General features: G+C 44.5%; 1 protein-coding gene across 2 annotated transcripts; it reads right to left on the bottom strand.

The window, feature by feature from the left end:
* Window positions 1-103,966: 103,966 nt before the first annotated feature.
* LOC141251856 (cytokine receptor-like factor 2) lies at window positions 103,967-269,927 on the bottom strand. Of its 2 annotated transcripts, none has more exons than XM_073670425.1 (6): window positions 269,797-269,927; window positions 228,762-228,904; window positions 145,460-145,649; window positions 145,258-145,375; window positions 133,423-133,507; window positions 103,967-104,755 (listed from the first exon to the last, which is right to left on the bottom strand). In XM_073670425.1, exons 1-6 carry the CDS (start codon window positions 269,861-269,863, stop codon window positions 104,510-104,512), a joined length of 849 nt encoding a protein of 282 aa, XP_073526526.1. In that variant the 5' UTR covers window positions 269,864-269,927; the 3' UTR covers window positions 103,967-104,509. The 2 variants fall into 2 exon arrangements, with proteins under 2 accessions (XP_073526526.1, XP_073526527.1); XM_073670426.1 differs by lacking the exon at window positions 269,797-269,927 and adding an exon at window positions 152,967-153,056 and having other exon boundaries at window positions 228,762-228,885.
* Between the last annotated feature and the right edge of the window lie 18,431 nt (window positions 269,928-288,358).

Raw genomic sequence — 288,358 nt, 5'->3', positions numbered from 1 at the left:
AGAGGCCTAATTGGAGCAAGTTTAAAATCAGTAGTAGTGTCAATGTGGACAGAGCAGGAGAAATTGCCGGACACACAGCAGGGGATCAGCTGACGTTACTGAACCCCAATAACACTGGAGCAAGTGTTGACTGTGCAGATGGCACTTCTGAGCAGCAACTGGCGGTGTTGGAGCCCAGGGATTACAGTTCAGGTGGTAGAAACATGAACACAACAGGAGACCTGGATACTGTTGCCAACCAATTATTTAATCTGGAAGAGGACTGGCAAATTCATGCGAGATGCAGGCCTTGTTCATTTTCAAAAAAGTAAGCCAGTCAACGTTATCGGAGGATAGTCAGATGCGACGGTCTGTTAGTACACCACCTGCAGCACTAAAGACGCGTTCCGATAATACACTAGCAGCAGGGCAAGCCAGCACCTCCAATGCATACTGGCTAAGCGCTAGCCATGTATCCAGCTTAGAGACCCAAAACTTGAAGGGGGAAGAGCCGTCTGGGAGTACACTGAGAGGGAAAGACATGTAGTCTGTCACCATCTGACGGAAATGTTGCCTCCTGATGACTGGAGCCGTCTGTGATGGTGTAGACATTTGTGGCGGGGACACAAAACTTTGCCACATTTGGGCCATACTTGTCTTGCCTTGTGCTGAGGCGCTGCTTCTGCTCCCTCTTTGTGCAGAGCTTCCTCCACTGCCTTGACGCACTGAGCAGCTTTGTAAAGCACTAGCAGCACTGCTCTCGGTTGGAATGGAGAACATGATGGAATGCACCAGTGCGTCTTCGTACTCCCGCATATTACGCTCCTGGTTCAGCGGTGTTATGAGGCTTTGTAAGTTGTCCCGGTAGCAAGGATCTAGGAGGGTGGACACCCAATAATCAGCCGTGTTGAGAATGTGGGCGATGCGGCGGTCGTTTCTCAGGCACTGCAGCATGAAATCAACCATGTGCTGCAGACTGCCAACTGGCCAAGAAACGCTGTCCCCTGCTTGAGGCGTGATCTCTGCCTGCTCTGCATCACCCCACCCTCACTCTAGATACTGACTACTAGAGCATTGTGTACCTCCCTCCTCTGGACAGATGTCTTCCTCCTCCATTGACTCCTCCTCATCCTCCTCACAAAGTATCCCCTGCCTAGGCCTTTGTGAGGAACCACGTTGCACAGACTGTACAGAAGCAGATGGCATTTGTGACATCTCATCCTCCACCTCTTCCAAAACCTCCTCCCTTAGTGCTTGCAGTGTTTTTTCAAGCAGGCAGATAAGGGGGATAGTCATGCTGACTAGTGCATCATCTGCACTCGCCATCTGCATGGAATAATCGAAGGCACGCAAAACGTGGCAGATGTCCTTCATAGAGGCCCACTCAGTGGTGGTGAAGTGTGAACGGCGCGCAGTGCGACTTGTTTGCGCCTGCTGCAGCTGGTACTCCATTACTGCTGCCTGCTGCTCACACAACCTCTCCAACATATGTAACGTTGAATTCCACCTGGTGGGTAGGTCACATATTATGCGATGTTCCAGAAGGCGTAATTGGCGCTGCAGAGCTGCAATGCGCGATCTTGCAATGCTGGAACGCCGCAAGTGAGTGCACTCTATGCGGACCTTGTGCAGCAGTGCATCAAGATCCAGATAGTCCCTCAAAAAACTCTGCACGACCAAGTTGAGCACATATGCCAGACATGGGATGTGAGTGAGGTTGCCTAGGCCCAGAGCTGCCACCAGATTTCGGCCATTGTCACACACTACCATTCCTGGCTGGAGATTCGCTGGCACAAACCACACGTCGCTCTGCTGCTTGATGGCATTCCAGAGCTCCTGCGCTGTTTGGCTTCGATTCCCCGAATAAATTAATTTCAATACGGCCTGTTGATGTGTGGCCACGGCTGTGCTCATATCGGTCGTAACAGGTAACCATTCACGGGTCAATGTGGAGGAAGACCGTGATGACTCCTGCAGCGCTGATTCAGAGGAACTGGAGTATGAGGAGGAGTCAATGTGTACAGACTGGATTCCTGCAATCCTTGGAGTTGGCAGAACACGTACAGCGCCACTCTCAAGATCTGTACCCAGCTCCACAACATTTACTCAATGGGCAGTGAGGGAAAGGTATCGTCCCTGTCCTTGCTTACTGGTCCGCGCATCGGTGGTCAGGTGGACCTTGCTACTGACAGCGTTTTGTAGCGCATGTTTAATTTTTCCCTCCACATGCTGTTGCAGGGCAGGGACAGCTTGCCTGCTGAAATAAAAGCGGCTGGGCATGTTGTATTGTGGGACTGCCAATGCCATCAAGTTAAGGAAGGTGTCAGTCTCCACCAGCCTGAATTATAGCATTTCAAGGGCCAGTAGTTTTGCAATGCCAGCATTCAGAGCCTGTGCTCGGGGGTGGTTTGCCGAGTATGGGCGCCTTTTCTCCCATACCTGTGCTAACGATTGCTGTAGACTGGCCTGGGAGTGTGAGGATGACAGGGAACGTGGTGCTGTGGGTGGAATGACACTGTGTCTCTGTACAACAGTGCCAGAGGTTCTTCCATGGCGATCCTGTGAGGAAGCCGAACCAGCTGTGTGTGAGCTGGAGGAAGAGGCTACAACACGAGCTGAAGAGGTGGTAGGTGGCGCTGTAGGTTGGCCTAGGTCTTCAGTGTGTCTTTGTAACTCCACCACGTGCTTGGTCCGCACATGTTTCCACATATTTGTGGTATTGAGGTTGCTGACACTTTTCCCTCTTTTCACTTTCTGATTACATAGCTTGCATTTGACAAAGCAAATGTCATCTGCAACTGTGTCAAAAAAGGACCAGGCACTGCAAGTCTTGGGAGCGCCCGTTTTGTGTTTTGGAAGATGCATGCTCCTAATGGGTGCCGAAGTGGAGGCTACAGGCAACCAAGTCAGCCCCCTCCCTCTCCCTCCTTTTTGGGCCGTTTGGGGAATCTCTTCCTCAGAGCTGCTCCCACCACCTTCCTGTACCTCACGCCACGATGGATCAAGGACCTCATCATCTACACTACCCTCTTCAAACAACTGCTTCTCCTGGGTAGTCTCGAGAGCACAGTACGCACCAGAAAGTGGCACCTGAGTCTCATCATCAGATGCGTACTGAGGTGTGCTGACCATAGGCACTGGCCCTCCCGCCTCTTCAGATTCAGAGAGACAAAGCAGTTGCGCATCACTGCATACTACCTCTTCTTCAAATTCTCAAATTCTGCTTGGCTGGCCCCCTCTTTCCAAGCCAAGAGATTCAGAGAACAGAAGTAGAGATGGCTCCTGTCCAGGGCTCTCTGACTGCCTGGGCAATTTGGCAGGTGGTGAAGAGACAGATGGGTGCTCTTCAGTGCTCAGGACCTGAGAGGATCTGGAACTAATTGAAGTCGATGCGTTAGCTGCCATCCATCCGACAACGGCTTCAATTTGGTCCTCCCGCAGCAGTGGGGTATGGCGAGCTCCTACAAAGCTGCGCATAAAGGACTGTTCCCTGGTAAAACTGGGGGATGCTGAGTCACTGGTGCCCGCAGCAGGCACAGAATCCCCACGTCCTCTCCCTGCAGAAACTCCATGCCCACGCCCATGACCACATGCTTTACTCCCTGCCTTCTTCATCTTGGTAGACTGATAAAGATAGGCAGAAAAGTACTAAGGGCTTAGTGTGCTTATTCCTGAACAGCTGCTAACAGGTATAAGAAACACTAATTTTATAAAGTGTGGACTAGACTTTAATATGAGCTAATGTGGTCTACGCAACTGTAAAGTGGAGTGTTTGGCAAACTTTATTTAGGTTTTTTTTTTCACAAAAAGACACTGGATGTGCCCAAAGATGTAAAACCGATAGTATCACAAACTTTTTGTAGCTATTACAATGCAGGAAGGTAACCTACAATGCAATAGATGAGGCAACAAAAAATAGGCTAATACTAATCTGGCTGGGGCTGCAGGGCACAAGGCTGCAGAAAGGCTCCTCTATCTACTCCTATATAGTTTGTTTGTAAGCAATCTAGCTGGATACGGATGGAACCACATTAATAGGAGAAATCAGGAAAAATGAGCAGCACTAATGCAAAAAAGGACAATGTATGAGGCAGTGACGCACGCTGAGTGGACTACAACTGGATGTGGCTGCAGAACACACTACAGCATTAGCTGCACTCACACACAGAGACCTCACAGACAGCCGTGAACAGTGCAAAGAACTGTGCACTAGCGCTACAAGGCAAAGCGGTTTATAAAGTAGCCTTGGTAAAGCACAATAAAGCAAATCGCTAGCTCAAACTGTCCCTCAGAACAGCAGCATCCTGTCCCTAACTGAATTCACAGCAGAGTGAACCCAAAATGGCGGCGGCGGCTTTTATAGTGCATCATGACATTATTTCAGCAGCCAATCACAGCCATGCCATTAGTTAACATGCCTAACATGCCTAACAGGATGTGCCCACACTTCTTAGGATCCTCATTGGCTGAATAAAATCAAACTGGCTCATTGCTTTACGGAAACTTCCGATGCCGGTATTCGATATTCTAAAAGTATCGGAACTCCGATACAGCGAATATCGGTCGATACCCAATATTTCAGTATCAGAATGCTCAACACTATTTAAGGGGAAATGTGTAAATGTTTTGGAGAGGCCTAGTCAAAGCTCAGACCTTAATCTAATTGAGAATCTGTGGTCAGACGTGGAGATTGCTGTTTACCAGCAGAAACAATCTATCTTGAAGGATATGGAGCAGTTTTGCCTTGAGGAATGGGCAGAAATACCAGTGACAAGATGAGGAAAGCTCATAGAGACTCATCTAAAGTTACTTGCAGCTGTAATTGCCACAAAAGAAGGCCCTAAAAAGTACTGACTTTAGGGGGGTGAATACTTATGCACACTGAAGTTTTTTTGTCGTATTTCTTGTTTGTTTCACAATAAAAAGAAAACCAGTTCACAGTTGTAGGCTTGTTCTTTACATGAACTGATGCAAACCCTCAAAAAAAAAAACAGTGAAATTCTAGGCTGTGAGGTAGCAAAACAAGAAAATTGTCAGGGGGGATATCAAACTCACACATCAAAGTCACACATCATTTGAATTTGACTTGGAGGAGGTCTGTGTGAAAGTCCCTATGAGTTTCAGACACGTTTGCACTGAAAATCACATAACCGCATAGAATGCCTAAGTTTCTTCAACTAAGGGTATAGCTCAATGATAAGTGTGCAGGCTTCCAGACATAGAGTTTTGGGTTAAAGTCCCAGCACTGTACAGTGAACTTTTTTTATTATTATTATTATTATTATTGTCAGTTGTAAAAGTCAGATGTCAAAGTCACATGTCAAAGGCACTTATCAAAATCACTTATAAAAGTCAGATGTCAAAGTCACTTATCAAAGTCACATATCAAAGTCACTTATAAAAGTCACATATCAAAGTCACTTGTCAAAGTCACTTATCAAAGTCAGATGTCAAAGTCAGATGTTAGAGTCACTTATCAAAATCACATGTCAAAGTCACATATCAAAGTCACATATAAAAGTCACTTATCAAAGTGAGATGTCAAGGTCAGATGTCAAAGTCACTTGTCAAAGTCACTTATCAAAGTCAGATGTCAAAATCACATATCCAAGTTAAATGTCAAAGTCACATATCAAAGTCACATATCAAAGTCAGTTCTCAGACAGGGTATTCAGTCTCAAACTGGCATTATTCTGGATGTTTGACTTTGATATCTGATCATGTCCTAAAATGGACACTGTATATAAGAAGGCTGGATAGACTTTCATTATACAATGTTTAATATGTATTTTAGATTAGGCAAACGCGGCATTGCAGATTATTTATACAATCATATAATATATAGATTTTTATTCATTTGATTATTGCATAAAATTAGCAATCTATAAAATGTCGATATCTCAAATTAGTCTATTATGCAAAAAAAATCAATTTAGGCATCAGAAATAGAAAACTGATTTGATTTACTGCATTTAGTACAATGTGTCAATTATTATGAGGATCTTTCATCATTTCTTAATGCTGCTTAGAGCATGTAATTTTATCCAAGTCAACGACTGAAATTGTCATATCTCAAGTGTTATTAGACATATTCTTTGGGAGTTTGACAATTACAGAGAATTATTTTACCTCTACTAAGCATTTGTCACTATAGTCACATTGGGAAAACAGAACAATACACGAAAATTATCTCTAATTCAACAGGAAAGTTTCAGTACATGAGAATACCCAGCAGACGCTTCCCATAATTTCTTTTCTATTACATATCCAAATCATTTTGCAGTTTAATAGCATTAAATACCCCATTCTCATACAAGCTCCACAAAAGGCAATGACGACATGTTTTAAGTCAATATTTAAAAAATGAAGATTATAATGAGAGATGCTTTGCCCTCACACTAATTAGATATTATCAAGAAGATGCATAGATTATGCTTATATTAAGATTCAAACAACCTTAGGGTTCTGGGTAATTGCCTTTTATACAATGTAAATTTTTTGCTCTACAGCATATTTTGTCAAATCTAGTTTCCTCTTCTTTCCAAGCTGTTTATAGGGTTACATAATTTTTTATTCTAATTATTACCACCGTCTATGCTTATAGCATGGTGTCACTCTTTGGATACTTCTGGTGTTGTAATAGCCTAATATATATAGCATTATGTTTGCTTTGAACATTGCTCACAATTTTAATTAGCTTATTTTAAATGCATCTACAAAACTCGATTTGTTTTTCCTAAGGGACATGTTAAAACACACAGACTAAAACAGTAATTTGTTATTTTTCATTTTAAAGGAGTTGTACATTTAATCTGAAGCATTTTTCTAACTCTCAGCATCAGAACAAATGGCTGATTTAGCAGAATTTCTATGAGATGACATTTCGCAATCAACTTTCAGATGCCTTATGACTGTAGTTTGAGACATTACAACTTTATCCACAGTACAAGAGTAAAAATGTACGCACATACCGCTCAATTGAAATTGACTAAAATGTTTTGGCAGTACAAAATGGTGGAATATTGTCCCAAAGTGTGGGACATTTGAATGTCCAATGTTATGCCGGTAAATTCCTCACTAAGGAATGTGAATAATGTTTTGTGTCTTATGTAAATATTGGGCAATGTGAATTGTATGGTATTGTGGTGTTTACCTGTGTAATGTTTAGCGTGTAGTTCACTATAGGGTAAGTTTAAAGGTAATGTTTGAGATGGGATAGTCTTAGGGAGAGTGACTCCTTCCGGCTAGGAAGGCAGCTAGGGTCTGGAGTGCAAGGCGAGCAGTGCCATATTGGAAGGTAACCCAAAATGAGAGGAGACCTGAGGATAAGTGACAGAGAGAGAGTAGCCTTCCGGAGACAGGTCCTAGCCACAAGACCTCAAGCTTGTAAAGTTGCAAGTTGCAAGGCAAAGGGCCTAAACAGGACTAAGAGACTGTGACTAGTAAAGGGCCCCGAGAGGATGTTTCAGGGAGCCAGTAGTGGAAGAAATAGGAAAACGCTGAACAGGTAAAGGAGACTTGTTGATCAGGACTGTAGCATTAAAGCTGGGTTGTGGCGAAGTAGGGAGAAACAGTGGACATACATGTAAATAGGCCAGGAGTATACTACTGAGGAAAGATACTGTGTGGAAAATGCTTCATGTTGCAAAGGAAACGTCCATAAGATTTTGTTCCCGCTATCCCTTGTATATAACCCTTATCAAGTTGCCATTTAGTAAAGAGTTTATTTTTGAACGGTGGTCTTCTTCTTTGAACTATGAAAGATCTGGTCCTGGAAAACCAGCAACATCGGTTACAGTTGGCCTGCATGGGTGTAATGCCCTCTCAGCACAAGTCCACACACCTAGCCAGGACCTCCACGTTCATATAACGTGCCATGGTGCTTCAGAAGAGTGTCTCACCTGCGGCTACAGTCCCGCGCCATGCAGAGCCAAAGTGTATACAGAACAGAGTTGAATTTGTAGAGTAGACCTGAATAAATCTCTTGGAAGATTAAAAAACCTGCTGGTTGGGAAAAACATGATGGCAGTGAAAGTGACTAGGGAGTATTATTACTGTTTAGAGGCATTTAGGTTTCATTATTACTTTGTAAGTATTATTACTCTGCTGGGGTACAAAAGGATGGCATTATTACTGTGTGGAGAGCAAAAAGGGTGCTTTTACTGTGTGGTGCACAATTACCATCTACAGTAAGTTGTAATATGGGCACTATCTGGTTGGCATTAGAATATTTAGGGGCACTTTCTATCCTGCACTATTGTTTTGAAGCCTGTTGCCTGTATAGCACAATTTTGGAGGAGTAATCAAAGTCATGACACATTATTCCTTAAATAACGTACTTGGGGGCACTGTACCACATATCAATTGCAGTGATGGAGGAACATTGGACAGCAACTTGAGGATGGGAAGTTTGAATTGTTTGGGAAAAGTAAGGAGGCTACAAGAAAAGTGACTGGCAAAATATGTCTCTGATTTTGGTCTGGGTTAAAAAGAAAAAAAAAACTAAAAGAAAAAGCCCATAAATTATACATGTTTTGTAAGTTATTTGATGTAACTGAACTACAATTACTTATGTTATCTGCAAAGCTGACTAGATTAGCTCAGCCTCGCTTAATGCAAGTGTATTGAGCAAGGCTGGATACCTTCTAGTCGGATTGTAGTCTGAAGTATGCAAATTGCATATTTGCAGTCAAATGACCACCCACTCCCATCGCCAGTCGCAGTGCCCGCGATGTGAAAATTTACAAGTCTGCAGTCACATAATATTTTGTAACAAAATAGTGGTATAATTCAGTCACTATGTGGTGGTAGTTGTATGGTATTATTGGCAATATTGGTCCTTATATAGTATGCTTTGTTAAACAATATATGTTCGTTATATAGCAGCAACAGTGTTGTACAATAACTATATACAGGGGGGAAATAAGTAATGATCATGTCACAATTTTGCAAGTAAATATGTTTCTTAAGGTGCTATTGCCATGAAATTCTCACCAGATGTCGGTAACAACCCATCCAATCCACACAGGCAAAGGAATCAAATCATGGATGTCCATAAATTAAGATGTGTAATAATGAGAAATGACAGGGATAAAGTATTGAAAACATGGAGAAAGAGGTGCAAAAAGATATGGAATGTCATAACACCAGCTGAAACCTATCAGTAATTAGAAAGCAATCCTATCACTTAGTGAAAAATAACATTTCAACTAGACAGAATCCAGCCTTGCTGAATACACTTACATTGAGCAAGGCCGAGCTTTTATCCCTGTGTCATTTCTCATTATTACACATAACTTCATTTATGGACATCTATCTTTGCCTGTGTGGATTGGATGGCTTGTTACCGACAACTGGTGGGAATTTCTTGTCAATAGCACCTTTAGAAATATATTTACTTAGAAAATTGATGACGTGTTCAATACTTATTTCACCTGCTGTATGTATATAAATCCCTTTTGGGGAAATACATATTCCTAGGGGCCCTGTTGTTTTAACACCTTGCAATATCTTTGCCCCAAACTATGTGATAAATATATACTGAAAGATGCATCAGCACTATGAAAAGAATGAATTCATGAATTCCACTATTGTAATACACTTTAAAAACATAAGGTGGTTAATTTTTGATCACAAAGTGGAAAAGCCATTCAACCACGCCAAGGTGACCGGAATTTTGTTGATCCCTCACTTTCATGACTCACCTCTCCATGTGCTCAGCCAGGCCTCAAATTAAATGGGATAGAGATAGGAACAAGGCTTAGCTCATAATAAAGCCTGCCTGGAAAGATGAGTGGATAAGGTTGCATGGGACAGGGGGCGGCCACACACAGACTCCATGCACAATGCAAAAAAACAAGACAAGGTCACCACTCTATACCTGTTTGTTTGAGGCCTGTTTAGGCACATATAGAGATGAGTCACTAGAGTTAGTTTCCATTCAATTAGATCACCTAGTCAAAATAATTTTTATTCTATGAATAGTACGTTTTTTATATGTATAGCGTGAAATTCATGTATTAGTTGCTGAATGATAATGCATTGTTAGTATATATGGCTGTGTATGTACCTGTCCATTAATTTAATACTATTGGAGTGCTAGCCTTCTTTTTTCTTTAGAGAGAACTACACGTAATAACTAAATAAAGACTTCCAGACTCCCCATATAAATACAGGCCCCAGACTAGACCCCTTAAAAAAAATAAAGACCCTACTGAGCCCCTAATAGTATAGATTAATCCATTAATCACTTAACAGAATATTCCCAAAGTGAATTTTCTGTTTGATTCTGCAGAATTTATATTACAATAATTGCAGTTTTACTTATGATTTTATAGCTATTTTAGTGCTAGCAAAAGTTGAATGAACAACAAGAAGACATGATTCCATTTACCTAAGGGGAGGTGCATGACACATGGATTCTTTTTTTCTGTACCCAAAATTCCTAAATAATGCACTACCACCTCAGCTCCTGTATTGGGTGTAAGCCACCATATAAGTGAAGTCATTGTCAGTGTCAATGCCCAATTACTATATATGGTTAATAATAATGTTTTATTACAGTTGTGTGCTGTAAAGTTTTTCATGTAGTCTTCTTTATTCTGAAAAGTTATAAGCATTTTATGACAAGACTAAAAATATACATTTAAAAACCTATTTAAATATCCAGTCATTGAAAAGAAAAAACCCAATAGAGACTAAAACTACACAGTTAAGAGCATATGTAAAATATTCCTAAGATATGGATATACATAATACTTTGCTCTTTGATTTGTACTTTATTTATTTGCTATTCATTACATCAATTACTGCGGTATAAATAGGTACAATTTGCAATGAGCGTAAAATAATGTAATTCTGCTTGTCATTTCTGCTATTATTTAATGCATGATGTGAATTGGTATGCAGTTACATAAAGACAGACACCAACTTATTAAGTGTAAGATAACATCACTTGACAATCACTGAATTATTTGTATTCCTTACTAAGGCAATGATGCTATTCATATTCTGTGTCTCTGGAGTCATCTCAGCTCCTCTTTTCTTATTTTACCCTCTAGCCCCATGTCTGGTGTGTCTTCTATTTAAATCTCACATTATTAGACCTGTGAAGGCTTTTATTGCTTATAAGTTGTCTCAGAAAAAAAAGATTTAATTACCATTATGGTATTTAGAATTGACATTACTTAGAAAGATATTTTATTTTTAAGATGAAAGTGATTTAAAGGAAATTCCACCAATTTTTTTACATAGTAATACATATACTTGTATAAAATAGTTTTTTTCGGTCTTTTATCCATTTTACACTTTGGTGTCTATAATCTTTATAACAGTTCATAGAACTTTCTCCAAGACTGCTCACCAGTAAGACGTCTACCATTTTATCGCCTTATGACTGTGCTTACTACATACACAGACAAGGGAAAACTAGGAAATTATACACGTTAATACCTATATAGGTAAATTATATGCAGAAAATGTGAAAATGTGGCAGCAGACACAGACTGATCCAAGTGAAGACTTCCTTGTTCTTTAATCACAATGATTACAATTTTATGGGAGCAAGCTTACAGATTAGGTACAGGTGCATCTCACTAAATTAGAATAGCATCTAAAAGTCAATTTATTTCAGTTCTTCAATACAAACAGTGAAACTCATATATTATATAGTCATTACAAAGATAGATCTATTTCAAGTGTTTATTTCTGTTAATGTTGATGATTATGGCTTACAGCCAATGAAAACACAAAAGTCATTATCTCAGTAAATTAAAATAATTTACAAAAAAACACCTGCAAAGGCTTCCTAAGTGTTTAAAAAGGACCCTTAGTATATTTCAGTAGGCTCCACAATCATGGGGAAGACTGCTGACTTGACAGATGTCCAGAAGGCAGTCATTGACACATTCCACAAGGTCCCAGAGTCTGGAGAAAGAGTGGAGAGGCACACAATCCAAGCTGCTTGAGGTCTAGTGTGACGTTTCCACAATCATTGATGGTTTGGGGAGCCATGTCATCTGCTGGTGTAGGTCCACTGTGTTTTATCAAGACCAAAGTCAGCGAAGCCATCTACCAGGAAATTTTAGAGCACTTCATGCTTCCCTCTGCTGACAAGCTTTTTGGAGATTGAAATTTCATTCTCCAGCAGGACTTGGCATCTGTCCACACTGCCAAAAGTACCAATACCTGGTTTAAAAACAACAGTATCACTGTGCTTGATTGGCCAGCAAACTCGCCTGACCTTAACCCCATAGAGAATCTATAGGGTATTGTCAAGAGGAAGATGAGAGACACCAAACCCAACAATACAGACGAGCTGAAGGCTGCTATCAAAGCAACCTGGGCTTCCATAACACCTCAACAGTGCCACAGGCTGATCGCCTCCATGCCACATTGCCGCATTGATGCAGTAATTGATGAAAAAGGAGCCCCAACCAAGTATTGAGGGCATTTGCTGAACATACATTTCAGTAGGTCAACATTTTGGATTTTAAAAACATTTTTCAAGCTGTTGTTATAAAGTATTCTAATTTACTGAGATAATGACTTTTGTGTTTTCATTGGCTGTAAGTCATAATCATCAACATTGACAAAAATAAACACTTGAAATAGATCACTCTGTTTGTAATGACTTTATATAATATATGAGTTTCACTTTTTGCATTGAAGAACTGAAATAAATTAACTTTTTGATGATATTCTAATTTAGTGAGATGCAGCTGCATATGTAAGTGACAAAGCCAACAATCTGCTCCACACTCCGATACAGTCCCATGAGCTTTTGTAGGTTTTATCCATCTTCTGTTATTTCTGTGGCTGTACTGATTGGGAGTGTGTGTCACCCCAGGCCTGGATGCCACAATCTTGTAAGGCTGTGTCTGAGAGCAGGAGGGAGGTTCTCTGGTCATGGACCATTTGCATGCAGCACCTCCTGTCCTAGGCCAGTAGGGGGAGCAGGCTGCCCCTATAAAAACTGGTACTGAGGGCAGGGTTAGAGAGACCAGGACCCACTTCTGAAGCATCCAGAAGGGTTCCCAGAAGAGAGGGACAGGTCAGCCGCAGCTGAGGAGTCCAAGAGGCAAAGGAGGAACAGAAAGCCAGGGACAGAGGCGACGAGAGCCGGTCCTGGCAGGGAGAGACTACATACCGGACACTGGGGTCCGAGGCTGTCAAGATTGCAAGTCCTGCAGCAGATCATCTACCTGCGAGGGATTTTAGGTCCCTTGGCCAAGAAGCCTGGAGGCTCCGCCACACAGAGGGACCGGTACAGCACGGAGAAGCTACAGGTACCTAAGGCCCGAGTCGCAAGCCATACAGGCGTAGTACACGGCAAGCTCAGGGACGTGGGCTATCATACTACTAAAGGGGGAGATAGTCAGCAAGGGCAGAGAGAGAGAACGGTAGGCCTACCCACTCACCCTGACCAGCGGAGCTCGCCCGAATGCCCTCAGACACCCAGGTCCATTCCAACCCTGTACTCCTGGTGGGTCTGTGATAAGATCTGCAGTAAAAGACCCTGGACTGCATTATTGGACTCTGTGTGGTTACTGCTGCGCCTACACCATCACCCCCAGCATCCTGTTACACTGCCCTGAGGCTACACTCCTCCCGTGAGGAGTTGTACTATTCCCTGCTGCATCCCCAACACCAGTCTCAGCGGTCTGCCTTGCAGCGGCGGTCCTCCCTGACCGCAATCAACGGGTGGCGTAGTCGGACGTTACCTTAAAACACATCATAGACTACCACTGGTCTGACCACCCTGAGCCACGGGACCGGGTCGCCACTACTACTCGCAGCATTGCCCTGAAGTCCGGTCTCATGGCCCAGGGGGCGAGTCAGCTTTGGCGTAGTCGGCAGGATTGTGACCAACCCGCCACAAACGGATATTGCGTGCCTGAAAAAGACTGTACACGTACCTTAAAGAGAAGTTTCCCGCTATCATCAGCTGTTTTCCCGCAATCTTCCGCCGTTTTCCCGCCATCGGACGCCATCTTCAGGACGCCACGCGGGAAGAAGAGGGGCGTGGACGTCCAAACCGCGCGAGACCCGAAGCTCCGCCCCACGCACCGACGCTGCGCAAGGTCCTGGAAGGGAGAGAGAGCGACGGGTGGCGTAGTCGGACGTTACCTAAAAACACATCATAGACTACCACTGGTCTGACCACCCTGAGCCACGGGACCAGGTCGCCCCTACTACTCCCAGCATTGCCCTGAAGTCCGGTCTCGAGTGCCCCACGGCCCAGGGGGTGAGTCAAGTGCACTAGAGATGAAGCTGGGCAAGCCATGTATTGCTTCAGCAAAGCCTGCCTAGAGTTAATATTTTCAAAATTTCTATTCTAGATATGGGATAAACAACATGACCCCACCCCCCCAAAAGTTGAAAAATTGATAAACTGCTGTAAATAATCATGATTGAAAATGGAAGTTATTAGGCTTATGTTATAATTAAAGAGTAATGTTGTTGTTTTTTTTTTCATAAATCAATAGTACACATGTAAATGAGCAACTTTGTAATATATCGGAGAAAATAACTTCCTTCACCTCCTGGGCTGATCTTTAACTCTCAATTCACCAGAATATTTTCACATTACTAAGATAGGAGATGGCAGTTGGTGCTTTAAAAAAATCTGTGTAGAGAAGATGGGGAGGACAGTTACAGTTCTCCATAGAACTTTATGAGCACTAATCACCATCTCCTTTCTCAGTAATGGGAAAATCTGTTATCACTGAAGACAGAATTGAGTATGTTGAGAATGAAAGATCAGTCCAGGAGGAGAAAGAAGTGGATTTATCTTATAAGATATATTACAGAGATTCTTATTTTTGTGTGTACTATGGCTTAATGAAAAATAAAAAATAAAACAATGGGTACTCTTTAAGCTTGGCAGCTTGGTGCTTCCTTACAGGTTTCTTCATACAGTACCAGCTGTGTTTGGCTATGAAACGGATTTCATGTTTACCTCAGTGAGAATTATCTTATGGTCTTATCTACATCTAGGACCAGCTAAAACAATGGAAAATTCATTGAAATCAATGGTTTAAAAAAGTATTACCTGTAAGAGCATGCTAAACACAACATGACAGTGTGGTGTTGGCAGACATGGCATATGGGTGGTATAGGCTTTTATTTCTGATGGTCAGTTGGTTTATAGGGTCTTTCTACATTTATTTATGAATCTGGAGACCCTTGTATGTGTAATTCTTCATGAAGTGGTATCATTGGTGCTGTTGCTCTGACTTGCACTCGTTACCTTTCACAATATTTACTACCCCTTTATTGGATAAATTGCATTAAGCCTGTTTCCTGTAAACTGATGGCCAAACTGTCCAATACATTTTTAATAGGGTATGTTCAGACTTTCCTAACAGCTTGTGGTTTTATTTTGTATATTTGATTAATAACGTTATTGGATTTACTCTATTCTGATGTTTACTATTATTTGCTTGCAACCAGAGTATGTATAGGTTTTCATTTTGTTTTGGGACTCTTAATTGCTTTAATTATAGATCCATATGTTCACGATGATGAGGCTTCAGATTCAGTTTTTGTTGCTATTTTGCAAAATAAGGGCAGGTGCAGACGTGCGTATATAATGTCATCCGAAAGATTCGGGTCAATTATTATAATCACAATCTGATCAGAGTTTGATCAGAGTGTGATCATAGTGTGATCTGAAAAAAAAAGTCTCCATTTTCTCCATTCTGTCAGTCCGTGGAAATCGGACTGCAGTCAGATGTCACCCAAGTGTGGTCCAATGTTTTCCATGCAGTCATTAGTATGGCCGAGGGTGATCTGAATATCGAATAAAACTCGGGCATGCTGCAATTTTTTCCTCAGACAGGCTCTGTCCAAGGAAAAAATCAGATATGCATAAGGCCCCTTAAACTAAAACTGGTCCGAGTGCAATCCAGTGTTTTGTCAGGTTACACTTGGACCGAAAATACGCTCGTCTGCACCTGCCCTAAACCTGAATTGTAAAAAGAAGTCCAGCTAAATCTGCGGTGTGAGTGAAAAGTTCATAAAAAATAGCTGCACATTAGAGGAGTAATCCTATGTTAGCCATTTATGTCAAATTCACCCAGCTAGGATCCTTTTCCTACAAAAAATAGGGTTCCAGTATCAGGGCACATGTCTATAAGAGTTACAGAGAGAGCTTAATAACCAACATACACTTACCCTTTCTATTAAAGAAATACCCAGTTGGGACATTTATGGCACAGGATTTGCCATAATTGTTTCATAGATGGAGTTTCCCCTTCAGGGATCACACACACATCTTGAGAATGTTGCCCTCTCTTATGCTGCCTTAGATCGAAAGGTGGTTGTGTGTGCACAGCTCTATCCAGTCACTTTTAAGGGAGTTGCAAAAAATAGCAAACATATATTTTGGAGATGTGCAGGTCCTAGAAGTGGGACAAAACCTCCTATGAGCCATTGATGGTATATCCTGCAGATGTGCCCCAAACATCTGGGATGGAAATACTGTTTTTGTTATGTTCTGCTACCAAAGCTAAGGAAAGAGAGGAGATCTGTCCCTACTATAGGACTCAGCTGAATCCCTACGATGTAACAGGGAACCTGATCCTGCGATCAGACCTGCTAAAGTCCTAATCTAGTCTGTACGGAGACCTATAGATGTGGGGAGGGAATCCCTACAAGTACTAAGGACTGGGAGGAATATGGGACACCTCCTAACAGAAATAGTAGCAGACAGACGAACAAACAAAATAGATAGAACATAGAGGTCCGTAGACCAAGCAAACTAACAGAGTTAGATACAGAGCACAGGCTAGCTAGAAAGTAGATATACAATGAAGTCCAGCAAAGCCAGAAGGGCGGAGCAGGACTAAATAGGCCAACAAGGTCATGTGACCAGCAAAGGAAAAAAAACCTAACAGCAAGGTTCTAACAGTACCCCCCCTTCTAAGAGGATCCTCCGGATCCCCTAGGACCAGGCTTATCAGGAAATCTCCTGTGAAACGCTCTGATAAGTCTGGACGCGGAAACATCATCTGACCTCACCCAAGAGTTATCCTCGGGTCCGAAACCTTTCCAGGCCACAAGATACTGCAAACTACCTCTATACCGTCTAGAGTCAAGGATGCGAGAAATTTCATATTCCCCGTCCTCCACCACCGGAGGAACAGAGGCAGAGGCGTCACCATCCGACACAACAGCTTTTTTTAACAGAGAGACATGAAATACCGGATTAATTCTCCTGAAGGTAGGAACCTCCAACCTAACAGCAGATTGGTTGACAACCTGAAGCACCTTAAAGGGCCCTACAAACTTGGGACCCAATTTCTTAGAAGGAATCCTCAACCGCAGATTCCTAGAGGACAACCAAACCATGTCACCAACAGCGAACAAAACCTCCTGTCGTTTCCTATCAAAGTAGTCTTTAGATTTTCTGTTGGCCTCCTGAAGATTACCACGCACATCCGTCCAAACTCTTTCCAAATCACCGGAAAAATTCTCCTCCTCAGGCACGGCAGATCCCAACTTGGAGAACGACCCAAACGACGGATGTCTCCCAGAACAACAAAAAAAAAGGCGAACAACCAGCAGAAGAAGATGTATGATTGTTCAGAGCAAATTCGGCAAGTGGCAGAAACTCAGACCACCCCTCTTGATTGTCTGCCACAAAACAACGCAAGAACTGCTCAACATCCTGTTTTTTCCTTTCTGTCTGGCCATTAGATTCAGGATGATATCCGGACGAAAACGACAAATGAATTCCCAACCTGTCACAAAAGGCACGCCAAAAACGAGCCACGAACTGAGGACCCCTATCAGAAACAATGTCAGTAGGAACGCCATGAAGTCTGACAATTTCCTTGACAAAGGCCTTAGCGAGAGTTTTAGCGCAGGGCAGTTTGACGAAGGGAACCAAGTGACACATCTTGCTAAAACGGTCCACGACCACCCAGATGACAGTAAAACCCTCAGAGGGGGGAAGGTCAGTTATAAAGTCCATAGCCAAATGTGTCCAAGGAGCACTGGGGACCTCCAAAGGACAAAGCAACCCCGCAGCAGGAGTATGTGAGGACTTAGATCTAGCACATATAGTACATTGGCGCACCCACTTAATGACTTCCTTCTGCCATCCAGGCCACCAAAAACTGCGACCCACCAGTCTCTTGGTCTCAGAGATTCCGGGATGACCTGCCAACCGAGATTCGTGACACTCAACAAACAAATCTCTCCTAAAGGTCCCAGGCACAAACAACCTCCCATGAGGAGTGTTAGATGGGGCATTCTCCTGAGCTTTAAGAATCTCATCTTCCAAAACGGAGTCTAAAGCAGCTATCACAACACCTTCTTGTAAAATGTTTTCCTCTTTCTCAGCACCGACTATGGGAGAAAAACTGCGAGACAAGGCATCCGCCTTAACATTCTTAGTACCAGGGATGTAAGTAACGGAGAAATTAAACCGCGAGAAAAACAGTGCCCACCTAGCCTGACGGGCATTCAGGCGCTTGGCAGCATCAAGATATATCAGATTTTTATGATCCGTAAGAACCTGAACGGGAAATTCCGCACCTTCCAAGAAGTGGCGCCAGTGTTCAAATGCGAGTTTAATAGCCAATAATTCCCGATTACCAATATCGTAATTCAATTCAGTCTCCGAAAATTTTTTTGAAAAAAAGGCACAGGGATGTAATCCATCCCCGTTATCCTGAGACAATACTGCGCCAACCCCCACAGAGGAAGCATCAACCTCAACCAAAAACGGCCTAGTAACATCAGGCTGCATAAGGATGGGAGCAGAGGTGAACCTCTCCTTGAGATACACAAAAGCTTCAATGGCCTCAGAAGACCACTGAACCGCATCAGCACCTTTCCTGGTGAGATCAGTCAGAGGTTTGACAATACTAGAAAAATTTTTTATGAACTTTCTATAGTAATTGGCGAAACCCAAAAACCTCTGTATCGATTTCAAACCAATAGGCCTAGGCCATTCCTGCACAGCCTGAACCTTAACCGGATCCATCTCAAAACCTTTGCTGGAGATAATGTAGCCCAAAAAACTAATTCTCTGTACAGCGAACTCACATTTCTCCAGCTTAGCAAAAAGCGAATTGTCCATTAATAACTGTAATACCTCACGCACGCTCCGCCAATGAGACTCCAGATCTGGCGAATAAATCAAAATGTCATCCAAATACACAACCACATTTTTACCGATCAAAGGTCTAAGGATGTCATTAATCAGATTCTGAAAAAATGCAGGAGCATTAGTAAGACCAAAAGGCATAACCAGATTCTCAAAATGACCCACAGGAGTGTTAAAAGCAGTCTTCCATTCATCACCCTCCTTCATGCGCAACAGATTGTATGCCCCCTTAAGGTCAATTTTAGAGAACCACTTGGCCCCCAATAACTGGTTAAACAGATCAGGAATCAATGGCAGTGGGTAAGGATTGCGTACCGTAATTTTGTTAATCTCACGAAAATCCAGACAAGGACGTAAACCGCCGTCCTTTTTTTTTACAAAAAAAAATCCAACCGCCACAGGAGACTTAGAGGGCCTAATGTGACCGGCGGCCAAGCTTGTCTGTATGTATTCCTCCAAAGCCTTCCTCTCAGGAATAGTAAGGTTAAATAAACGACTCTTAGGAAGAGTCGCTCCAGGGACAAATTCAATAGAACAATCATAGTCTCTATGGGGAGGCAAAACCTGCGATTCTTTCTCAGAAAAAACTCTCCAAAAATCCTGAATAGGAACAGGCAATTCTCCCCTATCCAAAGCTGCAATACGCCCGTTACAACACTTGTCATAACATTTATGGCTCCAGGATTTAATTTCACTGGTAGACCAATCCAGTACAGGATTGTGAAATTTTAACCAGGGCAAACCCAATATTACTGGAGAAGGCAAGTTATTCAACACTACCAAATCCAATTTCTCATGGTGAACACCATTAATAGTGAGAGGAAATTCACAGACCTTGAGAGTAATATTCTTCAAAGGGGAGCCATCCACAGAAACCACAGCAATGGGGGATGATAAAGGTTCAGGTTTTAAATTGAGTTTTTCCACGAATCCCCCATCAATTACATTCAGTGTAGACCCGCAATCAACAAACACCCGAAATTCCATCAATTTTTTCTGAGCAATCGTGGAAGCAGCTAAAAATACACCCTTGGAATTTAAACAGGCAATACGGGCGTGACTGACCATTTTTTTTTCTTTCTTCATACGAAGCTCACAGTCTTTAATCAAATGACCAGATTTTCCGCAATAGAAACACAAGCCTTCCGAAAAACGACGGTCTTTTTCTTGAGAGCGAGGTGCCACCGATCCAATCTCCATCGGTTCACCACTGTTAATACACACATTATCATAACCAGAAACTGACATAGCAGAGGATTTGCTCTCATTAACCCTAGCACGCAGTCTTCTATCCACCCGTATAGCTAATTGCATAGCCTGTTGCAAATCCTCAGGTGTAGGATAAGCAATTAGCAGGTCTTTAACCCTTTCACTGAGCCCAGCAAGAAATAGACTTTTCAGAGCAGAATCGTTCCACCCTGTTTGAGTGGACCAACAACGAAAATGTGTACAATATTTTTCCACATTACCCGATCCTTGTTTTAAACGTCTCAACTCAGTCTCAGCTGATGCGACACGGTCAGGATCATCATATAATAGTCCCAAAGCAGAAAAAAAACTATCCACTGATCTGAAGCATGAATCACTAGGTTGCAAAGAAAAGGCCCACTCCTGAGGCTCTTTGCGCAAAAGTGACATTATGAACCCTACGCGCTGGGATTCATCCCCAGAGGACTTAGGTCTCAAACGAAAATACAATAAGCAAGCATTTTTAAATGAAAAAAATTCTCAGTGTTCACCAAAAAATAAATCCGGCAAACATACCTTAGGCTCCAAGAAATGTGCTCCAGGACAGTTACTCACGTGCTGACGGAGCTCGGCCACCTCCAGAGAGAGTCCCTGCAGGCGATGAGCCAAATCCTGAACCGACACCATGATGGAACAGAAAAATCTTTCCTTAGAGAATTTGCTGGCTGGACTTACTGTTATGTTCTGCTACCAAAGCTAAGGAAAGAGAGGAGATCTGTCCCTACTATAGGACTCAGCTGAATCCCTACGATGTAACAGGGAACCTGATCCTGCGATCAGACCTGCTAAAGTCCTAATCTAGTCTGTACGGAGACCTATAGATGTGGGGAGGGAATCCCTACAAGTACTAAGGACTGGGAGGAATATGGGACACCTCCTAACAGAAATAGTAGCAGACAGACGAACAAACAAAATAGATAGAACATAGAGGTCCGTAGACCAAGCAAACTAACAGAGTTAGATACAGAGCACAGGCTAGCTAGAAAGTAGATATACAATGAAGTCCAGCAAAGCCAGAAGGGCGGAGCAGGACTAAATAGGCCAACAAGGTCATGTGACCAGCAAAGGAAAAAAAAACTAACAGCAAGGTTCTAACAGTTTTAAGTGCAGCAATGTCGATAGTAATGAATTGGGGAACATCAGAGGGTGATACCATTCTATTAATGAACATCATATTACTGTAATTGCAAACTTATATATTTATAAACTATGATTTTTGAATCTTTATGTACATATTTGAGTCAATATTATTTCTCCCATGTACAAAAATAATTTTCTGGAGATTCAATGTTAAGCCTTACTTAAGGAATTCCTTTAGGACAATTTTTTTCTATTGGTTACTAGAAAGTAGGTTCCTTTAGGTATAAAAAAAGTGATGGAAAATGCTACTATGAAATTGTTTTAATATATTATAGTAATAGCAGTCAAAGCCAAGAAAGCACTTAGTGGCCATAAGATTCAACAGTTGAAAATAGGGGAGACATTGTCTGAACCAATTCATATGCCAAAAAATTGAAATAATCTAATTGAGGAAGGGGGTCTTATGCCGCTCAAATAAACACATTTCAAATTAAACATAGATTTCACAAAGTCATTATATAACAAAAACTCAACCCAGGCTATGCTGCATTCGGGGATATTGCACACATTTGCTTTTGTCTGGCTAAATTTAAACGTCAAATCTCAATTTTCCTTCAAATGTAGTAATTTAACTCAGAAGGAAATGTTGAGAAGCAGTAGAGAACACTGAACAAGCTTGAATAAGGTGACATAGTTTTGTTGGTTGTTGAAGATGTAATACACAACATAGCTTATACATTCAGTAGGGATCTTTTAACCCCTTCACAGCAAACAATATGAGGTACATGTACATCAATGTCATATCCCTGCCTTTGATGAAGGCTCACACACTGAGCCATATCTTTCCTGGAAGATTATAGCTGTGGCTGGTAACTTGTTAAATCCAGTTGTTAATCTCTCACAGCAGCGTTTAACATGTGCCAGCAGGGGAGAGCGTCATTCCATGCACCCACCGGTGCGACGGTGACGTGACCGTGAAGCGCCAATAGGTTGTCATGACTGCCGAAGGTCTGCTGATAACCATCGTGCCTGTCATTATGATCCCCTGTGAAAGCCAGCCAGTGGCTGGTGTTCATAGGAGGTTGTAATTTTTACGATGCACTACTGCTGTGTATAGCACAAGCGAATAGATGATCTCAGTTTTAAGTTCCCTAAAGGGACTATTAAGTAAGGTAAAAAGTAAAAAAAAAAAAGTTTAAAAAATTTGAAAAAATAGTTCAATTCAACCCCCTTTTGCTCCATTAACCCCTTAAGCCCCGAGGGTGGTTTGCACGTTAATGACCAGGCCAATTTTTACAATTCTGACCACTGTCATTTTATGAGGTAATTACTCTGGAACGCTTCAACGGACCCCCCTGATTCTGAGACTGTTTTTTCGTAACATATTGTACTTCATGATTTTGGTAAAATTTCTTCAATATCACTTGCGTTTATTTGTGAAAAAAATGGAAAGTTGGCGAAAATTTGGAAATTTTGCAATTTTCAAAATTTGAATTTTTATGCCCTTAAATAACAGAGATATGTCACACAAAATACTTAAAAAATAAAACTTCCCACATGTGTACTTTACATCAGAACAATTTTGGAACCAAAATTATTTTTTGTTAGGGAGCTATAAGGGTTAAAATTTGACCAGCGATTTCTCATTTTTCCAACAAAATTTACAAAACCATTATTTTAGGGACCACATCACATTTGAAGTCACTTTGAGAGGTCTTTATGACAGAAAATACCCAAAAGTGACACCATTCTAAAAACTGTACCCCTCAAGGTGCTCAAAACCACATTCAAGAACTTTATTAGCCCTTCAGGTGCTTCACAGAAATTTTTTGAATGTGGAAGAAAAAAATTAACATTTAACTTTTTCACAAAAATGTTACTTTAGACCCAATTTTCTTTATTTTTGCAGGGGTAACAAGAAACAATGGAACCCAAAATTTGTTGTGCAATTTCCCCTGGGCACGCAGATACCCCATATGTGGGGAAAAAACACTGTTTAGGCGCACGGCCGGGCTCGGAAGGGAAGGAGCGCCATTTGACTTTTTGATTGTAAAATTTGCTTGAATAATTAGCGGACGCCATGCTGCGTTTGGAGAGCCCCTGATGTGCCTAAACATTGGAGCTCCCTCACAAGTGACCCCATTTTGGAAACTAGACATCACAAGGCACCTATCTAGATGCATAGTGAGCACTTGGAACCCCCAGGTGCTTCACAAATTGATTCGTAAAAATGAAAAAGTATTTTTTTTTCCACTTTTTCATTTTTACGAATCAATTTGTGAAGCACCTGGGGGTTCCAAGTACTCACTATGCATCTAGATAGGTGCCTTGGGGGGTCTAGTTTCCAAAATGGGGTCACTTGTGGGGGAGCTCCAATGTTTAGGCACGCAGGGGCTCTCCAAACGCAACATGGTGTCCGCTAACAATTTGAGCCGATTTTCCATTCAATTTGTTAGCGGACACCATGTCGCGTTTGGAGAGCCCCTGATGTGCCTAAACAGTGGAGCTCCCCCACAAGTGACCCCATTTTGGAAACTATACCCCTCAAGGATTTTATTAAGGGGTATAGTGAACATTTTGAACCCAGAGGTACGACACAGAATTTGATAACATTAGGTCATCATATTGAATAAGTTGTCATTAGTCTTGAGCGCAAGTGCTCGCTACTTGAGTTTGCATTGGGTACTCAGGTATGCACCATGTACTGCGTGTGCTCGAGTGACATGCTTGAGTTCCTGACCTGCATGTTTCACGGTTATTAGACACCCCAAAAAAAAAACATGCGGGGATCGCTCATGCATGGCAGGCAATCCCCGCAAAGTTTTTTTGGCCGCAAAGCATATGGGGCGGAGACTCGAGCATGTCGCTCAAATACCCACGATACTCAATGCATACCAGAGCACCCGATGCAAACTCAAGTAGCGAGCACTTGCGCTCAACACTAGTCGCCATATCGTCATCTTTTTTTCTTACTTTTGAAAAAAATCCCAACCCCATCACAACCCTAACCCCAAACCCAGTCCTAAACCTAGCCCTAACCCTAGCCCAACCCTAACCTGAGAATTTATTTTTTACGCCATTCCTCGTGCGGTATAAGTGATTAGATGACCTTATTCTTTGGGTCGGTGAGACTACAGCGATACCAGAATCATATGGGGTTTTTATGACTGACAGCTGTCACACACTAAAAGACGCATTTTTTGTAAAATCTAGTTTTTACATCGCCATATTTTGAGAGCTATAATTTTTCCAGATTTTGGCAGACAGTCATGTGATGGCTTGTTTTTTGCGGGATGAGTTGACGTTGTTATTGGTGCCATTTTCAGGCACGTGACATTTTTTGATCGCTTTCTATTCCGATTTTTGGAAGGCAGAATAAACAAAAACTAGCAATTCAGGAATTGAGTTTTTTGTTTTTTTTTATTCTGTTCCGCGTGTGGTAAAATTGATAAGGCAGCTTTATTCTTCGGGTCAGTACGTTTACAGCGGTACCACATTTATATCGTTTTTCTATGTTTTGCACTTTTACATAATAAAAGCAATTTTATAGAAAAAATTATTTTTTAGCATAGCTTTATTCTGAGAGCTATAACTTTTATTTTTTGGCTGATGGAGCTGTATGGCAACTTGTTTTTTGCAGGACGAGATGTCATTTTCAGCGGTACCATTTTTATTTATATTCGTCTTTTTGATCGCGTGTTATTCCATTTTTTGTTTGGCTGTATGGTGGTAAAGCATTGTTTTTTGCTTCGCTTTTTGGGGGGGTTTTTACCGTGTCCACTGAAGGGGTTAACTAGTGGGACAGTTTTATAGGTCAGGTCATTCCGGACGTGGCGATACCAAATATGCGTACTTTTATGGTTTTGTTTTTTTTTTTATAATAATAATATTTATTGATGGGTACATTATATTTTTATTTTTGGTGGATTATTTTTTTTATTTTTGTTTTAATATTTTTACAATTTTTTATTTTATTTTTTTTTCACTTTCTGACAGCTTTTATACTTTTTTACTTTGTCCCACTATGGGACTTTCACTTTTTTTATTCTGATCGCCTGCATGGCATAGGAATGGAGCACCATCCCTGTGCCATGCAGGCTGTCAGGCGCTGGACAGGGAGAAGATAGTTTGGAGATGCACTGCGCATGTCCAAAAAATCTTCCTGCTGTCTGGTGACCCGGATGTTGTCATGACGACATCGGGTCATCATGGCAACATCCTGGAAGCCACGACAGACAGCGCTGGAGGCCGGAAGAGGAGGTGAGTATCTGCGATCACCTCCCCTTGCCACCGCAATGTTGCGATCGACTGAGATCGACTTCTATCGCAGCATTGCGGGGGTTAATGTGCCGGGAGCGGTGCGGGACCACTCCCTGCACATAGCCCTGGGTGTCAGTTGTGACAATCAGCTGACACCCGGCGGCGATCACGCCCGCACAGCCTGTGTGCGTGCGCGATCGCGATGACGTACTAATACGGGTCTGGCTCTTAAGTCCCAGGGCACAGACGCGTATTAGTACGTCTAATGTTGTTAAGGGGTTAAAAATAAATCAATTAAAAAAAACATCCACATATTTGGCATTGCTGTATACGTTAAAGTCTGATCTATCAAAATATAAAATATACTAATAAGATCAGTAAACAGCCTAATGGGAAAAAAAAATCACAATGCCAAAATTATGGGTTTTTTGGCCTTCGCAATATTGCAATAAAATGCAATAACAGGCGATGGCGATCACAACATTATATCTACCTCAAAATGGTATCAGTAAAAATGTCAGCTCAGGGCGCAAAAAAAAACCCACTCGCCCTGCCCCTGAGCCTGAAAAATGAAAATGTTATGGGTCTCAGAAAATGTCAGGAAAAGCATAACATTTTTTTTTACAAATTTCTGAATGTTTTTTCACTACTTACATTTTTTTTTAAATTATACATGTTTGGTATCTGCGTACTCATACTGACCTGAAGAATCATATTGCCAGGTTGGTTTTAACATATAGGGAACGTGGTGAATAGGAAACACAAAAAACAATTGTGGAATTGCACTTTTTTTTGCAATTTCAATGCAATTTTTTCCCCACTATCCAGTGCACCATATGATAAACTGAATTGTGTCATTCAAAAGTACAACTTTTCCACAAAAAAACAAGCCATCATACAGCTATATTGATGGAAAAATAAGAGTTATGGCTCTTGGAAGGAGAGGAAAAACTAAAAAAAAAGCTGAAAATCACCAAGTCATGAAGGTGTTAAAAGTACACTAAAATTAGGTAATTGTAGCATTGTTAACCAAGTGAAACAACTGAAAAATTTCCCCTATGCTTGAATGTTATTCCAGATATGTCAAGTACATCCAACAAATTAAACAATCCCTTTAGAATATCTATGTGGTCTCATTTGTTTATTCAATTAACTTTACATAGATAATTAACTTAACACTTTATTAGGTGCCTCTCTCCAGATACAAGATAATCTGAGAAGCAACATTTGTCTAATCAAGAAACATATGGGCCCATTTCAACCTTGATGCTGTCACTGATGTGTCAAGCCTAATGACCAATGTTTGTCAATGTTTTTACTCAAAGTAGCCCCTCCTAAAATTATAAGTAATTCAATGTAACCCTAAGGCTATAATCGTACACTGAGCGACACCTACTTGCTACACAACTTAAGGATAGTGCAAGAATTCCCTGGAGATATGGTAAGGAACATAAGCTCCAGATGACATAAGAGTTTTGTTTGTTTTTTGAATTCTTTGCATTTTAGTAGGTTAAACTGCAGTCACTTTAGCTCTTGGTCAGTATAATGAATAAATCACATTTGGCCATTTTTCTCCTTATTCTTACTGAACTGCATTTATTTCTGATTCTTCCAGTTATTCACGCAGTTTTTCACAAAAAAACGGGAAAATGTTGTAAAATGATAGGAAATGTAATTCTGTTGAACATGTCACCTTCCCATAGGAAAGGGAAGGCAAGTGTTTGTGAATCAATTATCAGTCCATTATCAAGATGTATGCTTTGGTAGCCATCGTGGGCCTAAAGATGCCAAATGTTCTAACTTCTAAGGCATGTATTTTTAGAAGACTTATCCTTTTTCTGTTAGTCATTAAACTAGTCTACTTACTCTTTCTGAGTTTTTTACGAATTGTAGGATTTTTTATCTTAAAGCCCTACACTGGCAAATAATGTAAATGCTGTGACCCAAATGCACACACTGAGACTGTTATCATTAGACCTGCCTATGATTTTAGTAGTTGTTATCCATAGTGATCTGATTTTTTCTAGTTTTTGGCATGGCTGTCTTAGGGGTGCATTTACACTGGCTGGTTATTATAATTACGTGTTCCTTAAAATGCTTTTTTCCAGATATTTTATGGAAAGAAGAACGGCACTCCTAACACAAGAGGTGCACAGATAGGGCCCCAATCCTTAAAATGCAACAATTCAATGGAATCCGGCACTCATTTAAAAAACATTTATTCGAATCAGAGTATAGTGTATAGAAATATTCAGAATATGCAGTAAAGACCAAAAGTTTGGACACACCTTCTCATTTAAAGATTTTTCTGTATTTTCATTACTTTGAAAATTGTACATTCACACTGAAGGCATCAAAACTATGAATTAACACATGTGGAATTATATACTTAACAAAAAAGTGTGAAACAACTGAAAATATGTCTTATATTTTAGGTTCTTCAAAGTAGCCAACTTTTGCTTTGATGACTGCTTTGCACACTCTTGTCATTCTCTTGATGAGCTTCAAGAGGTAGTCACCGGAAATGGTTTTTACTTCACAGGTGTGCCCTGTCAGGTTTAATAAGTGGGATTTCTTGCCTTATAAATGGGGTTGGGACCATCAGTTGTGTTGTGCAGAAGTCCGGTGGATACACAGCTGATAGTCCTACTGAATAGACTGTTAGAATTTGTATTATGGCAAGAAAAAAGCAGCTAAGTAAGGAAAAACCAGTGGCCATCATTACTTTAAGAAATGAAGGTCAGCCAGTCCGAAAAATTGGGCAAACTTTGAAAGTGTCCACAAATGCAATTGCAAAAACCATCAAGCGCTACAAAGAAACTGGCTCACATGAGGACCGCCCCAGGAAAGGAAGACCAAGAGTCACCTCTGCTTCTGAGGATAAGTTTATCCGAGTCACCAGCCTCAGAAATCGCAGGTTAACAGCAGCTCAGATTAGAGACTAGGTCAATGCCACACAGAGCTCTAGCAGCAGACACATCTCTACAACAACTGTTAAAAAGAGACTTTGTGCAGCAGGCCTTCATAGTAAAATAGCTGCTAGGAAACCACTGCTAAGGACAGGCAACAAGCAGAAGAGACTTGTTTGGGCTAAAGAACACAAGGAATGGACATTAGACCAGTGGAAATCTGTGCTTTGGTCTGATGAGTCCATATTTGAGATCTTTGGTTCCAACAACCGTGTCTTTGTGCGACGCAGAAAAGGTGAACAGATGGACTCTACATGCCTGGTTCCCACCGTGAAGCATGGAGGAGGAGGTGTGATGGTGTGGGGGTGCTTTGCTGGTGACACTGTTGGGGATTTATTCAAAATTGAAGACATACTGAACCAGCATGGCTACCACAGCATCTTGCAGCGGCATGCTATTCCATCCGGTTTGCGTTTAGTTGGACCATCACTTATTTTTCAACAGGACAATGACCCCAAACACACCTCCAGGCTGTGTAAGTGCTATTTGACCAAGAAGGAGAATGATGGGGTGTTACGTCAGATGACCTGGCCTCCACAGTCACCAGTCCTGAACCCAATCGAGATGGTTTGGGGTGAGCTGGACAGCAGAGTGAAGACAAAAGGGCCAACAAGTGCTAAGCATCTCTGGGAACTCCTTCAAGATTGTTGGAAGACCATTTCCGGTGACTACCTCTTGAAGCTCATCAAGAGAATGCCAAGAATGTGCAAAGCAGTCATCAAAGCAAAAGGTGGCTACTTTGAAGAACCTAGAATATAAGACATATTTTCAGTTGTTTCACACTTTTTTGTTAAGTATATAATTCCACATGTGTTAATTCATAGTTGTGATGCTTTCAGTGTGAATGTACAATTTTCATAGTCATGTAATACAGAAAAATCTTTAAATGAGAAGGTGTGTCCAAACTTTTGGTCTGTACTGTACACTAAAGATATATCATTTCATATATGTACACATGTAACGAGACAAGATTCCAACTGATCAGAATTCAATAGAACAGCCCCAGTAGGTCACTCCCGCCCTCTCCTCAGACCCATACACAGGTCCATAGGGGACACATAGGCTTTAGCGGCCTTTCCTGCGAAGTACTATGCAACCACTCCAGATATATACCCCTAAGCCCAGGAATAGAGGGTCTTTTCTTTTGAATCCTGATCAGCCGGAATCTTGTCTCGCTATATGTGTACATATATGAAATCATATACTGTATCTTTAGTGTATATTCTGAAGAAAGTCACAGAGACCGAAAAGTCTAAAAAAAAATTTCTATGCACTATTCTCGGATTCAAATAAATATTCTTTAAATGAGTGCCGGATTCCATTAAATTGCTCTTTTCCAGAAAACCAGCCATTGTACACAGGCTGGCAATCACCAGATAAACGAGCAAAGTGATCGCTCGCCAGGTGAAATTATTTTGAAGCTTAAAAATGTTTGTTCTCTATTGCATATTGTCCTGTAAAAACATGACATTTGATGTCAAGGACAATGACAGTCTATGCACATACAAGGACCTATTACCCATCGTTCTGTGAGCATGAGACGTACTATCAGCCTGTCTAAACAAGCTATTAAAAAATCTGTGTAGCCAATAGTCAGTCATTTCCGCTAGTGTATATCCACCTTTAGTTTCCCTAATTTGCTATAATATATCCCTACACCAGAGAATATTACCTATGCTCACTGGAATACACACTGTAGAATAAAAATAATTCAACATTATTCCAATTCTTGGAGAAAGCAGTCGTACACATTTTTTTTTTCAAAACGTAGTAACATAGAGGATGGGTTCGATGGCATGTGACTACATTTCAATTATGTAGTTCCTACCATACAATTTTGTTGATCTCATATAAATGACTCTTGAGACTGGAGGCTATTGAAAAATGAAGGCTAATAAAATCAGTAGAGATTGCAAACTATTGAAATCAGCAGTGCATAATGCTCAATCATTCACTATAATCAGTGACTATTTTATATAAAATGCAATTAGTCCGATGTCAAAATGGAATTACTTCATTGGGTTGCTATGGACACTTAGTGTCATTAAAATTACTTTATTGAATATAAGAAGACTGTAAGTAGTAGTTTTCTTATAGCTGTTTTATCAGCTACCATTTGTAAAACACACCATTGTCTTTATTATTTTTTTTCATAGCTTACTAATAAAAGATTAGAAAGGACCGATCTGTAAAACTTCACTGATCAGCAGTCGTTAAACAGCCTGTGCCTATTTCCTCATAGACCAAGCAAACGATACACACTGAGCGACCTGTAATAGACTGTTCATTGCACATAGACTGCCACTGTTCTCGCTGCTCAAAAGATCATTTCACAAGATGATTGACAGCCTGTTTACACCGCAAGATAATTGTGAAATGAGCATTTTACACGATTGTCTTTCAGTGTAAATGCAGCTTTAGGATAGACAGCTGAAAATAGGCAAGCCCTTGATAACTATTTAGTTATGCGGAGGTGATAGGTAGCTATGAGCTTGAAACTTTCATCTCAGCAAATCCTATTATTCTAATAGGATTATTCTGATCAGAGTCTGATAAGAGTTTGATCAGAGTCTTATGAGAGTTTAATCAGTGATCATAGCGTGATCCGATTTTTTGGGATGTGGAGAAAAAAAGAGTTTCTCCATCTTCTACGGACTCATAGACATGAATACCTGAGTGCCATCCGATTATCGAAGGTAACTAGTACATGCTGCAATTTATTCTTTTTTTTCTTTATATAGCACCAACATATTCTGCAGTGCCTTACAATTCAGACAATTTACAGATATTATTGGCACTTTCCCCATTGGGACTCACAATCTACATTCCCTATAAGTATGTCTTTGGAGTGTGGGAAGAAACCGGAGAACCCAAAGGAAACCCACGCAAACACAGGGAGAACATACAAACTCCTTGCAGATGTTGTCCTTGGTGGAATTTGAACCCAGGACTCCAGCGCTGCAAGGCTGTAGTGCTAACCACTGAGCCACCATGCTCTTCGGACCAATTCTGACATGTGCATAACATGAGGATGAGTGCTATCCATCAATATGATGGATAGCACTCAACCAATTATTACAGTCTTGTGAACAAGCACTAATTATTATGTACAGTTCTGAGAGAAATATGACCATAAGTGCCCACTTGAGCATTACAGTAATTGAGATCGTAGTGCAGTGATCAAAGGATGAAATGTAGCCCTTTAGAACAACATAGATAAGTTATCAAACTCAAGATTTAACAAACAACAAACTTTGTAATTCACAAGATTTGGTAATAAATTGAACATTTTTGTCCACAGAATTAAATAAGGTATAAATCTTGTAAATCAAAAGTCTCAATTTGACGGCACATTTGTAATCCGCGGGGCTTGGTAATGAAAGGCAAATTGAAATTCACAGAGTTAGGTAGAAAATAATTAATGGGCTCAGTAGGGAGCAAAAATAATACTTTATAAGGTTCATTAGAGAATAAAAATTGTAATCCAAAGAGTTAAGAAAGAAAAGACATTGTAATCCACAAGACTCTTCAGAAAGCAGCAATTGTAATCCAAAGAGCAGGTAACAACTCTAATCCACAGATTTTTGTTAATCACATGAGTTAGATTTAGCGGGAAATATTTCCAGAAGCCTTGGTAGAGAACAACAATTGTAAGCCACAGAGTTCGGTAGTAAGCAGTGACTTAACGACCGGGGCCGGTGGGTGAGGTCCGAGGCCAGTCGACGCCAGAAAAAGCTTCAACTGAATTTGTGTCTTCGGACACACATACAGCTGAAGTGTACTGCGGCACGCGGGTCCGTGCACCACAATACACACTGCCGGCCTGCAGCTGATGTCGCGAGCATGTGATGGGGCGTATGTCAGTGACGTCACACACTCTGGTCGCATGCCGGAGTCAACATTATACTATATTCTATATGGAGGATTATGGAGGGTCCAATATACTTCTTCTATGGAACCCCATGATTTCTATGTACACCTCTGGTGAGAATAATAGTTTATTTTTTTCTATACATTAAAGAACAGCAGCAGAACCGGGGACATGTATACCAGGATGTGGGATAGAAATACCAGGATGGGGCCCGGGATAAGGGACATATAACACATTGGGCAATATACAGGTCCTTCTCACAAAATTAGAATATCATTAAAAAGTTAATTTATTTCAGTTCTTCAATACAAAAAGTGAAACTCATATATGATATAGAGTCATTACAAACAGAGTGATCTTTTTCAAGTAGCATAACAATGAAGAAAAAGGAAAAGCTGCACTCACCGTACCATTAAAAAAGATAATCCTTTATTTCATATCAATGTAAAAATGATGGTGTGCAGGGAGTGCGGGAAGGCGGATGGACGACAGTTGTTTGGCACTGAATCAAGCGCTTCCACAGGTTCAGACCTGGACTGTGGAAGCGCTTGATTCAACACGAAAAAGCTGTCGTCCCTCCTCCTCCTCCCCTCCAACATATTGTTTTCTTTAGCCTTTTTCATTTACAATTCTGAATTTTTTATTTATAAATTAAAATTTTTCAATGATTAAAAGTGATGAGCGAGCATACTCACAAGTACTCGGTTCTTGCCCGAGTATCTCAGTATTCGAGATGCTCGGAGCTCGCCAAGTATTTGCGAGATGCTCAGGCGGATGCTCGGGTCCGCCCCTGCATGTTTGGCGCTCTTTAGAGCCCAATCAACATGCAGGGTTGGCCTGCCACTCATTGTAGTGCCGCAGCCATGGTGGTTGTGGTATTACAGTGATTGGCTGGCCGCACAGCGTCATCAGGTCTATATCAGACCTGGCGCCGCTGTGCTCGTCAGTCTATTCCGCAATCAGGCAGTGTAGGGAGAGGTGCTGCTGAGCTAGGGAGAGATTTGGTTGTGTATTAGGTAGTGTAGGAAGAAAACAAGTACATTACACATATCTATCTCAACAAACAGTCCTTCTGAGGACTAATCCATCTGCAGAGATATCAAGCAGGCAGTGTATAGAGGCAGGCAGGCGGTGTATATAGCAGACTGCAGTGCTTACAGCACAAGAGGCTCCATTCCAGTTCTGCCTTCTGCTGCTGTTAGATATTTCTAGACAAAGGCCCAGGTCTCAGGGGCCAGGAATAATTTTTTTGGATCTTAATCCTCATTATTTGCTTAAAAAGCAATCCAGAGAACATCGTTTTTCTGCGCCATTTGCTTGTTGGCACTGCAGAATACAGCCAGGTCCTTTTCATATTACAGCGCTAAAAATCCAGCTATTTAAAACTGTGGTTTGTCCATCACGCGAATCACATATAATTGCGCTGAGAATACTGCCATTCTTGGCCTCCATTCAAATTTTTTTTCACTGTGTCAGCGAAGATTTTGACACCGGTTTTCTGTTCAAAATAGTTACCTACAGGCCAGGTATTTAAAACTGTGGTTTCCCACTCACACGGATCACATTCGCATATAATTGCACTAAAAATACTGCCATTTTTGGCCTCCATTAAAAAAAAATTTCAGTGTGTCAGCAACGTTTTTGGCACCGGTTTGCTGTTCAAAATAGTTACCTACAGGCCAGGTATTTAAAACTGTGGTTTCTCCATCACACGGATTACATATAACTTAGCTCCAAATTCAGCCATTTGTAGTGAGCGTGGAAGATATTGTCCTCCATTTAAAATGGGCAAGGCGCATGGCAAGGGACAGGGAACTGGACATGATGGTGATCGTGCATGCAGAGGCCGAGGTCAAGGCCGTGGGCAAGCTGAAATTGTGCCACAACAAACACCCAAATCTTCTCGCCCGACCTTCCTATCCCAATTCCTAGGGGACCGCAGCACAACACTATTGAACCCAGAGCAGTGTCAAAAGGTTGTTGGTTGGATAGCGGATAATGCTTCCAGTCACTTAGCGACCACCACCACCCTGTCTTCCACACGGTCAAGTCTCAGTAGCCGTGAGTATGGACCGCATATTCGTCACCCTGATCTTCCTTCATACCTCCATGCCGAGTGGCCAGAGACAAATGATCCCACACTCTGAAGAGCTGTTCATTTTTCCATTTATAGATTCGGTCCACTTGAAGCGGGGCAAGAGGAGATCGCATGTAGCGATGCCCAAATATTTGAGTAGCCACGGTCACACGAAGGCGATGGTGGGAAAGTGTCACAAGAGGTGGACGATGGTGAGACACAATTGCCAGAAAGTCAGGAGGAGGACTAGGGTGCGGAAGTGAAAGAAGAGGTGGTGGATGATATAGTAACTGACCCAACCTGGCAGGAGGACATGCAGAGCAAGGGCAGCAGCACACAGGGGGAGGGAGGCAGAGCGCCCCAACAGGCAGGAAGAAGCAGTGTGGTGGCCGCAGACAGAAGGCAGGCAACCGTTCCCCGTAACACCAACTCAAAGGAAGTTTCTTGTTCAACTGTTAGGTCTTCCTGAGTCTGGTTGTTTTTTAAAGACTCTGCCGATAACCCCAAAAAGGCCATTTGCACCACCTGCCAGGCCAGCATCAGCAGGGGTGGCAAAACTAGCAGCCTGACCACCACCAGCATGATCAGGCACATGGCAGCAAAGCACCTGACTTTGTGGGCCGAACCCCAGGGTACAGGAACAGTGTCTGTGGCTGGCACCATTGCTTCTTCCGCTGTTGTGCGTGCAAGCCAATCCCCTGTCCATGGTGCATGCGAAGATGCCTACTGCCCTGCACCTGTCGTTGCACACTCTCAAACAGCAGCATCAGGAAGCACGTCCACATCCTTGTCCCAGAGCAGCGTTCAGTTGTCCATACCTCACCCCGGTCCTTGGAACGCAAGCGCAAATACGCAGCCAATGCCCCACGGCCACTCTACTAAATTCTCACATTTCACGACTGCTTGCGCTCAAAATGTTGCCTTTTAGGCTCGTGGTGACGGAAGCATTCCGCAACCTAATGGCGGCGGCCGTCCCTGGGTACTCTGTCCCCAGCCGCCACTATTTCTCCTGGTGTGCCGTCCCCGCATTACGCAAGCACGTGTCCCAAAACATTAGCCATGCCCTCAACAACATAGTTACCGGGAAAGTCCACCTAACCACGGACACGTGGACAAGTGCTTGTGGGCAGGGACGGTACATCTCGCTGACGGCACACTGGGTTAACATAGTGGAAGCCGGGACCCAGTTGGACCTTGGGATGGAACACATCCTCCCCACGCCAAAGAGTGCGGGCCCTAGGTCAATCGGGGTTACCCCCACGGCCTCCAAATTTTGGCAACCCTTGTATTCACTGAAGAAGCAAACACAATGGGAGACCTACTTCCTAATAATGGGAACATTGTTTTCAGGAGGCCCTCCTCTAAGTATCTTCAAAGTGGTATTGGGGTGTGTCCAAATTTGGGCAGCCCTGCCACTCACTGCATACGCAATGACAGTATAGGAGACCCACTCTTTTGTAATGGGAACAATAAAACATAGCCGGCTGATGGCCCTATAAAAATAGGCTTTGTGACTTTCAGAGTCCCTCTTTCATAAATGAAACACGATGTATCTGATGATATCTCACACACCACATGGCCAGATAAGGTTGTAAAATGTTAAAATGACATTTTCTGGTGAATGCATTTGTCACAGTTGAAAGCAATGCAAAAGAGATAAAACGCATCAAAAACGCTATGTGTGAACATAGCCCAAGGTGTGGAGGAGCATTTTTGTTTTTGGCTATTTATTTTGCTTTATATACAAGTCATTACCCTGGAAAGGATGTTCCTTAACATATTTCCCAGGAAAATTCATTTTGGTTTCGTTTTGGTATGTTTTATTGTGAGACCGTAAAAGTTGGGTAATACCTCTGACAACATTGTTGACAGAAGTGACCTGGGAGTCAGAACTGCTTCCAGGGGTCTTCCCCATGCTGTCCCCATGTCATTTGAGCACTGTTCCCATCGATTTGGGCAATTTTTAGGCCGCCTGAAAAATGCTCAATTTTCCCCATAGACTTACATTGGGCTCGTTGCGCGGGTTGAGCACCCGAGTATTCCAATGTGCTCGACCCGAGCATCGAGCACCCAAGCATTTTAGTGCTCGCTCATCACTAATGATTAACAAAAAAATTTTACGGCAGCAGTAATTGAATAGTTATAAAGGTTGTCCAGAATTGGAGATCATGTCTGATTTAAAAAAACAGATTGTGTGAGGCATTACAGCTTAACCCCATTCACTTCAATGGAGAGAAACAATTCCAGACACAAACCTTGACCAGTATGGCACTGTTTCTGGCATAAAGAAGGCTTGTTTTTTCCTTTAAGCTGCCTGTAGCTGCATAAGGCACTTTTAGTGTTCTTGGAGGTAAAGAGAAGTTTTGTCTGTTGCAGATTTCAGCTTTCAGGTACAATCATTTAACACTCAAACGCTATCAGAGATTTATTTTTTTTACTTGGGACTTACAACAACCATTACTTTCATTATGACACCATGGAGGATCACGGGAAATATAGAACACACAAAACAATTTAGATGGGTCATATAGTATAGTCTAGGACACAGTGCCGTCTGCTGCCAGCTAAATATAGTCCCTCAAAAACATAAGTGCAGTTTTTGGCTTTTGGCAACATCTTTTGGCTTTTATCCTAAGTCATATTGCACGACTCTTTAAAGGGTTGATTGTGACTTGTAGGATTGCTGCTTCCAATAGGTGGCGTTATAGAGTACAAGTCGAATAAGCCTCCTTACCTTGATGTGCCAGAGCTGGTGTGTCACTCTCCATAAGGAGAAATGTTACCCCTTAGACCTCAGTCCAGAGCCTCTCACCTAGCCAAATCAGTTCTCATACTTTGCACTGATGAGGGCCAACAGCCCGAAACACCGTGTCTGCAAATTGAGATTCTGATTTGGCTTTTATCCTAAGTCATATTGCATGACTCATTAAAGGGTTGATTGTGACTTGTAGGATTGCTGCTTCCAATAGGTGGCGCTATAGAGTACAAGTCCTCTTTTTCTCTGAAGAGGCAATTTGCATATTATTCTTTTTTCACAAAAATGTTAATTTAGACCCCATTTTTTTTATTTTTGCAAGGGTAACAGGAAAAAATAGACCCCAAAATGTGTTGTGCAATTACTCCTGAGCACGCTGATACCCAATACGTGGGGGAAAACCACTGCTTGGGCGCACGGCAGGGTTCGGAAGGGAAGGAGCGCCATTTGACTTTTTGAATGTAAACTTTGCTTGAATAATTAGTGGACACCATATTGCGTTTGGAGAGCTCCTGATGTGCCTAAACAGTAGAAATCCCCCACAAGTGACACCATTTTGGAAACTAGACCCATCAGGGAACTTATCTAGATGTGTGGTGAGCACCCTGAACCCCAAGGTGCTTCACAGAAGTTTATAACATGGAGCCGTGAAAATAAAAAAATCTAACTTTTTCCACAAAAATGATGTTATAGCCAACAAAAAATTTATTTTCACAATGGTAAGAGGAGAAAATGGACCCAAAAACTTTTGTGCAATTTCTCCTGAGTATTCCGATACTCCATATGTGGAGAAAATACACTGTTTGGGTGCACATCAGAGTTCAGAAGGGAAGAAGCACTGTGTGTTTTTTTTAACGTAAAATTGGCTGGAATTGACAGTGGACGCCATGTCACCTTTGGAGATCCCCTGATGCGCCTAAATAGTGAAAAAAAACCACAAGTGACCCAAGTTTGGAAACTAGAGACCGCAAGGATTTTATCAAGGGGTATATTGAAAATTTTGAAGCCAGAGGTACGACACATAATTTGATTACATTAGGTCATCATATTGAATAAGTTGTCATTAGTCTTGAGCGCAAGTGCTCGCTACTTTAGTTTGCATCGAGTACTCGGGTATGCACCATGTATCGCGGGTGCTCGAGTGATATGCTCGAGTCCCAGCCCCGCATGTTTCATGGTTGTTAGACACCCAAAAAAAACATGCGGAGATCGCTCGTGCATGGCAGGCAATCCATGCAACTTTTTTTGGGCCACAAAGCATATAGGGCGGAGACTCGAGCATGTAACTTGAGCACCCGCGATACTCAATGCATACCTGAACACCCGATGCAAACTCAAGTAGCGAGCACATACGCTCAACATTGGTCGCCATATCGTCATCTTTTCTATTTTCTTTTGAAAAAACCCCAACCCTTGCACAACCCTAACCCTTGCACAATCCTAACCCCTAGCACAATCCTAACCCTAGCACAACCCTAATCCTAGCACAATCCTAACCCTAACCCTAGCACAACCCTAATCCTAACCCAGCACAACCCTAACCCTAGCACAACCCTAACCCTTGCACAACCCTAACCATAGCACAACCTTAACCCTAGCACAACCCTAACCCTAGCACAACCCTAACCCTAGAGTTTATTTTATATGCCGTTTCTCGTGCGGTATAAGTGATTAGACAACTTTATTCTTCGGGTCGGTGCGATTACAGAGATGCCAGATTCATATTGGGTTTTTATGATTGACAGCTGTCACACACTAAAATACACTTTTTTTTGCAAAGACTAGTTTTTGCATTGCCTTATTTTGAGAGCTATAATTTTTCCATATGTTGGCCGACAAAGTCATGTGACAGCTTGTTTTTTGTGGGACGAGTTGATGTTTTTATTGGTATCATTTTTGGGCACGTGACATTTTTTGTTCACTTTCTATTCCGATTTTTGGGAGGCAGAATAAACAAAAACCAACAATTCAGGATTTTTTTGATTTTTTTATGCCGTTCCGCGTCTGGTAAAATTGATAAGGTAGCTTTATTCTTCGGGTTAGTATGTTTACAGCGGTACCACATTTATATAGTTTTTTATATTTTGGTGCTTTTACACAATAAAAACTATTTTATAGAAAAAATAATTTTTTTGTACCGCTTTATTCTGAGAGCTGTAACTTTTTTTTTCAGCTGATAGAGCTTTATGGCAGCTTGTTTTTTGGGGGACAAGATGACGTCTTCAGAGGTACCATTTTTATTTATATTCGTCTTTTTGATCGCATTTTATTCCATTTTTTGCTTGGCAGTATGATGATAAAGCATCGTTTTTTGTGTTGTTTTTTATTTATTTTTTTACCGTGTTCACTAAAGGGATTAACTAGTAGGACAGTTTTATAGGTCAGGTTGTTCTGGACGCAGCGATGCTAAATATGTGTACTTTTATTGGTTTATTATTTTTTTCATAATAATATTTATTATGTACAGTATTTTTGGGGATTATTTTTTTCATGTTTTAAAAAATATTTTTACAATTTTTTTTTTTACTTTCTGACACTTTTTTTACTTGTTCACTATGTCCCACTATGGGACTTTCACTTTTTGCAGCCTGATCGCTTATATAGCATAGAAATTCCGCAGCATCTCTATGCTATATGCAGCCTGTCAGCGCTGCATGCAGAAGTTACTTTGGTTACGCACTGCGCATGATCAAAGTAACTTCTTGCCTCCTGGTGACCCAGATGTTGTCATGACGACATGGGGTCAGCATGATAAAATCCCCGATCCGGCTCAGGCAGCACGGGACGCCGGAGAGGAGGTAAGTAATGGCGCATACCTCCCCTTGCTACCGGAATGCTGCAATCGACTTCGATCACAGCATTACGGGGGTTAATGTGCCAGCAGCTGTGCTTGACCACTTTGACCACTTCAGCTGAAACCCGGAGGCGATAGCCCCACACCGCCTCTGTGCAGGCACGATCGCTTTATGTGTAATAGTACGTAGCTGGTCCATAAGGCCCAGGGCGCAGCTACGTACTAATACTGACGTCGTCGTAAAGGAGTTAAAGGGAATCAGGTTTTTACCATATAATCTGACAGCATATGGTAAAGACAGAGAACCTGATTTGGACAGTGTGTCACGTACCTGGCTGCTTGCTGACGCTTTGATAAGATTAGTGTTTTATCAGCAGAAGATTATCACAAGAGGATTAGTAAACCTGTTGCCATGTAGTCCTCCATATTCATGGGCTCTGAATAACCCTGCCCCACCACTGATTTGCAGCTTTCTACCTATGTACTGTGCACACAGAGCTCAGCATTCAGAGAACTGGTAGATCTGCAGCAGATAAAACAGTGATTTTATTAAAACTACAGAAAGCAGCTCAGTAAATAATATATCACTGGAATCAGGTTCTCTCATGAAGTTGCACTCAGATAGGGTACCATAAACCTGGTGACAGATTCCTTTTAAGGCCAGTGGAATGATGCATATTAAGTAGAAGTTGTCAGTCTATGGTATCACGTGCTGGAGAGATATCCAGAAGAATGAATAGAGAATAGTTGACATCTGAGTATAGAAACTTTTATTGTTCATAGAATTTATGTCGATTTATATCTGCCAAGCCCTATTGACAAAAAATCTGTCCACAACATACAAAAACAAAATTTTATAGTCTTAGGCTAAATGCCCATGATACAGAAATGCTGCAGATTTTTTCTGAATCTCCCTGGCAGGAAAAACGCATGTGGATTTTACATGCTTCTACCTGGCGGGAAAAACGCATGCGGATTGTAAATGCGGATTGTACATGCGGATTGTACATGTGGATTTTACATGCGTTTTCCTGCCAGGGACATGCGGATGTGAAGCGTTCTTCACTTGTATTTCCGCATGCGGGTTATCAAGCGCTTTTCCAAGCAATTTTAGCATCACTTGGAAAGTGCTTGACAACTTGTTCACACTATATAAATCCATGCAACCGGCACAGATTTATATAGTGTGACCAAGTTAATAGTTAAAAAAAATAATAAAAATGGTAAAAAATAAAAAAAAAAAACATTATACTCACCTTCCGATGTCCCCCGGTCTCCTTAGTGATGCGTCCTGGCTCCCCGGCGGCTCGAGTTGGTGTAAAAGGACCTACCATGACATCATTTAGTCATGTGACAGGTCATGCGACCGCCGACGTCACCTTTTACACCACCGCGAGCCGCCCAACACACCGGACTCATCGTACAGGAGTCCGGGGGACATCAGAAGGTGAGTATAATGTATATTTTTTATTCTAAATTTTTTTTTTTACAGGTGCTATGGTACCCAGGTCTGGAGGAGAGTCTCCTTTTCTCCAGACCCGGGTACCATCCGCACATTGAATCGCTTAATATCTGCATGTGCACGTGTAGTCATGTGGATATGAAGCGTTTCAATGCAAGTCAATGGCGGCAATTACGCTGCGTGTCCGCAAAATTAATGGACATGCTGACGATTTTTCCGCAATGATAATCCGCAGCGGAAATTTCCGCAGCATGTGCACAGCACATGCGGATTATCATTGGGGAACATGAGGCACGTATTACCAAGCGTTTTTTAAGCATTTTCGCTGCGGAAACTCCGCGGCAAAAACGCTTGAAAAACGCAAAGTGGGCACGCAGCAGCCTTATTATTTTTTTATTATAAAAAAACTTTCATCCTTTTCCTTATTGGTGACATGCAGCAAACAAATCATACACAAAAAGAAGCAATAATACATGTATCATAAGCTGGTGAGAAAGGTAATTTGGCAAAGTCTGTGGCGCTAAATTCATTGTGAAACACAATAGATGTTGGTTTTGTTAATAAATCATTATACTATATGTCTTAGTGCTACAATTTTTACGCTGTATGTGTAAGATGTAATGATTGGTGTAGTACGTTTGTTATATCTGTATCTTTTGGTACTAAAATTTTCACTGCAATCCTGAGGTTTTTAAGAATAAGCGTGCACGGATGTAAATGTACTAAGTTTAAAAAATGTGTTAGCATAGTATTAAGGATAATGTAAATTTCACTTTTAAATTAAAATATATGAATCTCAATGACCAGAAATATTCATTACATTAAATACTTTAACACTAAAGAAAAAGACTAGAGACAGCTGGAGAAAAAAAATGTCAGCTTAAAGGGATCTGCTGCCATCTGCTGGACAAGTTCTAATCTTACAACAGTTGTGTAAACTATGAACATTTTTATGACACACATTGTCCTCTTACTATGATATATTTGCACTTTGTTACATATTTAATTCTATATTTTTATAAATAGTATTGAATTGAAAAGAACAATGTGTCACTACTACAAAATATTTTCACATATTGTAATACAACTCTTAAGATTTTATTGTTCAATATGACAAAAGATTTTTCTTTTTATGTCAACAATATACTATTATTAATCATTAATCCATCCTTACAGAAAAAGAAGAAAAATAAGTAACTGGCTCCCCAAAAAAAATCAGTTTTAATTATACAATAATTTTTCTTACGTGGACAGAAAACAGGATTATAACTTCTAAACACATATTAAGTAACATAATGTTATTCAGTAAATTAATAAATTAGACAAATATAACAATGAAAAAAGTCTAATAAACAAGTAACACTTCCCCCCTACAAGACATCCAATATAAAAAGAATGGGCAATTTCAAATAATAAGGAAATCATGCTTCATTTAAGTAAAAAAGATGTGGTGCCTACAAAGAAAAAAATTATAAAGGAAAGAGTCACGCAAGTTCTGTGTTTTTGGAGACACTCCTGGATTTGGGCTTATAAATACTGTTAAAATGCTGACCAAAAATACTGACGTGTGAATTAGGACTTATACTGCAACCTTCCAAAATTCCCCAAATCACGAAAGGGTTAATATTTGTATAACTACAGTGTGACATACATCCTTTCTATGCTATATATTGTACCATATTTTGTGTATGCTGTCTAACACTTTGCAAATCCTAGGTCCGGGGTAACTTCCCAGTACAAAGCTGAAACGCCATTTGCAAAACATTTGACTGAATGGGGCAGAAGAAAGAAAAAGTAGAATAGAGCCATTGTATATAATCATCTGTGTAAGTACAAACAGTGTATAGTAATATAGTAACAGTCAGTAATTCATATTATATACAGTACAGACCAAAAGTTTGGACACACCTTCTCATTTAAAGATTTTTCTGTATTTTCATGACTATGAAAATTGCACATTCACACTGAAGGCATCAAAACAATGAATTAACACATGTGGAATTATATACTTAACAAAAAAGTGTGAAACAACTGAAAATATGTCTTATATTCTAGGTTCTTCAAAGTAGCCACCTTTTGCTTTGATGACTGCTTTGCACACTCTTGGCATTCTCTTGATGAGCTTCAAGAGGTAGTCACCGGAAATGGTCTTCCAACAATCTTGAAGGAGTTCCCAGAGATGCTTAGCACTTGTTGGCTCTTTTGCCTTCACTCTGTGGTCCAGCTCACCCCAAACCATCTCGATTGGGTTCAGGTCTGGTGACTGTGGAGGCCAGGTCATCTGGCGTAGCACCCCATCACTCTCCTTCTTGGTCAAATAGCCCTTAAACAGCCTGGAGGTGTGTTTGGGGTCATTGTCCTGTTGAAAAATAAATGATGGTCCAACTAAACGCAAACCGGATGGAATAGCATGCCGCTGCAAGATGCTGTGGTAGGCATGCTGGTTCAGTATGCCTTCAATTTTGAATAAATCCCCAACAGTGTCACCAGCAAAGCACCCCCACACCATCACACCTCCTCCTCCATGCTTCACGGTGGGAACCAGGCATGTAGAGTCCATCCGTTCACCTTTTCTGCGTCGCACAAAGACACGGTGGTTGGAACCAAAGATCTCAAATTTGGATTCATCAAACCAAAGCACAGATTTCAACTGGTCTAATGTCCATTCCTTGTGTTCTTTAGCCCAAACAAGTCTCTTCTGCTTGTTGTCTGTCCTTAGCAGTGGTTTCCTAGCAGCTATTTTACCATGAAGGCCTGCTGCACAAAGTCTCCTCTTAACAGTTGTTGTAGAGATGTGTCTGCTGCTAGAAGTCTGTGTGGCATTGACCTGGTCTCTAATCTGAGCTGCTGTTAACCTGCGATTTCTGAGGCTGGTGACTTGGATAAACTTATCCTCAGAAGCTGAGGTGACTCTTGGTCTTCCTTTCCTGGGGCGGTCCTCATGTGAGCCAGTTTCTTTGTAGCGCTTGATGGTTTTTGCAATTGCACTTGGGGACACTTTCAAAGTTTTCCCAATTTTTCGCACTGACTGACCTTCATTTCTTAAAGTAATGATGGCCACTCGTTTTTCTTTACTTAGCTGCTTTTTTCTTGCCATAATACAAATTCTAACAGTCTATTCAGTAGGACTATCAGCCGTGTATCCACCTGACTTCTGCACAACACAACTGATGGTCCCAACCCCATTTATAAGGCAAGAAATCCTACTTATTAAACCTGACAGGGCACACATGTGAAGTGAAAACCATTTCTGGTGACTACCTCTTGAAGCTCACCAAGAGAATGCCAAGAGTGTGCAAAGCAGTCATCAAAGCAAAAGGTGGCTACTTTGAAGAACCTAGAATATAAGACATATTTTCAGTTGTTTCACACTCTTTTGTTAAGTATATAATTCCACATGTGTTAATTCATAGTTTTGATGCCTTCAGTGTGAATGTACAATTTTCAAAGTAATGAAAATACAGAAAAATCTTTAAATGAGAAGGTGTGTCCAAACTTTTGGTCTGTACTGTATATATATATATATATATATATATATATATATATATATATATATACTGGAAATAAGTGCAAATAGTATATGGTATCCGGTAAAATGTTCTGATGATATATTCCATACAATTTTAGAAACCAGAACAAAATGCCTGATGCCATATATATACATACATATATATGTGTACATGTGTGTGTATATATACATATATATATATATATATATATATGAATATAATGCCTGATACCATATACTATTTGCACTTTTAGTGTTAATTATTTGTCTGTGTTTGGAGAACTTGTGACATATAAATTGTTGTGTATCTTGTGTATTAATTCACAAAGTCATTCTGCAACAATGTATGTGCGCATGCTTGCATATTGGAGATTCTGTGGATGTACACAAGCTAATATAATAGTGAACTGCATTGATTTGTTATCCTTTCATAATCAGTTTTCTTTATTGATGGATTGATTGAACAAGTGAAATAAAAAAATCACAATAATAACATTGAATTATCTTTATGCCCAGGGAAAAAAAAAAACAGCCCAGGCCCAACCTACATATATACGATGAATGGAAGTGACGCGCCCCTGGGCCTGTGTCGCGCTGCGTTGCGCACGCGGGAGCTTACCCGGAGCCGGATCTGTTGAGGGTTGTAGTCTCGTGGCGGTGACCCGGTCCGTGCCCAGGGAGTCAAACTGGACGGCAGTAGATGTAGTACGACTACGCCACCCGTTGAATGCAGCTTATGGAGCTGCCGCTGCAGGACAGTCCGCTGAGGCCGGTGGATGGATGGTGCAGCGGGGATGGTATAACCCCCAACGGGAGGGGTATGGCCTCAGGGCAGCCGACGTGGATGATGGGGGTAGCAGGAACCACTCAGAGACGGTGCGGTGTAATTCAGGGTCTTTACTGGTAACAACGATAGACCCTCCCGGAGTACTTGCTAGCGAACGGGGCCTGGTCAGTCCTTGAGCAGATGGGATCTCCCCTGGCCAGGCGGAGTTGTAGGCCTCCCAAACTGACTGTACTCTTCTGGCTACCTTGCTAGAAGCGGATATAAGTAGCCCACGTCCCTGAGTGTACCGTTTGGTGCTCACCCGTATGGCCGGTGACTCGGGGCCTTCTAATGGCTTCCGCTCCACGATGGCGGTGCTGGTCCCACGCGTGTGACCGTGCCTTCGGGCTTCTTGGCCAGAGGACCTGAAATCCCCTGCCTGACGGATTCTGCTGCTGGGTAGGAATTAGTCCCCACAGCCTCGGACTCCGGGTCCGGTAAGAAATCTTCTCAGTCAGGGCGAGCTCTGCAGCTGCCAGCCCCTGACTCGTAGTAGTATTGCTTCTGCTGCTTCTTGTCTCTACTCTCCTTGACTGACTAACCCTGCCTCAGCCCAGGGTTTATACAGGGGAAGTTCTTCCCCTCCCAAGACTGGGCAGGAGGTGTGGCATGCACAGGATCCCTGACCAAAGGACCTCCCACCTGCTCTCAGACATAACATTACATTACTGTGGAAAACCAGACCCCTGGGGTGCCACAGAAGAATTAGCGTTAGACCATCAGAGAGCGGGTAGTGGCTTTCTAATCACATTGTGCATGATGCAGTCTGTGATTGTGGCGGACAGCACCCGAGGCAAAACAAGTATTGTGCCCTTGACCAAGTAATAATGCCCCGAGTGCCCCTTTATATAAATAAATAGTGCCCTTAAGTGCCCTTTTATAGCAAATAATGCCCATGGGTGCACTCTCTAGGAAGTATTAATGCCCATTTAGTCCCCCTTAAAAAGTACTAATGCATCACAAACTTCTTCCAAAATTATGCCACATTTCGCAAAAAATAACGTTTATACTCTCCTAGTCCATGTAACCGAGCTGTCTCCTGGACACTGAGCGGATCTGCACAGGTGGCACTATGCAGTGACATAAATGTACTGCCTGCACTGGGACACTGGTGCATCCTGTGGGACTCACCCAGAGATCATGGGAAAACAGCCAGTAGTACTGGGTATCTGTGTTGTTCACAGCTCCCCTTTCCTAATACGCTACATAACTGTCATATATTGACTATGTATGGTCAAATGTATTACTTTAAATTCTTTCAAAGTTCTATTTTCTACTTTCAGAAAAACTGATGTGCAATTATACATATCTTGAGCGAAATCAAAAACTGGTTATATACCCTAAAATACATAACATAAAGGGAATCTTTTTGCTTTGCAAGGTTGTGTAATCTATGGGAGTTGAACAGGCTGATATATACTGTAGGTTTGTTGAAAAATATTATGTTTCTTCTGTATTTTATTCACTGATATCTCTGCTCATTCGGAACTTAAGAGTCAACCAGACGGGGGTACTCTGCATAAGAATCACTTGTGCACCAACAATTTCCACAGCTTCCAGTTATGTTGTACTGCAAGCGGCATCTCTCTGCATATGACACCCACCTACTTCATCTGATATACCACTGAGCTTCCCTCAGGGCCTCTGAACTCTCTAGGGCCTTCAGTGATGCACCACTGAAGACATCTCTGACAGTGGGGTGGATGGATGACAGTACATAAGCAAGACAAGGAAGATATGTGAGCATAATTCTCTCTCCAGCTAGTAGGTACCTATTACAATCATCACTTGGACCTTGTGTTTCTCCCAGTGTCCCCTTCGGTGTCTACTCCAGGCATACAGTGTACAGTAGATACTTTGGCATCCTGCTACATGTAACAGGTTCACCCAGCGGCCTATTACTCAGAAAGCTTGAGCTTCATCAGGCTTTTTCAGCACCTTCCCAACAGCCTCTCAGTTTATGGCATTCTACAAGGTTGCGCAATTCTCCCTCGTACAATATAAAAGACCCTCTAATGTACAGTGATACGTTTTGTTTAAAGCATACCAATAGTTTTATTTTCTATTCAATATCTAGTCCCTTCCTGTCATGTGCAGCAGCAGAACCATGGTAGAACCCCTCAATGAAAATCTGATTAGCTGTGTATTGCTCACCAGGCTGAAGCGCTTGGCTCCTGCATGAGCCCGGGCACAGAGAGGTGTATAGAAAGTCAATGAGCCCCTGCTTCACTCTTCACTACATGAGGCTCATAGACTTTGTTATTCAGTCAATACACCATTCGGTGCATGATCATACAGGAGTTCAGGGATTCTGCCTGCTGAGCAGCATGCTGCAGAGGGGTTTTTTGTTGAGTGATGGGTGGTGGTCTACAACTCAAAGCTGTATTAAGCTATTCACATGTTAGGAAGCTAGATATTAAATGAAAAATCAGTGATAGGTACTCCTTAATGGGAACCTTTCAGGTCGGATAACGTTATTAACCTGCAAATGTAGTGTTAATCTGTAGGGTAATAGCATTATAATGGTGCCTGGATACCATACTGAAATCACAGTTCCTTGAAGAAAATGAATTTTATTTTTTTCCGGCAGCCACTGGCTCTCAGTTATACAGGCATGCCGACACAGCTACAGTCACCGATGAGAGCACTGTGAGCAGTGACTGTAAGCATGTCCCAACATTGACTGAGAGCTGGCACTGCAGTGAATTAGTGCAGAGCCTTCTGTCAGTCAAGTGCCAGGCCATGCTTACTGCCACCTGTAGCTGCATCGGCACACCTCTATGACTGATAGCCGGAGGCTCCCAGGAGGAATAAAGTTCATTTTACAGCATTGAAGCTCTATTAACCTGCAGATTAACCCTATATCTGCAGGTTAAAGGGAATCTGTCAGCAGGTTTTTGCTACCTCATCTGAGAGCAGCCTAATGTAGGTAAAGAGGAGCTGAATCCAATGATGTGTCACTTAGTTTACTGGGTGCATCAGTTCTGACACAATTAGAGCTTTTAGATTTACTATGAAGCAAAGCTGAAAAAGCTAACCCTGCCCACACCAGGCTCTCTGTGTGCAAAATTCATAGACAATAAGCTACTTATCGCAGGGGGAGGGGGCATTGCCTGACTAGACTGGCATTGTTAATCTCTTGGTTTTAAATCCTTCACAGTTAGTAAACAACAGCACAAACTTTGATGAGTGACACATCACTGAAATCTGTGTTTCAGCCTCTATCTCCTACTGTCTTCAGATTATATAGCAAAAACCTGCTGACAGATTCCCTTTGATAGTACAACCCCTGGCAAAAATTATGGAATCACCGGGCTCGGAGGATGTTCATTCAGTTGTTTAATGTTGTTGAAAAAAAGCAGATCACAGACATGGCACAAAGCTAAAGTAATTTCAAATGGCAACTTTAGGGCTTTAAGAAACACTAAAAGAAATCAAGATAAAAAATGTGGTACTCAGTAAGGGTAATTTTTTTCAGACCAAGGAGAGGGAAAAAATTATGGAATCACTCAATTCTGAGGAAAAAATTATGGAATCACCCTGTAAATTTTCATTTCCAAAACTAACACTTGCATCAAATTAGATCTGCTCGTTAGTCTGCATCTAAAAAGGAGTGATCACACCTTGGAGAGCGGTTGCATCAAGTGGACTGACATGAATCATGGCTCCAACACGAGAGATGTCAATTGAAACAAAGAAGAGGATTATCAAACTCTTAAAAGAAGTTAAATCATCACGCAATGTTGCAAAAGATGTTGGTTGTTCACAGTCAGCTGTGTCTAAAATCTGGACCAAATACAAACAACATGGGAAGGTTGTTAAAGGCAAACATACTGGTAGACCAAGGAAGACATCAAAGCGTCAAGACCGGAAACTTAAAGCATTATGTCTCCAAAACAGGAAATGCACAACAAATCAAATGAGGAACGAATGGGAGGAAACTGGAGTCAATGTCTGTGACCGAACTGTAAGAAACTGCCTAAAGGAAATGGGATGTACATACAGAAAAGCTAAACAAAAGCCATCATTAACACCTAAGCAGAAAAAAACAAGGTTACAATTGGCTAAGGAAAAGCAATCGTGGACTGTGGATGATTGGATGAAAGTCATATTCAGTGATGAATCGCGAATCTGCATTGGGCAAGGTGATGATGCTGGAACTTTTGTTTGGTGCCGTTCCAATGAGATTTATAAATATGACTGCATGAAGAGCACATGCAAATTTCCACAGTCATTGATGATATGGGGCTGCATGTCAGATAAAGGCACTGGGGAGATGGCTGTCATTACATCTTCAATAAATTCCCAAGTTTACATTGATATTTTGAACAGTTTTCTTATCCCATCAATTGAAAGGATGTTTGGGGATGATGACATCATTTTTCAAGATGATAATGCATCCTGCCATAGAGCAAAAACTGTGAAAACATTCCTTGAAAGAAGACACATAAGGTCAATGTCATGGTCTGCAAATAGTCCGGATCTCAATCCAATTGAAATTCTTTGGTGGAAGTTGAAGAAAATGGTCCATGACAAGGCTCCAACCTGCAAAGCTGATCTGGCAACAGCAATCAGTGAAAGTTGGAGCCAGATTAATGAAGATTACTGTTTGTTACTCATTAAGTCCATGCCTCAGAGACTGCAAGCTGTTATTAAAGCCAGAGGTGGTGCAACAAAATACTACTGATGTATTGGAGTGTTCTTTTGTGTGTTTGTTTTTCATGATTCCATAATTTTTTCCTGAGAATTGAGTGATTCCATAATTTTTTCCCTCTGCTTGGTGTGAAAAAAATTACCCTTACTGAGTACCACATTTTTTATCTTGATTTCTTTTAGTGTTTCTTAAAGCCCTAAAGTTGCCATTTGAAATTACTTTAGTTTTGTGCCATGTCTGTGATCTGCTTTTTTTCAACAACATTAAACAACTGAATGAACATCCTCCGAGCCCGGTGATTTCATAATGTTTGCCAGGGGTAGTATTATCTGACATTATCTGATATAAAGGTTCCCTTTAAAGAAGACCTTGTACGTCGACATTTATGTTTTAACACAGCATATGTTTATATTACCCTTTTGAGAACAATGTTGGAGTATCTTTTCTTGGAAGTTTACATTGTACCATTCATATTTTATTTTTCCTGGAAATATAAGACTAAATTGACACCTACAATTTATAATTCCCTTTTGCTAAGTGTGATGTCTCCCTACTCAGCCTGAATTAGTGATACTCCAGAATTATTTCATAGATAATAGAAATATTCAAGTAATCCAGGAACTAGCTGTCATGTAGGTATTGGAAGAGGGAGCCTTGCTGATGTGTTGATGTCTCAACTAGTGACAGCTCATTAGTAAATTCAATATATTGCACTTCCTTAAAAAAAGAAAATGGCGCCATTTTCCGAGACTCTTAGTGTTCCATTTTTCAGGATCTGGTGCTGGATGAGGGCTTATTTTTTGCGCTCAGAGCTGTGTTTTATTTAAACTATTTTGGGGTAGATATGATATTTTTATCGCCTGTTATTACATTTTATTGCAATGTTGTAGTGACCAAAAAAAGTCATTCTGGCACTTTGATTTTTATTCTCATTACGCGATTTACCGATCGGATTCATTCTTTTTATATTTTGATAGATCGGGCAATTCTGAACGCGGTCATACCAATTATGTGTATTTTTTATTGTTTTATTTTGAATGTGGAAAAAGGGAGGTAATTTTAACTTTTTATATTTTTTTATATTTTTAAAAAACTTTTTTTTTACTTTTCACATGCTTCAATAGTCTCCTTAGCGATATGTTCTGATTGCATGTACTACACATAGCAGTGCTTCAGCCCTGCTGTGTGTAGCGGAAATGCTCGTCTGCTATGAACACCGACCACTAGGCGGTGCTCATAGCAGATCGGCAATGACAAGCACGGGGGTCTTCTGTAGACTCCCAGTTGCAATGCCAACCCATCGGCACCCCACGATCATATGACAGGGGCGCCGATTGGCATAGTTAGTGATGCGCTTCCGGCGCGATCATGTTAAATGCCGCTGTCAGAGATTGACAGCGGCATTTAACATGTTAATAGCCGCGTATGGATCACGATTCCACCTGCAGCTGTTAGGGGCACATAACAGCTGTAAAGATCAGCCTTCATGTGCCTGAAAAGATGTGGGCTCAGTCCTGAACAAACATCACAGAGGGGGAAGCGACCTTTGACGTACCTATAAGTCATAGGTCGTGAAGGGGTTAAAGGGAGTTTCCCATAAACAACATTTATCGCATATTCACAGGAGAGATGATAAATGTACAGTGGTGTGAAAGTGTTTGCCCCCTCCCTGATTTCTTATTCTTTTGCATGTTTGTCACACTTAAATGTTTCCGATGGCAAAAAAATTTAAATATTGGACAAACATAACACAAGTAAACACAAAATGCATTTTTTAAATGAAGGTCTATATTATTAAGGGGCAAGTAATCCAAACCTACAGGGCCCTGTGTGAAAAAGTGATTGCCACCCACCCCTTAACACATAAATTAACTGTGGTTTAATACAACTTTGGGAAGCTGAGCTCAATTTCCCTAGCCACACACAGGCCTGATTACTGCCACACCTGTTCTCAATCAAAAAATCACTTAAATAGCTGCCTGACAAAGTGAAGAAGATCAAAAGATCATCAAAAACTGGACATCATGCTGCTATCCAAAGAAATTCATGAACAAATGAGAAGCAAAGTAATTGACATCTATCAGTCTAGAAAAGGTTACAAAGCCATTTCTAAAGCTTTGGGACTCAAGTGAACCACAGTAAAAGCCATTATCCACAAACGTGGTGAAACATGGAACAGTGGTGAACCTTCCCAGGAGTGGCCGGCCTACCAAAACTTCCCCAAGAGCGCAGCGACGATTCATCCAAGGGGTGACAAAAGACTCCACAACAACATCCAAAGAACTGCAGGCCTCACTTGCCTCAGTTAAGGTCAGTGTTCATGACTCCACCATAAGAGACTAGGCAAAAATGCATGGCAGAGTTCCAAGACGATAACCACTGCTGAGAAAAAAGAACATAAAGGCATGTCTCAGTTTTGCCAGATCACCAATACTTTTGGGAGAATACACTGTGGACTAATGAGACAAATGATGAACTCTTTGAAAGGTATGTCCCATTATATCTGGTGTAAAAGTAACACAGCATTTCAGAAAAGGAACACCGTACCAACAGTAAAAGTGGAGGTGGTGGTAGTGTGATGGTCTGTGGCCATTTTGCTGCCTCAGGACCTGGAAGACTTGCTGTGGTAAATGGAACCATATATTCTGCTGTCTACCAAAAATCCTGAAGGAGAATGAGTGGCCATCTGTTCGTGACCTAAAGCTGAAGTACACTTGGGTTATGCAGCAGGACAATGATTCAAAACACCCCAGCAAGTCCACCTCTGAATGGCTTAGGAAACACAAAATTAAGACTTTTGAGTGGCCTAGTCAAAGTCCTGATCTTAATCCGATTGAGATGCTATAGTGTGACCTTGAAAAGGTGGTTCATTCTCGGAAACCCTCCAATGTAGCTAAATTATAACAATTTTGCAAAGATGAGTGGGCCAAAATTCCTCCAGAGCATTGTAAAAGACTCATTGCCAGTTATCGCAAATGCTTGATTGCAGTTGTTGCTGCTAACGGTGGCCCAACCAGTTATTTGGTTTAGGGGGCAATTACTTTTTCATAAAGAAGGTAAAATCCGGTGCCACATGCGATAAATCCTTTTATTCCAAAATTAAAAATCACAACATGTCCCTAGGAGGGGAACAACTGGACGCGTTTCGAGGACATAGCCCCTTATTCGTCAGTATAATAATAAGGGGCTGTGTCCTCGAAACGCGTCCAGTTGTTCCCCTCCTAGGGACATGTTGTGATTTTTAATTTTGGAGTAAAAGGATTTATCGCATGTGGCACCGGATTTTACCTTCTTTATTATATCCTTGCAAGTGTATGCTGGACACTAATCCGTGAGCCTGGGATTCCTGTGAGTATCAGGTGATATGAGCTAATTATCTTTTTTCAATTACTTTTTCGCACAGGGCTCTGTAGGTTTGGATTTATTTTTCCATTAATAATAAAGACCTTCATTTAAAAAATGCATTTTGTATTTACTTGTGTTATCTTTGTCTAATATTTAAATTTATTTTGTGATCTGAAACATTTAAGTGTGACAAACATGAAAAAGAATAAGAAATCAGAAAGGGGGCAAACAGTTTTTCACACCACTGTAGGATAAATGGGGGTCTGGAAGATGGAGAATGGGAGTCCAAAAATTTGGTATATAAGCGGAGTGATAATACGTGACCTATCAAGCAAAAAGCTGCTGAAGGAGTTAAGCCTGCTCTAACTCTGCATGCATGTTACAGTTAAAACTCTGCTGCAATGGTCGGGATCAGAGATAACTTTGTCCCGATCAAGGGTGCCATCATTAGTTCTACCATCTTTGTGTTTTTAGTATGCCAAGGACTGATAAAAAATGTTATTATTAGGCATAATATGCTTCAATTTAAAAGTATAGCAGTTAATTATATCAGCAACTGAATGGTTAAGTCCCCTAGTGGGGGTTAAAAAAAATTGAATAGAATTTAAAAAAAATATATATTATTTTTTTGATTTCAAATTGCTTTAATATGTGACAAAAATATGAAAAAGCATGCGTAATTGGTATCACAAGTGTAATGACCCATAAAACAAGTGCACTCTTTATCCTAAAGATGGTACACATTGAGATATAAGATGAAATGTATTATATTCAGTAGGTTAGCAGATAGAGTGATGTAACACATCACATCAGAATCAGACTTCACACAGAAATTTTTAAATTTTTAACCTTCAAGACCCATAGGTTTGCAAAGACGCCATGGACACAACTTTAAAATATATATTTAAGGCTATTTATAAAAATTCCTTTTTTATATATATATAAATTTTGATGTATTAAAGCAGTAAAAATAAATGCAAAAATATAAATACTTTTTAAAATCTATGTACAATTGTTAAAATGTCTGTAGTCTGAATAACCTAACAGAAAAATGTCTGGAAGTTAGTGTAATGTAATTTAAAATGCTTATTTGTAGAATGTTTGATTTTTCCAAAATAGGTGGTAATGAGAAAGAAACGGCAGGTCATTGTAAAAAATAGTGTGCATTAAAATTCAGGAAACTCATTCACTTTCCTTTAGGAAACCCTGCAGGTTTTATGACAAATCTGCACAGAAAAAAAAACGACAAAAAATGACAAAACCGCAAGGTGTGTACAGACCCTTAGACTACATATAATATACGGTGCGTGTCCTATTTACCATATGGAGGTTTTAGTCAGGTGTTGAATATACCCTATACACACATTATTCTTTTATAATTTCCATATAATGGCATAAAAACTTTTTAATGTCTAAAAATTTTAACCTATTACTTAGTAGTTGACCATGTTCTTCTATATCACTTTAATGGAATATGTATATGACATTTTATAAAAATTTAAATATTATATTATAGTACACAAACAACTGATAATTTAGATAAATGGAGTATTAGAAATTACCGTAATATATTTTCAAAAGTACAATGAAAGAATTGCATTGTTTTCCAATTCATTGTCTTTTGAAAAAAAGCTTTATTTTTTCTAAACTATTTTTGTAAATACCTTATTATACTTGATTATTATCTATTATTTCAAACTATTTAGCAGGTTTTTAAGAATGCTGATCAGCAAAGTTTTAGCTGATGGGCAACTTCCTTTACATTGAGAAGGGAAATGAAACTGCCAAATGTTAAATTACATATGAAAGAAGAAATATAACGTGTAAAATTTTCACTGAAGAATATAATAGACATTTTGCTTTTAAAGGGAAACAGGGCTTCCTATTAGGAGGCCTGCACAGGATTTAACAATTATTCAAAATGGCTTTTTCAACCATGTATGCATTTTATATTACCCTCATTAAAGTGATTTCACCGAATAACATGAGTCTAATAAATATGTGCATGCTTATATTTTGGCACACATGTATAAATATAATGTATGTATTTAATATGGAAGTATATAAAATTACTTTTGTGGAATTTATTACCTGCATTATTTTCGTAAAAATAAAAAATAAAAGTAGATATTAAAAAGCAATACCTCTATCTCCATGAATATATCTGTGTATGCTAAATATTTTCTATCTAAATATTCAATGAATAACACATTATACAACTAACAAGATAGAAACCTTGTGGATTAAAGTATTTTATGACCTGTTAGATGGTAGTGGTTAAACATTCATATCTAATTCCATCTTGGCAAATAAGACATTTCCCATATATAAAGCGAAATAAAATTACTAAGAATAAGGTTAGGTGGAATGAATGAGTGAAAACAGAAGTCTTTCATAAACTCTTAGGCGTACTCATATTAGGAAGAAAAAAAGTAACAAGCAGATTTAAAATAAAAAAGGAGGAAAATGAGAGGCATAATGAAAGCACAAGCAACAATGATTATAAGAGACTAGTTTTTGAAATTGTAGCTTCAGCTTTTATATATTAATTACATTAGTCAATATTCACAAAGCTAGAAATAGACAAAAAAGGGCCAAAATAATACACTACAGCTAAACTTTCTATATAGTTTTAATGAAAGCAATATTGTTAAAGGAGCTGACCCATAAAGAACCATTATGAGTCTTACCCATCCTCGGGTGCATGCGATGTGTTGCCAGCGCTGTCTGTGCCAGCCCCAGTCTTTAGTAATTCACTGCCCCAGACAGTGCCAGCGCTTACAAGAGATGTTGGCAAGAGAAGTTAGATGACATCGCCTGCACTTATATGCCAATCAGAGATAACAGGGAGGTGTTGGGAGGAGGAGAAGCAGTGGAAGCTGGAATGCTGGAAGTGCTTTGACATGCCTGAAGCACTTAAGCTATGTTCACACGTTGGTTTTGCTGCGTTATTTCTGCAATCAAATCTGATCTCTTGGCAGTAAAAAAAGCTGCAGGCAAAACGCAGGTTTTGCTGCCTTTTTTGCTGCTTTTCTTTTTCTGCATATTTTGCTGCGTGTTTCAGGATCCCAAAGCATGAACAATACGAGACGTTAGACCACCAATGCAAGACGTATGTGAAACCATAAAACATTTTTGGAAAAAATGGCAATTTCATAAAATTAGTTAAGGGAAAAAGTTTTTAATGTCTGAAAAAATAGTGACTATTCTGAACAAAAAACTGGATTCATGTATGAAGTTATGAAGTGCATGAAACTATGGTTACATAAAAAAAAACACAATTGCAGATGTAAAAACAGAAGAAGGGAGTTTTATTGGTATGGTACTGGGTATTTTCATACAATGGTATGGCATTGAGTTGGTTGGGCATTGTTTACTTTCACACATTGGTAGGGCATTGTAATACTATTGTAGGAACTTGAGGATTCTGGTAGCATGGAGCAATGAACAATCAGAGACGGTTTTATTTAATGCAAACAGTGTATTTGTACAACAGCAATAACACCCAAAAACAATATGCTGATAACCCGTAGTGACATGCAATAAAATAAATCCAGCAATATTAAGTCCTTGAAACCTATATAGCAAAATCGGCAAGGTTCTTACGACAGAGTCTTCACACAAATGTGACCAAAATGTAAGTCTGACACACTGGTGACGTGGCTCAGTTCAAACACTGCTAGTGTAGTAAGAGTGAAATCCAGGTATGCAGTAACACAGGGAAGTCCAGAAACAAGTTCACAAGTTAATCCCAGATGTGGTGTAAATACAGGGAAGTCCAGAAACTAGTTCACATTTAAGTATTATTCCAGTAATAGTTCCAACCGCTCTCACCGGAGAGAGTGAATGAAGGATTAAACACAGTTCAGAAGCACAGTTCTTACCAGATGGAGTGAACCAAAGGTTGAATTCCAAAATCAACTGGCTAACACAGTGAGTGTAGCTTACATATGCAGAGAATGTCCAAAGCCATGGGTAGAAGCTCACTTCAGCCAAGAACCACCTGTAGATAAACCTGGTAAAGCATCCTCCGGTAAATACACAAAAGATCTGGGAGGTAATAGAAGAACAAGGCAGCTGAGTTGAAGGGAACCGGAAGCAGAATACTCCAGCAAGGAAGCCAGCACCTGGGCCAGGTTTTAAACAAACGAAGAGGAAGTAGGGCATACAAAAACAGCAAACTCCATTTTAACAAAGGGCAAAATCATTCACAAGGTGACCTAGAAAACATGGAATACTGACAGGCATTTAGTTAGTATGGGAGTGTTTACTTTTACAAACTGGTAGGCCATTGAGTTGGTAGGGCAATGTTTACTTTCACACATTGGTAGGGCATTGAGTTGGTAGGGCATTATTCTCTTTCACGCCTTGGTAGGGCATTGAGTTGGTTGGGCATTGTTTACTTTCACACATATCACTAATTTAATTAAACTGTACTAATACTAACATCCATGCTCATTTGAGGATACCAAGACATTATGGTTTAAACTTGGGAAAATCATAAAAATAAATGGGTTTCACATTCTGATGTACCTGTGTTTTTTTTCACCAGAAACACAGCAAAAACAGCAGCAATTTGCTGTGTTTTTGCACTTCCTCATTGCTTTCTATGGGCGAAAAAAACGCTGCAAAACTATTGAAAGAATTGACATGCTGCAGTTTTCAAAAACTCTGCAGTTTTCCAATTCAGCCAAGAAAAAAAAAACAATCATGTGTTTGAGATTTCTGAAATCCAATAGGTTTTGCTGGTACTGTAAAAAGCAACCTTTAATTTGCATAAAAAATGCAGCAAAAACAAAATGCAGCAAAAAAGCAATGTGTGAACATAGCCTTATGGTCAATTTTGGATATACAAGGGGTACAGAAAGTATTCAGACCCCTTTAAATTTTTCACTCTTTGTTTCATTGCAGCCATTTGGTAAATTCTAAAAAGTTCATTTTTTTTATCATTAATATACACTCTGCACCCCATCTGGACCGAAAAAAAACAGAAATGTAGAAATTTTTGCAAATTTATTAAAAAAGAAAAACTGAAATATCACCTGGTCATAAGTATTCAGACCCTTTGCTCAGTATTGAGTAGAAGCACCCTTTTGAGCTAGTACAGCCATGAGTCTTCTTGGGAATGATGCAACAAGTTTTTCACATCTGGATTTGAGAATCCTCTGCCATTCTTCCTTGCAGATCCTCTCCAGTTCCGTCAAGTTGGAGGGTGAACATTGGTGGACGGCCATTTTCAGGTCTCTCCAGAGATGCTCAATGGGGTTTAGCTCAGGGCTCTGGCTGGGCCAGTCAAGAATGGTCACAGAGTTGTTCTGAAGCCACTCCTTTGTTATTTTAGCTGTGTGCTTAGGGTCATTGTCTTGTTGGAAGGTGAACCTTCGGCCAAGTCTGAGGTCCAGAGCACTCTGGAAGAGGTTTTCATCCAGGATATCTCTGTACTTGGCCGCATTCATGTTTCCTTCAATTGAAACCAGTCGTCCTGTCCCTGCAGCTGAAAAACACCCCCATAGCATGATTCTGCCACCACCATGTTTCACTGTTGGGATTGTATTGGGCAGGTGATGAGCAGTGCCTTGTTTTCTCCACACATACCGCTTAGAATTATCACTAAAAAGTTCTATCTTCGTCTCATCAGACCAGAGAATCTTATTTCTCATAGTCTGGGAGTCCTTCATGTGTTTTTGAGCAAACTCTATGCAGGCTTTCATATGTCTTGCACTGAGGAGAGGCCTCCGTCGGGCCACTCTGCCATACTGGCCCGACTGGTGGAGGGCTGCAGTGATAGTTGACTTTGTGGAACTTTCTCCCATCTACTGCATCTCTGGAGCTCAAAAAACCAAGCAATGTGAACTGAGGTCTAAGATGGTACACATGCAAGAAATAGGAGAATGTTCACACTAGCAAAAAGAAGCAAAACCTACAAAAGACAAAAAATATATCTCATACCCTACCATCATTATATATAAATGTAAAGCCAAGTTGCATATTAAATATAGGGTACTTAGTGAACTATTTTTGATCAAAAAAAGTATACAAGCCATCCCACCAGCGACAAGGTGACCCTAAATTGGGACGGTGCCTACACTGTCTATATTAAAAACCTTACTGTATATCAAAGTTGAAGTAATGCATATAAAAGGGTAGACAAATAGGACCGGGTCCCAACTCCAGACCACCTAGGCCCGTGGTAAGCTACATATATACTAATCAGCTCAACAAAGGGGATGCCACACCCTTAATTTGCACAGAATGCAAACAAGACAAAAAAAACAAGCAATGTGAACTGGCATCCCCTTTGTTGAGCTGATTAGTATATATGTAGCTTACCACGGGCCTAGGTGGTCTGGAGTTGGGACCCGGTCCTATTTGTCTACCCTTTTATATGCATATAAAACGTACAAAAACTAAACGAAAATGGATTTTCCTGGGAAAAATTTTAAGGAACATCCTTTCCAGGGTAATGACTTGTATATAAGGCAAAATAATACAGACATTTTTGGCAATGTGACAAATATTAAACTCCATTTAAAATGGTCAAGGTGTGTGTCAAGGGATGGTGACAGTGCACGCAGAGGCCGTGGGCAAGATGAAACTGTGCCTGCTGTGGGAGCACAACAAACACCCACGTCATGTCGAGCAACCTTCCTGTCCAAATTTCTAGGGGACCATGGAACACCATTATTGAAGCCAGAGCAGTGTGAAAAGGTTGTTGGTTGGAGAGCAGATAAAGCTTCCAGTCAGTTTGCCACCACCACTACCCTATGTTCCACATGGTCCAGTCTCAGTAGATGTGAGTCTGGACTAGATTATTATTATTACTTTATCGCATTTATTCCATGCCGCTTTGCATGTGAAAAAGGGGTATACATCGCAAAAACAATTACAATAATATAGAACAAAAATGTGACAGCGACTGGAACAGGAGAGGAGTACGTAGCGTGTCCTAGAACACATCCTCTCGACGAAGAGGATTGCGGGCCCTGGTTCAATCAGGGTTGCCCCTACATTCTACAGTTCCTGCACCACCTCCTCCTCCTCCTCTTCAGCCTCCATCTCTTGATTCATTTTTTCAGGACATATTCCAGATTATTTACTTAAACTTTGTGTGTGCCAATAACAATAAGCAGGACTGTATGCTTAGGCGACAAACCGCACACCATTGCAGAGCTGTATCAGAGAACCTGGTGGTGGCTCTGAAGCTAGGCAAGCTTGCACAGGTACCATGCCTGGCCCATGCGCTCAACTTAGTGGTTCCGCGGTTTCTCAAAATCTACCCCGATCTGTCAGAGCAGCTTGTGAAAGTACGCCACGTGTGTGCCCATTTCAGAAAGTCAGCTACAGATTCCACCACACTGACAGGGCTTCAGCAGCATTTGCAGCTTCCAGCTCACTGACTGGTGTGGTGTGACTGGTTGTAAATCAATGTTGCAGATGTTTGGAATGATTTTGAGCAGAAGAGAGCAGTTGTTGAGTACCAGCTTCAAGACGTCGGTCGGCATTCAGGTCAACCTCCGCACATAAGAGCTGATGAGTGGGCATGGATGTCTGACATCTGTACCATCCTCCAAAACTTTGAGGACTCCACCAAGATGGTGAGTGGTGATGAAGCCATAATTAGCATCACCATCCCGCTTCTCTGTCTACTGAAACACTCGCTGCTCACAATTAAAGAGGAGGCATTGTAGGTGGCGCAAGGAACTATACAGGGTGATGCTACTCAGCCCAGCCTCATCTCACCTCAACGTGGATTGGGTGATAATGAGGAGGCGGAGGAGGAAGAGAACATAGACAGTTGTACTCTTGGTGAGAACAGGAAAGTCTTGGCTATTGGCAGTCTGGCACACAAGGTCGACTTTATGTTCCCCTGCCTTTACCGTGTCCATCGTGTTGTACGCATTTTGGGCATTACAGAAAACTGGCACGGCACAAGAGAATTCTTGGAGATGGAGGTGTGAGGTTCTGATTCAGGAGGATGTCAGTCTTAGATCAGTTGCAGAACAGAGGGCACGGGAGGTGTGATGATATACAGAAATGAGGGATGATATATAGGCCGGTGCAGAACTGTGGAGAGCTTGGTGGGTGAGAGAGATGAGTTTGTATTGTATTCTGTAGTGATTGTTTAACCTAACCAGTGCAATGACTGGCACAGGGTAGAGGCGTCGGTGAAGCAGATTGAAATAAATACGACCCTGGCTGCTGCATTCAGAAGGGATTGGAGAGGAGGCAGTTTGACCGATTAGAAGAGAGTTGCAGTATTGAATAAGAGCAACAGTAAGAGTTTTTGCAGTATTAAAGGTGAGAAAAGGTTGAATTGTGGAAATGTTTTTAAGGTGCAGATGACATGAGCTAATGAGTGATTTTCCACGTTGAATAAAGGAAAGTTGTGCGTCAAATATGACTCCAAGACAGCAGGTATGCCGAGTGTGAGTTATGGTGGCACCACCTAGAGGAAATTGCAAAGTCAGGTATAGTTAGGTTAGTAGAGGGAGGAAATCAAAGGAGTTAATTTTTGGAGATATTAAGTTCATGCTCTTGTTGAAGAATTATAACAAAAAAAAATTCCCATCTGACAACGTTGTTGGCAGAGGTCACAGTCAGACAGTTCATTGGACAACCAAGGAGTACAAGTGATGGAGACACAAACCAGATGCGGCAGAGGCAGGAGAGCGCTTTCAAAGGTCTGGGACAGTTTTCTCAGACCCTCCCAGCGCCCATGCTTTGATATACGGGGTACGCTGACAAGGAGCGAAAAGTTTTGGAAGATGCTGAAGGACTACCTTGGCGACCATACCAGCGTCCTTCATGGTTCCTCTCTGTCTATGTGCCTTACAACTGTTGGGTATCCAAGCTGGACACGTGGCATGAACTGTTTTCCAACACCTTGGAGGTCCTGGCCACTAGCGTTTTGTCAGAGATGGTTTTTAATGCCGCCGGAGGCATTATAACTGATAAAACTGATAGGCGCATCCGCCTGTCAACTGAAAATGCTGACAACAAGGGCAGACTTCTCAACACCACCAGATGATAGCATCAAACATAAACTCAAATCCAGTGGTTATTTTATGGGGGGGTCTATTCCCATGCACCCCTTCACACCCAGACATTGGTATACCCTTCAGAAATTGTTCTATTTTATGTTGCCCTCCTTCTTCTCCTCATCCTCCACCACCATATCATCAGGGTGACCGTGATGCAACACCCACATAATTTTTTTAAGGGTGTTTTTGATTAGAGACGAGTGAATATTGCAATATTTGTTTCGGATTACAATCGCCATTTGTGCAATATTCGCCAATGTAATTGTCGAACATTCGCCAAACATTGCCGAACGCCATTGGATTCAATGGGTGCCAAAACCAAACGCATACACAACACCTTCAAATGTTACCAAAAGCTGCCAAAACACATCAGTTTAGGGGCTGTGAACAGGAAAGTGCCATCAATTGACCCAGAGTACAAGTAGTATAATTATTATTATTTATTATTATAGTGTCATTTATTCCATTGCGTTTTATATGTGAAAAGAGGTCACTGGCTGGTACAAGAGCAGAGTGTACCCTGCCTGTGAGGGCACATAAACAGTTTATAAGGGATGGGTGAGGATACAGTAAGTGAGAGTACAGCTGGTCGTGCAGCGGTATGGTGGAGCAAGGGTTACTGCAGGTTGTAGGCTTGTCGGAAGAGGTGGATCTTCAGCTTTCTTTTAAAGGTTTCAACAGTAGGCGAAAGTCTGATATGTTGGGGTACAGAGTTCAAGAGTAGAAGGGATGCACGGGAAAAATCTTGGGAAGATGCGATAAGACAGGAGTAGAGAAGGAGATCTTGTGAGGATCGGAGGTTGCGTGCAGGTATGTACCGGGAAACAAGGCACATATATATGGAGGAGACAGGTTGTGGATGGCTTTTCATGTCATGGATATGATTTTGAACTGAGTCTGTGGCCAATGCGGAGCCAGTGAAGGGATCATAGATTGCAATGTTATAGATTGCTGGAGCCAGTCCACAGTAAAAAAGCAGTCATAGAGTGTCCTGGAATCATAGAATCCTCGGGTGGGCCCTGGCTTCTCCATCAGGAGAGTTCATGATAGCACAAACTTTGCATCTGCTATGGGACTCTTGAGTAGTGTTGAGCCACCCCCGTAGTGTTCGGGTTCGGATCGGTTCGTCGAACACCGGGATGTTCGAGGAACTGTTCGTCGAACTGTTCGTCGAACACCTTAGAACACCGTCGAACACCGTTAAAACCAATGGCAGGCAAACAAAAACACATAGAAACACATAGAAAACACCTTCAAAGGTGTCCAAAAGCTGACAAACTGCTCAGAAGACCCTCTCTTTAAAAAAGCCGGCCGGCAATTCAGCAGCGGCATACACCGGTACCCGACAATTTAGACAAGAAGGAATAGAGCATCACACATAGATTAGATAGATAGAAACATGTCAGTCACACATATAAGAAGCACAGTGACAGTGTTGCTTACTGTACTTGTCATTTAGTGTAAAGGATTTATAAAAAAAAATAATAGTGTTTTCATGCACCATCTCTTTAAAAAAGCCGGCCGGCAATTCAGCATCTGTACCCGACAATTTATAACAGAAAGAATAGAGCATCACACATAGATTAGATAGATAGAAACATGTCAGTCACATATATATGAAGTACAGTGACAGTGTTGCTTACTGTACTTGTCATTTAGTGTAAAGGATTTATTTAAAAAAATAATAGTGTTTTCATGCACCGTCTCTTTAAAAAAGCCGGCCGGCAATTCAGCAGCGGTACCCGACAATTTATAACAGACAGAATAGAGCTTCACACATAGATTAGATAGATAGAAACATGTCAGTCACATATATATGAAGTACAGTGACAGTGTTGATTACTGTACTGTCATTTAGTGTTAAAATAAAGGATTTATTAAAAAAAAAATTGGCGTGGGGGTCCCCGTAATTTTAGTCTCTAGCGGAGGTTAAGCAGACGGCTGGGGCAGATGTTTGAAGCCTGGGAAGGGGGTAATACCCACAGAGCTTCCCAGACTACTAATATCAGCCCCCAGCGGAATACCTAGCCTTTACTAGCTATTAAAATGGGGGACCCCCCCAAAAAAATGACGTGGGGTCCCCCCTATTTTAATAGCTAGCAAAGGCTAGGCAGACAGCTGGGGGCTGATATTAATAGCCCAGGAAGGGTGCCATGAATATTGGCCCCCTCCCAGGCTAGAAACACCAGCCGTCAGCCGCCCCAGAAATGGCGCATCCATGGGATGTGCCAATTCTGGCACTTAGCCTCGCTCTTCCACGCTGCCCTGGTGCGGTGGCAGGGGGTAATAGGGCTGGGGTTGATGTCAGCTTATAATGCCAGCTGACATCAAGCCCAGGTTAGTAATGGAGAGGCGTCTATAAGACACCCCCATTACTAACCCCATAGTCAAAGTTAAAAAAAAAAACACAAACACCCAGAATAAAGTCCTTTAATTGAAATAAACACACAATTCTTTATTGTTCTAAATTAAACTCTACTTACCATCACGCCCATTCCAGCTGAAGCCAACGATCTCCTGCAATAAAAGAAAAATAATAAAGCAACCTCATCCTTACCTTTCCATGGTTCCCACGACAGCTTCAGCTCTGATACATCGAGATGACAGGCTGGACCGCAGCAGAACGCTGCCATCCAACCTGTCATCCCGCAGACACTGAGAAGCGCAGGCATGCTTGCGCTCCTCAGTGTCTCTCTGTGACGGCATAAAGATGAGCCGAGGTCATGTCCAATGAACTCGGCTCACCTCATGCACGTCACTGACAGCGTGGGAAAATTCTCCTGCACTCAGCGCTTCAGCGTGAGAATTTTCCCACGCTGTCAGTGACGTGCATGAGGTGAGCTCATGTCCAATGAACTCAGCTCACCTCATGTACGTCACTGACAGTGTGGGAGAATTCTCACGCTGAAGCGCTGAGTGCTGGAGAATTTTCCCACGCTGTCAGTGACGTGCATGAGGCTGATATTTAAATTTGGCGCACAAATCGGTGATTGGTCGCGGGCAGCGTCCGCGACCAATCAGCACAGTAGTGTTTAACTTTGGCGGCAAGATCAGTGATTGGTCGCGGTCAAGACGGCGACCAATCACCGATTTGTGCGGCAGATTTAAATAGCGGCCGCGACCAATTGGATGTCAGCGCCGCTCCCCGGTCCTCCCTTCACACCCTAGCCGCATGGATGTCAGCGGCGCTGCCTGTGCGGATACTTCCGCTGCGAGAACCCGGGACATGAGCGAGCGCTCGGAGCAGAAGTATCCCGACCCGCAGCGCCGCTCCCCGGTCCTCCCTTCACACCCTAGCCGCTGATGTTCCCACAGTATCCGCATGGTGTTACAAAGGTCCGGACATTTGTGTTAAAAATCGCTGATTGGTCGCTGGCGCTGCCCGCGACCAATCACCGATTTGGGCGCCAAATTTAAATATCAGCCGCGACCAATCACCGATTTGGGCGCCAAATTTAAATATCCTCCGCGACCAATCACCCATCTTGGCTCCACATTTAAACACCGCTGTACTGATTGGTCGCGGACGCTATTTAAATGTGGCGCCAAAATCGGTGATTGGTCGCGCCCAGCGTCGGCGACCAATCAGCACAGCGGTGTTTAAATGTGGAGCCAAGATTGGTGATTGGTTGCGGCCGATATTTAAATTTGGCACCCAAATCGGTGATTGGTTGCGGGCAGCGCCCGCGACCAATCAGCGATTTTTAACACAAATGTCCGGATCTTTGTAACACCATGCGGATACTGTGGGGACATCAGCGGCTAGGGTGTCAAGGGAGGACCGGGGAGCGGCGCTGCGGGTCGGGATACTTCTGCTGCGAGCAGTCGCTCATCTCCCGGCTTCTCGCAACGGAAGTATCCGACCAGGCAGCAGCGTTCCCCGGTCCTCACCAATACGATTAGCTGATTGGTCGCGCTCTCCGCACGCGATCAATCAGTGATCTTGGCGCTAAAGTTAAACACCGCTCTGCTGATTGGTCGCGGACGCTGCCCGCGACCAATCACCGATTTGGGCGCCACATTTAAATAGCGGCCGCGACCAATCAGCGAGCTTGGCGCCAAATTTAAACAACGCTCTGCTGATTGGTCGCGGACGCCAGACGCGTCCAATCAGCGAGATTGGCGCCAAATTTAAACCCCGCTCTGCTAATTGGTCGCGGATGCCGGCCGCGACTAATCAGCATTATTGGCGCCAAATTTAAACACCGCTCTGCTGATTGATCGCGGTCGCCGTCCGCGACCAATCAGCAGTATTGGCGCCAAATTTAATCCCCGCTCTGCTGATTGGTCACAGTTGCCTTCCGCGACCAATCAGCGATTTTGACGCCAAATTTAAACACCGCTCTGCTGATTGGTCGCAATCGCCGGCCGCGACCAATCAGCATTATTGGCGCCAAATTTAAACCCCGCTCTGCTGATTGGTCGTGACCGCCGGCCGCGACTAATCAACATTGTTGCCGCCAAATTTAAACACCGCTCTGCTGAATGGTCGAGGTCGTGACCAATCACCATTATTGGCGCCAAATTTAAACACCGCTTTGCTGATTGGTCGCGACCACAACCTATCAGCATTATTGGCGCAAAATTAAAACCCCGCTCTGCTGATTAGTCGCGACCGCCGGCTGTGACTAATCAACATTGTTGCCGCCAAATTTAAACACCGCTCTGCTGAATGGTCGAGGTCGTGACCAATCACCATTATTGGCGCCAAATTTAAACACCGCTTTGCTGATTGGTCGCGACCACAACCTATCAGCATTATTGGCGCAAAATTTAAACCCCGCTCTGCTGATTAGTCGCGACCGCCGGCCGTGACCAATCAGTGATATAGTCGCCAAATTTCAACACCGCTTTGCTGATTGGTCGCGGTTGCTGGCCGCGACCAGTCAGCGATTTTGGCGCCAAATTTAAACACCGCTCTGCTGATTGCGCCGGGTCTGCCGCATACATATTCTAGAATACCCGATGCGTTAGAATCGGGCCACCATCTAGTTTCATGAAATAATTTTAAAAAAAATTGACGTGGGGCTTCGCACTATATTTGTGTCCAGCCAGGTACAGCAGGCAGGAACGGGCTGCCCCCAACCACCAGCTGCCTATTTGTACCTGGCCGGACACAACAATATAGGGAAGCCCTTTTTTTCTTAATTATTTCATGAATTTCATGAAATAATTTAAAAAAAAAATACGTGGGGCTTCGCCCTATTTTTGTGTCCAGCCAGGTACAACTAGGCAGCTGGGGGCTGGAATCTGCAGCGCAGGGAGGCCCAAGCTTTCTGGGCCCCACCCGCTGCAAATTGCAGTCCGCAGCCACCCCGGAAAAAGGCGCGTTCATAGAAGTGCCATCTTCTGGCGCTGTACCCAACTCATCCAGGGCCCTGGTGCGGTGGCTCACTGGGTAATAAAGGGGTTAGGGCCAGCTTGGCATTATCAGCTGGCCCTAAGCCCGAAATTCATGGGGTCACGCCAATATTAGACATGACCACTATGAATTTCTAGTAAAGTATTTAAAAAAAACACAACACCCAGAAAAAAGTCCTTTAATTGAAATAAACACACAATTCTTTATTGTTCTAAATTAAACCATACTTACCGTCACGCCCATTCCAGCTGAAGCCAACGATCTCCTGCAATAAAAGTAAAATAATAAAGCAACCTCATCCTTACCTTTCCATGGTTCCCAGACAGCTTCAGCTCTGCTACATCGAGATGACAGGCTGGACCGCAGCAGAACGCTGCCATCCAGCCTGTCATCCCGCAGACACTGAGAAGCGCAGGCATGCTTGCGCTCCTCAGTGTCTCTCTGTGACGGCATCCAGATGAGCCGAGGTCATGTCCAATGAACTCAGCTCACCTCATGCACGTCACTGACAGCGTGGGAATATTCTCACGCTGAAGCGCTGAGTGCAGGAGAATTCTCCCACGCTGTCAGTGACGTGCATGAAGTGAGCCGAGTTCATTGTCGGCTCATCTTTATGCCGTCACAGCGAGACACTGAGGAGCGCAAGCATGCCTGCGCTTCTCAGTGTCTGCGGGATGACAGGCTGGATGGCAGCGTTCTGCTGCGGTCCAGCCTGTCATCTCAATGTAGCAGAGCTGAAGCTGTCCTGGGAACCATGGAAAGGTAAGGATGAGGTTGCTTTATTATTTTACTTTTATTGCAGGAGATCGTTGGCTTCAGCTGGAATGGGTGTGACGGTAAGTATGGTTTAATTTAGAACAATAAAGGATTGTGTGTTTATTTCAATTAAAGGACTTTATTCTGGGTGTTTGTGTTTTCTTTTAACTTTGACTATGGGGTTAGTAATGGGGGTGTCTTATAGACGCCTCTCCATTACTAACCTGGGCTTGATGTCAGCTGGCATTATAAGCTGACATCTACCCCAGCCCTATTACCCCACTGCCACCGCTACAGGGCAGTGGGAAGAGCGAGGCTAAGTGCCAGAATTGGCGCATCCTATGGATGCGCCATTTCTGGGGCGGCTGACGGCTGGTGTTTCTAGCCTGGGAGGGGGCCAATATTCATGGCACCCTTCCTGGGCTATTAATATCAGCCCCCAGCTGTCTGCCTAGCCTTTGCTAGCTATTAAAATAGGGGGGACCCCACGTCATTTTTTGGGGGTCCCCCATTTTAATAGCTAGTAAAGGCTAGGTATTCCGCTGGGGGCTGATATTAGTAGCCTGGGAAGCTCCGTGGGTATTACCCCCTTCCCAGGCTTCAAACATCTGCCCCAGCCGTCTGCTTAACCTCCGCTAGAGCCTAAAATTACGGGGAACCCCACGCCAATTTTTTTTTAAATAAATCCTTTATTTTAACACTAAATGACAAGTACAGTAATTAACACTGTCACTGTACTTCATATATATGTGACTGACATGTTTCTATCTATCTAATCTATGTGTGAAGCTCTATTCCTTCTATTCTAAATTGTCGGGTACAGATGTTGAATTGCCGGCCGGCTTTTTTAAAGAGACAGTGCATGAAAACACTATTATTTTTTTTAATAAATCCTTTACACTAAATGACAAGTACAGTAATCAACACTATCACTGTACTTCTTATATATGTGACTGACATGTTTCTATGTATCTAATCTATGTGTGATGCTCTATTCCTTCTATTCTAAATTGTCAGGTACAGATGCTGAATTGCCGGCCGGCTTTTTTAAAGAGACAGTGCATGAAAACACTATTATTTTTTTTAATAAATCCTTTACACTAAATGACAAGTACAGTAAGCAACACTGTCACTGTACTTCATATATATGTGACTGACATGTTTCTATCTATCTAATCTATGTGTGATTCTCTATTCTTTCTATTCCAAATTGTCGGGTACCGCTGCTGAATTGGCGGCCGGCTTTTTTAAAGAGACGGTGCATGAAAACACTATTATTTTTTTTTATAAATCCTTTACACTAAATGACAAGTACAGTAAGTAACACTGTCACTGTACTTCGTATATATGTGGCTGACATGTTTCTATCTATCTAATCTATGTGTGATTCTCTATTCTTTCTATTCCAAATTGTCGGGTACCGCTGCTGAATTGGCGGCCGGCTTTTTTAAAGAGACGGTGCATAAAAACACTATTATTTTTTTTTATAAATCCTTTACACTAAATGACAAGTACAGTAAGCAACACTGTCACTGTACTTCGTATATATGTGGCTGACATGTTTCTATCTATCTAATCTATGTGTGAAGCTCTATTCTTTCGGTTCTAAATTGTCGGGTACCGGTGTATGCCGCTGCTGAATTGCCGGCTTTTCATGTTTCACTGTTGGCACTGTTCCCATCGATTTGGGCAATCACTGTAATGCCACAACCACCATGGCTGTGGCATTACAGTGAGTGGCAGACAATCCCTGCATGATTGGTGCTCTAAATAGCGCCAGACATGCAGGACACGCTTTTGGTGCACGAACAGTTATCGAACATAACCTCGAACAGCCGAATTTTTTGCAAATCGTTCGGGTTCGTCGAACAACTCGAACACCGCCCAAAACAGCTCGAATTTGAGATTGGCGAACAGTTCTAGTCGAACACCGCTCATCTCTACTCTTGAGCGGGGTAGAAAGGTGGGCCCTCAAAATCAAATCCTCTGGTGAGCCCAATGTTTTTCAGTCTGACACTGCTTCTTGGTGAGAGTTGTATTTCACCACAGTCATATTCTTTAGCTCAGTGAAAGGACTGGCATAGAGGGAAGCCGTATCTACTCCAGCTGTCATTTCTCCGTTACCAGGTTCCATCCATTGTCACACATGACCATGCCCGGCTGTAGTGGTGAGAGCCACAGATCAGGCTGCTGTGTTACAGCTTTCAACAACTCTGCAGCGGTGGACGGTTTGTCACCTAAGCATTAAGCATATTATCTTCAGCACAGTGTATTGCCGCTTGACCAAGGCAGTGTTGTAGTGCTTCCAGCTTGTGACTGATGTGGTCATTTCTGATATGGAAGCCAAACAAGAGGAGGAGGTCCAGGAGCTGAACAATGTGATTACATTGAAGTTACATTGGCGAGTCTGGTTTTTATACTAAAGAAAGATCCTACTGTGATTTTTTTTTTGTTTTTTTACGTCTCTTCAAATGTATATTGGAGTTCGTCCTAATTTTTGGCAGCCCTTGAAATTGCTGCATATGCAATAACAGTATAGGAGACACACTCCTTAATAATGGGAAGGACAATTCAAATAGACTCTATATTTTAGAATATTAACTGTCTTATCTGAAATTCTTTTATGGGTGAGGTATCACAGTATGGATAGCGTATTACACTGATACTGCAAGGTATTATTGCCTTATACTGCGTGCTGCTGGTGCTGCCCAAAAAAAATGTAAAATCTATTCTATTCCCTATCGATAACGCTGATAAATGCATTTACAATAGGGACAGATGCTGCTAGGTGGTATCATCACCATCTACACATGAGAGTTCATTCTAGTCGCATAAATGTCTTCCACAGTCCATAACTTTATTTTTTTTATTTCTTTGACCTTATATACAAATCATTTCCCTGGAAAGAATGCATCTTAACATTTTTTTCATTTTAGCTTGTTTTTTGTATGTTTTTTTTTGTCAGTCAGTAAAAGTGGCGTAATACTCTGACAACATTGTTCACAGATATGCTATTTGTCAGCGACCAACTGTGAATAGGTTTGAGCCCACTACTGCAATACTTTAAATGGAGTGTAATATTTTACATGCTCACAAAAATTGCTGGATTATTAGGGCAGTCATATGGGATAACATCTGATGGCCACTGTTTCAGGCAGTCGCTTTATAGTATGGTATTTGTCAGCGACTAAGTGTCAATTGGTTCAACAAAACACAGGTGGCTGACTTTAAATGGAGTGCAATATTTGGCACGCTCCACAAAATTTCTGTATTATTATGGAAGTCATATGGATCACGTGCGTCTGATCATTGAAAAAAGTTCCTCTGCTTCCACAATACCATAATATGAATACAACTAAAACAAATCTGGCTGTATTCTGCAGACAAACAAATGGAGCAGTAAAATGGTGTACACTGACACACTGCTACAATCTATAAATGGAGGACAATATTTTACACTTTCACTTTAAATGGCTGATTTTGGAATGCAGTTATATGTGATATGTCTGACGGAGAATCACGGTTTTAAAAAGTGGGCCTGTAGTTTACTAATACTATTCTTCATAGCAACCTCGTGTGAATAGCTTCACTGAGACACTGCAACAAAATGGAAATGGAGGCTAATATTTTCCACGTTCACTACAAATTTCTGGATTTTTATCACTGTAATATGGAAACAATCTGGCTGTATTCTGCAGTGCTAACAAGAAAATGGAGCAGAAAAATTATGTTCTCTGGATTGCTTTTTAAGCAAATAATCAGGATTAAGATAAAAAAAAAATTGCCCTGGCCCCTGATATTTGTCACAGCAGGATCAGTCAGAAGCTGAACATGCAATGGACCCTCTTGTGCTGTATCATGCACTGCAGTCTGTCACATACCCTGCCTGCCTTGGTTTTTAAGCAAATAACCAGGATTAAGATAAAAAAATAGCCCTGGCCCCTGATATCTGGGGCTATGTCTACAAATATCTGTAAGAACAGCAGCGGCAGACAGAACATTCAATGGACCCTCTTGCACTATATGCACTGCAGTCTACCACATACATTGCCTCTCTGCCTAACTCGTGCTATCACCACTGAATATATGCAGCTGGATTAGTCCTCAGAAGGACTGTTAGTTCAGATGGATATATATATGTTGTGGAATACCTATACTAACTATAACCAAGCAAATTTCTCCCTGACTCAGCAGCAGCTCTCCCTACTCTGACTGTTTCCGGGGTAGACTGTGACGAGCATAGCGGCGCCAGGTCTTATATAGGCCTGATGACGCTGTGCATCCAGCCAATCACTGTAATGCCCACAACCAACATGGCTACAGCATTACAGTGCATGGCAGGCAATCCCTGCATGTTCATTGGCTCTCTAAAGAGCACCAAACATGCAGGGCGGGGACCTGAGTTCTCGCCGGAGCAACCCGGAAATACTCGCCGAGTTTGTGGAGCACAGTTATGCTTGGGCGAGTCCCGAGTAGTGGCTAGCACGTTCGCTCATTACTAGTGCTTACCACAAATATATATACATTTCGGGTTTCCAAAATGGGGTCACTTGTGGTGGGTTTCCACTGTTTTGGCACATCAGAGGCTCTGCAAATGTGACATGGCGTCGATTCCAGCCATTTTTGTGTTCAAAAAGTGAAATGTGCACAATCAATTTTGGGGTCCATTTTCTCCTTTTATCCTTGTGAAAATAAAAAAATGGTGCTAAAGTTAAATTTTTATGAAAAATAGTAGGTCTAAGGGGTAACATTTCTTCTTGTGGAGAGTGACATACCGACTTTTTGAGCAATGCTCAAAAAGTAAAATTTTCATTTTTTTCCTTTCACATTGCTTTAATTCCTGTGAAGCACCTGAAAGGTTAATAAACTTCTTGAATGTGGATTACAGGTCTTTGAGAGGTGCAGTTTTTAGAATGGTGTCACTTTGAGTATTTTCTGTCATATAGGCCCCCAAAGTCACTTCAAATGTGATGTGGTCCCTAAAAAAATGGTTTTGTATATTTTGTTGGAAAAAAATAGAAATTGCTGATAAACTTTTAACCCTTCTGACTTCCTAAAAAAAATTATGTTTAAAAAATGATGCAGTTGTAAAGTAGACATTAGTGTTGAGCCACCCCCGTAGTGTTCGAGTTCGGTTCGGTTCGTCGAACACCCATGTGTTCGCCGAACTGTTCGTCGAACTGTTCGTCGAACACCTTCGAACACCGTTAAAACCAATGGCAGGCAAACAAAAACACATAGAAACACATAGAAAACACCTTCAAAGGTGTCCAAAAGCTGACAAACTGCTCAGAAGACACAACTAACACATGGAAAAGTGACAAGTACATATAGTCATGCGAAAAGAAAAGAGGTGGAGGAGTAAAAGGAGGGGGAGACACAGATATAGGCATGTCATGCCCTTCTAAAATCCAAAAAGTGAGAAGCCGACACGGCCAGTCCGTTCCTGCCCGTGCCACCTCTGTGTCGCCGGGTTTGTGCCAGAGCCGCGGTGGACCCTGACGGCCAGCCCCCCTATCCCAATACTGGTGCCTGTCCGCCGGTGGGTCGAGGCCCCCCACGGTGGGGGGGGAGTAACATCTGCAGAAGAAAGACCATCTTCCAGCCAAACTAAGATGTCGACTTCTTTTCGTGGACAATGTGATACGATCCCATTCTTACGGACACGCCCATCGCTACAAATTCTAAATGAGGCACAAAAACAGCAGGTGCTTCAACGGATATCAAGTGCTCCTTCAAGTGGGCTCTCCATCACCTCAATTTCAACATCACAAATACTCCAGTCCTCAGAGGTGTCACCCCAATCGCACTTGCTTCCTCACAGCTCCCAAGTCTCCAGCTGCCCGTCTGAGTATGGGGTAGCACAGATGGTTGAGTCTGCACAGCTGTTTACTCATACTATAGCCTGGGAAACGGAGATCTGCTCCAGAGCTTCTGTTAATCCAGATGAGGAAATGATCTGATCTGATGCCCAGAATCTTTATAAGTCGGATCCAGGACCAGATGAAGAAGGTTCTGAGCATAATGTAGACCCTTGTTCCCAAACTGTAACTCCTGTTGGTGGAGACAATGATGAAGACGATGATGAGACTCAAATACCTGATTGGAGCGACAACTTGACTTTTCGGTCAGGGCAGGAAGAGGTTGGCTCTGAGGACGACGGGTGTGATAACACACATGGTGATGATGACGAGGTTGGAGATCCCACTTACTGTCAACCCACAGTCAGCCAGTCGATGAGGTCAGCAGAGGAGGTGGAGGAGGATGTGACTTGCCCTGGGGATGGGGATGACTCGGTACCCGGGCATTTGCCTGGCCTTGGGGATGTCGCAGTGGTCGGCTCCCTGGCCCGTACCCTGGGGTCTCTCTTTAAAAGGGTGGATAATTGTTAATTTTATAAGAGTTCATGATGCCACCTGTGGTATCTGGTGACAAGCACCAGCGCTGCAGCAGTCCACTGAGGCCGGTGATAAGGCAGCTCGATGGTATAGCTCCCCACAGGTGGACCTAGGTCTCAGGGCAGCGTATGCAGGGGGAATGCAGGACAGGCGAGACCCAGCTGGGTCAGAGCAAGAACGGGAACGGACACGGTAGTCACTTCAGTACCTTTTACTGGTGGAAATTCAGGCACATCCCGGAGCACTGTAGGGTGAAGGGTGCATATCAGGATCCTCCCCAATGAGCGGGTGTAGGGCCTCCTGTTTCTTGCCTCTGCGTAGTAAGTTTCTGACCTGCCTGGAGCTAGGCCTAACTTTGTCTCTGTCCTGCGCTGGCTGACCTTGTGGTAGGGCCTTCTCTTGGAGTTCACGCTCCCAGTATGCGGGGCCTAAGCGTCTCCTGGCTCTGTTACATATCAGCACCTTAGCGATCCTGGGACTTGTAGTTCTCCAGGGATTCCGGTTATGCCTTACTGGGTCATAGAGATACCGGTAAGCTTGGATCCTGTGTCCGGTAAATGCTTCAGGGTGAGCTGGTTAAGCTCTTCTGCCCCTTATGTACTAACTCGCCACTCGCCTTCGGCCTACTCGGGCCCTCACTAGGCTATACACACTAACGGAAGCTTGCCGCACTTCACTGATCTTACGGCACCGGCACACCTTAAGCTCTATCTGGGCTCCCTGAATCTAGCAAGCAGGAGCCTCGTGCTCCACTGCTGAACTATTAACTGCGTTCTCTAGACTAGACTGAGCTCCACTGCAGACTGACCTCTCTTAGGCTTCTCTACTGCAGGAACTCTTCAGAGGAACTGAACTGCCTAGCTCCACCTTCCCTATTTATATCCCTAACGGGCTCCCTCTGCTGGTTTGAGGTGGAAAGTGGAGATGTGTGAATGTTTATGGGGGCCTCTTGTGGAGGATTCCATCAATGCACTCTTCTAGGATCTGTGATACCAAGCGCAGCGGGGCATCACAGATGCTATTGACGACGAGGTTAGGTTGCGCCTTCCTGAACAGAGACGGAGTACTGGAAGCACGTCAACAACTGCATCCTCAACCACAACTCTGCCTCTGACCACAAGTCGTAGTGGCTCTTCAGGTCACATGGGCTCTAAGCCTTGCATAGCCTGGGCATTTATTCAGATCGATAAGGATGACCCAACTCGTGTTATCTGTAATATTTGTCAGCAAAAGCTAAGTAGAGGCCAAAAAATCCATAGTTTGCAAACTTCATGCATGTACCGTCACATGGATATGAAGCATAAGTTGCAGTGGGAAGCTCACTGTGCTACAATGCGGCCTAGCCGGCTGGACCAACCACCGTCTGCCCCATCTTGTGCATCCGCAGCCTCTTCATCCTCTGTGACTGGGGGGACAGCAGTCACACATGTTTTTGGACGCAGACCTGCCACCTCTTTACCCGCAACAGCCAGTGTGATTGGCAGGTCGTCAGTTCATTGGGAAGTGGAAACACCTGCTAGTGTTGAGCGCTCTCCGACATCGAGAGCACCACCTTTGGATCAAGGCAACCTAACATGTCCGCCTGCATCTTCCTCACAGACTGGCAGTTTGCCGGGGACACCCTACTCAACACCGTCTAAGCACAACAGCCAGCCCTCGGTCCCTCATATGTGGAAAAGTAAAAGACCATTTCCTCCTAGCCATGAGAAAGCTGAGGTTGAATTTCACCATCTGCAAGCTGTTGGCTACAGAAATGCTGCCTTTCCACCTGGAGGACACAGAGGATTTTCAAGACCTTATGTCCGTCACAGTGCCCCAGTACCAGATGCCCAGTCGGCACTACTTCTCAAAGAAAGGTGTGCCTGCGCTCCACTAGCATGTCGCACACAACATCACCGCTTCTTTGAGAAACTCTGTGTGTGACAGGGTGCACTTCACCACAGACACTTGGACGAGAAGGCATGGACAGAGGCGTTACATGTCGCTGACTGGGCACTGGGTAACTATGGTGACAGCAGGACAAGGGGCTGCTGTCCAAGTCTTACCGTCCCCACGAGTTGTGCGTCAATCCTCTTTATCTCGAAGTTCCTCCACTGCTTCTGCCTCCTCAACCTCCTCTCGGTCCTCCACCTGCACCCAAAGCCTGTCTGGTAATGCCACCTGCTTTCAAACTGCGCAGAAGGAATCCTGCACACCTCCTTACTATGCTGGCAGCAGGGCTCAACGGCATCAGTGTTTACTTTGAAATGTCTGGGAAATGTGAGTCACACAGCTGAGGAGTTGTGGTCAGCTCTGGAGACCCAGTTTCATGAAAGGTTGTCTCCACTGGACCTGCAACCAGGGAAGGCCATGTGCGACAATGCTGCAAACCTGGGTGCGGCACTTCGCCGGGGCAATGTCACACACGTGCCTTGTATGGCTCACGTGTTGAACCTGGTTGTCCAGCAATTTTTAGCCCACTATCCCGGACTAGATGGCCTTCTGCAGAGGGCACGGTCGCTGTGTGCTCACTTCCGCCGTTCGCATCCCGCAGTTCAACGACTTACATCTCTACAGAAGTCGTTGGGCCTGCCAGTTCACCAGCTGAAATGCGATGTGCCGACACGGTGGAATTCAACTCTGCACATGTTGCAGCGACTGTGGCAGCACCGACAAGCCCTGGTGCAATACGTTCTGACGTATAGCCTGGGCCAACGAGATCCAGAGGTGGGGCAAATCACGCTGCAGGAGTGGTCTCAGATCAGGGACCTATGAAGTTGATGCGCCCCCTGGGCCATGGGGTGCCCTGAGCCGGGCCGGTAGACGCTGGGGGTTGTAGTCACTGTGGCGGTGACCCAGTCCGTGACCCAGGGCGGTCAATCCAAGGGTAATTTGTATATATGGATTTTATAATGTCTGACTACGCCACCTGTGGAGTGCGGCCAAAGGGGCCGTCGCTGCGGAACAGTCCTCTGAAGCTGGTGGTTTTGCAGCAACGGTATTATTACTCACCACAGGAAGAGTGTAGCTTCAGGGCAGTGTGGGTGGATGATGGTGGTTGTAGTGCAGGGAGTCAGTAATGAACACAGAGTCCGTGTGATGCCGTCTCAAGATATTACTCACAGTTGTTGTAGTCCAGATTACAGGTACCAGAGCAATCTCCCCCGTCGTGCTGTGCATACTCAGTGAGGGGCTCAGTCCACCCCCAGATAGCTCCGGAGTACTTAGCAGGACCCCCTTCTGTGTGTCCTTTCTCTGGCCTTCTCCCTGCACCTCACACCCAGTGACACTTCTATCCGGTATCCTCGGGCCTTGGCGGGTGACGTGTGTTCCGTCCCCTGGGTCCTATGTGGCTACCTTCTTAGTGAGACTGGTGTGGACTTTGGCCTGCAGTACATGAAATGCAACAGCCTCCGGTTTCTAGTTGAGCCTTGCTGTTTCTCCGCTAGTTGAGGGACCGGTTCCCCTTATCTGGCCTGACCCCTCTACCTCCTGGTAGCAGCGGGAGTACGGGTGGCCTTCTGCACGGCCCGTAGCCGTAGGGTCCCTTCGGTTCCTGGAGCCTTCCAGCTCCCACTCCTCTCTTCTCTCCTTCAGTCCTGGGCCTCCCAGGCTAGGCCCGCCTCCGGAGCAGAGCTCATGCCTAGTCTCTGCTCCTGTCACTTTTCCTCCTCTGTCTGGCTTGCTCTTTCTAAGATGGCTTCCTATTTATACTCTCCTTGTCATGTGCTGCCCTAAGCTGCTCCCCTAAGCACCCACTACATAGGACCCTCAAACCAGCTAGGGACCTGGGACTGTGCTCTCCCTTAGGAGCAATCTCGCCCTACCCCCACTGCGGGTATGTGTTGGATGCAGGAGTCAGGGTCCCGAGCCATACGCCTTCCTTACCTGAGGGTGAGATACCACACCTCTGGGTGAGATGCAGTAACTCTGTGGCGACTGAACCCTCAGGGGCGCCACACACCCTTCTGCACAGTTTTGAAATGGCGACGAAGATGTTTAGTGCTGACGACGATGCCATTATCAGCATGACTATTCCGGTGATTTACATGCTGGAGCACACATTAAACAGAATTCAGAGTCAGGTGGTGGGACAAGAGGAGGTGGAGGAAGTAGAGGAGGAGTCGTAGGCAGAAGGGATAACATCTCCAAGGTCCAGACGGTTGGCAGCACCAAGGCGGCAGGCATGGGAGGGTGGGGGAGATGGAATAACCAGGGCGCATGGTAGCAGCCAAACTGTTGAGGAAGGTGCAGGAGCCGAGGAAGAAGTGGAGGACGAACTGGCGATGGGCATGGAAGACTCATCAGATGAGGGAGACCTTGATCACATTTCTGTTGTGCGAGGTTGGAGGGAGAGGGCAGAGGAAGGAAGCATGATTCTTACCTCGCTACCAACACAACAAGGACTTGGTACTTCTGGATGCGCAAGACACATGAGTGCCTTCTTGCTGCACTACCTGCAACATGACCCCCGGATTGTCAGAATTCGAAGTAATCCCGACTACTGGGTTGCCACACTCTTAGATCCCCGGTACAAAAGTATGTTTGCCGAAATAATTCCTGCCATAAAAAGGTATTGACGAATGCAGGAGTATCTGCAGACGCTGTTGCAGAATCTTAGATGTGCTTTTCCACAAAACACCAGTGGTGCACGTAGTGAATCTCACAGTTCTAACTTGCCAACGGTGGGACTGTCGAGTCTTCATCACTCAAACAGTAACAGTAACACAGTATCTGCTGGTAACAGCAAATTTGTGGAATCGTTTCACCACTTTTTTAGACCATCCTTTGCAAGGCCACAGGAGACAAGAAGTCTGACACATAGTCAATGCCTAGAGAGGATGGTACAGGAGAATCTCCAAGTGAACATCGAAGCCATGACTGTGTCACTGGACCCTTGCTCATTTTGGTATTCCAATCTGGAATAATCGCCGGAGCACGCCACTCACGCCTTGGAGATCTTGTCATGCCATGCAGCCAGCGTTCTCTCTGAACGTGTGTTCAGCGCTGCTGGTGGTGTGCTGACAGATAAGCGCACGGGGCTGTCCACTGAGAATGTAGACAGACTCACGTTCATAAAGATGAACAAATCATGGATTCGCAAGGACATTTCTACCCCTGTGTCATCCTTGGGAGACTAAAAGCTTGGGGATTTGGTAAAATCACCTCACCAACCGTTTTAAGCAACAGTGGGGCAATTGATGCCACTTAACCCTAGAACGCATGACCATAAAAATCTACACTTTCACATACCTGGGGCCCTTTAGGCCCGTGTGCAAATAACATGGAATAACTCAAACTCAAATGACAAACAACTATATACATGAAGAATACCTAGAGTTTCAAAATTCTAACTAAAGTAATCTTGCAGAAAATAGAAAACAATTAACTGGGCGGGCCTGCAAGGCCACAGGTATGCGTTCTAGGGTTAAGTGGTGTCTGTGCCACAATTTTGGGAGTCCCCTTGCTGTGTCTTACGTGACGTTGGCATCGTCAATTCCAGGTGGGTTGGGTCGCACCCCCCCCCCTTTTAACTGTAAGAAACTACATACACTATGGCTTGGGGTAACACAGATGGTTGAGTCTGAAGAGCTGTTTACTCAGAGGTCTGCTCCAAATCTTCAGTGTCTGCTAGTCAGCGTAGAATTTTTAACTGCATCTAGCCTAGGCAATACTTTGGGCGTAGTAGCCCAGCTGCGAAGCAAGCTGCACCGCCTGTGTATCTAATAAGAATTTTTAAATGAATCTAGCCTAGGCAGACTGTGGGGACCCCCAACCAAACCCAGATGCTCATCCCCCCTACCGCCCCCCTTTCATGGACAATACAATAATGTAACTCTTACAACTGGATGGGTGAGGATCGGTCACAGCTTTATTAACTCTTTATACTCATTCCATTAGAAAGGCATTTTATTACTAAAATAATTCAGCTTGTTGCAGCATGCCCTGGGTCCCCACTCTGGCAAGTTGGCCAACAAGTGTAACTCTCCAACATGTCCTTTCTATTTCCAGGCCACGGAGGATCCAGCGTACTCGTATGCAGGACTCTGACCCCCACCCATCACTCTTAACGCTTGTTCCACTCCATCCTGGAGTCCTGACAGGAATATGTCCAGTCCAATATCTATTAAGTGAACACCGTCGGGCCGTATGAGGCCTGCTTTATCTCCTTCCAGTTGTCGGTGTCGTATCACTACACCGCCTCTGTCTCTTCTAAATTTTGCCATCCGAATATTTATTACCCGCTTTGTCCATTCGATGGCCGTGATGTCTCGCGCACCTTGCCATACCGCTATCGGCACAATCTCTGACCATACTATAGCTAATTTTGTGAAAAATTCTCTGAAGCGCTCAGTGTCTAGTTTCATTATTGCCATTAGTTATGCGCTCTTGTGATGACCTAGGTTGTTTCCCCCGGCCTGTATAACTAAGATGACCGGACCTCTTGCCTCTCTCCCTACCTTGATTACCTCCATTAGTACCTGTGGCCATAGCAGGCCTCTAATACCTCTCCAGTTGAAATATGTGTTATGAAACTCTAATTTCCTCCCGCCTGGGCGGACTTTCGCCCTTTTTTGTGCCCAATATATATACGAGTGGCCTATCACTCACACTGTTGGCTTAGCGTCACCTGTAAAAGAAACAAACCACGTTAGGATAACAAGTCCGGTCTTATGTATCTCGCCAAACACGTGGATCGCCATCTCCCTATCCTCTGAACTTCCGTTTCTGACAGTCCTGCTCTTGCTGCTTCCGTGGCCGCACCTATGCGGAATGAGTGTGTCCCGTAATCTTTGGGGTGGTTCCCTGCTGATGTTATGCATTTATTAAATATAGCTTGGAACAGGTATCTTGATAATGGCGTTCCATCAATGTGTGATACGAAGAAATTACTTTGTGATCTGATGGTTAGATATGTTTTTACTATTGTTACCCGACTCAGTGTACCGTTTGTGGGTTGTAGAAGTACCCAAGTACCCCTGCCCGCTGGAACCATTTTCGATTGGTGTATGCGTAGACGTATTGCATTATTGGCTATAACTACGTCCTGGTGTAATAAGCCTCCACTGGTGGTAATTTTGGATTGAGGGACTAATTCGCTTATACATAGCGCCCCGAAGAAGGCGATCACAAATGCAGTAGACATTAGTGTTGCTTCAAATTGTGAGTGTCATGTTAATGGTGTTAGGGATATGATGTGAGAAATCAGTGTTAGTGACGTCTACATTCCTGACTTGGCTGACCCCTTTTCCACCCTTTTATGGATTGTCTGATGATGAATCTTTGTCACATCTCCCCAATTCAGTAGTTGGAAGTGAAATGCTACTCCAGTCAGACACCGCTGCGCTGACGCTCCTGATATGCCCCTCATCATTAGCTGGTGGAGAAATTCTATGGTGACTTGTGATCTGGCTTGTTCACATTGGTCAACCCGTCTGCCTGCTACTAGTCGTGTCCACTCTTCCCATGCCTTACCGTATGCTTGCCACGTTGACGGGGCAACTGACGCTCTGATTAATGGCATCAACTATTCGCCACTAGATCCCATAGGGAGGGTGGGCAACTGTTGCCCGATGGGTGGGCGTTGTGGAAGAGCTCTATGAAAATCTGCCAATTGAATTGTTATAAAGCGTTAGCAGCAGCTTTATACCCCTCAGCATAGTGGCTAGCGCGGACCCATACATTGTGTTTTAGGCACAGGAATGCTAGCCTGCGTAGTAGGCCTAGCACTGGGAGAGACGATGATGCCATCTTATTAATGCAGTGCGCTAGGCTGGTGTTTTGTGTTATGAAGCGTATATTTTTGTTAGCCAGGCGCGCGCCCCATATTTCTATTGCTACCACTATTGGGAAAAATTATTTTCAGAGCTAGATGCAGATAAAAATTATTTTTAATTTGCAACCTGATGGAGGTCAGTATAGATGAACTAATAGACCCAGTCCCACACACTGCTAGAAGCCCAAATATTTTTTCAGAGCTAGATGCAGAAAAAAATTATATTCAATTTGCAGTCTGATGGAGGTCAGTATAGATGGACTAATAGAACAAGTCCCACTCACTGCTAGAAGCCCAAATATTTTTTCAGAGCTAGATGCAGAAAAAAATGATATTCAATTTGCAACCTGATGGAGGTCAGTATAGATGGACTAATAGACCAAGTCCCACACACTGCTAGAAGCCCAAATACTTTTTCAGAGCTAGATGCAGATAAAAATTATTTTTAATTTGCAACCTGATGGAGATCAGTATAGATGGACTAATAGACCAAGTCCCACACACTGCTAGAAGCCCAAACATTTTTTCAGAAGTAGATGCAGAAAAAAATGATATTCAATTTGCAACCTGATGGAGGTCAGTATAGATGGACTAATAGAACAAGTCCCACACACAGCTAGAAGCCCAAATATTTTTTCAGAGCTAGATGCAGATAAAAATTATATTCAATTTGCAACCTGATGGAGATCAGTATAGATGGACTAATAGACCAAGTCCCACACACTGCTAGAAGCCCAAACATTTTTTCAGAAGTAGATGCAGAAAAAAATGATATTCAATTTGCAACCTGATGGAGGTCAGTATAGATGGACTAATAGAACAAGTCCCACACACTGCTAGAAGGCCAAATATTTTTTTCAGAGCTAGATGCAGATAAAAATTATTTTTAATTTGCAACCTGATGGAGATCAGTATAGATGGACTAATAGACCAAGTCCCACACACTGCTAGAAGCCCAAACATTTTTTCAGAAGTAGATGCAGAAAAAAATGATATTCAATTTGCAACCTGATGGAGGTCAGTATAGATGGACTAATAGAACAAGTCCCACACACTGCTAGAAGGCCAAATATTTTTTCAGAGGTAGATGCAGATAAAAAAAAATTTTAATTTGCAGCCTGATGGAGGTCAGTATAGATGGACTAATAGAGAAAGTCCCACACACTGCTAGAAGGCCAAATATTTTTTCAGAGCTAGATGCAGACAAAAAATAATTTTTAATTTGCAACCTGATGGAGGTCAGTATAGATGGACTAATAGAGAAAGTCCCACACACTGCTAGAAGGCCAAATATTTTTTCAGAGCTAGATGCAGATATAAATTATTTTTAATTTGCAACCTGATGGAGGTCAGTATAGATGGACTAATAGAGAAAGTCCCACACACTGCTAGAAGGCCAAATATTTTTTCAGAGCTAGATGCAGAAAAAAAATTATTTTGAATTTGCAACGTGATGGAGGTCAGTATAGATGGACTAATAGAACAAGTCCCACACACTGCTAGAAGGCCAAATATTTTTTCAGAGCTAGATGCAGATAAAAATTATATTCAGTTTGCAACCTGATGGAGGTCAGTATAGATGGACTAATAGAACAAGTCCCAAACACTGCTAGAAGCCCAAATATTTTTTCAGAGCTAGATGCAGAAAAAAATTATATTCAATTTGCAACCTGATGGAGGTCAGTATAGATGGACTAATAGAATGATGCTATGCCCAAAAGATTTTACTTCACTAGGTGCAGTAAAAAAATTGGTATTCTATACACAGGTGGTATGTCTTGCAACACAGATAGGCTACTCCACTGACTAACACACTCTGCAATAGGCCAAAAAGGATTAGCTTTGCTAGATTCAGCCAAATGCTGTGAAAAAAACTTGCACAGCACTGGCACAGACCTGCCTGGCAAAAACTGATAGGAACTGATGTAACCTAGTCCTGAAAAGGACTGCAATTACAATTAGTCTTTACTCCCACAATCTATCTATTTAAGAGCACAGACCTGCCTGATAAAAGTCGTAGGAAATGCTGTAACCTAGTCCTTAAAAGGACTGCAATCACAACTATTCCCTACTCCCAAGCTATCTGTAGATTTGTGCGAAAATTGGCTTGAAATTAACAAGGTATAGCGCACACAGCAACAGCGGTGCCGTCTAACATGCAGCTGCAGCAGTGAGAAAATGGTGGCGACAGGGAAAATGGCTGGGTCTTATAGGGCAAGGACATGTGACATACACTGCCAATGACACATGCCCTTGCTTGTGTGAAAAAAAGCACTTCGCTCCGTGTGTGCGCTGCTGATAGGCTGACAGATTGCACCTCGCCACTGTAAATGCGGGAAAGAGAAAAAAAAATGGAGTTCTTCATTATTCCTGCAGAGATCCATCCCCTGCCCCTCCCCCCTCCCCGCTGTACACTCAAACTGCATATTAACATTAATTTTCATCATTACTGAGAAAAAATCCAGTTATGATTTTGGTGCACGAACAGTTATCGAACATAACCTCGAACAGCCGAATTTTTCTCAAATCGTTCGTGTTCGCCGAACGGCTCGAACACCGCCCAAAACAGCTTGAATTTGAGATTGGCGAACAGTTCGAGTAGAACAACGCTCATCTCTAGTAGACATGTGGTAAATGTTATTTATTTACTATTTTTATGACATAACTCTCTGATTTAAAGGCATAAAAATTAAAAGTTTGAAAACTGCAAAATTTTCACTAAATGTCCGATATTTTTCCAAATAAACGCGAGTCATATCGAACAAATTTTACAACTAACATGAAGTACAATATGTCTTGAAAAAAGATTCTCAGAATCACTGGGATCTGTTGAAACGTTCCAAAGTTATTTCCACATAAAGTGCCACTGGTCAGAATTGTAAAATTTGGAATGGCTATGAAGGTGAAAACTGGCTTGGGAGGTGAAGGGGTTAAATATTGTATATAACTTGTTTATGAAACCACTAAGCAAAGTTCTGTAATATGTGTGTGTTTACCATCAGATGCCTCCCCTTTTAACCCTGTTTGTCTTAGTGACTGCAGTGTTCGGATGACAAAGTGAGTCCCTGCCTTTCTTGGTTCCACAATCACTACTGATGAGGATATTATTATTATATTATTTATTATTATAGCGCCATTTATTCCATGGCACTTTACATGTGAAAAAGGGGTATACATACAAGAACAATTACAATAATCTTGAACACAATGTGACAACGACTGGTACAGGAGGAGCGAGGACCCTGCCCGCGAGGGCTCACAATCTACAAGGGATGGGTGAGGATACAGTAGGTGAGGGTAGAGCTGGTCGTGCAGCAGTGGTTACTGCAGGTTGTAGGCTTGTCGGAAGAGGTGGGTCTTCAGGCTCCTTTTGAAAGTTTCCACGGTCGATGAGAGTCTGATGTGTTGGGGTAGAGAGTTCCAGAGTAGGGGGGAAGCACGGGAGAAATCTTGTATGCGATTGTGGGAGGAGGAGATAAGAGGGGAGTAGAGAAGGAGATCTTGTGAGGATCGGAGGTTGCGTGCGGGTATGTAACAGTAGACTTGGTCAGAGATATATGGAGGCGATAGGTTGTGAATGGCTTTGTATATCATGATTAGGGTTTTGAATTGGAGTCTCTGAGAAATGGGGAGCCAGTGAAGAGATTGACAGAGAGGAGAGGCCGGAGACAGGTGGATTAGTCGGGCAGCAGAGTTTAGGATGGATTGGAGGGGTGTGAGAGTGTTGGAAGGGAGGCCACAGAGCAGGAGGTTGCAGTATTCAAGGCGGGAGATGATGAGGGCATGCACTAGTGTTTTTGCAGATTCATGGTTGAGGAATGTGCGGATCCAGGAGATATTTTTGAGTTGGAGTCGGCAGGAAGTGGAAAGGGCTTGGATATGTGGGTTGAAGAAGAGTTTAGAGTCCAGGGTTACCCCAAGGCAGCGAGCTTGAGGGACTGGGGAGAGTGGACAGCCATTGACGTTGATAGATAGGTCAGTTGGGGGGGTGAATGAGACGGCGGAAAGATGATGAATTCTGTTTTGTCCATGTTAAGTTTTAGAAATCTAGCAGAGAAGAAGGATGAAATAGCAGACAGATATTGTGGGATTTTGGTTAGTAAGGAGGTGATATCGGGTCCAGAGAGGTAGATCTGTGTGTCATCAGCATAGAGGTGATACTGAAAGCCATGAGACTCTATGAGCTGTCCCAGGCCTAAGGTGTAGATGGAGAAGAGCAGGGGTCCTAGAATATTAAAGTGGTTAAACAGCTAGGAAAAGAGATGTCTCTAATGAAGGTCCTTAATATTCCAGGAGTGTAACATCAAATGAAGACCATTCAGTGAGTGATGTGAAGATCCCTGGACTATTAATGTTTACCGCTGTATGTTAATACACAGCCGCCAGCGCCATACTGTTCAGACATTGTGCAAAAATGAATTAATACTAAAGTAAAAATTTTAGTGCATTTTATCATAAAATTATTGACATGACTCTATTACATTATATGTGTTACAAATTATATAACATTTTAACCTTCTTAACAGTTTCAACCTTTTCTTATTCACCTAATATTTGGACGAGAGAGTCTTGATTTTTAAAAGGAAGTGTCAATTTGCTGACGTATACATCTGAAAAACATGCGTGAGACCAGAAGTGTGGTTGTGTATGTTCTGATCAGATTTCACATTAGAAGAACGTTGCACATCAGTATTACATAAAGTAAAGGGAAACTGTGGTGTGATTAAGTGTGGTAGATAGTATAGTAGATAAATCAGAGAACAGCTAGATACATAAGGCAGCAGAAGATATATTAGATATAGTTTTATGCACATTTGATTTCTTGCTGCTTTTGTCCAATAAGTTAATGAGCTAAAGAAAAATATTGAATATTAGGTGTAGCCATTCACATTTCTTTACCTATTTTCCTATGGATATTTCTTTGTTTATTCTCCTATAGAAGATGCAGAACAAAACAAAGTTTTGCATAAACAATTACTGCTGCTCGATTCCCTAGTATTACAAAGCTGTAGTAATATGTCATAGATAGTAGATTACGTTATGATTGCTGGTGAGCGATATAAAGCAATTTGTATGGTTAAAGAAACACATGATAATATAAAGTCACATCATGATATCATTAGTTAAGTTAAAAATACATTACATTTCATACATTTTACTTAAAGAGGACCTGTCACTTGCCATAAATATGTGATTTCATTTTTTTTCCTGGTGTAAATGATACTGTTCTCCTGGATCTGTTTTTTTGGGGTTTTTTGCGCCTATCTGGTCCTGAGATATGGCCCCCTATTCTCTGCATATAGATCTAGTCTTTTAAGCCATGTGAGCGTGGCCCTCAACTCTTCTGTATGGGAGTCTTCTTGATTAACACGCACAGTTCACTAAAAATACCAGATTTATTTAAATGGAAGAGGGACATATCTCATGAATGGAGTGGCACAGGAGCAAAAGGAAAACACTGCTAATTTCAGGAGAAAAACTGAATTTACATCAGGTTAAAATTACATATTTATGGCAAGTGGCATGTCCTCTATAAAATCTATGGGCCCAATTTCATATTTCATTTGAGCAGTTTTGCTGTTGTTGAATTTTTGGTGTTTTTATTATTTTATTTTTTTTTATCAAATTCACCTTTCCATTTTTGCCTTTTATGAAATCCATTTTATATATATTCGCATGTTTTTTTCTTTGTTTTTAGTTTGCCATTGTGGCCGGAGTTTATGGTTTATATATATTTTTACTTAAGTCATCTTTTTTACTTAAGTCATCATTTGCAACATTTCAAAAAGTTGCAAAATTGATAGAAAATGTATTTAAGCCCTACCCTAGATAGATTCGATGTGTCAGCCATTTTTGAGCAATTTTTATGACATTTTGCAAAACATGTAACTACAAAGACACAATAATGGTTAAAGACATAACGAAGACCATTTTTTACTGTGTGCAAAATTCATGGTTCACGCAGAGTCATGTTGATGAAATTAGTGCAAAAAAATGTCAGCGAATAACACAAGACAACAAAATTATTAAAAAAAACTGCAAATGATTAATCGGGCCCTATATCTTCAGGAAATACAGTCATAAATATGAATGAATGTGAACAGAATTTATGTCATTTGGAATGTCTATGCGGAAAAGGGAACTTTCACTTCATATTTATTAACCACTAATGAAAAAAATGTACTAGACAGACAGATAGATTGATAAATAGATAGATATACATAGAATTGGCATGATTACATAATTTCCCAATTATTATGATTTTTTATAACCTCTACGTGTGAATTTTTTAATTTTTTTTACATATCACATTTTTGCAGCAATTTTGCAGCTTTGTGAAAATAGGTGTGACCGCGACCGGGACCCTGCGGGAGGAGGGCCTGCCGACACCATCACATATTTCAGCTGGATGTACGTCTGAGGACAGATATTCAGCTGAAATGCATTGCAGAGCAGCACCATAATACAAGCTGACGGTCAATCAGAGGCTGTCAGCTGACGTCGGCGTGCAAGTCACGCATGGCAGTGTCATCATGCGCTGCCCGTCGCTTGCATGCTTAAGTCAGCTGCCAGCTTCTGAACCAGCTACAGAAGAGGATACCATACAGTAGCATAAAGAGGGACATACATACTAGGATAGGCCAAGGATTTGAGACATACATATTCCCCATCCTGGTATATATGTCCCCCATCCTGGCCCCTTACTGGTATACAGTTTCATGTAAAAGTTTGGGCACCCCTGGTCAAAATTACTGTTATTGTGAACAGTTAAGCAAGTTGAAGATGAAATGATCTCTAAAAGGCTAATTAAGATAAAGATCTGTAAATAATCAGATCCAGGAAAGAAATCTTGTTACCTCCTACTTCACGGGTAAATTTAAGACCCACATTGTTGGAATTGAGTTGGGTAACAAACGATTGAAAAGACGCTCCGTCCACTTATAGAATGAGAATGTTGTCTATGTGCCAACCTCAGAAGAGGATCCATGGGTACCAGGCAACATCCTCGTCCCAGAAGACAACCGTGTGTTCTCACTAGCCCAGGAGCAAGTTGGCGTAAATTTGTGCACATGGGTTCCCCATAGTGGTACCTCTGAGCTGGTGGTAATATTTCCCATTGAAAATACAATATTTATGATAAAGGATGAATTCCAAGAGTTTCATGAGGAATCTATTGAGAAGTATGAGATGTGTCCCTCTAGTATGGAGATAATATTGAACATCCACAAGCCCTGATATATGATATATTCTACTATGAAATGACTCTACAGCTATCTACGCTAGAATAGTGCCCTAATCCAATGTATTACATTCAAGTTTAGTCATTAGATCCATAGTGTTTCTGAAATATGACTGTAGGTCAGTAACAAAATTACAAAGCAATTGATCAAGATAGATACTAGAATTTTGACATAGGGCTTCAATACCAGAGACTATTGTGTGTCCCTTCAGAGGGCTGTACTCTTCATGAATTTTTGGTAGCGCAAAAAAGTGGCTACAAAGAAAGGAAAAAAGTCAGCTCATCCATTCAAAAGTCCAAAGCATGAGACACAGCAGTGCAGCAGGAAACATAATCAATTCCAGAAAAATCTGGCTTTAAACATCTTCTAAAAACATATTATGCAAAGACTAAAGACCTTTCTGTCTGAAAAACGTCTACTATATTATATACCCCTAGGGGTTGTGACATATATGCTATCATTGCGATTTTTATACTTACCCAATAAAACCTATGTTTTTAGAAAGTCTTTGAAGCTGGATTTTTCTGATATCGATAAAAAGTGGCTAACCTAGGATGTTTAGGAAAAAGGAAGTCAAACTCGTTTTTTTTAAAATAAGACATGCATGAGAGGCTTCTGCTAAGATATTCAACCGATCAGCAGAGTATTCCACAGTGGGGTCCTTCCAAAGAATTTCATGCGTGACTTTACCTGACAAAATTGAATGACACATAGAAAGATATTTTTTGTTAATTATTATATTTCTCACTTTGTTAGAGGGTTTTATTGTAATATTTGGAATGCTCTCTAATTTGGAGAGAGCATTGCTTTGTGTACTGGATAATTATCATGTGCACTGACACTCTTGGGGTTAATCTTGGAGATTTTATCAACTACCAGTTTAAAAGTAATGTCATTATTGTGAAAATCCCCAAGGTGGCATCCTGACACTTTATAATTTGAGGTCAGAGAAAGGTCCTTCTCCAATGCCTTTCTGAACTTCATCAAGGAGTTCTTCCAGAAGCATCACATCAGGGAGGACATCCACTGAAATGCCCAATTCTTGGCATTTCTGTTTATTATTTAGAACAAAGAATTTTCTCCATTTTAACTTCCTTAAAAATAGATTAACCCTTTCACCCCAAAGCCTGTTTTCACCTTCCTGAGCAGGCCAATTTTTTTTAATTCTGACCACTGTCACTTTATGAGGTAATAACACTGCAATGCTTCAACGGATCCCCCTGATACTGATTCTGTTTCTTGGTGACATATTGTACTTCATGATAGTGGTAAAATTCATTTGATATGGCTTACGTTTATTTGTGAAAAAATCAGAAACTTGGTGAAAATTGGGAAAATTTTGCTATTTTCAAACTTTTAATTTTATGCCCTTAAATCAGAGTCATGTCACACAAAATAGTTAGTAAATAACATTTCCCACATGTCTACTTTACATGAGCACAATTTTGGAAACATAATTTTTTTGTTAGGAAGATATAAGGGTTAAAATTTGACCAGCACTGTAGGGTTTGGAAGTGAAGGAGCGCCATTTGACTTTTTGAATGCAAAATTTGCTAGAATAATTAGCGGATGTCATGTCACGTTTGGAGAGCACCAGGGGAAACCTACCACAAGTGACACTATTCTGGAAACTATACCCCTCAGGGAACTTATCTAGTTGTTTGGTGAGCACCTTGAAACCCCAGGTGCTTCCCTGAAGTTTATAACCTTGAGCCGTGAAAATAAAAAAAAATCACATTTTTCCCCCACAAAATGTTTTTTATCCCCAAATTTTGGATTTTTATAAGGGTAACAGGAGAAATTGTACCATGCAATTTGTTATGCAATTTCTCCTAAGTACATTGATACCAAATATGTGGAGGAAATGTACTATTTGGGCACACGGCAGGGCTTGGAAGTGAAGGAGCGCCATTTGACTTTTTGAATGCAAAATTTGCTTAAAAAATTAGCGGATGTCATGTCGCGTTTGGAGAGCACCTGATGTGCCTAAACAGGGGAAACCTCCCACAAGTGACACCATTTTGGAAACTAGACCCCTCAGGGAACTTATCTAGATGTCTGGGGAGCACCGTGAAACCCCAGGTGCTTCACAGAAGCTGATAACGTTGAGCCGTGAAAATAAAAAAAATCACATTTTTCCAGCAAGAATATCTTTTAGCCCCAAATTTTGCATTTTCACAAGGGTAACAGGAGAAAGGGCACCCCAAAATTTGTTGGGCAATTTCTCCTGAGTATGCATATACCCCATATGTGGTCAAAAACGACTTTTGAGGCATAATGCAAAGCTCATAAGGGAAGAAGCGCCATATTGGAATTCAAATTTTGATGGACACATTGCCATGTCACATTTGTAGAGCCCCTAAGGTGCCAGATCAGCTGAACCCTCCATAAGTGACCCAATTTTACAAACTACACCTCTCAATGAGTTCATCTAAGGGATCAGATGGACACCACAGGTGTGTCACAGCATTTTATACAATTGGGCAGTGAAGAAAAAACAATTACATTTTTACCAACAAAATTTTGTTTTAGCTCCAGATTTTACATTTTCTCACTGGGAAATGGGTAAAAATGGCACCAAAATGTATCCCACAATTTCTGCTAAATTTAGAAATACCCCATATGAAGCTGTACAGTACTGCTTAGCCACACGGTGAGACTCAGGAGGGACAGAGCGCTTTTTACCTCCTGGAGTGCAGATTTTCCTAGAATAGCTTGCAGACTCCATTTACCGAGCTGCTACGTGCTAGACGAGCAGAATCCCCCCTCAAGTGACCCCATTTTGGAAATGATATCCCTTTGTGAATTTTGATGCCATGCATGTTTTCTAGAAACAAGCAGCAGTGGATGTTGCTGAGTGAAGATTGCAAACTACCGTTATAGTGTCCAAAACGTTGTATTGACCAGTACGTTATGCCCAGCTCGTGCTTCTGGAGACATGCACCCAGGAAGTCAGAGACCTGGCGCGGTGACGTCATCGCTCCGTGCCGGGACTGTAATATTAAGTGCATGCTCCGGTGCTTTACAAGAGGACTTGTTAGGATCCAGGCTTAGTTGTATAGCATGGGAGCTAATATGAGGGCCATCATAAAGTTTGGGGTCTACATTGGGGGGCCATTATACTGTGTATATGGGGAGCAGTGGGCCCATTATACTGTCAAATAAACAAAGAAAAAAAGGTGTTAGGCCCAAAAACAATGGAAATTTGAACAATCTTTACTTTGTAAAATAAAAAAAAGAAGGTAGGTGTACACGACAGTAAAACAGGGGCGACATCCACAGCAGATGACGATGGCATATATGTATATACAAGTTACAGTAATTAGCAGTTAAAGGGTACATTGACAGTGCAAATAAGTTCAACTTAGGACAGTGAAGGATAAATATAACTTGTAGTGATGGGTGAGCACTAAAATCCTCGGCTGCTCGATGCTCGGGTTGAGCAATTTGGAATGCTCGGGTGCTTGAGCATGGGAAACTCGAGCATTTTGCAGGCAGCTCCCCCTGGCGATCTGCAGAGGGCCTAAAAGTTGCCCAAATCGATGGGAACAGTGCTCAAATGACATGGGAACAGCATGGGGAAGACCCCTGGAGCTTTTCTGACTCCCAGGTCACTGCTGTCAACAACGTTGTTTTGAGGTATTACGCTACTTTTACTGACTCACAATAAAACATACAAAAACTAAACTAAAATAGATTTTCCTGGGAAATATGTTAAGGAACATCCTTTCCAGGGTAATGACTTGTATATAAGGCAAAATAAATACCAAAACTAAAAATACTCCTCCACACCTTGGGCTATATTCACACATAGTGTTTTTGATGCTTTTTTGCACTTTTGCATTGCTTTCAACCTTGACAAATGCATTTACCAGGAGATGTAATTTTAACATTTTACAACCTTATCTGGCCATGTGGTGTGTGACACATCATCACACACATCCTGTTTAATTTATAAAGCCTATTTTTATAGGGCCATCAGGCAGCCTTTACTATTCTTAAAGGGCCAGCAGTTGGCCTGCACTATTGTTAGAGAGCCATCAGCCGGCTATGCTTTGTTGTTCCCATTACTAAAGAGTGGGTCTCCTATACTGTTATTGCGTATGCAGTGAGTGTCAGGGCTGCCCAAAATTTGAACGCGTCCAATACCCCTTTGAAAATTTGGACTCACCCCAATACCCCTTTGAAGAGACTTAGAGGAGGGCCTCCTGAAAACAATGTTCCCATTATTAGGAAGTGGGTCTCCCAAACTGTTTGCATATGCAGTGAATGCAAGGGCTGCCAAAAATTTGGACCTACTCCAATGCCTCTTGGAAGAAACGTAGAGGAGGGCCTACTGAAAACAAAATGGCACTCCAATGCCCCTTGGAAGAGACGTGGAGGTCAGAGGGCTTCCTGAAAACAATGTTCCCATTATTAGGAAGTGGGTCTCCCATTGTGTTTGCCTATACAGTGAATGTAAGGGTTGCCAAAAATTTGGAGGCACTCCAATGCCCCTTGGAAGAGATGTGGAAGTCAGAGGGCCTCCTGAAAACAATGTTCCCATTATTAGGAAGTGGGTCTCCCATTGTGCTTGCCTATGCAGTGAATGCAAGGGCTGCCAAAAATTGGGAAACACTCTAATGTCCCTTGGAAGAGACATAGAGGGCCTCATGAAAAAATGTTCCCATTATTAGGAAGGTGGGTATCCCATAGTTTTGGCCTATGTAGTGAATGCAAGGGCTGCCAAAAATTGGGAGGTACTCCAATTCACCTTGGAAAAGACGTGGAGGAGTGCCCCATAAAAAAATGTTCCCATTAGAAAGAAGCGGGTCTCCTATACTTGTAATGCCCATGCACTAAGTGTATGGACTGACAAACATTTACCCCTGGGGGGTATACATGAACATGCTGTATAAAAAATTTTTTTTACGGGCATCATAAACACCCTTTAAAAAAATTATGTGGGTGTTGCATCATGGACCACAGTCACCCTGGTGATATGGTGGTGGAGGATGAGGATGAGAAGAAGGAGGAGGACAAGAGCAAATAGCCAAAATCAGGAAGCGTATACCCATGTATGGGTGTGAAAAGGTGAATGGGAATACACCTCCCAAAAAAAGACACTGGATTTGAGTTTATATCACGCTGTTATCATTCGGTGGTGTTGAGAAGTCTGGCCCAATCCAGCCCTTGTTCATTTTTATAAGAGTCAGCCTGTCAGCATTTTAAGTTGACAGGCAGATGCGCCTATCAGTTATAATTCCACCAGCGGCACTAAAAACCTGCTCTGATAAAACACTGGTGGCAGGGCAGGCCAGGACCTCCAAGGCATAGAGAGCCAGCTGATTCCTCGTGTCCAGCTTGGATAACCAATAATTATAAGGCACAGAGAAATCACAGAGGATGTTGGTACGGTCGGCAAGATACTCCCTTAGCATCTTCCCAAACTTTGCAGTCTTTGTGAGAGCACCCCGCGCCTCAGAGCCTGTGCAATGGGAGGGGCTGAGAAAACTCTCCCAGAACTTTGACAGTGTTCCCCTGCCTCTGCTGGATTGGAGTTGTGTCTCTCTCAGCTGTACTCCTTGGTTGTCCAACGAACTGTGACCTCTGCCGCCAGCGTTTTAAGATGGGAATTTTTTTAATAGTTCCGCAACAAGGGCCTTCTGGTACTGCCCCATTTTTGTAGACTTCTCCACCTCAGGAATAAGAGATTTAAAGTTCTCCTTGTAGCGTGGGTCTAGAAGTGTCACCAACCAGTAATGACTGTCACCCAAAATTTTGAGAACGCGAGGGTCACGGGAAAAGCAGTGTAACATAAACTCAGCCATGCGTGCCAGACTGCTAACAGGCAAGACTTCCGTGTCCTCACCAAGAGGATGACTGACCATGCTTCCCTCCTCATCCTCATCCTCCTCCTCCTCCCTGTCCTCAGGTCATCCACGCTGAACAGACGTTATGACAGTTGTGCAGGTAGTACCATCTATAGCGCATGAAACTAGCTCCTGTTCTTCCTCCTCTTCCTCTTCCTTATTGTCACCCAATCCACGTTGGAATGATATGAGGCTGGGCTGTGTGTAATCACCCTGCATGGCTCCTTGCTCCATCTCATCGTGCTCCGCCTGCAATGCATCCTCTTTGATTGTGAGCAGAGAGCGTTTCAGAAGACAGAGAAGCGGGATGGTGATGCTAATTATGGCGTCATCGCTGCTCACCATCTTGGTGGAGTCCTCAAAGTTATGGAGGATGGTACAGATGTCTGACATCCAAGTCCACTCCTGACCGGTCACCTGGGTATTTCAAGGTCCTCGCACACACTACACCTACCTTCCCTTGAAAAAGCCACATAGATTCCACGCGAAACGCGCGTCGGGAAGTGGTTATCAGTCACTGGACATCCGGGTGCTGCACCTGGTCAGGGTAAGCAATGCTGTTGTTCATTCACATTGCTTGGAGTTACATGCGCTGACCAGGTTTTCTGCTCTAGGTTCTATCTTTGTATTGCCATTATGGCCAAATAATATTAAATACACCGGTCATTGACCATGAGAGGTTGCCTAGTTTCATATTAAGCTCGAGCCTGAGCTTTCCCCTGCCGCTAGTCTATTACAGGCTTACACATCTCCCTGGCAGTGCTTGCACCCTTGCTGCTATTTTCCATATCCCTCCTGTTCCTGTCACCTTCCCCCTTCTTTTATCCATATGTGTTGATAAAATGTATGAATTAATAAAGTTATATTTATCTTTATATATATCTTGAAAGACTCCATGGTTTTTGTTTATTCTAGGATGGTACAGATGTTTGACATCCAAGTCCACTCCTGAGGTCTTATGTGTGGAGTCTGAACTGAATACCGATGGCCTTGCTGATGCTGGTACTCAACAACTGCCCTCTTCTGCTCACAAATCCTTCCCAACATCTGCAGTGTAGAGTTCCAATGCGTGAGGACATCACACACCAGTCGGTGAGGCGGAAGATGCAAACCCTGCTGAAGCACGGCAAGAGCGGCGGAAGCTGTAGCTGACTTTCTAAAAAGGGCGCAGAGGCGGCATACTTTGACAAGCAGATCCGGCAGCTCCATGTAGCTTTTGAGAAACCGCTGACCCACGAGGTTAAGCACATGGGCCAGGCATGGTACATGTGTGAGCTCGCCTCGCGTCAGAGCTGCCACCAGGTTCCGGCCATTGTCACATACGAGCATGCCTGGCTGTAGGTTCAGCGGTGTGAGCCACAGATCTGCCTGCTCTTTCAGAGCTGTCCACAACTCTTCAGCATTGTGTGGTTTGTTACCTAAGCATATTAGCTTCAGCACAGCCTGTTGCCGCTTGGCCGAGGCAGTGCTGCAGTGCTTCCAGCTTGTGACTGATGTGCTCATTTCAGAGATGGAGGCTGAAGAGGAGGAGGAGGCTAAGAAGCATGAGATGCAGGAGCTGTAGACCTTAGGGGCAACCCTAATTGACTTAGGGCCCGAAATCCTCGGCGTCAGGAGGATGTGTTCTGTCCACTTGTCCACGTGTCCGTGGTAACGTGGACTTTCCCTGTAACTGCATTGTTGAGGGCACGGCTAATGTTTTGGGACTCGTGCTTGTGTAATGCGGGGATGGCACACCGGGAGAAATAGTGGCAGCTGGGGACCAAGTACCGAGGGATGGCCGCCGCCATCAGGTTACGGAAAGCTTCCGTCTCCACAAGCCTAAAAGGCAACATTCCGAGCGCAAGCAGTCGCGAAATGTGCAAAGTTAGTAGTGTGGCCTGTGGGGCATTGGCTGTGTATTTGCGCTTGCGTTCCAAGGACTGGAGTATGCACAACTCAACGCTGCACTGGGATAAGAACATGCTTGCTGATGGCACTAGTTGAGAGTGTGCAACGACAGGTGCAGGGCAGGAGGCATCTTGGCATGCACTATGGACAGGGAATTGGCTTGCACGCACGACAGCGGAAGAAGCAGTGGTGTCACCCGCAGACAGTGTTCCTGGACCCTGGAGTTCGGCCCACAAAGTCGGGTGTTTTGCTGCCATGTGCCTGATCATGCTGGTGGTGGTCAGGCTGGTAGTTTTGCTACCCCTGCTGATGCTGGCCTGGCAGGTGGTGCAAATGGCCTTTTTGGGGTTATTGGCAGAGTCTTTAAAAAACAACTAGACTCGGGAAGACCTAACAGTTGTACTGGCAACTTCCATCGTGTTGGTGTTACGGGGAACGGTTGCCCACCTTCTGTCTGCGGCCACCACATTGCTTCTTCCTGCTTGTTGGGGTGCTCTGCCTCCCTCCCCCTGTGTGCTGCTGTCCTTGCTCTGCATGTCATCCTGCCAGGTTGGGTCTCTTACTATATCATCCACCACCTCGTCTTCCACTTCTGCACCCCGGTACTCCTCTTGACTTTCTGGTAATTGTGTCTCATCATCGTCCACCTCTTGTGACACTTTCCCACCGTCGCCTTCATATGACCGTGGCTGCTCAAATATTTGGGCATCGCTACATGCGATCTCCTCTTGCCCCATTTCAAGTGGACCAGGCGAGAGGCCCGAATCTATAAATGGAAAAGTGAACAGCTCTTCGGAGTGTCCAAGTGTGGGGTCAGTTGTCTCTGGACACTCGGCATGGTAGGAGGAAGGAGGATCAAGGTGAAGAATATGCGGTCCAGACTCACGGCTACTGAGACTTGACAGTGTGGAAGACAGGGTGGTGGTGGTGGTGGCTAAGTGACTGGAAGCATTATCTGCTATCCAACCAATAACCTTTTCACACTGCTCTGTGTTCAATAGTGGTGTTCTGTGGTCCCCTATTAATTGGGACAGGAAGGTCGAGCGAGAAGATGTGGGTGTTTGTTGTGGCACAATTTCACCTTGTCCACCGCCTTGGCCTCTGCATGCACCATCATCATCACCATCATGTCCTGTTCCCCGTGCCTGACCATGTGCCTTGCCCATTTTAAATGGAGGACAATATCTTCCACGCTCACTACAAATGGCTGAATTTGGAGCGAACTTATATGTGATCTGTGTGATGGACAAACCATAGTTTTAAATAGCTGGCCTGTAGGTAACTATTTTTAACAGAGCCGACCTCGTGTCAATAAGTTCACTGACATACTGCAACAAAATTTCAATGGAGACGAGAAATGGCAATATTTTCAGCACAATTATATATGATCCGTGTGACGGACAAACCACAGTTTTAAATAGCTGGACTGTAGGTAACTATTTTTAACAGCAAACTGGTGTCAATAACTTCACTGACACACTGCAACAAAATTTCAATGGAGGCCAGAAATGGCAATATTTTCAGCACAATTTTATGCGATCTGTGTGACGGACAAACCACAGTTTTAAATAGCTGGCCTGTAGGTAACTATTTTTAACAGCGCCGACCCCGTGTCAATAAGTTCACTGACACACTGCAACAAAATTTCAATGGAGGTCAGAAATGGCAATATTTTCAGCGCAATTACATGTGATCCATGTGACGGACAAACCAGTTTTAAATAGCTGGATTTTTATCTGTCAAATATACAGTCCACATATTACCCAGATAATTTTACAATTTTTATTATACTATTCCTATATCTATTATTATAACCTTATTCAGACTCCATTCCTTTCTGTTGCTTTTGGCACATAAATCATAGTGACAGGTTCCCTTCAAAAATAATCTGTCCCCAAGTCAGATATTGTAATTCCATCACTGTCCCACTAACTGGGTGTGTTGCAGAAGTTTCCAGTAGTTGTGCAAGTTAAGCACTGATTCCTCATACTCATGAGTGTCTTGCTCCTTCCAACTTCAATCAGATCATTGAAACCTTTCTCCCCATAGTTTGGACAGGATGAGTCAATCAGTAGTTGGGGGAGAGCTTAAGCTCAAAAATATCACGCACTACTGAATACACACATGAGGATCTCTTTAACTGATCCCTTAGAGCATGGGTCTCAAACACGCGGCCTGTGGGACGCATGTGGCCCCTCTGGCTGCTTTATGCGGCCCGCATACACCATAGACCCCGATCGCGGCCCGGTTCAGGAGCCGGCGACATCAGCGCTGTAGTGCAGTGTATTGCCGCGCAAAAACTGGCTCTCAGCACAGCAATACCAATGCCAGCCGCCGGCCTATCAGAGGCCAGCAGCTGACATCTGCGTCCCAGCACAGCGGCGTATGACGTCAGTGCCATGCGCAGATGTCAGCTGCTGGTCTCTGATAGGCCGGCGGCTGGCATTGGTATTGCTGTGTAGAGAGCTAGTCTCTGCGCGGCAGTATACTGCACTACAGCGCTGATGTCGGCAGCTCCTGGACCAGGCAGCGATTGTCAAGGGGTCTATGGTGCCTGCATGCTGCATGTGCAGAAGGACGCTGAGGGAACGTAGGACAAGTGAGCAGAATCTTTTTTTTTCTCTGTTATGTGCACTGTGGGCACCTGGATGGGGACATATGTGCACCTGGGTGAGCACATATGGGGACATATGGGCACCTGAATGGGGACGTATGGCCACCTGGATGGGGACGTATGGCCACCTGGATGGGGACATATGGGCAGCTGGATGGGAACATATGGGCACCTGGATGTGAACATAAGGGCACCTGGATGGGGACATTCATACAATATGGGGACCTGGATGGGGACATTCATTCAATATGGGGACCTGGATGGGGACGTTACAACAAGATGCGGACCTGGATGGGGGACGTTATGACAAGATGAGGACCAGGATGGGGCATTACTGCAAGATGAGGACCAGGATGGAGCATTACTACAAGATGAGCACCAGGATGGGGCATTACTACAAGATGAGGACCAGGATGGGGCATTATTACAAGATGAGGACCAGGATGGGGCATTACTACAAGATGAGGACCAGGATGGGGCATTACTACAAGATAGGGACCAGGATGGGGCATTACTACAAGATGGGGACCAGGATGGGGCATTACTACAAGATGGGGACCAGGATGGGGCATTACTACAAGATGGGGGCCAGGATGGGGCATTACTACAAGATGAGAACCAGGATGAGGCATTACTACAAGATGAGGACCAGGATGGGGCAATACTTCAAGATGAGGATCAGGATGGGCACATTACTACAAGATGGGGACCAGGATGGGGCATTACTACAAGATGGGGACCAGAATGGGGCATTACTACAAGATGAGGACCAGGATGGGGCATTACTACAAGATTGGGACCAGGATGGGGCATTACTACAAGATGGGGACCAGAATGGGGCATTACTACAAGATGAGGACCAGGATGGGGCATAACTACAAGATGGGGACCAGGATGGAGCATTAATACAAGATGAGGACCAGGATGGGGCAATACTTCAAGATGAGGACCAGGATGGGCACATTACTACAAGATGGGGACCAGGATGGGGCATTACTACAAGATGAGGACCAGGATGGGGCATTACTACAAGATGAGGATCAGGATGGGGCATTATTACAAGATGAGGACCAGGATGGGGCATTACTACAAGATGAGGACCAGGATGGGGCATTATTACAAGATGAGGACCAGGATGGGGCATTACTACAAGATGAGGACCAGTTCAAAAGGTGTATAGAAAAAAAATAGTATCACTAAAATTGTCACTTTCTCATGCAAAGAATGCGGCCCCCCAAATTCAATTTTTTTCAGTGTGCGGCCCATATACTCAGCTGAGTTTGAGACCCTTGCCTTAGAGCATCCCTTTAAGTGACGTAGGAGCATCCCTTTAAGTGCCCTTTAAATTTGTTGTCCCACAATCAACTGTTTTAAAAAAAGAACAGTAAACTCCTAAGTTCCGGACAGAAACTACTCTTACCCAAATAACTTACCACTTTCCCTTTCTCTGCCATTCATGCATGTTTCTTCACAGCAGCTGAGGTGGTCCTGTAGCTTCTACCACACAACCCATAATTCCAGCTGAGAATTACAGTTCCCACAAGTGCCTTCCTCTAGGCTACAGGCATCTCCACAATCTTAAAGTTCCACTGATGCTATAGCTTGTTGATTCCTGTGTTTTTTTCCTGAAGTTGGATTACTTTGAAACTCGTAGAAAATAAAATGGAAATAAAATGGAATTGCTATCATCCTTGTCTCATGGATTCTTCATTTACATCTATACCAGCAGCGCAGGAAACCATTTTTCCTTACCTGATCTGATGCTATAGCGGTATCTTTATATCAGCACACATTGGTGGTTCAAGTGGAACTTATGTCACACAAGCTCGTCTGCAGGTCTCAATGAGATGAATAGCACATATTGAAGGCAGGAGAGAGGCAAAACAGAAAGACACCAGTCCTATCTGCCGTTACTCACCTTGTACAGTAGCTTTGGGGATATCATTGATAAGAAGAATCACTGCATATGTAGAGCCAGCATTGACAGCATAAATTGCAAGTGGGAGTTAAAGGGAACCTGTCATCAGGTTTTAACCCTAGAAGGTATTAGAAGTGCCTTATCAGCCTCCCAATACCCTCTTTAATGATTTCTGTATTAGCCACAAAATGCTAAATATATTTGTTTAAATGACCCTGCCATCCCTGCCTGTGATCGCCAGACTAGTGGACCACTGTCAATCTATGTCTCCATCTAGCAGGAAGCAGGGAGGAGGATGGCTTCTTCTCCTCCGCCCTGCTCTCCCCACACACGCCGAGATGTCAGATACATTTCTCTGGGTGTGAGCAGTGGCATTAATTGACAGCGACCCTAGACTGTTGGCAGTGAGAGCAAGGACAATTAAACTTAGTTTTTAAACACTTACATTTAGCATTTAGGGCTAATACAGGCATCATTACAGATGGTATTAGGAGGCTGATAAAGCGCTCCTGATAATTTCTGGGGGTAAATCATGATGACAGGTTCCTTTTACCTGTGCTTGCTTGACCACCAAGCGAGGAACTACTGGAAGACATGTTTGACTTTGTCAGGTGATTGCAAGTTTGTTTAACCAGGCCGATGATCAGAAACAAGTGTTCATATGAATGCTCGTTCCCCAATTATTGCCTCGTCTTAATGGGCCATTTAAGGATGTGAGGATGAGAAAACAATACAGATAATAACATTTAATGTAATTAAAAAGATTATTTTTTTTTAACACATGGAAGACGCTGAGCCACCAATGCGATCTTGGGAATACGCCCTTAAGATAAATAAACATAAGAAGGGCTTGTTCTAAGGATGCTAGATATCTTCTGGATAATTTTGTATACGTTTTGGGAGATGAAAAAACAAATGTTCCCATTTTACATAGATGGAATGTCAGGGAACAATATCTTTCACCTAAAGATTGATATGTAGGGTTTTGCTATGTTGTAATTTCCTTTTTATTCCCAATTTAGGAACATATCTGTTACTAAACCTCATTAAAGTCAATCCAACATCTTGCCATCTTTATTTTTATTTAATCACAAAAATGTGTTTCCTTAATCTATTGAAAACAAATGTTTCCGTTAATAAGCACAAAGCAAAAGCATTGTAAATGTTAAAAAATATATTGAAAATATGGCAGCAATAAATTCAATCTGGTTAGATGATATGAAGCATTCTGGTAACTGTATTTTAACAGAAAACTCTAGTTATAACTATATACATAATATATATATATATATATATATATATATATATATATATATATATAATCAAAGAGATTAAATGTAGCACAATGTTTCTGAATTTCATTGATGAAGAGCAGATCATTATGAGATGTTGTAAAACATTTTTAATGTAAATTTGGCTGGATACATATTTATTTGCAGAATTAAATTGTAAAATTTCACTATGGGTTTGATTTCACATCCTTCTGTCTGAAGCCAATTGCTTGGGTGTCCATGTAAACACTATTTTTCAAAGAATTACTTACACCAATTGGAATAAATGGTATCTACAGACCTTCAGAGTAAATCATACCAGATCCACAGGGCATGTCCATCCTTTTAGCTCAACATGTCTCATGGCATATTGTATACAATAATGTGTTGTCTGGCACATGCAATCATTTTAATATTTCTTCAAAAGTAAGTGGTATATCTACTGTATACCAAATAACCAGTTTACTATAGCATTACATACATGCTTTCATTCATTGTAAAGTTCATATTCGCCAAGCAAAGATTAGAAGCTTCCTCCTGTAGAGATGCAGATGAGACATTGTCCTCTTGTCCATCGATAACAGGTTGATATACTGGTATGACAAACTTATTTTCCATTACATATGTTGATTCCGGCTCATCGTTCTGCTCATCCATGACACAATCTACTACTTCTTGATGAGGGTCATTGGCTTCTATCTTTACCCATTCCTTAATATTCAGAAATACGAAAAAAAAAATCAAATAAATGAATGGCCAATTATGGAAGCAAATAGTGAAACAATGTGTTACAATTCTATATTATGCATTGTGTTCCCAACTATTTTAAATCCCAACCACATTTAAAAGGGTTTTTCAAGTGTAATGTTTGTAATTCAAAGGCTTTCCCTGTGTAAACTAAAGCCTTACTTACTATTGTCAAGTCAAGTTACTACTCCTAAGGGCATTTATTACTATCTTGATGTGTCCCACTCGTGCTCGTCTTGGCATTGGATTTCAGAAGTGTTTCACCAGCAGGTAACACGAGTGTAGTGTAGGACAGAGTGTACAGAATTGATGTGTGTAAAATAACTGTCTTTATCTCTAGCAAGGATATATTAATGTCTATGTGGAAAGTCTGAAATATTACATAGATTGGATTCTCCAGACTGATGGAATAATTTTCCTTCACATAAGAGAGGTTCCTGTAAGCTTTCCCTTTTTCTTTGTACTGTAGGCCTAACTTATATAATTGGCTCAATGAAAAGTGTATTTTAACTAGATAACCATTTATTGAAAACTCTTCAAATGTTTATGGCTAGCTTTGGCATCTGCTTTTATTTACAGAAGTTTTATAGAACTTCAATCTTCTCTTATACACCTTGATACATATTAGGACATAAATCCCATGAGCCACATGGGATCATGGAATGTACAGAAATTAGGTGGAGAAGGTTAACATTCTATAGACCAGTGGATATTGTCATGTAAAAAATCACACCAATAATAATAATCTGCACAAATCCATTGATAAACAAACTGAAAGTATTTTAAGGGTGGAAATAAAAATTACAAAGCTAAAATAATGTGGTTACATAAGTCTGAACACCCTCTTACAATTACTTATAATTGGTTAATTCTGAACAGAACCACATCCCCAATCACCTTTAAACTCATGTTAAAAAGTAGTAAGTGCACAGCTGCCATCACTTATAGTAATTCTGATTAACCCCATATCAAGATTAGCTGTTCTAGTAGGATTTTCCGGACATTCTTATAGTTTCATTTTACAGCAAAAGCAATGTTCCATAAGCAGCTTACACCTAGGGATGAGCGGACCCGTGGAAGTTCGAGTTCTGGTACCCGATCCAAACTTTATTCCAAAGTTTTTCGGGTACTAGAACTGTATCCAAACTTGAACCAGAAGCAGAAACATAACCCCATTGAAAACAATGGAGACTCAAACTTTTTCTGGAAAATATCTCTCTCTCTCCTCCCGGACTTCCGCCGGAACTTCAAACTTTGCAATGGACTTCTGAGAGAAGTCCATGCTTAGCAATTAACACCGGACACTAACTGTCCGGTGTGAACCCTAACTTTTAAGTTCGGGTTCGCTACACTCTACTTACAACACAGAAAGTTATCAGTAAGAAGAAGGGTACAAAACAATTCCAAGGTATTAGATATACCATGGGGCACTGTGAAGACATTCATCAAGAAGTGAGTTAAATTTGGCAGAACAGTGAAAATTGAAAAAGAAAATTAGCCTGGTTATGTTTTGCCAAACCTTACATCAAGTTTGCCAAAAGCAAGTGGAAAAATGGGTTATGCTCTGATGACATCAAGCTTGAACTTGTTGGCCAAAATTCCAAAAGGTATGTTTGACGCAATGCCAACACTGCGCATCAACAAAAGAACACCATACCCACAGTGAAGCATGGTGAAGTTAGCATTATGCTTTAGAGCTATTTTTCAGCAGATGGAACTGGGGATTTTGTAAAAGTAGAGAGTATTATGAACAGTTTCAAATATCATTAGCTTCTGCAACAAAACCTTCAGGCCTCTGATTAAATCTGAATATGAAGAGGAAATTCACCTTTTTAACAACCCTAAGGATACCTCCAAATTAACAAAAGAATGACTTTGCAGAAGAAAATCAAAGTTTTGGAATAGCCCAGCCAAAGCCCAGAACTGAATCCAATTGAAAATCTGTGGGTTGCTCTGAAGAGGCTGTACACAGGAGATACCCTCACAATCTGACAGATTTGGTGCGGTACTGGTACGGCACTGAAAGGTAGAGTGTGCAAAGATTGCCAATTCTAGATGTGCCATAATTATATATAGACTCTACCCAAAAAATTAAATGCTGTCATACATTTGAAAGGTACTTCTAAAAAGTATAAGTTTAAAGCGTCCTTCACACGTCCTGATATTTGTGTCCGTGTGTTGCATACGTGTAGCAACCAAGTGCCGCATCAGTATCACACGTACCAGCGCCTGAGAAAAGCCAGAAAAGTTTGCGCTGTCCTCAGGCGCCTTATGCTGGAGGCAACTTTCATAATTGTCCCCTGCTTGCCCTGAGATCAGGGCGATCAGGGGCCAATGGTGAGAGTTGTATTCAGCACCCACTGTCTGCATCGACTATAAAATGAAGAATAAAATAAAAACATATTATACTCACCTTAACACCTAATCCCCTGAAGCCATTGTCCCTGTAAAAAAAACAAAATAAAAAACAACAATATCCCTCACCTGTCCAAAGTTAAAAAAATCCACAGTGTCCTACGCTGAAATCCATCTGTGCGACATTTTCTCATCAGAAAGAGCATGAGGCGACCGCTCATAATGAAGAGCAGGGGAGAGTGGGGCCCCTGAACTGCGGTGGCCTCAATGAGTTCTTCGCAGTTCTCTGTGAGAAATTTCCCAGCACCCAGCGCCTGGGAACAGCGCAAACTGTTTGTGTGACACATACCGCTGTTTCTCAGGCGCCGGCATGTGTCACACTGTTGACGCACAGATGTCATCCATGTTTCATCAGTGTGCACGTGTATGGGAAGTTTTTCAGCCCATGCTGCGTGCAAAAAGCGGACATGTCAGCGTGTTTTGCCCACGGACACACAGTCCATGGAAACACAGAGACTTGCACAGACCCATTCATTTGAATGGGTCTATGTGTAACTGTCTCCAGTATGTGTGAAAACTGTCACCACACGTACTAAAGACACTGACATGTGAAGGGGGCCTATGGTTATGTGTATTTATGTAATCACATTATATATTAATTCTTTATTTTTTTATTTCCACACAAAAAGATTTCAGTTTGTTTTCCAATTGAATTGTACTTATGGTTGACATTAAAGGTGGAAAAAGTTCTGAAATGACTATTCTTAACATGATTTTTTTTACATGACAAAAACCTGGCATTTTAAAGAGAACTTGCCTCCTAATCTGACAGCAGAATGATGAAGGGAGAGAGACCATGATTCCAGTAATGTGTCATTTACTGGACTGCTGGCTGTAGTTTTGATAACATCTCTGTTTTTTCAACAGGAGATTATCACTATAGGACTAGTAAGTCTGCTGCTATATGGTCATGCATATTCATGAGCTCTGTATAATCCACCCACCACTGATTGGCAGCTTTCTGCGTACGCTATACAGTACAGATCAAAAGTTTGGATACACCTTCTCATTTAAAGATTATTCTGTATTTTTATGACTATGAAAATTGTACATTCACACTGAAGGCATCAAAACTATGAATTAACACATGTGGAATTATATACTTAACAAAAAAGTGTGAAACAACTGAAAATATGTCTTATATTCTAGGTTCTTCAAAGTAGCCACCTTTTGCTTTGATGACTGCTTTGCACACTCTTGGCATTCTCTTGATGAGCTTCAAGAGGTAGTCACCGGAAATGGTTTTTCACAGGTGTGCCCTGTCAGGTTTAATAAGTGGGATTTCTTGCCTTATAAATGGGGTTGGGACCATCAGTTGTGTTGTGCAGAAGTCTGGTGGATACACAGCTGATAGTCCAACTGAATAGACTGTTAGAATTTGTATTATGGCAAGAAAAAAGCAGCTAAGTAAAGAAAAACGAGTGGCTATCATTATTTTAAGAAATGAATGTCAGTCAGTCCGAAAAATTGGGCAAACTTTGAAAGTGTCCCCAAGTGCAGTTGCAAAAACCATCAAGTGCTACAAAGAAACTGGCTCACATGAGGACCGCCCCAGGAAAGGAAGACCAAGAGTCACCTCTGCTTCTGAGGATAAGTTTATCCGGGTCACCAGCCTCAGAAATCGCAGGTTAACAGCAGCTCAGATTAGAGATCAGGTCAATGCCACACAGAGTTCTAGCAGCAGACACATCTCTACAACAACTGTTAAGAGGAGACTTTGTGCAGCAGGCCTTCATGGTAAAATAGCTGCTAGGAAACCACTGCTAAGGACAGGCAACAAGCAGAAGAGACTTGTTTGGGCTAAAGAACAGAAGGAATGGACATTAGACCAGTGGAAATCTGTGCTTTGGTCTGATGAGACCAAATTTGAGATCTTTGGTTCCAACCACCATGTCTTTGTGCGACGCAGAAAAGGAGAATGGATGGACTCTACATGCCTGGTTCCCACCGTGAAGCATGGAGGAGGAGGTGTGATGGTGTGGGGGTGCTTTGCTGGTGACACTGTTGGGGATTTATTCAAAATTGAAGGCATACTGAACCAGCATGGCTACCACAGCATCTTGCAGCGGCATGCTATTCCATCTGGTTTGCGTTTAGTTGGACCATCATTTATTTTTCAACAGGACAATGACCCCAAACACACCTCCAGGCTGTGTAAGGGCTATTTGACCAAGAAGGAGAGTGATGGGGTGCTACGCCAAATGACCTGGCCTCCACAGTCAACAGACCTGAACCCAATCGAGATGGTTTGGGGTGAGCTGGACCGCAGAGTGAAGGCAAAACGGCCAACAAGTGCTAAGCATCTCTGGGAACTCCTTCAAGATTGTTGAAAGACCATTTCCGGTGACTACCTCTTGAAGCTCATCAAGAGAATGCCAAGAGTGTGCAAAGCAGTCATCAAAGCAAAAGGTGGCTACTTTGAAGAACCTAGAATATAAAACATATTTTCAGTTGTTTAAGTATATAATTCCACATGTGTTAATTCATAGTTTTGATGCCTTCAGTGTGAATGTACAATTTTCATAGTCATGAAAATACAGAAAAATCTTTAAATGAGAAGGTGTGTCCAAACTTTTGGTCTGTACTGTACATGGGAGGAAACCTGCTAATTAGTGGTGGGGGTGGGGTTATAAAGAGTTCAACATTCAAAGAACTGCAAGATATGCAGCAGTGATTTTATCAAAATGACAGGAAGCAGCCCAGTAATACATAGCTAGAATAAGAGTCTCTGCCCCTACATTATGCTGCTTTCACATGTGATAGCAAAAACATGGTGACAGATTTCCTTTAACAGGGGTGTGTACATTTTTTATAATTTTTTATATCCACTGCACATAGACATACTATATATATGTGTATATATATATATATATAAATATATATATTTATATACACTGCTCAAAAAAATAAAGTGAACACTTAAACAACAGAATATAACTCCAAGTAAATCAAACTTCTGTGAAATCAAACTGTCCACTTAGGAAGCAACACTGATTGACAATCATTTTCACATGCTGTTGTGCAAATGGAATAGACAATAGATGGAAGTTATTGTTAATTATCAAGACACACTCAATAAAGGAGTGGTTCTGCAGGTGGGGACCACAGACCACATCTCAGTACCAATGCTTTCTGGCTGATGTTTTGGTCACTTTTGAATGTTGGTTGTGCTTTCACACTTGTGGTAGCATGAGACTAACTCTACAACCCACAGAAGTTGCTCAGGTAGTGCAGCTCATCCAGAATGGCACATTAATGCGAGTTGTGGCAAAAAGGTTTGCTGTGTCTGTCAGCGTAGTGTCCAGAGGCTGGAGACGCTACCAGGAGACAGGCTAGTACACCAGGAGACGTGGAGGGGGCCGTAGGAGGGCAACAACCCAGCAGCAGGACCGCTACCTCCGCCTTTGTGCAAGGAGGAACAGGAGGAGCACTGCCAGAGCTCTGCAAAATGACCTCCAGCAGGCCACAAATGTGCATGGATAAAAACCGACTCCATGAGGGTGGTATGAGGGCCCGATGTCCACAGATGGGGGTTGTGCTCACAGCCCAACACATGCAGGACGCTTGGCATTTGCCACAGATCACCAGGATTGGCAAAGTCGCCACTGGCGCCCTGTGCACTTCACAGATGAAAGCAGGTTCACACTGAGCACATGTGACAGAGTCTGGAGACACCATGTGCTGCCTGCAACATCCTTCAGCATGACCGGTTTGACAGTGGGGCAGTAATGGTGTGGGGTGGCATTTCTTTGGAGGGCCACACAGCCCTCCATGTGCTCGCCAGAGGTAGCTTGACTGCCATTAGGTGCTGAGATGAGATCCTCAGACCCCTTGTGACACCATATGCTGGTGCGGTTGGCCCTGAGTTCCTCCTAATGCAGAACAAGACAATGCCAGACCTCATGTGGCTGGAGTGTGTCAGCAGTTCCTGCAAGATGAAGGCATTGAAGCTATGGACTGGCCCACCCATTCCCCAGACCTGAATCCGATTGAGCACATCTGGGACATCTCGCTCCATCCACCAACGTCACGTTGCACCACAGACTGTCCAGGAGTTGGCAGATGCTTTAGTCCAGGTCTGAGTGGAGATCCCACAGGAGACCATCCGCAACCTCATCAGGAGCATGCCCAGGCGTTGTAGGGAGGTCATACAGGCACGTGGAGGCCACACACAATACTGGGCCTCATTTTGACTTGCTTTAAGGACATTACGTCAAAGTTGGATCAGCCTGTAGTGTGTTTTTCCACTTTAATTTTGGGGGTGACTCCAAATCCAGGCCTACATTGGTTAATAAATTTGATTGCCATTGATGATTTTTGTGTGATTTTGTTGTCAGCACATTCAACTTTGTACAGAACAAAGTATTCAATGAGAATATTTCATTCATTCAGATCTAGGATGTGTTATTTGAGTGTTCCCTTTATTTTTTTGGGCAGTGTATATGTCATATATATATTTATTTTTTTTTCTCCAAAAAACAGATTAGACATATACAACTTCAAGACAATGGATACTGTTATGGCCGAAAGTGTTGATACCCTTGAAAGTATTATAGAAAATGAAGTATTCCTCTCAGAAAATTATAGCAATTAGACATAGTTTGTTATACACATGTTTATTTCCTTTGTGTGTGTTAAAACAAAAACAAAAAACTGAGAAAAAAGAGGTAAATTGGGCAAAATTTCACACAAAACCCCAAAAATGGCCCGAACAAAATTATTGCCACCTTTACAAAATTGCTGGTAAACAACTTTGTTTCAAGCAAGTGATGCTCATTCATACTCACCTGTGGCAAGTAACAGGTGTGGGCAATATTAAAACCATACCTGAAACCAAATAAAAAAGGGAGAAGTTGACTTAATATTTGTATTGTGTATCTGTGTGTGCCACACTAAGCATGGAGAACATAAAGAGAACTGTTTCAGAACTTGAAAACTAAAATTGTTGAAAAACATCAACAATCTCAAGGTTACAGGTCCATCTCCAGATATATTGATGTTCCATTGTCCATGGTACGCAACATAATCAAGAAGTTTACAACCCATTGCACTGTAGCTAATCTCCCTGGACATGGATGGCAGACAAAATTTGATGACAGGTTGCAACACAGGATAGTCCGGATGGTGGATAAGCAGCCACAATCAAGTTCAAAGAAATTCAAGCTGTCCTACAGGCACAAGGTGCATCAGTGTCAATGCGAACCATGGCAGGAGAACCAGGAGGACCACACTGCTGACACAGAGACATAAAAAATCTAGACTTCAGTTTGCCAAAATGTATGCTAGTAAGCCAAAATCCTTCTGGGATAGCGTCTTGTGGACAGATGAGACCAAGATAGAGCTGTTTGGTAAAGCACGTCATTCTACCATTTACCTAAAATGGAATGAGGCATACAAAGAAAAGAACACAGTACCTATAGTCAAATATGGTGGAGGTTCAAAGATGTTTTGGGGTTGTTTTGCTGCCGCTGGGTGTCTTGACTGTGTGGAAAGTATTATGAAATCTGAAGATTACCAAAGGATTTTGGGTCGCAATGTAGTGCCCAGTGTCAGTAGTGCTTGTTGATGGTTATAGGAAGCGATTGATTATAGTTAATTTTCCAAAAGGCGTGCAACCAAATATTAAACCCTTCATCCTTCAAGACTGTTTTCACCTTCATGACCAGGCCAAATTTTACAATTCTCACCAGTGTCACTTTATTTGGTAACAATTCTGGAACCCTTCAATGAATCCCGCTGATTCTGACACAATTTTTTCATGATATATTCTACTTCACAATAGTGGTAAAATTTGTTGCAATTTTCAAACTTTTAATTGTTTTAGCCCCAAATTTTCTCATTTTCACAAGGATAGCAGGATAAAATGGACCCCCAAATTTCACAGAAGTTTATAAGGTAGAGCTGTGAAAATAAAAAATCTAATTTTTCCCACAAATATGTTGTTTTAGCCCCAATTTTTTTATTTTCACAAGGATAAAAGGAGAAAATGCACCATACATTTTTGTTGTGCAATTTCTCCTGAGTACACCAATACCCCATATGTGGTCGAAAACTACTTTTGAGGCACAGTGCAAAACTCAAAAAGGAAGAAGCGCCATATTTGAGTTCAGATTTTGCTGAACTGGTTTGAGGGTGCCATGTCACATTGGCAGAGCCCCTGAGGTGCCAAAACAGCAGAAACCCCCCATAAGTGACCTAATTTTACAAACTACACTCCCAGTTAATTGATCCAGGGGTTTGTTGATCATATTGACACCACATATGCCTCACAGAATTTTATACCATTGGGCGGTGAAGAAAGAATAATTACATTTTTACCACTAAAATGTTGTTTTAGCCCCAAGTTTTTCTGAGGGCTAGTAGGAAAAAATGGACCTCAGTTTGTTGTAAATATTTCTACTGAGTGCGCCAATATCCTACATGTAATCGAGAAACACTTTTCAAGCACACTGCAAAGCTCAGAAGGGAAGGAGTGCCATATTATAGTGCAAATTTTACTCTTATGCTTTGCTGGTGCTTTGACCCACTGGGAGAGCCCCTGAGGTGCCTGAACAGCAGAAACCCCCCTAAGTGACCCCATTTTACAAACTACACTTCTCAATGAATTCACTTAGGGGTGCAGTGATTATATTGATACCACAAGTGTGTCACAGAACCTTATACCATTAGGCGATGAAAAAAAAAATTACATTATTACCACAAAAATTTTGTTTTAGACCCAGGCTTTACATTTTCACACTGGGAAATTAATAAAACGGGCACCAAAATTTGTCCTACAATTTCTGCTAAATGTAGAAATACCCCATATGTGACTATACAGTACTGTTTAGCCATATGGCGAGACTCGGGAGGGACAGAGCGCTATTTGCCTCCTGGATCACAGATTTTCCTAGAATAGTTTGTGGACTCAATATATAGAGTCACTAAGTGCTAGAAGAGCAGAATCCCCGCTCAAGTGACCCCATTTTCAAAAGTATACCCCTTTGGGAATTTATCTACAGGTGTAGTGATGATTTTGACTCCATGGGTGTTTTCCAGAAACAAGCAGCAATGTATGTTGCTGAGTGAAAATTGAAAACTACCATTGTAGTGACCAGTATGCTGTAGTGACCAGTACGTTGTAGTGACCAGTACATTGTAGTGACCAGTGACCATTGTAGCTCTTATCGCTACAGAAATGCCAAATATGTGGATGCTAAATGTGGGTTAGTCACACTGGGGAGGGCATTTGGATTTAAGAGAGCAGAATTTGCTGAATTTCTTTTGGGGGCCAAGGAGCCATTTCGCTTTTCCAGAGCCTTTGTACTACCAGTTTGGTGGAAGCTCCCTATATTTCGATTAACAGATGACAGAGCTAAGTGGGGACTTGCTTTTTTTGTGGATTGATTCAAAGGTTTTTTTGGAGAACATTTTACATAATATTTAGGATTACATTTACCCTGAGGTCTACGCTGAGCACTTACATCGGGGTTTATATCTAAATCTCCAAGTGACGTGATTCAGATGAAACCCAGATAGATCCATTCACTATAATGAGGCAGCAGAGTTACTCTGAACTTTGTCTGGCCTCTGTTCAGCATTATCCTTTTTTTCAGAAGACTGTGGTGGACCTCGCTTTTATGCACACCTAAAAAGATGGACACTGCCAGATCAAAAGCCAGACGGCATCCACAGTGTTTCCATCTGCCTCATAATATGAAATCTTCCACTGGGGGTTCCGTTTAAATCACGTATTTCAGAGATTTACATGGAAACCCCGGAATAAGTGCTCAGCGTAGAGAGCAGGAAAAATGTGAGCCAAGCGTTACTGCGATTATTGAGAGGCAGAATGAACAAATCAACAGCAGGTGAAGAATTGGGTTTATTTATTTTTTATGCTGTTCCTCGTGCAGTATAAGTGATCAGGTGACTTTATTCTACAGGTCGATGCGATTACAGAGATACAAGATTTACCGTATTTTTCGGACTATAAGACGCACCGGACCATAAGACGCACCCCAAATTTTGGGATGAAAAATAGAAAAAAATATTTTTTATAAGATGGGGGTCCAACTTATAGTCTGAATAGGTATGGTATCTTACTTGGGGGGCAGTGAAGCGAGGATCACAAGAGGCAGGGTCCCTCAGGAAGTCGGTGGCTGCAGCAGAAGAGGTCAGATGCTGTGGAGCCTGTGCCGAGCCGGGGCCTGTGTCTGGCTGAGGCCCTTAGCCTGGCCGGTTCCTGTGGGGAGGCCTCTGGCTGGGGCTGAGGCCGGGGGCCTCTGGCTAGGGCCGAGGCCTCTGGCTGGGGCAGGGGCCTCTGGCTGGGGCTGGGGCTAGGGCCTCTGGCTGGGGCCTCCGGCTGGGGTTGGGGCTGAGGCCTCTGGCTGGGGCTGAGGGGGGCCAAGGCCGGGGCCTCTGGTTGGGGCCGGGGCCAAGGCCTCTGGCTGGGTCTGAGGCCAGAGCGGAGGTCGGGGCCTCTGGCTGGGATTGAGGCTGGGGACTCTGGCTGGGGCCGGGGGATATACCGGGCTGCTGTTTGTGCCGGGATGAGAGCAGTGCGGTCCGCGCATACGCCGGCTCGGGCGGCCATTTTCCTGTAGATCACAGCTCTAGGAAGATGGCTGTGCACACCGGACACCTGCGCAGGCCGCACGCCGCTCACAGCCCGACACCGGCCCCAGCCCCAGTACTGGCCAGGCACAGGTGCCGGTCCCAGCCGCTCACCTCTGCTGTCGCTGATGCCGCCGCTGCAACCATCTCCACCGCTGCTACCACCACCGCCGCATTCCTGGAGGGCCCTGCAATCCCACTTTACCACCACCGCAGGTAACGTTCGGACCATAAGATGCACCCCCCATTTTCCTCCCAAATATTGTGAAAAAAAAGTGCGTCTTTTATGGTCCGAAAAATACGGTATATTTTTTTTATGTTTGGCTGCTGTCACGCACTAAAACAAGCTTTTTATTGCATCGTCCTATTTTGATAGCTATAATTTTTCCATATTTTGGCAGACAGTAATGGGGGCTTCTTGTTTGCAGGACGAGTTGATGTTTTTATTGGTATCATTGTCGGGCATATTACATTTATTGATCACTTTCTATTCTGATTTTTGGGAGGCAGAATGAAAAAAAACAGCAATTCAAGAATTGTTTTTTGGGGGGGGTTTTATGCCGTTCTGCGTGTGGTAAAATTGATAAGACAACTTTATTCTTCGGGTCAGTATGATTACAGCGATACCATATTTATATAATTTTTTATGGTTTGGTGCTTTTATACAATAAAAACTATTTTATAGAAAAAATATATATTTTTGCATCGCTTTATTCTGAGAGCTATGACTTTTTTATTTTTCTGCTGATGGAGCTGTACTGCGGCTTGTTCTTTGTGGGACAAGATGAACATGTGTACTTTTATGTTTTTTGACTTTTTTTTTTTTAAATATTTTTTTATAAGTACAATATATTTTTATTTTGTATTATTATTTTGTGCTATTTTTAAAAATTATTTTCACAACTTTTTTTTTTTTTTTTTTTAGTCCCATTATGGGACTTTCACTTTTTGCAGTCTGATCGCAGTTATATAGCATAGCAATGCAGGAGCATTGCTATGCTTCATAACCTGTCAGCACTGCAGACAGAAATTAGTTAGGTCATGCACTGCACATGATCTAACTAACTTGCTAGTGCCATGACAACATCGGGTCACTATGGCAATGATCCGGCCCCTGCAATGACGTCACGGGGGCACCGATCAAAGGGCAGAGGGGGCTCCCTCTCTCTGCCTTCTAAATGCTGCGATCAATATCGATCACAGCATTTAGGGGGTTAAAGTTGTGGGAGCAGTGCGGACACCACTCCTAGTACTTAAAGATGGGTGTCAGCTGTGAGAATTATTGAACATCCGGCGGCGATCGCGCACACACAGCTTCTGTGCGCTCAAAATCACCTGGATGTATCCATGTGTCCAAGGTCGATAAGTACTTACCAACCTAGATGTATGGATACATTCAAGATCATGAAGGGGTTAAGCTGAGGGTGCCAACAATTTTGTCCAGCTTATTTTTCGGGTTTTGTGTGAAATTATGTCCAATTTGCCTTTTTTCTCTGTTTTTTTTGTGTTGTTCCAATACACACAAAGGAAATAAACATGTGTATAACAAAATGTGTTATTGCAATAATTTTCTGGGAGAAACACTTCATTTTCTGGAACAATTTCAAGGGTGCCAACACTTTCAGCCATGACTGTATGTGATAACTTCTAAAGATGCCTATTTGACAACCATCATATTGAACTTAAGTAGTAAAATGTATACATATAACCATTTTACCATAGTCAGCAAGACTTTAAAGAAACCTTGATAAGTGAGGGGGTCATTTTGACTAAATAGAGAGTTCATAAAAAGGTCAGTACATCCGTTAACATCTTGTGATGAGACTTTGTCTTGAATATGACCGTGAGAAATTCTCTGTGTACCATGGTTTAACAGAAATTTTCCATAGATAAGCATCCATCTTGTGCATATGTGAAAGTGAATGTTATTACAAGCATAAGCATATTATTTTGAGTTTATCTCATTTCTACTTCAATCCTCTAACTCTTTAAAAGTCATCTAACCCCCCTAATGTTTGAGGGGGTGTTATCTCCTCCAACAATGTTACGAATTAATAATTATAACCATGGTAGAGATTTAGCATTGGCACAAATAAGTTTTAAGTTACTCCTTTATTTCTTTTAAACTCTTATTGATATCAAATTATACAAATGCAGGATAATCCAAGTTCCGTCTTGCTCTTTTCATTGAACTGTTTGCAAGGAATTGCCTATGATACTGTAGTTTCATAAAGAAAGATCAAAGTTTGGAGCCGAAGAAAAGATTATATTCTACTACCATTATAGAGGATCTATCACTTGCCATAAATATGTACATTGACGTCATTTGCAGGGGCGGCGCTGGTCTCTGCACATCGGGTATTCTGACAACGCACTCTGTTGTCAGTTTGTTACTGCTGATTTGAGCCAGCAACAGAGAGAGCGCTGTCATTGTGCACATCACACAGTGCACAGCGTGGAGGGACTAGCCCAGCCCTTTTGACGTGAGTGACACTGATGATGCTTGGTTTCAGGGAGGGGCAGAGACTGCAGCTTCGTTATTATGCTCTGGGATTCTCAATCAAAGCGTCATCAAAAAGGAAGTGAAAACAAAATAGAAAAGTAGTTAGATAGTGTAATTAGTGAAGGATAGGGAATTTTCAATTCAAGTATATTAGAAAATAGTTTAGATTATGGCACTAAATAGATAGTGATTTTGGAGGAAAATTACTTTGGACTACGGACCCACCCCCTTAACTTTACATTACATGTGTTTTCAACGAGAGCAGCTGACCAATCAAATAAAAATTACTACAAAGACCATTTATACATACAGTCAGTCAGCCGGGAAGGGGTGGGGTGTCGCACTTGGGGGGCGTGGCCGGGGTGAGTCTCGTCTTGCCCAGGTATTCCATACCAGAAGACTGGCCTCAGGGCGTGGTGTGGTTGGGAGGCGGGATGCCATCGCTCCCAGCGGTGACACAATTTAGGGGTCCCAGTTCCCCAACGTCAGCTGTTGGGAGTAGACATTGGACGCTCTGTCTCCTTGTTCAGGTATGGGAGGTACAAAATACACCTTAGCATCCCAAATTCCTGTATAAAGACGCAACTTGTATGTATCTAAAGACTTCTTTATGTTAATAATTGAAAAGGATTTATAATATCCTAGAGATATATACACTAAATAATGTGTAACGATCAAGTATTAATCCCTTAACGACCAATGACAGACATAGCACGTCATGAGCGGATGTCAGTTCCCGCATCATGACGTGCTATGTCTGAACACACAGTGACAGTTCAGTGCCGACAGCTGTTACTGACAACTGAATGGCATGGGAAGAGGTGTGGGGACCCATGCCTTCGGTCCCCACACTCAGGACGCTGTGATTGGTCAGTCAATCTAACTGACCCATCACAGCATGATCAAGCAGGAGTGCCTGCGATGTTATCGCTGGGACCAGAACGTTGACATGGTGACCCGGGGTCATCATGACGACTCCTAGATCACCAAGCTAAGGAAAGCTGCTTAAACCATGCTCAGAGCATGGTCTAAGAAGCTTTCTGTACAGGTAAAATGCATTGAAATGCTGGTGCCTTGCAATGCATTATACCTGTGATAAAAGGGAAAAAAAGTTAAAAAAAGTGAAAGTCCTATAGAGGGACTAAGTAAAAAAGTAAAAAAAAAAAGTTAAACATTTTTTAAAAGTATTAAAAATAAAATTATAAAATAATAAAAAAATATTACACCAATAAATACACATTTTTATGTATAAAAAAATAAACAAAAAAAGTACACATATTTGGTATCCCCGCGTCCAGAACGACCAGATGTATAAAACTGTCACACTAGTTAACCCCTTCAGTAAATGCCATAAAAAAGTGGCAAACTATATTCTTTCATCATACCACTGGAAAAAATTGGAATAAAACGCGATCAAAAAGACAAATGTAAATAAAAATGTTATAGCTGAAAACATCATCTTGTCCCGCAAAAAACAAGCTGCCATACAGCTCCATCAGCAGAAAAATTAGAAAGTTATATCTTTCAGAATACAACGATGCAAAAGTAATTCTTTTTTGTATAAAATTTTTATTGTGTAAAAGCATCAAAACATAAAAAAAATGACAAATGAGGTATCGCTATAAAATGAGGTATCGCATAAAAAAATGCTGCTGTTCTGGCACTTCAAGGGCTCTTCCAGTGGCTTATTATACCCGCAAACCATAACAGTAAAATCTGCTCTATAATATGGCCCAACTTCCCTTCTGAGCTTTGTACTGTGCCTGAAAAGTATTTCCAATTACATACAGTATAGGGTATTGGCGCAATCAGGAGAAATTGAACAACAAACTGAGATATCCGTTTTTTCCTACTAGCCTTGAGAAAAATTAAAAATTTGGGGTTAAAACAACATTTTAGTGGTAAAAATGTAATTATTCTTTCTTCACCACCCAATTGTATACATTTCTGTGAGGCACATGTGGTGTCAATATGCTCACTGCATATCTATATGAATTCATTGAGAGGTGTAGTTTGGAAAATGACATCACTTATGGGGGGGTTCTGCTGTTCTGGCACCTCAGGGGCTCTGCCAATGTGACATGGCACCCTCAAGCCATTCCAGCAGAATCTGAGCTTCTTCTCTTCTGAGCTTTGCACTTTGCATCAAAAGTAGTTTTTGACCACATGTGAGGTATTGGCGCACACAGGAGAAATTGCACAAAAAATTGTATGCTCCTGTATTTTCTCCTGTTATCCTTGTGAAAATAAAAAAATTGGGGCTAAAACAACATATTTGTGGGAAAAATGTGATTTTTTTTTATTTTCACAGTTCTACCTTATAAACTTCTGTGAAGCACCTGTAAGTTCAAGGTGCTCACCACACATCTAAATACATTCTTTGAGGTCTAGTTTCTAGAATGAGGTCAGTTGTGAGGGGTTTCCACTGTTTAGACACATTAGGGGCTCTACAAACGTGACATGGTGTTCGCTCTTGATTCCAGCCATTTTTGCACTCAAAAACCCAAGCGTTGCTCCTTCCCTTCCAAGCCCTGCCATGCACCCAAACAGTGGTTTTCCTCCACAAATGGGGTATCGGCGTACTCAGAAGAAATTCCACAACAACCTTTTGGGTCCAATTTCTCCTGTTACCCTTGTGAACAGGCTTTATGTTATAAAGTTCTGTGAAGCACCTGGGGGTTCAAGGTGCTCACCACACATCTAGATATATTCCTAGAGGGGTCTAGTTTACAAAATGGGGTCACTTGTGAGGGATTTCTATTGTTTAGGCACATTGGGGGGCTCTCCAAACAAGACATGGCATCAGCTCTTGATTACAGCTATTTTTGCATTCAAAAAGTCAAATGATGCTCCTTCCCTTCTGAGCCCTGATGTGTTCCCAAACAGTAGTTTTCCCCCACATATGGGGTATCAGCATACTCAGGAGAAATTGCACAACAAATTTGGAGGTCATTTTCTCCTGTTATCCTTGTGATAATAAAAAATTTGGGGTTAAATTAATTTTTTTGTGAAAAAAAGTAAAATGTTCATTTTTTTCCTTCTACATTGCATTAATTCCTGTGAAGCACCTGAATGGCTAATAAACTTCTTGAATGTGGATTTGAGGGGTGCAGTTTTTAGAATGGTGTCACTTTTGGGTATTTTCTGTCACATAGGCCCCCCAAAGCCACTTCAAATGTGATGTGGTCCCTAAAAAAATGGTTTTGTAAATTTTGTTGAAAAATTAGAAATTTGCTGGTCAGCTTTTAACCTTTCTAACTTTCTTACAAAAAAAATATGGTTCAAAAGTTGTGCTGATGTAAAGTAGACATGTGGAAAATTTTATTTATTAACCATTTTGTTTTACATAAGGGAAGAGAAAATGTTCCATATAATATGCGTATCTTACCATGATATTTACCCTACAACCATCTCCAAGTATACTATTTGAAAAAAATATTTTAATTCCCCAGATCTCATTCATGTTAGCCAGTACCACACACTGACGTATTAAAGAGTTTGTACACACTAAAGATTTTATTGAAACACCATCTGGAATGCTTAAATATAGTTAAGTATATTCACCTTACTGACCCCCTGACCACAAGCCGACACGATTAGAACAGAAACTATGGAGACCTAGACAGTGTTGAAAGGGAAACTGCTCTGGCTCAGTAAGCATTCTAGACAAATTAGGTGTGGACAACCCCTTATTGAATGAATAAGTCTACACCCTATTATGGTGCCGTAATATACTTTCTCAGTAAACAGTACCTCACAAAAGATCTATCTATTACCACACAGAGAGCCTATGGGTTAGTAATTTGACTTTGTATGCCGGGCTGGTACAAGGTATTTGGTGCCATAGGCAAAAGAAGCCGGCGGCTCATCCCCACCCCGATCAACCCTCAGTCCCCAGGCAAAATAATGGGTCAGAGACTAAGGTATTGTAAGGTTCTTGCGATGTATTCATGTAATGATGGTTGTTCCGATGCTGTATTCCTGTACTGCTGATGGCTCCCGTGAAGTATTCATGTAGTGATGATGGTTCTGGTGCTGAATTCATCATCAGACCCCCCATCAGTACATGAATACATCACCAGAACCACCATCAGTACATAAATACATCACCAGAACCTCCATCAGTACATGAATATATCACCAGAACCACTGTCAATAAATAAATACAACACCAGTGCTATCATCAGCACATGTATACAGCACCAGAACCACCATCAATACAAATATAAACATCACCATAACCATCATCAGTGCATGACTATATCATCAAGCTTAGTACAGCAAACAAATGCAATGTCAGATCAGCCTCATTTACAATTGTATTGCATGAACCTCCAACTCCCAGTACATCCTTAGCAATCGTAAGGAGATGCTGGGAGTTGTTGACCGTCATCATCAGACTGTGGACCATACAGGAACCACAGTACTAATGAGACATATTAAGTATCACAAATAAACATTTACATCCCGGTACCTTATAGATGACATGTTCTCTAATTGGAGTCATTCTCTTTTTTTTCATCTCCATCTTGTCCAGGCACCAAGATGACCTATCACAATGATAACTCTTCTCTCAAGATTTCTCTCTTCTCCGCTCTTCTGCAACACATGTTCACATGGTGCCCTTAAAAATAAGAGTGCTGCATAAAAATATCTGTTCATACTATGACCTAAATAAGCCTCCTATGGCATATGACCTCCACACTGTCTGCCATTATGAGCTACATCCGCCACACTGTTCTCATAACCACCCCACTATCTGCAACATCCACAACAGCCCCCAATATACACTATGATGTCCACCACAGCCCCCCATGCAGTATGATGTCCACCACAGCCCTCGACTATATAGTATAGTCACCACCACAGCTCCCATATACTGTACAGTATGATGGCCTCCACAGCACCCCTTGCAGCATCATGGCACCCAGTCACCAATACAGTATAATGTCCCAAACAGCACCCAACACAGTATGATATCCACCACAGTCCCCAATATACAGTACAATGTCCACCACATCCTCCTATACAATATGGTCACCAAAGCCACCTATACAATATAATGTCACCACAGCCCCAGTATGTCCGCTAAAGTCCCCTATATATTATGGTCATCACAGCCCCTTTACAATATGATGTCTCCACAGCCCCCAGTATAATGTCCCACACAGACCCCTATTCAGTATGATGCCCACACAGGCCCCCATATAATGTGATGTCCTCCACAGGTCTCCCTATAATGTGATTTCCTCCATAGGCCCCTCTTGTGATGGCCTCCACAGGCCCCTTGTCTTGTGATGTGATGGCCCCCACAAGCCCCGCTTTTGATGGCCCCCACATGTCTCTCTTTTGATGACCCCCCACAGGTAACCCTAGTGATGGCCCACACAGGCCTCTCTTTTGATTGACCCCACAGACCCTTCTAGTGATGGCCCCCACAGACCCCTCTAGTGATGGCCCAAACATCCTCTGCCCCCATAGGTCTCTATTTTGATGACCCACCGGCCTCCCTTGTAGTGGCCCTCTTTTTATGGCCCGCACAGGTCCCTCTATTGATGGACCCCACAGGCACCTCTAGTGATGACCCACAGAAGCCCCTCTATTGATGGCCCTCACAGGCCCAACTAGTGATGACCCGCACAGGCCCCTCTTTTGATGGCCCCCCCAATCAGTTGCAAAATAATATAAGTAAAATAAAAAAAGCTTATACTCACCTAATCTGGGCTCCCTATCTAGCGCAGCCTCCGTCTCCTCCTCTGTCTGTTACTGCAGTGAGTGGTGGATGGCGCGATGCAGTGACAACATTACACCATCCGACGTCCACTGCGTGAACCGTCTCCAACAAGACACAGCCCAGAAATGGCCTGCATTCTGATGGAATTCCCAGCGGAACAGGGAGCTGATTACTCGTGTCACGGGTGGCGCTCATATCAAGTGTATTCCCGTCTGTTAGACACAAATACATCTGAGTTTGGGGAGGGATCGATGGCCGGGGCACAAGTTGTGAACATGGTAAGTGGTGTCAGTGACTCACTGACACTGCTCACCTGTATGCTTGCGCCACGACCGTCAGTGTGCTGAATGTCTGTGGCCGGAGGAAGGTGCCAGCTGCCACAGGTTTTTTCTCAAAGTGAAAATACAAAATTTGAGCTTCTTTTAAGTTGGTATACATGCAGCACATAAATGCATGTTTCACAATGGCCATGAATCAGAAAAACCAAAAGAAGCAAAATGAACATAAACCCTGCTGTAAATAAATAAAAAGCAAGTGCATTTAAATAAAATAGGGTTCTTAGTAACACTGTTTTTGATCAAAAATAATATATAAGCTATCAACAAGGTGAACCTGCTCGGGATAGTTCTACACTGTCTAATATTAAAATCCTTACTATGTGTCAAAGTTGACCTCAATGTGTGAATAAGGGCAGACAAAGGACTGGGTTCCAAACTGTGAACACCAGCCTAGGGAAGCTTTAAATGTATTATCCAGCTCTAGGAAGGGAGGCCACACCCAGGTTTGCAGAGAATGCAAAAAATACAAAGAAAAAACACAAAATTTGAGCTTGGTTTAAGTTGGTATACATGCAGCACATAAATGCAAACATCTCAATGGCCATGAATCAGAAAAACATACAAGAAGCAAAATGAACATAAACCCTGTTGATCAAAAACAGTGTTACTAAGAGCCATATTTTATTTAAATGCACTTTTGCTTTTTATTTATTTACAGTAGGGTTTATGTTCATTTTGCTTCTTGTAGGTTTTTTTTCTCAAAGTGCCCTAAGTTGGTGCCTACCCCTCGTCATGGCACTGCATCCAAGTCAGGTTAAGTATTCATTTCACATGAAGAATTAGGAGAGAACAAAAAGAAAATATAGAAACTAACCCAATAAAGAGGGATGCACAAACTTTCTTTGTTCGAGTATTAAATTGTCATTGCCATTTAGTACATTTATGGCATATCTAAAGTACCTATATGCCATAAATGTGTGATAAGTGCTGGTTCCACTTCCAGGATTTTCACCTATTGTGAGATTGGTACTCTCTTTTTACACTATTGACACCCCATGAGAAACAATGAGAAACAATGAAAGCCAGTGGATCTCTCCATTGTGGTTTAAAACAGGAACATTTCTGACAAAAAAAAAGGCTTCTCGGAGATAGCTGCACAATGCATTGTTAGTACTTTCCTGTCCCTGGACCTACAATATGGTCCACTCCTCTATTCTCTGACAACGAAAATATATATGAGCAGCCACCAGACATAGAGAGCTGAAGTGTATTGCTGCGCAGAGACCTGCCAGGTCCGTATGGTGCAATACACACTGCTGGCCAATCAGAGGCCAGTAGCTGATATCGGTGTACACGTGACTGGGGGTGCATGGCAATGATGTCATGCGCTCCTGTCGATGGCACGCTGAAGTCAGCTGCCGGCTTCAGAAGAGGATGCTGCGCGGCGGGGGAGAGGAGAGAAGGTGAGTAAAATTGTTTATTTTTTTATGCATTAAAGAACATCAGTGAATGTGGGCATTTATCCAGATGGGGGAAATATATATCAGGATAAGGGACATATACACCAGGATGAGTGATATATATACCAGGAATGGGCAACATACAGGTGCATCTCATTAAATTAGAATATCATCAAAAAGTGAATTTATTTCAGTTCTTCAATACCAAAATTGAAAGTCATATATTATATAGAGCCACTACAAACAGAGTGATATATTTCAAGTGTTTATTTCTATTAATGTTGATGATTATGGCTTACAGACAATGAAAACACAAAAGTCATCATTAAATTAGAATACTTTATAACAACAGCTTGACAAATGTTTTACTGATGTTTTAGTAATTTAGTGAGATGCACCTGTATATACCAGGATGGGGGATATATACCAGAATAAGGGACATATATACCAGGATGGGGGATACATATACCAGGATGGAGTCCAGGATGGGGGACATATATACCAGGATGGGGCCCGGGATAATGGACATATATACCAGAATGGGAGATATATATACCAGATATAGAATCGGCGTCCCTGCCCTGTGCTAGGCAGGGACACCATTCCTCTCACCTCCGCGCTCCTCGCGTGGGTCCCTCCAGCGCTCCTGTCTCTGTCGGCGCAGCGGCATCCCTGCCCCATGTCAGACAGGGACACCGTCTTTCCCGCCCCCTCGCTCCTGGCGCGGCTTCTCCCTGCACTCCGTTCCCTGCTGTGGCCGGCCCGCGTTCCTCCTCCAGCAGAGTGCTTAGGGCACGCGCGCGCGCGCACTCCCCCCCTCTTAAAGGGACAGCGCGCGTCTTCCTAACGAGTCCCCGGCCAATGGCCAGAGGACTTCCCACATTTAAGGCACCTCCTCCAAAATGGAGGTGCCCGAGCAAAGTTGTTTGCACTGTGTCTTACCTGTGCTTCAGCCCTCAGGTTCCGCTGCTAGCCTGACTTCTCGTCCTGCCTGCCAGCCTGTTATCCGTCCGTTACCTGCCGAGCCTGCCAGCCTGCTCACCTGGAGCGCTCACCTGTTACCTGCCTCTTGCCTGTCTCGTCTGTCAGACTGCTCACCTGGGAGTGCCCACCAGTTACCTGCCTGTTACCTGTCTCGTCTGTCAGACCGCTCACCTGGGAGCATCCACCAGTTACCTGCCTGTTACCTGTCTCGTCTGTCTGCCTGCTCACCTGGGAGCATCCACCAGTTACCTGCCTGTTACCTGCTGTGTCCGTCAGCCCGCTCACCTGGGAGCACCTGCTTGCTTTCTGCCAGCCTGCCTGGAGACCCTGCCGTCACTTGCTGTGACCACCTTCCTGGTAAACCTAAAGACTGCTACTTGCACTGCTTTCTCGAACTGTGACCTCCTGTCAGCTACCAGAGACTTCCACCTGCTTGCCGTGTCCATCCACCATACCGGTCAGTCCCAGCCCTCTGACCCGTGGGAGCCACCTGCTCTCTTACAAGGTCGTCCCCAGAGTAGCACCTGGTCCCTCTGCCCGGATCCTCCCTGGTCACGGTGTCGTTATCTGCCGGACGACCTAGGTCGGTTCGGGTGGATACTTAGTCACGCCCCTCTGGGTCCCTCCTTGCACCTCGGCACAGAGGTTCCACCACCCGGACCCGTAACAGTTTGCTCGGGCCATGGAACCCGGTGGCACCCAAGCTCCCTTGCTCTCTGAACTATACCATGAAGTCTCCCGTCAGAGATCCCAGCAGGAGTCCATCCTGAACCACCTGCGAAATGTCAACTCCCGCCTGGACACACTGACTGCTCCACCAGCAACCACCGCTAGTGTCACAACTCGCACCCCGGCAGCGCCGCTGCCCACCAATGCCATGGCATCCTGTCCCGGACCCCGGCTTTCTGCACCTCCTCGTTTCGGAGGTGACCCCGCTCAAGCTCGGGGCTTCATAAACCAGTGCACCCTGCACTTTGAACTTTTGGCTCACCAGTTTATCTCCGACCTGGCCAAAGTGGCATTCATTATGTCCCATCTCACTGGGGAGGCACTGGCTTGGCTAAATCCCCTATGGGAGAGAGGAGACCCCCTGGTGTCCAACCTGCCAGCCTTTCTCACGGCTTTCCGGAAAGTCTTCGACGAACCAGGGCGAAAGACCTCATCTGCCTCCTCTCTGCTACGCCTCCGCCAGGGGAGTCTCACCGTGGGCCAATATGCCATACGGTTCCGTACCCTTGCTTCCGAGCTTGCCTGGGATAACGAGGCCCTAGTGTCCATCTTCTGGGAAGGCCTATCCGGCCGGATTAAAGATGAACTCGCCGGTCGGGACATTCCTACCTCCCTGGTTGACTTAGTAACACTTACCACCCGGATTGACATCCGGTTACAGGAGCGTACCAAAGAGGTCACCCGTGAGAGGAGGTTTCCCCGTCTTGCTCCCACTTTCCAGAAACCCGTCTTTTCCTCTGTAACTCCCCGGGCGCACTCGCCAGAGCCCATGCAGCTCGATCAGACCAAGATGGTCAAAACCCGTCACGCCGTGCCGAGGGGAGCTGTTTCTACTGTGGCAGTAAGGAGCACCGGATCCATTCCTGCCCGGAGAGGCCGGGAAATGCCAGTGTCTAGGATCGCTCGGAGAGGTCGTCCTAGACAAAAGTAAACCCCCTCCATCTCTAATGCTGTCGGTCTCTATCATCTGCGGGGAGAACCGCTACTTTGAACAAGCTCAACTCGATTCTGGAGCTGCCGGAAACCCCATTTCCCAGTCCCTGGTAGAGAAATACCGCATTCCCACTAAACCTTTGGCTGAACCCTTATCTGTCGTCTCCGTGGATGGAGGGCTCTTACCACTAACCATCCAACTCATCACCGAACCCATGACTCTGCAGGTGGGAATGCTGCACTCTAAGAGGATCTTCTTCCATGTTCTACCTGGACTCTCTCACACCCTTTTGTTAGGCCTTCCTTGGCTCCAGAGACATGCACCCGTGCTGAATTGGCAGACCGGAGAGGTCCTTCGCTGGGGGCAGGACTGTCATAAGACTTGTTTAGCTCCTGTTCGTCTTGCTCGTCCTTCTCCTACTCCAGCCAATCTACCCGGCCTACCGGCTCCTTATTGGTCTTATGCTGATGTTTTCAACAAGAAAGAAGCAGAGACATTACCTCCCCATAGACCATACGATTGCCCAATCGACCTGGTACCCGGCGCTCCTCCACCCCATGGGCGTATTTACCCGTTGTCCGCTGCCGAGACCCGGGCCATGTCTGAATATATCGAGGAAAATCTGGCCCAGGGATTTATCCGGAAACCTACCTCCCCGGCGGGAGCAGTCTTCTTCTTCGTTAAAAAGAAGGATGGCTCACTCCGTCCCTGTATAGACTATAGAGGTCTTAACCAGATGATGGTGAAGAATAAATACCCCCTTCCTCTCATTCCTGAATTATTTGACCGTCTGAGGGGTGCCAGAATCTTCACCAAGCTGGATCTCCGTGGGGCGTATAACTTGGTCCGTATCCGCCAGGGGGATGAATGGAAGATGGCATTCAACACCCGGGATGGCCACTATGAATATCTCGTAATGCCCTTTGGCCTCTGTAATGCTCCCGCCGTCTTTCAAGAGTTGGTCAATGACATCTTCCGTGACCTTCTCTACTCCTGCGCGGTGGTGTACCTGGACGACATCTTGATCTTCTCTCCGGATCTTCCCACACACCGGAGGGACGTTCGTCAGGTCCTGCTCAGGCTCAGGCAGAACCACCTCTACGCAAAATTTGAGAAGTGCCTCTTTGAGTAGTCCTCGCTTCCATTTCTGGGCTACGTCATCTCCCAGACCGACCTACGAATGGATCCTGAGAAACTTTCTGCCATCCTGAAGTGGCCCCGACCGGAGGGGTTGAAGGCTATTCCTGGGCTTCACCAATTACTACCGCCTCTTCATTCCGCACTTCTCTTCCCGGACTGCCCCTATCTCCGCGCTCACCCGTAAGGGCGCTAGTCCCAAAGAATGGCCGCCCGAGGCTGAAGAGGCCTTCCTTTCTTTGAAACAAGCTTTCTCCTCTGCTTCTCTGCTGCACCGTCTGGACTGCAACAAACAATTCTTCTTAGAAGTAGATGCTTCCTCCTCCAGAGCTGGAGCGGTGCTCACCCAAAAGTCGCCATCCGGGAGAATAGTAACCTGCGGCTTCTTCTCCAAACTCTTCTCCTCGTCTGAGAACAATTATTCTATAGGAGACCGAGAATTGTTAGCCGTTAAATTGGCACTGGAGGAGTGGCGTTACCTGCTCGAGGGGGCTCTTCACCCGGTAATAATTTATACGGACCACAAAAACTTGGCTTACCTCCAGAGTGCCCAAAGACTTAACCCGCGCCAGGCCCGATGGTCCTTGTTCTTCGCCCGCTTTGATTTCATTCTTCATTTCCGCCCAGCAGACAAAAATATCAAAGCCGATGCCTTGTCCCGATTCTTTCTGTTCTCCGATCTAGAGGAGGAGCCTAAGCACATCATCGACCCCGCCAAGGTAATGCAAGTGGCTCCCTTGGATCTGAATCGTCTTCCACCTGGTAAGACGTTCGTGACAGTACCTGATCGAGAGAAGGTTCTGCACTGGGGACATTCATCTAAGCTAGCCGGCCATGCTGGCCAAAAGAAGACCCTCCAGCTTATTGCCCGGCATTACTGGTGGCCTTCCCTGCGCAAGGAAGTAATAGACTTTGTCTCGGCCTGTGCGTCCTGCGCCCGCAACAAGTTTCCTAGACATCTGCCAGCCGGCCGCCTTCTTTCTCTTCCCGTACCTGCTGCCCCGTGGCAACACATCGCCATGGACTTTATAACGGATCTCCCTGTCTCTGCTGGTTGTACGGTCATTTGGGTGGTCGCTGATCGCTTCTCTAAAACGGCTCACTTCATTCCCCTGCCGGGTCTTCCGTCTGCATCTGAGTTGGCTAAGGACTTTATTCATCATATTTTCCGTCTCCATGGTCTTCCTCTCCATATCGTGTCCGATCGAGGGGTTCAGTTCACCTCTCGCTTCTGGAGAGCCACGTGTAAACTGCTGGGGGTCACCTTGGACTTCTCTTCTGCTTATCACCCACAGTCCAATGGTCAAGTAGAGCGGATCAACCAAATCTTAACCAGTTACCTCCGGCACTTTGTTAATGCCAATCATTCCGATTGGGTGGATCTTTTACCGTGGGCCGAATTGTTCTACAATAATCACGAGAGCGAATCCTCTTCCAAATCCCCGTTTTTTACAGTCTACGGCCAACATCCCCGGATCCCATTTCCCGTCTCCGCCTCGGTGGACAACCCGGCCGCGGAATCTCTTGTTAGCGAATTCTCCACCATTTGGGAGAGTACCAGATCCGCACTTCTTCTGTCCTTCGAGCGGATGAAGAGACAGGCTGACAAGAGACGTCTGGATCCGCCTCAATTCCGTCCTGGAGATAAGGTCTGACTCTCGTTCAAATTTGTCCGGCTCAAGATTCCTTCCTACAAGTTAGGGCCCCGGTTCATCGGCCCACTGGAAGTTATCAAGCAAATCAACCCGGTGGCCTACAAATTGAAACTCCCGGCCAACTTGCGGATCCCCAACTCCTTCCATGTATCTCTCCTCAAACCCGTGGTACTTAACTCTTTTTCCAAGTCTTCAGGTATACCTCCTGCCTCGGTTTCCGCTGAAGACGAGTTTGAGGTAGAGAGCATTCTGGCCACCAAGAGGGTAAGAGGAAAGACCTTTTTTCTAGTGGATTGGAAGGGGTTTGGTCCTGAGGAGAGAACGTGGGAGCCTCGGGAGAACATCCATGCCCCGCTCATCCTTGATAAATTTCTTTCTGGCCTAAAGAGGAGGGGGCGTAAGGGGGGGGTACTGTAGCATCGGCATCCCTGCCCTCTGCTAGGCAGGGACGCCATCCCTCTCACCTCCACGCTCCTCACGTGGGTCCCTCCAGCGCTCCTGTCTCTGTCGGCGCAGCGGCATCCCTGCCCCATGTCAGACAGGGACACCGTCTCTCCCGCCCCCCGGCTCCTGGCGCGGCTTCTCCCTGTGCTCCGTTCCCTGCTGTGGCCGGCGCGCGTTCCTCCTACAGCAGAGTGCTTAGGGCGCGCGCGCGCACTCGCCCCCCTCTTAAAGCGACAGCGCGCGTCTTCCTAAAGAGTCCCCGGCCAATGGCCAGAGGACTTCCCACATTTAAGGCACCTCCTCCAAAATGGAGGTGCCCGAGCAAAGTTGTTTGCAATGTGTCTTACCTGTGCTTCAGCCCTCAGGTTCCGCTGCTAGCCTGACTTCTCGTCCTGCCTGCCAGCCAGTTATCCGTCCGTTACCTGCCGAGCCTGCCAGCCTGCTCACCTGGAGCGCTCACCTGTTACCTGCCTGTTACCTGCCTTGGCTATCTGCCTGCTCACCTGGGAGCATCCGCCTGTCTCGTCTGTCAGACCGCTCACCTGGGAGCGTCCACCAGTTACCTGCCTGTTACCTGTCTCGTCTGTCAGACCGCTCACCTGGGAGCGTCCACCAGTTACCTGCCTGTTACCTGTCTCGTCTGTCTGACTGCTCACCTGGGAGCATCCACCAGTTACCTGCCTGTTACCTGCTGTGTCCGTCAGCCCGCTCACCTGGGAGCACCTGCTTGCTTTCTGCCAGCCTGCCTGGAGACCCTGCCGTCACTTGCTGTGACCACATTCCTGGTAAACCTAAAGACTGCTACTTGCCCTGCTTTCTCGAACTGTGACCTCCTGTCAGCTTCCAGAAACTTCCGCCTGCTTGCCGTGTCCACCCACCATACCGGTCAGTCCCAGCCCTCTGACCCGTGGGAGCCACCTGCTCTCTTACAAGGTCGTCCCCAGAGTAGCACCTGGTCCCTCTGCCCGGATCCTCCCTGGTCACGGTGTCGTTAGCTACCGTATGACCTGGGTCGGTTCGGGTGGATACTTAGTCACGCCCCTCTGGGTCCCTCCTTGCACCTCGGCACAGAGGTTCCACCACCCGGACCCGTAACACCAGGATGGGGCCCAGGATAAGTGGCATATATACCAGGAAGGTGGATATATATACCAGGATGGGGCCCAGCATGGAGAATATATATACCAGGATGGGTCCAGGATGGGGAACATATATGCCAGGATGGGCCTAGGATGGGGGGCAGATATCCCAGGAAGGAGCCCATGATGGAGGACATTACTACATATAGGGGGAGAGGGTGAAACTTGTATGTCCTTATAGGATTTGGAATACTACAAGGGCCCATACATCTGACGAACATGTGGGGGGGAGGGGCAAGGTCAAAATTTTGCACCGGGGCCCATCGGACTCTAGTTACGCCACTGGCTGTATGTGCCCCCATACAGCAGGTTATGTATCTAGTTATGTAGTGAGGAGAAGTTAAGAATAAGTAGAAAGAGGGAGAGAGGTCCAGTATTACAGAAATAGGTTCATGAGTCTCCATCTATAAAGGTTAGGAGAAGAGCTATAAGAGAGTTGTACATTGGTAGGGCTAAAATTAAAGAGAAGGGTAAACAAAAAAAACATTTTGTCTAGGTGATTGCACAGTGATTTTGCCTGGCTGCAATCTCTGAGGTGATAATCTTCTTTAATAGTGAATTGCCTGGGATAAACCAAATATTTGACTTATTTTAGTTAGTGCTCATAATTATAATGTAGATAGTTACCTGAAAGTATCCATTGTGATCGTCAAATAAGTTATGAAATGAATTCTTTGGATCAGGTACTCTTGGAAATATGTATCTCTTTATTCTGTGGAAAGAACACCCACAGACATAGTCAAATCATTATGAAAAAGACTTCAGCTTTTATCTGTCCCAGACATGGGTGCAATCTTTAATGAAACTGTGACTTCCTGTCTGTGTGGTGTAGTTAAGTGTTATCTCTGTTATTACAGAGAATACTATACAGAACTATTTAAGGATGATACTAAAGACTGGTAGGAGCTACATTTACTGTACTAATCAGTCATAGCATTATGACCACCTGCGAATGCCATGCACTGTATGTTGTGACACCTTCCTGTCATATTGAGCCTTACCTGTTTCATCAATTTTTTCTACGTTAGCTCTTCTGTGGAAGCAGAGCTTTGGGCTAGCCTTTGCTCCTAATGCACATTAATATGTCTTGGGCACCGATGATCCCGTCAATGCCTGTCTTTTCTTGTACCACTTTGGTAGACAGTAACCACTGCATACTGGGAATATCCAACAAGATGTGCAATTTTAAAGATCTTCTGACGCTGTTGCCTATCCATCACATATGGCCCTTGTGAGAGTCACGGGAATTCTTATATTTGTCCATTTTTTCCTGTTGCCACATTAGGCAGGAACTGACTGTTTTAAACTGTAAAGTACTCTTGGCATTGACTTTGGCTCCTTTCCTGTCTAAGCTGATTAGTACCTTGCAGTTCATTTGCTTTTGTAGAGTTGTTGTGTATTGTTATGGTATGTATTCACAGTTTCTGCCTGTCACCACTGCAATGGTAAAGGAGTTGGTAAGGCAGTTGTACAACACCATTGCTCCCATGACAGCAGGAACTGGATCATCACCATTTTCATGGCAGCGTGTAAGCATAATAGTGCATATATGGGCAGCACAGGGCTCAGTGGTTAAAAGTGTAGCCTTTCAGCGCTGGGGTTCTGGGTTCAAATCCCATCAAGGACAACATCTGCAAGGAGTTTTTATGCTCTCCCTGTGTTTATGTGGGTCTCCTCCCACACTCCAAAGACATACCGATAGGGAATTTAGATTGTGAGCCTAATGGGGATAGTGATGATCAGGACTGCCACTAGGAATTTTAGGGCCCCATACTGGCAAAATTTTCGAGCCCCTTTGAGACTCCACTCAGACTCCACTCCAGCTCCAGTTCCACCTCTCAAACCTTCCACAGGCCCACCCCCTCACTTTTGGAAAAACTACACTTTTGCACCACATCCTTCCCAATCACACAATAACAGTTCCCATCAAACACTATATCCATATATAGCCAGCAGCTTTTGTTTTCGCCAAAAAAAATTTAAGCCACCATCACAATAAGACCAAGCAATGTGAACTGAGGTCTAAGATGGTACACATGCAAGAAATAGGAGCATGTTCACACTAGCAAAAAGAAGCAAAACCTACAAAAAACAAAAAATATCTCATACCCTACCATCATTATATATAAATGTAAAGCAAAGTTGCATATGAAATATAGGGTACTTAGTGAACTATTTTTGATCAAAAAAAGTATACAAGCCGTCCCACCAGCGACAAGGTGACCCTAAATTGGGACGGTCCTACACTGTCTATATTAAAAACCTTACTGTATATCAAAGTTGACGTAATGCATATAAAGGGTAGACAAATAGGACCGGGTCCCATTATCAGACCACCTAAGCCCGTGGTAAGCTACATATATACTAACCAGCTCAACAAGGGGGATGCCACACCCTTAATTTGCACAGAATGCAAACAAGACACAAGGGTCACCTTGTCGCTGGTGCGATGGCTTGTATACTTTTTTTGATCAAAAATAGTTCACTAAGTACCCTATATTTCATATGCAACTTTGCTTTACATTTATATATAATGATGGTAGGGTATGAGATATTTTTTGTTTTTTGTAGATTTTACCATCACAATAAGGTAGACTCTGCCGGACGCAGCCTCCCCTCAGCACCAGCCTCACCCTGCTGGATGCAGCCTCCCTTCAGCACCAGCCTCAACCTGCCAGAGACAGCTTCCCCTCAGCACCAGCTTCACCCTGCCGGAAGCAGCCTCCCCTCAGCACCAGCCTCACCCTGCCGGAAGCAGCCTCCCCTCAGCACCAGCCTCACCCTGCCAGAAGCAGCCTCCCCTCAGCACCAGCCTCACCCTGCCAGACGCAGCCTCCCCTCAGCACCAGCCTCACCCTGCTAGATGCAGTCTCCCCTCAGCACCAGCCTCACCCTGCTGGACGCAGCCTCCCCTCAGCACCAGCCTCACCCTGCCAGATTCAGCCTCCCCTCAGCACCAGCCTCACCCTGCCAGACGCAGCCTCCCCTCAGCACCAGCCTCACCCTGCTAGATGCAGTCTCCCCTCAGCACCAGCCTCACCCTGCCAGACGCAGCCTCCCCTCAGCATCAGCCTCACCCTGCCAGACGCAGCCTCTCTCAGCACCAGCCTCACCCTGCCAGACGCAGTCTCCCCTCAGCACCAGCCTCTTTCTGCCAGATGCAGCCTCTCTTCAGCACAAGCCTCACCCTGCCAGATGCAGCCTCCCATTGCACCAGAATCACCCTACTGGACGCAGCCTCGCCTCAGCACCAGCCTCACCCTGCCTGACACAGACTTCCCTCACCCTGCCGGAAGCAGCCTCCCCTCAGCACCAGCCTCACCCTGCCGGAAGCAGCCTCCCCTCAGCACCAGTCTCACCCTGCTGGACGCAGCCTCCACTCAGCACCAGCCTCACCCTGCCAGACGCAGACTCCCCTCAGCACCAGGCCCCCCTCACCAACAGACTCCCCTCACCACCAGGGTCCCCTCAGCACTACCAGCCTCCCCTCACCACCAGCCCCCCCTAAGCACCAGACTTTCCTTTTTACCAGGCCCCCCTCAACACCAACCTCCCCTCAGTAACCTCCTCCTCACACACTGCCTGCCGCTGCGGCACGCTGCTCTGCTCAGGAATGAAGATAAGAGCGCAGTGTGTCAGATGACCAGAGTCAGGACCATGATGAATCCCGGCCACAGCTTAAAGGTACTGTGCACATTTCCGTCTGCCGGGTGCATTATGCATCTGGGTGCGGTGCCTGCGGCACTGAGCTGTTGCCCTTGAGGGCCGGTGAACAGAAGCAAAGAGACAGGTGCCCCAGGCTGCCAGCGTGTCTGGGCCCCCCCTTTTTGCTTCTTCTCACCAGGCCCCATACAGTACTAAGGGCAGTAATGGCCTGATAGCAGCCCTGGTGATGATAATGTCTGTAAAGCAGTGTGGAATTAATGGTGCTATGTGAGTGTATAAAGTAAATACCAGTGGCAATTACCTTGACACTATTATGTTGATATGTTACATGGCAATGTTGCATTGCTATTTTGTTATGTGCGATATGCCATTTACAAGTTTTTTATTTACAAAATTCTGCACCTTTAAGGTTGATAATAATGATTCCTGTGAACAGGCAGACATTGTATGCAATTGTGAGTCTCTGGTCTTATGTGCAGACGTAGTATTGTGGTGACATACAGACTTTATGGTGATTTTAGGTTATAACTTGAGCAGATTGGGTGGGCTAAGAAGGAGAGTGTGGCATAAACTAGAGAGTGCACAATACTGTCTGTAACATCCCTGGCGGCGTGCTTGCAGGGTGCACCACCTCCCACCATGCAAGACCGCAATCTTACCTGTCAGTCCATGCTGCACTCTTTGCTCCAGTACCTGCTCTGTCCATGTCTCTTGTCTGATTGCTTAGAGCATTGGCGTGGCTTTCTGCTTGTTTCTTATAGCTACTGTGTGCACAGTCCTAATGCATCCCCAGCCTATTACTGTGAGTTACTGGATATTTAAACCCCCTCCACCCACTTTCTCTCAGTTTGTCCTTTGCAACTGAATTGTCAGGTCCTGTCCTGTATCTAGTCTGTTCTGCCACCCTGGGGGCTGTATATCCAGGCCTGTTACCTGTCTGCTCTGCCACCCTGGGGGCTGTATACCCAGGCCTGTTACCTGTCTGTTCTGCCACCCTGGGGGCTGAGTTCCCAGGCTTGTTTCTGTATCTTGTTTCTGTTTCAGTTCCTGTCTGAACAGTGTCCTAGCCCGTTTCTTGTTTGTTTCCATGTTGGTACCTTCCCTTTTCCTGCAGTGTCTGAACCTGCACCTAACTCCAACTCGTTGTCTCTGTACTTCTGTTTGTGAGCTTTGTGTCCACTCGCTACTTCATTGTAAGTACCTTGTGTGTATCTGGTTCTGCTCGTTCTGTTTCCCTGCCTCCGTATTTACCTCCTGTGTTCTAGCTATCTTCCTGTATCTTCCAGTCTGTTCCATGTGAACAGAGCCCTGTCCTGTCTGCCTTCACGTTCTACTCTGCTTGCTCACCGCTCCGGCGGTTCCGCTCTGCTCCGCTTGTTTACCGCACCTGCGGTTCCGCTCTGCTCTGCTTGCTCACCACTCCGGTGGTTCCGCTCTGCTCCGCTTGCTTACCGCACCTGCGGTTCTGCTCTGCTCTGCTTGTTCACCGCTCTGGCGGTTCCGCTCTGCTTGTTCACCCCCCCGGCGGTTCCGCACTGCTCTGCTTGTTCACCGCACCTGCGGTTTTGCTCCGCTCTGCTTGTTCACCGCACCTGTGGTTTTGCTCCGCTCTGCTTGTTCACCGCACCTGCGGTTTTGCTCCGCTCTGCTTGTTCACCGCACCTGCGGTTTTGCTCCGCTCTGCTTGTTCACCGCACTTGCGGTTTTACTCCGCTCTGCTTGTTCACCGCACCTGCGGTTTTACTCCGCTCTGCTTGTTCACCTCACCTGCAGTTTTGCTCCGCTCTGCTTGTTTACCGCACCTGCGGTTTTGCTCCACTCCGCTGGCTCACCGCTCCGGCGGTTCCGCTCTGCTCCGCTTGCTTACCGCACCTGCGGTTACGCTCTGCTCCGCTTGCTTACCGCATCTGCGGTTCCGCTCTGCTCTGCTTGTTCACCGCTCCGGCGGTTCCGCTCTGCTTGTTTACCGCACCTGCGGTTCCGCTCTGCTCTGCTTGTTTACCACACCTGCGGTTCCGCTCTGCTCTGCTTGTTTACCGCTCTGGCGGTTTTGCTCCACTCTGCTTGTTCACCGCACCTGCGGTTTTGCTCCGCTCTGCTTGTTCACTGCACCTGCGGTTTTGCTCCGCTTCGCTTTGCTTGTTCACCGCATCTGTGGTTTTGCTCTGCTACTCCACCGCACCTGCGGCTCTGTTCCTGTATCCCAGTCTGTACTGGTCCCTATCCAGCCTGCGTTCATACCTGCCTGTCTGTATTCCAGCCGTGCCTGTCAGCACCCGCCTGTCTTCATACCAGCCGTGCCTGCTAGTACCCACCTGCCTTCATACCAGCCGTGCCTGCCAATGCCCATCTGTCTGCATACCAGCTAACCTGCCTGTTCCTGCATTCCCCAGTGTGGGTCAACAGCTGTGACCGGGGTCTGACCTGGAGTAGCACCTGGTCCCTCTGCTTGGTTCCTCCCTGGTTCACGGAGTCGACTTAGCCGCCGTGTGACCTTGGTCGGATCGGGTTGATACTCAGTTACGCCACTCCAGGCACTCCTCGGTTCATGGTACAGTGGGATCACTAATCACACTCACACCAGTCAGTCCGGGCGCGAGCGTAACACTGTCTGTGGGAGCAGTGTTCTTTACTCTGCCAACATTCTTGGATGAAAAGGCAGAATCCCTTTGTGTCCTGGCTGTGTGGTTGGGAACCACTTTCAGCACCTTCCTATGTTGCTGGCATGAATGCTTTATTATTATGGCTCATTAGTGTCTGTACAATTTAAATATAAATACATGTGTACAATTTACAGTGTTTGAGGTCCTTAGCTAGTTTATAAAAACGTACGGCATTAAAAAATGGCTAATCCAATTTTGTCTATTACATCTCTTGAAGCCTAGTGTCAGAGTATTTTTTGCACTTCTAATTTCTTCACATTTTACAAAATTTTTGTGTATACTAATCCATTCACCTCTATATATGTCACGGGCGTGTCAGAGGTGACAGACAGTTGTCCTGCAGTGATTTGCAGGAGATCTCCACGTTTGGCAATGCAGACAGCTGCCTAGATAGGAGGCTGTCTTTAGGACCCAGCGACTACCTCCCTCTGGCCTGGGTGTATATATACCTGATCTCTCCAGGTGAGCGTCACCAGTTATACTCATTTCTACTTGGAACTTGGCTGAAGCGGCATCACGTCCTCTCTGGAGTCTTGAGGCTGTGTGCCCTGTTGGAGTTTCTTCTAAGCTAAGTTGTTATTCCTCTGCGTTGTCTTCCCCCGTTTGTCTTTAGAATGCTAGCGGAGGCTGTGTTAGGCGCCGGGTGGTTGTTGGATCTGAAATGGGTTCAGAATCATCAGTGGATTCAGTGGTTTCCCATTCAGGTCCAGCCGGGGCTGATGCTGCACAGCATCGCCGTCGGTCCCAACGCCTAGCCAATGCACGAGATGTGCAAGTTGTATATCGGGTGTTTGTGCCTAGCGCTATGAAGTATAGGTTGTGGAGGGAGTCAGGACTCTGGCAGCCTAAGTTCAAGATGCATCACACTGAGCATGCCCGTGACATGGCGGACCGTGATTGGTGGTTCGGGAACCAGCTGATCCAGTGACCTGGCACCGCCTGATTGGTCACAGGCGACGTCACCAATGGTGCGACAGTGGGGCAGGGCTTAATCTTTAGAAGGCCCGCCCACAAACATGGCGGCGCGCTCAGATCATTTTAGCAAGTGTTGCTGGCGTGTGTACGAGTGTATTCCACGTGCTCCCTAGCTGCTCTCTCCGTGACCTGCCGATGCCAGAGTTCGCTCGGCTGATTAGCACAGGTCACTCAGGCAGGATTAGATTTGCTTAGGCAGGTAGCTACGTCTCGCAGCCTGGCTCTGCCAAAGGGGTCGCCTAACACCTCGAGCAACCTGCAGACCTCCTGTCCACGGCTATCGCCTGTCAGCCACGAGGAGTAGTACCCTTCAGTCCGGTGGCACGCCCGCTGGGGGCACGTGTACCCGTCGCGTTGTCACACACGCATCCTAGCGCCGCCAGAGTAGTCCCTGTGCAGTAACAGGGCTACAGATAGTTTTCCGGTCGCTCATCTCACGTGCTGCTAATGGAGATAGTGCAAACCGCTTTGCCCATTCCTGTGTGCAGTAACACGGAAGGGCTTATCGTTTAAGTTGGTTGCGTTCCTTTTCACCCGGAAAGTGTTTGGCAGCAGCCCACCTGGCTGCATCGCGGACCCCGGGGTCGGTTGTGTTCCATTTAAATAAAGTTGTCTACAGCCGCCCCCTTAACAGGTTGACTAGTGCTCATCTCCTTCCACCCCCAGCTATAGCCTTACGCCAGGGATAGTAGGGCAAGGCACGTGATCAGCGACAGCTGCAGAGGCTGTATAGGGACGTTAGGGGGAGACAGGGTGACGCTAGTCCAGATTAGGAGGTCACCTCTTCCCCCATTCCCTAGTGTCTGGGCTCCCTTTCTCTTTCCCCTCTGTGTTGCACTCACAGCTGGCATAACTCTCTGTGTTGCACTCACACCTGGTGTGACAGTATAGATTCACTTCTCATTCATTGACAGCAGAAGTTTATCTATATACAGTTAGGTCCATATATATTTGGACAGAGACAACATTTTTCTAATTTTGGTGCTAGACATTACCACAATGAATTTTAAACAAAACAATTCAGATGCAGTTGACGTTCAGACTTTCAGCTTTCATTTGAGGGTATCCACATTAAAATTGGATGAAGGGTTTAGGAGTTTCAGCTCCTTAACATGTGCCACCCTCTTTTTAAAGGGACCAAAAGTAATTGGACAGATAAAATAATAATTGTAAATAAAATGTTCATTTCTAGTACTTGGTTGAAAACCCTTTGTTGGCATTGACTGCCTGAAGTCTTGAACTCATGGACATCACCAGATGCTGTGCTTCCTCCTTTTTGATGCTCTGCCAGGCCTTCACTGCGGTGGTTTTCAGTTGCTGTTTGTTTGTGGGCCTTTCTGTCTGAAATTTAGTCTTTATTAACAAGTGAAATGCATGCTCAATTGGGTTGAGATCAGGTGACTGACTTGGCCATTCAAGAATATGCCACTTCTTTGCTTTAATAAACTCCTGGGTTGCTTTGGCTTTATGTTTTGGGTCATTGTCCAGCTGTAGTATGAAATGACGACCAATCAGTTTGGCTGCATTTAGCTGGACCTGAGCACACAGTATGGCTCTGAATACATCAGAATTCATTCGGCTGCTTCTGTCCTGTGTCACATCATCAATAAACACTAGTGACCCAGTGCCACTGGCAGCCATGCATGCCCAAGCCATCACACTGCCTCCACCGTGTTTTACAGATGATGTGGTATGCTTTGGATCATGAGCTGTACTACGCCTTCACCATACTTTTCTCTTTCCATCATTCTGGTAGAGGTTGATCTTGGTTTCATCTGTCCAAAGAATGTTCTTCCAGAACTGTGCTGGCTTTTTTAGATGTTTTTTAGCAAAGTCCAGTCTAGCCTTTTTATTCTTGATGCTTATGAGTGGCTTGCACCGTGCAGTGAACCCTCTGTATTTACTTTCATGCAGTCTTATCTTTATGGTAGATTTGGATATTGATACGCCTACCTCCTGGAGAGTGTTGTTCACTTGGTTGGCTGTTGTGAAGGGGTTTCTCTTCACCATGGAGATTATTCTGCGATCATCCACCACTGTTGTCTTCCGTGGGCGCCCAGGTCTTTTTGCATTGATGAGTTCACCAGTGCTTTCTTTCTTTCTCAGGATGTACCAAACTGTAGATTTTGTCACTCCTAATATTGTAGCAATTTTTCGGATGGGTTTTTTCTGTTTCTGCAGCTTAAGGATGGCTTGTTTCACCTGCATGGAGAGCTCCTTTGACCGCATGTTTACTTCACAGCAAAACCTTCCAAATGCAAGCACCACACCTCAAATCAACTCCAGGCCTTTTATCTGCTTAATTGAGAATGACATAATGAAGGCATTGCCCACACCTGTCCATGAAATAGCCTTGGAGTCAATTGTCCAATTACTTTTGGTCCCTTTGAAAACAGGGTGGCACATGTTAAGGAGCTGAAACTCCTAAACCCTTCATCCAATTTTAATGTGGATACCCTCAAATGAAAGCTGAAAGTCTGAACTTCAACTGCATCTGAATTGTTTTGTTTAAAATTCATTGTGGTAATGTCTAGAACCAAAATTAGAAAAATGTTGTCTCTGTCCAAATATATATGGACCTAACTGTATAGCATGAATACATTTATATATGCTTGGGTAGAAAAGACATGGCTGATTATAGTCTTCTATTGATTTCATAGGCAAAAAAACAAGGAGTAATAAAAATAAGAAGATCATGAGCATAGACAGCCAATTTAAAGGTACCTTTTTCCTGACATACAGTGGTAGTTAAAATGTGTTGCTAAATGAATTGGACCCAAGTAGCTCTACTATTAAGCCTTTAGAACCATAGTACGCACTCGCAGACAAAAAGATATTTCATCCATTTGCAACAGTGCAGGCAATAAATATTGATTAGTGTTGCTTATCTTGGAAGACATTTCAGCATACTTATCAATTCAAGGGTATGTGCTCACAGAGTTTTCTGAGTCGTTTTGTGCAATGGGTCCACTCCAAAAAACGCCTACAAAAAATTGTTTAAAAAATGTTTGAGTGACTCTTCCTCTTCATTTCTATTGTGAAACCACTTTGCTGTTCATACAGTATGCTCATTGTTTTGAGCATTTTTTTCAGCTTCAGGTGTTGAAAATTGCCTGGTGGGAAAACATAAAGTGCATGACACTTCTTTGAAGCTGCTCCTGAAGGAATCTGCTCGAAAGTAGGTAGTATCCAATCAAAAGGCTAGAAAAAAATGCATCAGTAAAAAAAATACTTTAAACAGTCTGCAAACTGGTTTAGGAAATAAAAGAAATACTCCAAAAACTCCCCAAAGGACTCATAGTTTTTGATCACCTTGATAAAACTTCATGTGCACATAGCCTAAAAGTGACGCGTCCCCTGGGCCGTGGGGTACTCGGTAGCCGGGCCGGTCGATGCTGGGGAATGTCACAGTGGCAGTGACCCGGTCCGTGACCCAGGGCGGTCAATAAAAGGGGAATAAAGAAAAGGGAATATACTTTTTATATAATGTTCGTGATGCCACCTGTGGTATATGGAGCTGCCGCTGCGGTGCAGATCCTCTGGAGCTGATGATGACGCAGCAGAGTTGGTTCAGCTCTCCACAGGCAGAGCTTAGCTCCAGGGCAGGAAGTGGTGATGTTATAGATGTTGCTGTGCAGTGTAGTGCAGGGGATGGCACAGATAATGACCAGTCCACAACTTAATGGCGGTTTCCTCTTATCTTTACTTGCTGTGGTTAGACAGACCGGGGCACGGGTACTAGCTGGTAGTAGAGATCCGGGCGGCCTGGAAGCAAGTTGGGAATCCACCTCGCCAGGTGAAGTTGGAGGCCCTCCCTTTGTGCTAATCTCTTTGGCCCTACTGCTTATAGCTGTGCTGTGGCCCTCGTCCCTGAGTAAAACGTCTTTGTGCTCACTCATATGGCAGGCAGCTCAGGCCTTCCTGGAGTGTCGCTCCCACGTGGCGGTGCTGGGCCCCATGTGCTGCTGAGCCTTCGGGCGTCTGATGGGGCCAGGACACCTTCAGTCTCCTGCCCTCCGGTTTCTGCTGCTGGGCCTTCAGTGCCCCACAATCTCAGACTCCGGTGTCCGGTTCTTTTACGCTCCTCTCTGGGGTGAGCTGCCATGAAGGTCTTTCCACTTCGCTGTCCTGACTTCAACTCCTCTCACTAACTCTAACTAACCCTGCCTCCAGATTCCAGTTGCTAAGGGGAGGAGCTCCCCTTACTGGTCTGGAGCCAGGGAAGTGTTGCATGCTAGTATACCTGACTAGGGGACCCCTGCTCGCTTCCAAGCATGGCATCAGCCCTTGTGAGGGAGGCAATGCCACTGTGGCAACCGGACCTCTGGGGTGCCACAAAAGTGCCAGAATTATGGTTTAACAAATGGCTTTAAGACTGCCTAGTCTAAGTTTACACTGTGCTCAAGTTGGACAGAACTGAAAAATATATATTGCATATCAAAAAATTTTTATAAGACATGTAAATTCAAAAATGTAATTAGATTGTATAGTTGTCTGGAAATCTTCATGTGGTTTCAATCCAGCAGAGAAACAGAAAACTGTGATGGGGAGTAGGGGTGCTATTAATGACTGAAATTTCCAACCATCACTTGCTACACTAATACACCTGGAAATGTAGCGAGCAGCTTTAAGAGAGGAATTAGTGTAGTGAGCAGCATTAGCAGAGGAGAACCTGCCCGACCACTGTGTGCATGCGCGGCTGGGCATAGGCAGTATACATGTGCACACACACCGGCAGAACTAAGGCAGTGCTCTCTTTGGGAAGTGAGCACTGCCAATTAGAAGAAGGGGAAGGCCTCAGTAAGCAAATGAGGAGGAGTAACAGTGCACCGAACACTTGGCCACGCCAAGGGTGCACCATATCCCCCCATATTTACATGTGACTGAAAAGTTATTTTCTCACACATTATACCAGTAAAAAGTAAAGTGCTAGTATTGTTTTTATTGTGGCTAAGACAGCCTGTAAAATATATGTAAAATGAGAATCATGAACAATAACTAGACAGATATAAAAATATAGTACAAAATTATTTTTTAAATAAAAAAAATCATCAAGGACCGCTTCTATCCAGAGTGAATAAGAGTAATAACAAGATCCACCTTATACGATATTTAAGAACTATATCTTTATTCTACTAGTGCTTATTAATTCACATACCTTTCCATATTACACCTGAGAAAGACTATAACAAATATGGTCAGCGTGGAAATTGCTGAAAATAAAATGATGAAGAAGCGCGAGTCCTGCACTCCAAACACTGCAGGTTCACATGATTCTAAAGAAGAGGAAAGAATAGATAAACATAGTAAATATTGGGAAAGAACTAGACACAATGTGGTACAGATATGACGTCTCATACCTACTAAAGTGAACTTCTTCATGAAGATATCGTCGCTCCACTCACTTTCATATAAATAAATTGTACAGTCTATATCTGTTTGAAACTTCAACTGCGCATGGAAACACTTCTCTGGATCCAGGTTTAGATTGAAAAACTTGCAGTGCAATAACAAGCCCCTTTTGGAACATTCTGAAGATGTTGAACTTTTCTAGTAATGGGTGAAGCAACAATATATTGGGATTAAAATGTGTGCAAAAAGTGCAAAACTGTTGACATGCAAAGCTGCACATGAATTAATTTAAACAGGTAAGACGTATATATTAAAGCGTTAATTTCATCTTCTTTCTTCAGAAGTGCTCGGCTCCCCAGCCTCCCGGCTTCTTGCTTGCTTAGAGAAGGTGCACTCCTGAAGATTGACAGTTCAGCTCCATGACTTTTTTAGACCTGAAAAGTGTGCTTTCCAGAAACAGCTTTGCCTCTGCAGCATCGGGGAACAGGGTCGGACTGGGGTGTCTGGGGCCCACAGGGAGAACTGACTCTAGGGGCCCACCTACTGCCATATGCAAATATCTGTTATCCGCTATCTCTGTTATAGTGGAGCATTGACTGGCGGCTCCTGCACATCTACTGTGCGACTCTAACTGGGATGTACAGTTACGGTAGTTTGCATTAAATGGGTTATTTGGTTAAAACAAGTTATCACTAGTGTTGAGCATTCCGATACTGAAATATCGGGTATCGACCGATATTCGCTGTATCGGAGTTCCGATACTGATTTCCGATACTTTTACAATAACGAATACCGGAATCGGAAGTTCCCATAATGCCTGCGCTCTGCAGTGTCTCTGAAGGATGACAAGCTGAAGGGAAAGCGCTCAGCTGCGATCCAGCCTGTCATCAGAATGCCATCCCAGCGTGGGAGAATTCTCCTGCTCAAGCGCTGACATTACATTATCTCCCTTACATTACAATTAAATGGAATAGCAGGAATTAATATTTTTTAAGACGTTAGTGCCACAGCCATGGTGGTTGTGGCATTACAGTGGATGCCCAAATCGATGGGAACAGTGCTCAAGGTGAAACATGAAAAGCTGGCAATTCATCAGCGGCATATACCGGTACCCGACAATTTAGAACAGAAAGAATAGAGCTTCACACATAGATTAGATAGATAGAAACATGTCAGTCACATATATAAGAAGTACAGTGACAGTATTGGATACTGTACTTGTCATTTAGTGTTAAAGGATTTATTTAAAAAAATAATAGTGTTTTCATGCACCGTCTCTTTAAAAAAGCCGGCCGGCAATTCAACATCGGTACCAGACAATTTAGAACAGAAATATAGAGCATTACACATAGATTAGATAGATAGAAACATGTCAGTCACATATATAATAAGTACAGTGACAGTGTTGGCTACTGTACTTGTCATTTAGTGTTAAAATAAAGAATTTACTAAAAAAAAAATTGGCGTGGGGTTCCCCGTAATTTTAGTCTCTAGCGGAGGTTAAGCAGACGGCTGGGGCAGATGTTTGAAGCCTGGGAAGGGGGTAATACCCACGAAGCTTTCCAGGCTACTAATATCAGCCCCCAGCTGAATACCTAGCCTTTACTAGCTATTAAAATGGGGGACCCCAAAATAAATGACGTGGGGTCCCCCCTATTTTAATAGCTAGCAAAGGCTAGGCAGACAGCTGGAGGCTGATATTAATAGCCCAGGAAGGGTGCCATGAATATTGGCCCCCTCCCAGGCTAGAAACACCAGCCGTTAGCAGCCCCAGAAAAGGCGCATCCATAGGATGCGCCAATTCTGGCACTTAGCCTCGCTCTTCCCACTGCCCTGTAGCGGTGGCAGTGGGGTAATAGGGCTGGGGTTGATGTCAGCTTATAATGCCAGCTGACATCAAGCCCAGGTTAGTAATGGAGAGGCGTCTATAAGACACCCCCATTACTAACCCCATAGTCAAAGTTAAAAAAAAACACAAACACCCAGAATAAAGTCCTTTAATTGAAATAAACACACAATTCTTTATTGTTTTAAATTAAACCATACTTACCATCACGCCCATTCCAGCTGAAGCCAACGATCTCCTGCAATAAAAGTAAAATAATAAAGCAACATCATCCTTACCTTTCCATGGTTCCCAGGACGGCTTCAGTTCTGCTACATTCACATGACAGGCTGGATCGCAGCAGAAAGCTGTCATCCAGCCTGTCATGCCGCAGGCATGAAATAATTAAGAAAAAAAGCCCCACATCAATTTTTTTTTAATTATTTCAGGAAATTCATGAAATAATTAAAGAAAAAATGACGTGGGGCTTCGCACTATATTTGTGTCCAGCCAGGTACAGCAGGCAGGAACGGGCTGCCCCCAACCACCAGCTGCCTATTTGTACCTGGCCGGACACAACAATATAGGGAAGCCCTTTTTTTCTTAATTATTTCATTTAGTCCATGAAATAATTAAAAAAAAAAAAACGTGGGGCTTCGCCCTATTTTTGTGTCCAGCCAGGTACATCTAGGCAGCTGGAGGCTGGAATCTGCAGCGCAGGGAGGCCCAAGCTTTCTGCCCCACCCCCCTCGCTGCAAATTGCAGTCCGCAGCCACCCCGGAAAATGGCGCGTTCATAGAAGCGCCATCTTCTGGCGCTGTACCCAACTCATCCAGGGCCCTGGTGCGGTGGCTCACTGGGTAATAAAGGGGTTAGGGCCAGCTTGGTATTATCAGCTGGTCCTAAGCCTGAAATTCATGGGGTCACGCCACTATTAGACATGACCGCCATGAATTTCTAGTAAAGTATTTTAAAAAAACACAACACCCAGAAAAAAGTCCTTTAATTGAAATAAACACACAATTCTTTATTGTTCTAAATTAAACCATACCTACCATCACGCCCATTCCAGCTGAAGCCAACAATCTCCTGCAATAAAAAAAAAATAATAAAGCAACATCATCCTTACCTTTCGATGGTTCCCAGGACAGGTCCAGCTCTGCTACATCGAGATGACAGGCTGGATCGCAGCAGAAAGCTGCCATCCAGCCTGTCATGCCGCAGGCAGACACTGAGAAGCGCAGGCATGCTTGCACTCCTCAGTGTCAGGCTGTGACGGCATCCAGATGAGCCGAGTCTCTCACGCTCACCGCATGCGCAGGAGAATTCTCCCACGCTGTCAGTGACGTGCATGAGGTGAGCTGAGTTCATTGTCGGCTCATCTGGATGCCGTCACAGCCAGACACTGAGGAGCGCAAGCATGCTTGCGCTTCTCAGTGTCTGCCTGCAGCATGACAGGCTGGATGGCAGCTTTCTGCTGTGATCCAGCCTGTCATGTGAATGTAGCAGAGCTGGAGCCATCCTGGGAACCATGGGAAGGTAAGGATGATGTTGCTTTATTATTTTACTTTTATTGCAGGAGATCGTTGGCTTCAGCTGGAATGGGCGTGATGGTAAGTATGGTTTAATTTAGAACAATAAAGAATTGTGTCTTTATTTCAATTAAAGGACTTTATTCTGGGTGTTTTGGGGTTTTTTTAACTTTGACTATGGGGTTAGTAATGGGGGTGTCTTATAGACACCTCTCCATTACTAACCTGGGCTTGATGTCAGCTGGCATTATAAGCTGACATCAACCCCAACGCTATTACCCCACTGCCACCGCTACAGGGCAGTGGGAAGAGCGAGGCTAAGTGCCAGAATTGGTGCATTCTATGGATACGCCATTTCTGGGGCGGCTGACGGCTGGTGTTTCTAGCCAGGGAGGGGGCCAATATTCATGACACCCTTCCTGGGCTATTAATATCAGCCCCCAGCTGTCTACCTAGCCTTTGCTAGCTATTAAAATAGGGGGGACCCCACATCATTTTTTTGGGGGGGGGTCCCCCATTTTAATAGCTAGTAAAGGCTAGGTATTCAGCTGGGGGCTGATATAAGTAGTCTGGGAAGCTCCGTGGGTATTACCCCCTTCCCAGGCTTCAAACATCTGCCCCAGCCGTCTGCTTAACTTCCGCTAGAGACTAAAATTACGGTGAACCCCACGCCAATTTTTTTTTAAGAAATCCTTTATTTTAACACTAAATGACAAGTACAGTAAGCAACACTGTCTCTGTACTTCTTATATATGTGACTGACATGTTTCTATCTATCTATTCTATGTGTGATGCTCTATTCTTTCTGTTCTAAATTGTCGGGTACCGGTGTATGCTGCTGCTGAATTGCCGGCTTTTCATGTTTCACTGTGAGCACTGTTCCCATCGATTTGGGCAACCACCTCCCCCAATACATTCTACATTATTCTTAGTTGTTTTCCTTCATGTAGAATTAACCTACGAGGAAAGAAAGGGTTTCTTTTCATTCCAATATTTGTGTCCCATTGACTTGCATTGGTTTCCGGTATCGGAATCGGCGATATCCGATACTTTTTGAGTATCGGCCCGATCCAATATTTCCTGATATCGGAAGGTATCGCTCAACACTAGTTATCACCGATCCATGGGATCCACAGGATCGGTGATCACTTATTGATCGTTTGGGTCCGAACATTGGAAACTGCACCGATCGGAAAAATGGGGAACGCTTATCCCTGACAGGACACTTATCCCCATTTTAAAATGCAGCGACAGGTGGGACATCTGACTGCAACCTCATTCATTCTCTTGGGGGCTTCCAAAAAAGAGCAGCGCTCACAGTCACTGAGGGAATGAATGGATCAGTGGTCGCATCTCACATGCCACTCCAGTCTAATGGGGAGAAAAGCTCCACATTCTGCCAATTGTGTGCCAGCAGTCAGACCCCCACCAATCAATATTATCACTGATCCTGTAGAGAGGTGATTACTTCTTTTCACCAGAGAACCCCTGTAAGTGCATCTCTGCCGCTCTGGTCCAAGTATTTAATCTCTAAGGTCACGGCCCCACTATCAGTATTTGGTCAGTATTTGTTCTCAGGAGTGGGAGCCAAAACCAGGTGAGGAACAATCTGAGAAAAGGTAGAATAGAAACAAGTCACCAATTCTGCATTTATCTCCCACTCCTTGTTTTAGCAGCGACTCCTGAGAAAAAATACTAATCAAATACTAATGATGGGGCTGTGGCCTAATGGAAAAAAATCTTTTCCTAGTTAATATCAGCAAGAACAATATGACCGCCATACACAACACAGTTCACTATATCAACACCAATAATACCACATACAAAAGGGACAAATATCGCCACACCATGACTAGATCACATGTTACCACCACATAGTGATCGAATAATACCACATACAAGGAACAAATACTGCCACACCATGAGCAGACCACATATTACCACCCCAAAGTGACCAAATGCTACAATACTGATCATGAATACAAATCACAATACTAACAACACTGTTATTACCACCAGCGACATTATACACAGGAGCTCTGTATATAGTGTCAGTGTACAGGTAATACAGTGATCACCAGTGACATTATACACTGGAGCTCTGTATATAGTGTCAGTGTACAGGTAATACAGGGATCACCAGTGACATTATACACAGGAGCTCTGTATATAGTGTCAGTGTACAGGTAATACAGTGATCACCAGTGACATTATACACTGGAGCTCTCTATATAGTGTACAGGTAATACAGTGGTCACCAGTGACATTATACACAGGAGCTCTGTACATAGTGTATAGTGTACAGGTAATACAGTGATCACAAGTGATATTATACACAGGAGCTCAGTATATAGTGTACAGGTAATACAGTGGTCACCAGTGACATTATACACAGGAGCTCTGTATATAGTGTCAGTGTACAGGTAATACAGTGATCACCAGTGACATTATACACAGAAGCTCTGTATATAGTGTATACGTAATACAGTGATCACCAGTGACATACACAGGAGCTCTGTATATACTATATACACACGTGGTCAGAATTGTTGGTACCCCTCGTTTAATGAAAGAAAAACTCACAATGGTCACAGAAATAACTTGAATCTGACAAAAGTAATAATAAATTAAAAATCTATGAAAATGAACAAATGAAAGTCAGACATTGCTTTTCTGCTTCCATTGAATTTTTTAAAAAATAAACTCATGAAATCGGCCTCGACAGAAATGATGGTACCCCTGAAAATAATGTGACAAAAGGGACATGTTAAATCAAGTTGTGTCCACTAATTAGCATCCCAGGTGTCTACAATCTTGTAATCAGTCAGTGGGCTTGTATATAGGGCTACAGATACTCACTGTGTTGTTTGGTGACATGGTGTGTACCACACTCAACATGGACCAGAAGAAGCAAAGGAAAGAGTTGTTTCAGGAGATTAGAAAGAAAATTATAGAAAAGCATGTTAAAGGTAAAGGTTATAAGACCATCTCCAAGCAGCTTGATGTTCCTGTGACTACAGGTGCACATATTATTCAGAAATTTAAGATCCATGGGACTGTAGCCAACCTCCCTGGACATGGCCGCAGGAGGAAAATTGATGACAAATCAAAGAGACGGATAATATGAATGGTAACGAAAGAGTCCAGGAAAACTTCTAAAGAGATTAAAGGTGAACTTCAAGCTCAAGGAACACCAGTGTCAGATCGCACCATCCGTCGTTGTTTGATCGAAAGTGGACTTCATGGGAGACGACCAAGGAGAACACCATTGTTGAAAAAAAAAAAAAAGCCAGACTGGAATTTGCCAAACTACATGTTGACAAGCCACAAAGCTTCTGGCAGAATGTACTATGGACAGATGAGACAAAAATGGAAGTTTTTGGCAAGGCACATCAGCTTTATGTTCACAGACGGAAAAATGAAGCATATCAAGAAAAGAACACTGTCCCTACTGTGAAACATGGGGGAGGCTGTTATGTTCTGGGGCTGCTTTGCTGCATCTGGCACAAGGTGTCTTGAATCTGTGCAGGGTACAATGAAATCTCAAGACTATCAAGGGATTCTAGAGAGAAATGTGCTGCCCAGTGTCAGAAAGCTTGGTCTCAGTTGCAGATCATGGTCTTGGACCAGGATAATGACCCAAAACACACAGCTAAAAACACCCAAGAATGGCGAAGAGGAAAACCTTGGACTACTCTGAAGTGGCTTCTATGAGCCCTGACCTAAGTCCTATTGAACATCTTTGGAAAGAGCTGAAACATGCCGTCTGGAAAAGGCAACCTTCACACACGAGACAACTGGAGCAGCTTGCTCATGAGGGGTGGGCCAAAATGGCTGTCGAGAGGTGCAGAAGTCTCATTGACAGTTACAGGAATCGTCTGATTGCAGTGATTGCCTCAAAAGGTTCAACAAAATATTAAGTTAAGAAGAAAACCATCATTTCTGTCCAGGCCTATTTCATGAGTTTAATTTTTTTTTTAATTCTGTGGAAGCAGAAAAGCAATGTCTGACTTTCATTCGTTCATTTTCAAAAATTTGTAATTTATCAGATTCAAGTTATTTCTGTGACCATTGTGGGTTTTTCTTTCATTAAACGAGGGGTACCAACAATTTTGACCACATGTGTGGTGTAAGTGTACATGTAATACACTGACTCACCAGTGAAGTCTCTAGGTGAAGTCCTTCATCTTTACTTTTCTTATTCATCTGGCACAGACAGCCATCACTTCTTCCAGCCAGGAATCATCTCTGCAGAAAATAACACACGGTTACCAATAACTGATCTCTTCTAGAGAATATTCCCACTTTTCCCCCCCAACTTCTACACTATACCAGTTGAAGAAAAAAAGCAACATAGTGCCGTCCGGCACAGTAACAGGACCCCTCTTTTGTCCCATCCCAAGGAAAACAATTTCCTAAAAAGTAAATTATATTACAGAAGTAATAATGTAATAATAATAATTGGAATCTAAAGTAATAATGTTCCCCACTGGCCACCATAAACTAATAAAGTATGTTCCTCAATCTGGCCCCCAAACAGTAATTAAGTCTCTTGTCTAGCCAGGCACCCCTATATGTCCCTTCTGGCCCCCATTTGTCCAGTGTGAACCCTCCATATATTTATCTTAGCACACGTGTATCGAGCCTGCCCCCTCCCATATACCCATCCTAGCCTCCCCCATGTGGCCAGCCTGCCCCCCCCCACATATCCATCCTTGCCTCCATGTTTCCAGCCTGCCCCCCCATATATCCCCCCATATATCCTCCATGTGTCCAGCCTGCCCCCTACATATCCATCCTGGCCCCCATGTGTCCAGCCTCCCCCCATATATCCATCCTGCCCTTCCCTCCTGCATATATCCATCCTGACACCCCCCCATATATCCATCCAGGACTCCATGTGTCCAGCCTGCCCCTCTACATATCCATCCTGACCTCCATGTGCCCAGCCTGCCCCACCCATATATCCATCCTGGCCTCCATGTGTCCAGCCTGCCCACCCCCTACATATCCATCCTGGCCTCCATTTGTCCAGCCTCCGCCCTGATATATCCATACTGCCCTTACCCCCTGCATATATCCATCCTGACACCCCCCATATATCCAGCGTGCCCCTCCATATATTTATGCTAGCCCACGTGTATCGAGCCTGCCCCCCCACATATCCATCCTAGCCCCCCATGTGTCCATCCTGTCGTCCCCCCCATATAAACATCCTGGCCTCCATGTGTTCAGCCTGCCCCCCCATATATCCATCCTGGCCTCCATGTGTTCAGCCTCCCCCCCCATAGATCCATCCTGGCCTCCATGTGTCCAGCCTGCCCCCTCCCATATATCCATCCTGGCCTCCATGAGTCCAGCCTGCCCCCCCATATATCCAGCCTGGCCTCCATGTGTCCAGCCTGCCCCCCTATATATCCATCCTGGCCTCCATGTGTCCAGCCTGCCCCCCCATATATCCATCCTGTCCTCCATATGTCCACCCTGCCCCCCATATATCCATCCTGGCCTCCATGTGTCCAGCCTGCCCCCCATATATCCATCCTGGCCTCCATGTGTCCAGCCTGCCCCCCCATATATCCATCCTGGCCTCCATGTGTCCAGCCTGCCCACCCCATATACCCATCCCCCTTTGCCTGGGTCCAGCCAGGGCCCCCCTTGTGTATCCAGCCAGGGTTCCCCCTTGTGTGTCCAGCCAGGGTTCCCCCCTTGTGTGTCCAGCCAGGGTTCCCCCCTTGTGTGTCCAGCCAGGGTTCCCCTCTTGTGTGTCTAGCCAAGGTTCCCCCCTTGTGTGTCCAGCCAGGGTTCCCCCCTTGTGTGTCCAGCCAGGGTTCCCCCATTGTGTGTCCAGCCAGGGTTCCCCCTGTGTGTGTCCAGCTGGGCCCCCCTTGTGTGTCCAGCCAGGGTTGCCCCTTGTGTGTCCAGCCAGGGTTCCACCCGTGTGTCCAGCCAGGATTCCCCCCCTGTGTGTCCACCAGGATCCCCCCTTGTGTGTCCAGCCAGGCTACCCCCTTGTATGTCTGTCCAGCTGGGCCCCCCCCTTGTGTGTCTGTCCATCCAGGCCCCCCCTTGTGTGTCTGTCCAGCTGTGCCCCCCCTTGTGTGTCCAGCTGGGCCCCCCTTGTGTGTTCAGCTGGGCCCCCCCTTGTGTGTTCAGCTGGGCCCCCCCTTGTGTGTCAAGCTGGGCCCCCCCTTGTGTGTCCAGCCAGGGTTCCCCCCTTGTGTGTCCAGCCAGGGTTCCCCCATTGTGTGTCCAGCCAGGGTTCCCCCATTGTGTGTCCAGCCAGGGTTCCCCCCTTATGTGTCCAGCCAGCCTACCCCCTTGTGTGTCCAGTTGGGCCCCCCTTGTGTGTCCAGCTGGGCCCCCCTTGTGTGTCCAGCCAGGGTTCCCCCCCTGTGTGTCCAGCCAGGATCCCCCCTTGTGTGTCCAGCCAGGCTACCCCCTTGTGTGTCTGTCCAGCTGGGCCCTCCCTTGTGTGTTCAGCTGGGCCCCCCCTTGTGTGTTCTGCTGGGCCCCCCCTTGTGTGTCCAGCTGGGCCCCCCTTGTGTGTCCAGCTGGACCCCCCTTGTGTGTCCAGCTGGGCCCCCCCTTGTGTGTCTGTCCAGCTGGGCCCCCCTTGTGTGTTCAGCTGGGCCCCCCCTTGTGTGTCCAGCTGGGCCCCCCTTGTGTGTCCAGCTGGGCCCCCCCTTGTGTGTCCAGCTGTTCCCCCCTTGTGTGTCCAGCTGGGCCCCCCCTTGTGTGTCCAGCTGGGCCCCCCCTTGTGTGTCCAGCCAGTGCGTCCAGACCATTACACACACGCGCGCGCACGCACACACACAACTCTTACCTTCCTGCGCTCCCGTGCGGTGTCCTCCTACTCCTGAGTTGTGAGCCTCCTTCACAGCAGGCGCATGACGATGACGTCATACGCCGGCCGGCGAAGGGAGACACACAGCTTCAGCTGCTTCACTGGGACGTGCGCCGCAGTGGTTCAGGTAATGAACGCTGCGTGCGCACGTCCCTGCATACACTGTGCCTGCGCTTTTAAAGGGCCCGTGCCCCTTAAAACCGCAGGATATTTTTTTGTTCTCTTCTCCCCCTCTCCTCTGCAGCAGGGGGCGGGGCCCACCGGGAAAATTCCCGGTATCCCGCCAGCCCAGACCAACTCTGTCGGGGAAGCACAGAAGCTACGCCTGCATGCTGCATAGCAAAGAGCTTGCACTCATTGCTCTACTTTACTGCTCCTTGCCTAGGTTACTGACAAACTCTACAGTCTGTCATAGAATTAAATTCTAATAGGAAGGTTTTTAACTCTTTTTTTTTATCTGTTTTTTTTCTGAGTTCATGATTTATGGCCACAGACTTAATAAAAATGGTTGAATCTGCAGGGAAACAAAAGAGTCTTTAAAAGCAAAACAAAATTTGTAATGATACCCAATTGCAAAAATTATTTTTAGGTAAAAATATATGAATTTAAGTAAAAAAAAATGTCCCCAAAGATGGCCAACATTTTGGAAATTACACCCCTCATTGAATTCATCAATGACATGACTATTTTGGTCTCACGGCTGTTTTCCAGAAAAAAGCATGGATTGGATGTTGCAGAGGGAAAATTGCAAATATGCCAGCTTAATGCCCGATACATTGTGCCCCGCTTGTACTTGTAGAGACATGTACTCCATAAATTGTTAATAAATTGTTCTCGATACAGAAATGTGATATATGCTAACTGCAGGTTGGGTACACTGTGTGACTCAGCAGGAAGGGGGAAATTTCGATTCAGGAGCACAGATTCTGCTGGATTGTTTTATTGGGGTGAGAGGAAGGGGAGTCAGATCACTTTTCCAGAGCCTTTGTGCTGCCAGTAATGTGGAAGTACACTATTTTTCGCTTGACAGATGATGGACCTGAGACAGGTTTTTTTTTTTGGTTGATTTTAAGTTTTGCCATGGTAGCCATCAAGTCTCAGCGATCGTGTGGTAATGATGCTGTTAACCATTTAAATGCTACAGTCACTATTGACAGCGGCATCTAGGAATGTAACACGATCAGTAATAATACCGATCATAAACGATGCAGGAAGGTGTACAACACCCTCCTCCAGTACCTAACAGTCGGCTCTGATCTTCTCTGTGACATCACTTATTCAGCTTTCATTACTGTGATTGGTCTGTCTGCACAGACAGAAAATCACAGTGATCATCTGGCGTGACCAAGGCTATTACTAGCTACAGTCATGGCCGAAAGTATTGGCACCCTTGAAATTGTTCGAAAAAATAAAGTATTTCTTCCATAAAATTATTGCAATTACACATGTTTATTTCCTTTGTGGGTATTGTAACAACACAAGAAAACAGAGAAAAAAGGCAATTTGGACATAATTTCACACAAAACCCCAAAAGGGGGCCAGACAAAATTGTTGGCACCTTCAACGTAATATTTGGTTGCACACTCTTTGGAATAGATAACTGCAATCGATTGCTTCCTATAACCATCAAGGAGCTTCTTACACCTCTCAACTGGAATTTTGGACCACTCTTCTTTTGCAAACTGCTCTAGATCTCTCATATTTGAAGAGCCTTCTCCCAACAGCAATTTTAAGATCTCTCCAAAGGTGTTCAATGGGATTTAGATCAGGACTCATTGCCGACCACTTCAGATCTCTCCGGTGCTTTGTTTCAATCCATTTCTGGGTGCTTATTGAAATATGTTTGGGGTCATTGTACCGCATGACCTAGAACGCAAACCCAGCTTTGTATGTACTGTGTTGTTTTCTTTGTAGACATCATTTTTGGTAAACAGTAGAATGATGTGCTTTAACAAAAAGCTCTATCTTAGTCTCATCTGTCCCCAAGACACTTTCCCAGAAGGATTTTGGCTTATTCACATACATTTTGGCAAACTGCAGTCTAGCTTCTTTATGATTCTGTGTCAGCAGTGAGGTCCTCCTGGGTCTCCTGCCATAGCATTTCATTTAATTCAAATGTCGATGGATAGTTTGAGCTGACACTGATGCACCCTGAGCCTGCAGGACAGTTTGAATTTCTTTGGAACTAGATTGGGGCTGCTTATCCACCATCCGGACTGTCCTGCATTGCAACCTTTTATCAATTTTTCTCTGCCTTCCACATCCAGAGAGATTAGCTTCAGTGCCATGGGTTGTAAACTTCTTGAATATGTTGCGCACCGTGGACAAAGGAACATCAAGTTCTGTGGCGATGGACTTGTAACCTTGAGATTGGTGATATTGCTCAACAATTTTGCTTCTCAAGTCCTCAGATAGTTCTCTTCTCATCTTTCTGTTCTTCATGCTTAGTGTGGCACACACAAACACACATTGCAAAGATTGAGTCAACTGTTCCCCTTTTTATTTGGTTTCAGGTGTGATTTTTATATTACCCACAGCTGTTATTTGCCACAGGTGAGTTGGAACTAGCATCATATGCATGAAACAAAGTCGTTTACCCATAATTTTGGAAAGGTATCAACAATTTTGTCCAGCTTATTTTTGGGGTTCTGTGTAAAATTATGTCCAATTTGCCTTTTTCTCTGTTATTTTGTGTTGTTCCAATATACACAAAGGAAATAAACATGTGTATAGCAAAACATGTGTAATTGAAATAATTTTTTGAGAGAAATACTTCATTTTCTGGAAAAAAAATCAAGGGTGCCAACACTTTCGGTCATGACTGTATATGTCTCCTGTGTAGCAGACAACAGTTTGTATTAAACTGTTATTATAAAATGTATGTAATGACAGTTTAACTCAATCACATACATATGAATCTAAAATGATGACTACAAGCTACAAATGTCATGCCAAAGATCTTTAATAATAAAATAGTAATAATTGACATAAAATAAGAACATGATAAAAAGTTTCACATTTCATTAAAGATATTTGAGATGGTATAAGAAGCAGGGCCGGGATGACGGATAGGCAAGGGTATGTAGATTGTGAGCCCCAATGGGGACAGTGCCGATAATGTCTGTAAATTGTCTGAATTGTAGGCACAATTTGAAAAGAAAAATGGATGGTGCTGTCAGGTGGTACAATGGTATCACTGAATGGCACATCCTAGCGCCCACTACTTTGCACGATAGAAGAGAAGGCAGAGATCATGATGGATGGGGAACCTGAATTAGGTGAATATAAGCTTTTAAATGTACAGTACAGACCAAAAGTTTGGACACACCTTCTCACTTAAAGATTTTTCTGTATTTTCAGGACTTTGAAAATTGTACATTCACACTGAAGGCATCAAAACTATGAATTAACACATGTTATATACTTAACAAAAAAGTGTGAAACAACTGAAAATAGGTTCTTCAAAGTAGCTACCTTTTGCTTTGATGACTGCTTTGCACACTCTTGGCATTCTCTTGATGAGCTTCAAGAGGTAGTCACCGGAAATGGTCTTCCAACAATCTTGAAGGAGTTCCCAGAGATGCTTAGCACTTGTTGGCCCTTTTGCCTTCACTCTGCGGTCCAGCTCACCCCAAACCATCTCGATTGAGTTCAGGCCTGGTGACTGTGGAGGCCAGGTCATCTGGCATAGCACCGCATCACTCTCCTTCTTGGTCAAATAGCCCTTACACAGCCTGGAGGTGTGTTTGGGGTCATTGTCCTGTTGAAAAATAAATGATGGTCTAACTAAACGCAAACCGGATGGAATAGCATGCCGCTGCAAGATGCTGTGGTAGCCATGCTGGTTCAGTATGCCTTCAATTTTGAATAAATCCCCAACAGTGTCACCAGCAAAGCACCCCCACACCATCACACCTCCTCCTCCATGCTTCACGGCGGGAACCAGGCATGTAGAGTCCATCCGTTCACCTTTTCTGCGTCGCACAAAGACACGGTGGTTGGAACCAAAGATCTCAAATTTGGAATCATCAGACCAAAGCACAGATTTCCACTGGTCTAATGTCCATTCCTTGTGTTATTTAGCCCAAACAAGTCTCTTCTGCTTGTTGCCTGTCCTTAGCAGTAGTTTCCTATCAGCAATTTTACCATGAAGGCCTGCTGCACAAAGTCTCCTCTTAACAGTTGTTGTAGAGATGTGTCTGCTGCTAGAACTTTGTGTGGCATTGACCTGGTCTCTAATCTGAGTTGCTGTTAACCTGCGATTTCTGAGGCTGGTGACTCGGATAAACTTATCCTCATAAGCAGAGGTGACTCTTGGTCTTCCTTTCCTGGGGCGGTCCTCATGTGAGCCAGTTTCTTTGTAGCGCTTGATGGTTTTTCCAACTGCACTTGGGGACACTTTCAAAGTTTGCCCAATTTTTCGGACTGACTGACCTTCATTTCTTTAAGTAATGATGGCCACTCGTTTTTCTTTACTTAGCTGCTTTTTTCTTGCCATGATACAAATTCTAACAGTCTATTCAGTAGGACTATCAGGTGTGTATCCACCTGACTTCTGCACAACAGAACAGATGGTCCCAACCCCATTTATAAGGCAAGAAATCCCACTTATTAAACCTGACAGGGCACACCTGTGAAGTGAAAACCATTTCCTGGGACTACCTCTTGAAGCTCATCATGAGAATGCAAGAGTGTGCAAAGCAGTCATCAAAGCAAAAGGTGGCTACTTTGAAGAAGCTAGAATATAAGACATATTTTCAGTTGTTTCACACTTTTTTGTTAAGTATATAATTCCACATGTGTTAATTCATAGTTTTGATGCCTTCAGTGTGAATGTACAATTTTCAAAGTCATGAAAATGCAGAAAAATCTTTAAATGAGAAGGTGTGTCCAAACTTTTGGTCTGTACTGTATATATATATATATTATAGTGAAGCTGTGTTCACACTGTGCGGTAATGAGGCAGTAACCGAGGAAAAGTTCAAATCAAATGTCTTTATTTTCCAGAAACTCACAAAGTAACAGTAATTGGTATCCTCCAGATCGCAGCCAGGCCGTCAAAATACAGTCCGTTTCCAGACCCGTTGCCGTGGACTGCACCGCCGTATCACTCTGTGGTGCGTCAGAGTTTTGCCTTTTTGGCCTCTGTGTTCTTGTCACACAGGCCAGTATTGCAGAGCCTCCAGCTCTGCAGCTTGCAAACACAAAACTGACACACCTAAACCTTGGCTGCAGGTTTTTAAATGAAAAATGGGCATGAGCCACATGCAAGACCAGGGCTGGAGGGAGTGGACCGTTCCACTGCCATACTTTAGTCCACTCCAAAAATAAAAGCCCATTCTGGGTTTTACTAAATCTGCCTTGGTCAAGAAGCTTGACCAAGTCCAAACTTTTAATCTACACTGCAACCACAGCTATGTCTGTGATTGCAATGCACTCCAGCGGGTTCAATATGCTTCTATGCGCATTCTGGGGGGATACATACCATCCCTCGCATGTAATTCCCCTCACTGCTTCACATTTCCCCCTCTCTGTTCAAACTTGTAGGGTTGAATACTTGTCACCATACAGGGTGCCTGTGACAGGGCATCCGCATTTCCCTGCGACTTCCCAGCCCGATGTTCCACCGAAAAACTAAAATTTTGTAGGCACAGGAAACATCTGGTGACCCGAGCATTCCTCTCCTTTGCATTTCTCATCCAGACAAGGGGCGAATGGTCCGTTATCAAACGAAACTGTCGCCCGAGCAAATAATAGCATAGGGACACCAAGGCCCACTTAATAGCCAAGCGCTCCTTCTCCACTATGCTATCATTTTTCTCTGCTGGGGTAAGCTTCCTGCTCAAGTAGGTGACTGGATGTTCATCTCCGTTCACCACTTGCGACAGTACCACACCTAGGCCTACCTCTGAGGCATCCGTTTGTACGACAAAGTTTTTCTTGAAGTTGGGGCTGATGAGGACCAGCTGTCCACACAACGCCGACTTCATGAACTGGAACACTTCCTCCGCTTTAGGGTTCCACCATACCATAACTGACTTCTTACCGTTTAACAGATCGGTTAGGGGTGCCGATCTCCCAGCAAAATTAGGTATAAACCGGTGGTAGCACCCAATGATGCCGAGGAACGCTCTCACCTGTTTTGTACTCAAAGGCCTGGGCCAGTTTTGAATGGCCTCAATCTTGTTTATTTGAAGTTTGATAACCCCGCGGCCAATCACGTACCCTAAGTACTGGGCTTCCTTGAGTCCTATTGCACATTTTTTGGGGTTCACTGTTAATCCTGCAATTCTGAGTGAATCCAGCACTGCTTGTACCTGGGACAGGTGGGTATGCCAGTTGGTACTAAAGATGATGACAGCATCTAAATATGCTGATGCATACTTCTGATGAGGCTCTAACACTATGTCCATCAACCTCTGGAAGGTGGCCGGGGACCCATGTAATCCAAAAGGCAAGACAACATAGTGATAGAGACCCTCTGGTGTTATAAAGGCGGTCTTTACTTTTGCCGATTTTGTCAGGGGCACCAGCCAGTAACCCTGGGTGAGATTGAGCGTGGTGAAGTACTGTGCCTGACCCAGTCTCTCAATTAGCTTGTCTACCCGAGGCATTGGATAAAGGTCAAACTTTGACACCTCATTCAATCTCCGGAAGTCATTACAGAATTGTAATGATCCATCCGGTTTCGGAATCAGCATAATGGAGCTAGCCCACTCACTCCTAGATTCCTCGCTGATTCCTAACTGAAGCATTTGTTTTACTTCAGCTGTGATGGCTTGCCTCCGGGCTTCTGGTACACGATACGTTTTCATTCGTACCCTTCCCGAGAGGCTTGATGACAATGTCACGTTGGATCACCAAGGTCCGGTCGGGCAGCTCTGAGAATACGTCTGTATTCTACTGCAACAAATTCCAAGCCTCCAGCCACTGCTGTTTTGTGAGAGCGTCAATTATCTTAACCTCACCCACGGCCTCATCCCTGGCCAGTGACAGAGGGTTCCCCAACTGTACGACCGCAGTCGCATCCGTAATCAAACATTCCTGGTCCTTCCAGGCTTTTAGCAGGTTCACATGATACAGTTGTTCCGGTTTTCTCTTTCCTGGCTGGTACACTCTGTAATTTACTTCCCCTACCTTTTCCCATACTTCATATGGCCCTTGCCACTTGGCCATGAGTTTGTTCTCTGCTGTGGGCACTAACACTAACACCCGATCCCCTTCTTTAAAGCATCTGACCGTGGCTCTTTTATTATACTTGCGACTCTGCGCTACCTGGACATCCATTAGATGCTCTTTTACTATGGGCATGATCGCCACGATCCGATCCTGCATGCGTGCCACGTGCTCAATTACACTCCTATTCGGAGTTGGCTCCTGTTCCCACGTCTTCTTAGCTACGTCCAGCAGCCCCCTAGGATGCCTGCCGTACAATAACTCAAAGGGTGAGAAGTAGAGATGAGCGGTGTTCGACTCGAACTGTTCGCCAATCTCAAATTCGAGCTGTTTTGGGCGGTGTTCGAGCCGTTCGGCGAACACGAACAATTTGAAAAAAATTCGGCTGTTCGAGGTTATGTTCGATAACTGTTCGTGCACCACAATCATAACTGGATTTTTTCTCAGTAATGCTGAAAATTAATGTTAATACGCAGTTTGAGTGTACAGCGGGGCAGGGGGAGGAGGAGGGGATGGATCTCTGCATAAATAATGAAGATCTCCATTTTTTTTTCTCTTTCCCGCATTTACAGTGGGGAGGTGCAGTCTGTCAGCTTATCAGCAGCGCACACACGGAGCGAAGTGCTTTTTTTCACACAAGCAAGGGCATGTGTCATTGGCAGTGTATGTCACATGTCCTTGCCCTATAAGACCCAGACATTTTCCCCGTCGCCACCATTTTCTCACTGCTGCAGCTGCGTGTTAGACGGCACCGCTGTTGCTTTGTGCCCTATTCTTTCATTGTTAATTTCAAGCCAATTTTCGCACAAATCTACAGATAGCTTGGGAGTAGGGAATAGTTGTGATTGCAGTCCTTTTGAGGACTAGGTTACATCATTTCCTACGACTTTTATCAGGCAGGTCTGTGCTCTTAAATAGATTGGTTGGGAGTAAAGACTAATTGTAATTGCAGTCCTTTTGAGGGCTAGGTTACATCAGTTCCTATCACTTTTATCAGGCAGGTCTGTGCTCTTAAATAGATAGGTTGGGAGTAAAGACTAATTGTAATTGCAGTCCTTTTGAGGGCTAGGTTACATCAGTTCCTATCACTTTTTGCCAGGCAGGTCTGTGCCAGTGCTGTGCAAGTTTTTTTCACAGCATTTGGCTAAATCTAGCAGAGAAAAACCTTTTTGGCCTCTTGCAGTGTGTGTTAGTCAGTGGAGTAGCCTATCTGTGTTGCAAGCTACACCACCTGTGTATAGAATACAAATTTTTTTACTGCACCTAGTGAAGTAAAACCTTTTGGGCATAGCATCATTCTATTAGTCCATCTATACTAACCTCCACCAGGTTGCAAATTCAAAATAATTTTTATCTGCATCTAGCTCTGAAAAAATATTTTGGCTTCGGCTTGTAGCAGTGTGTGGGACTGGTTCTATTAGTCCATCTATACTAACCTCCACCAGGTTGCAAATTCAAAATAATTTTTATCTGCATCTAGCTCTGAAAAAATATTTGGGCTTCGGCTTGTAGCAGTGCGTGGGACTTGTTCTATTAGTCCATCTATACTAACCTCCACCAGGTTGCAAATTCAAAATAATTTTTATCTGCATCTAGCTCTGAAAAAATATTTGGGCTTGGGCTTGTAGCAGTGTGTGGGACTTGTTCTATTAGTCCATCTATACTAACCTCCACCAGGTTGCAAATTCAAAATAATTTTTATATGCATCTAGCTCTGAAAAAATATTTTGGCTTCGGCTTGTAGCAGTGTGTGGGACTTGTTCTATTAGTCCATCTATACTAACCTCCACCAGGTTGCAAATTCAAAATAATTTTTATCTGCATCTAGCTCTGAAAAAATATTTTGGCTTCGGCTTGGTGCAGTGTGTGGGACTTGTTCTATTAGTCCATCTATACTAACCTCCACCAGGTTGCAAATTCAAAATAATTATTATCTGCATCTAGCTCTGAAAAAATATTTTGGCTTCGGCTAGTAGCAGTGTGTGGGACTTGTTCTATTAGTCCATCTATACTAACCTCCACCAGGTTGCAAATTCAAAATAATTTTTATCTGCATCTAGCTCTGAAAAATATTTGGGCTTCGGCTTGTAGCAGTGTGTGGGACTTGTTCTATTAGTCCATCTATACTAACCTCCACCAGGTTGCAAATTCAAAATAATTTTTATCTGCATCTAGCTCTGAAAAAATATTTGGGCTTCGGCTTGTAGCAGTGTGGGACTTGTTCTATTAGTCCATCTATACTAACCTCCACCAGGTTGCAAATTCAAAATAATTTTTATCTGCATCTAGCTCTGAAAAAATATTTGGGCTTGGGCTTGTAGCACTGTGTGGGACTTGCTCTATTAGTCCATCTATACTAACCTCCACCAGGTTGCAAATTCAAAATAATTTTTATCTGCATCTAGCTCTGAAAAAATATTTTGGCTTCGGGTTGTAGCAGTGTGTGGGACTTGTTCTATTAGTCCATCTATACTAACCTCCACCAGGTTGCAAATTCAAAATAATTTTTATCTGCATCTAGCTCTGAAAAAATATATGGGCTTCAGCTTGTAGCAGTGTGGGACTTGTTCTATTAGTCCATCTATACTAACCTCCACCAGGTTGCAAATTCAAAATAATTTTTATCTGCATCTAGCTCTTAAAAAATATTTTGGCTTCGGCTAGTAGCAGTGTGTGGGACTTGTTCTATTAGTCCATCTATACTAACCTCCACCAGGTTGCAAATTCAAAATAATTTTTATCTGCATCTAGCTCTGAAAAAATATTTTGGCTTCGGCTTGCAGCAGTGTGTGTGACTTGTTCTATTAGTCCATCTATACTAACCTCCACCAGGTTGCAAATTCAAAATAATTTTTATCTGCATCTAGCTCTGAAAAAATATTTGGGCTTCGGCTTGTAGCAGTGTGGGACTTGTTCTATTAGTCCATCTATACTAACCTCCACCAGGTTGCAAATTCAAAATAATTTTTATCTGCATCTAGCTCTGAAAAAATATTTGGGCTTCGGCTTGTAGCAGTGTGTGGGACTTGTTCTATTAGTCCATCTATACTAACCTCCACCAGGTTGCAAATTCAAAATAATTTTTATCTGCATCTAGCTCTGAAAAAATATTTTGGCTTCGGGTTGTAGCAGTGTGTGGGACTTGTTCTATTAGTCCATCTATACTAACCTCCACCAGGTTGCAAATTCAAAATAATTTTTATCTGCATCTAGCTCTGAAAAAATATTTGGGCTTCGGCTTGTACCAGTGTGGGACTTGTTCTATTAGTCCATCTCTACTAACCTCCACCAGGTTGCAAATTCAAAATAATTTTTATCTGCATCTAGCTCTGAAAAAATATTTGGGCTTCGGCTTGTAGCAGTGTGTGGGACTTGTTCTATTAGTCCATCTATACTAACCTCCACCAGGTTGCAAATTCAAAATAATTTTTATCTGCATCTAGCTCTGAAAAAATATTTGGGCTTCGGCTTGTAGCAGTGTGTGGGACTTGTTCTATTAGTCCATCTATACTAACCTCCACCAGGTTGCAAATTCAAAATAATTTTTATCTACATCTAGCTCTGAAAAAATATTTTGGCTTCGGGTTGTAGCAGTGTGTGGGACTTGTTCTATTAGTCCATCTATACTAACCTCCACCAGGTTGCAAATTCAAAATAATTTTTATCTGCATCTAGCTCTGAAAAAAAATTTGGGCTTGGGCTTGTAGCAGTGTGTGGGACTTGTTCTATTAGTCCATCTATACTAACCTCCACGAGGTTGCAAATTCAAAATAATTTTTATCTGCATCTAGCCCAGCCAATACTTTTGGGCTAATACCACAGTTTGGCCACTCAGTACTGCTCGGTTCCCATCCATTGTTTTTTGTGCAAACAACTCCAGAGTTGTCAATTAGTTAACCACCAAAATGAGTGGAAAAAGGCCTGCTGCTGGTGGAAAGGGGAATAGGCGTGTTGGGAAGGGAAAAAAAGGTTGTGTCCATGGGGTAGGTGTTAAAGCAACAGTAACATCTGCAGAAGAAAGACCATCTTCCAGCCAAACTAAAATGTCTACTTCTTTTAGCGGACAATGTGATAAGATCCCTTTCTTACGGTCACGCCAATCGCTACAAATTCCAGATGAGGCACAAAAACAGCAGGTGCTTCAACGGATATCAAGTGCTCCTTTAAGTGGGCTCTCCTCCACCTCAACTTCAACATCACAAATACTCCAGTCCTCAGAGGTGTCACCCCAATCGCGCTTGCATCCTCACAGCTCCCAAGTCTCCAGCTGCCCGTCTGAGTATGGGGTAGAACAGATGGTTGAGTCTGCAGAGCTGTTTACTCATACTATAGCCTGGGAATCAGAGGTCGGCTCCAGAGCTTCTGTGAATCCAGACGAGGAAATGATCTGCACTGATGCCCGGAATCTTTATGAGTCGGATCCAGGACCAGACGCAGAAGGTTCTGACCATAATGTAGACCCTCGTTCCCAAACTGTAACTCCTGTTGGTGGAGACAATGAGGAAGACGATGATAAGACTCAAATACCTGATTGGAGCGACAACTTTAGTTTTTTGTCAGGGCAGGAACAGGTTGGCTCTGAGGACGACGGGTGTGATAACACACAGGGTGATGATGACGAGGTTGGAGATCCCACTTACTGTCAACCCACAGTCAGCCAGTCGATGAGATCAGCAGAGGAGGTGGAGGAGGATGCTAGTGATGACGAGGTTAGGTTGCGCCTTCCCGGACAGAGACGTAGTACTGGAAGCACGTCAACAACTGCATCCTCAAACACAACTCTGCCTCTGACCACAAGTTGTGGTGGCTCTTCAGGTCGCATGGGTGCTAAGCCTTGCATAGCCTGGGCATTTTTTCAGATCGATAAGGATGACCCAACTCGTGTTATCTGTAACATTTGTCAGCAAAAGCTAAGTAGAGGCCAAAAAATACATAGTTTGAGTACTTCATGCATGAACCGGCACATGGATATGAAGCATAAGTTGCAGTGGGAAGCTCACTGTGCTACAATGCGGCCTAGCCGGCCGGGCCAACCACTGTCTACCACATCTTGTGCATCCGCGGCCTCTTCTTCCTGTCACTGGAGGGACAGCAGTCACACCTGTTTTGGGGCGCAGACCTGCCACTTCTTTACCCGCAACAGACAGCGTGATTGGCAGGTCATCGTTTTCTTTGGAGGTGGAAACACCAGCTGGTGTTCAGCGCTGTCCGACATCGATAGCACCACCTTTGGATCAAGGCAACCTAACATGTCCGCCTGCATCTTCCTCACTGACCGGCAGTTTGCCGGGGACACCCTTCTCAACCACGTCTAAGCACAACAGCCAGCCCTCGGTCCCTCAGATGTGGACAAGTAAAAGACCATTTCCTCCTAGCCATGAGAAAGCTAAGAGGTTGAATTTCACCATCTGCAAGCTCTTGGCTACAGAAATGCTGCCTTTCCGCCTGGTGGACACAGAGGATTATCGAGACCTTATGTCCGTCGCAGTGCCCCAGTACCAGATGCCCAGTCGGCACTACTTCTCAAAGAAAGGTGGGCCTGCGCTCCACCAGCATGTCGCACAAAACATCACCGCTTCTTTGAGAAACTCTGTGTGTGACAGGGTGCATTTCACCACAGACACTTGGACGAGTAGGCATGGACAGGGGCGTTACATGTCGCTGACAGGGCACTGGGTAACTATGGTGACAGCAGGACAAGGGGCTGCTGTCCAACTCTTGCCGTCCCCACGAGTTGTTCGTCAATCCTCTTTATCTCGAAGTTCCTCCACTGCTTCTGCCTCCTCAACCTCCTCTCGGTCCTCCACCTGCATCCAAAGCCTGTCTGGTCATGCCACAAGCTTTCTAACGGCGCAGAAGGGATCCTGCACACCTCCTTACTATGCTGGCAGCAGGGCTCAACGTCATCAGGCGGTTTTTACTTTGAAATGTCTGGCAAATGTGAGTCACACAGCTGAGGAGTTGTGGTCAGCTCTGGAGAACCAGTTTCATGAATGGTTGTCTCCACTGGACCTGAAACCAGGGAAGGCCGTGTGCGACAATGCTGCAAACCTGGGTGCGGCCCTTCGCCGGGGCAATGTCACACACGTGCCTTGTATGGCTCACGTGTTGAACCTGGTTGTCCAGCAATTTTTAGCCCACTATCCATGGCTAGATGGCCTTCTGCAGAGGGCACGGTCGCTGTGTGCTCACTTCCGCCGTTCGCATCCCGCAGCTCAGCGACTTACATCTCTACAGAAGTCGTTGGGCCTGCCACTTCACCGGCTAAAATGTGATGTGCCTACCCGGTGGAATTCAACTCTGCACATATTGCAGCGACTGTGGCAGCACGACAAGCCCTGGTGCAATATGTTCTGACGTATAGCCTGGGCCAACGAGATCCAGAGGTGGGGCAAATCACGCTGGAGGAGTGGTCTCAGATCAGGGACCTATGCACCCTTCTGCACAGTTTTGAAATGGCGACGAAGATGTTTAGTGCTGACGATGCCATTATCAGCATGACTATTCCGGTGATTTACATGCTGGAGCACATGTTAAACAGAATTCGGAGTCAGGTGGTGGCACAAGAGGAGGTGGAGGAAGTAGAGGAGGAGGAGTTGTATGCGGAAGGGCTAACATCTGCAAGGTCCAGACGGTCGGCAGCACCAAGGCGGCAGGCATGTGAGGGTGGGGGAGATGGTTTTACCAGGGTGCATGGTAGCAGCCAAACTAGTGAGGAAGGTGCAGGAGCCCAGGAAGAAGTGGAGGACGAACTGATGGAAGACTCATCAGATGAGGGAGACCTTGATGACATTTCTGTTGTGCGAGGTTGGGGGGAGAGGGCAGAGGATGGAAGCATGATTGTTACCTCGCCACCAACACAACATGGACTTGGTGCTCCTGGATGCGCAAGACACATGAGTGCCTTCTTGCTGCACTACCTGCAACATGACCTTCGAATTGTGAGAATTAGAAATAATCCTGACTACTGGGTTGCCACACTCTTAGATCCCCGGTACAAAAGTAAATTTGCAGAAATTATTCCTGCCATATAAAGAGATGCACGCATGCAGGAGTATCAGCAGAGACTGTTGCAGAATCTTACATGTGCTTTTCCACAAAACACTAGTGGTGCACGTAGTGAATCTCACAGTTCCAACTTGCCAACCGTGGGACCATCGAGTGTTCAGCACTCAAAACGTAACAGAAACACAGTATCTTCTGGTAACATCAATTTTGCGGAATCATATCACCACTTTTTTAGCCCATCCTTTGCAAGGCCACAGGAGACAAGAAGTCTGACACATAGTCAACGCCTAGAGACGATGGTTCAGGAGTATCTCCAAGTAAACATTGAAGCCATGACTGTGTCACTGGACCCTTGCTCTTTTTGGGCTTCCAATATGGATAAATGGCCGGAGCTCGACACTTACGCCATGGAGATCTTGTCATGCCCCGCAGCCAGCGTTCTGTCTGAACGTGTGTTCAGCGCTGCTGGTGGTGTGCTGACAGATAAGCGCACGCGGCTCTCCACTGGTAATGTAGACAGACTCACGTTCATAAAGATGAACAAATCATGGATCTGAAACGACTTTTCTACCCCTGTGTCATCCTGGGGAGAGTAAAAGCTTGATGATTTGTTAAAATCACCTCACCAACCATTTTAAGCTTTCAAATTACTAATCATGTTTATCTGTATATTGGCTGGAAAATAATTTGGGCCTTGTAGCAGTTTGCAGTACTGATTTTATTAGGCCTTCTATACTAAGCTCCACCAGCTTTCAAATTAATAATAATTTTTAGCTGCATCTAGCCCAGAAAATAATTTTGGGGCTCCTGGATGGCAAAACACATGAGTGAGTTCTTGCTGCACTACCTGCAACATGACCCTCAGATTGTCAGAATTCTAAATAATCCAGACTACTGGGTTGCCACACTCTTAGATCCCCCACACTCTTAGATCCCCCACACTCTTCGATCAACCTTTTCATTTTAATAAAGAACAAAAAAATGGTCATTTTTGAAATTATAAGCATTAGCAGGTTATTAGAAACTGAAATCAAACAGTTTTCAACTCAAAACTTTATTCTAGGTGATGTTACATTTGCACATAGGACCCCTTGTTCGAAAGGAGCTTCTGAACTCTCTCGTCCATTGAATTTGTCAGGTTTTGGATGGTTTCTGCTTCAATTGTTTTGCATGAGGACAGAATACCCTCCCAGAGCTGTTGCTTAGATGTGAACTGCCTCCCCCCATCATATACACTCCTTTTGATGATGCTCCAGAGGTTCTCAATGGGGTTGAGGTCAGGGGAGCATGGGGGTCACACCATATGTTTGTCCCCTTTTATGCCCATATCAGCCAGAGATGCAGATGTGTTAGGTGCAGCATGAGACGGGGCATTATCATGCATGAAAATGATCTTGCTGCGGAATACATGGTTCTTCTTCTTGAACCATGGCAGGAAGTGGTGTTTGAGAAACTCCACATACATTATGGAGTTCATCTTTACCCCTTCAGGGATCCTAAAGGGGCCGACAATCTCTCTCCCCATGATTACAGCCCAAAACATTACTCCACCTCCTCCTTGTTGGCGCCGTAGCCGTGTTTGCATGGGGTGTCCATCAACCAGCCATCTTCCACTCCATCCATCTGGACCATCGAGCGTTGCACGGCACTCATCGGTGAACAAAACAGTTTTGAAGTCAGTCTTCATGTATTGTTTGGCCCACTGGAGCCGTTTCTGCTTCTGTACAGTGGATAGATGAGGTCGACAGGATGGCTTACGCACAGCTGCAAACCTCTGAAGGACCCAGCATCTTGTTGTTCGGGGGACGTTGGAGGCACCAGCAGCTTCTAAAACTTGTCTGCTGCTATGACAAGGCTTTTTTGCCGCTGCTCTTTTAACCTGACGTAATTGCCTGTAGGAAAGAGTCCTCAATTTTCCCTTATCAGCACGCACACCTGTGTACTCTGAATCAGCTACATAGTTCTTGATTGTGCGATGATTAGGATGAAGTGTCTTGGCAATGTTGATTGTAGTCATGCCTTGACCTAAACACTCCACAATTTGTTGCTTCTCAGCAGCCGACACATCCTTTTTCTTTCCCATTTTGGCAGAAAATGTAGGCCGCTTAATAATGTGGGACAGCCTTCTTAAGTAGTCTTGCCTTTCATTGGACACACCTGCCAAACTAATTAGCACAGGTGTCTGCAATTGCTTACAGTGATATAAAGAGCCCTGACACACATCACCATCAATGAGTTTAACTGACAAACAAACAAATTCTTCCCTTATCACTCCTAAACACTTTTTGCATAATAATTTGGAGCACAGTGTACATGTGCTTTTCCACAAAACACCAGTGGTTCACGTAGTGAATCTTACAGTTCTAACTTGCCAACCGTGGTCTGTATGGAGTTGTTCAATAAAAGGCCCAAAATTAAGATAACATAGACAGGAGAGGTCTCTATGAATACGAATTCCTAAGTATTTGATACCCTGTGAGGACCAGGCAAAGGGAAAGTTGGACTGGATGGAATCCTGTATGGATTTGGGGAGGGAGACATCGAGGGGCTCAGACTTCGCTGCATTGATTTTAAAATTTGACCATGTAACAAAGTGATCTATTTCAGCCATAACAGCAGGGATGGATATATGTGATTGAGTGATATATACTAAGACATCATCAGCAAATGCAGAGCACTTGTACTCGGTGCCTCCCACCTCAATCCACCTAATATTGGGGTTATGGCGAATTGATGAGAGCAGGTGCTCCATCACTAGGATGTATAAGAGAGGGGGCAGAGAACATCCCTGCCTTGTCCCATTGGTAATTATGAAAGGTGATGAAAATGTTCCATTTATCTTCAGCCAATTGACGTATTGCGATACAGGGCCGTGATTTTGGCTATAAAAGGGTCCCCTAGACCCCTACCCCAAGCTTTTTAAGAGAATAATATATGGCGTGCCAGGAGACTCTATGAAATGCTTTCTCAGCATCCAACAAGAGTATCTAATTACAAATTTTTAACTGCATCTAGCCCAGGAAATACTTTGTGCCTAGTAGCAGTGTCTGCTAGTCAGCGGATTTTCCCAGCTGTTAAGCAAGCTACACCACCTGTAGTTTGGACACTTAATTTTTTCAAAGGAAATAGTTCGGGCGCCCGGGACACTCAGTGAAGAGCATTGGGGAGGCACCCCAAGGCACAGGGGCTGGGACTGGCGGTAGGACGCCTTGCGGTGGACCGCCAAGCTCGATCCTTATAAAAGTTTTTTAACTGCAGCAGCTTTAGTGGATGCTACTGGAGCTAAAATTACTGCGGCTGCTGGCATGAGACTTGCCCTCCAATAGATCCTTGTAAAAGGATTTAAAGTGTACTAATTCAAATTAGAGAGACAATTTAAATTAAAAAGATTAGACCTGCCTCCACCGCAGGGGGGCTTGCTCGACCCACCAGCGGACAGGCACCAGTATTGGGAGAGGGGGGCTGGCCGTCAGGGTCCACCACAGCTCTGGCACAAACCCGGCGACACGAAGGTCGCACGGGCAGGAACGGACTGGCCGTGTCGGCTTCGCACTTTTTTGATTTAAGGAGGGCATGACATGCCTATATCTGTGTCTCCCCCTCCTTTTACTCCTCCACCTCTTTTCTTTTCGCATGACTATATGTACTTGTCACTTTTCCATATGTTAGTTGTATCTTCTGAGCAGTTTGTCAGCTGTTGGACACCTTTGAAGGTGTCTTCTATGTGTTTCTATGTGTTTTTGTTTGCCTGCCATTGGTTTTAACGGTGTTCGAAGGTGTTCGACGAACAGTTTGACGAACAGTTCGGCGAACATACGGGTGTTCGACGAACCAAACCGAACTCGAACACTACGGGGGTGGCTCAACACTAGTGAGAAGCCTGTGGAAGTCTGTGGTACCTCGCGGACAGCGAACATCCAGTAGGGCAGTAACATTATTATTATTATTATTTATTATTATAGCACCATTTATTCCATGGCGCTTTACATGTGATAGGGATATACATAGCAAAAACATTTACATAATCTTAACAAAACGAGTCAGCTACTGGTACAGGAGGAGCGAGGACCCTGCCCGCGAGGGCTCACATTCTACAAGGGATGGGTGAGGATACAGTAGGTGGGGGTAGAGGAGGTCATGCAGTAATGTGGTGGAGCGGTGGTTACTGCAGGTTGTAGGCTTGTCGGAAGTGGTAGGTCTTCAGGTTTCTTTTGAAGGCTTCCATGGTAGGCGAGAGTCTGATGTGTTGGGGTACAAAGTTCCAGAGTAGGGGGGATGCACGGGAGAAATCTTGCATGTGATTGTGGGAAGAGGAGATAAGAGGGGAGTAGAGAAGGACATCTTGTGAGGATCGGAGGTTGCGTGCAGGTAAGTACCGGGAGACTAGGTCACAGATGTATGGAGGAGACAGGTTGTGGATGGCTTTGTATGCCATGATTAGGGTTTTGAACTGGAGTCTCTGGGCAATGGGGAGCCAGTGAAGGGATTGACAGAGGGGGGAGGCCGGGGAATAGCGGGGGGACAGGTGGATTACATGGTGGATTACAGGTGGATTACATGGTGTAACATAGTAACATAGTTTTTAAGGTTGAAGGAAGACTAAGTCCATCTAGTTCAACCCATAGCCTAACTTGTTGATCCAGAGGAAGGCAAAAAAAAACCCATGTGGCAAACACTAATCTCCACATTGGGGAAAAAAATTCCTTCCCGACTCCATACGACAATCAGACTAGTTCTGTGGATCAACGCCCTATCAAGGAATCTAGTATTTATAACCTGTAATATTATACTTTTCAAGAAAGGCATCCATGCCCTTCTTAAATTTTAACAGTGAATCACTCATTACAACATCATGCGGCAGAGAGTTCCATAGTCTCACTGCTCTTACAGTAAAGAATCCCCGTCTGTGATTATGTTTAAACCTTCTTTCCTCCAGGTGTAGAAGATGCCCCCTTGTCCCCGTCTCAGGCCTCAGAGTAAAAAGATCAGTAGAAAGGTCTTTGTACTGTCCCCTCATATACTTGTACATAGTAATAAGATCACCCCTAAGACTTCTTTTTTCCACAGTAAATAACCCCAAGTGTAATAACCTGTCTTGGTATTGCAGACCCCCCAGTCCTCTAATAACCTTGGTCGCTCTTCTCTGCACCCGCTCTAGTTCAGCTATGTCTTTCTTATACACCGGAGACCAGAACTGTAAACAGTATTCTAAGTGTGGTCGCACTAATGACTTGTATAGAGGTAAAATTATGTTCTCCTCATGAGCATCTATGCCTCTTTTAATGCATCCCATTATTTTATTTGCCTTTGCAGCAGCAGCCTGACACTGGCCACTAAACGTGAGCTTGTCGTCCACCAATACAGCCAGGTCTTTTTCAGTTACAGTTTTGCCCAGTGTTTTACAATTAAGCATATAATTATACATTTTATTTCCTCTGCCCAAGTGCATTACCTTACATTTATCCCCATTAAAGCTCATTTGCCATTTATCAGCCCAAGCTTCTAGTTTACATAGATCCTCCTGTAATATAAAATTGTCCTCCTCTGTATTGATTACCCTGCAGAGTTTAGTGTCATCTGCAAATATTGAAATATTACTCTGTATGCCCCCTACAAGGTCATTAATAAATATGTTAAAAAGAAGGGGGCCCAATACTGACCCCTGTGGTACCCCACTGTTAACTGAGACCCAGTCTGAGTGTTTTCCATTAATAACCACCCTTTGTTTCCTATCACTGAGCCAATTCTTAACCCACATACATATATTTTCCCCTATCCCCATTGTTCTCATTTTATGTATCAACCTTTTGTGTGGAACCGTATCAAAAGCTTTTGAAAAGTCCATATACACAACATCCACTGCATTTCCTTGGTCCAGTCCAGAACTTGCCTCCTCATAAAAACTGATCAGATTAGTTTGACAGGAACAGTCCCTCGTAAACCCATGTTGATATTGGGTCATGAGGTTATTCTTCTTCAGATACTCTAGTATAGCATCTCTTAGGAAACCCTCCAAGATTTTACCCACAGTAGAGGTTAAGCTTACCGGCCTATAATTTCCAAGTTCAGTTTTTGTCCCCTTTTTGAATATTGGCACCACATTTGCTATACGCCAGTCCTGTGGTACAGACCCTGTTATTATGGAATCTTTAAAGATTAAAAACAATGGTCTATCTATGACGTTACTTAATTCCTGCAGTACTCGCGGGTGTATCCCATCCGGGCCCGGGGATTTGTCAACTTTAGTGATTTTTAGACGCCGCCGTACTTCCTGCTGGGTTAAGCAAGTGACATTTACTGTCATGCGATTTTCTTGTGTAAATACGGTTGAAAAAAAATCATTTAGCATATTGGCTTTTTCCTCATCCTCATCCACCATTTCACCCAGACTATTTTTAAGGGGGCCAACACTATCATTTTTTAGTTTTTTACTATTTATGCAGTTAAAGAATATTTTGGGGTTATTTTTACTTTCTCTGGCAATGATTCTCTCTGCCTCAATCTTTGCTGCCTTGATTTGGTTTTTACATAATTTATTTAATTTTCTATATTTATTTAATGCCTCATCACTACCTACTTGCTTTAGTTCTCTAAATGCTTTCTTTTTGTCACTTATTGCGCCCCTTACAGCTCTATTTAGCCATAGTGGTTTCCTCCTATTTCTAGCATGTTTATTCCCATAGGGTATATATTGTACACAGGTCCTATTCAGGATGTTAATAAATGTCTCCCATTTAGTGTTGAGCGAGCACTAAAATGCTCGGGTGCTCGAAGCTCGGGCCGAGCTCGCCGTGATACTCGGGTGCTCGACCGGAGCAACGAGCCCAATGTTAGTCTACGGGAGACTCGAGCATTTTTGAGGTGGCACCCCCGGCAGTCTTTTAAAAGCCTAACAAGTGCCCAAAACGATAGTGACAGTGCTCAAATGACATGGGGACAGCATGGGGATCACCCCAGGAAGCATTTCTGACCCCCAGGTCACTGCTGTCAACAACGTGGTCAGAGGTATTAAGCCACTTTTACAGGTTCACAATAAAACGTTCAAAAACGAAAGTGAAACTTTTTTCCTGTGAAATATGGTAAGGAACATCCTTTCCAGGGTAAAGACTTGTGTATAAGTCAAAATAAATGACCAAAAACAAAAATACTCCTCCACACCTTCGGCTATGTTCACAAGTAGCATTTTTTATGCGTTTTTGCACTTTTGTATTGCTTTCAACAAATGCATTCACCGTGAAATGTCATTTTAACATTTTACAACCTTATCTGGCCATGTGCTGTGTGACACATGCATAAAGTGCTGAAAAGACAAGGGAACAGCATGAGGAAGACCCCTGGAAGCATCTCTGACTCCCAGGTCACTGTCTAAAAGTGTGCCCATCATAAGTGATCCTTACCGCATCAGAAGATGCAGACTTGCAACTATCCCCATGCAAGTTCTAGTCTCAGGGCAGTGTTCAATTGTACCTCCCCCATTCCTTGCAATACAAGCTCAAGTATGCAGCCTGCCACCCACCCACCCCCAGGCTGCAATACCATACTGCTTGCTTGCTTGAACTTGAAATTGGGCCTTGTGGAGGCGGAATCTGGCCACCACGTCATGGCTGTGTTGGCGGCCTGGAATCCATACTCAGTCCCCAGCCGCCCGACGGCCGGGTGTCCATACTAGGTCCCCAGCCGCCCCGCGGCCGGGTGTCCACACACGGTCCCCAGCCGCCTAGGGACAGCCGGGTGTCCATAAACGGTCCCCAGCCGCCCCTCTTTCTCCTTGGAACATCCCCCCACACACTTTTCTTAGCCCGGCCTGCTTTAGGCAGCATTGGATGAGCCCACCAGAGAACCAGACTCCTCCGGTGGGCCCTGACTTCTCCATCGGTGGAGTTGAGAGTGCCAAGGTGAGGAGCATGATGATGATGACAGAAGTTAGCATCTGCAATGTTTTCTTTTAATGCAAGTGTAAGTGTGCAGCCTACCACCCACCCACCCCCAGACTGCAATTCCATACTGCTAGCTTGCACTTAAAATGGGGCCTTTTAGTTTGGAGGAGGCCGAAGCTGGCCACTACCTCATGGCTGCTTCGGCAGCGAGGTATCCATACTCAGTCCCCAGCCGCCCATATTTGTCCTGGTGTGCCTTATACATAAGATTAAGCGCGTATACCAAAACATTACCTGTGCCCTCCCCAGTGCATTTAGTGGGAAGGAGAGCCTATTCCGCTGTAGTGTGTGCATGCCAAACCCCTGTTCATGGTACATGCGAAGATGCCTCCCACCTTGCACCTGTCATTGCAGACTTGCAACTATCCCCATTCAAGTCCTTGTCCCAGGGCAGTGTTCAATTGTACCTCTCGCATTCCTTGCAATGCAAGCGCAAGTATGCAGCCTGCCACCCACCCACCCCCAGGCTGCAATACCATACTGCTTGCTTGCACTTTAAATTGGGCCTTTTAGGCATGTGGAGGCGGAATCTGGCCACCATGCCATGGCTGTGTCGGCGGCCTGGTATCCATACTCAGTCCCCAGCCGCCTGGTGGCCGGGTGTCCCCGCTTGCTCCCTAGCCTCCAGGGGGTGGCCGGGTGTCCATACTCGGTCCCCAGCCACCCCTATTTGTCCCGGTAACCTTTCCCACACTTTTCTTAGCCTGGCCTGCTTTAGGGCAGCATTGGCCGAGCCCACCGGACTATCAGACTCCTCCGGTGGGCCCTGGCTTCTCCATCAGGGGAGTTGAGAGTGCCAAGGTGAGGAGCATGATGAGGATGATAGAAGTTAGCATCTGCTTTGTTTTGTTGTAATGCAAGCGCATGTATGTAGTAGCAGCTAAGCCTGAGGTGGTCAGCGTTTTGGCGCATATCCTACCTCCTCCGAGGATTGCTGGATGTTTTCCTGCTACTATCCAAGTTCTATGACTCCCGTTAAAACAAAGCTTCAGGTGATAAATGATGGATGAGGTAGTGGCAAAAGAGAAAGAGCAGGAGGAACAGGGACCATTCACATCAATATCAGGCCAGTCAACCAGATATGTCTTGAAAGGAGCGGTTCGGCTACACAGTTATAGGGCATACAGTGAGTGCAATGCCTACCATAAATTTCGAGCCACTCCAATGCCCCTTGGAAATGACATGGAGGTCAGAGGGCGTTAACTAAACCTTTTTTTCCATTTATAGCAACTGGGTCTCCCGTGCACTGTTGGCCTAAGCAGTGAATGGAAGGCTTTCCAAAAATTATGAGGAACTGCAATGCCCCTTACAAGAGCCATGTGTGGCACCCCAGGGGTCTGGTCACCACAGTAATAGAGATATTACGTCGGAGAGCAAGTGGGAGGTTTCCTGGTCAGGATCCCTTAAACATGCAACATCCTCCTGCCCCAATCCTGGGAGGGGAGAATTCTGCCCTTATAAACTGGATCTGGGGCGGGGTTGAGTGAGTCAGAGAACAGTCAGAGTCAGAGTGAGAGCAAGGGAAAGTAACAGCAAGGAGCTCTGTAGGAGCTAGGAGCTAAAGACCAGGGGCTGGAAGCTGAGCAGAGCTCGCCCTGGCAGAAGACAATAGGAACCGGACACAGGAGTCCGAAGCTGTGAGGACTTATATATCCAGCAGCAGAAACCAGCCGGCAGGGGATTTCAGGTCCTCTGGCCATAGAAGCCCGGAGGCTCAGTCACAAGCAAGGGACCAGCACCGACGTCGTGGAGCGGAGGCTAACAGAAGGCCCCAAGTCACCAGCCATACGGGTGAGCACTACACGGTACACTCAGGGACGTGGGCTACTTCTACCCGCTTACAGCAAGGTATCCAGGATGAGTGCAGACAGACGGGGAGGCCTACAACTCCACCTGGCCAGGGGAACTCCTGCTTGCTCACAGACTGACCAGGCCTCTTATGCTAGCCAGTACTCCCGGGAGGGTCTACCTTATAATCATCAGTAAAGACCCTGAACTGCATTGCAAAGACTCTGAGTCATTCCTGCTGCGCTCGTGCACCATCACCCCCATCATCCACACTCACTGCCCTGAGGCTATACTCCTCCCGAGGGGAGTTATCCCATTCTATGCTGCGCACACAACACCAGCCTCAGCGGTCTGCCTCGCAGCGGTGGTACTCCCTGACCGCAATCCACGGGTGGCGCAGTCGGACAATTAACCTCAAAACCTAAGAAAGACTGCCACTGGTTTGAGCAGCCTGAGCCACGGGACCGGGTCACCGCCACGGAGACTACAGACCCCAGAGACCCAGCACAGGGTATCCCACACACGTGTACACACTGCCCAGGGGGCGCGTCACATGCAGTACAGCATATTACAACCATAAGTCCCATTATTGAGGAGTGGGTGTCCCATGGTATTTGCTTACGCTTTCCAAGCAAAAGCTGCCAAAAATTAGGACGGAGCAACTTGCAATGCCCCTTACAAGAGCCATGCAGTACAGCATATTACAAACATAAGTCCCATTATTGGGGAGTGGGTGTCCCAAAGTATTTGCTTATGCTTTCCAAGCAAAAGCTGCCAAAAATTAGGACAGAGCAACTTGCAATGCCCCTTACAAGAGCCATGCAGTACAGCATATTACAAACATCAGTCCCATTATTGGGGACTGGGTGTCCCATAGTATTTGCTTATGCTTTCCCAGCAGAAGCTGCCAAAAATTAGGACGGAACAACTTGCAATGCCCCTTACAAGAGCCATGCAGTACAGCATATTACAAACATAAGTCCCATTATTGGGGAGTGGGTGTCCCATAGTATTTGCTTATGCTTTCCCAGCAAAAGCTGCCAAAAATTAGGACGGAGCAACTTGCAATGCCCCTTACAAGAGCCATGCAGTACAGCATATTACAAACATAAGTCCCATTATTGGGGAGTGGGTGTCCCATAGTATTTGCTTATGCTTTCCCAGCAAAAGCTGCCAAAAATTAGGACGGAGCAACTTGCAATGCCCCTTACAAGAGCCATGCAGTACAGCATATTACAAACATAAGTCCCATTATTGAGGAGTGGGTGTCCCATAGTATTTGCTTATGCTTTCCAAGCAAAAGCTGCCAAAAATTAGGACGGAGCAACTTGCAATGCCCCTTACAAGAGCCATGCAGTACAGCATATTACAAACATAAGTCCCATTATTGGGGAGTGGGTGTCCCATAGTATTTGCTTATGCTTTCCAAGCAAACGCTGCCAAAAATTAGGAGGGAGCAACTTGCAATGCCCCTTACAAGAGCCATGCAGTACAGCATATTACAAACATAAGTCCCATTATTGGGGAGTGGGTGTCCCATAGTATTTGCTTATGCTTTCCCAGCAAAAGCTGCCAAAAATTAGGACGGAGCAACTTGCAATGCCCCTTACAAGAGCCATGCAGTACAGCATATTACAAACATAAGTCCCATTATTGGGGAGTGGGTGTCCCATAGTATTTGCTTATGCTTTCCCAGCAAAAGCTGCCAAAAATTAGGACGGAGCAACTTGCAATGCCCCTTACAAGAGCCATGCAGTACAGCATATTACAAACATAAGTCCCATTATTGGGGAGTGGGTGTCCCATAGTATTTGCTTATGCTTTCCCAGCAAAAGCTGCCAAAAATTAGGACGGAGCAACTTGCAATGCCCCTTACAAGAGCCATGCAGTACAGCATATTACAAACATAAGTCCCATTATTGGGGAGTGGGTGTCCCATAGTATTTGCTTATGCTTTCCAAGCAAAAGCTGCCAAAAATTAGGACGGAGCAACTTGCAATGCCCCTTACAAGAGCCATGCAGTACAAAATATTACAAACAAAAGTTCCATTATTGGGGAGTGGGTGTCCCATAGTATTTGCTTATGCTTTCCAAGCAAAAGCTGCCAAAAATTAGGACGGAGCAACTTGCAATGCCCCTTACAAGAGCCATGCAGTACAGCATATTACAAACATAAGTCCCATTATTGGGGAGTGGGTGTCCCATAGTATTTGCTTATGCTTTCCCAGCAAAAGCTGCCAAAAATTAGGACGGAGCAACTTGCAATGCCCCTTACAAGAGCCATGCAGTACAGCATATTACAAACATAAGTCCCATTATTGGGGAGTGGGTGTCCCATAGTATTTGCTTATGCTTTCCCAGCAAAAGCTGCCAAAAATTAGGACGGAGCAACTTGCAATGCCCCTTACAAGAGCCATGCAGTACAGCATATTACAAACATAAATCCCATTATAGGGGAGTGGGTGTCCCATAGTATTTGCTTATGCTTTCCCAGCAAAAGCTGCCAAAAATTAGGACGGAGCAACTTGCAATGCCCCTTACAAGAGCCATGCAGTACAGAATATTACAAACATAAGTCCCATTATTGGGGAGTGGGTGTCCCATAGTATTTGCTTATGCTTTCCAAGCAAAAGCTGCCAAAAATTAGGACGGAGCAACTTGCAATGCCCCTTACAAGAGCCATGCAGTACAGCATATTACAAACATAAGTCCCATTATTGGGGAGTGGGTGTCCCATAGTATTTGCTTATGCTTTCCCAGCAAAAGCTGCCAAAAATTAGGACGGAGCAACTTGCAATGCCCCTTACAAGAGCCATGCAGTACAGCATATTACAAACATAAGTCCCATTATTGGGGAGTGGGTGTCCCATAGTATTTGCTTATGCTTTCCCAGCAAAAGCTGCAAAAAATTAGGATGGAGCAACTTGCAATGCCCCTTACAAGAGCCATGCAGTACAGCATATTACAAACATAAGTCCCATTATTGGGGAGTGGGTGTCCCATAGTATTTGCTTATGCTTTCCCAGCAAAAGGTGCCAAAAATTAGGATGGAGCAACTTGCAATGCCCCTTACAAGAGCCATGCAGTACAGCATATTACAAACATAAGTTCCATTATTGGGGAGTGGGTGTCCCATAGTATTTGCTTATGCTTTCCCAGCAAAAGCTGCCAAAAATTAGGACGGAGCAACTTGCAATGCCCCTTACAAGAGCCATGCAGTACAGCATATTACAAACATAAGTCCCATTATTGGGGAGTGGGTGTCCCATAGTATTTGCTTATGCTTTCCAAGCAAAAGCTGCCAAAAATTAGGACGGAGCAACTTGCAATGCCCCTTACAAGAGCCATGCAGTACAGCATATTACAAACATAAGTCCCATTATTGGGGAGTGGGTGTCCCATAGTATTTGCTTATGCCTTGCAAGCAAAAGCTGCCAAAAATAAGGACGGAGGAACTTGCAATGCTGGCACCCTGGTGGTATAGTGGTGGTGGAAGCTGAGGATAAGGAGAAGAAGATTAAAAAGGCGAAACGAGGAAGCGTATACCCATGTGTGGGTGTGAAGCGGTGCATGTGAATACACCTCCCGAAATAACACAGTGGATTTGACTTTATGTTACTCTGCTGTCATTTGGTGGTGAAGAGAAGTCTGGCCCAATCCAGCCCTTGTTCATTTTGATAAGGGTCAGCTTCTCAGCATTGTCAGTTGACAGACGAGTGTGCTTATCAGTTCTAATTCCCCCAGCGGCACTAAAAACACGCTCCGATAACACGCTAGCGGCAGGGCAGGCCAGGACCTCCAAGGCGTACAGAGCGAGTTCATTCCAAGTGTCCAGCTTGGATACCCAATAATTAAAAGGCACAGAGGAATCACAGAGGATGCTGGTACGATCGGCAAGGTACTCCCTCACCATCTTTTGAAACTTTCCACTCCTTGTGAGAGTACCCCGTGCCTCAGGGCCTGTAAGCTGGGCGGGTGTCAGAAAACTGTTCCAGAACATTGACAGTGTTCCCCTGCCTCTGCTGGATTGGAGTTGCATCTCTCTCGCCTGTACGCCTTGGTTGGGCAACGAACTGTGACCTCTGCCGCTAGCGTGTTCAGATGGGAATTTTTTTAAGAGTTCTGCAGCAAGGGCCTTCTGGTATTGCCCCATTTTTGTAGACCTCTCCACCTCAGGAATAAGAGAGTGAAAGTTCTCCTTGCAGCGGGGTCTACAAGTGTCACCAACCAGTAATGACTGTCACCCAACATTTTGACAACGCGAGGGTCACGGTTAATGCAGCGTAACATAAAGTCAGCCATGCGTGCCAGACTGGTAACGGGCAAGTTTTCCGTGTCCTAACTAGTGTTGAGCCACCCCCGTAGTGTTCGAGTTCGGTTCGGTTCGTCGAACACCCGTGTGTTCGCCGAACTGTTCGTCGAACTGTTCGTCGAACACCTTCGAACACAGTTAAAACCAATGGCAGGCAAACAAAAACACATAGAAACACATAGAAAACACCTTCAAAGGTGTCCAAAAGCTGACAAACTGCTCAGAAGACACAACTAACACATGGAAAAGTGACAAGTACATATAGTCATGCGAAAAGAAAAGAGGTGGAGGAGTAAAAGGAGGGGGAGACACAGATATAGGCATGTCATGCCCTTCTAAAATCCAAAAAGTGAGAAGCCGAGACGGCCAGTCCGCTCCTGCCCGTGCCACCTCCGTGTCGCCGGGTTTGTGCCAGAGCCGCGGTGAACCCTGACGGCCAGCCCCCCTCTCCCAATACTGGTGCCTGTCCGCTGGTGGGTCGAGAGAGCCCCCCTGTGGTGGAGGCAGCTCTAAGCTTTTTAATTTAAATTGTCCCTCTAATTTGAATGAATACACTTTAAATCCATTTACAAGGATCTATTGGAGGGCAAGTCTCATGCCAGCAGCCGCGTAATTCCAGCTCCAGTAGCGTCCACTAAAGCTGCTGCAGTTAAAAAGCTTTTATAAGGATCGAGCTCGGCTGTCCACCGTAAGGCATCCTAGTGCCAGTCCCAGCCCCTATGCCTTGGGGTGCCTCCTGATGCTCTTCACTAAGTATCCCGTGGTCCCGAAGCATTTCCTTTGAAAAAATTAAGTGTCCAAACTACAGGTGGTGTAGCTTGCTTAACAGCCGGGATAATCCGCTGACTAGCAGACACTGCTACTAGGCACAAAGTATTTCCTGGGCTAGATGCAGTTAAAAATTTGTAAGTAGATACTCTCGTTGGATGCTGAGAAAGCATTCCATAGAGTCTCCTGGCACGCCATATATGATTCTCTTAAAAAGCTTGGGGTAGGGGTCTAGGGGACCCTTTTATAGCCAAAATCACGGCCCTGTATCACAATACGTCACCTAGGCTGAAGATAAATGGAACTGTAGCACCGAGGGCTCGGTTGCTACAGACGTATTGCACCTCACCCAGAGGTGTGATATCTCACTCTCAGATAAGGATGGAGTGTGGATCAGGACCCGACACCTGCATGCATTACACCACATTGCCGTGGGGCAGGGCGACCAATATGCCCCTGAGATGGGCACGACAGTCCCTGTCCCTGGCTGGAGTGGGGGGAGGGAACACTGAGGAAGGGGAACCCTGCAGTGCAGGAGCAGGGAGGAAGCAGTTCCTGGGTGCATTGAGAAGGGAGTATAAAAGGTGGGCACCATCTTAGTTCAGTGCAGAGAAGTCTGAGCAGAAGTGGCAGGGAGCAGGGGCTCTGCATGAGCTCTGCTCCGGAGGCGGGCCTAGTAACAGAGGCCCAGGCCTGCAAGAGGGAGAAGGAAGGAAGAGGAGCGGAGAAGGCTCCAGGAACGAGGAATGAAGGGATCCCAGGGGTGCGGACGGGCGAGTCGCCACCGCACGCCCGAATCCACCTGCGTGGAGGGGTCAGGCCAAAGGGGGAGACCGGTCCCCGAACTAGTGGAGGCAGGAAACGACCCTCAGCTAGAAACCGGAGGCTCTGACATTTTATGTGGCGCAGCCCCTTGCTCCACCCGCTAGGAAGGCACCACATAGGGTCAGGGAAACTGGCGCCAAGTTTACCAAGAGGAGGCCCGAGGCAGCCGGACAGAAGTGTTGGTAAGAAAGGCCAGACAAAGGACACACAAAGGGGGTCCTGTGAAGCGCTCCAAAGTTATCTGGGAGTTGTCTGAGCCCCTCACCTGGTGAGCACAGTACGACGTGGGCAGCCGTTACCTGCAGACGTGGTCTGGATAATAAGAACTGTGAGTAAAGGCCCTGAACTGCATCACTGACTCCGTGTCGTTACTGCTGCTGCCCTGCACCATCACCCCCATCCTCCGCATACACTGCCCTGAGGCTATACTCCTCCCGTGGGGAGTTATGCTACGCTCTGCTGCACCCACAACACCAGCCTTAGCGGTCTGCCCTGTAGCGGCGGTTCACTCTGACCGCAATCCACGGGTGGCGTAGTCGGACATTTAAACATCAAAACCACATAAATAGTTCCGCCACTGGTTTGACCGCCCTGAGCCACGGAACCGGATCGCCGCCACGAAGACTACAACCACCAGCATCCACCAAAAAGGGTCCGGCTCCGGGTGTCCCAAGGCCCAGGGGGTGCGTCAGAACATTTTCATCACCTTTCACAATCACCAATGGGACAAGGCAGGGATGTCCTCTGTCCCCTCTCTTATACATCCTAGTGACGGAGCACCTGCTCTCATCAATTCGCCATAACCCCAATATTAGGTGGATTGAGGTGGGAGGCACCGAGTACAAGTGCTCTCTATTTGCTGATGATGTCCTAGTATATATCACTCAATCACATATATCCATCCCTGCTGTTATGGCTGAAATAGATCACTTTGTTACATGGTAAAATTTTAAAATCAATGCAGCGAAGTCTGAGGCCCTCGATGTCTCCCTCCCTAAATCCATATAGGATTCCATCCAGTCCAACTTTCCCTTTGCCTGGCCCTCACAGGGTATCAAATACTTAGGAATTCCTATTCATAGAGACCTCTCCCATCTATGTTATCTTAATTTTGGGCCCTTTATTGAACAATTCCATACAGACCACGGTTGGCAAGTTAGAACTGTAAGATTCACTACGTGAACCACTGGTGTTTTGTGGAAAAGCACATGTACACCGCGTTCCAAATTATTATGCAAAAAGTGTTTAGGAGTGATAAGGGAAGAATTTGTTTGTTTGTCAGTTAAACTCATTGATGGTGATGTGTGTCAGGGCTCTTTATATCACTGTAAGCAATTGCAGACACCTGTGCTAATTAGTTTGGCAGGTGTGTCCAATGAAAGGCAAGACTACTTAAGAAGGCTCTCTCACATTATTAAGCAGCCTACATTTTCTGCCAAAATGGGAAAGAAAAAGGATGTGTCGGCTGCTGAGAAGCAACAAATTGTGGAGTGTTTAGGTCAAGGCATGACTACAATCAACATTGTGCGATGATCAGGATGAAGTGTCTTGGCAATCAAGAAGTATGTAGCTGATTCACAGTACACACGTGTGCGTGCTGATAAGGGCAAATTGAGGACTCTTTCCTACAGGCAATTACGTCAGGTTGAAAGAGCAGCGGCAAAAAAGCCTTGTCATAGCAGCAGACAAGTTTTTGAAGCTGCTTGTGCCTCCAACGTCCCCCAAACAACAAGATGCAGGGTCCTTCAGAGGTTTGCAGCTGTGCATACGCCATCCTGTCGACCTCCTCTATCCACTTCACACAAGCAGAAACGGCTCCAGTGGGCCAAACATTACATGAAGACTGATTTCAAAACTGTTTTGTTCACGGATGAGTGCCGTGCAGCGCTCGATGGTCCAGATGAATGGAGTGGAGGATGGCTGGTTGATGGACACCCCACGCAAACACGGCTACAGCGCCAACAAGGAGGAGGTGGAGTAATGTTTTGGGCTGGAATCATGGGGAGAGAGATTGTCGGCCCCTTTAGGATCCCTGAAGGCGCTAAAGATGAACTCCATAATGTATGTGGATTTTCTCAAACAGCACTTCCTGCCATGGTTCAAGAAGAAGAACCGTGTATTTCACAGCAAGATCATTTTTCTGCATGATAATGCACCATCTCATGCTGCACATAAAACATCTGCATCTCTGACTGATATGGGCATAAAAGGGGACAAACTTATGGTGTGACCCCCATGCTCCCCTGACCTCTACCCCATTCAGAACCTTTGGAGCATCATTAAAAGGAGTGTCTATGATGGCGGGAGGCAGTTCACATCTAAGCAACAGCTCTGGGAGGGTATTCTGTCCTCATGCAAAACAATTGAAGCAGAAACCATCCAAAACCTGACAAATTCAATGGACGAGAGAGTTCAGAAGCTCCTTTCGAACAAGGGTTCCTATGTGAAAATGTAACATCACCTAGAATAAAGTTTTGAGTTGAAAACTGTTTGATTTCAGTTTCTAACAACCTGCTAATGCTTATAATTTCAAAAATGACCATTTTTTTGGTCTTTATTAAAATGAAAAGGTTGATCGAAAAGTTTGGGGGATCTAAGAGTGTGGCAACCCAGTAGTCATGATTACTTCGAATTCTGACAATATGAGGGTCATGCTGCAGGTAGTGCAGCAAGAAGGCACTTATGTGTCTTGCGCATCTCGGAGCCCCAAAATTATTTTCCGGGCTAGATGCAGCTAAAAATTATTTTTAATTTTAAATCTGGTGAAGCTTATTATAGATGGCCTAATAGGATCAGTGCTGCACACTGCTACAAAGCCCAAATTATTTTCCAGTCAAGATACAGATAAACATGATTAGTAATTTGAAAGCTTAAAACGGTTGGTAGGGTGATTTTAACCAATCATCAAGCTTTTACTCTCCCCAGGATGACACAGGGGTAGAAAAGTCGTTTCGGATCCATGATTTGTTCATCTTTATGAACGTGAGTCTGTCTACATTATCAGTGGAGAGCCGCGTGCGCTTATCTGTCAGCACACCACCAGCAGCGCTGAACACACGTTCAGACAGAACGCTGGCTGCGGGGCATGACAAGATCTCCAAGGCGTAAGTGGCTAGCTCCGGCCATTTATCCAGACTGGAAGCCCAAAAAGAGCAAGGGTCCAGTGACACAGTCGTGGCTTCAATGTTTACTTGGAGATACTCCTGTACCATCGTCTCTAGGCGTTGACTATGTGTCAGACTTCTTGTCTCCTGTGGCCTTGCAAAGGATGGGCTAAAAAAGTGGTGAAATGATTCCGCAAAATTGATGTTACCAGCAGATACTGTGGTTCTGTTACGGTTTGAGTGCTGAACACTTGACGGTCCCACGGTTGGCAAGTTGGAACTGTGAGATTCACTACGTGCACCACTGGTATTTTGTGGAAAAGCACATGTAAGATTCTGCAACAGTCTCTGCTGATACTCCTGCATGCGTGCATCCCTTTCTATGGCAGGAATAATTTCTGCAAATTTACTTTTGTACCGGGGATCTAACAGTGTGGCAACCCAGTAGTCAGGATTATTTCTAATTCTCACAATTCGAGGGTCATGTTGCAGGTAGTGCAGCAAGAAGGCACTCATGTGTGTTGCGCATCCAGGAGCACCAAGTCCCTGTTGTGTTGGTGGCGAGGTAACAATCATGCTTCCTTCCTCTGTCCTCTCCCCCCAACCTCGCACAACAGAAATGTGATCAAGGTCTCCCTCATCTGATGAGTCTTCCATCAGTTCGTCCTCCACTTCTTCCTGGGCTCCTGCACCTTCCTCACTAGTTTGGCTGCTACCATGCGCCCTGGTAAAATCATCTCCCCCACCCTCACATGCCTGCCGCCCTGGTGCTGCCGACCGTCTGGACCTTGCAGATGTTAGCCCTTCCGCATACAACTCCTCCTCCTCTACTTCCTCCACCTCCTCTTGTGCCACCACCTGACTCCGAATTCTGTTTAACATGTGCTCCAGCATGTAAATCACCGGAATAGTCATGCTGATAATGGCATCGTCAGCACTAAACATCTTCGTCGCCATTTCAAAACTGTGCAGAAGGGTGCATAGGTCCCTGATCTGAGACCACTCCTCCAGCGTGATTTGCCCCACCTCTGAATCTCGTTGGCCCAGGCTATACGTCAGAACGTATTGCACCAGGGCTTGTCGGTGCTGCCACAGTCGCTGCAACATGTGCAGAGTTGAATTCCACCGGGTAGGCACATCGCATTTTAGCCGGTGAAGTGGCAGGCCCAACGACTTCTGTAGAGATGTAAGTCGCTGAGCTGCGGGATGCGAACGGCGGAAGTGAGCACACAGCGACCGTGCCCTCTGCAGAAGGCCATCTAGTCTGGGATAGTGGGCTAAAAATTGCTGGACAACCAGGTTCAACACGTGAGCCATACAAGGCACGTGTGTGACATTGCCCCGGCGAAGGGCCGCACCCAGGTTTGCAGCATTGTCGCACACGGCCTTCCCTGGTTTCAGGTCCAGTGGAGACAACCATTCATGAAATTGGTTCTCCAGAGCTGACCACAACTCCTCAGCTGTGTGACTCACATTTCCCAGACATTTCAATGTAAAAACCGCCTGATGACGTTGAGCCCTACTGCCAGCATAGTAAGGAGGTGTGCAGGATCCCTTTTGCGCAGTTAGAAAGCTTGTGGCATGACCAGACAGGCTTTGGGTGCAGGTGGAAGACCGAGAGGAGGTTGAGGAGGCAGAAGCAGTGGAGGAAAAATGACATAAAGAGGATTGACGCACAACTCGTGGGGACGGCAAGACTTGGACAGCAGCCCCTTGTCCTGCTGTCACCATAGTTACCCAGTGCCCAGTCAGCGACATGTAACGCCCCTGTCCATGCCTACTCGTCCAAGTGTCTGTGGTGAAATGCACCCTGTCACACACAGAGTTTCTCAAAGAAGCGGTGATGTTGTGTGCGACATGCTGGTGGAGCGCAGGCACACCTTTCTTTGAGAAGTAGTGCCGACTGGGCATCTGGTACTGGGGCACTGCGACGGACATAAGGTCTCGAAAATCCTCTGTGTCCACCAGGCGGAAAGGCAGCATTTCTGTAGCCAAGAGCTTGCAGATGGTGAAATTCAACCTCTTAGCTTTCTCATGGCTAGGAGGAAATGGTCTTTTACTTGTCCACATCTGAGGGACCGAGGGCTGGCTATTGTGCTTAGACGGGGTTGATAAGGGTGTCCCCGGCAAACTGCCGGTCTGTGAGGAAGATGCAGGCGGACATGTTAGGTTGCCTTGATCCAAAGGTGGTGCTATCGATGTCGGACAGCGCTCAAGACCAGCTGGTGTTACCACCTCCAAAGAAAATGATGACCTGCCAATCACGCTGGCTGTTGCGGGTAAAGAGGTGGCAGGTCTGCGCCCCAAAACAGGTGTGACTGCTGTCCCCCCAGTCACAGAGGATGAAGAGGCCGCGGATGCACAAGATATGGCAGACGGTGGTTGGCCCGGCCGGCTAGACCGCATTGTAGCACACTGAGCTTCCCACTGCAACTTATGCTTCATGTCCATGTGCCGGTTCATGCATGAAGTACTCAAACTATGTATTTTTTGGCCTCTACTTAGCTTTTGCTGACAAATGTTACAGATAACATGAGTTGGGTCATCTTTATCGATCTGAAAAAATGCCCAGGCTATGCAAGGCTTAGCACCCATGCGACCTGAAGAGCCACCACGACTTGTGGTGAGAGGCAGAGTTGTGTTTGAGGATGCAGTTGTTGACGTGCTTCCAGTACTACGTCTCTGTCCAGGAAGGCGCAACCTGACCTCGTCGTCACTAGCATCTTCCTCCACCTCCTCTGCTGACCTCATCTCTTGGCTGACTGTGGGTTGACAGTAAGTGGGATCTCCGACCTCATCATCATCACCCTGTGCGTTATCACACCCGTCGTCCTCAGAGCCAACCTGTTCCTGCCCTGACAAAAAACTAAAGTTGTCGCTCCAATCAGGTATTTGAGTCTTATCATCGTCTTCCTCATTGTCTCCACCAACAGGAGTTACAGTTTGGGAATGAGGGTCTACATTATGGTCAGAACCTTCTGCGTCTGGTCCTGGATCCGACTCATAAAGATTCTGGGCATCAGTGCAGATCATTTCCTCGTCTGGATTCACAGAAGCGCTGGAGTCGACCTCTGATTCCCAGGCTATAGTATGAGTAAACAGCTCTGCAGACTCAACCATCTGTTCTACCTCATACTCAGACGGGCAGCTGGAGATTTGGGAGCTGTGAGGAAGCAAGTGCGATTTGGGTGACACCTTTGAGGACTGGAGTATTTGTGATGTTGAAGTTGATGTGGAGGAGAGCCCACTTAAAGGAGCACTTGATATCCGTTGAAGCACCTGCTGTTTTTGTGCCTCATCTGGAATTTGTAGCGATTGGCGTGGCCGTAAGAAAGGGATCTTATCACATTGTCCGCTAAAAGAAGTAGACATTTTAGTTTGGCTGGAAGATGGTCTTTCTTCTGCACCTACCCCACGGACACAACCTTTTTTCCCCTTCCCAACACGCCTATTCCCCTTTCCACCAGCAGCAGGCCTTTTTCCACTCATTTTGGTGGTTAACTAATTCACAACTCTGGAGTTGTTTGCACAAAAAAACAATGGATGGTAACCGAGCAGAGCTGAGTGGCCAAACTGTGGTATTAGGCCAAAACTATTGGCTGGGTTAGATGCAGAAAAAAATTATTTTTAATTTGCAACCTGATGGAGGTCAGTATAGATGGACTAATAGACCAAGTCCCACACACCGCTAGAAGCCCAAATATTTTTTCAGAGCTAGATGCAGAAAAAAATTATATTCAATTTGCAACCTGCTGGACGTCAGTATAGAAGGACTAATAGAACAAGTCCCACACACTGCTAGAAGCCCAAATATTTTTTCAGAGCTAAATGAGGAAAAAAATTATTTTTAATTTGCAACCTGATGGAGGTCAGTATAGATGGACTAATAGACCAAGTCCCACACACTGCTAGAAGCCCAAATATTTTTTCAGAGCTAGATGCTGAAAAAAATTATTTTTAATTTGCAACCTGATGGAGGTCAGTATAGATGGACTAATAGACCAAGTCCCACACACTGCTAGAAGCCCAAATATTTTTTCAGAGCTAGATGCAGAAAATTTTTTTATTCAATTTGCAACCTGATGGAGGTCAGTATAGATGGACTAATAGACCAAGTCCCACACACTGCTAGAAGCCCAAATATTTTTTCAGAGCTAGATGCAGAAAAAAATTATTTTTAATTTGCAACCTGATGGAGGTCAGTATAGATGGACTAATAGACCAAGTCCCACACACTGCTAGAAGCCCAAATATTTTTTCAGAGCTAGATGCAGAAAAAAATTATTTTTAATTTGCAACCTGATGGAGGTCAGTATAGATGGACTAATAGAACAAGTCCCACACGCTGCTAGAAGCCCAAATATTTTTTCAGAGATAAATGAAGAAAAAAATTATTTTTAATTTGCAACCTGATGGAGGTCAGTATAGATGGACTAATAGACCAAGTCCCACACACTGCTAGAAGCCCAAATATTTTTTCAGAGCTAGATGCAGAAAAAAATTATTTTTAATTTGCAACCTGATGGAGGTCAGTATAGATGGACTAATAGACCAAGTCCCACACACCGCTAGAAGCCCAAATATTTTTTCAGAGCTAGATGCAGAAAAAAATTATATTCAATTTGCAACCTGCTGGAGGTCAGTATAGAAGGACTAATAGAACAAGTCCCACACACTGCTAGAAGCCCAAATATTTTTTCAGAGCTAAATGAAGAAAAAAATTATTTTTAATTTGCAACCTGATGGAGGTCAGTATAGATGGACTAATAGACCAAGTCCCACACACTGCTAGAAGCCCAAATATTTTTTCAGAGCTAGATGCAGAAAAAAATTATATTCAGTTTGCAACCTGATGGAGGTCAGTATAGATGGACTAATAGAATGATGCTATGCCCAAAAGATTTTACTTCACTAGGTGCAGTAAAAAAATTGGTATTCTATACACAGGTGGTATATCTTGCAACACAGATAGGCTACTCCACTGACTAACACACTCTGCAATAGGCCAAAAAGGATTAGCTTTGCTAGATTCAGCCAAATGCTGTGAAAAAAACTTGCACAGCACTGGCACAGACCTGCCTGGCAAAAACTGATAGGAACTGATGTAACCTAGTCCTGAAAAGGACTCCAATTACAATTAGTCTTTACTCCCACAATCTATCTATTTAAGAGCACAGACCTGCCTGATAAAAGTCGTAGGAAATGCTGTAACCTAGTCCTTAAAAGGACTGCAATCACAACTATTCCCTACTCCCAAGCTATCTGTATATTTGTGCGAAAATTGGCTTGAAATTAACAAGGTATAGCGCACACAGCAACAGCGGTGCCGTCTAACACGCAGCTGCAGCAGTGAGAAAATGGTGGCGACGGGGAAAATGGCTTGGTCTTATAGGGCAAGGACATGTGACATACACTGCCAATCACACATGCCCTTGCTTGTGTGAAAAAAAGCACTTCGCTCCGTGTGTGCGCTGCTGATAGGCTGACAGATTGCACCTCCCCACTGCAAATGCGGGAAAGAGAAAAAAAAATGGAGATCTTCATTGTTCCTGCAGAGATCCATCCCCTGCCCCTCCCCCCGCCCCGCTGTACACTCAAACTGCGTATTAACATTAATTTTCATCATTACTGAGAAAAAATCCAGTTATGATTTTGGTGCACGAACAGTTATCGAACATAACCTCGAACAGCCGAATTTTTCTCAAATTGTTCGTGTTCGCCGACCGGCTCGAACACCGCCCAAAGCAGCTCGAATTTGAGATTGGCGAACAGTTCGAGTAGAACAACGCTCATCTCTAGTCCTCACCAAGATGACGACTGACCATGCTCTCCTCCTCCTCCTCTTCCTCCTCCCCCCTGTCCTCAGGCCACCCACGCTGAACCGACGGAATGACACTTGTACAGGTACTACCGTCTACAACGCATGATAGCAGCTCCTGTTCTTCCTCCTCCTCCTCCTCTCCCTCATTGTCCCCCAATGCACGTTGGGATGAGATGAGGCTGGGCTGTGTGTAATCGCCCGCTACGGCTTCTTGATCCATCTCATCATACCCTGGCTGCAATGCCTCCTCTTTTTATTCTCTGCAGAGAGCGTTGCAAAAGACAGACAAGTGGGATGCTGACACTAATGATGGCGTCATCGCCACTCACCATCTTGGTGGCCTCCTCAAAGTTTGTCAGGATGGTACATATGTCAGACATCCAGGTCCACTCCTGAGGTCTTATGTGTGGAGTCTGACCTGAATATCGACGGCTTTGTTGCAGCTGGTACTCCACAACTGCTCTCTTCTGCTCACAAATCCTTTGCAACATGTGGAGGGTAGAGTTCCAACGTGTGGGTACATCACACACCAGTCGGTGTGCCGGAAGCTGCAAACGCTGCTGCAACACAGCAAGGGCGGCGGAAGCTGTAGCCGACTTGCGAAAATGAGCTGACAGGCGGCGTACTTTCACGAGCAGATCTGGCAACTCGGGGTACGATTTAAGAAACCGCTGAACCACGAGGTTAAGCACATGAGCCAGGCATGGTACGTGTGTGATCTCACCTCACCTCAGAGCCGCCACCAGGTTACGGCCATTGTCACACATGACCATGCCGGGATGTAGGTTCAGCGGTCTCAGCCACAGATCTGCCTGCTCTTTCACAGCTGTCCACAACTCACAAGCAGTGTGAGGTTTATCACCTAAGCTTATGAGTTTCAGCACAGCCTGTTACCGCTTGGCGGAGGCAGTACTGCAATGCTTCCAGCTTGTAACTGATGTGGTGATATCTGAGATGGAGGCTGAACATGAGGAGGAGGAGGAGGAGGAGGATGCGCAGGAGCTGTACACTGTGGGGGCAACTCTGACTGACTTAGGGCCCGCAATCCTCGGTGTGGGGAGGATGTGTTCCGTCCCAAGGTCCGACTGGGTCCCGGCTTCCACTATGTTTACCCAGTGTGCCGTCAGAGAGATGTACCGTCCCTGGCCACAAGCACTTGTCCACGTGTCCGTTGTCAGGTGGACTCTCCCAGTAACTGCGTTGTTGAGGGCACGGCAGATGATTTGGGACATGTGCTTGTGTAGTGCCGGGATGGCACACCGGGCAAAATAGTGTCGGCTGGGGACCGAGAACCGAGGGACGGCCACCGCCATAAGATTGCGGAAGGATTCCGTCTCCACCAGCCTAAAAGGCAGCATTTCCAATGCAAGCAGTCGTGAAATGTGCGAATTTAGGACTGTGGCCTGTGGAGCGTTAGCTGCGTATTTCCGCTTTCGTTCAAAGGTCTGGGATATGGACAATTGAACGCTGCGGTGGGACGTGGACGTTGATGCTGTTTCTTGAGAAACTGCCATAACAAGTGAAGACTGAGAGGAGGGGGCATCTTTACATGCAGTATGGACAGGGGATTGCCTTGCACACAGAACAGGGGGTTCTATTGCACGCACAACAGTGGAAGAAGCAGTGGTGACACCCGCTGACACTGGTCGTGGACCCTGGGTTTCGCCCCACAAAGTCGGGTGCTTTGCTGCCATGTGCCTGATCATGCTGGTGGTGGTCAGGCTGGTAGTTTTGTCACCCCTGCTGATGCTGGCATGGCAGATGGAACATATGGCCTTTTTGGGATTATCAGCAGAGTCTTTAAAAAAATTCCAGACTCTGGAAGACCTAACGCTTGTACTGGCAACGTCCCTCGTGTTGGTGTTAAGGGGAACGGTTGCCTGCCTTCTGTCTGCGGCCACCACACTGCTTCTTCCTGCCTGTTGGGGTACTCTGCCTCCCTCCCCCTGTGTGCTGCTGGCCTCACTCTGCATGTCCTCCTTCCACATTGGGTCAATTACTAGATCATCCTCCACCTCCTCCTCTTCCACTTGCGCACCAGGGTCCTCCTCCTCACTTCCTGGCAATTGTGTCTCGTCATCGTCCACCTCTTGTGACAGACTGCCAACGTCGACTTCCTGTGGCCGTGGCTGTTCAAATATTTGGGCATCGCAACATGGGATCTCCTCTTCCACCACTTCAAGCGTATCAGGCGAGGGGCCCAAATATGGAAATGGACCAGTGAACAGCTCTTCAGAGTGTCCAAGTGTGGGATCACTTGCTGTCTGACGACACTCGGCATGGTGGGAGGAAGGAGCATCAGGGTGAGGAGGAGTATGCGGTCGAGACTCACGGCTAATAAGAGTTGACCGTGTGGAAGACAGACCGGAGGTGGTGATGCCCAGGTAACTGGAAGTATTATCTGCTATCCAATTAATAACCTGTTCACACTGATCAGTTCTCAATACTGGTGTTGTTCTGTGCTTCCCTAGTAATTCGGTCAAGAAGTGGGAGCGAGAAGATGTGGCTGTTGGTTGTGGCACATTTTCACCATGGCCACGGCCCTGTCCTCTGCAGGAACCATCACCAGAACGTCCACTTCCACATCCCTAGCCACGCCCCTTGCCCATTGGAAATGAAGTAAAATAGCTTACACTTGCACTATCAATGGAAAAAGGGTAATAAAGAGTAGATTAGAACCGTGGAAGAGGAAAACCACAGTTATTGTTTACTGGGGTATACCACACTTTTTTAGAGATATTTGCGGCTGAACAGTGAGCGACACACTCAAACTGCTTTTTTTTTAGATACCAAAGGCCCAAAACTGGATAGTACAGCGATTTGACCCATGGAACTGCGAAACCACACTGGGATGTCGGGCCTACACAAGACTATTTTCAACAGATATATTTTTGTGTCACAACAGTCAGGAGACACTACTGTTTTTCTTTACGGAAAAAACTACCAAAACCTGAATAATAGAGATTTTTTACCGTGGGATGGCAAAACCACAGTTATTGTTTACTGGGGTATACCACACTTTTTTAAATAGAGATATTTGCGGCTGAACAGTGAGCGACACACTCAAACTGCTTTTTTTTTAGATACCAAAGGCCCAAAACTGGATAGTACAGCGATTTGACCTGTGGAACTGCGAAACCACACTGGGATGTCGGGCCTACACAAGACTGTTTTCAACAGATATATTTTTGTGTCACAACAGTCAGGAGACACTACTGTTTTTCTTTACGGAAAAAACTACCAAAACCTGAATAATAGAGATTTTTTACTGTGGGATGGCAAAACCACAGTTATTGTTTACTGGGGTATACCACACTTTTTTAAATAGAGATATTTGCGGCTGAACAGTGAGCGACACACTCAAACTGCTTTTTTTTTAGATACCAAATGCCCAAAACTGGATAGTACAGCGATTTGACCTGTGGAACTGCGAAACCACACTGGGATGTCGGGCCTACACAAGACTATTTTCAACAGATATATTTTTGTGTCACAACAGTTAGGAGACACTACTCTTTTTCTTTACGGAAAAAACTACCAAAACCTGAATAATAGAGATTTTTTACCGTGGGATGGCAAAACCACAGTTATTGTTTACTGGGGTATACCATACTTTTTTAAATAGAGATATTTGCGGCTGAACAGTGAGCGACACACTCAAACTGCTTTTTTTTTAGATACCAAAGGCCCAAAACTGGATAGTACAGCGATTTGACCCGTGGAACTGCGAAACCACACTGGGATGTCGGGCCTACACAAGACTATTTTCAACAGATATATTTTTGTGTCACAACAGTCAGGAGACACTACTGTTTTTCTTTACGGAAAAAACGACCAAAACCTGAATAATAGAGATTTTTTACCGTGGGATGGCAAAACCACAGTTATTGTTTACTGGGGTATACCACATTTTTTTAAATAGAGATATTTGCGGCTGAACAGTGAGCGACACACTCAAACTGCTTTTTTTTTAGATATCAAAGGCCCAAAACTGGATAGTACAGCGATTTGACCCGTGGAACTGCGAAACCACACTGGGATGTCGGGCCTACACAAGACTATTTTCAACAGATGTATTTTTGTGTCACAACAGCCAGGAGACACTACTGTTTTTCTTTACGGAAAAAACTACCAAAACCTGAATAATAGAGATTTTTTACCGTGAGATGGCAAAACCACAGTTATTGTTTACTGGGGTATACCACACTTTTTTAAATAGAGATATTTGCGGCTGAACAGTGAGCGACACACTCAAGCTGCTTTTTTTTTAGATACCAAATGCCCAAAACTGGATAGTACAGCGATTTGACCTGTGGAACTGCGAAACCACACTGGGATGTCGGGCCTACACAAGACTATTTTCAACAGATATATTTTTGTGTCACAATAGTCAGGAGACACTACTGTTTTTCTTTACCTAAAAAACTACCAAAACCTGAATAATAGAGATTTTTTACCGTGGGATGGCAAAACCACAGTTATTGTTTACTGGGGTATACCACACTTTTTTAAATAGAGATATTTTCGGCTGAACAGTGAGCGACACACTCAAACTGCTTTTTTTTTAGATACCAAAGGCCCAAAACTGGATAGTACAGCGATTTGACCCGTGGAACTGCGAAACCACACTGGGATGTCGGGCCTACACAAGACTATTTTCAACAGATATATTTTTGTGTCACAACAGTCAGGAGACACTACTGTTTTTCTTTACGGAAAAAACGACAAAACCTGAATAATAGAGATTTTTTTCCGTGGGATGGCAAAACCACAGTTATTGTTTACTGGGGTATACCACACTTTTTTAAATAGAGATATTTGCGGCTGAACAGTGAGCGACACACTCAAACTGCTTTTTTTTTAGATACCAAAGGCCCAAAACTGGATAGTACAGCGATTTGACCCATGGAACTCCGAAACCACACTGGGATGTCGGGCCTCCACAAGACTATTTTCAACAGATATATTTTTGTGTCACAACAGTCAGGAGACACTACTGTTTTTCTTTACGGAAAAAACTACCAAAACCTGAATAATAGAGATTTTTTACCGTGGGATGGCAAAACCACAGTTATTGTTTACTGGGGTATACCACACTTTTTTAAATAGAGATATTTGCGGCTGAACAGTGATCGACACACTCAAACTGCCTTTTTTTAGATACCAAAGTCCCAAAACTGGATAGTACAGCGATTTGACCCGTGGAACTGCGAAACCACACTGGGATGTCGGGCCTACACAAGACTATTTTCAACAGATATATTTTTGTGTCACAACAGTCAGGAGACACTACTGTTTTTCTTTACGGAAAAAACGACCAAAACCTGAATAATAGAGATTTTTTACCGTGGGATGGCAAAACCACAGTTATTGTTTACTGGGGTATACCACACTTTTTTAAATAGAGATATTTGCGGCTGAACAGTGAGCGACACACTCAAACTGCTTTTTTTTTAGATATCAAAGGCCCAAAACTGGATAGTACAGCGATTTGACCCGTGGAACTGCGAAACCACACTGGGATGTCGGGCCTACACAAGACTATTTTCAACAGATATATTTTTGTGTCACAACAGCCAGGAGACACTACTGTTTTTCTTTACGGAAAAAACTACCAAAACCTGAATAATAGAGATTTTTTACCGTGAGATGGCAAAACCACAGTTATTGTTTACTGGGGTATACCACACTTTTTTAAATAGAGATATTTGCGGCTGAACAGTGAGCGACACACTCAAACTGCTTTTTTTTTAGATACCAAATGCCCAAAACTGGATAGTACAGCGATTTGACCTGTGGAACTGCGAAACCACACTGGGATGTCGGGCCTACACAAGACTATTTTCAACAGATATATTTTTGTGTCACAATAGTCAGGAGACACTACTGTTTTTCTTTACCTAAAAACTACCAAAACCTGAATAATAGAGATTTTTTACCGTGGGTTGGCAAAACCACAGTTATTGTTTACTGGGGTATACCACACTTTTTTAAATAGAGATATTTTCGGCTGAACAGTGAGCGACACACTCAAACTGCTTTTTTTTTAGATACCAAAGGCCCAAAACTGGATAGTACAGCGATTTGACCCGTGGAACTGCGAAACCACACTGGGATGTCGGGCCTACACAAGACTATTTTCAACAGATATATTTTTGTGTCACAACAGTCAGGAGACACTACTGTTTTTCTTTACGGAAAAAACGACAAAACCTGAATAATAGAGATTTTTTTCCGTGGGATGGCAAAACCACAGTTATTGTTTACTGGGGTATACCACACTTTTTTAAATAGAGATATTTGCGGCTGAACAGTGAGCGACACACTCAAACTGCTTTTTTTTTAGATACCAAAGGCCCAAAACTGGATAGTACAGCGATTTGACCCATGGAACTGCGAAACCACACTGGGATGTCGGGCCTCCACAAGACTATTTTCAACAGATATATTTTTGTGTCACAACAGTCAGGAGACACTTCTGTTTTTCTTTACGGAAAAAACTACCAAAACCTGAATAATAGAGATTTTTTACCGTGGGATGGCAAAACCACAGTTATTGTTTACTGGGGTATACCACACCTTTTTAAATAGAGATATTTGCGGCTGAACAGTGAGCGACACACTCAAACTGATTTTTTTTTAGATACCAAAGGCCCAAAACTGGATAGCACAGCGATTTGACCCGTGGAACTGCAAAACCACACTGGGATGTCGGGCCTACACAAGACTATTTTCAACAGATATATTTTTGTGTCACAACAGTCAGGAGACACTACTGTTTTTCTTTACGGAAAAAACTACCAAAACCTGAATAATAGAGATATTTTACCGTGGGATGGCAAAACCACAGTTATTGTTTACTGGGGTATACCACACATTTTTAAATAGAGATATTTGCGGCTGAACAGTGAGCGACACACTCAAACTGCTTTTTTTTTAGAAACCAAAGGCCCAAAATTGGATAGTACAGCGATTTGACCCATGGAACTGCGAAACCACACTGGGATGTCGGGCCTACACAAGACTATTTTCAACAGATATATTTTTGTGTCACAACAGTCAGGAGACACTACTGTTTTTCTTTATCTAAAAAACTAACAAAACCTGAATAATAGAGATTTTTTACCGTGGGATGGCAAAACCACAGTTATTGTTTACTGGGGTATACCACACCTTTTTAAATAGAGATATTTGCGGCTGAACAGTGAGCGACACACTCAAACTGATTTTTTTTTAGATACCAAAGGCCCAAAACTGGATAGCACAGCGATTTGACCCGTGGAACTGCAAAACCACACTGGGATGTCGGGCCTACACAAGACTATTTTCAACAGATATATTTTTGTGTCACAACAGTCAGGAGACACTACTGTTTTTCTTTACGGAAAAAACTACCAAAACCTGAATAATAGAGATATTTTACCGTGGGATGGCAAAACCACAGTTATTGTTTACTGGGGTATACCACACATTTTTAAATAGAGATATTTGCGGCTGAACAGTGAGCGACACACTCAAACTGCTTTTTTTTTAGAAACCAAAGGCCCAAAATTGGATAGTACAGCGATTTGACCCATGGAACTGCGAAACCACACTGGGATGTCGGGCCTACACAAGACTATTTTCAACAGATATATTTTTGTGTCACAACAGTCAGGAGACACTACTGTTTTTCTTTATCTAAAAAACTAACAAAACCTGAATAATAGAGATTTTTTACCGTGGGATGGCAAAACCACAGTTTTTGTTTACTGGGGTATACCACACTTTTTTAAATAGAGATATTTGCGGCTGAACAGTGAGCGACACACTCAAACTGCTTTTTTTTTAGATACCAAAGGCCCAAAACTGGATAGTACAGCGATTTGACCCGTGGAACTGCGAAACCACACTGGGATGTCGGGCCTACACAAGACTATTTTCAACAGATATATTTTTGTGTCACAACAGTCAGGAGATACTACTGTTTTTCTTTACGGAAAAAACGACCAAAACCTGAATAATAGAGATTTTTTACCGTGGGATGGCAAAACCACAGTTATTGTTTACTGGGGTATACCACACTTTTTTAAATAGAGATATTTGCGGCTGAACAGTGAGCGACACACTCAAACTGCTGTTTTTTTAGATACCAAAGGCCCAAAACTGGATAGTACAGCGATTTGACCCATGGAATTGCGAAACCACACTGGGATGTCGGGCCTACACAAGACTATTTTCAACAGATATATTTTTGTGTCACAACAGTCAGGAGACACTACTGTTTTTCTTTACGGAAAAAACTACCAAAACCTGAATAATAGAGATTTTTTACCGTGGGATGGCAAAACCACAGTTGTTGTTTACTGGGGTATACCACACATTTTTAAATAGAGATATTTGCGGCTGAACAGTGAGCGACACACTCAAACTGCTTTTTTTTTAGAAACCAAAGGCCCAAAACTGGATAGTACAGCGATTTGACCCATGGAACTGCGAAACCACACTGGGATGTCGGGCCTACACAAGACTATTTTCAACAGATATATTTTTGTGTCACAACAGTCAGGAGACACTACTGTTTTTCTTTACGGAAAAAACTACCAAAACCTGAATAATAGAGATTTTTTACCGTGGGATGGCAAAACCACAGTTATTGTTTACTGGGGTACACCACACTTTTTTAAATAGAGATATTTGCGGCTGAACAGTGAGCGACACACTCAAACTGCTTTTTTTTAAGATATCAAAGGCCCAATACTGGATAGTACAGCGATTGGACCCGTGGAACTGCGAAACCACACTGGGATGTCGGGCCTACACAAGACTATTTTCAACAGATATATTTTTGTGTCACAACAGTCAGGAGGCACTACTGTTTTTCTTTACGGAAAAAACTACCAAAACCTGAATAATAGAGATTTTTTACCGTGGGATGGCAAAACCACAGTTATTGTTTACTGGGGTATACCACACTTTTTTAAATAGAGATATTTGCGGCTGACCAGTGAGCGACACACTCAAACTGCTTTTTTTTTAGATACCAAAGGCCCAAAACTGAATAGTACAGCGATTTGACCCGTGGAACTGTGAAACCACACTGGGATGTCGGGCCTACACAAGACTATTTTCAACAGATATATTTTTGTGTCACAACAGTCAGGAGACACTACTGTTTTTCTTTACGGAAAAAACTACCAAAACTTGAATAATAGAGATTTTTTACCATGGGATGGCAAAACCACAGTTATTGTTTACTGGGGTATGCCACACTTTTTTAAATAGAGATATTTGCGGCTGAACAGTGAGCGACACACTCAAACTGCTTTTTTTTTAGATACCAAAGGCCCAAAACTGGATAGTACAGCGATTTGACCCGTGGAACTGCGAAACCACACTGGGATGTCGGGCCTACACAAGACTATTTTCAACATATATATTTTTGTGTCACAACAGTCAGGAGACACTACTGTTTTTCTTTACGGAAAAAACGACCAAAACCTGAATAATAGAGATTTTTTACCGTGGGATGGCAAAACCACAGTTATTGTTTACTGGGGTATACCACACATTTTTAAATAGAGATATTTGCGGCTGAACAGTGAGCGACACACTCAAACTGCTTTTTATTAGATACCAAAGGCCCAAAACTGGATAGTACAGCAATTTGACCCGTGAAACTACGAAACCACACTGGGATGTCGGGCCTACACAAGACTATTTTCAACAGATATATTTTTATGTCACAACATTCAGGAGACACTACTGTTTTTCTTTACGGAAAAAACTACCAAAACCTGAATAATAGAGATTTTTTACCGTGGGATGGCAAAACCACAGTTATTGTTTACTGGGGTATACCACACTTTTTTAAATAGAGATATTTGCGGCTGAACAGTGAGCGACACACTCAAACTGCTTTTTTTTTTAGAAACCAAAGGCCCAAAACTGGATAGTACAGCGATTTGACCCGTGGAACTGCGAAACCACACTGGGATGTCGGGCTTACACAAGACTATTTTCAACAGATATATTTTTGTGTCACAACAGTCAGGAGACACTACTGTTTTTCTTTACGGAAAAAACTACCAAATCCTGAATAATAGAGATTTTTTACCGTGGGATGGCAAAACCACAGTTATTGTTTACTGGGGTATACCACACTTTTTTAAATAGAGATACTTGCGGCTTAACAGTGAGCGACACACTCAAACTGCTTTTTTTTTAGATACCAAAGGCCCAAAACTGGATAGTACAGCGATTTGACCCGTGGAACTGCGAAACCACACTGGGATGTCGGGCCTACACAAGACTATATTCAACAGATATATTTTTGTGTCACAACAGTCAGGAGACACTACTGTTTTCTTTACGGAAAAAACTGCCAAAACCTGAATAATAGAGATTTTTTACCGTGGGATGGCAAAACCACAGTTATTGTTTACTGGGGTATACCACACTTTTTTAAATAGAGATATTTGCGGCTGAACAGTGAGCGACACACTCAAACTGTTTTTTTTTTTAGATACAAATGGTCCAAAATGGATAATACAGAGGTTTGAACCGTGGAAGTGCAAAACAACACTTCTGTTTCTCTAGCGTACACCAGACTATTTTCAACAGTTATATTTGTGTCTGAAAAATCAGAGACACTCTTTTTTTGGGGGGGGGGGACACACCAAAAGGTTAATAAGACGGGTATTTGTACAGTGTGAAGGAGGAAAAAAAAAGGAGGATTTAGATGAAAAAAAAAGGATTTTTCCTGGCCCCCGACACCTGGTGCTAAGTCCAGCAATTTCAGCAACAGGAGCACACAGGACTGTAATGCAGCATTTGCTGGTATAACCACTGTGTCTCCTATACAGCCTGCCTGCCTGGTATCTGGGATGGATATTAGTCCTGAAAAGGACTGTTTGTTTGTTCTGGCAGCCTTTACAGACCCTACACTAACTATTTCGCAGTTTATATCTCTCCCTAAATCAGCAGCGCTGTCCCTACACTGTCTAATCCGGAGCGACTGTGTCCAAGATGGGGGCGCCCCATTTTAAATACTCGAGGTGACGCTGTGCGGCCAGCCAATCACTGTAATGCCCACAACCAACATGGCTGCAGCATTACAGTGACTGGCTGGCAATCCCTGCATGTTCATTGGCTCTGTAAAGAGCGCCAAACATGCAGGGCGGAGACCTGAGCTCCCGCCCGAGTAACCCGGAAATGCTCGGTGCTCGCCGAACATCCCGAGTAGCGTGATGCTCGGGCGAGTACCGAGCAGTGTCGAGCATGTTCGCTCAACACTACTCCCATTTGCTTTGTGTAGTTTTATGTCTCAGGATATCGCCCCAGTTTATTGCACTAAGATCATCTCTTAACCGTTGGAAATTTGCCTTCCTGAAGTTTAGTGTCCTTGTAACCCCTCTACTACACATCTTATTAAAGGTTACATGAAAATCTATTATTTTGTGATCACTATTACCCAAGTGACCCCCAACTCGTATATTTGATATGCGGTCTGGCCTATTGGTTAATATTAGGTCTAGCAGTGCCCCCCTTCTTGTTGGGTCCTGAACCAGTTGTGAAAGGTAATTGTCTCTCATAGTAGTCAAAAACCTATTTCCTTTGCTTGAACTACATGTTTCTGTCCCCCAATGTATTTCAGGGTAGTTGAAGTCTCCCATAATAATGACTTCTCCTTGAGTCGCTGCTTCATCTATTTGCTTTACGAGGATATTCTCCGCTACTTCCATTATTTTTGGAGACTTATAACAAACTCCTATCAGTAATTAATTATTTTTTCCCCCTCCCCTTATCTCCACCCACAGGGACTCTACATTTTCATTAGATTCACATATATCCTCCCGCAAGACAGGTTTTAAGGATGATTTTACATATAAACACACACCCCCCCTCGCTTGTTTGTATGGTCATTTCTGAACAGACTACAGCCCTGTAAATTAACTGCCCAGTCATGGCTCTCGCCCAGCCACGTCTCAGATATCCCTACCATGTCATAATTATTTTCCAACAAAATTAATTCTAATTCGTCCATTTTGTTGGTGAGGCTTCTGGCATTAGTGTACATGCATTTTATGTATCTCTCTGTACCTCTATTCCTTCTTACTTTATTGACTGTTCTAACCCCACCCCCAATTTCTTTATTTGTGCCCAGGTCACTATCTGCACTATCTTCCCCACCTATAAAATGAATACCCCCCCCCAATCCCTAGTTTAAACACTCCTCCAACCTTTTAGCCATTTTCTCCCCCAGCACAGCTGCACCCTCCCCATTAAGGTGCAGCCGGTCCCTAGCATAGAGTCTGTAGCCAACTGAGAAGTCGGCCCAGTTCTCCAGGAACCCAAATCCCTCCTTCCTACACCAGTTCTTGAGCCACTTATTTATCTCCCTAATCTCCCGTTGCCTCTCTGGCGTGGCACGTGGTACCGGTAGTATTTCAGAGAATACCACCTTGGAGGTCCTTGCTTTCAGCTTGCAGCCTAATTCCCTGAAATCATCTGTAAGGACCTTCCACCTACCTCTAACTTTGTCATTTGTGCCAATGTGCACCATGACCGCTGGGTCCTCACCAGCCCCTCCCAGTAATCTGTCAACCCGATCAGTGATGTGCCGGACTCGAGTGCCAGGTAGGCAGCACACTGTTCGATGATCCCTGTCTTTGTGACAGATTGCCCTATCTGTTCCTCTAATAATTGAGTCCCCCACTACCAGCACCTGCCTGGCCTGCCCTACTCTCCTATTTCCCTCTTTACTGGAGCTGACACTACTCCGGCTTTCAGGGGACATGCCTTGCTGCAGTAGTGCTACCCCTGTACCATTACTCCCCTCATCTGCCAACTTTGCAAACTTATTGGGGTGTGCCAGATCAGGACTAGCCTCCCTGGCACTCTTCTCTCTACCACCCCTTCTAACTGTCACCCAATTAGCGACCTCACTGACCTGCAGCTCCCGACTACCACCCTCCCCCACATCTACCCCAGTGAGCTGCTGCTCAGTGAGCAGCAGACTCCTTTCCATGTTGTCAATGGCTCTCAGTGTTGCCAGCTGCTCATTTAGATCCAGTATCTGGGCTTCCAAACGCACAACGTGCACACATCTCGCGCAGCAGTAAGCAACCTCGACCGGCTGTTCAAGGAATACATACATGTGGCAAGATGTACACTGGATAGCATTGTCAATAATGGAGCTCATTTCCTAATGGGGATTGCAATATACAGAATGTTAAGTAAAAAGCAAAGTAAAGAAATTAATGAAATACAGTCAGCAATTCAGTCCAAAGTCCTCCCTTCCAAACTCCCTGAATCCAAAGTCACTGAAAAACAAGTCACACACTTACTTTCGTTCGCACTTAAGCTCCGGACACACGCAGCTCGTTCACACTCGCAAACTAAGAGATTTAAAGAGTTTTTTTGTTTTTTTTTTCCCTTTTCCAGCAATGCACCCTTCACCTCAATGCAATTCCAAAGGACTGAATGCCCAACCAGCTGCCCCTTATAAACCCTTAATTATGATCCCTTCCCCTTAATTAACCCCTTGTGAGTAAAGCTACACCTCAGGATTTTAGTGCAATGTAGTTAACCCTTAAATACACAGGTAGTAAACTAAGAAACTAAAACTATAGTGAGAAAATAGGTTTTAAAAAGCCCAATAAATCTAAACAGGTAGAAAAGCACTCAGCAGGTCACAATGCAGCAACTCACCGCAATTCACACAGGTATTTTCTGCAGGATTCCCAATACCTCTTCACTGAAAAACAAGTCACACACTTACTTTCGTTCGCACTTACGCTCCGGACACACGCAGCTCGTTCACACTCGCAAACTAAGAGATTTAAAGAGTTTTTTTGTTTTTTTTCCCTTTTCCAGCAATGCACCCTTCACCTCAATGCTCTTCCCACTTACTATGTTACATGGTGGATTACAGGTGGTAACATGTCCCAATCCCTCCCGTCCTTGGAGACCACCTTATTTAACATAGATTTAAGTGTCTTGTTAAATCTTTCCACTAACCCATTGGTCTGGGCGTGGTACACCGATATGCGCAATTGTTTAATCCGGAGCAGCTTACAAAGTTCCCTTGTCACCTTGGACATAAAAGGAGTCCCCTGACCTGTAAGGAACTCCTTAGGTAGCCCAAGGCGACAGAACATGGCAAACAGCTTGCAGGCGATAAATTTTGCCGAAGTGTGGCGAAGTGCTATTGCCTCTAGGTAACGGGTAGCATAATCTACGATCACCAGTATGTGTTGGTGGCCACAAGCTGAATTACAATGGGTCCCACCAAATCCATCGCAATCCATTCAAAAGGTACCTCTATAACCGGCAGAGGTACCAATAGGCTACGGAAGCTTGCGGTCGGTGTGGTCAGCGGACATTCCGGGTAAGACTCACAATACCTCTGTACCTCAGCGTAAATCCCAGGCCAAAAGAACCGCTGCAAGATGTGCTCTTGCGTGTTTTTTAACCCCTAGGTGCCCACCCAGCAGGTGTGTGTTGGCCATCTCGAGCACTGCTTCGCGGTACGACTGAGGCACCACTAGTTGTTCCACGACCTCGTCCCGGATTTTGTCAACCCAATAGAGTAACTCTTGGTTGACCGCCATGCGTGGAAAGACAGTCTCTGCTCCCGGTTACTGAGCCACCCCATTTACCTCTATTACCCTTTCCCGGGCCCGGGTCAGAGTAGGATCCTGCAGCTGAGCTGTCCCAAATGTTCCCTGGGACACTTCCAGCTCTGGAATCGATGGGGTCTCCTCGACCTCTCCTGCCAATACCTCTAGGGGAAACCTATTGGGGTTACACTCTGTCCCTAGGTTGGCGACCCCTACGCCAGGTATTCCTGACTCGGGATCTTCGGGTTCCACGCCCGGAATGATATTTACCCCGCTAGGGTTAATTTTATTCTCCCACAAGGACCAGAATAGGGGCAAGTCTCTTCTCAAAACAGTCCCATAAGGCAGGGTCTTCACCACTCCCACCACATGTTTCGCCTCCCCACACTGAGTGGAAAAAGTAATCTCCGCGGTCAAGTATTCTTGGAGGTCCCATGTATGCAAACAACCCCGACTTTCCGTCCACCGGAACAAGTGACCCATTGACCAGAGTCACTAGGCTCCCTGAATCCAAGAGAGCCTCCGTCTGGTACCCGTTGACGAGTACCTGGCACAGTTGGGGTTCGCTGCAAGCAGCTTCTGCAGTTGCGGTACAGACTGTCTGGGCATACATCGATACTCTGCACGTAAACCCGTAGTCCATTGGTTCCGCCTTCAGGGGGCAGTTGGCAGCTATATGTTCTGGCCCTTGGCATCGCCAGCACCTGATAGTGGTGCGACCATTAGTCCTTGAGATTCTTTTAGGGGAAACTGGTCTCCTGCCACCCTCACTCCGTGGTACCCCCTCAGTATGGGCTTGGTGCTGACTGTTCCCGGCAGAGGGATGTGACCTTTCCCTGGCGCCTGGGCTTGCAGGGTCCGGCGTGACAGCCACAATGGTGCAGAGTCCTGTATGAAATCCTGAGTGGCCGTGTACCGCTCGATCAGGCCAACCACCTGGTCTAGAGTGCCAGGTCCCCTTGCCCCACCCAACGCTGTATAGCGGCTGGCAGAGTTCTCAACAGCCGGTCGACCAACATCCTCTCCACCACCTGGTCCGGAGTCAAGGACTCAGGCTGGAGCCACCTTTCTTACTAGCTGTAGCATGTCATATGCCTGGCGGGTCGGGCCTCCACAAAGATCCATGAAAACACCAGTTGGGCTCTCACATATGTATTAACCTCCAGTCGGGCAAGGATCTCACTTTTAGTTTCCCATGGTCCTGGGCATCTTTCCGAGTGAGGTCAAAGTAGGCCTACTGTGTGTCACCGATCAAAAACGGAGCCACCACTTCAGCCCACTAGTTGGCTGGCAGGTTCTCCCGCTCCGCGTTGCGCTCGTAAACGATGAGAAAGGCTTCTACATCGTCTTCCAGACTCATCTTCCTCAAAGCGGAACAGACCTTGTCCTGGGCCTCACGACGTTCCGGGGTCGGTGATGGGGGTGCCTCACGCTCACGCAGGGCCACAATCTGCTGCAGCAACAGGTTATTCGTCTGATGTTGCTGTTGTTGTATGAGGACCAACTGTCTCAGGATTTCCTCCATCTTGTCAGTGGGCCTGGGCTGCAGGGTGGCAGGTCTAATGACAGACATGCAGCTGGCGTTGGGTATGCCTCAGTTCACACTGCCACATTCTCCACCATATTGTAATGCGGCAGTGTTCACACTGTGCGGTAATGAGGCAGTGACCCAGGAAAAGTTCAAATCAAATGTCCTTATTCTCCAGAAACTCACAAAGTAACAGTAATTGGTATCCTCCGGATAGCAGCCGGGCTGTCAAAGTACAGTCCGTTTCCAGACCAGCTGCGATGGGCGACTGCACCGCCGTATCACTCTGTGGTCCATCAGAGTTTTACCTTCTTGGGCTTTGTGTACCTGTCACATAGGCCAGTATTGCTGAGCCTCCAGCTCTGCAGCTTGCAAACACAAAACTGACACACCCAAATCTTTTCTGCAGGTTTTTAAATGAAAACTGTGGACATGAGCCACATGCTAGACTCGGGCTGGAGGGAGTGGACCGCTCCACTGCCATCCTGTAGTTCACTCCAAGAATAAAAGCCCATGCTGGGTTTTACTAAATCTGCCTTGCTCAAATAGCTTCACCAAGTCCAAACTTACTTTTATTCTGCACTGCAACCACAGCTATGTCTGTGATTTCAATGCACTCCAGCGGGTTCAATATGCTTCTATGCGACTTCTGGGGAATACATACCATCCCTCGCATATAAATCCCCTCACAATATATATATATATATTATTATATTATTTGGCCACTGAATGGGGGCTGTAAAGACATCATATTACATGGAGTACTGTGGAGGACATTATACCTGTGCTGTGGGGACATCATATTATATAGGGGGCTGTGGGGTGCAATATACTGGTGGCTGCGGGGACATCATGCTGTATAGGAGGCTGTGGGGGACATTTTACTGTGGGCTATGGAGACATCATGCTGTAAAGGAAGCTGTGGAAGACATTATACTGGGGGCTGTGGAGACATCATGCTGTAAAGGGAGCTGTGGATGACATTATACTGGGGCTGTGAAGACATCATACTGTATAGGGGTTGTGGGGGACATTGTATTAGGGTTGTGGGGACAGCATACTGTATAGGAGGTTGTGGTGACCATACTGTATAGGGGACTATGGGGAACATTATACTGGTGGGCTGTGGTGCCAATACTGAATAGGCGGCTGTGGGAGATGGGGGACATTATACTGGGGGCTGTGATTACCAAACTGCATAGGGGGCTGTGGTGGACATTATACTATATAGGGGGCTTTGGCAACCACACTGTATGGAGGGCTGTAGTGGACATCATACACTATGTTGAGTGCGTGTGGAGGATATCATACTTTGTGGGGTGCTGTGGGGAATATTATACTGTATATAAGGGTATATGGGGGGATTATACTGTATTGGGGACTGGGGGGCCATCATAATGTATGGAGGACTGTCAGGGCTATTATACTGTATAAGGAGGCTGTGGTGGACATCATACTATATATAGGGATCTGTCATGGTCACTATACTATACATTGGGGACTGTGGTAGAAATCATACTGAAAGGGAGGCTGTGGTGACCATAAAGTATGGAGGATATGGTCTACATTGTTTACATCTGGACACTGCCAGAACTGCAAAACAGCTGATTGTTAGATGTTAGATGTTCCACCGATTTGATTTTGTTGGTCATGAATTGCTTAGTAATGGACAACCCATTTGAGGCATTCACAACATAATGGAGTTGCTTTATGATATTTTAACACATAATTTTAACAATTCTCATCACCACACTGCAGGAAAATATCATAACTTGAAATGTGGTACTGACTGTAAATCAATATCAATTTTCACCATGGATTTCATACTTTGCAATGAACTGATTGAAAACCGCTGCAAACCTCTAACAACACACGCATAACAAATAAACAGATTTTGACACCACTGATTTTTAAATGAAATTCCCTGAGGATTTTCGCCGTCCTATGCGTACATACTCATTATATACTCTATATGAACCTACTTCTCTGTGTTATGTATATTATAGCAACAAAATGTGAATCCTCTCAAATGGACAAATAAGGAGATACAAAACTCCATTTCTTCTTTATGTTATTTTTTCCAGCTGATGTTACAGTGTTGACTAGAATTGACAGCTTTCATCTAATTGGTCACTATGGGCATCAGTACTGTTTAAATTGGTGACTGCAATCTCTGACATTAAGTTTTGTAAAGCTCTGTAGAGAGCACCGGGTGGCTCCACTGAGCACCGAAAAAACACTGCAAAAGTGATAATGTCATCAATGATTTTTCCATGTTTAGTAAGAACAGCCAGCTGCAGGGAAGTTTATAAGTTGCTTATGTAATATCTAGAATCAGATTACAAAACAAAAGCTGCTATAAAGGAAAACCACAGAGTTGCCACATTTTAGATAAACGTATAAGATAAGGTAAAAAAGTAAAGACAAAAAAAGATATATAACTATATGCATTGCAGCCTTGTATAGATGTGAAATCTTAAGGGACTGTATCTCTAACTCCTTAAGGAGGTTATGGAACTTTTTTTGTAAAATGACCAGAAAGCAGGGAGTACATTAAAATAATGAAATGACTTCTGTCTGGTTGCTGTGATGCCATTTTCCTGGTAATTAATTGAAAGTGCATGAAGTTCTCATCATGCAAGACCTTAATTTTAACCAAAATGCTTTTGAATATAGGTATGGTCATTTAATTAAAGAAAACTGACTGCCAAAAAGTTTTTCATATACTATTTATTGATCACAACATAGAGAGTAATTCATTTTTTACAATGCCATAACTTAGTATTTTGTAGCATAACCTCTTGCTTTAATTACTGCACTACACAGACGGGGCATTGAAGCCACTAGGGTATTCAAGACATCTTGAGGGATCTTTCTCCATTCCATTTGCAAATTTGCAAACAGTTCATCTTTATTGCTATGGGTACGGGCCCCAACTCGTCACCCTAACTCATCCCAAAGGTGCTCCACAGGGTTGAAATCAGGTGATCGGCTTCGCCATTGCAACAGGCGAACATTTTTCTTTGCTAACCAATTTTTTACTAAATTGGATGTGTGCTTTGAATCATTGTCTAGCTGGAATCTCCATCCCCTGCCAACTTTGATTTTACCATGTGGCAGCATTACATTCTCCAGTATATCCTTGTACATGGTAGCATTCATATTTCCATCAATTATATGCAGAGGGCCAATGGCAGATGCAGAAAAGCAGCTCTAAACCATGACATTGCCAACACCATGTTTGGTACCTTACATCATTACGTTTTCCAATTGGGCAGTATATATAGTACTTGCCATCACTACAACACAGATTGAATTTGGACCACAACACCTTAGGCCAAACTGTCTATTTCTATTGGCTGTGTTCTTTGGCAAACTCAAGTCCGACCTTCCAGTTCTTTGCAGAGATGAAAGGCTTCTTGACTGGAACTCGTGCATTCAACCCTACTGCTCTTAGCCATCGCAACACAATTTGGGGACTCACTTTGACCCCATATTCTTCACTGATTTCATGTGAAATCTGTACAGCACTTTTATGGACATCAGATACTGACTTTTTCTTAATAATGTGATCAACTCTGGAGGAAGTTCACACAGGTTTGTCAGCTGTTCCATAACCTTCTTTTCCTTTCTTTAATATATGTGACACTTGACTTTGAGAACAGTTGAACAGTTGAATTCCATAGCTACCTCTTTTTGGCTTTTGCCTGACTTCACTCTCAGAATAATAAGCTTCCTGAAATCTGGTGATAAATTTGGCTTTGTCTTCGCCATGTTTCAAACCAAAAACGCACAAAAAAAGAAAGAATTTTAGGCAAAATTCGACTACCTATGACAAAATCTGCAAAATATTTGGCCCAGCAAATGTTGAAAATTAACACATAAAGGGATAAAACAATGTCAAACACAATTTTCGTCCTTATAGTTGACAACTATTTGCTTCCGGTTTACTAAAATCACCAGGAAATTGGCATCACAACAACCAGACAGAAGTAATCACACTTTTAAAAAAAAATGCAAAACTTTTAGTTGCCACTGTATACTCGCCAAATCCCCTGTTGTTCTCATGGAGCTACTCCTGTGGTTCTACCAGACTTTGTAAACATTCTGGCAGTCATGGAATGTTAATCACACACTCATTACCTTCAGTCAATCATTCATCATTAGACTTGAGCAAAATGATTCGAGTGGAAATGAATTCTATTCAAATTTCACCAACATTTATAACGTCCAGAGTGTAGATTATTTTGCAATTTTCTCTGCACAAATTCGGCAAAATGGCAGGAAGCTGGTCGCCAATTTGAGGGACCGTATAGGGCCAGAAAAAAGGTTAAAAAAGAATAAAACTAATACTCACCACTCACCTCTCTGGCCACCTCCACTGCTCGCTCTCCCCTGTTCAGTCCTCAGCAAATCCTCTTATAGCCTCCGCATGCTGCATCTTCACGCTAAGGCAGTAGTTCTGGCATAGAGTCCATGTCAAAGGTCGCAGTGCATGTAATGACTAGTGTTGAGCCACCCCCGTAGTGTTCGAGTTCGGTTCGGTTCGTCGAACACCCGTGTGTTCGCCGAACTGTTCGTCGAACTGTTCGTCGAACACCTTCGAACACAGTTAAAACCAATGGCAGGCAAACAAAAACACATAGAAACACATAGAAAACACCTTCAAAGGTGTCCAAAAGCTGACAAACTGCTCAGAAGACACAACTAACACATGGAAAAGTGACAAGTACATATAGTCATGCGAAAAGAAAAGAGGTGGAGGAGTAAAAGGAGGGGGAGACACAGATATAGGCATGTCATGCCCTTCTAAAATCCAAAAAGTGAGAAGCCGAGACGGCCAGTCCGCTCCTGCCCGTGCCACCTCCGTGTCGCCGGGTTTGTGCCAGAGCCGCGGTGAACCCTGACGGCCAGCCCCCCTCTCCCAATACTGGTGCCTGTCCGCTGGTGGGTCGAGAGAGCCCCCCTGTGGTGGAGGCAGCTCTAAGCTTTTTAATTTAAATTGTCCCTCTAATTTGAATGAATACACTTTAAATCCATTTACAAGGATCTATTGGAGGGCAAGTCTCATGCCAGCAGCCGCGTAATTCCAGCTCCAGTAGCGTCCACTAAAGCTGCTGCAGTTAAAAAGCTTTTATAAGGATCGAGCTCGGCTGTCCACCGCAAGGCATCCTAGTGCCAGTCCCAGCCCCTATGCCTTGGGGTGCCTCCTGATGCTCTTCACTGAGTATCCCGTGGTCCCGAAGCATTTCCTTTGAAAAAATTAAGTGTCCAAACTACAGGTGGTGTAGCTTGCTTAACAGCCGGGATAATCCGCTGACTAGCAGACACTGCTACTAGGCACAAAGTATTTCCTGGGCTAGATGCAGTTAAAAATTTGTAAGTAGATACTCTCGTTGGATGCTGAGAAAGCATTCCATAGAGTCTCCTGGCACGCCATATATGATTCTCTTAAAAAGCTTGGGGTAGGGGTCTAGGGGACCCTTTTATAGCCAAAATCACGGCCCTGTATCACAATACGTCACCTAGGCTGAAGATAAATGGAACTGTAGCACCGAGGGCTCGGTTGCTACAGACGTATTGCACCTCACCCAGAGGTGTGATATCTCACTCTCAGATAAGGATGGAGTGTGGATCAGGACCCGACACCTGCATGCATTACACCACATTGCCGTGGGGCAGGGCGACCAATATGCCCCTGAGATGGGCACGACAGTCCCTGTCCCTGGCTGGAGTGGGGGGAGGGAACACTGAGGAAGGGGAACCCTGCAGTGCAGGAGCAGGGAGGAAGCAGTTCCTGGGTGCATTGAGAAGGGAGTATAAAAGGTGGGCACCATCTTAGTTCAGTGCAGAGAAGTCTGAGCAGAAGTGGCAGGGAGCAGGGGCTCTGCATGAGCTCTGCTCCGGAGGCGGGCCTAGTAACAGAGGCCCAGGCCTGCAAGAGGGAGAAGGAAGGAAGAGGAGCGGAGAAGGCTCCAAGAACGAGGAATGAAGGGATCCCAGGGGTGCGGACGGGCGAGTCGCCACCGCACGCCCGAATCCACCTGCGTGGAGGGGTCAGGCCAAAGGGGGAGACCGGTCCCCGAACTAGTGGAGGCAGGAAACGACCCTCAGCTAGAAACCGGAGGCTCTGACATTTTATGTGGCGCAGCCCCTTGCTCCACCCGCTAGGAAGGCACCACATAGGGTAAGGGAAACTGGCGCCAAGTTTACCAAGAGGAGGCCCGAGGCAGCCGGACAGAAGTGTTGGTAAGAAAGGCCAGACAAAGGACACACAAAGGGGGTCCTGTGAAGCGCTCCAAAGTTATCTGGGAGTTGTCTGAGCCCCTCACCTGGTGAGCACAGTACGACGTGGGCAGCCGTTACCTGCAGACGTGGTCTGGATAATAAGAACTGTGAGTAAAGGCCCTGAACTGCATCACTGACTCCGTGTCGTTACTGCTGCTGCCCTGCACCATCACCCCCATCCTCCGCATACACTGCCCTGAGGCTATACTCCTCCCGTGGGGAGTTATGCTACGCTCTGCTGCACCCACAACACCAGCCTTAGCGGTCTGCCCTGTAGCGGCGGTTCACTCTGACCGCAATCCACGGGTGGCGTAGTCGGACATTTAAACATCAAAACCACATAAATAGGTCCGCCACTGGTTTGACCGCCCTGAGCCACGGAACCGGATCGCCGCCACGAAGACTACAACCACCAGCATCCACCAAAAAGGGTCCGGCTCCGGGTGTCCCAAGGCCCAGGGGGTGCGTCAGAACATTTTCATCACCTTTCACAATCACCAATGGGACAAGGCAGGGATGTCCTCTGTCCCCTCTCTTATACATCCTAGTGACGGAGCACCTGCTCTCATCAATTCGCCATAACCCCAATATTAGGTGGATTGAGGTGGGAGGCACCGAGTACAAGTGCTCTCTATTTGCTGATGATGTCCTAGTATATATCACTCAATCACATATATCCATCCCTGCTGTTATGGCTGAAATAGATCACTTTGTTACATGGTAAAATTTTAGAATCAATGCAGCGAAGTCTGAGGCCCTCGATGTCTCCCTCCCTAAATCCATATAGGATTCCATCCAGTCCAACTTTCCCTTTGCCTGGCCCTCACAGGGTATCAAATACTTAGGAATTCCTATTCATAGAGACCTCTCCCATCTATGTTATCTTAATTTTGGGCCCTTTATTGAACAATTCCATACAGACCATGGTTGGCAAGTTAGAACTGTAAGATTCACTACGTGAACCACTGGTGTTTTGTGGAAAAGCACATGTACACCGCGTTCCAAATTATTATGCAAAAAGTGTTTAGGAGTGATAAGGGAAGAATTTGTTTGTTTGTCAGTTAAACTCATTGATGGTGATGTGTGTCAGGGCTCTTTATATCACTGTAAGCAATTGCAGACACCTGTGCTAATTAGTTTGGCAGGTGTGTCCAATGAAAGGCAAGACTACTTAAGAAGGCTCTCTCACATTATTAAGCAGCCTACATTTTCTGCCAAAATGGGAAAGAAAAAGGATGTGTCGGCTGCTGAGAAGCAACAAATTGTGGAGTGTTTAGGTCAAGGCATGACTACAATCAACATTGTGCGATGATCAGGATGAAGTGTCTTGGCAATCAAGAAGTATGTAGCTGATTCACAGTACACACGTGTGCGTGCTGATAAGGGCAAATTGAGGACTCTTTCCTACAGGCAATTACGTCAGGTTGAAAGAGCAGCGGCAAAAAAGCCTTGTCATAGCAGCAGACAAGTTTTTGAAGCTGCTTGTGCCTCCAACGTCCCCCGAACAACAAGATGCAGGGTCCTTCAGAGGTTTGCAGCTGTGCATACGCCATCCTGTCGACCTCCTCTATCCACTTCACACAAGCAGAAATGGCTCCAGTGGGCCAAACATTACATGAAGACTGATTTCAAAACTGTTTTGTTCACGGATGAGTGCCGTGCAGCGCTCGATGGTCCAGATGAATGGAGTGGAGGATGGCTGGTTGATGGACACCCCACGCAAACACGGCTACAGCGCCAACAAGGAGGAGGTGGAGTAATGTTTTGGGCTGGAATCATGGGGAGAGAGATTGTCGGCCCCTTTAGGATCCCTGAAGGCGCTAAAGATGAACTCCATATTGTATGTGGATTTTCTCAAACAGCACTTCCTGCCATGGTTCAAGAAGAAGAACCGTGTATTTCACAGCAAGATCATTTTTCTGTATGATAATGCACCATCTCATGCTGCACATAAAACATCTGCATCTCTGGCTGATATGGGCATAAAAGGGGACAAACTTATGGTGTGACCCCCATGCTCCCCTGACCTCTACCCCATTCAGAACCTTTGGAGCATCATTAAAAGGAGTGTCTATGATGGCGGGAGGCAGTTCACATCTAAGCAACAGCTCTGGGAGGGTATTCTGTCCTCATGCAAAACAATTGAAGCAGAAACCATCCAAAACCTGACAAATTCAATGGACGAGAGAGTTCAGAAGCTCCTTTCGAACAAGGGGTCCTATGTGAAAATGTAACATCACCTAGAATAAAGTTTTGAGTTGAAAACTGTTTGATTTCAGTTTCTAGCAACCTGCTAATGCTTATAATTTCAAAAATGACCATTTTTTTGGTCTTTATTAAAATGAAAAGGTTGATCGAAAAGTTTGGGGGATCTAAGAGTGTGGCAACCCAGTAGTCATGATTACTTCGAATTCTGACAATATGAGGGTCATGCTGCAGGTAGTGCAGCAAGAAGGCACTTATGTGTCTTGCGCATCTCGGAGCCCCAAAATTATTTTCCGGGCTAGATGCAGCTAAAAATTATTTTTAATTTTAAATCTGGTGAAGCTTATTATAGATGGCCTAATAGGATCAGTGCTGCACACTGCTACAAAGCCCAAATTATTTTCCAGTCAAGATACAGATAAAAATGATTAGTAATTTGAAAGCTTAAAACGGTTGGTAGGGTGATTTTAACCAATCATCAAGCTTTTACTCTCCCCAGGATGACACAGGGGTAGAAAAGTCGTTTCGGATCCATGATTTGTTCATCTTTATGAACGTGAGTCTGTCTACATTATCAGTGGAGAGCCGCGTGCGCTTATCTGTCAGCACACCACCAGCAGCGCTGAACACACGTTCAGACAGAACGCTGGCTGCGGGGCATGACAAGATCTCCAAGGCGTAAGTGGCTAGCTCCGGCCATTTATCCAGATTGGAAGCCCAAAAAGAGCAAGGGTCCAGTGACACAGTCGTGGCTTCAATGTTTACTTGGAGATACTCCTGTACCATCGTCTCTAGGCGTTGACTATGTGTCAGACTTCTTGTCTCCTGTGGCCTTGCAAAGGATGGGCTAAAAAAGTGGTGAAATGATTCCGCAAAATTGATGTTACCAGCAGATACTGTGGTTCTGTTACGGTTTGAGTGCTGAACACTTGACGGTCCCACGGTTGGCAAGTTGGAACTGTGAGATTCACTACGTGCACCACTGGTATTTTGTGGAAAAGCACATGTAAGATTCTGCAACAGTCTCTGCTGATACTCCTGCATGCGTGCATCCCTTTCTATGGCAGGAATAATTTCTGCAAATTTACTTTTGTACCGGGGATCTAACAGTGTGGCAACCCAGTAGTCAGGATTATTTCTAATTCTCACAATTCGAGGGTCATGTTGCAGGTAGTGCAGCAAGAAGGCACTCATGTGTGTTGCGCATCCAGGAGCACCAAGTCCCTGTTGTGTTGGTGGCGAGGTAACAATCATGCTTCCTTCCTCTGTCCTCTCCCCCCAACCTCGCACAACAGAAATGTGATCAAGGTCTCCCTCATCTGATGAGTCTTCCATCAGTTCGTCCTCCACTTCTTCCTGGGCTCCTGCACCTTCCTCACTAGTTTGGCTGCTACCATGCGCCCTGGTAAAATCATCTCCCCCACCCTCACATGCCTGCCGCCTTGGTGCTGCCGACCGTCTGGACCTTGCAGATGTTAGCCCTTCCGCATACAACTCCTCCTCCTCTACTTCCTCCACCTCCTCTTGTGCCACCACCTGACTCCGAATTCTGTTTAACATGTGCTCCAGCATGTAAATCACCGGAATAGTCATGCTGATAATGGCATCGTCAGCACTAAACATCTTCGTCGCCATTTCAAAACTGTGCAGAAGGGTGCATAGGTCCCTGATCTGAGACCACTCCTCCAGCGTGATTTGCCCCACCTCTGAATCTCGTTGGCCCAGGCTATACGTCAGAACGTATTGCACCAGGGCTTGTCGGTGCTGCCACAGTCGCTGCAACATGTGCAGAGTTGAATTCCACCGGGTAGGCACATCGCATTTTAGCCGGTGAAGTGGCAGGCCCAACGACTTCTGTAGAGATGTAAGTCGCTGAGCTGCGGGATGCGAACGGCGGAAGTGAGCACACAGCGACCGTGCCCTCTGCAGAAGGCCATCTAGTCTGGGATAGTGGGCTAAAAATTGCTGGACAACCAGGTTCAACACGTGAGCCATACAAGGCACGTGTGTGACATTGCCCCGGCGAAGGGCCGCACCCAGGTTTGCAGCATTGTCGCACACGGCCTTCCCTGGTTTCAGGTCCAGTGGAGACAACCATTCATGAAATTGGTTCTCCAGAGCTGACCACAACTCCTCAGCTGTGTGACTCACATTTCCCAGACATTTCAATGTAAAAACCGCCTGATGACGTTGAGCCCTACTGCCAGCATAGTAAGGAGGTGTGCAGGATCCAGGAGGTGTGCAGGATCCCTTCTGCGCAGTTATAAAGTTAGGGGCACTGTGACGGACATAAGGTCTTGAAAATCCTCTGTGTCCTCCAGTTGGAAAGGCAGCATTTCTGTAGCCAACAGCTTGCAGATGGTGAAATTCAACCTCTTAGCTTTCTCATGGCTAGGAGGAAATGGTCTTTTACTTTTCCACATCTGAGGGACCGAGGGCTGGCTGTTGTGCTTAGACGGTGTTGAGTAGGGTGTCCCCGGCAAACTGCCGGTCTGTGAGGAAGATGCAGGCGGACATGTTAGGTTGCCTTGATCCAAAGGTGGTGCTATCGATGTCGGACAGCGCTCAAGACCAGCTGGTGTTACCACCTCCAAAGAAAATGATGACCTGCCAATCACGCTGGTTGTTGCAGGTAAAGAGGTGGCAGGTCTGCGCCCCAAAACAGGTGTGACTGCTGTCCCCCCAGTCACAGAGGATGAAGAGGCCGCGGATGCACAAGATATGGCAGACGGTGGTTGGCCCGGCCGGCTAGGCCGCATTGTAGCACACTGAGCTTCCCACTGCAACTTATGCTTCATGTCCATGTGCCGGTTCATGCATGAAGTACTCAAACTATGTATTTTTTGGCCTCTGCTTAGCTTTTGCTGACAAATGTTACAGATAACACGAGTTGGGTCATCTTTATCGATCTGAAAAAATGCCCAGGCTATGCAAGGCTTAGCACCCATGCGACCTGAAGAGCCACCACGACTTGTGGTGAGAGGCAGAGTTGTGTTTGAGGATGCAGTTGTTGACGTGCTTCCAGTACTACGTCTCTGTCCAGGAAGGCGCAACCTGACCTCGTCGTCACTAGCATCTTCCTCCACCTCCTCTGCTGACCTCATCTCTTGGCTGACTGTGGGTTGACAGTAAGTGGGATCTCCGACCTCATCATCATCACCCTGTGCGTTATCACACCCGTCGTCCTCAGAGCCAACCTGTTCCTGCCCTGACAAAAAACTAAAGTTGTCGCTCCAATCAGGTATTTGAGTCTTATCATCGTCTTCCTCATTGTCTCCACCAACAGGAGTTACAGTTTGGGAATGAGGGTCTACATTATGGTCAGAACCTTCTGCGTCTGGTCCTGGATCCGACTCATAAAGATTCTGGGCATCAGTGCAGATCATTTCCTCGTCTGGATTCACAGAAGCGCTGGAGTCGACCTCTGATTCCCAGGCTATAGTATGAGTAAACAGCTCTGCAGACTCAACCATCTGTTCTACCTCATACTCAGACGGGCAGCTGGAGATTTGGGAGCTGTGAGGAAGCAAGTGCGATTTGGGTGACACCTTTGAGGACTGGAGTATTTGTGATGTTGAAGTTGATGTGGAGGAGAGCCCACTTAAAGGAGCACTTGATATCCGTTGAAGCACCTGCTGTTTTTGTGCCTCATCTGGAATTTGTAGCGATTGGCGTGGCCGTAAGAAAGGGATCTTATCACATTGTCCGCTAAAAGAAGTAGACATTTTAGTTTGGCTGGAAGATGGTCTTTCTTCTGCACCTACCCCACGGACACAACCTTTTTTCCCCTTCCCAACACGCCTATTCCCCTTTCCACCAGCAGCAGGCCTTTTTCCACTCATTTTGGTGGTTAACTAATTCACAACTCTGGACTTGTTTGCACAAAAAAACAATGGATGGTAACCGAGCAGAGCTGAGTGGCCAAACTGTGGTATTAGGCCAAAACTATTGGCTGGGTTAGATGCAGAAAAAAATTATTTTTAATTTGCAACCTGATGGAGGTCAGTATAGATGGACTAATAGACCAAGTCCCACACACCGCTAGAAGCCCAAATATTTTTTCAGAGCTAGATGCAGAAATTTTTTTTATTCAATTTGCAACCTGATGGAGGTCAGTATAGATGGACTAATAGACCAAGTCCCACACACTGCTAGAAGCCCAAATATTTTTTCAAAGCTAGATGCAGAAAAAAAATATTTTTAATTTGCAACCTGATGGAGGTCAGTATAGATGGACTAATAGACCAAGTCCCACACACTGCTAGAAGCCCAAATATTTTTTCAGAGCTAGATGCAGAAAAAAATTATTTTTAATTTGCAACCTGATGGAGGTCAGTATAGATGGACTAATAGACCAAGTCCCACACACCGCTAGAAGCCCAAATATTTTTTCAGAGCTAGATGCAGAAAAAAATTATATTCAATTTGCAACCTGCTGGAGGTCAGTATAGAAGGACTAATAGAACAAGTCCCACACACTGCTAGAAGCCCAAATATTTTTTCAGAGCTAAATGAAGAAAAAAATTATTTTTAATTTGCAACCTGATGGAGGTCAGTATAGATGGACTAATAGACCAAGTCCCACACACTGCTAGAAGCCCAAATATTTTTTCAGAGCTAGATGCAGAAAAAAATTATTTTTAATTTGCAACCTGATGGAGGTCAGTATAGATGGACTAATAGAACAAGTCCCACACGCTGCTAGAAGCCCAAATATTTTTTCAGAGATAAATGAAGAAAAAAATTATTTTTAATTTGCAACCTGCTGGAGGTCAGTATAGATGGACTAATAGACCAAGTCCCACACACTGCTAGAAGCCCAAATATTTTTTCAGAGCTAGATGCAGAAAAAAATTATTTTTAATTTGCAACCTGATGGAGGTCAGTATAGATGGACTAATAGACCAAGTCCCACACACTGCTAGAAGCCCAAATATTTTTTCAGAGCTAGATGCAGAAAAAAATTATATTCAGTTTGCAACCTGATGGAGGTCAGTATAGATGGACTAATAGAATGATGCTATGCCCAAAAGATTTTTCTTCACTAGGTGCAGCAAAAAAATTGGTATTCTATACACAGGTGGTATATCTTGCAACACAGATAGGCTACTCCACTGACTAACACACTCTGCAATAGGCCAAAAAGGATTAGCTTTGCTAGATTCAGCCAAATGCTGTGAAAAAAACTTGCACAGCACTGGCACAGACCTGCCTGGCAAAAACTGATAGGAACTGATGTAACCTAGTCCTGAAAAGGACTCCAATTACAATTAGTCTTTACTCCCACAATCTATCTATTTAAGAGCACAGACCTGCTTGATAAAAGTCGTAGGAAATGCTGTAACCTAGTCCTTAAAAGGACTGCAATCACAACTATTCCCTACTCCCAAGCTATCTGTATATTTGTGCGAAAATTGGCTTGAAATTAACAAGGTATAGCGCACACAGCAACAGCGGTGCCGTCTAACACGCAGCTGCAGCAGTGAGAAAATGGTGGCGACGGGGAAAATGGCTTGGTCTTATAGGGCAAGGACATGTGACATACACTGCCAATCACACATGCCCTTGCTTGTGTGAAAAAAAGCACTTCGCTCCGTGTGTGCGCTGCTGATAGGCTGACAGATTGCACCTCCCCACTGCAAATGCGGGAAAGAGAAAAAAAAATGGAGATCTTCATTGTTCCTGCAGAGATCCATCCCCTGCCCCTCCCCCCACCCCGCTGTACACTCAAACTGCGTATTAACATTAATTTTCATCATTACTGAGAAAAAATCCAGTTATGATTTTGGTGCACGAACAGTTATCGAACATAACCTCGAACAGCCGAATTTTTCTCAAATTGTTCGAGTTCGCCGACCGGCTCGAACACCGCCCAAAACAGCTCGAATTTGAGATTGGCGAACAGTTCGAGTAGAACAACGCTCATCTCTACTCATCACTAATCATCATGTCATGTGGTAATTACAGGACAATTCACAAAACCATCACTACTACTGCAGCAGAGTTGCAGGAGCGGCAGTCAATTTACCAGATGAGTATAGGTTATTTTATTATTTTAATTCATTCTCAGACTTGTGGCTACTCTAAGAAAAATCTTTGACAAGCAACTTAGATGGGTAGTCTGTTCTCAAACAAAATTGGGCCTAGGCTGGTAATATCTGAAAAATAGCAACATAATCAATACATATCTGTCCCAAGTCCCTGCTGCTCCAGTGCCAACGCTCTACTTTTTCCTGTGGGTCTTTCTCTTCAGGTGTTTTTATTACAATGCATAAAAGCTGAAGCCACTCAATGGCATTGACTGTCATGCTGATTTAGGCCACACAAAGTTGCCCCTAGTGGCATCCAGTAAAAACTGTATTCCCCAAGGTATGTGTTTTTTTGCAATGGATTGCCATTTCTTTAAATGTGTTTGTTGGTAGCTTTTCCGGTGTATGCATTGAACAAAAATAAAAAAAACGTGGTGAAGGAAAAAGTCTTTTTCTAACAGTCACAAAATACTCTAGGTCCACCAAGTATAAAACAATTAAATCAAATTATCACAAAGTCAGGACATACAGAGAGTTGACAAATTAACCCACTCCCTTAGTCGGCACCACTATTAGCATTGATTGTCATGCAGGATCATAGTGCTGAAGAGTAACTGTAACTCAGGTCTGAAGTGCTGTAGGTCAACGCAGGTGACTGCATTTTCAGTTCTTTTCATAACACCCTTAAAAGTGAATAGAAAGAACAACACACATCCACCTCTCCAATCTCAGTTCGGATTAGTTTGTGGGAACCCTGTTCTCCTATAGAGGGAACAGACATCTATCAAACAAGCATAGCATACTTTTTTTTTTAAGTTGGGTAACTAGAAACCAAGGTATCAGTCTCAGTATTAGCATTGGAATAAAAAAATGTCTCTTAACAGTAACTAGTCTTATGAATTTATTAAAAGCGTGTTAAAAAGGTCAGCCTCCCAAGTGGGAACAAAACTTAGTCTCTTGGCAAGTACACTCATCTGGTCACCAGAGATGATGGTAGCAGACAAGTTCAGGACAGTAAATTGATCCATATCAGAGGAAGAATTGTGTTCCAGGCTTAAATATTTCTTTAGGTGACATGCTCTCTCCCAGCCTTTATTGTGATATCATCCATGCCCAAAATACATGGCTATCTGTCACAGGTAACTTTAAATGTGGCTTATCTAAATGCACTTTATACAAATACATGTCTAAAACATCGACTTTTGTATCTCACAGCTCCTCTGTACAATGTCGCATAAACACGTTATTAAAAAGGAGCGTAACACACATTGTTTACTTGGCTAAATGCAAATCATGTGTGTCAGGGAAGTATTGGGGAATATTGAAAATGTTCTTCCATATTTCCCTGACCCAGATATTGACCATTCTTCCCCTTTTGCTCAGCAAAAAAGTCCCAATTAACACAGGCCTGAGAAGTAGCTTACACAAACAAATGCCAGCCAAGAAGTGTTATATCTTCATTAGAAAGCAAGCATCTTGCCCCTGAAAGATGCAGGAAGTAATTAAAATGCAGGCTTGCACTAATTTGCATGTAACCGCAAGGCTGCTTCCCGAGCCTCAAAGTAAAATTTGCAGACACGCTGACTCCGAAACGGAATATGAAATATTGTAAGGTCCATGTGTCCGACAACAATGGGACCTATATCTTTAGAGATAGAATCAACGAGGGAATGATAGGGATATTTTTCTGGCACTGAAAAACGCTACCTAGAGATGCAAAAACCCCAGAATAGCAGACTGCAGCTATGCGATGTGTGGTCTCTAAATGAAGATAAAATCATAAGGGAAAAATGGCATCGTTTGCAAGCTTCTGCAATCAACGAGCGATGAGTTATCGCAGAAGTTCTTTTATCATGTTTATTTTATGTAACTGCTTATGTATTTTTAATGTCTCCTTTGTAACATCCTTGTATATATTTTTTTACACATTGCCTCCCTTTTGGATTAAATATAAAATTTAATAGTCCTGTTTTTTTGGTTCTCTAATCGTTCCCTTCCTCGAAGCCATACACGCTACCAAAACATAGGCGTCTGGCCAGGCCGGTATTATATTTCAAACTCGGCCGGTGGTGGCAGAGAATAATAATAATCAGGCTATCGTGAAGCTGACAGTGACAGTACATAGGGCGTAAACACGGATTCCAGGCTTCGGAAACCAAAGGTATGACACCATACTCTCACTGGTCGCTTGCCGATATCCACGTAGCGAGTAGTGTGGATCGCGTGCTCACGATTCCGGACGAAATACTGTCAGAATGACGGCACAGTGAGATATCGCGTGATCTCCCCGGTGTCGTCGCTGTGTGGTGATTCCTGACAATGTGCGAAACAGTACATAGACTGTACTACCCGTAAATTTAAAGATAGGCTAGCAGAACATGTGCATGATGCCACCTATAATCCCCTTAAAATTAAACACTCAATGTCAGGTACTTCTAGACATTTTCTGGACATGCATCAGAGCAATACTGCTTCCCCCACAGCCATTGGCATTGAGAGACTTAACCGGCCCCCTAGAGGGGGTGATTGGAAAAAAGCACTTCAGAAGTATGAGGTACATTGGATCTTAAAACTAGGTACAAGACATCCTAAAAGTCTTAACTACAGGACTGACTTATTGTACTTACTTTAGTACATTATGTATATGACATATTTTTTGTTTTATTGTTTATTATGTATGTTTTATTATTATAATCTAGATTATTCTTGTGTTTTGATGTGTGTATTTTTGCCAAGCACTATTTGATCTTGTGGAACCGACCACATTTTCACCTGTGTTTAATTATGTCTGTAGTGTCATTTGTCCCTCCCTTTCCTCTTTTTCCTAGAAATCCCTCTGGCTTGGACACATGCATTGTCAGGACTAAGGGCTCCTAAGCCCAAAACGCATAGACCTGTGTCCCCCTGCCTTCCTTCCCCTTTCCCCACGTCATTTTTACTTTTTCCCCCTATATGTCGTTTTGATCTTATCTTTTTAAATGTCATTATTAAAAGGCATGTTTTAACTACCTCCTTCATCCTTCATTGCTGCAGATGCTGGCTTTTTTTCTCCGTGTTGTTCTCTGCCCAGAAGCCGGTCTGGAGTCCGTGCGCCGTGTTATCTACTGGGGTAATACATTCTCTGCACTGTGTGAGATGATTTTGCCTTCTCCCTCCTCCCTCCACATTGTTTTGATCTCATTCGAGCACCTGCAATACTCAGTGCATACCCCATCACCCTCGGTAAACTCACTACCTATTATAAGACCCCTTTCGCCATAATACAGAATATGGGTAGAGTTTGTTTTCATGAGGCAATGCCCAAAATATGTAATGATGACAAATGATGAGCATACTGAATTTTCTTCTATCAAATTAAAAAGGACCACGAAATTAGCCCATATAACTGGAGCCCCCTTTATTACCAAAATGTGACTTTATGGTTCTGTAATAAGATGTAATGGAATCACAGAGTAAATCCAATGATGATGATGATCATAATAACCATTTAAATCACCAAAAAAGTTAAAGTTCCTCCAAAATATTGCCTAGTTAATCGTACGACTACGATGCCAGAAGCATCTACAGAAATGCTGAACATAAAAGACAAGGTTTCAAAAACCCTAATAATACACATCTGTATTATTAGGGTTTTTGAAACCTTGTTTTTTGGACATTTGGACAATCTTCTTTATATTCCTTTTTTTTAACAAGAATATGAAACCCACTACTGACCTGCCATTTCATTTCTTTGTTGGTTTTCATCTGCATAACAAGTTTAAAGCAATCTCTACTAATGTTATATATGTACTGAACATCTGAAGATTGGACCACCATATCTTTATCTTGCCATATCAAAGATATATCCTTTGGGGGACCTGCATTATAAATATACAAACATTAATTAGTTGTTATTTTTTTAATACATATATTTAGATATATTAAACATACATTGAAAAAGGTTTTGATATGTAAAACAATAAACAAAAGGGAAAAAATTTAAAAGTAGTTAAAATATCAATCTAGTTACGTAAACATAAGGTAACCCTAAAAATCACTTACAAGTGCCAAAAAAATGTATGCACTTACTTTTGGAAATATTCCACCATGCCATTATGATTCACATGACTGCAGAAGCCAACTGTAAGCCACTTAAGTGATGCTTGCGTGAGTACTCTGGTATTTCCAAAATCACAATGTGTTCTTAAATTGTGTGCCCATATATTTATTAATTTGTGCCAAAATAACTTAGTTTCAAATCTGTCCCATTTATCAGATATTGCCTGTAAAGAATGACTCTGGCCTGAGGGCCAAATCTGGCCCTCAGGGTGATTATAATTGGCCCGCGATACCAAGGACTATGTGAGGCCCATTATACTGTATGGAGGGAGGACTATGTGGGGCCATTATATTGTATGGAGAACTATGTGGGGCCCATTATACTGCATGAAGGTATTTTTTCCTTTATTATTACATATTTAAATTAGGCCATTGAAGCACATGCTTTTTACTGCTCTTCCATATTATATTATTCCAGTATTCAACATTTGTGATTATGTGCTAATTTTATTCTAAAATCTATAAATTAAAATGTACGTTGTTCATGGGATAAGCCCTCTAAGTTTGTTTCCATATGAAAAGTTTCATCACTATATTTGAAAAGGAAACATTTTCTCAATTTTTTGAATAAATACCATGGTTGGCCAGTGACTTTGTCCACGTTTTTAATGTTGGCCCTCTGTGTATTTGAGTTTGACATCCCTGCTCTAAAAGTCTGTGTCGTGCCTAGAATGTAGCTGCTCCTGTAAGGGATGATGTCACTGAAAAGGGCAGAGCCTCCTTCATTACTGTGAGGCTATGTGCCCATGATGTAGAAATGCTCCAGATTTTTTCCTGAGCGTTTCTGCATTTCTCTGGCAGAAAAAACGCATGCGGATTGTACATGCGTTTTCCTGCCAGGGACAAGCGGATGTGAAGCGTTCTTCACATGCATTTCCGCATGCGGGTTGACAAGCGCTTTCCAAGCAATTTTAGCATCACTTGGAAAGTGCTTGACAACTTGGTCACACTATATAAATTCATGCAAACAGCATGGATTTATATATACTGTGTTCCAAATTATTATGCAAATAATATTTTTTCAGATTTTCCCAAATTACCTATATGAATTTCAGTCATTGTAATTTTCCAGTCAAATAACTATTAGAGTACAATTGAAAGGTTTTTATACAAACTGCCTATGATAACAGTATATTTAAAAAAAATAAAAAGCTCAAACTGCACTCAAAATGCATGTTCCAAATTATTATGCACAGCAGTTTTCAACCTTTTCATTTTAATAAAGAACAAAAAAATGGTCATTTTTGAAATTATAAGCATTAGCAGGTTATTACAAACTGAAATCAAACAGTTTTCAACTCAAAACTTTATTCTAGGTGATGTTACATTTGCACATAGGACCCCTTGTTCGAAAGAAGCGTCTGAACTCTCTCGTCCATTGAATTTGTTAGGTTTTGGATGGTTTCTGCTTCAATTGTTTTGCATGAGGACAGAATACCCTCCCAGAGCTGTTGCTTAGATGTGAACTGCCTCCCGCCATCATAGACACTCCTTTTGATGATGCTCCAGAGGTTCTCAATGGGGTTGAGGTCAGGGGAGCATGGGTGCCACACCATAAGTTTGTCCCCTTTTATGCCCATAGCAGCTAGAGATGCAGATGTGTTATGTGCAGCATGAGACGGGGCATTATCATGCATGAAAATAATCTTGCTGCGGAATGCACGGTTCTTCTTCTTGAACCATGGAAGGAAGTGCTGTTTGAGAAACTCAACATACATTATGGAGTTCATCTTTACCCCTTCAGGGATCCTAAAAGGGCCGACAATCTTTCTCCCCATGATTCCAGCCCAAAACATTACTCCACCTCCTCCTTGTTAGCGCCGTAGCCGTGTTTGCATGGGGTATCCCTCAACCAGCCATCCTCCACTCCATCCCTCTGGACCATCGAGATCATTTCGTGCATGATAATGCCCCGTCTCATGCTGCACATAACACATCTGCATCTCTGGCTGCTATGGGCATAAAAGGGGACAAACTTATGGTGTGGCACCCATGCTCCCATGACCTCAACCCCATTGAGAACCTCTGGAGCATCATCAAAAGGAGTGTCTATGATGGCGGGAGGCAGTTCACATCTAAGCAACAGCTCTGGGAGGGTATTCTGTCCTCATGCAAAAAAATTGAAGCAGAAACCATCCAAAACCAGACAAATTCAAAGGACGAGAGAGTTCAGAAGCTCCTTTCGAACAAGCGGTCCTATGTGCAAATGTAACATCACCTAGAATAAAGTTTTGAGTTGAAAACTGTTTGATTTCAGTTTGTAATAACCAGCTAATGCTTATAATTTCAAAAATGACCATTTTTTTGTTCTTTATTAAAATGAAAAGGTTGAAAACTCTGCTGTGCATAATAATTTGGAACATGCATTTTGAGTGCAGTTTGAGTTTTTTATTTTTTTTAAAAATATACTGTTATCATAGGCAGTTTGTACAAAAACCTTTCAATTGTACTCTAATAGTTATTTGACTGGAAAATTACAATGACTGAAATTCATATAGGTAATTTGGGAAAATCTGAGAAAATATTACTTGCATAATAATTTGGAACACAGTGTAGTGTGACCGAGAGAATGTAAAAAAATAAAAAAATAAATCTATACTTACCTTCCGATGGCCCCCGCAGACTTGCTTCGCTCCGTCCTGGCTTGCTGGTACACTACACTGAAGGACCTGCCGTCACATGACTATGACGTCAGCGCAGGTCCTTCAGTCCACCGCGATCTGCCGGCAAGCGAAGACAAGCGCAGCGCAGGCCATCAGAAGGTAAATATAATATTTATTTTTTATCTTATTCTTTTTTTTAACAGGTTCTATGGTACCCGGGTCCGGAGGAGAGTCTCTTCTCCTCCAGACCCGGGTACCATCCGCACATTGAAATGCATGGAATGCGCATCTACAGATCCAGTGATGCGGAATCCAAGCGTTCCAATGCAAGTCAATGGCGGCGAAAACGCAGCTCTTCCGCAAAATAATTGGTAGTGCTGTGTTTTTTTCTGCAATGATAATCCGCAGTGGAAATTTCCACAGCATGTGCACAGCACATGTGGATTATCATTGGGGAACATGGCAGGCCTTCTACCAAGCGTTTTTTAAGCGTTTCTGCAGAGTTTTTGCCGCTGCAGAAACGCTTAACGCATCATGGGCACACAGCCTGAAAGGAACTCCTAGCCATAAGCAGCAGTGTGTTTGCTGGTAACTAAGAAAAGAAATGTGCTGCATGATGGGGAAGCATATGACGCGCCCCCTGGGACATATTCCTTTTTGAGGGGAATACCCGGCACCGGATCAGATGGGGGGTTGTAGTCTCCGAGCGGCTGTGACCCGGTCCCGTGCCCAGGGCGTCAAGCTAAGTGTTATGTGGCAGTCCTACAGATGTTATTAAAGTTCTTTTGTGTCGACTACGCCACCCGTTGTGATGCGGTCACTGTGGCCGCCGCTGCAGCAGGGTCCGCTGAGGCTGATGGTGGATGTGCAGCTTGGTGGGATAACCCCCAACGGGAGGGGTATAGCCTCAGAGGGGACAGGCGCAGAGGATGGGGGTTGTGGTGGTGCGATGCAGCCGGCAATGAAGACAGACTCGGGTTGTGCAGTTAAGGGTGTTTACTTACTGCTGATGTTGTACTGGTCACTCCAGCTGCTAGTGACCACCCGAGCCGTGCTGCGTCCACCAGGTCCTGGATCCGGTCAACCCCCAAACAAGTCCAGAGCGTGGCCCTGAGCTCTCCCTCTGTCCTTTCTTCAGCCGTCCCCACCAGTGATTCACCTAGGTCCAGCTCCCTCGGGCCTTCTTTTGGGACACCCTTGGCCCTGGGTTCCCTGACCCTTCATGTGGTTTGCCTTCAGGGTGAATGTAGTGGGTGACCGTGACAGACACTGCCCACGGTCTCCGGTCTCTGGCTGGGGATTGTTTTTGCCCCCACCAGCTTGGGTTCCGGTACCCTCTTGCTGACTCCTCACCCGGTGCTCTAATTTGGGTTCTTGGGTCCCTTCAGTCTTCCCCCTCTGGGTCTTTCTCTTTCTTTCTCCTCTCTCTCTCTCCAGGGCTGCTGTTTCCTTCTCTCTCCTCTCCAACTGACTTGTTCTCAGCGTCTGACCCTGATCTAAGTTGGTGCCCTCCTTATATATCCCTCTATGTGTGAGCTCAGGTGACCAGCACCCAATGAGCTCCTATCACTACCCAGACTGCTCCCCCTATCTGCCCCTACACTACATGGGATGTACCACCCCCCTCCCACTCCAGCCAGGAACAGGCTCGGTTGTACCTGCACATTTCTAAGTGGGAGTACCGTCGGCCTGCTCCTCTGGAATGGGATGTATGTAGTGCATGCAGTCTATCTGAGCTCAGTTCCACACTCCTTCCTTACCCGGGAGTGGAATATCACACCTCTGGGTTGAGGTGCAATACCCCTGTAGCAGCCGAATCCTCAGGGTGCTACATTCCCCCCTGGTAAATCACAGCACGTCCTCGGGCTGTAAGACATAAAACACCAAAACATACAAAATTTTTATATGAACATATAAAACATATAAACATTATATATATATAAAACTTTTTTATATAAACATTCTCGTAGACTTCTCTTGTCTCTGGTTCCTCCTCCGGACACTGTGCAACGTGTGTCCGGGAAAAGTGCGACAGTCTCTTAGAAAATCTGGTTTTCTTATAAAACCGGTAGGGGGCGCTTTAGGACGCGCAACTATATACAGGGAAGTTGGAAGTTGGCCGCTCTCAGTCCTCGGCCAGGTAGAGGGAAGGGAATGGCTGCTCACAGTCCTCAGCCTGTAGGATGAAGGGGTTAACGGGTAAAACAGTTCACTGGTCCCAACGGGGACTATTTTAGCAGCAACAACAGTTCCAGTTCCTTTATACCCTGATTGGGTAACTATTTACAACACCTGCTCTGCCGCACTCAACGGCGTCTTCCTCCTGCTCTTTGCTTATAGCTGGTTGTTACTTCAGACCCGTCCGGGTCCTCTTGCTCCTCCTCTCCGTACCGCAACTCCTCCTCCGTCAAGCGGTGTACGTGGAGGGCGTAAGGTCCTTTGGCACACTTGTGCCGGGTGAAAGTGACCTCGTCTCCGACGTAGAGGTCACGGCCTTTGTGACCTTCCGGCAGGTGGGACTCGACGTCTCTGCGGGTCACAAAAACGTCACCGCGGTTGTTACGGTCCCGAATAAAGCCCCACCCATGCTGCGGGTTGAACTTTATCACTGTCCCGATGGTGCGGGGACAATGCGCTGCACGGGGGTTCCTCCTAGTCCGGCTCTTCTGCTCCGCGCTCTGGATTTGGGCCTGTTGTTCTCTGACCCGCCTCTCCTCCCGTTCTCTCTTAAACTCTGCCAGCTGTTGACGGCAACACTCTGTACGTTCAGCTGCGGCTGCCCGAGTTTCTCCGGTGAACCCCATCAAATCTTCTCCCGTGGGGTCCCACACGAATTGGGCTTCTGCTAGAGGAGGCGAGACCCGAGCCACGGGCTTCGGAGCCGGGATTAGGGGCTCACACAAGGGCCCTAGTCTTTGCTGCCGCTCCAGCTCAGGGTACCCTTCGGGCCAGATGAAGGGCCGCCCGTCCGGCCATGTGAGCTGGCCGAAGAGGTCCTCCCCCAGGTGTGGCACCCTAGGTATTGCGGGCGCGGGCGCGGTGGTGGTGGCGCCCGGGTTGCCCAGGCCTTGCGGCCAGGCCTGGGGCACCTGGAAGGTGAAGGGCACCGTTAGGACGGCGGCGCCCTGGGCTACCTGGCCTTGCGGCCAGGCCGGAGGCTCCGCGGAGGTAGGGGGCGCTGTTGGTGGTGCGGCGCCCGGAGGTACTAGGCCTTGCGACCAGGCTGGTGGTACTTCCTGCTTTGTCACGCTCCGGGTCGGGGCGCGTGACGTCACAGGGGTCGCTGCGGCGGCTTCCGGTCGGGGCCTAGTCCATGGCGGTGACCTGGCGGTTACGGGCACAGCAGGGGGACTTTCGGGCTCTGCGACGGGGAGCTGGGGCAGGTGAGCGGTGTCACGGCTTGGGGTATAAGCGTCCCCTTTACCTGCCTCCATGCATTCGGCTCCCTTCTCGGCGCCGTCTCCGGCCTTGGGTCCTCCCGCGCCATCCTCAGAGGCGGTCTGCTTCCTCTTCCAGGGTAGCGTGCTCCGTTGACTGGTCTCAGCTTGCTGGGTCATCTCCCGGCTCCACTCCGCCAGTATCTCCCGCTGTACCCGGGCCATCCTCCTTGCGAGGCCCTCCAGGGCAGTTTGTGCACACTCCCGGTCTCGGGGGAGCTGCGCTAGGATCTCCGCTAGACCTAGCGGGGTTGTGGACTCTAGCAGGCTCCTGACCATCGGGTCGGTGCTGCTCTGCTCGGCTTCCGGCAGGCTCCTGGCCAGCGGGCCGGTGCTGCTCTGCCCTCCTTCCTCGGTCTCTAGCAGACTCCTGGCCAGCGGGCCGGTGCTGTTCTGCTCTCTTTCCATCTCCGGGTGAGCTTTTCTGCTGCTCCTTGTTAGACCTCTTGCCTCCGGGTGCGCTCGCTCTAGACTCCTCCAAGCGACACCCATCTTTGTTCTTCTCTTTCGTCTCCTCCCACTTCGAGGGCGGTCCCGGGGCAACTCGGTGACTGTCAGCTCCAGGGGGAGTTCTTTCACGCTGACAGACACCTCCAGCATCACAGTCTCTGTTGGTGGGGGCGGTTTCCATTTTTGGCGCCATTTTCTGTCCCGGCCCACGATGGGATGCGGCCCCCTGCCCTCCTTTGGCACGCCCATAATGGCGTCCGCTGCTCCTCCAAGGCGGGAAATCTGCGGTTTTGGCGGGAAGCGTCGCCCAGTGGCGGGAAACTCTGCAGATGGCGGGAACAAGTTGGAAATGGCGGACAATCGGCGGGAAACGACTGGTGATGGAGTCCGATGGCGTGGACCCTCCGGAACCGGCGGGAGACTTCTTTCTGAGGTAAACTTGCACTTTTCTTCAGGCACGCAGTACCCGGGTGTTGCGGGCACGTAATCCTGCCGACTACGCCAAAGTTGACGCGCCCCCTGGGACATATTCCTTTTTGAGGGGAATACCCGGCACCGGATCAGATGGGGGGTTGTAGTCTCCGAGCGGCTGTGACCCGGTCCCGTGCCCAGGGCGTCAAGCTAAGTGTTATGTGGCAGTCCTACAGATGTTATTAAAGTTCTTTTGTGTCGACTACGCCACCCGTTGTGATGCGGTCACTGTGGCCGCCGCTGCAGCAGGGTCCGCTGAGGCTGATGGTGGATGTGCAGCTTGGTGGGATAACCCCCAACGGGAGGGGTATAGCCTCAGAGGGGACAGGCGCAGAGGATGGGGGTTGTGGTGGTGCGATGCAGCCGGCAATGAAGACAGACTCGGGTTGTGCAGTTAAGGGTGTTTACTTACTGCTGATGTTGTACTGGTCACTCCAGCTGCTAGTGACCACCCGAGCCGTGCTGCGTCCACCAGGTCCTGGATCCGGTCAACCCCCAAGCAAGTCCAGAGCGTGGCCCTGAGCTCTCCCTCTGTCCTTTCTTCAGCCGTCCCCACCAGTGATTCACCTAGGTCCAGCTCCCTCGGGCCTTCTTTTGGGACACCCTTGGCCCTGGGTTCCCTGACCCTTCATGTGGTTTGCCTTCAGGGTGAATGTAGTGGGTGACCGTGACAGACACTGCCCACGGTCTCCGGTCTCTGGCTGGGGATTGTTTTTGCCCCCACCAGCTTGGGTTCCGGTACCCTCTTGCTGACTCCTCACCCGGTGCTCTAATTTGGGTTCTTGGGTCCCTTCAGTCTTCCCCCTCTGGGTCTTTCTCTTTCTTTCTCCTCTCTCTCTCTCCAGGGCTGCTGTTTCCTTCTCTCTCCTCTCCAACTGACTTGTTCTCAGCGTCTGACCCTGATCTAAGTTGGTGCCCTCCTTATATATCCCTCTATGTGTGAGCTCAGGTGACCAGCACCCAATGAGCTCCTATCACTACCCAGACTGCTCCCCCTATCTGCCCCTACACTACATGGGATGTACCACCCCCCTCCCACTCCAGCCAGGAACAGGCTCGGTTGTACCTGCACATTTCTAAGTGGGAGTACCGTCGGCCTGCTCCTCTGGAATGGGATGTATGTAGTGCATGCAGTCTATCTGAGCTCAGTTCCACACTCCTTCCTTACCCGGGAGTGGAATATCACACCTCTGGGTTGAGGTGCAATACCCCTGTAGCAGCCGAATCCTCAGGGTGCTACACATACATATAGAGGATCTGAAAGGAGTGACATATTAGGATGGGGCTGTGTATATGGTACTGAAAAGAGCAATAAATTTCAGTATGGCGCTTTAAATAAAGGGGATGAAGGAGTACCGTAATTTACTCCAGGATGGGACTTTATATAGGGGCTGAAATAAGTAACATACTGCAGGGTAGGACTGTGTATAGGAGGCTCAAAGAAGTGATATACTGCATGATGGACCTCTATATAGGGGCCTGAGAGAATATATATACTACATGATGGGGGTGAATATAGGAGCTAAAAGGAGTGATATACTGCAGGAAGGGGTTATTTATGGGAGCTGAAAGGATGGGACTATATAGGGGTCTCAAAATAGTGATAAACTGTAGGAAAGACAGTACATAGAAAGCTGAAAGGGGTGATGTAGTACAGGATGGTATTGTGTACAGTGAGGCTGAAAGGTATGATATATTGCAAAATGGGTTGTGTATAGAGGGACTCTGAGGAGTGATGTACTGCAGGAGGGCTCTGTATATACAAGGCTAAGAGGTGTGATATACTTCAGGATGGGGCTGTATATAGAGTGGCTGGGATGAGTGGCATAATGCTGGATGGGGCTGTATATAGAGGAGAAATGTTCTGTTGGGTGGAATTGTGTATAGAGGAGCTGAAAGGAGTGATGTATTGTAGTATAGGGCTGCAAATAAAGAGGCTGAAAGGATTGATATACTGTACTATGGGGCAGGAAAGAGCGATATACTGCAGGATGCGCTGCACTTAAATGGGCTGATAGGAGTTCTGCAGAACAGGGCTGTGCATTGAGGGGCTGGGAGGAGTGATATTCTGCAAGGTGGGGCTGTGTATATGGGGTGAGAGCATATATATATTGCAGGATAGAACTGTGAATCTGAGAGGAGTTGAGCTGTGTTTGTTGATTTCTGCTGACAGATCAGTGATGCGAAACTTCAAATGCTTCTTTGTGGATGCATATGACAGAAGATAATCCTCTGTCACATGCATCAACAGACCAGCATTTGCAGTTTCACATCACTGATCTGTCAGCAGCAGGCAACAAACAAAACTCTGCAGTTCCTGGTAATTACAAGCTCCATTATAGAGGAGTGCAGGAAAGCTGAGCTCTGAGAGGAACAATGAGCTCAACTGATGTAGATGGCAGAAGATAAAATCGGTAAGGCAGGGAACTATAAAGGAGCAGAGAGTTCACAGAAGCATAAGGTTGATTCTTCTCTTAAATAAGTTTGCTGATAACTCAGAGTGGGAAGAGCACACAGAAGAGGGGGGAAGTGGTCAGCAGCAACGAGGAGAAGCAAGAGCTGCTGGGAAATGTAGTTTTAGCAGTGTAAGAATAGGACTTCCCATTTAGCTTTGTCAAGCTGGATGCATAGAGGGGCAGAAAGAAATGACAGGTACAAGAAATAATCTTTATGTTAAGATTAACTAACATATTACCAAAATGTTTGCATTTACTGTGCTTTGTGAAAATAATTGAGATTGTCGCAATAACCCTTTAACCAGCATTCAGACATTTGCATAGCTCCCAACCATCCCGGTTTCAGCTGGATTGTCCCATCACGTCAGAGCTTTTGTCCCGACTTCTATACTCAACTCTCTTCTCTTCAATATTTTCATTGCTCCATAGCTCCTCCTCAGGGGCCAACTTATATACTCACCTCTCTTCGCTTCAATTTTTTCATTGCTCCATAGCTCCTCTTTGGGGGCTTCTCTCTGCTCAGTGTGTAGTGAGCTGGCAGGCTCTGGCTGTTCTGTGATAATTGAGATAGAGCCTGTGACAGAAATGATTACGCAGGATGGTATTGCCACCTTGTGGCCAGAGGTTGCACCTGCGCAGGGTGTGATGACAGAGAAAAAGACTGAGTCTCCTGTGTCCCGCCCTAGAGAGAGACGTGACCAGAGTGAGAAGCAGGAAAAAGCGTGCGAGAGTCTGAGAGAGTCTGTGAAAAGAACCAGGACGGTGTGCAGGTCCTCGCGTGTGCCTTAGAGGATACTCTCAACGTGGCTGCTGTTATCTGACATCTTTTCCTCAGAGCTTTCCCCAGCTTCCGCACTGCTGAAGGATTCAGCTGTTACACTCCCCACTACTGGAGTGTGGACTACACAAGGGAATCCACAGGAGCTGCTATCCGGATCAGAGAGACTGTAAGCGGGACCTCTGGCGAGAGGCCGAAGTATTCCTTCCTTTCAGCGAAATTTGTTGTTCCTGTTTTTTTTTCTTCGGCTGGGTCGCCTTCCTGCAAAGACAGACAGGCCTGCGACGGGGGACACATCCTTCTGGAGTAAAGGACTGGTAACCTGTGAGTAGGGACAGTGAGGGTCAGCTTATAAGTACACGTTATTGCTGTGAACATTTACGGTTGTCATTTATTGTGTTCTGCTATGTTAAAAATGTATACAAGTAAAGATACGGTTATCAAGATAGAGTCTGTGTGTGGGGATCTTGCTGGGCCAGTTCATAGATACCAACGCGCGGCCTTGCCCGCGGTCACTTCATCTGGCGTAGTCGGCAGGATCTGTGACCAACAAGATTCCCACCCAGGCCACGTGTACAGTCAGAAAGCCCCGTCGGTGTCTATTGTGAATCAGGTCAGGAAATTTGGCGGACGAAACTACCCTGTACCAGAGTGGGCGGAACAAGTCCGGATACTGGGGGAAATGTATAATATTGACCCTAAGACCTTGGCAGAAATGGCGGTACTGACGCTAGAGGGGGAGGCATGGACGACAGTCAGACTGGAGACGGTCAGGGGCCAGCGTACAGTGGATGATTTGGTGCAGGTGCTGGAGAACACCTATGGGCCGATCACATACCAGGGAACACTGCGACACATGTTCTTTAGACGGACGCAGCTTGAATGGGAGGATATTCCCCAATATGTGAACGCCCTTCAGGTACTCCTTGAACAAGCCTGTGGAAAAGGGGAACAACTAGCTGGTATGGCTCCTTGTGACCTGGTACTGAGAGACCAATTTGTAATAGGACTGAGAGACCAGTATCTTAACCGCACGTTACAGGACTTGATCCGAATGATGCCAACTCTTACTTTTGCTGAAGTCAAACAGGAAGCCATAGAACGTTCAAGGGGACCCGTCATGGATGTGGGGATTCCAGGTGCTGCGTGCAGATCCATATCTGACATTAAAAATCTGAACAGTGACACGGAAGACCTGAAACAGATGGTAGCAGACTTACAAAAACAGATATTACAGTTAACATTAGACCGACAGGGAGACCAGCGAAGACAGCCTAGTCATCCCGTGGGACAGTGTTGGTCATGGGGTGATCCTCACCATAGGGCAAATCGTTGTCCTCAACACTTCCCTCCGCAAAAATCTCCGTCGCACCAACGAACAAACCCTCAGTCTCCCCAGCGAAGGGAATTTCAATCAGACCAGCGAATGGAACCCCAGCCATATCCACAAGCAGAGCTACCACGCCGGGCCTCACCACAATGGCCGCCGTTAAACTAGACACCCCTGCAGCTGAAGCTTGTGCAGCAGGGGAGGCCAAGGAGAGGGGTGTGGAAAAACAGAGCCGATGGCGGAGTGCTCTTGCCTCAAGTAGCCCGACACTTGAAGTTGTCCTGGAAGGAATTGCCGTTCAGGGACTGATGGACACTGGGTCACAAGTGACCATGATCTCTGAACAGTTTTACGAAAATTACCTCAAACCAAAAACTGCTTGTGACCCAGACACCGCCATTAAGATTATTGCGGCTAATAATCTACCCATTCCAGTGACCGGAGTTGCTTGGATGAACACAAAGGCCTGCAGACAGGACTTAGAGAAACGAGGGATCGTCATCGTCAAGGAAGGTTTCGGCTCTGAGACCCCAGTGATAGTTGGAATGAACATCTTGAAAGACCTAGATCTTATGCTGTTGACAAGAAAAGGACCCAAATACTGGCAGAAAGTCACCAAAAATAAGCCGACTCGTCTGGCGTTCCAGCGCGTAATCCGGACCGTTGGACTTCAACAGATGGCCGAGGAACAACTACCCCTAGCCGCCATTACGGTGCCACGCCGTACCCAGATTACTTTGACCGCTGAAAAAGAGACAGTCATTTCCTTACCCCTTAACACCCACCGACAACTTGAGGGGGTTGAAGTGTTGATCGAGCCGAGGACCCCAAGTGGAGGTAAGCTAAACCCACTAGTTGCTCGCACTCTAGCCGTCGTGAGGAACGGGAGAGTCCCTGTCAGGCTAAACAACACCGCAGACGTAGGCCTAGCCCTTGAAGCCGGCACTCAACTCTACCCACAGAAGTGAATCCCATTGGACCCCTAAAATTCACCCCGTCTACAGAAGGCGACTGGACGGTAACCGTCTCAGCCATAAACGCTCAAGTAGACGATGAAGACATTGGGCGAAAACTAAGGGAAAAAGTACAGCTAGACACGCCACAATACACCAAACAAGAAGTGTCTCAAGTGGAGGAACTCCTGCGGGAACACCAAGATTCCTTTGCAAAGCATGACACAGACTTTGGGTGTACCACCAGTATCCAGCACGAGATACCCACGGGTGATACCCCCCCTATCTGCGAGAGGTACCGGCAGATACCACCTCAACAATACCAGGAAGTGAAAAGCCTATTAGAATCCATGCTACACGCCGGAGTGGTACGTGAAAGCCAGAGCCGTGGGCTGCACCCGTGGTGATAGTCAAAAAGAAAGATGGTTCCCTGAGATTTTGCGTGGACTACCGTAGGCTGAACGCTTGCACTATCCGGGACTCATATCCACTTCCCCGGATCGAAGAGTCACTGACCGCCCTGAAGAAGGCCAAATATTTTTCATCCTTAGACCTGGCCAGTGGATATTGGCAGGTTCCAATGAGTGAGAAGGACAGGGAAAAGACCGCCTTCATCCTTCCCATGGGCCTGTATGAGTTCGACCGGATGCCGTTCGGCTTGAATAACGCACCGGGGACCTTTCAGAGACTGATGGAACGCTGTCTGGGGGACTTCAACTTTGAGTTTACGCTGATATACCTTGACGACATCGTGGTATACTCCGCCACCTTTGAGGATCATCTTCACAAGCTTGGCCAAGTGTTCCAGCACTTGAGGGGACACGGCTTGAAGTTGAAGCCCAGCAAGTGCCGTCTGTTCCAGCAGGAAATCGACTACTTGGGTCACCAGATCTCGGCCGAAGGTGTCCAGCCCTCTCCGGAGAAGATAGCAGCCATTCAAGAGTGGCCGCAGCCAACTACCGTCAAAGAAGTCCGGGCTTTTCTGGAACTGGCAGGCTACTACCGTCGGTTTGTCAAGGACTTTGCTCGGCTTGCTGAACCACTGCATGAGGTTCTCCGAGGGACTGCGAACAGTCCCAGAGGACGACGCATCAGTTGGGGGCCTGACCGAGAAAAATCCTTTCAGGCACTTAAGGCTGCTCTAACATCACCCCCTGTTCTGGCGTATGCAGATTACACATTACCGTTTCAGTTGCACACCGACGCCAGCCTTCAAGGTCTAGGGGCGGTCCTCTCTCAAGTTCAAGATAATAAAGAACGCGTGATAGCCTATGCCAGTAGGTCTCTCCGTGATACCGAAAAGAATCCCGTCAACTACAGCTCCTTCCGCTTGGAACTCTTGGCTCTGACTTGGGCTATGACGGAGAAATTTGCCGGCTATCTGACAGGAGCGGAGGTGCTGGTCATGACGGACAACAATCCTCTTGCCCACCTAGAGAATGCCAAACTAGGGGCAATGGAACAGCGCTGGATGGCCAGGCTCTCTAGATTCCAGTACAAAATTAAATACAGCGCGGGGAACGAGAATCAGAATGCTGACAGCCTGTCTAGAGTGACGTCATCCCCGCCAGTGGGGGACCGGGATGAAGAGTTGGAGGAAGATGAGATGCCTGACTTTGCCCGGCTCGCAAAGCAAATAGAAGATAGCGGCCAGTATGCTGTAGGAGGGATTGAAGCCATAGTGGGATCTCCCCTGTCCCAGCAAGAATGGGCCAAGCTTCAAGATCGAGATCCCGAGCACGTCTTACTGAAACAGTATGTGAATAAACAAGAGAAACCGCCCTCCGAAGTGAGAGCCCGACTATCGACCGGAGCCTTGGCTCTGCTTGCCCAATGGGATCGGCTGATCGTGAAAGATGGAGTCCTGTATCGCAGGGCCCTTTTATCCCATATGCTGGAGGAGTGTTTGCAGTTGGCCCGCGAGATGGTGGGCGAAGCTCACAGGAGGAACGGCCACTTCGGCATAGACAAGACCCTCCGGTGGACCCAGCAGTTCATTTTTTGTCCAGGGCTCCGTAAGCTGGTTGAAAACATCTGTCAAGAATGCCGTACCTGTGAATTCCACAAGTCCGCGGAGCAGCATGCCCCCGTCCAGACTATTAAGACGTCGAGGCCCCTCGAGCTGTTGATGGTGGACTATCTGTTGATCGGAACGGCGAATAGTGGCTACCAGTACTGTCTGGTGATGGTGGACCACTTCACGAAATTCGCCGTCGCTGTTGCTACCAGGGATCAGACTGCCGAATCAGCTGCACAGGCCATCTGTCAGCAATTCGTTCGGGTCTACGGGTGTCCGGAGCGGCTACACTCTGATCAGGGGGCTTGTTTCGAAGGGCGAGTCATTGAAGAACTCCAACGGATGTATGGAATCAAGAAGTCCAGGGCCACCCCTTACCATCCACAAGGGAATGGCACGTGTGAACGCTTTAACCGGACCCTCTTACAACTGATCCGGACACTGGCTGAAGACAAAATGCCCGACTGGCCTCGATTCCTCCCAGAACTGCTGTGGGCCTATAATAATCAAGTCCATTCCGTCACCGGATACACCCCATACACCCTTCTCTTTGGCCGTCCAGGCAAAGACATCCATGAGTTGCAACTGTCTAGCTCCGAAGAAGATACCTGTGGTACCTATCCTTCCTGGCTACAAACACACCGCCAGAGAATGGAGACTGTCTACCGGCTAGTAGGCCGACAAATCCAGGATCAAGTGCACGCTGACCCACTTCCGGTACAAGAGGACTCACTGAATGTAGGTCAACTGGTCCTAGTCCGTATAAAGAAACCGCAAGGGAAACTCCGGCCCAAGTGGGAGACCGAAGTCTATCGAGTAATTGGACAGCCGTACCCCGGTGGCCCCGTCTATCGAGTGCAGGGCGAAGACAGCGGCAGCATCCGAACTTTGCACCGTAATATGTTGCGCCCCTGCTTTTCCCAGCCTGACTCCCTACTGTGATACCTAGAGAGATGGATATCACTAATACTGTCGGAGACACTGACCCCGGGGATGTAGAGATTGAATGCATGCCTACCCCTGTCCGTCCGACTGACGCACTTGAACCGATTACCTCCTCTACTGACATGTTGACTGGGAAAGAGAATGGGGTGACAGATCGGAGAGAGGGGATCCAACCCATTAGGCAGACAACGAGGACCACTGCAGGGGTACCTCCAGGACAGTCCTACAGAGACCAATATGTGTGCCCCTCTTCCCAGCCGCCCCCTGTCACATCTACAGCCATCGCCGCCCTGGAGCCGGTCGTTGACAGGGACTGCCAACCTTTGAGTGGGGGGGCGTGTAGTGAGCTGGCAGGCTCTGGCTGTTCTGTGATAATTGAGATAGAGCCTGTGACAGAAATGATTACGCAGGATGGTATTGCCACCTTGTGGCCAGAGGTTGCACCTGTGCAGGGTGTGATGACAGAGAAAAACACTGAGTCTCCTGTGTCCCGCCCTAGAGAGTCACGTGACCAGAGTGAAAAGCAGGAAAAAGCATGCGAGAGTCTGTGAAAAGAACCAGGATGGTGTGCAGGTCCTCGTGTGTGCCTTAGAGGATACTCTCAACGTGGCTGCTGTTATCTGACATCTTTTCCTCAGAGCTTTCCCCAGCTTCCGCACTGCTGAAGGATTCAGCTGTTACACTCCCCACTACTGGAGTGTGGACTACACAAGGGAATCCACAGGAGCTGCTATCCGGATCAGAGAGACTGTAAGCGGGACCTCTGGCGAGAAGCCGAAGTATTCCTTCCTTTCAGCGAAATTTGTTGTTCCTGTTTTTTTTTCTTCGGCTGGGACGCCTTCCTGCAAAGACAGACAGGCCTGCGACGGGGGACACATCCTTCTGGAGTAAAGGACTGGTAACCTGTGAGTTGGGACAGTGAGGGTTAGCTTATAAGTACACGTTATTGCTGTGAACATTTACGGTTGTCATTTATTGTGTTCTGCTATGTTAAAAATGTATACAAGTAAAGATACGGTTATCAAGATAGAGTCTGTGTGTGGGGATCTTGCTGGGCCAGATCATAGATACCAACGCGTGGCCTTGCCCGCGGTCACTTCATCTGCACAAATTATATATTCACTTTTGCTTTGTCCTGTGATCAGGGCTCCCTAGGACTCAAACTGTTATACTCCATATTTGCAGGCTGTTGCTCTATCCAGGAGTCACAGCCCACAATAATGTACATAGGATAATTTAGTAATGTTGACCTCTATTGTCAATGAAACCAGAAGTAGGTTATACATGTCCATAGAAATACATAGTGTATAACAATACATTTCTATGTTCTTATAAAAGTAGAAAAATAATATAAGCCATTACAAAAGTGATTTTTTTTTCTGTGAGTCTCTGCAGGTTTCAAACCCACAACCTTAATATCACAGGCAAGAGCTAAAGCTACTGAGCCACAGGCAACTGTATTGCAGTCTCTAACTCCACAGGCAGATTATACTAATAGAAATACACTGCTATGTACAATGTATGTATTTGTATTCTAGAGGGAAAATAAGAGATTTTTTCATTCTATAAAATTACTAAAAAATAATAATGAAAAACACTTGAACAATGAAAAAAATAATGTAATTTTTAATGCGTTTTTTAAAAAATAATAAGCATCACAAATCAGAAAATAACACGAACATATTTGGTGTCCATGTACAACACAGCGATCAGATTATTTACAGGGATCGGTAAATGACATAAAAATGGTGTGATTGATATCAATTCTCTATTAAACCCATAAAAAATGTAATAAAACGGTAATGCTGAAGCTGTGTTCACACAGCATAAATGCTGCATTCTTTCTGCTGCTTTTTTTCTGCAGGTGTCCTTACCACACAATACAATAACAATCTTCTCTGAATATTACGTGTTTGCTGCATTTCTTTTACGCAATTTCCCGCTTATTTGATGCCATTTTGGGGCAGATATGAAGCAGAGTTTTTAACGCTTTTTTAATAGTACAGAAAGGCTTTGATTCTGCACTTAAAAATGCAAGTGTTTTTTTTTCATGAGTTTTTATTTTTCAGAAGAAGCCTACAGAAAATGCACAAAACCCCAGAGTTCAGCAGCGTCTTTAGACGCACCGAGGGCGGAGATCTCATTAACCCCTTTACAACCCAAGGTGGTTTGCATGTTAATGACCAGGCCAATTTTTACAATTCTGACCACTGTCACTTTATGAGGTAATTACTCTGGAATGCTTCAACGGATCCCCCTGATTCTGAGAGTGTTTTTTCGTGACATATTGTACTTCATGATTGTGGTAAAATTTCTTCAATATCACTTGCGTTTATTTGTGAAAAAAATGGAAATTTGGCGAAAATTTAAAAAATTTTGCAATTTTCAAAATTTTAATTTTTATGCCCTTAAATCAGAGAGATATGTCACACAAAATAGTTAATAAATAACATTTCCCACATGGTTACTTTACATCAGCACAATTTTGGAACCAAAATTTTTTTTTGTTATGAAGCTATAAGGGTTAAGAGTTGACCAGCGATTTTTCATTTTTCCAACAAAATTTACAAAACCATTTTTCTAGAGACCACATCACATTTGAAGTCACTTTGAGAGTTATTTATGACAGAAAATACCCAAAGGTGACACCATTCTAAAAACTGCACCCCTCAAGGTGCTCAAAACCACATTCAAGAACTTTATTAACCCTTCAGGTGCTTCACAGGAATTTTTGGAATGTGGAAGAAAAACATGAACATTTAACTTTTTTCACAAAAATGTTACTTTAGACCCAATTTTTTTTATTTTTGCAGGGGTAACAGGAAAAAATGGACCGCAAAATTTGTTGCGCAATTTCCCCTGGGCACGCAGATACCCCATATGTGGGTAAAAACCACTGTTTGGGCACACGGCAGGGCTCGGAAGGGAAGGAGTGCCATTTGAATTTTCGATTGTAAAATTTGCTTGAATAATTAGCAGACGCCATGTTGCGTTTGGAGAGCCCCTGATGTGCCTAAACAGTGGAAACCCCCCACAAGTGACCTCATTTTGGAAACTAGAACCCCCTGGGAACTTTTCTAGATGGGTGGTGAGCATTTTGAACCAGGTGCTTCACAAATTAATCCGTAACAATGAAAAAGTATTTTTTTTTCCTCTTTTTCATTTTTACAAATCAATTTGTGAAGCACCTGGGGGTTCCAAGTGCTCACTATGCATCTAGATAGGTGCCTTTGGGGGTCTAGTTTCCAAAATGGGGTCACTTGTGGGGGAGCTCCAATGTTTAGGCACACAGGGGCTCTCCAAACGCGACATGGTGTCCGCTAACAAATTGAATGGAAAATCGGCTCAAATTGTTAGCGGACACCATGTTGTGTTTGGAGAGCTCCTGTGTGCCTAAACATTGGAGCTCCCCCACAAGTGACCCCATTTTAGAAAGTAGACCCCCCAAGGCACCTATCTAGATGCATAGTGAGCACTTGGAACCCCAGATGCTTCACAAATTGATTCGTAAAAATGAAAAAGTGGAAAAAAAAATACTTTTTCATTGTTACGGATTAATTTGTGAAGCACCTGGGGGTTCCAAGTGCTCACTATGCATCTAGATAGGTGCCTTTGGGGGTCTAATTTCCAAAATGGGGTCACTTGTGGGGGAGCTCCAATGTTTAGGCACACAGGGGCTCTCCAAATACGACATGGTGTCCCCTAACAAATTGGAACCATGTTGCGTTTGGAGAGCCCCTGTGTGTCTAAACATTGGAGCTCCCCCACAAGTGACCCCATTTTGGAAACTAGACCCCCCAAGGCACCTATCTAGATGCATAGTGAGCACTTGGAACCCCCAGGTGCTTCACAAATTGATTCGTAAAAATGAAAAAGTATTTTTTTTTCCACTTTTTCATTTTTACGAATCAATTTGTGAAGCACCTGGGGGTTCCAAGTGCTCACTATGCATCTAGATAGGTGCCTTGGGGGGTCTAGTTTCCAAAATGGGGTCACTTGTGGGGGAGCTCCAATGTTTAGGCACACAGGGGCTCTCCAAACGCAACATGGTGTCTGCTAACAATTTGAGACGATTTTCCATTCAATTTGTTAGCGGACACCATGTCGCGTTTGGAGGGCCCCTGTGTGCCTAATCAGTGGAATCACCCACAAGTGACCCCATTTTGGAAACTAGACCCCTCAAGGATTTTATCAAGGGGTATAGTGAACATTTTGAACCCAAAGGTACGACACAGAATTTGATAACATTAGGTCATCATATTGAATAAGTTGTCATTAGTCTTGAGTGCAAGTGCTCGCTACTTGAGTTTGCATCGGGTACTCAGGTATGCACCATGTACTGCGTGTGCTCGAGTGACATGCTCGAGTCCCTGCCCCGCATGTTTCACGGTTATTAGACACCCCAAAAAAAACATGCGGGGATCGCTCGTGCATGGCAGGCAATCCCCGCAAAGTTTTTTTGGCCGCGAAGCATATGGGGCGGAGACTCGAGCATGTCACTCAAATACCCACGATACTCAATGCATACCAGAGCACCCGATGCAAACTCAAGTAGCGAGCACTTGCGCTCAACACTAGTCGCCATATCGTCATCTTTTTTTCTTACTTTTGAAAAAAATCCCAACCCCATCACAACCCTAACCCTAGCACAACCCTAACCCTAGCACAACCCTAACCCGAGAGTTTATTTTTTACGCCGTTCCTCGTGCGGTATAAGTGATTAGACGACTTTATTCTTCGGGTCTGTGTGATTACAGCAATACCAGAATCATATGGGGTTTTTATGATTGACAGCTGTCACACACTAAAAGACGCATTTTTTGTAAAATCTAGTTTTTGCATCGCCATATTTTGAGAGCTATAATTTTTCCATTTTTGGCAGACAGTCATGTGACGGCTTGTTTTTTGCGGGATGAGTTGACGTTTTTATTGGTGCCATTTTCAGGCACGTGACATTTTTTGATCGCTTTCTATTCCGATTTTGGGGAGGCAGAATAAACAAAAACCACCAATTCAGGAATTGTTTTTTTTGTTTTTTTTTTATTCTGTTCCGCGTGTGGTAAAAGTGATAAGGCAGCTGTATTCTTTGGGTCAGTACGTTTACAGCGGTACCACATATATATTGTTTTTCTATGTTTTGGCGCTTTTACACAATAAAAGATATTTTATAGAAAAAATTAATTTTTTTGCATCGCTTTATTCTGAGAGCTATAACTTTTTGATTTTTCGGATGATGGAGCTGTATCATGGCTTGTTTTTTGCGTGACAAGATGACGTTTTCAGCGGTACCATTTTTATTTATATTCGTCTTTTCGATTGCGTGTTATTCCATTTTTTGTTTGGCAGTATGATGATAAAGCATTGTTTTTTGCTTCGTTTTTTATTTAATTTTTTTACCGTGTTCAATGAAGGGGTTAACTAGTGGGACAGTTTTATAGGTCAGATCGTTCCGGATGCGGCGATACCAAATATGTGTACTTTTATTGCTTGTTTGCTTTTTTTCATAATAATATTTATTGATGGGTACATTATATTTTTATTTTTGGTGGATTATTTTTTTCTTTTTTTTAAATATTTTTTTTTTAAAAATTATTATTTTTTTCACTTTCTGGGAGTTTTTACACTTTTTTACTTTGTCCCACTCTGGGACTTTCACTTTTTTTATTCTGATCGCCTGCATAGCATAGGGATGGAGCACCATCCCTGTGCCATGCAGGCAGTCAGTGCTGCACAGTGAGAACATTGTTTGGTCGTGCACTGCGCATGACCAAACATTGTTCCTGCTGCCTGGTGACCCGGATGTTGTCATGACGACATCGGGTCATCATGGCAACACCCGGGAAGCCGCGGCAGACAGCGCTGGAGGCCAGAAGAGGAGGTGAGTATACCGATCACCTCCCCTTGCCACCGCAATGCTGCGATCGACTTCGATCGCAGCATTGTTGGGGTTAATGTGCCGGGAGCGGTGCGGGACTGCTCCCTGCACATAGTACCGGGTGTCAGCTGTGACAATCAGCTGACACCCGGCAGCGATCACACCCGCACAGCCAGTGTGCGCGCGCGATCGCGAAGACGTACTAATACTAAGACGTACTAAAACGCATCAAAAACGCTGCAGAATTTTTTTGCTGCCAAGATGTGCAGAACCTTGAAGAAACGCTGCAGAAATTTCAGCAAGCAAATCCTGATCGTGCGCACATAACCTTAGAACATGCTCACATGTAGCGTAAATGACGCTAATTTTCTGCACAAAAATTCTGCTATGTTTAACTGTTCAAGCAAAGTGGTTGTGATTTCATGAACTATGCGGTTTTGATGCTTTTTTTTCTCTCTTGTCTTCTATGTGAAGCTTAAAAAAAAGCATGAAAAAAACTGCAGTAACTTTTTTAAGTGCAGAATCAAAGCTTTTCTGTACTATAAAAAACACATTAAAATGCAGCTTCACACCTGCACCAAAAACACATCAAACAAGATGGAAAAGATTGGTATGATGTAGTTTGGTACAGACATCTGCAGAAAACAAAAACCACAGTATTTCTGCAACGTGTGAACACCGTCTTACAGACACAAAAAAGCCAGATGTCATATAGTGAAGCTACATAAAGATGAGAACGTTCTAGCTGTGAATGAATGAACAAAAATTAAATCCATAGGTCTCAACTAGAGATGAGCAGGACACACACCTGACGTCGCACCTGCCCTGACTAATCAAAGCTGCGCCGAGGAAGCCGGAAGGTAAGAGACTGCGGCTTCCCGTCAAGCTGCCAGGGTAGCACTGACTTTCACACTGGACCAGAGACCTGTGAATCCATCCTCTCATCTCTAGTCTCAACTGCCCCGGATACAGCGGACAGTCCCGGATTTGGGTCTACGCCTTGCAATTTCGGACGTCTGCTTAATGTAACTCATTGCCACCGCCCCACTGACATCTCCTCCTGCCAGAGGAGAAAGAAATGAAGAAATGGTAAATGGGCGTGGATTGAGGTGTGACCAGGGGCGTGGCCAAAATTTGCCACATTATCTGTCCCTCTTTCTGTTCTTCAAAAGTTGGGAGGTATGCATTTGCTTTACAACAGCCACATGAACCATAGACTGTCATAGAAAGGCTCCGACACATTGATTATGCGCTGTGTTTGTGTAGGAGGAGGAAGCAAATGAGCTGTGACATCACCTATTGTAAATGATAGAACCTGTGATATCTACCATACACTATGATATTATCTGCCATTATTCTGCTTGTAGTGATATGACTACTGAATGAGATGATTTCTAAGAAGTGATATTTACGGAACTGGAAATAATGAGTCCAATATCATGCTTAGTGACCAGAATGAAAATTTTCAAGACTGTATAAATAATTTGTAATAAAGATAGTGATAATTAAAATAAAATTGAAAAAAAAACATTGCCAAAAATATAGATCAAAAATGGATGTGGCATGTTCAATTACATACTGTAAAACATGCAATGCTTCTGTGAGTGAATACAGTATCTCACAAATGCAATATACACGAAGTATAGAGTTCGCATGGGACTCATTAATATGAACTCTATTTACAGAATCTAAGTAACTATGGTAACCTTGGAGTTGGAAGAGGAGGTCTGTAAAGTCCAGTTGTTGGCTACTTCTGCTACTCCAGAGTCCAAATTATTTGTGCCTGTGTACCTAAGATTGTATCTGTTACAGGAATTTCATGATTCCGTCTTGAGTGGTCATCCTGGGCTTACTGCTACATGGAAAGTCATTGCTAGACCTTTTTGGTGGCCGTACATGCATAATGATATTAAAGAATTTGTATCCGCTTGTGAAGCCTGTCATAACAGGCTGGCTGGGTTACTGGCTCCATTGCCAATTCCAGAAAGACTGTGGACTCATCTGTCCATGGATTTCATCACTTATTTGCTTCTGTCTGGTGGGAAAACTGCTATTTGGTTGGTAGTTGACCGACTCCGCAAACAAATTCATTTTGTTCCTTTGTCAGGATTACCTAATGCAGAGACACTCTCCAGGTTGTTTATTTCTCATAATGTAAGGTTACATGGGATCCTACTTAATATTGTGTCTGATAGGGGAGTGCAATTTGTCTCTAAATTCTGGAGAGCTGTTTGTACTAAACTCAAGATTGACTTGTCATTTTCATCTGCTTACCACCCTGAACCCAATGGTCAGACTGAGAGGACAAATCAATCTTTGGAACAAATTTTAAGGTGCTTTGTGGCAGCTCGGCAGGAGGACTGGTCTTGGTTTTTACTTCTTGCTGAGTATGCCTTTAACAGTAGAGTAAATCGGTCTACTGGAACCTCACTGTTTTTCTGTTATTATGGTTTTCATCCCCATTTTGGTGAATTTTCTAGGATAGGTTCTGAATGTCCTGGGATCGAAGTTGCCGAGCAGAGACTTGGGGGATGTCTGGATGTAGGTTCAAAAGAATATTGAGCCCGAAAGACATTCGGTGGGTCCTGTTTTTAAGATTGGGGATAAGGTTTGGTTGTCATCTAGGAATATTTAACTTAAAGTGCCATCGTCAAAGTTGGGTTCAAAGTTTATTGGTCCATATGAGATCCTGGAGGTGGCCAATCCAGTGGCATTCAGATCAAAGCTTCCTCCATCACTTCGCATCACTAACATGTTCCATAAATCCTGGTGGATTGCTACTCACTTGGATGCGTCGTGAGGCAACACAGGAAGCGTTTCCATTTAAATGTCCGTGCTGGTTTATTGGTGCTTCATAAACCAGCCACAAAAAAAAGAAAAACAAACGGCCTTCAGTGCAGGCAAAACAAAGTAAACAGTTCTTGATAGAAGTGTCTTAGAGCCAGTCAAGATCACACCGGCTGGATAGCATCCAGTATACCTTTTCAGTCAGGATATAACACACACGAGAGGTCTTCTTCCTCCACACACACAGACCATGTGTCAAACAACAGACTCCATTTTAATATGTGAACCACACCCAGAGGTGGGGTATGTGGGCAGCACGACCAGCCCATCTCTCAGGCTGCCCGTAAAACTTTGCCCAGATGAACCAAACGAACCTCTTAATGCTATGTACACTAGTAAACTACATCACAGATGACAACCACCTCTGTGATGCATACCTCCCATCAACTATGCGTCCAGTAGCCTCCTTACATGCCTTTCCCTTCTGCCTAAAGCAGTGGGGCTTGGCACATTCTACTACTAAACGCGGGATTCTTGAGAGGGCATCAACATTACCATGTAGCTTCCCGCTCTATGTTCCACATGGAAGCTAAAATCCTGCAGGTAACTCAAGCATTATCTGCGGGTAACTTAAGTATTTTTCCCCTTTTTCTCCCTCATCCACCTGAATGGGGCATGGTCTGATACTAATTTAAATTTTCTCCCTAACAGATAGTAAAGCAATGTGTCCACTGCCCACTTTATGGCCAATCATTCCTTTTCTACAATGGAATAATTGTTTTCACATGCCGACAGCTTCTTACTTAGGTAGAGAATGAGGTGCTCCTCCCCCTGTATCTCCTTAGAATGGACTGCTTGTAAATTGACTTCTGAGGAGTCTGTTTGGAGGACAAATTCCTTCTTGATGTCAGGGACAGCCATAACTGGCTGTTACATAGAGTTACTTTCAGTTCTTGAAATGCCCTCTCCGCCTCCACTGTCCACTTAGCCATAGCTGATTTCATCCCTTTAAAGCGAACCTGTCAGCAGTTAATGATATGCTCGTGCTTCAGGGCGGGATTGTAGGAAGGGTCTTTCCTTAGTGCAATAGGCCAGATCAGCAAGACAAGACCTGCCCACAGGCCCGCTCTGAAGCACAAGTATGTTTGTCATCATAGAGGCAGCCAGAGAGACAGATGGGGGCGGGCCTGTAGGCAGGCCATATCTTGCTGATCTGGCCTAGAGCACCAAGGAAAGACCCTGTCTATAGTCCCGCCCCAAAGCACGGGCATATCATTAACTCAAAACTGCAAACACTGATTACACAAGAGCCACAAAAGGGATTTCTTTACCTCAGCTATCATATTAATCAGTGCAGCAACCCCAACATGAGACTGCCTGTAGTTTACTTAGCAAAATCCTGCTGTCAGGTTTGCTTTAAGGAGATCAGTCAGGGGTGCTGCCATCACAGCAAAGTTTGGGATGAAACCCCACAATTCCCATAAAGGCTCTCACTTGCTTCTTTGAAAGTGGTCTCGAAGAGTTTTGAATTGTGACCACTTTACTGAACTAGGTTTTGATCTTGCCTCTACCTACTACATATCCTAGGTATTTGGCCTCCTCTTTCCCCATGGCACTTTTTTTGGATTTATCGAAAACTCCACCTTCTTAAGAACATCAAGCACCACCTGGACCTTTCGCAGATGACTTTCCCTTTTCCAGGCTGAAGATTAGGCAATTTTTATGGGGCGTAATTTTTATGGGTTGCCAGGATCCAGTCCTTGACTCTCTTGAAGGTGGCTGAGGCTCCCTGCAATCCAAATTGCATCCGGACGTATTGGAGGCAGGCGCAGAAAAAGCCATCTTCTCCTTGGCTTCTTGTGACATGGGGATTTGCCAATATTCCTTTGTTAAATCCAAGGTGGTTATGTCCTTTGCTGGCCCAAGTCTCTCGATCAGTTCATCGATGCGCGGCATAGGATATACGTCGAATTTAGACACTTCATTCAGCTTCCTATAATCATTACAGAATTTCCATTCTCTATTGGGTTTTGGAACTAGGACAATCGAGCTACACCATCCACTCTTGCATTCCTCAAGTACTCCGAGATTCATAGAATCATAGAATCATAGAATCATAGAATGGTAGAGTTGGAAGGGACCTCCTGGGTCATCTGGTCCAACCCCCTGCTCAAAGCAGGATTCACTAGATCATCTCAGACAGATGTCTGTCCAGCCTCTGTTTGAAGACGTCCATTGAATGGGAACTCACCACCTCTCGTGGCAGCCTGTTCCACTCATTAATCACCCTAACTGTCAAAAAGTTTTTTCTAATATCTAATCTGTGTCTCCTCCCATTTAGTTTCATCCCATTGCTTCTAGTCTTTCCTTGTGCAAATGAGAATAAAGATGATCCTTCTACAATGTGACAGCCCTTGACATATTTGTAGACAGCTATTAAGTCTCCTCTCAGTCTTCTTTTTTGCAAGCTAAACATTCCCAAATCCTGCAACCGTTCCTCATAGGACATGGTTTGCAGACCAGTCACCATTCTGGTCGCTCTTCTCTGAACTTGCTCCAGTTTGTCTATGTCTTTTTTAAAATGTGGTGCCCAAAACTGTACACAGTATTCCAGATGAGGTCTGACCAAAGAGGAGTAAAGACCGATAATGACTTCACGTGATCTAGACTGTATGCTTCTGTTAATACATCCCAGAATTGTATTTGCCTTTTTTGCTGCTGCATCACACTGTTGACTCATGTTCAGTCTATGATCTATTAGTATACCTAAGTCTTTTTCACATGTACTGTTGCTTAGCTCTATTCCTCCCATTCTGTATATGCTTTTTTCATTTTTATTGCCCAGATGTAGTACTTTGCATTTTTCCCTGTTAAAAACCATTCTGTTGGTTGCTGCCCACTGCTCCAGTTTATTTAGGTCTTTTTGAATCCTCTCTCTCTCTTCTCTAGTATTAGCTATCCCTCCTAGCTTTGTGTCATCAGCAAATTTAATCAGTTTACCCTCAATTCCTTCATCTAAATCATTGATAAAGATGTTGAACAATACAGGTCCCAGGACGGAGCCCTGTGGTACCCCACTTGAGACATTCACCCAGCTGGATGTGAAGCCATTTACAACCACCCTTTGAGTCCGATCACTAACCCAGTTATGAATCCACCTAACAGTTGCCTGGTCCATTGCATACTTGGTCATTTTTTCAATAAGGATGGTGTGAGATACTTTGTCAAATGCTTTGCTGAAGTCAAGATATACTATATCTACAGCATTTCCCTGATCCACCCAGTCAGTGATTCTGTCATAGAAGGAAATTAAGTTAGTCTGACATGACTTGTTAGTTACAAACCCATGCTGACTCTGGTTAATCACTTCATTCTTATCCATGTACTTACATACATGTTGTTTAATAATTTGTTCAAAGATCTTTCCTGGTATAGAAGTCAGACTCACCGGCCTATAGTTCCCTGGGTCCACCTTCTTCCCCTTTTTGAAGATAGGAACAATATTTGCTCTTCTCCAGTCTTCTGGGACTTCTCCTGTTCTCCAAGAATTTTCAAAGATTATGGAGAGTGGTTCTAAAATTTTTTCTACGATCTCCTTCAGTACTCTGGGGTGTAATTCATCTGGACCTGGAGACTTGAACTCATTTATGTTAGCTAAATATTCCCTCACAATCTTTCTGTTTACAGATAACTTGGATTCCTCTATTCCTTTAAAAGGACAGTGAAGATCAGTTGATGTTACATTTTCTTTCTGAGAGAAAACAGATGCAAAATAGGAATTAAAAAGTTCGGCCTTCTCAACATCCTCTCTTACCATTTCTCCATTTTCATCCTGTAAAAATCCTATAGCATCTTTGACTTTTCTTTTACTTTTGACATACCCCCAAAATCCTTTTTTATTGCTTTTGACATCTCTTGCAAGCCTTAATTCATTGTCAGCTTTAGCTAACCTGATACGTGCCCTGCAGGATCTGCAGACTGCATTATAATCTTCTTTAGATATGCCTCCCTCTTTCCATTTAATAAACATTTCTTTCTTTCTTTTTAGCATGTGTTTAAGTTCTGTGTTCATCCATCCTGGTTTCCTTAAATGTTTCCCATTCTTCCTACTTTTCGGGATTGTTAACGATTGTGCTTTGAGAATCTCATTTTTAAAAATTTCCCATCCTTCCTGGACATTTTTGTCCTTAAGGACATCCAGCCATTGGATCCCTCCTATTCTCTTTCTGAGTCTCTTAAAATCTGCCTTTCTAAAATCTAAACTTGAAGTTTGAGTCTTCACATGTCTTCCTCCTCTAGTTATCCAAAATTCTATAATAGCATGATCGCTGCCTCCTAGGGTCCCAGCCACCTTTACCTCCTCAACCATTTCCTCCCTGTTTATAAGGATTAGATCCAAAGTAGCAGATCCCCTTGTTTTCTCCCCTACCTTTTGGAAGATAAAGTTGTCAGCAAGAGAGGATAAGAATTTGCTTGACCTGTTAGTTTTACTTGAGAGAGATTCCCAACAAATGTCTGGATAGTTGAAATCTCCCATGACCACTACGTCATATTTTTTGGAGAACTTGGTCATTTGATACATAAAGAGTTCATCCATATCTTCAGCTTGCCCAGGTGGCCTGTAGTAAATGCCTACAATGGTGTCCTTTCCGTTGTTCTCTCCTTGTATTCTTACCCAAACAGTTTCCACAGAACTCCCAGTCTCTGTAGCTTCAATCTCTGTGCAGATATACGCTTTTCTAACATACAATGCAACACCTCCTCCTCGTTTATCAAGTCTGTTTCTTGCAAATAAGTTGTATCCTTTTAGCCTTTTATTCCAATCATGTGTATCGTCCCACCAAGTTTCAGTGATTCCAATGACATCATATTTCTTTTCCTGCATTAGTAGTTCCAATTCTCCTTGTTTGTTGCCCATGCTTTGTGCATTTGTATAAAAACATTTTAGTTTGTGATTGGTTTCTCTTCCTCCCATATTTTATTATTTAAATTGTTTTGTCTTTGTTCTTCCTTCCCACTTCCAGTAGCAGAGATCTCAATAGTATTTGTCAGCTGTATGGCTTTTTCTGGCCTTTTGCTTCCCTTCCCACATTGTTCTAGTTTAAAGCTCTCCTGATGAGTGTAGCAAGGCGACTTCCAAATACATGTTTTCCAGTCTTCGTAAGGTGCACCCCATCTCTAGCAAGTAGTCCATCGTATAGGTAATTCATTCCGTGATCCAGAAATCCAAATCCTTGTTGACGGCACCATCGACGTAGCCAGTTGTTCACCTGTAGAATCTTATTCCACCTCATTGTTCCATGGCCATCCACTGGGAGGATGGATGAGAAGACCACCTGCGCTCCCAATTCTTTCACTTTCTTGCCTAAGTCTTCAAAGTCACTGCAGATGGTTTCGAGGTCCTTTCTTGCGGTGTCATTTGTCCCCACATGTATTAGCAGGAATGGGTAGTGATCTGTAGGTCTGAAGAGTCTTGATATCCTGTCAGACACATCTTTAATTTTTGCTCCTGGAAGACAGCACATTTCTCTTGAGGTTATGTCTGGTCTGCTGATAGCGGCCTCTGTTCCTCTTAACAGGGAATCCCCCATGACCACCACTCTCCGTTTTTTCTTCACAACATTCTTCTTTCTCCATCCAGGAGGATTCTGAGGGCTTACAAGGTTATTCATTGCTGGCAAAGTCTTATTTTGCTGTATTTCTTCATGGTTCTCCTGTGTGAGAGCCTGGTACTGGTTCCTGAGCAGTATGGGTGCTGACTGCCTCTTGATCCTCCTGCTTCTGTGGGTCACATGCTTCCATTCCTCTGTTTCGTCAGGTGCAGTTCGAATTTCTTCTCTTTCTGAATCATGAAGAGATAATTCTGCTCTGTCTAAGAACTCTTCACCTTCCTTAATGATTTTCAAGGTAATTAACCTCTCTTCTAGATTTCGCAACTTTTCCTCCAACAGGGACACAAGCTTGCATTTCTGGCATGTGAAGTTTGGCTTTTCCACTGGCCAGTCTGTGAACATGTAGCAGGATATGCAGCTCACCAAATGGCTCCTGGACTCTTCCATGTTCTTATTGTTAATGTTCTGAAAACAGTGAAAAAAGCTTAAAAAAAAAGCTTCAAAGTGGGCGCGCCGATAGGCGCGCGGTTTACCGATGTCCTCTTTTCAGCTCCAACAGCCAAAATCCAGTGTTCTTTGAGCTCGCGGAGACTCTTCACTTACCCCAAAATGCAGTGGGAATATGCAAATTATCTCCTCAGGACTCCTCCCCTGGTTTACCGATGTCCTCTTTTCAGCTCCAACAGCCAAAATCCAGTGTTCTTTGAGCTCGCGGAGACTCTTCACTTACCCCAAAATGCAGTGGGAATATGCAAATTATCTCCTCAGGACTCCTCCCCTTACGACTTAATTCCTTGGAGATCAGCTGTTGTTCAGCCTCAGGAATTCAAAATGGCTTCAAGTTCACCCACACATGAGGTTCCGTCAGAACCTCATGTTCTATGACCTTTGTACATCCCAGCAAATCTGAGAACAGGTCCTTGTTCTGCTGCAGCAATTCCCGAAACTGGTGTTTTGGGGCGTTAGATAACGTCTCTGCTATTGTGACTCCGTCAACATCCTGCTTCTGACTTGTCCAGCAAACATGGAGTTTCAACAGGCTCTCTGTCTTGCCACAGCTTGATGAGATTGATGTGGTAGACCTAGTACGACTTTCATCTTCCCTGTTGACGAACCTTGTAGTTCACTTCACCAAGCTTTTCCACCACGTCATAAGGCCCTTGCCACTAGGCCAAGAACTTACTCTTTATGGTGGGAATTAGTATGAGGACTTGGTCCCAGGGCTCAACTGCCTCACCCTGGCTGACCGGTTGTAGACCCTAGCTTGAGCTTGTTGGGCCTCGAGGAGATGTCCTTTTACAATGGGCATCACCTTCGCAATCCTGTCCTGCATCTGAGCGACATGCTCGATGACACTCCGGTAGAGCGTGACTTCGGCTTTCCAGGTTTCCTTCACTATATCAAGCACTCACAGATAGAAGTTATGGTTCATAGCTGTCTATGTAAAACACATAATTATGTATATATATTGAGCCCAATTGTAAGAAGAAGATTATAGTGGTACCGATGAGCCCACATGTGTGGCCCAATGTCATATGGATCAAAGTGTCATCAACGAAAAGTAATATTGCAATGAAGTACCCGCCAGTCCCCTTCTTCTTACAATTGGGCTTGATATATATACATAATTATGTGTTTTACATAGACAGCTATGAACCATAACTTCTATCTGTGAGTGCCTGTATACCCAAGTGGGCTAATATTTATTGCACTATGCACTTTATTGTATGCACTTTTATATTGAATTTGAGTAATGTATGATTGGTGAGCCCAACGGTTTATTTTGTAATTGTGATCAGTGTCCCTTGTGAATTTACCTGCTGACCCTGGATGTCCATTGTACCTGGGCATTTCTTTTCCTCTATAAATAAAAATTTTAGTGTTTTAGTTTTCTTTAATAAATAAATATAATTATTATATCGCACTTAAAAAATGTGTTCAAAGTGCTGCCCATTGGGTTGGATTGTCAATGCAACCCTCTTCTCCCACTCTTGACACACTGATAGCAACACCACAGAAGAAATGCTAGCACAGGCTTACAGGATCCGTTGTTTCAGATGCTGCACATCTCGTATCTTCACAGCATAGCCAATTGCCTTCAGATGACCCCAAAGATAAAAGTCTAAGGGGGTCAGATCGGAAGACCTTGGTGGCCATTCAACTGGCCCACAACGACCAATCCACTTTCCAGGAAACTGTTCTTGTAGGAATGCTAGGACCTGACACCCATAATGTGGTGTCTTGTTGGAAAAACTCAGGGAATGTGCCATCTTCAGTGCATAAAGAGGGTAATACATCATCATGTAGCAATTTCAGATATCCAGTGGCATTGAGGTTTCCATTGATGAAGAATGGCCCCACTATCTTTGTACCCCATATACCACACCATACAATCAAGATACAAGATGTGCAGCATCTGAAACAACGGATACTGGAAGCCTGTGCTAGCATTTCTTCTGCGGTGTTGCTATCAGTATGTCAAGAGTGGGAGAAGAGGGTGGCATTGACAATCCAACACAATGGGCAGCACTTTGAACACATTTTATGAGTGGTCATGAAAGAATAAAGTTATGTTAAAACCAAGCACATCATTGTTTTTCTTATGAAATTCTCAATAAGTTTGATGTGTCACATGACCCTCTTCCCATTGAAAATAATAAAGTTGGATCCAAAATGGCCGACTTCAAAATTGTCGCCATGGTCACCACTCATCTGGAAATGTTTTCCCCCTCCTATATACTAATGTGCCACGAACAGGAAGTTGATATCACCAACCATTCCCATTTAATTTAGGTTTATCCATATAAATGGCCCACTCTGTACATTGATGCTCCCAAGCAGATTTAACCAGGGGACTGACCAAGTTGATAGCAATTCTTTCAAACAGCACTTTTATGATGGGTAATGGCACAAGGGGGCTTTGAAAGTGAGAGGTGAGGCGGTTATCTAGCAGGTGGGACAGGACCTGCAATACATTAAGATTTTCCGGTGACATTCGGGCCAATAGAACCTCTGCATGACCCGTTCTTGAGTTTTGTCCACTCCCAGATGGCCATCCAAGATACGTGAATGGGCCATGTTCAACACCCTCCATCTATAGGATCCTGATTAGTGTTGAGCGAGCATGCTTGACACTGCTTGGTACTCGCCCGAGCATCTCACTACTCGGGATGTTCGGCGGGAGCCTGGGTCTCCGCCCTGCATGTTTGGCGCTCTTTACAGAGCCAATGAACATGCAGGGATTGCCAGCCAGTCACTGTAATGCCGCAGCCATGTTGGTTGTGGGCATTACAGTGATTGGCTGACCGCACAGCGTCACTTCGAGTATTTAAAACCGGGCGCCGCCATCTTGGACACAGTCGCTCCGGATCAGACAGTGTAGGGAGAGTGCTGCTGAGCTAGGGAGAGATTTATACTGCGAAATAGGTAGTGTAGGGTCTCTAAAGCCTGCAAAATTAAACAAACAGTCCTTCTGAGGACTAATATCCATCCCAGATATCAGGCAGGCAGGCAGGCTGTATAGGAGATGCAGTGGTTATACCAACAAACACTTCATTACAGTCCTGTGGGCTGCTGCTGCTCAAATTGCTAGACTTAGCCCCTGGTCTCAGGGGCCAGGAAAAATCCATTTTTTTTCATCTAAATCCTCTTTTTTTTTTCCTCGGTCAGACTGTACAAATACCCGTCTTATTAACCTTTTGGTATTTCTATTTAAAAAAGTCTGGTATATGCCAGGAAATTAGAACTGTGGTTTTCCTCTTTCACGGTTCAAATCTGGGTGTTATCCACCTGTTGGCCTTTTTTCCATAAAAAAAACAGTTTGAGTGTCTCGCTGACTGTTCAGACACAAATATATCTGTTTAAAAGATTCTGGTGTAGGCCAGAGAAATAGAACTGTGGTTTTCCTCTTCCATGGTTCTAATCTCCTTTATATTACCCTTTCGCCATTGATAGTGCGAGTGTAAGCTATTTTACTTCAATTACAATGGGCAAGGCGCGTGGCAAGGGACGTGGAACTGGACGTTCTGGTGATGGTGCGTGCAGAGGAAGGGGCCGTGGCCAAGGTGAAAATGTGCCACAACCAACAGCCACATCTTCTCGCTTCCAGTTCTTGACCGAATTACTAGGGAAGCACACAACAACACGACTATTGCCAACTGATCAGTGTGAACAGGTTATTAATTGGATAGCAGATAATACTTCCAGTCACATGGGCACCACCACCTCCGGTCTGTCTTCCACACGGTCAAGTCTAAGTAGCCATGAATCTCAACCGCATACTCCTCCTCACCCTGATGCTCCTTCCTCCCACCATGCCGAGTGTCGTCAGACAGCAACTGATCCCACAGTTGGACACTCTGAAGAGCTGTTCACTGTTCCATTTCCATATTTGGGCCCCTCGCCTGCTCCGCTTGAAGTGGTGGAAGAGGAGATCCCATGTAGCGATGGCCAAATATTTGAACAGCCACGGCCACAGGAAGTCGACGCTGACAATTTGTCACAAGAGGTGGACGATGACGAGACACAATTGCCACGAAGTGAGGAGGAGGACCGTGGTGCGGAAGTGGAAGAGGAGGAGGTGGTGGATGATCTAGTAACTGACCCAATGTGGCAGGAGGACATGCAGAGCGAGGCCAGCAGCACACAGGGGGAGGGAGGCAGAGTACCCCAACAGACAGAAGACGGACAACTGTTCCCCGTAACACCAACACGAGGGACGTTGCCTGTACAACCGGTAGGTCTTCCAGAGTCTGGAATTTTTATAAAGACTCTGCTGATAACCCCTAAAAGGCCATTTGTTCCACCTGCCAGGCCATCATCAGCAGGGGTGACAAAACTACCAGCCTGACCACCACCAGCATGATCAGGCACATGTCAGCAAAGCACCCGACTTTGTGGGGCGAACCCCAGGGTCCACGACCAGTGTCAGCGGGTGTCACCACTGCTTCTTCCGCTGTCCTAAATTCGCACATTTCACGACTGCTTGCGTTGGAAATGCTGCCTTTTAGGCTGGTGGAGACAGAATCCTTCCGCAACCTTATGGCGGTGGCCGTCCCTCGGTACTCGGTCCCCAGCCGACACTATTTTGCCCGGTGTGCCATACCCGCACTACACAAGCACGTGTCCCAAAACATCTGCCGTGCCCTCAACAATGCAGTTACTGGGAGAGTCCACCTGACAATGGACACATGGACAAGTGCTTGTGGCCAGGGACGGTACATCTCCCTGACGACACACTGGGTAAACATAGTGGAAGCCGGGACCCAGTCAGACCTTGGAATGGAACACATCTTCCCCACACCGAGGATTGCGGGTCCTATGTCAGTCAGAGTTGCCCCCACAGTGTACAGCTCCTGCGAATCATCCTCCTCCTCCTCATGTTCAGCCTCCATCTCAGATATCGCCACATCAGTTACAAGCTAGAAGCACTGCAGTACTGCCTCAGCCAAGCGGCAACAGGCTGTGCTGAAACTCAAGCTTAGGTGATAAACCTCACACTGCTTGTGAGTTGTGGACAGCTGTGAAAGAGCAGACAGATCTGTGGCTGAGACCGCTGAACCTACATCCAGGCAAGGTCGTGTGTGACAATGGCCGTAACCTGGTGGCGGCTCTGAGGCGAGGCAAGATCACACACGTACCATGCCTGGCTCATGTGCTTAACCTCGTGGTTCAGCGGTTTCTTAAATCGTACCCTGAGTTGCCAGATCTGCTCGTCAAAGTACGCCGCCTGTCAGCTCATTTTCGGAAGTCGGCTACAGCTTCCGCCACCCTTGCTGTGTTGCAGCAGCGTTTGCAGCTTCCGGCACACCGACTTGTGTGTGATGTCCCCACACGTTGGAACTCTACCCTCCACATGTTGCAAAGGATTTGTGAGCAGAAGAGAGCAGTTGTGGAGTACCAGCTGCAACAAGGCCGTCGATATTCAGATCAGACTCCACACATAAGACCTCAGGAGTGGACCTGGATGTCGGACATATGTACCATCCTGACAAACTTTGAGGAGTCCACCAAGATGGTGAGTGGCGATGACTCCATCATTAGCATCAGCATCCCACTTGTCTGTCTTTTGCAACGCTCTCTGCAGAGAATTAAAGAGGAGGCATTGCAGCCAGAGTATGATGAGATGAATCAAGAAGACCTAGCGGGCGATTACACACAGCCCAGCCTCATCTCATCCCAACATGCATTGGGGGACAAAGAGGGAGGTGAGGAGGAGGAGAAGGAAGAACAGGAGCTGGCATTATGCGCTGTAGACGGTAGTACCTGTACAACTGTCATACCGTCGGTTCAGCGTGGGTGACCTGAGGACAGGGGGAGGAGGAGGAGAGCATGGTCAGTCATCATCTTGGTGAGGACACGGAAATCTTGCCCGTTACCAGTCTGGCACGCATGGCTGACTTTATGTTACGCTGCCTTAACCGTGACCCTCGCATTGTCAAAATGTTGGGTGACAGTCATTACTGGTTGGTGACACTTTTAGACCCCCGCTACAAGGAGAACTTTCACACTCTTATTCCTGAGGTGAAGAAGTCTACAAAAATGGGGCAGTACCAGAAGGCCCTTGCTGCAGAACTGTTAAAAAAATTCCCATCTGAACACGCTAGTGGCAGAGGTCACAGTTCGTTGCCCAACTAAGGCGTACAGGTGAGAGAGGCGCAACTCCAATCCAGCAGAGGCAGGGGAACACTGTCAACGTTCTGGGACAGTTTTCTGAGACCCGCCCAGCTTACAGGCCCTGAGGCGCGGGGTACTCTCACAAGGAGTGGAAAGTTTCAAAAGATGGTGAGGGAGTACCTTGCCGACCGTACCAGAGTCCTCCGTGATTCCTCTGTGCCTTTTAATTATTGGGTATCCAAGCTGGACACTTGGAATGAACTCGCTCTGTACTTCTTGGAGGTCCTGGCCTGCCCTGCCGCTAGCGTGTTATCGGAGCGCGTTTTTAGTGCCGCTGGGGGAATTATAACTGATAAGCGCACTCGCCTGTCAACTGACAATGCTGACAAGCTGACCCTTATCAAAATTAACAAGGGCTGGATTGGGCCAGACTTCTCATCACCACCAAATGACAGCAGAGTAACATAAAGTCAAATCCACTGTGTTATTTCGGGAGGTGTATTCCCATGCATGCGTCACACCCGCACATGGGTATACGCTTTCTCATTTTGGCTGTATTTTGCTCTTCTCCTTATCCTCAGCCTCCAAAACCACTATACCACCAGGGTGACCGTGGTCCGTGTTGCCAGCATTGCAAGTTCCTCCGTCCTAATTTTTGGCAGCTTTTGCTTGGAAGGCATAGGCAAAGACTATGGGAGACCCACTCCCCAATAATGGGAATAATGTTTTCAATATGCTGTACTGCATGGCTCTTGTAAGGGGCATTGCAACTTCCTCTGTCCTAATTTTTGGCAGCTTTTGCTTGGAAGGCATAGGCAAAGACTATGGGAGACCCACTCCCTAGTAATGGAAATAATGTTTTTAATATGCTGTACTGCATGGCTCTTGTAAGGGGCATTGCAAGTTCCTCCGTCCTAATTTTTGGCAGCTTTTGCTTGGAAGGCATAGGCAAAGACTATGGGACACCCACTCCCCAATAATGGGAATAATGTTTTTAATATGCTGTACTGCATGGCTCTTGTAAGGGGCAATAAAATCGTCTTGTTAAGCTACTGTGACCTCAACGTCTTTTCCAAGGGTCATTGATATTGTCTTTTTATTCCACTGAGACCTCCACGTCTCTTCCAAGGGGCATATTTTATGTTGTTAGGACTTATTGTATAGGTAGGGTTATGAAAGTTAGGGAGGAGATAGTGGAAGTTATTGGTATCAGGACTAGTGTTGATCGAGCACTAAAATGCTCGGGTGCTCGAAGCTCGGGCTGAGCTCACCGTGATACTCGGGTGCTCGACCCGAGCAACGAGCCCAATGTTAGTCTATGGGAGACCCGAGCATTTTTGCGGCGGCAGTCTATAGAAAGCCTAAAAAATGCCCAAAACGATAGTGACAGTGCTCAAATGACATGGGGACAGCATGGGGATCGCCCCAGGATGCATTTCTGACCCCCAGGTCACTGCTGTCAACAACATGGTCAGAGGTATTTTTTATCGTCTTTTTATTCCACTGTGACCTCCACGTCTCTTCCAAGGGGCATTAAAACCGTCTTGTTTAACCACTCTGAACTCCACGTCTCTTCCAAGGGGCATTAAAATCGTCTTGTTAAGCTACTGTGACCTCAACGTCTCTTCCAAGGGTCATTGATATTGTCTTTTTATTTCACTGAGACCTCCACGTCTCTTCCAAGGGGCATTGATATTGTCTTTTTATTCCACTCTGAACTCTGCCAGATGTAGCTTTAACTAAGTGTGCTTGGTTTTCTCTGTGCCTAGTGTTTTGCGTGATGATCTTTCACTGCCTGACCTTGGACCTCATTCTGACCCTCTGTCTGTTTAACCCTTTTGCTCTGATCTGCTATCCTCATGATATTTTGACCTCGGACAGTTACCTGACTATGCCTTTGTCTCTTTCCTCTGTTTATGACGTACTCTCCTGGCTTTTGACCCTGGGGTCCTTGACTATCCCGTCTCACAACTTGTCCGTGAGGAGTGACTCAGCATCACAATATACTATTTAACACTGTGAAAACAGTCATCATGAAGTAGCTCAAATTTGGTACAACAGTGGCATTACTTAGAAATCAACGTCCTTCAAAAATTGATGAAAAGACAAGATGAAAATTGGTATGGGAGGCTGCCAGAATTTCTGGCAAGTATTGATTATGTACTAAATGTGACAACAGTTTCCTGTATTCTTTGTGTCAGGCCTGTGGGGTAGGGTGGACAGGTGGAAGCCTTTTCTTACAAAAAAAAAAATCATCCAAGCCTAGCTTTATTTTGCCATAGCCTACAACAAGTCTAACAAAAGCATGTGGGAAAATGTGTTATAGTCTGATGAGACCAAAGTTAAACTCTTTTGGCCATAATTCCAAAAGGCATGTTTTTTTGTGCAAAACCAACACTGTGCATCAATAAAAGAACAACATACCCACAGTGAAGTATGGTGAAGAAAGCATTCTGCTTTGAGGATGTTCTTCAGAAGCTGGAAATGGGGCTTTAGTCAAGAGAAAGAAAAGTATTAACCATTTCAAATATCAGTCAATTTTCTAACAAAACTTTTAGGCCTGGGCTAAAATGCTGAAGATGAAGAGGAATTTAACTTTTCAGCACAACATACGGCCCTAAGCAGTGCCCGGATCTGCAGCAGCTGAACTTTGGATCAAGACAGGAATACAAGGCACAGAGGATGAAGACTGAGACATGGTCAGGAAATTCGAGATCGGCACAGGCAGCACAAGTTCAAATTATTGAAGCTGGGGTCAGGAGCGGAGAGATCAGACAAAACGAGAAGACAAGTTGGGTCGGTAACAGGAGAGACAGAACAACGAAACACCATGACAGGGAGCTAGAGCCGAACTGCAAACTAGAACCGAAGCTCAGGCAAGATGTGGAGGGAGGACCTGCCTGATATATGTACTGCTGGCAGGGGAAACGCCAGAGAAGCCTAACTCTGCAGCACACAGTTGTTATAAATTCCTCCATAGTCTTGCCACGGCTCTCTATAGCCAGGTAGAGGTTCTCCAACAACATGAGATGTAGCAGTGCTGGAAGTGTTTGCAAAGGTGTGACACATGCCTCCAAATCACAAAAGAAGACCAAAGTTTTGGAATGGCCCAGACAGCACTTTGAACTGAATCCAATTGAAAATCTGTGGGTTGACCTAAAGACAACTGTACACAGGAGATACCCTCGCAATCTTAAAGATTTGGAATGCTACTTCAAGGAAGAGTGGGCAAAGATTGCCCATTCTAGATGTGACATGCTGATAGACTCTTACGCAAAAAGACTTAATGCTGACATAAATTCAAAGGGTAATTCAACAAAGTATTATTTCAAATGCGTGCATATTTATGCAACCACACTATTTTAGTTCTTAAGTTTTTTTTCCATCCAAAAAGATTTCAGTTTATTTTTCAATTGAATTGTACATATTATGGGTGAGTTTAAAGGTAGAAAAAGTTCTTAAATGATACTTCTTCATGTGATTTTTTACATAACAAAAACCTAGCATTTTAACAGGGATTTGAAGACTTTTTATAGTAAGTAACAAAGTAAGGGGTAGATTTCTGGCCATAACTTTTATTTTGCATTTTTTCAGTTTTCTCTTCTAGAGATCTTGGCACTTTTTTCCTCCACCTATTCCCCTCCCTCTCCAGAGACTTTTATAGGCAGAAGGTGTGATTTGACCCTTCACTTAAGACAAATTTGTAGACAGATTTCAGCAGTTTTTGAAAGTGAATGATCAATGCAGGGAGAAAAGAATTCGCTTATAAGTTGGATAAGAGGCAAATTTCTCTAATAAGATATATTAAAAAGTTTCTTATCTCTCTTTGTACTATTGATTTATGAAAAAAATGGTTGCAGCCAGAGGGTTTTTTGGCATATTGTTGTCTGGGTGTAATTAGTGGGGTGTTTTTTCATTGGAGCAAGGTTTTTTTTTATTTGAACAAAACATCAATTCCAATAAGGGCCCCAGCCATAAAACCCTACTGAAAATGTTCCCATTGTCTCATCTTTTTGGACCCTCAAAGTTAATAATGGGAAAGGAATACTGTAGTCACACCTAAATTTCTACATTTTAGAAAATGTAGGCTTTAATCAATTACAACTAATTATTGTAGTGATGTTATAATATTATTTGCTCCAGAGTCAAATACAGTATGTGTTTCAATATTTGACATTAACTTTAAAATGAAACACTTAAAATGTAACAAATGTAGTCAAACTGACAGCAACATTTAACAAAGTTTAGTCATTTATTTTACAAATAATCTAAAATGCATGAAATTCTAATCATTTTATAAAAATCAGTAATACTTTACTTACCTTTAAAGTTAGCTTGTCCAGTTTGCCCTGGCAAAGCAATACAGGCAAAGAGAAGGAGGAACAACATTGTCCTATGCAAATTAAAATGTTGATGTGTCACAAGTAAGTCAGATTCTGCAGCTCACATTATGTCACTGGGAAAATGATCTTTAACGGTGAGGAAAGCGCCTGAGGAAGTGACAACAGGAAAGAACTGTAAAACAGTTTAATACAGAGCACTGGACTAAATTGTAATCTAAATTCTTTGTAAATCTAAAAGATTTCAGATTTCTAACAGTGTAGAGATCAAGATAAAAAAAACACAAAACTATTTTTAGCCAGCATTTATTTGCCTCAGTGTTATTACCAATAAATATTTCAGAGACCATAACCTTTACTAGATTAGTGTTTTAGTGAACGCTTTCCCACAAACTGACTTAGCTACATGAGGTCCCCGATGTACTATTAAGTCACCTTGACAAAGTAAGGGGTAGATTTATTAACACTGGCATTACACATGTCATAATCTCCTTGGTAGTGTTGAGCAAACGTGCTCAGATAACGTGTTTTCCGAGCATACTCGGTTTTATCCGAGTATCTTCATCGTGCTCATCTGATATGTTTGGTTCCCTGTGCCTGCATGTTTTCTGGCGGTAAAGAGACGAAACACATGCAGGGATTGCCTATTTGTTAGGCGAGCCCCGCATGTGTTGCATCTGTTTACCGCCAGAAAACATGCAGCTGCAGGTAGACAAGCATTTATCCTAGCACGTTCGCTCAACACTACTCCTTAGCCAATTTTAACCTTATTGACCAGGCCAAATTACTTGAATCTGACCACTTTATGTGGTATTAATTCTGGAATGTTTCAATATAAGCCAGTGATTGAGATTGTTTTTTCGTGACACATGGTACTTTTTGGTAGTGGTAAATTTAGGTCAATATGATTTGCGTTTATTTGAGAAAATATCAGAATTTTAGAAAAGATGCCTAAACTGCAGAAACCCCAAACGACTGACCTGAGTTTGGAAACTACACCACTCAAGGATTTTATCCAGGGGTATAGTGATAATTTTGACCTCACAGGTAATACACAGAATTGGATAACATTAGGTCGTCAGATTAAAATTTATCTTTTTTTCCACAAAAATGTTGGAATAAACAGTTTGTTATTGTTACCCTTAACTCTGCTGCCCGACGAATCCACCTCTCTCCTCACTACTCCTACACTTCTCCCCTATGCAAATCCCTTCATCGTCTCAGAATTTCAAGTATCCGCTTCAAGCTACTAACACTGACCTTCAAAGTCGTCCATAATTTGTCTCCCAAATATACAGTACAGACCAGAAGTTTGGACACACCTTCTCATTTAAAGATTTTTCTGTATTTTCATGACTTTGAAAATTGTACATTCACACTGAAGGCATCAAAACTATGAATTAACACATGTGGAATTATACACTTAACAAAAAAGTGTGAAACAACTGAAAATATGTCATATATTCTAGGTTCCTCCAAAGTAGCCACCTTTTGCTTTGATGACTGCTTTGCATACTCTTGGTATTCTCTTGATGAGCTTCAAGAGGTAGTCACCGGAAATGGTTTTCACTTCACAGGTGTGACCTGTCAGGTTTAATAAGTGGGATTTCTTGCCTTATAAATGGGGTTGGGACCATCAGTTGTGTTGTGCAGAAGTCAGGTGGATCCACAGCTGATAGTCCTACTGAATAGACTGTTAGAATTTTTATTATGGCAAGAAAAAAGCAGCTGAGTAAAGAAAAACGAGTGGCCATCATTACTTAAAGAAATGAAGGTCAGTCAGTCAGAAAAATTGGGCAAACTTTGAAAGTGTCCCCACGTGCAGTTGCAAAAACCATCAAGCGCTACAAAGAAACTGGCTCACATGAGGACCGCCCCAGGAAAGGAAGACCAAGAGTCACCTCTGCTTCTGAGGATAAGTTTATCCAAGTCACCAGCCTCAGAAATCGCAGGTTAACAGCAGCTCAGATTAGAGACTAGGTCAATGCCACTCAGAGTTCTAGCAGCAGACACATCTCTAAAACAACTGTTAAGAGAAGACTTTCTGTAGCAGGCCTTCATGGTAAAATAGCTCCTAGGAAACCACTGCTAATGACAGGCAACAAGCAGAAGAGACTTGTTTGGGCTAAAGAACACAAGGAATGGACATTAGACCAGTGGAAATCTGTGCTTTGGTCTGATGAGTCCAAATTTGAGATCTTTGGTTCCAACCACCGTGTCTTTGTGCGACGCAGAAAAGGTGAACGGATGGACTCTACATGCCTGGTTCCCACTGTGAAGCATGGAGGAGGAGGTGTGATGGTGTGGGGGTGCTTTTCTGGTGACACTGTTGGGGAGTTATTCAAAATTGAAGGCATACTGAACCAGCATGGCTACCACAGCATCTTGCAGCGGCATGCTATTCCATCCGGTTTGCGTTTAGCTGGACCATCATTTATTTTTCAACAGGACAATGACCCCAAACACACCTCCAGGCAGTGTAAGGGCTATTTGACCAAGAAAGAGAGTGATGGGGTGCTACGCCAGATGACCTGGCCTCCACAGTCACTATATCTGAACCCAATCGAGATGGTTTAGGGTGAGCTGGACCGCAGAGTGAAGGTAAAAGGGCCAACAAGTGCTAAGCATCTCTGGAAACTCCTTCAAGATTGTTGGAAGACCATTTCTGGTGATTACCTCTTGAAGCTCATCAAGAGAATGCCAAGAGTGTGCAAAGCTGTCATCAAAGCAAAAGGTCGCTACTTTGAAGAACTTAGAATATAAGACATATTTTCAGTTGTTTCACACTTTTTTGTTAAGTATATAATTCCACATGTGTTAATTTATAGTTTTGATGCCTTCAGTGTGAATGTACAATTTTCAAAGTAATGAAAATACAGAAAAATCTTTAAATGAGAATGTGTGTCCAAACTTTTGGTCTGTACTGTATCTCTGATCTAATCTCCTGATATCTCCCACCACATACTCTCCAATCCTCTCAAGACCACCTTCCCTCCACCACAATCGTACGTTTTTCATCCAATCGCCTACAAGACTTCTACCGAGTATCCCCAATCCTCTTAAATTCTTTGCCCCAACATGTCTGATTAACCCCTAAAGCCAGAACTTTCCATTAGAACTTGAAAACCCATCTCTTCAGAACAACTTACATCCTGCAATGACCCCGCTACCACCTCACCACTAACAGAGCTGCCGCTTCACCCGAACCAGAGCTGCTGCAACCCCCGACCTGCTGTCTCCTTCCCATTATCCTGTAGAATGTAAGTCCGCAAGGTAGAGTCTTTTCCCATCTGTACCTGTCTGTCACTATTAGTTTGTTCATTGTAATTTTTATTTGTGTTTTGCATGTAACCCCTTCTCATGTACAGCTCCATGGAATCAATGGTGCTCTAAAAATAAAGAATAATAATAATCCCTTGCATGATCTTCCACCCAGTCCTCACCCCTGCCCTCCTTGCCGGTATGCACACAGTAGAAAGAAAGCCGCAGTTGTAACATGTGTTTCATCATAATCACCATCCGAGATGTGATGCGGTGGTCCGCTGACCATTTGCACTACCCCTCCCATGTACTCATCCTCAAACAGAACAAGTGGTTGGAAATCAGATCAGTGCATGAAATCTCTTCCACTTGTGGACAGGGCCAGGTGGATGGCCCTTGGAGTCATCAAAAAGCAGAAGTAACTGCTGCATGACTTGGGGCTCCGACTACTTGCCTGATTTGCAAAGGGGTGAGGTAGAAGATAGATGCCCATGGGCCACAGGTGCAAACTTTGCGCTTTCAGCAGGGGACTGGGTGGAAATCTAAGCGAAGGAACTGGAGGCACTCTCAGCCATCCAATCTAAAACCTCCTCTACTTGTAATGACCTCCCCATTTTTCCAGTGGTACTTGGGCCTACGAAATGACACAGTATGTCCTGTTGCCTGCATGCACCAGAGGAAGGTGTTTCATTTGGGTGTGTAGCAGGCACAGATCAAACATGACCTCTCTCTTCCTACACCAGCTGTACCACTACCAGCAGCAAAACAGACACATCCTTAATTTAATACTCTCCTCATTCTTTGCACCCCAACAAAGTGGAGAGTATTACACTGCATACAGAGAATGGCCAGCAGATTATGACATTGCTTGTATGCAGAGAAGAGTGCCCCCACATAGCCTGTTTTCATGGTACCCCAAAAAAAAAACACAAAAACAATGTTGGCTACCTCCTCCTCTACCTCTTCCACCTATAATGCAACATGCCCCTCCACCTTCTCCTCCACTTGGACCTCTGCCTCCTGGTTCAACATTATTAATTTTATTTTTTTTTATTCTGTTATTTTAAGTCATTTTCCTAACCACATTTGAATGTAGGGTGATTGTCCTGCTCTTATCCCATTTTGCTTCCTTTTTCAGCCCCCTAGCCCTTACTATGACCATTTTACAATCATTTTATAGCACTAAAGTTTGGGTTCCCATTGACTTGTATTGGGTTCAAGTTCGGGGTCAAGTTCGGGTTAAGTTCTGATGCCCAAACTGATCTTTGGACTACAGTTCGACCGAACCTGATGAACCCGAACATCCACATGTCTGCTCATCCCTGATTATTAGAAACAGAGATGATCAAATCGATTCACTGCGAATTGACATTGAGTAAAATTTCATGAAACTCTCAGGTCCCCACAAGTTCAAACAATTTGCAATTCAGGTCATCAGTAGTGTTGAGCCACCCCCGTAGTGTTCGAGTTCGGTTCGGTTCGTCGAACACCCGTGTGTTCGCCGAACTGTTCGTCGAACTGTTTGTCGAACACCTTCGAACACCGTTAAAACCAATGGCAGGCAAACAAAAACACATAGAAACACATAGAAAACACCTTCAAAGGTGTCCAAAAGCTGACAAACTGCTCAGAAGACATAACTAACACATGGAAAAGTGACAAGTACATATAGTCATGCGAAAATAAAAGAGGTGGAGGAGTAAAAGGAGGGGGAGACACAGATATAGGCATGTCATGCCCTTCTAAAATCCAAAAAGTGAGAAGCCGACACGGCCAGTCCGCTCCTGCCCGTGCCACCTCCGTGTCGCCGGGTTTGTGCCAGAGCCGCGGTGAACCCTGATGGCCAGCCCCCCTCTCCCAATACTGGTGCCTGTCCGCTGGTGGGTCGAGCGAGCCCCCCTGTGGTGGAGGCAGCTCTAAGCTTTTTAATTTAAATTGTCTCTCTAATTTGAATGAATACACTTTAAATCCATTTACAAGGATCTATTGGAGGGCAAGTCTCATGCCAGCAGCCGCGTAATTCCAGCTCCAGTAGCGTCCACTAAAGCTGCTGCAGTTAAAAAGCTTTTATAAGGATCGAGCTCGGCTGTCCACCGCAAGGCATCCTACTGCCAGTCCCAGCCCCTGATGCTCTTCACTAAGTATCCCATGGTCCCGAAGCATTTCCTTTGAAAAAATTAAGTGTCTAAACTACAGGTGGTGTAGCTTGCTTAACAGCCGGGATAATCCGCTGACTAGCAGACACTGCTACTAGGCACAAAGTATTTCCTGGGCTAGATGCAGTTAAAAATTTGTAATTAGATACTCTCGTTGGATGCTGAGAAAGCATTCCATAGAGTCTCCTGGCACGCCATATATGATCTCTTAAAAAGCTTGGGGTAGGGGTCTAGGGGACCCTTTTATAGCCAAAATGACGGCCCTGTATCACAATACGTCATCTAGGCTGAAGATAAATGGAACTGTAGCACCCTGAGGGCTCGGTTGCTACAGACGTATTGCACCTCACCCAGAGGTGTGATATCTCACTCTCAGGTAAGGATGGAGTGTGGATCAGGACCCGACACCTGCATGCATTACACCACATTGCCGTGGGGCAGAGCGACCAATATGTCCCTGAGATGGGCACGACAGTCCCTGTCCCTGGCTGGAGTGGGGGGAGGAAACACTGAGGAAGGGGAACCCTGTAGTGCAGGAGCAGGGAGGAAGCAGTTCCTGGGTGCATTGAGAAGGGAGTATAAAAGGTGGGCACCATCTTAGTTCAGTGCAGAGAAGTCTGAGCAGAAGTGGCAGGGAGCAGGGGCTCTGCATGAGCTCTGCTCCGAAGGCGGGCCTAGTAACAGAGGCCCAGGCCTGGAAGAGGGAGAAGGAAGGAAGAGGAGCGGAGAAGGCTCCAGGAACGAGGAATGAAGGGATCCCAGGGGGGCGGACGGGCGAGTCGCCACCGCACGCCCGAATCCACCTGCGTGGAGGGGTCAGGCCAAAGGGGGAGACCGGTCCCCGAACTAGTGGAGGCAGGAAACGACCCTCAGCTAGAAACCGGAGGCTCTGACATTTTATGTGGCGCAGCCCCTCGCTACACCCGCTAGGAAGGCACCACATAGGGTCAGGGAAACTGGCGCCAAGTTTACCAAGAGGAGGCCCGAGGCAGCCGGACAGAAGTGTTGGTAAGAAAGGCCAGACAAAGGACACACAAAGGGGGTCCTGTGAAGTGCTCCAAAGTTATCTGGGAGTTGTCTGAGCCCCTCACCTGGTGAGCACAGTACGACGTGGGCAGCCGTTACCTGCAGACGTGGTCTGGATAATAAGAACTGTGAGTAAAGGCCCTGAACTGCATCACTGACTCCGTGTCGTTACTGCTGCTGCCCTGCACCATCACCCCCATCCTCCGCATACACTGCCCTGAGGCTATACTCCTCCCGTGGGGAGTTATGCTACGCTCTGCTGCACCCACAACACCAGCCTCAGCGGTCTGCCCTGTAGCGGCGGTTCACTCTGACTGCAATCCACGGGTGGCGTAGTCGTACATTTAAACATCAAAACCACATAAATAGTTCCGCCACTGGTTTGACCGCCCTGAGCCACGGAACCGGGTCGCCGCCACGAAGACTACAACCACCAGCATCCACCAAAAAGGGTCCGGCTCCGGGTGTCCAAAGGCCCAGGGGGTGCGTCAGAACATTTTCATCACCTTTCACAATCACCAATGGGACAAGGCAGGGATGTCCTCTGTCCCCTCTCTTATACATCCTAGTGACGGAGCACCTGCTCTCATCAATTCGCCATAACCCCAATATTAGGTGGATTGAGGTGGGAGGCACCGAGTACAAGTGCTCTCTATTTGCTGATGATGTCCTAGTATATATCACTCAATCACATATATCCATCCATGCCGTTATGGCTGAAATAGATCACTTTGTTACATGGTCAAATTTTAAAATCAATGCAGCGAAGTCTGAGGCCCTCGATGTCTCCCTCCCTAAATCCATATAGGATTCCATCCAGTCCAACTTTCCCTTTGCCTGGCCCTCACAGGGTATCAAATACTTAGGAATTCCTATTCATAGAGACCTCTCCCATCTATGTTATCTTAATTTTGGGCCCTTTATTGAACAACTCCATACAGACCACGGTTGGCAAGTTAGAACTGTAAGATTCACTACGTGAACCACTGGTGTTTTGTGGAAAAGCACATGTACACTGCGTTCCAAATTATTATGCAAAAAGTGTTTAGGAGTGATAAGGGAAGAATTTGTTTGTTTGTCAGTTAAACTCATTGATGGTGATGTGTGTCAGGGCTCTTTATATCACTGTAAGCAATTGCAGACACCTGTGCTAATTAGTTTGGCAGGTGTGTCCAATGAAAGGCAAGACTACTTAAGAAGGCTCTCTCACATTATTAAGCAGCCTACATTTTCTGCCAAAATGGGAAAGAAAAAGGATGTGTCGGCTGCTGAGAAGCAACAAATTGTGGAGTGTTTAGGTCAAGGCATGACTACAATCAACATTGTGCGATGATCAGGATGAAGTGTCTTGGCAATCAAGAAGTATGTATCTGATTCACAGTACACACGTGTGCGTGCTGATAAGGGCAAATTGAGGACTCTTTCCTACAGGCAATTACGTCAGGTTGAAAGAGCAGCGGCAAAAAAGCCTTGTCATAGCAGCAGACAAGTTTTTGAAGCTGCTTGTGCCTGCCAAACATTACATGAAGACTGATTTCAAAACAGTTTTGTTCACGGATGAGTGCCGTGCAGCGCTCGATGGTCCAGATGGATGGAGTGGAGGATGGCTGGTTGATGTACACCCCACGCAAACACGGCTACAGCGCCAACAAGGAGGAGGTGGAGTAATGTTTTGGGCTGGAATCATGGGGAGAGAGATTGTCGGCCCCTGAAGGCGCTAAAGATGAACTCCATAATGTATGTGGATTTTCTCAAACAGCACTTCCTGCCATGGTTCAAGAAGAAGAACCGTGCATTTCACAGCAAGATCATTTTTCTGCATGATAATGCACCATCTCATGCTGCACATAAAACATCTGCATCTCTGGCTGATATGGGCATAAAAGGGGACAAACTTATGGTGTGACCCCCATGCTCCCCTGACCTCTACCCCATTCAGAACCTTTGGAGCATCATTAAAAGGAGTGTCTATGATGGCGGGAGGCAGTTCACATCTAAGCAACAGCTCTGGGAGGGTATTCTGTCCTCATGCAAAACAATTGAAGCAGAAACCATCCAAAACCTGACAAATTCAATGGACGAGAGAGTTCAGAAGCTCCTTTCGAACAAGGGGTCCTATGTGAAAATGTAACATCACCTAGAATAAAGTTTTGAGTTGAAAACTGTTTGATTTCAGTTTCTAACAACCTGCTAATGCTTATAATTTCAAAAATGACCATTTTTTTGGTCTTTATTAAAATGAAAAGGTTGATCGAAAAGTTTGGGGGATCTAAGAGTGTGGCAACCCAGTAGTCATGATTACTTCGAATTCTGACAATATGAGGGTCATGCTGCAGGTAGTGCAGCAAGAAGGCACTTATGTGTCTTGCGCATCTCGGAGCCCCAAAATTATTTTCCGGGCTAGATGCAGCTAAAAATTATTTTTAATTTTAAATCTGGTGAAGCTTTAGTATAGATGGCCTAATAGGATCAGTGCTGCACACTGCTACAAAGCCCAAATTATTTTCCAGTCAAGATACAGATAAACATGATTAGTAATTTGAAAGCTTAAAACGGTTGGTAGGGTGATTTTAACCAATCATCAAGCTTTTACTCTCCCCAGGATGACACAGGGGTAGAAAAGTCGTTTCGGATCCATGATTTGTTCATCTTTATGAACGTGAGTCTGTCTACATTATCAGTGGAGAGCCGCGTGCGCTTATCTGTCAGCACACCACCAGCAGCGCTGAACACACGTTCAGACAGAACGCTGGCTGCGGGGCATGACAAGATCTCCAAGGCGTAAGTGGCTAGCTCCGGCCATTTATCCAGATTGGAAGCCCAAAAAGAGCAAGGGTCCAGTGACACAGTCGTGGCTTCAATGTTTACTTGGAGATACTCCTGTACCATCGTCTCTAGGCGTTGACTATGTGTCAGACTTCTTGTCTCCTGTGGCCTTGCAAAGGATGGGCTAAAAAAGTGGTGAAATGATTCCGCAAAATTGATGTTACCAGCAGATACTGTGGTTCTGTTACGGTTTGAGTGCTGAACACTTGACGGTCCCACGGTTGGCAAGTTGGAACTGTGAGATTCACTACATGCACCACTGGTATTTTGTGGAAAAGCACATGTAAGATTCTGCAACAGTCTCTGCTGATACTCCTGCATGCGTGCATCCCTTTCTATGGCAGGAATAATTTCTGCAAATTTACTTTTGTACCGGGGATCTAACAGTGTGGCAACCCAGTAGTCAGGATTATTTCTAATTCTCACAATTCGAGGGTCATGTTGCAGGTAGTGCAGCAAGAAGGCACTCATGTGTGTTGCGCATCCAGGAGCACCAAGTCCCTGTTGTGTTGGTGGCGAGGTAACAATCATGCTTCCTTCCTCTGTCCTCTCCCCCCAACCTCGCACAACAGAAATGTGATCAAGGTCTCCCTCATCTGATGAGTCTTCCATCAGTTCGTCCTCCACTTCTTCCTGGGCTCCTGCACCTTCCTCACTAGTTTGGCTGCTACCATGCGCCCTGGTAAAACCATCTCCCCCACCCTCACATGCCTGCCTCCTTGGTGCTGCCGACCGTCTGGACCTTGCAGATGTTAGCCCTTCTGCATACAACTCCTCCTCCTCTACTTCCTCCACCTCCTCTTGTGCCATCACCTGACTCCGAATTCTGTTTAACATGTGCTCCAGCATGTAAATCACCGGAATAGTCATGCTGATAATGGCATCGTCAGCACTAAACATCTTCGTCGCCATTTCAAAACTGTGCAGAAGGGTGCATAGGTCCCTGATCTGAGACCACTCCTCCAGCGTGATTTGCCCCACCTCTGAATCTCGTTGGCCCAGGCTATACGTCAGAACGTATTGCACCAGGGCTTGTCGGTGCTGCCACAGTCGCTGCAACATGTGCAGAGTTGAATTCCACCGGGTAGGCACATCGCATTTTAGCCGGTGAAGTGGCAGGCCCAACGACTTCTGTAGAGATGTATGTCGCTGAGCTGCGGGATGCGAACGGCGGAAGTGAGCACACAGCGACCGTGCCCTCTGCAGAAGGCCATCTAGTCTGGGATAGTGGGCTAAAAATTGCTGGACAACCAGGTTCAACACGTGAGCCATACAAGGCACGTGTGTGACATTGCCCCGGCGAAGGGCCGCACCCAGGTTTGCAGCATTGTCGCACACGGCCTTCCCTGGTTTCAGGTCCAGTGGAGACAACCATTCATGAAATTGGTTCTCCAGAGCTGACCACAACTCCTCAGCTGTGTGACTCACATTTCCCAGACATTTCAATGTAAAAACCGCCTGATGACGTTGAGCCCTACTGCCAGCATAGTAAGGAGGTGTGCAGGATCCCTTCTGCGCAGTTAGAAAGCTTGTGGCATGACCAGACAGGCTTTGGGTGCAGGTGGAAGACCGAGAGGAGGTTGAGGAGGCAGAAGCAGTGGAGGAACTTTGACATAAAGAGGATTGACGCACAACTCGTGGGGACGGCAAGACTTGGACAGCAGCCCCTTGTCCTGCTGTCACCATAGTTACCCAGTGCCCAGTCAGCGACATGTAACGCCCCTGTCCATGCCTACTCGTCCAAGTGTCTGTGGTGAAATGCACCCTGTCACACACAGAGTTTCTCAAAGAAGCGGTGATGTTGTGTGCGACATGCTGGTGGAGCGCAGGCACACCTTTCTTTGAGAAGTAGTGCCGACTGGGCATCTGGTACTGGGGCACTGCGACGGACATAAGGTCTCGAAAATCCTCTGTGTCCACCAGGCGGAAAGGCAGCATTTCTGTAGCCAAGAGCTTGCAGATGGTGAAATTCAACCTCTTAGCTTTCTCATGGCTAGGAGGAAATGGTCTTTTACTTGTCCACATCTGAGGGACCGAGGGCTGGCTATTGTGCTTAGACGGGGTTGATAAGGGTGTCCCCGGCAAACTGCCGGTCTGTGAGGAAGATGCAGGCGGACATGTTAGGTTGCCATGATCCAAAGGTGGTGCTATCGATGTCGGACAGCGCTCAACACCAGCTGGTGTTCCCACCTCCAAAGAAAATGATGACCTGCCAATCACGCTGGCTGTTGCGGGTAAAGAGGTGGCAGGTCTGCGCCCCAAAACAGGTGTGACTGCTGTCCCCCCAGTCACAGAGGATGAAGAGGCCACGGATGCACAAGATATGGCAGACGGTGGTTGGCCCGGCCGGCTAGGCCGCATTGTAGCACACTGAGCTTCCCACTGCAACTTATGCTTCATGTCCATGTGCCGGTTCATGCATGAAGTACTCAAACTATGTATTTTTTGGTCTCTACTTAGCGTTTGCTGACAAATGTTACAGATAACACGAGTTGGGTCATCTTTATCGATCTGAAAAAATGCCCAGGCTATGCAAGGCTTAGCACCCATGCGACCTGAAGAGCCACCACGACTTGTGGTGAGAGGCAGAGTTGTGTTTGAGGATGCAGTTGTTGACGTGCTTCCAGTACTACGTCTCTGTCCAGGAAGGCGCAACCTGACCTCGTCGTCACTAGCATCTTCCTCTACCTCCTCTGCTGACCTCATCTCTTGGCTGACTGTGGGTTGACAGTAAGTGGGATCTCCAACCTCATCATCATCACCCTGTGCGTTATCACACCCGTCGTCCTCAGAGCCAACCTGTTCCTGCCCTGACAAAAAACTAAAGTTGTCGCTCCAATCAGGTATTTGAGTCTTATCATCGTCTTCCTCATTGTCTCCACCAACAGGAGTTACAGTTTGGGAATGAGGGTCTACATTATGGTCAGAACCTTCTGCGTCTGGTCCTGGATCCGACTCATAAAGATTCTGGGCATCAGTGCAGATCATTTCCTCGTCTGGATTCACAGAAGCGCTGGAGTCGACCTCTGATTCCCAGGCTATAGTATGAGTAAACAGCTCTGCAGACTCAACCATCTGTTCTACCTCATACTCAGACGGGCAGCTGGAGATTTGGGAGCTGTGAGGAAGCAAGTGCGATTGGGGTGACACCTTTGAGGACTGGAGTATTTGTGATGTTGAAGTTGATGTGGAGGAGAGCCCACTTAAAGGAGCACTTGATATCCCTTGAAGCACCTGCTGTTTTTGTGCCTCATCTGGAATTTGTAGCGATTGGCGTGGCCGTAAGAAAGGGATCTTATCACATTGTCCGCTAAAAGAAGTAGACATTTTAGTTTGGCTGGAAGATGGTCTTTCTTCTGCAGATGTTACTGTTGCTTTAACACCTACCCCACGGACACAACCTTTTTTCCCCTTCCCAACACGCCTATTCCCCTTTCCACCAGCAGCAGGCCTTTTTCCACTCATTTTGGTGGTTAACTAATTCACAACTCTGGAGTTGTTTGCACAAAAAAACAATGGATGGTAACCGAGCAGAGCTGAGTGGCCAAACTGTGGTATTAGGCCAAAACTATTGGCTGGGTTAGATGCAGAAAAAAATTATATTCAATTTGCAACCTGATGGAGGTCAGTATAGATGGACTAATACAACAAGTCCCACACACAGCTAGAAGCCCAATATTTTTTCAGAGGTAGATGCAGAAAAAAATATATTCAGTTTGCAACCTGATGGAGGTCAGTATAGATGGACTAATACAACAAGTCCCACACACAGCTAGAAGCCCAATATTTTTTCAGAGGTACTGTAGATGCAGATAAAAAATTTTTAATTTGCAACCTGATGGAGGTCAGTATAGACGGACTAATAGAGAAAGTCCGACACACTGCTAGAAGGCCAAATATTTTTTCAGAGCTAGATGCAGAAAAAAATTATATTCAGTTTGCAACCTGATGGAGGTCAGTATAGATGGACTAATAGAATGATGCTATGCCCAAAAGATTTTACTTCACTAGGTGCAGTAAAAAAATTGGTATTCTATACACAGGTGGTATATCTTGCAACACAGATAGGTTACTCCACTGACTAACACACTCTGCAATAGGCCAAAAAGGATTAGCTTTGCTAGATTTAGCCAAATGCTGTGAAAAAAACTTGCACAGCACTGGCACAGACCTGCCTGGCAAAAACTGATGGGAACTGATGTAACCTAGTCCTGAAAAGGACTCCAATTACAATTAGTCTTTACTCCCACAATCTATCTATTTAAGAGCACAGACCTCCCTGATAAAAGTCGTAGGAAATGCTGTAACCTAGTCCTTAAAAGGACTGCAATCACAACTATTCCCTATTCCCAAGCTATCTGTATATTTGTGCGAAAATTGGCTTGAAATTAACAAGGTATAGCGCACACAGCAACAGCGGTGCCGTCTAACACGCAGCTGCAGCAGTGAGAAAATGGTGGCGACGGGGAAAATGGCTTGGTCTTATAGGGCAAGGACATGTGACATACACTGCCAATGACACATGCCCTTGCTTGTGTGAAAAAAAGCACTTCGCTCCGTGTGTGCGCTGCTGATAGGCTGACAGATTGCACCTCCCCACTGTAAATGCGGGAAAGAGAAAAAAAAAATGGAGATCTTCATTGTTCCTGCAGAGATCCATCCCCTGCCCCTCCCCCCACCCCGCTGTACACTCAAACTGCGTATTAACATTAATTTTCATCATTACTGAGAAAAAATCCAGTTATGATTTTGGTGCACGAACAGTTATCGAACATAACCTCGAACAGCCGAATTTTTCTCAAATTGTTCGTGTTCGCCGAACGGCTCGAACACCGCCCAAAACAGCTCGAATTTGAGATTGGCGAACAGTTCGAGTAGAACAACGCTCATCTCTAGTCATCAGAAAAAAATGCCCAGCACCATTTCACACATTGCTGAAGATTGCATCAGCCAGAGAGTGGGTTTACATGATGTCTGGCACAGCCTTGCAGCTATAAAACCACATGATCTATAGTAGTGGAGCCAATCAGTGGAACTATCACAGGCACTATATGAGGGAAAGAAAAGCAGTGGCTATTTTAGGGTTCCACAGCTTAGGGACAGGAGGGAAGAGCATACAGATCATTATTACAAATAAAGATGAAAGAACAAAAGAACCAAATCACAGTGTGGAATACTACTGCAGGGCTGAAAAAAATGGGAGTGGTACTCTCTGTCCATGAATAATAATACACCAAGTGTAATGATAAGGAGGTGCAGGACCTACATAGTCTGTGTCACTGTGAATTTATTGGTCAATGATACTGCAGTACACCAACCTTGATTATATATTTTTTTAATTTTTGATGCTCTTCAAACAGTTTTGAGGCAGTTTAAGTTCCCTCAATACTAATTTTCTTACCGAAGAAAAATAATAATAATAAGTTAAAGTCAGTTCAAAGGCGGCAACTAGATTATTGCAAGGGATGGAAGGCTTATCATATGATGAGAGGTTTAAAAAGTTGAGCTTACTTAGATTAGAAAAACAATATCATTGATATGTATAAATATATGTGTGGTCAATTCAAAGGACTGGCACTCACTATATTAAGGACCAGGGGCACTCATTACGGGTGGAAGAAAGAAAGAAAATTCCGGCACCTAAACAGGAAAAGGTTCTTTACAGTCAGAGCAGTCAGACTGTGGAATGCCCTTCCACAAGAGGTAGTAATGGCAGACACTATAACAGCTTCCAAAAAAAGGGCTGGATGATTTCCTCGATACACACAACATTGTGGTTTACCGTTAAATTAGATAAAATGTACAATTGGGGGAGGAAGGTTGAACTTGATGGACCTAGGTCTTTATTCAACCTACGTTACTGTGTACTATTTAATGAAACCAAGGCTTGCCTGTCAGAGAAAGTGTGCTTCCTGTCTAATGAGATAGACAGGCTATGTGTGATATCAGTTTATGCATTTGTTTTAGAGTTTTTTGCAAAGGTTTTTTTTTTCTAAAAAAAACAAAAGAAAAATCTCAAAATTCTGGAAAATTAAATGCCACTATCTACCTCACAAAGTGTGTGTCTTTTAAAATGTTTACATTTTTTGCACATTTGTTGTAATAGTCCAATATTATGCTCATTTTTTAAAAAAAAATTAGCATTATTGCTTTACTAGTTCAATTTACCAAACCTACGCTCCACAACAATACTGTGCGCTGTTGCTACATGTTCCTCTGGGCATGAGCCTACGTTCATGTACATAACTAGCAATGTAATATTTTTGTGTTACGGTAGATTTTTTATCAAGAGAAGAAAATTTAATACAAACAAAATACACATATAAAAAATATTTTATTGTTTCACAAAACTATTTTACTAGTCCAATTAAACAATTCTACATACAAGAACAATTCTTCAGATGGCTACCGTGTCTTCTCTTCTGAGCTTGTCCCCATACAGCAACATAGAGTTTTAGGGGTGCAGAATATTTGTCAAGGATAGGTGAGATTTTACACAAAAAAAAACCATAAAAATACAAAAAAGGTAATGTTTTGCAGAACTGTTTTACTAGTCCAAATTAACAACTGTAAACATCACAACTATATCTTTCTTTTTCTAAAGTTCTTTGTAAAGAGAACGAAGAATAGTGTTTAAAAAAAACAGTCTTTAAAATTTTAAAATCACTCGTTTTACTTTTTGCACAATTGTATTAATAGTCAAATTTGGTAACCATACAACCACAAACTACAGTGGGGAAAATAAGTATTTGATACACTGCCGATTTTGCAAGTTTTCCTACCTACAAAAAAATGGAGAGGTCTATAATTGTTATTGTAGGTACACTTCAACTGTGAGAGACAGAATCTAAAAATAAAAAAAAAATAAAAAAAATCACATTGAAAGGTTTTTAAATAATTAAATTGCATTTTATTGCATGAAATAAGTATTTGATAACCTACCAACCAGCAAGAATTCTGGATCTCACAGACCTGTTAGTTTTTCTTTAACAAGCCCTCCTACTCTGAACTCATTACCTGCATTAATTGCACCAGTTTGAACTCGCTACTTGTATAATAAACAACTGTGCACACACTTAATCAATCTCACTCCAACCTCTCTACCATGGCCAAGACCAAAGAGCTGTCTAAAGACACCAAGGACCAAATTGTAGACTTGCATAAGGTTGGGATGGGCTACAGGAAAATAGGCAAGCAACTTAGTGAGAAGGCAACAACTGTTGGCACATTTATTAGAAAATGGAAGAAACACAAGATGACTTTCAATCTTCCTGTGTCTGTGGCACCATGCAAGATCTTACCTCATGGGGTAAGGATGATTCTGAGAAGGGTCAGGAATCAGCCCAGAATTACATGGGAGAACTTGGTCAATAACCTGAACAGAGCTGGGACCTCAGTCTCAAACATTACCATTAGTAAAACACTACACTGTCATGGATTAAAATCCTGCAGGGCATACAAGGTCCCTCTGCTCACGCCAGCCCATGTCCAGGCCCATTTGAAGTTCACCAATGACAATCTGGATGGTTCAGAGGAGGCATGGGAGAAGGTCATGTGGTCAGATGAGACCAAAATAGAACTTTTTGGTATCAACTCCATTCACCGTGTTTGGATGAAGAAGACGGATGAGTACAGCCTCAAGTATAACGTCCCAAACATAAAGCAGTGTGGAGGAAACATCAAACTTTGGAGGTGCTTTTCTGAAAAGGGCTTTTGTTTTGGCCAAAAGATCTTTTAAGCTACCACCACGACAAAGTAGACTCTTTTGGCCGAGCCCTACCCTACTCTAACCCAGGTTTTTTCTTTGTATTCTAATGCGCATTAGTGCATATAAGGGTGTGGCCACCCTTTTTCTGAGCTGGAAGGTTCATTCTGCCTCTCAGGTCCATGCTTCTACTGAGGTTTCAGTCTCTCAGCTCTTATTCATATGTATGGTTTTAATATTAGAGTTAGGACTGTCCCATAAGGGTTGCCGTGATGTGGCAGGATGGCTTTTACATTATTTTGATCAAAATTTATGTTAACTAAATACCCTTTATTATTTATCATTATTTGTATGCAATTTGCGATTTATCCGTTTACCTTTGGGTATTTGTGTATTGTGCTTTTGTCTTTGTTTTTTTCTGTCTAATGGCCTTATCTGAACATGCAATTATATTTTGCATGCACACCAATTTAAGTTTCAGTTCAGACTCCCAGGTTTTTTTGACTCTAACCTATTATAAATTTCTTAAACTATCCAATACTGTTTTTTACTGATGTGAAATACTGAACGTGTGAACGTGGCCTTAGTATAGGCGATTACTTGTTTTCACCAAAGAACCTCTGTAAGAGTATAATTGCTACTGTCTAATAGTCACAGGACAGGGAGGGATTCAATGTTCAAGTAATTAATCTCTTTTGGAAATAAAGAATCTTCCCCTTATTGATATCAGAGAGAACAAGTGACCTCCATACACAACACAATCCACTATACCAAGACCATTAATACCACATACAAGGGACAAATACCATGCGGGACTCAGCCTTCCCTCAGCAGCAGCCTCCACCCTGCTGGATGCAGCCTCCCCTCAGCACTAGCCTCACCCTGCCAGGCACAGCCTCCCCTTAGCACCAAACTCACCTTGCCAGATGCAGACTCCCCTCAGCACCAGCCTCACCCTGACAGACACAGCCTCCTCTCAGCACCAGCCTCATTCTGCCAGATGCAACCTCCCCTCAGCACCAGCCTCACCCTGCCAGAAGCAGCCTCCCCTCAGCACCAGTCTCACCCTGCCAGATGCAGCCTCTCCTCAGTACCAGATTCCCCTCAGTACCAGGCCCCTCACAACCAGACTCCCCTCAGCACCAGTCCACCCACACCACCAGGTCCCCCTCAGCACCAGATTCCCCTCAGCACCAGGCCCTTCACAACCAGACTCCCCTCAGCACCAGTCCACCCACACCACCAGGTCCCCCTCAGCACCAGATTCCCCTCAGCACCAGGCCCTTCACAACCAGACTCCCCTCAGCACCAGGCCCCCCTCACCACTAGGTCCCCCTCAGCACCAGTCTCTCCTCATCACCAGACCCCCGTCAGCAGCAGAATTTCCTCACCGCCAGGTCTCCCTCAGCACCACCAGCTTTCCCCTCAACACCACCAGCCTTCCCGTCAGCAACCTTCTCACACACTGCCTGCCCCCACGGCACGCTGCTCTGCTCAGGAATGAAGATGAGAGCGCAGCATGTCAAGTAACCGGAGTCAGGACCATGATGCACCCGGCCGCAGCTTAAAA

The sequence above is a fragment of the Phyllobates terribilis genome, unplaced genomic scaffold (assembly GCF_046119375.1).
Source record: "Phyllobates terribilis strain yellow unplaced genomic scaffold, ASM4611937v1 Scaffold_2__4_contigs__length_985480577, whole genome shotgun sequence".
NCBI classification, from domain to species: Eukaryota; Metazoa; Chordata; class Amphibia; order Anura; family Dendrobatidae; genus Phyllobates; species Phyllobates terribilis.
The sequence above is the reverse complement of the archived record's forward strand: the minus strand, read 5'-3'. Positions and strand labels throughout refer to the sequence as shown.

What these genes read in the sequence shown, in the direction of transcription:
- LOC141251856 (XM_073670425.1), bottom strand. Translation starts at nt 269,863, where the DNA reads ATGTTGTTCCTCCTTCTCTTTGCCTGTATTGCTTTGCCAGGGCAAACT. An exon ending in CTCAGGTGTAATATGGAAAG is followed by an intron (nt 133,508 to 145,257) that starts GTATGTGAATTA and finishes TTCTTTCCACAG; the next exon opens with AATAAAGAGATACATATTTC. An exon ending in ATCACAATGGATACTTTCAG is followed by an intron (nt 104,756 to 133,422) that starts GTAACTATCTAC and finishes CTGAATATTAAG; the next exon opens with GAATGGGTAAAGATAGAAGC.